We start from the raw sequence: 288,358 nt of genomic DNA, 5'->3' as shown, positions 1-288,358 counted from the left end.
GTGGTTCCAATCCTATTTATCAGATAGACACTAGTTTGTTCTTGTTAACAATAGCTCCTCCTCATGCACTGTAGCCAATTATGGCATTCAACAGAGCTCGGTATTTGGACCAATCCTCTTCACCCTATATCTGCTTCCTTTAGGCAACATTATCAGGAAGCACAGCATTGCTATGCAGATGATAAATCAAAATCAAAAATCAAATCAATTTTATTTGTATAGCGCCAAGAAGAGAAGGTCTAGACCAAACTCTTTATAAAATTATTCAAAGAGACCCAGCAGATCCCCCGATGAGCAAGCACTTGGCGACAGTGGCAAGGAAAAACTTATTTTAAGAGGCACAAACCTTGGGCAGAACCAGGCTCAGGGTGAGATCACATTTCACCTGTTTTGGCTTCTCTTCATTGGCTGCCGGTAAAATTCTGAATAGAATTTAAAATCCTTCTCCTAATATATAAAGCTCTTAATGACTAAGCTCCATCATATCTCAGAGAGCTCATAGTTCCTTGCTGTCCTAGTAGGCCACTTTCAGAGATGGACGTTTACTTGTGGTTCCTAGAGTCTCCAAGAGTGAATTGGGAGTTAGATCTTTCAGTTATCAGGCTCCTCTTCTATTGAACCAAATTCCAGTATCAGTCCAGGAAGCGGACTCTTTAGTAAGTATGAAGACCAGACTTAAAACTTTTTTATATGACAGAGCTAGTGATAGTTAAAGTTCATTTACTCCTTAGCTATGCTGCTATAAACCTAGACTGCTGGGGGAAGCACTGAGCACCCCTCTCCACCGCTCTCAGCATGGAGTTGTAAGCAAAAGGACAGACTAAAAATGACAAAGGAAAATCACTTTGAGGGCAAAAGGCACAACAGCGCAAAGTAGCAAATAAAAACACAACCAAAAATCACTGCAAAGGCAGGTGTCAGTGTTTGGAGTTAATTCTGTCCTGTCTTTGAACTCCCTGTTTTATTTTGTAGTCCTGGTTCCTTCGTATTCACCATTACTTTACTTCCTGGTTGTGTCCCATGTTGATTGCCTTCCCTGCCCTGATGTGGATCACCTGTGTCTTGTCTAGCACTGTATTTAAGCCCTGTTTTCAGTCTAGTCCTTGTCAGATCCTTGTCGCTTATTCCTTGTTGCTTGTCCATGCCCTGCCTTGTTGTTTTTCCCATGCCCTGTCGTTTTGTCCATGTTTTCTCGTTCAGTTTATGTTGTAGATTTAGTTCAGATTAAAGTCTTTTTCGTCACCTACCTGGTTTCTGGCTCCTGCAATTGGGTCCTCACCCTGCAACGCACTCGCACCACGTTTTCCGTCGTGACAGCAGGCACAAAAAGCAAGTAACTAAGACAGTCCAAAGAGTCTGGAGTGGCACAAGCTCAGCTTTAAGAACAGTTGTTCTGCCCCGTCCTCCAAAGAGGAGTGGGAGAACATATCTTACAATGGGATCAAGGGGAGTCCCTATTTCAGAGAGTTGTTCTATCCCTTTAAGATGTGAATTAGATGATCAAATGACAAAACATTCCATCTTAGTTTCACAGAATTTCCCAGTAAATTTGATGGGAAGAGATTTTATGTGTCACTTGTTATTTCCCTGACAAGTGAAATATATCATGTGCACCAATAGACTAGTTCGATTTAACTCTTCTATATATGGAGTGTATGTATGCCATTAAATATGAGTGGGCCATGATGGGAGAAGGATATAAGATACTTAAAATAATTTTTGGTATTTCCTTTTTGATTCTCCAACATTCGTTTAAGAAATTCAGAAGATTATGCGTTGTTTGGGCAACACCAATTCCTTCCTGAAGTTTTATATAATGTTAGTTGGAAGTGAAAGCTTATTTTGATGTCAACCTCCAGCCTTGCTACCAACCGACCAGGACTGGCTAACCAGACCCCGCATGTGCCTATAGAAGGAAGTCTGCTGGCAGACTGTGACGATGTGGATCCACCGAGACCCTCGACTGAGCCTGTTACCCCTGGCAACGGTTGTCACATCCAAGAGAAACCACTTGGAGTGTGACACCCGGTTGTCTGGCGGCCTCAACTCCGTTGGCTTCAGCCAAAGATCTCGACAGCACTCCAGTGTTTATTATCATTCATTTAGTTTTCCTTGTTTCAGTTAATAAATAAACTTGTCAACTGGACCCAGCCGTTGTTCTGTTTTTCAGTGAGTGGAGATCGGAGATCACTGCCTTTGTAGAGACTGATCAAACAAATTAATAAATTCAAAAGAATTGTCCTCTTTAAGGACTGGTGACCATTTTCAATGAGAGCAAAATCGTTGTGTTCAGACTACAATACAAAGATGCAGTTCATGCTGCTCAACGCTCACCTCATCCACTCAGGTTCCAACAACACCAAGGCTCTTTTCTCCACCATAAACTTACACCTCAAGCCACATGTCCCTGCCCCACCACCATTGGGGACAACCATCATGACCGGAATAAAAATCTCTACCTGCATTCTGAAACCCCCTTACCATTCAAACTCATTAAGGACTGCTTTCCTGTCATCTCTCCTCAGACTCTGGACACCTAAAATATTATCATCCTCCTCAACCTCATAACAGCCTTTGACACCATCAATCACTCCATCTTGCTCTCCCAACTGGAATCATCTCTTCACATCACTGACACAGGACTCTCCTGCAGACACTCTTACCTCGCAAACTATCGTCAATTCATTAGTATATACAACTGCACCAACTCCGCTGCTCCTCTGTCCCAAGGTGTCCCCCAGGAGTTGGTGCTTGGTCCCCTCATCTTTATCCTCTACATGCTCCTTTTTGGCAATATCATCCAGTGTCCACTACCCACACCACACTCAGCAACTGCGTCACTTTTAAAAACTGCACTTTGTCTTTCTCCCCGTACATCCACAACCTTGGAATAATTTTTGACAGACAGCTAAAGTTTGACCGCCACATCAACCACATCACCAAGACTTCCTTCTTTCACCTCAAAAATATTGCCCATCTCCGCCCCTCACTCACCTTCTCTGCTGCAGAAACACTTTTCCATGCCTTTATAACATCCAGACTATATTACTGCAATAGCAGTAAACTCCAATACATCCAGAACTCTGCCACCCACCTACTTACTCACACCTGCACCCAAGACCATATCACCCCTGTTCTCCAAAATCTGCACTGGCTCCCCATCACACACTGCATACAATTAATGTGACCAGTCATTACACTGTACAGCATATTTAAGTATAAGGGCAGATAGAGAGTATATGAAAGTGCAGTATGATGGGCATATGTAAAGTGAAGCATTGGTTCTTCAGTACGTGCATTGGAAAGAGGACGCTCCTGCTGTCTGTATTGCTCTCTCCCACTCAGAAAAAGTTGTTCCATGGTTTTACACCACATGTTCCATTCACAAAACCATCACACTGGCAGTGGCAGGATCTGAGCCAATGGTTGTGGCATTGTCTCAGCCTAAGTGAATTCAGACCAGTTGCAGGAGATCCCAGGATTGAGTGCAGTGATGAACGACAGGTGTACCGAGAAGTGGTGAACAGTACAGTGCATGTGCACAGAACACTAAATTTCATAGTAGAAAATAGGTTACCGGACTCAGTCCTTTCTGTGCGGAGTTTGCATGTTCTCCCTGTGTCTGCGTGGGTTTCCTCCGGGTACCTGAGTGAGTGCGTGATCAACCTGTTTACAATTACAAAAGCAAATACATTTCCTGAGTTTTCACTGGTGCCGTCTTCTTTATAGGCAATCCGTAAATATGATGAAAGATGCTGCCCTTTTGGTAGTGTATTATAAATCTGATTACAGGCCATTCCTTGAACAATACCAACTAAAACAGTGGTTCCCAAACTTTCTCTGCTGGGCCTCCCTTTGGTACATAATAAAATTTTTGCCCCCCCCAAAAGAAAGGGCAAACATATACATATTTTGTTTTCAGAGTCCAGTGGAGTTTATTTCACACAATGTAATTAATACAAACCTCAACCTTTTTTGAAAATAAAAAATAAATAAATAAAAGTAAACTGCCATGAACTGCAGGTTGTAATAAAAGACATAACTAAATAAGAAACCACCTTTACTTGTTGCTGGTTGCGGTAAGCATGTTACGTCATTTCCGGTCACTGGTGGTTGTGCTCTATGTCACCTTGTGTGTTGTCTCTACTATTCTTCTGCTATCCTTCCCTATTCACTTGATGATTAATCCGACAGCAAATTGTTGTCACACTAACACTGGTATAAAACTCAATATCTATCCCCTTTGCAAAGCTTACAGCCAATTCTGCTGCTTCGCTAATCAAACCACACGATTAGCAATGTCTTCTAGCTCTCTGTCTCCACTCTTTCGTCCTCCTTCTCCCTCTCCTCTCCTCTCCTGTTCTGTGTGCCTCGTGTAGCTTTTCTTCTCCCTCCTTTTATGATAGCACGTCTTGTCATAGACACAGGATGATCTATGACAAGAGGCCACCTCCTTGTAGCCTAGACCAGCTCCTACGGCAGCCGAGAGAGTTTCCTCCCCCCCAGTGGCTCCCAAGCAGCCGGGATCTAGTCAGGACGGCTGGGTGAATGTCCGAGACAAGAGGGATAGTCGTTGGCAGCAGCCCCAGTTCACCACCGACCAGTTCACATTTCCAACAGGTTCTCCCCACTCAGCAACACACCTGCTGAAAAGCCGACTCTAGTGATTGGTGATTCTGAGGAACGTGAAGTTAGCGACACCGGCAGCCATAGTTAAGTGTATCCTGGGGGCCAGAGCAGTCGACATCCAGTTTTATCTGAAACTGCTGGCCAAGGGTTCCGTACTTGGACCAATCCTCTTTACGCTTTATTTGTTTCCTCTTGGCAACATTATCAAGAAACACAGCATCAACTTCCACTGTTATGCAGACAACACTCAGCTGTACTCATCAGTGAAACCAAATGAAGTCAGTGAGATAGTGCAGACATGTCTTGAACACATAAAAGTCTGGGTGACCGAATATTTTTTACTTCTCAACTCTGAAAAAACTGAAGCTATTGTACTTGGCCCTAAGCACCTCAGAGAAATGCTACGTAATAATCTTATCAGTCTGGATGGCATTACTTTGGCTTCCAGCTCCACTGTAAGAAACCTTGGAGTAATTTTTGACCAGGATATGTCCTTTGTCCCTCACACAAAACAAGTCAGTAGGGCAGCTTTCTTCCACCTGAGAAACATTAGGGAAATCAAAAACATCCTCTCTCAGGATGATGCAGAAAAACTAGTCCATGCATTTGTAACTTATAGGCTGGACTACTACGATCTGTTGGGTCTCTTTCAATAATTTTATTTTGTTTGGTCTAGACCTTCTCCTCATTTAAAGTACCTTGATGTAACTTTGTTATGATTTGGTGCTATACAAATAAATCTGATTTTATTTGATTTGATTTGAGTTTGCAATGTAATGCTTTTAAGTGTAACTGTTTTCAAGCACTTTAACTGCTATGCTCAGGTTTCTTTTTTTTAATATTCAACATTGTTATTACATTTTTGAAGAACTGCCTCTTTGCAAAAAATGGGTTTTAAAACATGACCAGCTCCCTGAGCGGGGAAAAAAACACACCAAAAAAAGAGACCTAAAGGTTTGTTGTGCAAAAATGACACCTTTAATCCTCACATCTTTTCAATGACTGATGTGGGCCTGCTTCATGCTGCGGATCTTCTCAAATCTGGGTTGCAGTTTTGAGATTGCCACTCTGAGTTCATTTTCAATGTCCAGCTTTGATCTGTATTTTGTTTTGATTGAGGCCACAGCAGAAAAACCTTTTACGTAGTTCACTGTGGCAATGACGTCGGTTGTTACATCATTCGGCTCGGGACTCAGCTGTTTGGACGCCACTGCTTTGCAGTGTAACATACAGTGCGTTCCCTGCACATTGGGGGAGACGCGCTTGATGAGCACTTGCAGCCCTCCCTGTTACCTAGCCATAGCCTGCACCCCGTCTATGCAGATCCCCACACAGTCCTCCCATTTCAAACCAGCCTCCTTCAAGTAACTGTTAATGATTTTGAACAGTTCTTCTGCTGTGGCTCTGCCAGGAATTTGTTTGCAGAAAAGCAATTCCTTCCTCATGTCATCTCCATCTATGAATCTGACATAAGTTATTAGTAAACAGTCTTTGTTACTGCCAGTGGCTTCATCCATCTGCAGAGAAAAGTGGATGTCACACACCTTATCATTAAGCTGCTCCTCTGTCCTTCGACATGTCTTAAAATGTGCCTGCTGATGGTGTTGTTGGACAGAGAAATAGCCTTTAGTTTGCTGGCTATAGAGTCATCAAACATAATTGACACCATGTCCATAGCGCAAGGAAGTATTAATTCCTCTGCTATTGTGTACGGCTTTTTACACTGTGCCACTTGGTAGGCAACTTCATATGAGGCGAGTTGAGCGTTTGCCGGTACAGATGCAGCTTTAGGAAACAGACTGTTGAGCAAAGCAGTTTACAAGTTTTTGTCTGAAAAATTCAACTGGCTTGTCTTTGTGCTCTGGATGTTTTGTTTCCAAGTGGCGTCTAAACTGTCACAAGCTAGCACACCCATTACCCTACCTGAAAATGCTAATCCATATACCATTTTGTCACTCATCCCGCCTGGCACTACTCACTTTGCTTGTGTATATCTGGCTAATGCTATTTTTCTATAAAGACAGTCAGTACTGGTTCAGATTCTCCTTTACTGGAAGTGGATACACAAGGACCAGATGCCCAGTGGGGTGCCACAAAAGCCCAGGTGTGTTTCATAGAGCATTGAGTGAAAATTTACAGTCTTAAATTTCCTGCAGGGTCAGCACTATAAAATTATCTATATAATGATCTGTAGTCCATCAGAAGAAGCTTGTAAACGAGACATTGTAGTGCTACTTAAACATTTGGCAGCGAATGGACATAAAGTTAGTTTGCAAAATTTCAATTTGCACAAGAAAAGGTGCTTTACTGGGAACGTGTTCACAGCGGAGGGCAAATCCCTCTCTCCCAAATGTATAGTAGCAATTCAATCAGTATCAAAGCCAATCACAAAGCGAATGATGCAAATTAAGAGTTTCCTGGGGATAAATTCATACTGCAGACAGTAAATCCCAAGTTATTCAGAAAGAGAGGCACCCCTCTTTTCCATTGTCCATGGTAAAACCTGCAGCATGCATGACAGACTTGGACTCCAGAAGCTGAAAAAGCTTTTGATGACTTGAAGACTTCTCTGACCCAGGCCCAGACCTGACTTACCATTCCCACAGTTTGTGGACCAGAAAGACTGCTACATGACATCAGTGTTGTGTCAGCATCATGGAGGGAAACTTAGACGTTCTGCCTACTTTTCTTCAAAACTACACCTTCCTGTTCCCCTCCTCCCACCCTGGCTCCCTGGACGTGTTTTTGGGATGTCCGGAGCCGTCCCTTGAGGGGGCGGTTCTGTCATATTCACCATATATATATTATGTATTAACCAGCTCCTCACTCACTCCTTGCCAGATTGTTCTTTGCCATGCGGGACTTTCCAGCATTTTACTGCCATTCCTCCCGTTGCCAGCCCTGTCTGTTCCCGACCAACTCTCCACGCCTGCTTCCCTGTCGGTACCTCCACCTCCTCTGACTGCTCTCCCGGCTTCGACCAACACGCCTGTCTCCAACCACTCCTCTGCTCTCTCCTTGTCAGCACTTCAGCACTGGTGATCGGCTCTACAGAGCCTGGTCTTTACCTGTCCCTTGCAATAAAAGTCATTACCGAGTGTCTACCTCTCTTTTGTGTTCTAATTTTGGGTCCTAACCACCCCGTTGTCAACTGGTATCACATGACATTGTTGGGTATTCTGATGTAACACTTACGGCCCTGCATGCAGTAGCCAGTAGCCCACATATTACATGCTCAGAAGACCTCACACCTCTCTGCTCAGAGGTGGCTCAGGTATCACAAAACCTTGTTTGAAATGCCTAATGGCACTGTGAAACGTTGCAATGTCCTTAACATATTCACTCAGTCCCCCTAGTGGTTGGGACGGCGGCGTCCCAAAGTAATTAACATATGAAAGACATCCTTTATACAACGAAAGTAGCCATGCTTAATGAAAATTTCAACGCAGACGTTTTTTAGGTAACTTTCAGCAACACGCACAAAATTTTTGAAGTTTCTAGGTGTTACGGTTTTATCATAGTTACTGAAAATGTCTCAAACTATAGAAGACGACCGGAAGCCCACAAGCACCAAAGGGAGTGTAAACATATATGTACCATCTTTAAACCCTTTTCTTTCACCAACAAAAATCATATACTGTCATAGAAACAAAAACCAATAACAAAAATTGAGTTTATATCCTGTCATGCGTCAATATGAGAGTCAGGACATCAGAATCAGAATGAGAAACAGAATCGTCTTTTATTGGCCTTGTAATTTACATTACAATGACATTGCAGTGCAGTTCCAAAAGGTTATTTTACAAGGTAGAAAAAAAGGTATAAGATAATTAAATATATGTACAACTAAGTAGTAGAAAAATATAAAAATACAAAAATTTAAATGAGAATTATATACAGAACTTTGGAATGAATGTGTCATCAGCTGGTATTGCACAAGCAAAACAACCTTGTTAAAAGTGCATAGTGTTAACATCTATTACTGTTCAGTGCAGTGATGGCTCTCTGGAAAAAGGTGTCCCTGGGCCTGTTTGTCTGATTTCTGTGAGAACTATACCATCGGCCCGAGGGTAGTGGGTCAAACAGGTGGTTGCTTGGGTGGGAAGTATCCTTAATGATGCTGGCAGCTCTGCTGAGGTAGCAAAGCTGGCGATATCCTCCAGGCTGGGCAGAGAGCAACCAGCGATCTTCTGGGCCATGTTGATCACCCTCTGTAGCGCTCTCCTGTCTGTTGCTGGGCACCCCGCATACCATGCTGTGATGCAATATGCTAGGATGCTCTCGGTGGTGGCTTTGTAGAACATCACCAGCAGCTTCTCCTCTAGATTGATTCTCCTGAGCACCCTCAGGAAATGGAGTCACTGCTGGGCTTTACTCACCGTTGCTGTGGTGTTGGCAGTCCAGGAGATGTTGTCGGACAGCTGCACTCCCAGGAATCTGATGGAGCTGACCCCTTCCACCAGGACCCATTCCATCGGGACCTGCTGTAGTGCTTAACAAGTCAAAACAATAAGTAGAAGACATCTGGGGTGCCAGGAAAAAGAACTACACCACACAAACACACACATAGTGCTGCACAACCACCACGGTTGAAGTTCAAGATTAGGGTGAAGGCTACACACAGCACACACACGTAACCTGTCTTAGGTATAAGAAGCATGTCACATGTTTTTCTGGTGGTTCTGTCTCTGACTACATTGTAGTAGGGCTGATGTGAATAGATTCCCCATCTGACACCTGTGTCTGAACAACCTGATTTCCTCTTTTCCACCTCTTTCCCCCACAACAATCCCAATAAAGTTTTCAACAAGCCTGTTCACAAAAAAGAAAAAAAAGTTTTTCATCAAATAGTAGAGATGCTAAGGTAGCGTCCAATGTATACCAATCTCTGATTGTGCAAATTTTTCACCTCAAATAAGCCCTGCGTAACCTAGTTTATTCAGCATCAAGGGGATTTGAGGCGCACGAGACACACACGTACGCACAGTGACGCACACAGTCAATGCTGTTGGCCTGGATTTCTCTTTTACTCAGTTTTTAATCGACAGGCAAAAATAGGTCAAATTCGTGTTTGGATATGCTTTGGACACCATATTGTCATTCCCCCTGAATTAAATTTTCAAATGAGATTTTACTTATGTAACTGGTTCTCATAAAAGCAATCACATTTGTTATAGGCCCCAAAAGGTTATCTGTTGGGGAAAAAAAATCTTGCAGTGTGCATTTTAGCCAGATTGGACCATTTTGGATAGGTTTGGCACACTGGAGATCGCCAAGGGACACTCTTTGATATGTAAAACTACAGAGGCAGTATCACATTTTTACCAACCTAAAATTTGGTACAGATGTGGACAGGGAGTGTGTGAACCATGTATGTAAAACCTGTTTCATAACTAAGATTTTGAAATATCACTGTTTTCAAACAAAATTTTTAACCTAATGAATAGGACATATTTTTTTTGTGATTTATCTGGTGTTCTTGAAAATATAAATGGCCAAGAAGTGATCCGAATGGGAGAGTTCAACCTGAATTGACTGCATGCACGCAGAAAGAAATTAAAGGATACATCCACTGAATTTCAGCTGACTCAGATGATAAAGAAAGCCCCACAAGAATAACAAGATCCTCAAAAACATTGCTGGATTTTTTTTTTTTTTTACAATGTTTATCGTATATGAAAAACATGTAATCTAATAACAGGTATGTCAGACCTTAATATTACTTTTATTGCAAAGCAGCACGTTCAACACCACTGCCATCCTCAAGAAGGGACAGAGTCAGCTGCACTTCCTCTGCAGGCTGCGCTCTTTTAACGTGTGCAGCGACATGCTGTACATGTTGTATAAATCGGTGGTGGAAAGCGCCCTGCTCTGTGCTGCAGTCTGCTGGGGCGGTAATCAGGGACAAGAGGCGATTGGACAAGCTGATCAAAAAAGCCAGTTCCGTGGTTGGGAAAGGTCTGGACAATGTGGGGATGGTCGTGGAGAAACACATGGAGAGCAAGGTGCAGGGCATCCTGGCGCATCCTGCAGCGACTGCCTTCGATCAATGCGCTGCTGGACTGAGCGCTTCAAGCGATCCTTCGTCTCCTCAGCCATCAGACTGTACAACTCCTCCGCATAGCACTTCAACACTTGTTTTTTTTGTGTTTTTATGTGTTTTATATGAGCCGCTGGATACAACAATTTTCCCACGGGGATAAATAAAGTATGTATCTATCTATCTACTGCTTTTAGGTTCATACTACATCCGTCACAGAGCCACACATTGAAATATAACTGATCAATTTTAGACACATTAGGAGTTCATTAACAGTTAAAGCCACTAAAACATATTTCAAAGCCATGATTTTGTCTTATCATTATTGTATGTCATGTTGGTCTCAAGCATGTACATCTGTCTTGAAACCCATCAGGTCACTCCACTAACAACCCCTGAAAATCTTAGATAGGAAATCATGACAGTATCATCATTGTGGAATAATCAACAAATATAAAAATGCTTAGCTTTGATATTTCAATGTTGTATTCAGCTGTCAATTTAATGTACAAAATAATTCATACCCCACTTAAAAATTTTGTTGAACTCCATTCTGTATGTGAGTGGGTGTGTATTGAGGATTATTTTCTTTAGTTTTCACCTTTCTTATTGTCCTTCCTCACCTGCCCAGGGACTATGGATGGAAAGTAGCTAAAAAGATAAATCCAGTACAAAGCACCTTTTCTCATTCTGAGACTAATGTGATTTTGTACATTGCCCCTGATATAAATAAGGTTATTATTATTAAATCTTTATTTAATAACATTTTTATTTTATTTTTATATTTTATATATTTTATATTATATATTATATATTTTTTTATTTAATATGTTATTCAATTTTATTTAATAACATTCATTCACTCACCTTGGAAATAGAAAATTGCCACCACAACAGGAACACTGGGATTTAGGACATATGTGTGCATTTGCCAATTCTCATCAATGATAGAGCATGAGACAATTAAATATGCCTCATGGCTCTAAATGTCCACGTCGTTTGTGAGTACAGCACTGTTTGCCACATCTACAACTTTTTCACTTTGAAGCGGCAGCACTACACTGCTGATATTTTCTCTCCCATAAACATTTTCCTACTTGGAATCTTGTAGTGATGATCAAGTGTCTTTACAAAATTCCGAAAACCCTCATCTTCAACCACAGAGAGAGCTTTTGCATCCTTTACGATCCTTCACAATTTCAAGAAGGCTCCTTGTGATATCCACAACTCTTCAGGAATCACCTGGGTGAAATAATAAAATAATTAAGTTTCAGCTCCCTCTTTGTCACAACAGTGCAGTAGAGCGAACGCAACACCGCCCCTGCAGCTCCGATTCTCCAGCCAATCTCATGCTCCATTTCACCTTCACTCGTGAACAAGACCACAATATACTTGAACTCCCTTCACTTGGGATAAGGACTCATTTCCTACCTGGAGTATGCAGTCCACCAGTTTCCTGCTAAGAGGTGCTGATCCTCATCCCAGCCGCTTCACACTCAGCTGCAAACTGATCCAGTGAGCACTGGAGGCCACAGACTGATGGAGCCAATAGGACCACATCATCCGCAAAAAGCAGGGATGTAACCCTCAGCTCCCCGAACTGTAGCCCTCCTCCCCCCCCCGACTATGCCTTGATATCCTGTCCATGAAAATCACAAGCAGGATGGGTGACAAAGCTAAGCCCTGGTGGAGGCCAACCCCCACCGGAAACAAATCTGACTTATTGCAGAGGACTTGGACACAGCTCTTACTTTGGGAATAAAGGTCCAATCCCTTTATTCCCAAAGTGAGAGGAGAGACCCCCTCACCACATCCTCCCGCAATACCTCCCACAACATATCATATCGTACGCCTTCTCCAGGTCTACAAAACACATGTAGACTGGATGGGCATACTCCCAGGGCCCCTCCAGGATATGTCCAAGAGTAAATATCTGGTCCGTTGTTCGACGACCAGGAAGGAATCCGCATTGTTCCTCTTCAATCTGAGGTTCGACAATCAGTCAGACCCTCCTTTCCAGCACCTTGGAGTAGACTTTCCCAGCGAGGCTGAGGAGTGCGATGCCCCGGTAATTCGCACACATACTCTGGTCCCCCTTTTTAAACAAGGGAACCACCACCCCGGCCTCTCACTCTTTTGGCACTGTTCCAGACTTCCATGCAATGTTAAAGAGGCGTGTCAACCACGACAGCCCCTCAACACCCAGAGCTTTCAGCATTTCTGGACAGAACTCATCAATTCCCTGGGATTTGACACTGTGGAGCTGTTCAACTACCTTAGTGACCTCCTCCTGGGGGATCAACACTGAACCTCCATCATCCTCCAGCTCTGCCTCTACCCCAGAGGACGTGCAAGTTGGATTCAGGAGTTCCTCAATGTGTTTTTTCCACCATCCAACTACCTCCTCAATCAAGTTCAACAGTGGTGAACACTGATGACCTGCTGAATGATATTAAAAATAAAAGGATAATAAGAAAAAAAATGTTCATAGTTTCAAAAGGCTAGCCTATCACACCGCCATCCTTCTCATTACTGGGGGCAGATAAGTGATGAAATTGTTTGAAATCCAGATGGTTTTAGACATCCTAGGATCAAATAATAGAATAATTACAGAACAGCATTTAGGTTACAGTTATTAGTATTTTTAGCCTAATTGAAATTACGAACATTTGCGTAGTTTCACTACACTCCACACCACTCCAAAGTATATTATGTTTTATGGTGTTACGTATCTCAGTGGTAGTGGGTGAGCAATGGAGGAATGTACGTTGGTGGTGAGCTGTCAGGTGCACGTGCTGGGGGCCGTGTACAGGGAGTGGGGTGGAAAGCATACACTGTTTATAGGCTGTGGTTGGCCTGTCCATGACCCTGGTAACTGGCCCATTATATTTGGTTGTGTGAAAGTCCAACTTCTGTATGAGGTAGGCCCAGCCAAAGAAGAAAAATGTGAAACTTCACTTCCAGCCTGGTGCTGCCTTACTTTACATGTGACCATAATAAATGTTTCAATTATGAACTGAAGATTTCTCTGGCTCATTCTTGGGCTTCCAATAAACAAATTGGGTCAACACTTTGGTGGTCTATGCGCAGCCGGAGCTATTCTATGTCCCCATATATATATATATATATATGTAATATGTGGGCAGCAGAGTATCAGGATCTGGTCCTTCTTCCGTTTCTGTTGTTTGTTATGAATTCATATGCTCTCCCTCACTTTCACAAACCTTTTCTGCATCAGCCTAATTAGCTTCCTTTTTTTGGACTTCACTTTTGGGTTTGAGACTTGTGCATTTGCCCTGGACTTAGCTGTTTGTTACTCCCCAGCCCTGCTTCACCCAGGCCAGTCATTTCATGTGACCTGCATCCCTCAACTTTTCTCCCCAGTGTTGCCAACTCCTCAGTGAGGAAAGTAGTCATTGGCTGTCCTAAAAATTATTAAATGACGCCATCACTTAATTTGCATAGTCTATTGACCATAGCCTTATAATTGTAATAGATACTGTAGGAGAGAGTCTAATGGTGTGGGAAAGACAAGAAGTTAGTAAAAAAAACACCTTAAAATTGTTTAGAGCTATGAAATGAACTTTCCTCTGCTATTTCTTTCTTCTTTTTGCCATTGAAATGAATGACTTATTTTTTTATGCTTTGTCAAGAGCCACATTACATAGTCTAAATCAATTTTGTCCTGCATTATTTAATGGTAGAATATAGGGTAACCAAACATCCTTTCAAGGAGAACCTTTGCATTTATATCCAGGGCGGGATCAGCAGGGGTGGGTGGACTGGGAACATCTAGAGGAGGCCTCTGTCCAACAGACCTTCAACTCCCACATCTGGTGAAGCTTTTGTGGCATCCCTGTGGAAGTTGGGGACATTGAACCTGAGTGGTCAATGTTCAATGCTTCTATTGCTGAAGCTGCTGCAGGGAGCTGTGGCCTCAAGGTTTTAGGTGCCTCAAAGGGCGATAATCCTCAGACACCGTGGTGGACACCAGTGGTCAGGGAAGCCATCCAACTGAAGGAGGCCTTCCGGGTTATGTTAGCCTGGGAGACTCCTGAGGCATTTGCAAGATACCAACAAGCCTGAAGGACTGCAGCCTCAGCAGTGAGGGAGGCAAAGCAACAGGTGTGGGAAAGTTTCGGAGAACGCATGGAGGCACCAAGGTGTTTCTGGAAAACCATTCAGCATCTAAGGAGGGGAAAGCGAGGGACCATCAAAGCCCTTTATGGTAAGGATGGGTCACCGTTGACCTCAACTGAGGAGGTAGTCGAACGGTGGAAAGAGGAACTCCTGAATCCAACTTGCATGTTCTCTGGGGTGGAGGCAGAGCTGGAAGATGGAGGATCAGCGTCGATCTCCCGGGAGGAGGTCACTGAGGTAGTTGAACAACTTCACAGTGGCGAAGTCCCCGGGATTGATGAGATCTGTCCAGAAATGCTGAAGGCTCTAAGTATTGATCTTGGAGTCTTGTTCACAAGTGAGGGTAAAATGGAGCATGAGATTGGCCGGAGAATCTGAGCTGCAGGGGCGGTGTTGTGTTCGCTCTACCTCACTGTTGTGACGAAGAGGAGATGAGCCAGAAGGCAAAGCTCTCCATCTACCGGTCAGTCTTTGTTCCTACCCTCATCTATGGTCATAAGCAATGAGTCTTGACTGAAAAAACGAGATCGTGGGTACAAGCGGGCAAATTCGGTTTCCTCAGGAGGGTGGCTGGTTTCTCCCTTAGAGATAAGGTGAGAAGTTCAGTCATCTGGGAGGGACTCGGAGTAGAGCCACTGCTCCTTTGTGTGGGAAGGCGCCAGTTAAGGTGGTTCTGGCATCTGATAAGGATGTCACCGGAACGCGTGCCAAGGGAGGTGTTGCTGGCATGCGTAGCAGGGAGGAGAACACGGTGCAGGCTGAGGACCAAGTGGGGAGATTATATCTCCACACTGGCCTGGGAGTGCCTTGGGATCCCCCAGTCAGACCTGGCCAATGTGGCCGGGGAAACGGGTGCCTCCGCGTCCCGGATAAATGGATGAAGATGAATGAATGAATGATGTTTTTGCATTCTTATATCAATCAATTACAAAAACATACAATTGAAGTTAACGGATAGGTAAAACCCCACACTATTTTTTTTAAATGCACTATTCACAGTGCTGCTTTTTCATTTCACAGTCTCAACATTGTTGTTTTCCTCTTTTCCATATTTGCTGTCATGAAAACCTAATTCAGCAAAATAAACACTAACCAGATAAAACTTTAGGTGGGTGATTGTTCATCTCCATGTGTTGGCCTTGAGATGGATTGGCAACCTGTCCAGGGTGTACCCTTGCTTGGTACTTTGGCTGGGAAAGACTCCAGCACTCCCTGTGACCTTTAAAGATAAGCGGTGGAAAATAAGAGGAAGGAAGGAGGGAAAAAGAGAAATTTGATGATCCCTCTTTTTGACTCTGAGTAGATTAAAAGTAACATCACAATTCACAGCATTAGAGCCCTTCTGTAATGCCAAGTTTTTGGTCAGTTTCACCAAATTGGCCAAATAACTGCTTAGTTTAAAAGGGTAAGTGATTACAGTAAATGTTTGAAATAACTTCAATATATGGAACTTTCTCTAAAGACAATGTAATCAAAGTAAATCAGCAATCATACTGTATATATGTGGGTGAGAGAGAATGTATTTGAGAGAAGAGCACTAGTGAGAAAGAAATCTTTAGTGCATCTCTATCCATAGTAGGAAGAAATAGTGAGTATTTGAGGGTAAGAAAAAGGTTTATGATTCTGAAGTAGGACACCTGAATTCACAACTTGGCTCCTAAAATCTAAATAAATGCAGTGGCAAGAAAAGGTGTAGGATCCCTTTGGAATACTTAGTTTTCTGCATTAATTGGTCAGTACAGACAGATACAATGTACATTACCCAATGCCACAAAAACAATTATAATATCTAGTGTCTTTATTGTCTTTATTTATAGCACATCTATAAAATATGCAATGTATGGGTAGAAAAAAAAAGCAAACCTTCAGGCCAATCAAATCAAACTAAATTTATTTATATTGCGCCAAATCAAAGCACTTCACACATCGAGCAGGTCTAGACCAAACTCTTGACAGAGTTGTTAAAGAGACCCAACATATTCCTCCAAGAGGAAGTATTTGCCTTCCTTTAAGAGGGAGAAGCCTTGGGCAGAACCAGGCTAAGGGAGGACAGCCATCTGTTTTGATTCGTTGTGTTGAGAGAGCAGGGGGCAGAGAGAGAAGCAGAGGTAGTGAGAGAGACACAGTGAAAAGAGGCGGGGTGACTCAATAGAGGGATGGAGAAAGAATAAGAGCAGGAGGAGATACAGAAAACAGTGATTTCTACCTGGGTGCACTAGTAAATATTAGTAATAGGGAAATATTGGGTTTTCTCCCAACGTTTAGTTGTTGACACAAAATTTCCAGTAGGTGTGACTGTGAGTGTCAGTAATTGTCTGTCTCTGTATGTTTGCCCTGTGATGGAAAGGCAACCTCTTTACAGTGTACCCTGCCCTTGCCCAATATGAGCTGGGATTGGCTTCAGCAGCCCCCACGACCCAAAAACAGATAAGCAGTATTTGATGGATGAATGAATGAATCAAAGTTGCAATCAAAAATGAATGGTATTGTGCAATGATAATTAATGGGAGCTATTGCAGCAGGTATTGAGCTGGAACATGGAGCAGAATTGATTCAGCACCTGTAGGATAGACACACAAAGAGAGACAACAAAAGAGACACTCAAAAGACCACACAGAAGAGGGGAAGAAACAAAGTTAGTGACATGTGATGTTGTAAAGTACATGCATCAGGGAGAGAAAGCGAGAGAGTGGGAGAGAAAGAGAGATGCTCAGTGCAAGCCCCAGCAATCTAGGCATACAGAGCCATAACTAAAAGCAAAACAGTAATTAAACATTAAATTTGTAACTGTAGGCTTTGCCATAAATTAAGGTTTTTCATCCTGATTTTGAAAGTCTGCTCCCCGAACCAGCACTGGGAGTTGGTTTCATAGAAGAGGAGCCGGATAGCTGAAAGACCACAAGAGAAAATGTGATCTCTTTTTCTAGTTCTTGTTAATATTCGCACAGCAGTGTTTTTAATCCATCAAAGGCTTTTCAGAGGATCGTTGGGACATCCTGATAGGAATGAATTACAGTAGTCTACTTTAGAAGTAACAAATCCATGCACAAGTTTTAATGCATCTTCTTGAGACAGGACTTTTGTGATCCTTCAATATTGCATAGATGAAAAAAGGCAGTGCTGTTACTGAAAAAAACATTTTGGAGTAAGGAGATTTCAATCCTGTTGTTCAATCAATGAAATGAGACTGTGGAAAGGTAGTGAGCTCTTTTGTCCTCTAAAATGCATGCAAACATTTTGAATTTGCTAGTCATGAAAATCATGCTAATATGAACTATGCCTCAAAGTAGACACCAAGCCGAGATGACACCTAAGACAAAATGCAAAATGCTGTGTAACAGGGTAGACCTGTATCAGTTTTATTTTTTGGTTTGCAGTGATTTATTATTTTATTTTATTATTTTATATTTATTATTTGAGCAATTGGGCATGGTGAATATTTTGGTTTCTATGTGTGAGGTGCATTTCACTGATGATTGGGTTGATTCGATGCAGGTGTACTTGGGTGTTGCCTCCTACATCCCGGCTGCACTTACACAACTGCAACTAGCCACACACAAACTGGAGAATCAGTCATTTGGTGATGATCCTCTGTGCAGTGCTTGTGTGTTATTAGAATTACTAGAAGTGGTTTAAATCTCTGTCTACCATTTACAGGTATGGTGTCCACAGGAGGACACCAACGTGAAAGCCACTGCTTTCCAAATTATATATCAGTGCATACCTGAAGTCTGCCAATGAGCACATTAACCCTCAACATTGCTACGACAAAAATCTTTTATGGACTGATGAAACAATAGTTGAATTGTTTGGTAAGAGCACACAGTGCCACACACAATCTAAAAATAGTAATTCATGAAAACATTATCCTCATGGTGAAGTACGGTTGAGGTAACATCATTATTTTGGACTGCCTTGTCACTTTGGGGCCTGGTTTCTCATGGCATCCTACTGGATAATGTCAGGATGACAGTAACCATCGAATTAAATCTACAACAGAGTGTCTCCAACAGAAAATCCAATCGAGATGCTGTGCAATGACCCCAAGAGAGCCGTTCATGCCAGACATCTGAAGAATATTGCTGAGTTGAAGCAGTTCTCTAAGGAAGAATGGTCCTAAAGTCCTCCTGAGTGTTGTGCAGGTCTGAGGAGCAGCTACCAGAATCTTGTTGTGGTTATTGTTACCAAACAAGTTTCAACCAGTTATTAAATTCGAGGATTCATTTACTTTTTCCACCAGCACTTGAATGTTTTATGGATGTGTTCAATAGAGATGTGAAATATAATTGTTTTGGTATTAGGTAAAGCACATAGTGTTTGTTTGTTCCTGTGAATTAGAGGTAGATCAGATCACATTTTACAACCAATTAATGCAGGAAACTAGGTATTTGCAAAGGGTTCACATATTTTCTCTTGCCATTGTAGATAGACATGGTGAGCACTGGGAGTGTTCCAATTTGCATACAATGTGTAAAAAAGACAGACAATGATATGAAACAGATTTAAAATAGAATATCTACATACGTTACAAACATCAAAGCATCTTTGTGTCGCGATGCAATCATTAATCATCTACAAAAAATTAAATCAATGATTTGACCCATCCGATTGACCTACCATGCTTCCAAATCAAATTTCAAATCTTAAAAGGTCTAGACCAAACTCTTTATAAATTTATTTTAAGAGACCCAAAAGATCCCCCGATGAGCAAGCACTTGGCAAGAGTGGCAAGAAAAAACTTCCTTTAAGAGGCAGAAACCTCGAGCGGAACCAGGCTCGGGGGGGCGGCCATCTGCCTCGACCAATTGGGTTGAGAGTGGGAGAGAGAGAGAGAGAGAGAGAGAGTGTGAGATAGGCATGGGGGGGGGGGGGGGGGGGGGTGTAGGCAGGAACTCATGAACAGCAGCATCTGTACAGTACAGTACAGGCACAAAGTTTGGACAAACCTTCTCATTCAAATGAATAGGAAAGTGTGTCCAAACCTTTGGCCTGTACTTTAGATCAATAGAAGCCTGAGCCAGAGTAGGCTGACCGTTTGGAAACGGCACCACCACCCCCACGATTTCACACCGAGATATGAACCTGAGTTTGAACAAAATCTCAATATGGACATTTGGTGAAAGTAGGCACACTCAGCAGGGGTCCCTGGCAACGTCATTCAGGTAATAAAGACCCTCCTCTGTGCTTTTTCCCAGTGCACTGGTTACAGTAGAGAGCTACTCCAAGCTTTCTCCATGATGTGGCTGCTGACGGGAGCAACACCATCTCAAATGTTTGTCTTCCATCACCTTAAATCTTAGGTCACAGCCTTCAGCTCGCAGGACAAGCAGGACTGTTGTTGTTTTCATTTCTCTTTTTTGGAGGACCCGACGTACAGTACAGGCACAAAGTTTGGACAAACCTTCTCATTCAAATGAATAGGAAATTGTGTACAAACCTTTGGCCTGTACTTTAGATCGCTGTGCCATCAGCTGATCTTACATCCTGTAAGGACAAACGCCCCACTTTGTTAAAGATGCAACAAAGTGATATGCTGCTGCCGAGGAACTCATCATATTGCCCCAGGAGCAAGGCACGGACCAATCAACCCCCAGCCATGAAACATACTGCGGACACTTGACGCAGATCTCTTTCTCATTCTCCCTCAAACTCCCAAGCATCGGAGCAACAAGAAGTAAGAGGCTTATGTCTGGGCAGAGACAACTGCAGTTGAGTGCAGTTGTATCTGTATTTGAAAGTCGCCTTGTAAATGCTGCGATTTCTTTTGTCTTTGTTGTCGGTGATTCACCGCGATCAGCTGATAAGTCAATCATCACTAGTTAAAGGACTGGGCTCTGCTATTGCGTAGTGATATTTTAATCAGCTGTGGTGACAGTCTTTTTTGGGCTCGCTCTCTCTTTTCCCAGTCACACACACATCTCCCCTACCCAAATCTCACAGTCATTAATGTTGCCGTCGGGCGTGGTCTCATGATCTTGAGTCCGTTACACAGAGGCTGCCTTGGTAACGCATAAAGCTCAGGGGCCGCTCCCCTTTCCCTTTGTTCATGCTGGCCACATCTCGCGATGAGTCGCCATTTTGACTACAGCAAGGGCGTAGCCTACATTACTGTGCCACCATCTTGGCACCTAAATAACCTAAATAATATTAGACATTTGTGTCTAATATCACAAATGTTGTACTGTAATTCAACGGGAATATGGGGAAAACAAAATAGAAAAGAGAAGAGAAAAGACATATTTTGTTTTGTAAAACAGGAGAAATAATCAACAGACGGCCATTGGCTTGTGCTTAGTCCAGCATGGTGCTGAAGACCATACAGCAATTGAACATGACAGGTTCCACTCAGAAGAGGCCTTGCTATGGTCAAAGAAGTTGAGTGCACTTTCTCAGCGTTATATCCAGAGGTTATCTTTGGAAAATAGACCTATGAGTGCTGCCAGCATTGCTGCAGAGGTTGAAGAGGTGGGGGCGTCAGCCTGTCAGTGCTCAGACCATAGGCTGTACACTGCATTAAATTGGTCTGCACGGCTGTCGTCATTCTCTATCATATATTAAATATACACTGAAAAAAATGTCTGTTGTCATCTCTGTGGTCAAGCTATATGTCAATGGCCATCTGCCGGGATCCAGAGATCACCCCTTGGCTCTTTTAAAGGACGTCTCTTTTCTCCACCCTAGGCTCATCAGATTCACCCAGGTATGGTAAGACTATGGTTAAGGTAAAGGATGAAGGTAACATCAATTTCTCTCATTCATTCTTTCTTTCATGCCTGTGTCAATCATGTAAAAATATATGACCGCACATAGCACGCTGTATCGAATGCGGTTCTCACTCAAATGCGTATTTATGTCACTCTGTTGTTTTTCCTGTTGTTGTTTTGTGTTATAATTTATATATCAATGTGATGTCTAGATGGTTCGCAGTGCAATTATAAAATATGCAGTTACATTGGCCACACATATGCACTTTCTTCCTCTCTGGCACTGCCACATACACACACGCACACATACACACATGTACACATTCAGTACAGGCCAAAAGTTTCGACACACTTTCCTATTCATTCGATTGAGAATGTGTGTCCAAACATTTGGCCTGTACTGTACACGCAGACACACAAGTACATCTAACTCATTCACCTATTAATGAAAATTAACATTCAGTAGATTAGTTCAGATAAGAAAAATTGCAAAAATTTTAACACACTCACACAACTTACAAGCAGACATTGTCTTACTACAGGAAATCCATCTGCCCAAAGCATATATATTAAGCTCATCACAGTTTCTGTGCACATATACAGTTAGTTATGACACCAAGCAAAGAGGCGTAGCCATTCTAATTAACAAAAGTGTGTCCAAACTTTTGGCCCACTCAGACACAGCACTTATAGTAGGAGGGGACTTCAACCTGATATTCAACCCACAAGTGGACAGAACCAGTAGGGTAGTTAGTCATCACAACTACCAATTGTCTGAGATAATAAAGCATGCATATATGATTGTAGTGGACCCTGGATGGCAGAGATGAGATAAACAAGTCACGATAAGGGCATGGGGGGGCTCTGGCACTAAGGAGAGCCTCCTGAGCCCACGTCCACCTCATAAAACCATCACTTGGACAGAAAACAGAAAATAAAGGAATATCCAACACCGACAAAGTCCTTAGTATTGAAGCTGTAAAGGTGCCAAATTAATTTACAGTTGGCTCAGGAAATCTGCATCAAACCCTCTCTCCCACAGGAAACAAACAATATGAATTAAACCCCTACAAAGTGACACTGGATGAATGTGGCAACACCAACTATCACCTAAGATTGATAGTTGATTGTCTCCTCTCAACAAACAATGTAATAAGGTATCTTGAGCTCCATCAAGGTACTATCCTGGGGTGTTAACACCAGGAAAGCACTCTACTCGGATCAAGAAGGAGAACATTGTCTTCGACTGTAACATTCTCCTATCTTCTCAAACCAAAAGGGGGGGCCTCGAAATAAAACACAGGCTCTTGCCATAAATCACCTCACACACCAACCTGAACGGAGAACTATTCAACTACACTCATTAAAGCATGTTTAAAATATCACAGAACGAAATATATAATCACTATGTAACTAGTTTGTCAATACTCTGTGTAAGTTTACAAAAATCCTAATCTAAAGTACGGTTCTCTAGCCCACAGTACAGCTGAGATGTATTTCTCAAATTCTGAGGTGAGTAACCACCATGTGACACTACTACTCTTTAAGGACCTTCCCAGACCTGAATCCTCTAAGGATTAAAACTGCCTCATAACCTCTGATATACCATGCTATCAATGTATCTCATATTATCAAATGTTTATGTGTGTTTAGAATAATAGTTTTTTCCTATCAACTGAAATGTATTATGGAAACCAATAGATTAGTTCGATAACAAAGTATTAACTACTTCTAGCGATAACTATATAGTTTGTGTATGTTATTAAATGTTGTTGGAGAACAATCTGCTCAATCTACTAAACAACGTACTCTATGTGTGAGCCGTCTCCAGCGCGTTCTTTTATGAAGAGAATAGGAGAAGATATTCGGTCTCAATTCAAGTATTTATTTAATCCAGCAGAAGAATAAAGCTTACAGAGCTCTGGGTCGAAACTTCTTTCCCTAACACCAACAATGTGTGTCAGTTCACGAAGTCTCACACTCTGTATTTCCCTGACCCAGTATATAAGACGTAACAGTTCAGATAAATGTACACGCAAGCCGTTGTCCTCTTCTGATTGGTCCGTTGTCGATGTCCACGCGTCGTCTTCCACTTCTGATTGGTCTGCTATGAATATGCATGCAGTGCGCCTGTTCTCTCTCTGATTGACCTAACCTCGCTGCTATCTGGCTCCTCTTTGTCTGTCTGTGAGAGATATTTCCTTTCTGTCACAAGTACGCACACTCTCTGTCATTTTCTGACGCACACACTTTACAAGGACATCTACTTCAAACCATGTGTCTTCTGTATGTTCATTTCTAACGGACACTCTGTACTTTTCCACTATCCAAGCAACTACATATTCTTCATAACACATCAGGCTTGGAAGCACACATCTTAATACAAAAAGGCATACTGGTGATTAACTGTTATCTGAATACATACTTTTAATATGTACAATATCCCAACAGTCCCCCTTTTGGTCTCATTAAACATGAGACCACTTACACCTCGACCTCCGACTCAGAGTCTGGGCTCGGGTTCCCAAGTAGAGCAGTTGTCTCGATCTGAGCCATTTGATAAGGAGGGGGAGGATAAGGACTCTTCTTCTCCACTGCTGCTACTATCATGCGTTCACAAAGAGATCTAATGCATGGGATACAACAACATCCACACAAGCCTAATACAGCAATCATTCCAATCAGGGAGAGCAATACCGAGACCACCAAATTTTTCCATTTACCGAACCACTGCTCAAACACACCACCAAATGGGTTATTGATACCTGAGTTGTCGTGCATTTCTTGTGAGAGGGTGCGTAGCCCTTCCAGTGCTCTTGTCACCGAACCGTCCGGAGCGGTGTTGTTGGGAATAAAAGTACAGCACGATCCCTGAAACATAGAACATACGCCCCCTTTTTCTGCCAATAACATGTCTAAGGCAATGCGGTTCTGCACTGTCATTAATGAGGTAGCTGCCAGCTGTTCTGACAGTCCACTCACTGCATCTCTAGTGGCGTTAGCAAGTCTAAGGACATTGTAATGAACATAATTGATTCTGTCAACATTTTTATTAGGAGTAATAGGGAATAGGGCGGATAATATGGGCATGTTTTCAAATCCTGCGGCTACCTGATCAGCCAGTTTATACTCATCTGGCACTCCCCTAGGGATGCCTATGGAGTCCATGTATGTGGTTGACCCAGTACCAATTTCGAATGTATTTCTCTTTCTTCTATTGTGTGCAGACCCTGTGTCCCTACTGCCAAGGAGGACCAGGGGAACTGCCAGTCTCACCATGGCACACGTGCCACTCCAGGATGCTGGGAGAGACAAATGGAGAGTCTTATCACCACAATACCAAAACAGATCTCCTCTGGCTATTATCATTGTACTTGCGTTTGCCCAGGTGGTCATGTTGATGAGGTGGTTGCACCAATCCATCTGCATATGTCCCATGTCCGTCACTTGGCCTGAGGACAGGTTTCCCCTCCAGTTCGCCTCCTTGTTTCCACAGTTTATTACAGAGCACAGGTCGAACTGGAACCCCGTGTTCTGTCCCATTGTGTACTTTAATTCTATGCCTCCATATCTGTCGATGCAGTCTGTGCTCTGAGTGCTGCGTTTGGAGCGGTTCAGTGGTGGGGTCTGGTCTGCGTCCCTGAAGGAAGATTCATAAAACATTAAAGATACAACAATCACACCTGTTAATGTAATAACTCCCAGCCAACACCACTTATCATGGTGAGGCTCTATTCCCAATCTAGTAAACATCTTAATATCCCGCTAAATCTACTTAAAATGGAATGTATATGTAAATGCAAGCTATCTTTCTAGATCCTGGACTATTGTCTTCTCACTTATACTCTAGGCAAGAATAATCACCTATAGGAGCTTTAAACCTTCTCACCTTTCACAGGACCACCGTCCGCACTTTGCTAATAGTAAAAAAAAAAACTAAAAAGTGTCAGCTGTATGCTACAGCTAAGAGAACTTGTTCCCCCTTTTCAAGTCTTTCAGTTTCTACTCTTTGCAACTTGCTATCTCTTCCAGTGTTCGAGCAGGGGGTTCTGCTGCGGCACTTTCCTCCTCTACGGTCTGCACTCCAGCTCCCGGTCCCGGGAACTGCTGACCCGTTTTCAACTCATATGGGGTAAACCCTGTTAATGAGCTGACTGAGCTCCTGATTGACATCAGAGCTAAGGGTAAAGCATCTACCCAATTCATCTTAGTCTGAGCACAAATTTTGCCTATCTTCCCTTTGATAGACTGATTCATCCTTTCTACTTTTCCTTGTGATTGAGGATTGTAAACAGAACCGAAGTTATGTTTTAACCCGAGCATTTCTTCAACCTTTTGTAGATCGTGATTTTTGAAGTGAGTGCCATTGTCCGACCGGACCTTTTCTGGAAAACCATGTCTTGGAATGTAATGGTTCACCAGAAACTTTACCACAGACTTACTGTCTTCCCGCTTTGTGGGGATGGCTTCTGGCCATCCTGAATACGCATCCACACATACCAACATATACCTGTATCCTTGGGCCGGATTCACCATATCTGTGTAGTCTATGATGATCTCTTTCCCTGCTTTTGTCTCAAGAGGGAAACGTCCAGGATGTGGTTCGACTGCTGGTCGAGCATTATACATTGTACACTCATGACAAGTATTTACATGATATTTACACATTTCTTTCAAAAATGGATGCCACCAATTTTCCAGATTCCTCTGCATCTGTGTAGCCCCAACATGCCCCACTCCATGCGCCTCCGTCAGTACTAGTGGTTTTATTCCCGGTGGCAGTCGTGTGTGAAAGTGAGATTAGGTGCCTCCAGTATTTTAGATAGTCGCCTTTGTCTCAATGCAGTGAGTGTGAATGTAGTTGAATTGACATAGGCAACAACACTGTGAGTGGTTAGAATGTGTAGTGGGTGGTCCATGACGATGTGTGCTGTTTTTTGTATGATTTTTGCTATCCCTGCTGCATGTTGTGTACAAAGTGGATGACGTTTTTCCATGTTATCTAGCATTGTGCTGATGTACATCAATACTTTCCTATCTCCCCCTTTTTTCTGGAACAGCACTCCATTCACGCAATGTGCTGTGCCAGAAACATCAAGATAAAACGTGGAAGAGTAGTCAGGGACAGCTAGACTGGCAGCACAGTAGAGTTGTTGTTTCAATGAGATGAAGGCTTTTTTAGCTTGATTTCTAGTAGTTTAGCCTGTTCCTGCTCCTGTTGTAATCTCTCCCTTAGCTGCCTGTCCCTAAATTCTGTTTGAGGAGGCCCAGAAGCAGTTGTAGCAACTGTCTGAGCTTGGATCACCTCAAGTCGAGGATATAGGCCAGATTGAGATGGTTGAGGGCCTAAATGCACTGCGGCTACAGGGGTGGATTGAGCCAACGCGTGTGTATTATCTGTCGCACTAGGTGACTGTCCTGTCGATTGTGTAAGGCACATAGAAAGAGGGCTATACGTAGTTGGTTGCAGCACAGTGGACGCAGAACGAGTGTCTTCGTCTGTCTCAGTGTTTTGTGTGTTGGGTGTTTCAAGGCTCATTATGCCTTTATCTATGTAAAATGTTGACACAGGATACATTCCTAGCGCTGGAGGTGCATATGGCGGGGGACATGTGTAGGTGTCAGACGCAGTTACCAGTCCGGAGAGTTGCTCCTTTTGATGCAGGTGTTTGGTGCCTTGCCAGTGAACCAGCAGCTCAGACCACTCCTGTCGCTCCTTCTCCCCCTTCTGCTCCTTCTTCTTCCAGCTCTGTCTCTGCAACATACCTGCGCTCTGACCCTGCTCTGCCGCTTCCTGCTTTTTGTTTATGGCTGCTCTGTCTTTATCTACGATGCCAGATAATAGTTGTGTTCTAATGTTTTTATATTGGTTGCGTACTAATCCGTCGCACCCTCCATACTCCCCACACTCCCTCTCGAACTCTCCCTCCATGGTAATGTAACAATGTAGTCACACTTTTACAAGAATTATCAAACTATGTTCCTTTGTAACTACACGCCACGTGACTGCGACTGCATGCAGATCACCGCGGACTTACTCTTCCCTTTTACTGCTGTGATTCTGCTTCTCAAGTTCCACTAGCTGCAGGCCGACACATCCAAGCTTCTACACCTCTCTCCTAAGAGGGTGCGGGATGCCTATTGCTCGGCGACAGTTAGCTTCTATCTTGAGGCAAAATTACACAACTTCCTCCCTTATGCCCCACCGAACACGACACCGCTCGAGATCCGACAAAGCGCTGGAATTTGGGCCACCTCTACTAGGCCCTACACAGCACTTCCGCCTCGTAAAAATAGCTGGTTGTCGGTAAACCACCCACACAATTTATACCACAATTATTTTATACAAACCAACAATACTTCATATCTTACACTCTCCAGAAATGGAGTGGTTTTGCAAGCCGCTGAATATACGTGTCTCAATTTGAGCGATAGTATTCAGGTTGAGGATCACATGGCACACGCTCCCCCGCTTACAAAACTCCGTAACCTCTTTTCTGTGTTTCCACAATCAACACAGGGGTCTTTCAACCTCTTTTTCACTCTTTAGTACTTCTCTCAGGACGCTCACGACTATACCACCAGCTGTCCAAGGAGCCACCTTATGGATGTCTCCCCGAGCTATCTATATCATTACCTGTCCAAGGGACCACCTTATGGATGTTCCCCCGAGGCGAGGTCACCTCTGTAGAGACTGGATGGCACACCCTAAGTCTCAGGGCCTCTTAGACTATGTTTAATATTTAGGAGATGATTTTATGAATCATTCCAGGGCCATTCCCCCGACTATGTTTCGTGTTTGGAGAGAGTGCGGACTTAAGGTCCGTCTCCGGGCATCTCACCCCCGTCCTGTTGTCGACAACTTACCGTTTTAAGCTTTATTCTTTCTGCTTTAGGTTTACTAGGAGGCTTTAGTTAAATGACAACACACTTTTGGTATGTCCAATTGCAGAACTTTTGATTAAACAGGCGTCTGCTTACCTTTCGTTTGTGGCCGGCCAAGTGTTGTCACCGAACTGCGATCCTCCGCTGTGTACTCTTTTTTTTTTTTTTTTCTTTTTCTCCGTCACTTCTCCTTCTTCATCACGTCGGGGTCACCAATTTGTTGGAGAACAATCTGCTCAATCTACTAAACAACGTACTCTATGTGTGAGCCGTCTCCAGCGCGTTCTTTTATGAAGAGAATAGGAGAAGATATTCGGTCTCAATTCAAGTATTTATTTAATCCAGCAGAAGAATAAAGCTTACAGAGCTCTGGGTCGAAACTTCTTTCCCTAACACCAACAATGTGTGTCAGTTCACGAAGTCTCACACTCTGTATTTCCCTGACCCAGTATATAAGACGTAACAGTTCAGATAAATGTACACGCAAGCCGTTGTCCTCTTCTGATTGGTCCGTTGTCGATGTCCACGCGTCGTCTTCCACTTCTGATTGGTCTGCTATGAATATGCATGCAGTGCGCCTGTTCTCTCTCTGATTGACCTAACCTCGCTGCTATCTGGCTCCTCTTTGTCTGTCTGTGAGAGATATTTCCTTTCTGTCACAAGTACGCACACTCTCTGTCATTTTCTGACGCACACACTTTACAAGGACATCTACTTCAAACCATGTGTCTTCTGTATGTTCATTTCTAACGGACACTCTGTACTTTTCCACTATCCAAGCAACTACATATTCTTCATAACACATCAAGCTTGGAAGCACACATCTTAATACAAAAAGGCATACTGGTGATTAACTGTTATCTGAATACATACTTTTAATATGTACAATATCCCAACAATGTGAATGGGCTATGGTGGGAGAATATGCGTGAAAATCAATTATCCACTTTCAAAAATTCTGGAATCAGCTCCTTTCTGTTATGCAACAAACCCCTTTGAGAGTGAAAGTGAATTCCACCGACCCCCCCCAGCAGCTGCATCCTCTGGCGCAAAAACTTTTTTTTTTTTTTTCCCTTCTCTTTTTCTTGAGTTTTTGTCTTCAAGAAGTTTTTTGCCTTTCATTGTGTTTTAGTTTTTGGGTTCTTTAAATCTTTTCTTTACTTTAAATTTTTCTTTGTGCAGTTTTTCTTTTTGGTTTTAACTTTGTTACGGTAACAAGCCAGATCAACTCAAATTAAATCTCACACAAGTGGATCTTTAAGAATTTTGTTCCCTTTTTCCTTTTTTTTTGAAATTCAGAAGGTTTTCCGTCGTTTGGCCAGTGCCAATCCCTTCCCAAGTTTTGATAATATTATTTGGACGTGAAAGCTGATCCTGGCAACCTCAACTCCTTGGGCTCCAGCCAAGAGATCTTCAAAGTAGGCTACTGCACCCTCTGCTCTAACTGGGTTGATGTCGAAATAACCATTAGGTTATGAATGAATCATCTAAATTTCTCCATTCAAAATCACTGCACTACAAATAGCCGTACTTATCCTCTCTCTCAATCGCCCAACAATAACCTAACCATTTGTACTTTTTTAGCCTACTTTTCTGTGTTTATCATTAATTTATTTAATACTAATACTAAATACTAATTTTCATTAGTATTTAGCCAATAAACTTATCAATTTAACACAGTCATTGTTTTGTGTTTCATTGAAGTGGAGATCGGAGATCAGTGTTATTGAGAAATCACTGCTTTGGTAAGACTGATCAAACTAATTAATAAATTCAATAAAATTGTCCTCTTTGAGGACTGGTGCCCCTTTTTAACAAGAGCAAATTCTAAATAAATTGTGGTGTACACGCTACATGATAAATAACAATAAAGCATATGTGTGATTTTTGCCTTTGCAATACTTGGCTCTCACGTCACCCTACGCTGAAGGAATACATCTACTATTTGCCAGTCCACTACTCCTATTCCTGTTTAGACCACTTCCGTAATTCAATTCGAGATTCACGCCATGGCCATCAGCAACCATGCACCAGTCACTCTGACACTCAGAAAAAAAAAAACAACCAAAAACACCACCTTCTAAACAATGGAATTATAATACATTATTGCTCAAGGACCCCAACTTTATTAAAGTCTTTAAGGAAGAACGGACAATATTCTGTGAAACGAGAAAATTCCAAGGAAATTTTGAAGTGCCACAGGGCCTGTTGCCTGGATGAGTACAAAAGTCACCCCCAATCACATTTCGGTTTGGAAAACTGATTGCGATTCAGTTGTTTGCCTAATATAGTTATGACCTGGATGAAGGAGAATATGCACAGGATGAGAGTGAACAAATGAGTCTGCTGAATGTACTAATATGTTCAGTAGGGCCCTCCCAGCCCATATATTTTGGACAGACGTGTTGCCAGCTCCTCAGCAAGGAAAATCAATCAATCAATGAATTTGCATTACGTTATTCTTTTGTTATTTTTTCATGCTTCTCTCACTCAAGTGAATAAGCAGCTCCACACTGGCTTTGACGAAAAAGTGATTCGACTACTCCTTTTAGCGCTCGTAGTTTGAAAAGTTGTTTGTCTGTGTGTGTGTGTCTGTTTGTCTGTAACTGTGTGTTTCTGTGTGTACTTGTGTGTCTATGTCGATGTGATTGTGTGTGTATATTTGTCTGTCTGTGTGTGTGTGTTCTGTGTGTGTGTGGGTGTGCGTGTGTGTCTCGATAGCGGTCCCTATGTGTGTTCTGCAGTCTAACAGAAATGTCAGTAGTAACAGTTGATCAGTAGCTCTCATATCAGAAGACTCAGGGATGAGTACATTGACTTTTCAGAGTCGGAGAAGAAATCATTCAAACTGATGGCCATAGTCGGTGTTCATGAGCTGTGTTTGTGTGTCTGTATGTGGGTTATGTGTGTGTGTGTGTGTATCAGGGTTGCGTTAACCGAGAATTCTGTCATTGACTGTCATTGATTTTTTAAGATTTTACGGACAAATATGAAGGCCATCTGTCATTTTGACGGGTTGCAATTACTTCAGAACAATATCAAAACAGCCATGAGAAGCTGTCTGTCCGAGGCAAAGGTACAAAATTTAATGACAATCACATCTGCAGCAACCTCACCTGACGCATTTGATTACGCAATAGCGGGCACCCTGTTTCACTCCATGTACAACAGGAGGGAGGTGTGAATGAGACTGAGTTCAGGCCACTGAGTTAAATTCAGCTGATTTCTAGCAAAGTTTCTTAACATTTTAACTGCAAGTATTTAATTTTGTAAAACTGCATTGTTCATTTACACATATGGCCACAACTGGTGTTTTTAGTGACCACCAATGTCATTGCAGGGAAATGTGGTGTTGACATGATGAATGTTTTCTCTCATGCCTTTATAAGTGCATCATTTAGTCTTCTCTGATTGAATTTGCATTAAAAACAAATAAATTAAAGTTACATGCGATTGACTGTCTTTATAATCATTAAAAAATTAAAATGAAAATGACAGATAAAAATAGATCACGACGGATTTTTTTTTTAACCTGACAGTCAGAATGTCGGACAATGAAAAAGTCTAGTGCAACCTCTGGGGTGTGTGTATTTGTATGTCTGTATGTATGTATGTGCTTATGTATAGGGCTGTCTGTCTGTACATATGTTTGTCTTTGTATGAGTCTGGCTGTGTTTTTATGTGCCCGTCTGTCTATATGTGTCCCTGTGTATGTCTGCATATGCGTGTCTGTATATATGTGTATGCATCTGTATATCAGTCTCTGTGTGTGTTGTGCAGACAAACACAAATGTCAGTAGTATGAGTTGATCAGCTGCTCTCATATCAGGGGAGTATGATGACATCACTGACTGCAGCTGTGTGTCTGAGCTTGGATTGCGTCATCCTTCTCAGAAAGCCCATTAGACAACAGGTTAATTTCTGTTGGCGAGCCTCTCACTCTGGGGCAATTTGTGACAAAACAGTAACTCCTATCGGAAAACTGAGCAGACGCTGAGTGCGACAACAACTGTCTGAAGCTATGTGTGTGTTTCTAGGATGTAAACTGTGTACACAGTAGCAATTCAAAAACATATGAAAATTTGGACAGCTCTCCTTTCTGTCTGAGAAAAATACATGGGGAGAAATAGGAGAGACGAGGGGTGAGCATGTCCTTTAGAGGGGCACCGTTCAAATTTGGTTTGTCTGACTGTTAAAGTAAACACATTTTTCAAGAGAGGACAAGAATCTCTACTTCTTTGGAGAAAATGATGTGTGTACCTCAAACTATGTGCCTGTGAGGGTGATTTACAAATATTTTTTCCGATAATCATCAGCTCAACAACGCATTCTAACTGAAGAGTCCTCCACTGTAAGCCACCAACATTCCATGCAATACACAAACATGGGAAACTGAAATTTTCAATAGAAATGAGGTGAGATGTGTGTGTGTGTGAGATTTGAGAATTTACTCTGTTCAGCAGTCAAACTCTCCCCAGAAAGTGGCTTCTGACCAGCCACATTGCTCCTGTCTGAAAAGCAAGCCAGTGAATGCGGGGTTGGGATACAGACCGGTTCGGGTAGGGGGGAGAAATAGAAAAGGTGGAGATAAAAGTAGGGATGGGATACAGACCCTGGTTCGGGTAGGGAGCATGAAAGTATGAAAGAGGGTGCAGGAGGTGGAGGCAATACAAGCTACACTAGCAGATTCAGCAACTAAACTCACCTGAACAGCCCTATACTCAAACAAACCCAACACACCAACACAGGCCAACTCACCTGGGCTAACCGCATGGTGTCAAAGAGGCTCAAACAGGCCACACCCTCCTCTTAAATACACTTCCCCTTCTTGGATTTCTTCCTCTGCTTCTCCCTAGAGTCTTTCTATCTGAAGAGCTCCCCCTGCTGGGCCCGGAGCTACTATTACTTCTTCTAACCCAAATCCACTGACTGGATCTTACTGCCTCATCTGACATTTCCTTCACTATTTTCCTCACCCTCTGTCCCCTTCCTCCTAACTCCTTCAACAAAGCAACGGCAGATCTTGCTACAAACTCTCTACATCCTACTTCCACTGGACAAATCCTAACGTTCCATCCTCGCTGCTCAGCATCCTTACCTAGATCTGCATACCTGAGCTTTTTCCTTTAATATGCTTCTTCAACTGAATCCTCCCACGGCACAGTCACTCTATGAAATATATTTTCTTTTTACTCCTAGACCACAAAATTATATCAGGCCTTAGCTTTGTGCAGGCTATTTACTGGGGAACAGGCTTTCCTCCTAAATCTACCTGCATCTCCCAGTCACTAGCATCCTCTAGCAGGCCTCTATCAGGCTTATCAGGCTTATCAGGCTCCTCTTCTATGGAACCAACTCCCAGCATCGGTCCGGGGGGCGGGCTCTTTAGTAACTTTCAAGACCAGGCTTAAAACTTTCCTGTATGACAGAGCGTACAGTTAAAAAGTCCTCTACTCTTTAGGTATGCTGCTATAGGCCTAGGCTGCTGGGGGAAGGACTGAGCTTCTCTCTCTCTCTCTCTCTCTCTCTCTCTCTCTCTGTCTCTCTCTCTCCCTGTCTCTCCCTGTCACCCTCTCTCCCCCTCTCCCTCTTTCTCTCTAACTCCCTCCTTGCATGCGCTGATAAAAACCATCCTTCTTAAAAAAAAAAAAAAAAACAGTTTCACCCAGTTCTAGGCATTTATACTGCATTTACTAACCATGTTCTGCCAAAGTCTGTCTCTCCCAGTTCCTCTCCTCTCTCTCCCTGTCCTCATCCTGCAGGTGGTGACTCATCTCCATCCCGCGTTCCTGCAACACCTGCTGGTCCCATATAGCATGAATTCTGTATTACAGCTCAACTCCATGCAACTTCATGCAACAACATGTTCCTGCCTACACCCCCACCCCTCCAATGCCTGTCTCTCTCTCTCTCTCTCTCTCTCCCACTCTCAACCCAACCGGTCGAGGCAGATGGCCGCCCCCCCTGAGCCTGGTTCTGTTCGAAGTTTCTGCCTCTTAAAGGAAGTTTTTCCTTGCCACTGTTGCCAAGCGCTTGCTCATCGGGGGATCTGTTGGGTCTGTTTAAATAAATTTATAAAGAGTTTGGTCTAGACTTCTCTTCTTGTAAAGTACCTTGATGCAACTTTGTTATGATTTGGCGCTATACAAATAAATCTGATTTGATTTGCTCTAAGCTGCCTTGTTTCCTTATTATCTTATTAACTTTCCCTCCTTCCTGAACAAACTGTATTGCAACTCTCTTTGTCTTAGACCCTCCTAGAATTGCCTGCCTCCGTATATCTTCAATGCCTGCAGCTAAGCTTTTTAAAACCTGGTTATGTCGCCACGTATATTGGCCTTGTGAGAGACTAACCTTACAACTGGACAAGATGCGCTTTAGAGTTGCAGCACCTGAACACAACGAACATAACGGGTCTCCATTTACCCAGAGTTTTAGGTTCTGGGGAGTTGGCAATACATCATATGTTGCCCCTATCAAAAATCTAATACTACTGTCCTCCGTACTCCACAGCTCTTTCCAACTAAACTTTTTCTTCTCTACACCTTCCCAGTTCAACCACTGTCCCTGCTTAGCCTGAGCCACTGCCCTCACACCCCTTAATATTTCCTCCTGTCTACGAACCTGCTCTACAACTAGCTTCTTCAATTCATGTCTCTGTTGTGCCCCGAATTGGAAAGCATAAGGCCACTAGGAGACCACTCCCCGAGGTTCTTAAAGCCTGAAATGGTTCATAAGGCTCTAGCATGTCAGAGATATACTTTGGTGCTAGACCATGAAGAGACTTGTACATAAGCAGAGCTGTTTTAAAGTCTATTCTCTGAGCGACAGGAAGCCAGTGCAGAGACCTGAGCACTGGAATAATATGGTCATATTTCCTGGTTCTAGTCAGGACTCGAGCAGCAGCATTCTGGATGTGCTGCAGCTGTCTTACAGCTCGTTTAGAGCGTCCAGTGATTAGGCCGTTACAGTAGTCTCACCTGTTGGAGACAAACGCATGGATTAGTCTCTCCAAGTCTGGTTTCAACATGATTCCGTTGACTCTGGCAATGTTTTTATATGATAAAAAGCTGCTGATGTTATTGATGTAATGTGGCTTTTAATGTTCAGGTCTGAGTCTAAAATTGCCCCTAGATTTCTAACCTAATTATTAGATTTTAGAGAGAGGGTCTTTTTTCTTTGTTTCTGTGTGTTTAACGGGAGAAAATTGTTTTGCATCCACACACTTGTCTGTTCGATTCAGTGACAAGAGTGCTTCTATAGGCCCATGTTCACCTGCTGTTCGGGTTAGGCTAACCCTGACACATAGATCTGAGTGTCATCTGCATAGTTGTGGTAGGACACATTGTAGCTGTGTATTAGCTGGCCTAATGGAAGCATGTTCAAATCAAATTAGATTGTTATGATTTGGCACTATATAAATCAAAGTTACATCAAGGCACTTTACATATAGAGCAGGTCTAGACCAAACTCTTTATAAATTTATTTAAAGAGACCCAACAGATCCCCCGATGAGCAAGCACTTGGCAACAGTGGCAAGGAAAAACTTCCTTTAAGAGGCAGAAACCTCGAGCAGAACCAGGCTTATCGACTCTTATCTGACTCTGGCATCGAGACCCTGCGTTATCATACAATAAATTGCAATTAATGCCACAAATCAGCAAAACCTACCACCCCCCCCCCCCCCCCCCCACAGAGAGGTACCATTCTGTGACATTATCCCTGGGGTTGACCTGATAACACAATTAGATGGCAGCTGTAAATGGAATGCATCCAGGCCAACAAGAACACAAGGATTGATATAAAAAAAAATACTATTCTGATCAAATAAGAGACTGCAAACATGCTGAACTGGTTCCCCTGCAAGAAGAGGACTTCACAGCTGTTCAAGCCATTCTTCTCCGAGCTAATTTGGCAGGGATAAAATTTACACTGGACAATTAACTATTCAAATTGTGTAATCACAGCGCCACCTGATGGCAAACAATTGAAACCAATGCCGTATTGCCTGAGCACCGTAATCTATATGCTTGGCTTCTACTTATAAATGTTCTGTAAAAGGAAAAGAAACTTATACACAGTTCATATTCATATTCATGCACTTTGGATTCCACAGCCAGTCAAGACATGCATGAAAATGTTCTTTTCTTGGATCGTTTGTTGTGTGTTCTGTGATAAAGTGAGTAAAGAATAACCATTTGAATGTCTTTCTACAGTGAATAAGATAAACCTAGGTCCACCAAATTAACTGTAACAAGCTGAGAAAACCATACTTATAACCATACATTTGTCTTTGTTTTATGTATAATTTTAAACTAGGGTGAATGGAAGGCGAAGCCTCAAATCCAAACACCGCCCTCGTTAGGCCCTGGGAAAATTTCTAGAAAGGAGAGCCTGTTAGGATCACCTCACATGTGCTCTGAATAGAAAAATAGAGAGGCCTACATGTCCCTCCAGAAGCCTGGGCCAGAGTTGTCTGCCTGTTTGAAAATGGCACCACAACCCCCAGGGTTAAGTGTGGATTCGAGTTTGAACAGGAACTGAACGCAGATGTTGGCTGGACTCAGATGCACTCAGCAGGGGCCCCCGGTGACATCACCCAGGTGATAAGGACCCACGGCAACCCTCCACCTTCGCTTTTTCCCAAACTCTAGTTGCAGTAGAGTGCAGTCCCAGCTTTCCTCTCAACCGGATTGCTGAAGGGAGCAACACCAAATATTTGGATCCTACCAGCACAAAGACCTGTGTCACAGTCTTCAACTCACGGGACGAGCACAGACTCCTGTCCTTTTTTTGTTTTGTTTTCTCCTTTTTTTTTCTCCTCACACCCAGCATGGACCGTTGCGGAATCAGCTGATTCCACGTGCTGCGAAGACCAGCACACCAACTTTGTTACCTGAAGCTAACAAAGAACATCGTCTTCCGTGAGCTTCCCTGCTGCGGCTGTGGAAATCGCCATTGTCTGTGGAGCAACATGGACTGTTTGACCAAGCCGAAGAACGTGTTGCGGACACAAAGTGGATCTCTCTCTCTCTCCCTCTTACTCCCTCACTCCGGAGGAGTGGAGCAACAAAAGTAAGAGGCTTATGTCTGGGCAGAGACAATTAGAATAGCGTGCATTGCATTTTGTTTTACCGTGTCTTTTGTTTATTTGGGATTCAGTTTGTCTGTTTGTTTGCCTTGCTTTGTTTCATTTCCCTTGAATCCCATAAGTTGTGAAATTGTTTGGTACTACAGATCTCTTGTCGGTTGTCACCGTGATCAGTGATGAACGTGATCTCCGTTAGGGTTAGCCATTGTTGGCCATTGAAGATGTCACTCACGTGACTCTCCAGCCAGCTTCACTGCTCACACACACACACACACACACTCACTCAAGTACCATAGATAGACTGGTGTTATTGTGGTAGCTGTTGTTGTGCTATTGTGATTGTCATTGCTGTCACAATTTATTAGTGTTGCTGCATATGATATTACTACTGTTACCGCTATAGCTATCACCATCGCTAAGGCTATTGATATTGCTAATCCATTTTTATAACATGTGTGTTACCTGTTGTAGATTAGTAGCTTATGTTTGTCATTGGATAATCAAACTATAACAGCCATTTATCCAGAGTGATGTTATTTTGAATAATTATTACTGTAAATAAATTCTGTTATAATTTAAACGGTCGTCGTTTGTGATTATTGTGGCTGTGATTATTAGAATTGCTGGATTCATAACAGTCAGTATTTGATTTCACTCCTTCTATTAACCTTCTGAGACTGTATATTGAGTTTGCTAATTTGGACATTGATCCCTGGTTACAGGGTGGTGCCCCGAAATTAACTACTGATAGTAAACAGTCTCAGATATCAATGATCATTTTCCATGCCGCGGGGAACTGTGGCCTCAAGGTTTTAGGTGCCTCAAGGGACGGAAACCCTCGGACACAGTGGTGGACACCGGTGGTCAGGGAAGCTGTTTGACCAAGGAGGCCTCCCAGGATATGTTAGCCCAGGAGACTCCTGAGGTGGGTGCAAGGCACGGACAACCCCAAGGACTGCAGCCTCAGCTATGAGGGAGGCAAAGCAGCGGGTGTCATAGGAGTTCTAAGAATACATGGAGAAGGACTTCCGGGAGGCACCAAGGTGTTTCTGGAAAACCGTTCAACATTTCAGGAGGGGAAAGCAGGGGACCATCCAAGCCATTTATCATAAGGACACTGTTGACCTCGATGGGGGAGGTAGTCGGACGGTAAAAAGAGCACTTTGAGGAACTCCTTGATCCAATTTACACGTGCTCTGGTGTGGAGGCAGAGTTGGAGAATGATGGAGGATCAATGTCAATCTCCTGGGAGGAGGTCACTGAGGTAGTTGAACAAATCCACAGTGGCAAAGCCCCGGAGATTGATGAGATCTGTCCAGAAATGGTCCTCAATGGTCATGAGTGATGGATCATGACTGAAAGAATGAGATCGCAGGTACAAGTGGCCGAAATGGGTTTACTCAGGAGGGTGGCCGGAGTCTCCCATTCAGCCATTCGGGAGGGACTCGGAGTAGAGCTGCTGCTCCTTTGCATGGAAGGGAGCCAGTTGAGGTGGTTCGGGCATCTGATAAGGATGTCACCAGGACGCCTCCCAAAGGAGGTGTTCCTGGCAAGTCCAGCTGGGAGGAGGCCACGGGGCAGGCCGAGGACCAGGTGGAGATATTATATCTCCACACTGGCCTGGGAGTGCCTTGGGATCCCCCAGTCAGAGCTGGCCAATGTGGCCGGGGATAAGGGAAGCGTGGGGTCGTCTGCTGGAGTTGCTACCTCCGCGACCCGACCCCGGATAAGCGGATGAAGATGAATGATGAGTTCTGTGCAGAAATGCTGAAGGCTCTGGGTGTTGAGGGGATGTTGTGGTGACACGCCTCTTCAACATTGCATGGAAATCTGGAACAGTGCCAAAGGAGTGGCAGACTGGGGTGGTGGTTCCCTTGTTAAAAAGGGGGACCAGAGGATGTGTGCCAATTACCGGGGCATCACACTCCTCAGCCTCCCTGGGAAAGTCTATTGCATGGTGCTGGAAAGGAGGGTCTGGCTGATTGTCGAACCTCAGTTTGAAGAGGAACAATGCGGATTCTGTCGTGGTCATGGAACAACTAACAAGATTTTTACTCTTGCGCGTATCCTGGAGGGGCCCTGGGAGTATGGCCATCAAATCTACATGTGTTTTGTAGACCTGGAGAAGGCGTACGACTGGGATCCCCGGGATATGTTGTGGGAGATGCTGCAGGAGTATGGGGAGAGGGGGTCTCTTCTGAGGGGCCATCCAATCCCTGTATTCCCAAAGCGAGAGCTGTGTCCTGAGTCCTTGGCAATAAGTTGGACTTGGTGGGGGTTGGCCTCCGCCAGGGCTGCGGTTTGTCACCAATCCTGCTTGTGATTTTCATGGACATGATATCAAGGTGTAGTTGTGGGGGAGGAGGGCTGTAGTTTAGGGAGCTGAGGGTTACATCCCTGCTTTTTGCGGACGATGTGGTCCTATTGGCTCCATCAGTCTGTGACCTCCAGTGCTCACTGGATCAGTTTGCAGCCGAGTGTGAAGCAGCTGGGATGAGGATCAGCACCTCTAAATCAGAGGCCATGTTCTTCGCAAGAAACTGGTGGACTGCATACTCTGGGTAGGAAATGAGTCCTTACCCCAAGTGAAGGAGTTCAAGTATATCAGGGTCTTGTTCACGAGTGAGGGTAAAATGGAGCATGAGAATTACCAGAGAATTGGAGCAGCAGGGGCGGTGTTGCATTCGCTCTACCAGAGCCAGAAGGCAAAGCTCTCTATCTATAGATCTACCGGTCAGCCTTTGTTCCTCACTTATGGTCATGACTGAAAGAACGAGATCTCGGGTACAAGTGGCTGAAATGGTTGGCTGGATTCTCCCTTAGAGACAGGGTGAGAAGTTTGGCCATCCGTGAGGGACTCGGAGTAGAGCCACTGCTCCTTCGCGTGGAAAGGAGCCAGTTGAGGTGGTTCTGGTATCTGATAAGGATGCCACAGGGACGCCTCGCAAGGTAGGTGTTGCTCGCGTGCCCAGTGGCCACGGGACAGGCCGAGGACCAGATGGGGAGATTATATCTCCACTCCTAACTCCAATTAACTTTCTTCTGAGTCGTAAGACTGCCCTTTTTCACCTACGCAATATTGCAAAGGTCAGAAACATCCTATCTCAAGAAGATGCAGAAAAGCTAAAGCATGCATTTGTTACTTCTAGGCGAGACTACTGTAACTCAAAACTATCAGGATGTCCTAACGAATCTCTGAAACACTTTCAGCTAATCCATCATGCTGCTGCACGAATATTTATAGGATCTACAAAAACAGTTCACATTTCTCCTGTGTTACCTTCTCTGTATTGGCTTCCAGTAAGATTCAGAGCGGAGTTTTAAATTCTTCCGCTAACATACAGAACTCTTACTGACCAAGCTCCATCATATCTCAGAGATATTGTTCCTTATTGTCCAAATAGGCCACTTTGCTCTGTAGATGTATGTTTACTTGTGGTTCCAAGAGTCTCCAAGAATGATTAAGGAGTAAGATCCTTCAGTTATCACACTCCTTTTCTGTGGAATCAAGTCAGGCTGGGGGTTGGACTCTCCCTCAGCTCTCAGGATCAGGCTTAAAACCCTCATCTATGGTAAAGGCGATAGGTAAAAGTTCACGTTTAATTACACTTTAGTTTTGCTGCTATAAACCTCTCTCGTGCCACTTTGTTTCTTCCGATACTCTGCGATTTTACCTCCTTTCCTCTGTCTTTCTGTCATCGTCCTACAAGTGCTGAATCAGCTCTGTTCCATGTTCCTGCTCAATACCTGCTCCAATAGTTATTATTAGTTATTATCACAAATTATTGATAATTTATATAATCACTTCTGCTGTTATTTTGTTTACTCTGTGACGGCCTGAGAGCCTGTTGTCCTTGGTGCTTGGCACTGTTGGCCTCTCTCTCTTCTGCAGGTCCTTAGTCGGGAGGAGCCAGGTCCAGAGTGGTGATTGGGGACACCTGGCCTGCCTGCTCTGATTCCAGTGTTGACCGGTCTCTTCACTCAATGCCAACCTTAGTATGTGTTTGTTATGTCGTTGTAGTCTTATTTTGTTGATTTTTGCTTATTTACTTGAATAAATATTGTTTGTTTAAACTTTGAATTCACCACGCGTATCCCAATTTTGTTGTGGTCCGTGAGCTGGCCAATTTACTAATTTACTTTTGGTGGTATCAGTCATTAATCCTTTCTACATCTGAATGTTTCAATCTGATTTTTATGGTGTCCCCTTGCTTCTCTCTGCCAAACTGATCAAGGCAGACGACAACTACCACCTGGGGCATGTTAATAGAGCCATTTGGGTGTTGTTTCCACCAAATAAGACCCACTTAGCTTACTGGGGGTCAAGAGTTTGTAATAATCCACCAGCCTGTCAACAACAGGTGACGCAAAGTAGTTGGGGCATTTATTTTGAGCAACAAAATATAAACAAATATATGTTTTGATGTTGCGAGATCACTTAAATCTCTAGAATCATAACTATTACATTGGAAAAAAAACAAAGTAGAATAAAATTTATTTAAATTAAAAAGCTATTATTTATTCACATTCTCTTGTCAAAACCACAGGGAGTCAAGTGTTGCCGACCTCTGACATAGGGTTAGGGTTTTGTTTTTTTTTTCTTCTCTCCTCTTTCTTTCCCCCTTTTTTTCTCTCTGCCCCAAAAAAGGAAAAAAAAGAAAAAAACATTACTACAAAAGTTCAACAAGCCACCTGTGCCAGAGCGGCTCAAAAAAACCAAAAAAAAAAAAAAATGAGCCTATTGTCCCCCAACCAAACCCCCAAGGTTTCTCCTTCTTTGAAGGAGAGTTTTCTTTTTAAATAATTCAATAAAGACTTACGTCTAGACCTGCTGTGGCAAACATATTTGGAAGCCTACCCACATACTCTGAATAAATGAATGGATGGAAGTGAGCAGGCAATTCAATTAATCTGCAAGGTCTCCACTCTATTAAATGGCACAAATATCTGTGAAATGTTGAAACGGGATCCTTCCAGTGGTTACAAAAGGAAGGTCATTGAATGCTTCCAAAAACTACAACAAGATGAAGCCCTTGACCGGCCGCAGTATCTCCATCTCTATCCCCAAGACACCATTCCATGCTTATATGGACTCCACAAGATCCATAGAAAAGGGGTACCACTCAGACCCATTGTAAGCAGCATAAACTTGGTAACTTACAATATTGCTAGCCAACATCTTAGCTCCTCTTGTTGGGAACACACCACATCACATCCAAAACTCGCTAGACTTTATGAACAAAATCAAAGGCTTAAAAATAGAACAAGATGAAATCATTGTGTCATTGTGTCCTTATTCACCTGCATTCCAACTTTGGAAGCAGTGGAAACTGTGAGGCATCACTTAGAACAAGATAACACTCTACAAAACAAAACCAATCTCAAACCAGACCAGATCTGGTATCTATGCCTCAACACCATATATTTCCAGTTTAATAGCAGATTCTACAGACAAAAGCACGGCTATGCTATGGGCTCACCAGTGTCCCCCATTGTGGCCAATTTATACGTGAAAATGGTAGAGCACAAGGCCCTAAATTCATATAAAGGAACACCTCCAAGCCATTGGTTTAGGTATGTGGATGACACTTGGGTGAAGATCAAAACCCAAGATTTACAACCCTTTACTGAACACATCAACTCAGTGAACAAAAACATCAAGTTCACTCGAGAAGATGACCAAGACAACAACTTACCATTTCTGGATTGTGATGTTCACTTTGATGAGGACAGAAGCCTCCACATTGGGGTGTACAGGAAACCCACACATGCAGACCAATGCCTACTTTTTGACTCATACCATCCACTGGAGCACAAGCTGGGAGTTATCAGCACTTTGCAACACAGGGCTGATAATGTACCAACCTCTACTTGGGCCCAAGCAGAGGAACATGGGAGCCGTGAAAACTTGTGGCTATCCGCGTTGCCCATTTGGCAAGACAGCAGCACACTCCAGAAAGAATACCAACATAGATGATGCTGAGAAAATGAAAGACAAACGCAAAAACATTACCATTCCATATGTGTCTGGGGTCTCAGAGAATCTCAGGAGGATTTTTAACAGACATCAAATCTCTCTAAGTTTCACTCTCAGGTAAAAACTGGTACATCCTAAGGACAAGGTACCACACAACCAAAAAGGCAACCTGGTATATGCTGCCCAATGCAGTGAAGAATGCAACAACGTATATATTGGGGAGACTAAATAACCTTTAAACAAATGCATGGCCCAACACAGAAGGGCCCATCTAAAGGAAAAGGCACACTCCGTTGAAGACAGCAATGTCAAGGTCCTGGACAGAGAGGACAGATAGTTTGAAAGAGGAGTAATAGAAGCCATCTATGTAAAAGTGGAAAAACCATCCCTTAACAGTGGAGGGGGTCTGCAACACCACCTATCTCCCATTTACAATGTCGCCCTTTTATCTGTACCCAGGAGAATTAACCTTAACCTCAGACAACTCTCAACGATCGTCATTCACCAGGGGTACACCCAACTGTCTTCACGTGACTATAACAATGGTCAAGTGAAACCAATACTTTCACAGGTACTTTTGGTGAACACACCCACAGATGTTAAATACCTGGGCCTTTCTCCACTGTCTTGGTCAGACTAGTGCGGACTAGTAGACCAACAAGTATGAACTGATGAAGCCCCTTGGATAAGAGGCGAAATGTCTTCTTAGACAAATACAAGTCCAATTGCCTATGAATCAATTTTGAGAGAGAGAACAATGACCTGGATGAATGAGAATATTCATAGACTTGTCAAAATATGAAAGCTCATCCACTAGGAATACTTCAGAGGCAGAGTTGCATATCCACCATGAATGTGAAATGATAAACTGACAAGGAGTAGAGGAAATGCTGGGGTTTAAGTACTGCAGTTGATGAATGATGAGGATTACTTGTGTGGACTAACAGGCAAGCGGCACTACAGTATAAGTGGTATGCAGGGAGCACAGGAAGGGGGCCATGCCTGCTCATACACAAAACACAAAACAAGCAACCAGGGGAGGGGGGGCAGACACGAGAGGAGAGGGAAAACACAAGTTCAAACTAATACTTACAATATCTTTTGTATTTGAAAAGTACCTTGAAGAAACACCCTAAAAAAAAAGTTTTCTAGACTAGTATCACTCATTTCCACATCAAGTTAGTGGGCACTGGGGCACCCCTATCACGGCAACTTGCTGCTGAGCAGGGGATCGATTTGTTACTGCAGAGGTTGTGGCAGGTTGTAAGTCTCACTCTCACCTCTGGATGATTATAATCCCAGGCCACACAACACAAACTGCAGCTTCCAAATAAATTGTATTTCATCCATAAAATTAATATATACTCATAGTTACATGTAATTTATTGGGTTATGTGAAAATGTAAAAAAACAAAAAACAACAACACACAAATCTGTGCATCCATCTATGTGAATTCTTGTACATCACACCAGTCTTGACTCTTGGTGTTTGACAGATGGAACATGTGGTAATATTGAGTATTCTTGTTAAATTTTTGTCTTTAATAATGTATGTAATACAATAACATAAATAATATAATAAAATAAATAATATATCTTCTTGTGTTTGCACCAAGTCACTGTGGTGAGTGTTGACCAGGGTACATGGCAAAGGTCAGGCTTTTGATATACAGTAACCTTGTAAATCCATGACATTTTTTATCTGGATGAATTTCCAACAATACAACTACCACACTGCTGAAAATATGAAATACATCTTTTCCTCATGCACTTGTTTTTTTTCCATCCCTCTATCAAATAGATTTTGGACCTGGGTGACATTTAATTCTCTTAATATTTTTTTTAATTATTAAATACTTTTTGCTTTTGTATTTCTGCTAAGCACATTCAATGACTAAGTATGGTGATGTGTTATATAATAATCAAATAAACTTGACTTGCCAATGTGTTGAGTACACTTGAGTACATGTGTTGAGAACTTGCATTGCATAGATGTTCCTCGGGTACAATACACTAACAATTTTGAGCTGTTATTGTGAGCATTCCCAGCATGCACCACCACGGAAATAGGTTGCATCCATCAAAAACTTTAATCCCAATAGCCATATGCAAAACTGCCCCACACATTTCTTGTGTCTGAGTGAGGATTACAGCTTATATCAGCTAGTTTCAAGAGCAACACATTGGCTCTAGACACTAAATATCTATCATTCTCATTGCCAAGGGCATGTATAAATTAAATGAATGTCAGAGGTATGAATATACAGTATATTTTAATGGGCCTGCACACCTCAACAAGTGTTTTCAAATATTCAAGCTGTCAGCCAAATTAATTTAATTATCTGTCAATTTACTATCTGTGTGTATGTGTATAGCAATGTCCTTGTCAAATTAGACATGCTACTAACTATTGAGTAGTCCAACTGGGAGCCTAAATGGGCCATTATTAAATTGCAGTAATCAGTAGTTCATGTTCAGTCAAGGGTTGAAGATGAATGAATGAATGAATAAATGAATATCTCCTCTATCTATTAGTCTTTATCCATTATGGGTGTGTGTGTGTTCAGAGGGGTTGTGCAATGTCAATTTAATATCACGATTACATACTCCTCTGCTCGATTCCATTCAATAAAGACGCATACGGTAGGAAAATTGTGTGAATATTTTTTTTTTATTTTGTTTAAACGTGTGCATCAACTTCAAGGGGTAAATTGTGTGCACTATTTAGTTTTCAATTCAAAATTAGTTGTGTTCCTTTTTTAAAATAATTTACACACAATGATCAGCACTGGATTCTAGCATTCTATCGTAATCAGGGGTGTAGCATGATAAGAATCATTAACAGTCTTCCTCCCATCCTGTGCGTGTACACTATGCTCTAACAAGTATTAACTCTTCCTTAATGTGAAGTAAAAATATCTTTCTTTAAATATTACTCTTTTACATGATAAAAATAGTGTATTTTTTTTTATTTTCTCAAAAACACCATTGTGTTACTGAGGCTTTAATAGAATGTTGTCTCTCTCTGTTGAAGAACAAAGTAATAATTGGTGTGAATCTGCCTCATGGAGAGTGAGTGCAGCCTGCACTCCTGAGTGTGTGTGTGTGTGTGTTATCTGGTTTCTGGTGTCCAGGAAAGCCTTCTGAATTTTTGCTGCAGAGCACCACTTCTGCCATGGATGACACTCCTCATGGTGCATTTTGAGTTGATAAAAATCATTACAAAATTTGATTCTTTTCATACAAAAAGATTTTTCATAGAAATTGCATTTGCACAAGTAAATATGGGGCTTTGCTCCCAAAAGAAAGGAAATAAAGCCACAGAAGTACAAAATAAAATTGGAGACTTGGTACTGAGCAAATGGAAATAAATGGTATACCCATACAGAGTTGAGGTGTATCCAGTGTGCTCCATAGTGATGTAAATAAAGAATGTCTTAAATAAAACAATAAATACTTCGAATAAATAGACTTTATGTTGGGTAATTGCTGGGTATTTAGATTTGTGGGGAGCTGTGCCCCCTCCATTCCAAAGTTCCTCCTTTTTGATATAAACAGTGCGAATCCTCTATAAGCAAATAAAGGCTACAATACATGGACATCAGCGGCTCACTGCTTAAATCTGAACCCCATCCCATACAATAAAGACAAATTGTTAGAACAAATAAACAACACAAATAAATGATACCCCTCATTTCCTGATAGGTGACATAGAGTTTATCCATTTCTGATCACATTCAATATAATATGTGCCTCCCTGTACATTTTGACTCTGGGTTAATTTTAGTTATTCTCTTAAAACAACTTTTGAAAATGAACATTCTATACAAAGTATTTTCTCCATCTATTCATTTGCCCCTTGAATTGTGTTGTGCAGTACTGCTGAAAATCTTAAATAAATAGGTCCAAATCTTTGTTGTTGTTGCTGTTGGTTTTGTTTCTCTCCTAATTAATTTTTCTTTCCAGACTACTTCACTGACTCCTGGGTTTTGAAATCCTGGCAACTTTAGCTTGCCACTGTGCCAAAATGGTGAGAGTTAAGATTTAAGTTCGTGAAATTCCAAATAGGTTCTATTTATTTCCACAGGAAACATTGTTGAATCTCTTATCCTTAGCTAATTTGAAAGAAACAAGAATGACATTTTGTCAATATACAACCAGGCACCTCTGCTCTATCTTTAGAATAACCTCACTGTCAATCATTACAGTCCCCCCAAAAAATTTACCCCCACCAATTTTTCCAGTTACTCTGCACAACTGGTCATTGCAGGAGAGAGGCTGAGAAAGTGAGTGAGATTCTCTTTTCAGGTCATGGTTTCTTTCCCTGGCAGTCTGCGATCATTGAAAGTGTGCATGTTGATGACTTCCTCTGTTTTCACCGTAACAGTTGGTTGTGGCTTGTGTTTGAGTCGGCGCTGGCACTTGAGGGAAACCCAAAGCTCATCCACCATAGCGCTACAGAAGGACCTCTGCAGAGGGACAAAAAAAATAAAAAAAAAAAGGAGAAGAGAATGGGTTTCAGACTGCTTTCACTGTTCACATCTTACAGGCAGGAGAACAAGCTTGTTGGCTCTGTGGGTAGCCTTGCATTGTAGTATGCACCTCAGAGCAAAGCTTCTGCAGAGGACAAGAGGGAGATATGCCATGTAGCAGGCTGGTAATAGTGATTCTGAGAGAGAACAGATGAATAATGGCAAAGAGAGGTGCAGGTGTAAAGTTATGGAATTACTCTTCACAGTGGTTCAACACAGTGGTGAAATTGTGGTGTAGTAGTTGTGATGTTTTTTTTCTTAAACTTTTTTTTAAATGTGTTAGTAATTGCCAAAGTTTCCCAAATTGCATGACAACAATTTAAAAGATGGGTATTTCTTTCTCAGCCCTCACTCAACCATCTCAAGACAAAACCTACTAGCCATAATAGTATCATGGCTCAGTACTGCTTTATTAGATTTTTGAGCCAATGCACAACTCCTTATTTACTCATTTATGTCCTTATCCCATCGCCATTGAAAAGACAAAAGTAGACGGGTAATTACAGCAGAAGACTGATGATGTGCACCCCGAAAGCTACATAGTAAGGAAAGGTTAATGGCATTTCATTCATGATGCATGACAAATGATTGCACTTTTTATTTACATGTGTTTCCTGTTTTGAAAGGCAAGCCACACATTTAATGTTTGAAAAACATTCAAGTATTCTGTACACAGAAAACATATGTCTCTACCACTTACCAGCCTAAGTTGTCATTCAAACTTGAGAATTTAATTTAGAGTCTGCCAAAGGTCTTAAAGTCCTTCACTCATTCCGAGGCTCACCCCAAGCAAAGATCATCAGAATGTAAACTGAGGTAAACGGGCAATTACTCCTGATTACCCTACAGGGTGCCCACTACAATGCCAATACCTGCATAGACAACAAAGTAGTGTCCTGCAAACCATGTAGCAGCTAGCCAATAAAAAAAAAAAAAAAAGAAAAAGTAGAAACAATTACAAGCTTCAGTAGAATAGTTTAATCACTGTTCTGTAAAATGCCAGGAAGCAGGAAAATCTCAGTGACATTGAATTCTGTGTGATTGTTTGCAACAGACGGGGTAGTTTGAATAATCCTGTAATTTCTGATGCGAGGATTTTCATGCCAACTGTCTCTAAAATATACTGGTGCTGACAAAAAGGCTACAGTCAACCATTCCTTACAACTGTGGTGAGCAGGAGGGCAACTTCGAATACAGAGCACTTTAGGCTTTGAGGCGGATCGTTTTCAACAGGGCCAAATCACCTCCACTCCTGTCAAAAGATTTGAGACGCCACTGGACATATTAGGACTGGAAAAACATTGGATTGTCAAAATAATTTTGATTGCAGCTGAGGAAAACAGATGGTGGACAGATGGCAGCTCATTGTGGGGAATGTTTTTTGGCACACTACAGACTCAGAATATCATTGTTGTTACTACACAGCCAATGCAAATATTGTTGCTGAGCATGTTCATCTCTTTATCATCACAATTTAGCCATCTTCTAGTCGATACTTCCGGTGTGATTTTTACCAGATCATGAAGGCAATCAGCAATTGAATATGGAACATGGCAGGGAGTTCTGAGGTAACTAAGTTGGGAATAAACTCTCAAGAACACCTAAAAGTTGCACTACACTGCCAATATCATAAACTAAAACATGCCTTGTCAGCTACAACTTCAGCCTCTGTTCAGCCGGAGCCAGTTTAGTCAGTTAGCCAGTTAGCAATAACAATTTAATGGTGGTGACAGCAGGTCAGCTAATGTGATATTACTGTAGCCCTCACAAAGCAAAACAGACATGTAACATCATGAAGCATCAAATTATTGAGACTTGGGGGCGAAAAAAAAAAAAACTGTTCTGAATCCAGCTGGACTGTTTAGCACTGCACCTCATAGAGGTTCTCTGTCACAAATAACAAAAAGTAAAAAACTAACAAACAAACAAAAAAACTTCCTAGGTGAAGATCCACCAGCGACCGAATTTAGGGCATTACTCTTCTGGCCAATCCAACTGTTCTTTGGTCTCATCTTTCTTTTTAGCTTAATTTATACACTGCACTGTGTCAGTTGGCATATGGGCAGTGCCTATTGGGAGGGCCAGTGGACAACCAAGCAGAATATGGTTTCAAGATACAGTCAGAGCTTCCAGAAAGTGAACCTTAACATCATTATTAATTTTATTATATAATTAACCACCTTAATGTGACAAGCAGGAGATATCGGGTTGATTTTAACAGTCTATAGTGCATCATCTAAATTGGGTGGTACAAATGGCATGTCAATATTACTGTTTTTACAGTAGAAAAAAAAGCTCACTGTGTCAGTCAAAAGGGTTTTACTAAGCTTTTTACTATTACTTCATTCATGGAAATGTTTTAAGGGGCACCATGGCGGCATTGTTGCCCCACAACAAGAAGGCTGTGGGTCTTATTCCTGATCCCGAGGCCTTTCTGTGCAGCGTTTGCATGTCCTCCATGTGGTTTTGTGGGTTTGCTCTTGATATTCCAGCTTCCTTCCACCGCCCCAAGAATTAAGCTGAAGCTCCTGCAATACGCTCATGCATATTTGGTTTAACTGGTGTCTCTAAAATGTTCATAGGTCTGAGTGTGAGAGTGAGTGTTTGTTTGTCTCTGTCTGTCTCTGTGTGTTGGCCGTGCGATAGACTGGGACCTGCCCAGGGTATACCCCAGCTCACCCAGTGTGAGCTGGGATTGGCTCTGGCACCCCCTGCAACCCAGAAATGGATAAGCGGCAGTAGCTGAATAAATGAATGAAGGGAATGTTTTGGGCCTAACATAAAATAGAGGGAGAGAAACAGAATGCATTTCAAGTTGTTTAAAACCAGGATGCATGACAGCTGATTGCTGTCATAATGGTGTAGTGTTTGTGGTCATTTCACACATCTTGTGACTGACCAGTCCTGACATACACAGTAGTTCTGTCCACACAGAGGGAAAAGAAAAAACTGAGAGAATTGCTGCACAAATAATAAAACTGCCATATTCGATGTTATATTATATTATCAGAATTGAGAATGCATCCTTTTTCATGATTGTTTTCATGAAAAAAAGCTGATGACGTTGTTAAACGATTTCATAATGAACCATTGTCACATTATGCCAAAGACTGTGGAACATCTTCAGTGATAATAGGGAAAGACTTACAGTTTCAGCAGGTAAAGGACAGATACAGCTGGCCATTTTTTGGATTGAATGGATATGGATTGAATTGTAGAATTTGAGTCAACATTTATAGTATAGTATATAAATTTTTATTATTCATATTTATTTATGGTATTGAGTTCTAGTCAAAAGTGTACTCAGGAAAAATAAAAATGTTACAAAAATAAACAGATTCTCAAGCAGATATTTGCATTCCAACCAACTAAATTGAGACAATTTCTAAATTTTTTAATTAAAATGTCACCCAATGCATTTCATCCACAAACTATCATCATCATGAACCTGAATAGTTCAATTGTATGAACCTGGCCAGGAAATGAGTAGAATATGTTAGTATGTATGCAGGGGTGCTGGAGCCAATTCCAGCTCACACTGGGCGAGGTTGGGTATACCCTGGGCTAGTCCCAGTCTATTGCATGGCCAACACACAGACAGACAGACAGAGACAAACAACCAGTCACACTCACACTCAGACCTATGGACAGTTTAGAGACACCAGTTAAATCAAATATGCATGAGCATATTGCATGAGCTTCAGCTGCATTCTTGGGGCAGTGGAAGGAAACTGGAGTATCAAGAGCAAACCCTCAGAAGCACGTGGAGGACATGCAAACTCTCAGAGACCACTCACACTCAGACCTACGGACAATTTAGAGTCACCAATCAACCCAAACATGCATGTCTTTGGATTGTGGGAGGAAACCCACATAGGCGCAAGGAGACCATGCAAACTCAACACAGAAAGGCCCCAGACAACAGCACTAACAACTATGCTGCTGCACTGCCCTACCAGAATATGTAATTATTGTAACTCCATCCATAATTACATCATTAAATGCATCCCAATGCTGTTTATTATTATGGGGAAACATGCTATAGAAGATAGCATATATAAAAGAATGCTATATCTGTGATTAGACGTGTTTTTGTAATCTCATCAATGAATATTGTGGATATTTAATTTTGCACAACAATGAATGTGGCCATCTTCTACCTCGTAATATCCTAATCCATTGATAGGTTCATTTTGTTTAATTTTGTTAATTCTCCATCATTAAATATCAAAGTGCAAAAGTGTTTTATTATTGTCATTATTATGGTGCCCCAAGGAACTAGGACAATTAATAAAACATTAAATAGCGTAATTCTGGACGATACGCCGCACCTGAATATAAACCGCACTCACTAAATTGAAGATTGACATCTATACAATGCTGCATTTAAAAGCCACTATATATAACTTTTCTTTTTACAGAACAGATATTTTGTGGGTACAGTAAAAGTCAAATGTCTAAAATATTTCAAAGAGATATTAAGGTTACTGTGTAAACTTTTTAAATTGTTCATATCACTGATTTGTAGGCTGCTGATTTTTATACTGCCACACAATAAAGCTGTAAGTGGAAGTGGATCACTCAGTCATATATACACTGGACTGACTGACTCACCTCTACAGTACTGGAACTGAGGATGGCTGAACTCTAATTTTTTTTTTTTTAAGTTGTCTGCTGTCACAGGCCCATGGTGAATCACATAGGTGCTGGAGTTCTCTGAAGGGAATGAAAGTGTGTCCTCTGTGTGACTGTTAGTTGCTAAGGGGGAGGCACTGCCATAAGTGCTCTTAACTGAACAAAACCTTTCTGGGTCTTTGGGTAATGCCTGGAAAGAGTTTCACTTGGGTACTTAATTTTGTTTCAAGAGGAGTGAAGCAAGATGACCAGCCACCCTAATCTGAACCTGAGTGGGGCTTTATTATTGGACTGCAGTGCTTGTCAAAGACAGTTTTAATTATGACAAAAAGCATGTTTAAGCATACAGTAGCTTCTCAGTGTACTTGATACCAAAGTATGCCAGGCCAGGGATCGATGACTTGACCTTGCATTACATATGCATGTTTTATGCATATAGAGGCAAGGCTTTTCAGAGGTACTGCCTATTGGATTTTAAATGGTATGGCGGTGCTTTAACCTCTAAAAGATAGCTTGTGGTCTTTAAGGAACAATGGTCCCACTGTGATTGCACACAGGAGACACATACCCATCATGAGTTAGAGCTAAGGGTTTGGATTAGGGACATCTCCAAGAGAATGTTATTGGTTCAATCTCATTGTAAAAGAATATTCTCAAGGTAAACAGAAAAAAAAAAAGTACAAATAAATGTTTAGGAAGTATATCGCTGTGGAAACAGCTCTGTTTATGAGGAACATTGTGAACATATGAAGGTCCCACCTGAGTAAATGAAACAATAGGCTTCATTTAGCTTGAAGAGGAGATGAACAGATGAAAAACTGGATGCGGGGGTTCTGGATCCCTGGCCCCATTGGGCAGAATATGATCAGCTACTTCATCTAATCTGTGGCCGCTTCTGAGCAGCCATCCACATTTGAGGTTGCGCAGGCAGCATTTTGCTTGGTGTATGAACTGTGATTGATTGTTGTCCTGATGTGATATTGTAAAGTTAAATACCAAACTCCCCTAAAACAAATGAATAAACGAATATACGTACGTAAATAAATGAATACACATATATGTATTCCATTACTCAGGCACATCATTTGCCATTATTTATAGTAAACACAAGAAACTTGTGCAACAAAAAATGGACCAGATTCAGTGATTAACTCCCTAAAACTACCAACAAACTTCAAACTATCAGATATTTCTAAACAGGTGAAAACTTGCTGTTTTATTACTTTGATTATTGTTAGTATTGTTTTTATTTTGGAATTAATGGCACCGACTGGTCTTCCATTAATCAGTTTTATTCTTACAACAAGCTCATCCATGAGAATTGATGTGAGGATAGCAAGGAATTCACAGTTGTAGTTCAGGAGCGTTTCTTTGCTCTTCCTTTGTAAAAGTTGGTGTGAGCAAATTCATTGCAATTTCAGAGAACTCTAAGTGGTGAGATAAAACCCTTAAAGAATACATACCCAGGTCTTTATACTCCTGTGAACTCCCTTGCTACAAACACAAGGGGCTTTATCTTATACCCAGTGCAAAGCAGTCCAAAGTGAATCACAAGTATCTTTCAGGCTGGCACAATTTTAATTTTTCTGTTCAGCACCCATGTTGTTTATTTAGCAAATACATCCCCATCTGAGCACCCATGGGTGTGTTTTCTTAAAATGAAGTGTTGTTAGACTTGTTGCAGTAGTCAGAGCAAGTGTGTTTAAAACACTCAAATGGAGCTTGAACAATTCACTTAAAATACAGCCATCACAAGGTTTGGTTGGGATAACATTTTGCTGTGTCACAGATGTAACCTGAACAAAAATTACGCTCTGAAAAAAAAATAGAATAGATTTTGCACCACCACAGTTTAAAAATCTAATGAAAATGCATTTATTCTCCACATAGTACATAATAAATGGTGTCAAAAGTGTGACTTGTGTTTCAATGCAGTGAAAAAAAGAGCAGATCTTACACACATGGGACGCAGCTATTAAATGTGTGCTGGAACTGAGTACACTGGTCAGTCACACTATGTGAGCATAGTCTCACTCTGTGTGAAAAACTATGCTACATAAAATAACAATAAACTGATGTGCAAGCAAGCCTGGCTTTTAAAGTAAATTTGGTGGGGGATACTCGTTTATTATACATTGTAACTAAAACAATCCACTGTTTAATTAAGAGGCAAAGCATAACCCTAGCACAGTAAGGGTGATATGAACACACCTTAAAAACGTTTCAACCATATGTATCTATATACTATATATTTTAGATGGCTAAAATTCAAGAAATCAACGAGGCAGGAAATATGCAAACAGTGGCCTCTTACTGTTTCATGGGATGATGGCTGGGTGTCTCTGTCCATTTCAGTGAGACGGTAGAAAGATGTAAATTATGGCATGGATACAGGATGCAGTCCAGAGAGCTACTGATTCAGGGAGGTTGTGATGGACTGTATGAATGGAGCTTTTAAAGAAGGCATTTCCTTGGCATGGATGTCCAAAGACAGTGGGCCACAGATCTCATTAGATATCTCTCATACAAACTGACACACAAAAGCAGCTTTGCATTAATCTTGAGGCTAAAATATTGCCTGGCTAAATATACTGAGTCTAAATAAAAACGATATTAGACACATTAGAATGCTCATTGGCATAACCTCCCTAACTCAAGTATATTTATACAATATTTATTATATGGTGTATCCTAATTGTCTAAATATGTCAGCTTTTTGTAGGATAAAAGGGTGTCTGTAGTAACTGGGGAAACACCATAGTGTCTCATCTATTTCATAATCAGTATGAACAATACTTTCATTATGTTTGATCAATTAAAATTTTGAATGTAATTAATGCCTAATTTTTAACCCATGTATCTATATGAGCACAGAGGATGTCTGGTGGATTAGCAGCAAGAATTTTACCCTTTCTCAAGATGAAATGTCTTGTGTCATGGAGTGTATTTATTTATTTTTTTATATTGGTCAGAATGTAGCCTTAATTACCAGAAAACCAGATAGGTTCACTGTATGAATAACTTGCTGCTAGTTTTGCTGATTTGTAATGTGAAAGAAAAGTAGTAGAAACTGCATCTATGCCAAATTCAGTGACAATGTGGTTTTTCCTGAGACTTAAGCCTCATCGAAAGCAAAACAAAATAAAGCCTTTATCAAAACAAACAAACAAAATAAAAAAAGGAATCACACAGGCAATTATTATTCCAAGTGCTGTGCCCACACTGGATGATTCTGTCCCTTTTTGCATATAATTCCAATGTCAATTGCTAATGCACTTTCGTGTCTTTCATGTACTTAGGTGGAAAGCAGGGTATGGAGGCCATGGATGGACATATAATAGCTTCAGATGGAGAAAAACTGCTTTTACATCTCACAAATCTTGCTCTGCCTATGTAATGTCACTGAGACATTAGACCTCTCTCAGCATAGACGTATCTATGAATGCATGATTGTGTTCATCCATATGCATGCACGCGTGTCCGTGTGTGTATGTGCAGTGCTGTGTTGATTATATAGGTTCCTCACACAAAGCTGGTGGTCCCTGCACCCTGAGAGTCAGGTTACTCTGTAACAGCCTTAGTGGAAGGCAGGAAGAGAGGAAAAAGCAGCAGGAGCAGGAGGAGTGTGAGGAGGAGGAGCAGGAAAAGGAAGCAGAAGAGGAGCTGAGGGGGGACGGAAAAGAAAGCATGAGGCAGAGGAAGAGAGGAAGGAAGGCGAAAACCATGATAATCATTGAAAACTAACAGACTAGCGTCAAAATGAAAAAGAAATTAGTCACTCTTTTAAAACAGCCCTAAAACTTCCCTTGTGATGTGATTATGTAATGTATTTTTCAACACTTTTTAGGAGAGAGATGTAACACACTGTCCTCTTTGCCTTGACTATGCTCTTCTAAGATAAAGCCTCACAAGTATAAAAATGTTTCGTTTGTTTTTTTTTTGTAATCATAAAAATCTGTGTCCACAGCATATATTGAAAAAATAACAATAACAATTATAATTTTGTGACAAAATTTTGCTTATTCTAACATTTTGTTTTTTGTTTTTTTTTGCCAGTATTTTATTGCTCACACATTTTTCTTTAAATGAAAAGCTTTTTGTGTAAATCTTTTCTCTTTGGGTAGATGTAAAAAACAAAACAAAACATCTATTTATTATCTATACAGTCTCTCAAGGGTTGAAAGGTCCAGCCTGACACAGGGCTGGTATATGGCAACAAACAACCATTCATGCTCACATTCACCCTCACAGGCATTTTAAACTCCCCAATTAACCTAGACGTGCATGTTTTTGGACTGTGGGAGAAAGCTGGAGTACATGAGGAGTAATCACACAGGCACAGGGAGAACACACAAAGCAAGGGTCAGAAACCAGTACCTTCTTGCTGGGAGGTGATAGGTTACTGCATCAATAAGTCAAAAACCTTTGCTAGTAAACTGAATGAGTTTTAATGGGCAGGGTTTCACTGATTGTTGAGAGAAGCTAGATTTGGCTTGGATTGAGAGAATACAGCACACAGTTGTCTTCTTTCCCTAAAGGCTGACTGGAGATGACAAAAATTGTGTGTTAGGCTACATGAAGGTAAGCTGATTTTAATACTGAGGTTTGAAGCTTCTGACAGAGTGAGGTTACATTTGGTTCTCTTTCCCTTAAAATTCAACAGGAGGGAGCAAAAGTTGAGAGAAAAATTATACACATTAGTATTTTATCTATAAATCCAAACAGCGAAAACGAAACAAAAATTTGTCTTTCTTTCTATGCAGGCCTCGTTTTTCCATCATAAAAACATTTTCATTGCTAAATTAATCAATTCGGTACAATTGCTCACACTTCAATAAAAGACCAAATTCTGCCACAAAAACAACAAAATTACAACAGATAATTTGTCTGAAGTCCTGCTATTTTTTATTGTCTGTTAATGTGTAATAAACAAACTAGACTTTTTAATTAAAAGAGGAAGAATTTTTTTCTCAAAACAGTTTTTATGACTGCTTTAAAAAGACAAACATTATTTAAATAATGTAGACAGGGATTCACATCTCCATTTAGAGAGACAACTGCTGATATCTTCAGAAATAGACATCTTAGCTATATATATATATATATATATATTTATATATGGAAATCCAGGACATATTTACAGTCAACTGGTACACAACATAAAATCTAACAGAGGAAACAGCTTAGTAAAATTGACAGCAACTCCAGTGATATACCCCCTAACTTGTATCTTGTTTAGTTCAAACCTGCACAAAAAAAACATTTGGATTCTTGTTTAAAGTTGTTTGCATTTTACAATGCAATGACGTTTTCTGAGATGTCATATTCTGCCAACTGGTAAAGAGTTAGCCTCAGGAGGTTTTTGGTCAATGTCCACTCTTAGACCCAGTAAGAATATTTCATGAACCTACGACACTCAAGTCTGTTAGTTTTAATTATTTGTGAAGTTTGAAGAAAAAATATGACTGAATTTGAAAAATAGGTTTTGGTGTCAAAATCAAGTTAAAATCATTGCTTGGCCAGTTTGGCAAGTTTGGCCAATAGTTTGGGTAAATACTAATACATCTAATTCTACTGCAAATATGCATTTACATGATCAAAATAGGGGTTTCTGCTGCACTGAATTGCATTTATTTTTGGCTTTAATCAACTATGCATCATGATTGATTTCTGTAAAAGCCGACATTTTGTTGTTTGACCATTAACTAAGAACCACAGTAAATACCCTTTTACCTACATACATCTGGACCTCTGTCTAAAGAATACAAAAGAAAACTTTAAAGTAGTTTGATAACTGATTTTTCTTTCACTTTTTAGGTGGTAAGGTACTAAGTTTGGCCAAACACCTTTCGCAGATACCGCTGCACTTGTGCGAGAAATTTCTCTTTTCTCTCTGGATCTGAGACAGCCATGTATATTTTCCAAATGAATAAATCACCATGCAGCAGTGATGATTGGATGAGGTGAAATAATGGAGCGGGAATGCGGGAATGAAGACAATAAAAATGAAAAGAAGAAGACAACTTAGTAGATCATTTAAAATGTTAATTTACAGTGATCAAACGTTTATTAATACTCTTAATAAGGGGATATTTTTTGGACTTCATCTGGTGTTATTGCAGCCACTTTACTAAATGCAATAATTTCAAAAACACATACTTCTGATGTCATATATTCTGTTATCTTTAACCCTAGGAACACTATTTACAGTGCCTTTAATGGGTCACTATAGAAACGACTAGTTGCTCATTTTGCTCATTTCTAATGATATGCAAACGTGATTAGGAAATGCAAATTGCAGGGTGTGCATGGTCAAGCATGTGAAACACAACAACGGGATATTTATCACATTTAGTAAACTTGACAGTTGACAATCATGGTGAGACAACAAGCCCATTCTGCAAATGGCAGGACGAATTCATTTATATGACAGGCCAAATATATAACAAAATAAATGGTTCATTTTCACAATTAAACAAATGACATGGTTCATTAGTCAACACTGGACTATGAGCTTCACACTGTAGTGAATCTTATTTCTATTTCTTTAAACCTGCTGTAGGCCTAGGCTACTGGTGGAAGGACTGATCTTCTCTCTCTCTCTCTCTCTCTCTCTCTCTCTCTCTCTCGCTCTGTCTCCCCCTGTCACCCTCTCTCCCCCTCTCCCTCTTTCTCTCTCCCTCCCTCTCGCTCGCCCCCCCCCCCCTTGCATGCGCTAATAAGAACCATCCTTCTTAAAAAACACAGTTTAACCCAGTTCTACGCATTTATACGGCATTTACTAACGATGTTCTGCCAAAGTCTCTGTCTCTCCCAGTTCCTCTCCTCTCTCTCCCTGTCCTCATCCTGCAGGTGGTGACTCATCACCATCCCATGTTCCTGCAGCACCTGCTGTTCCCATACCTTCATGAATTCTATACTACAGCTCAACTCCATGAACTTCATGGAGCAACATGTTCCTGCCTATACCCCCCACCCCATGCCTATCTCACTCTCTCTTTCTCTCTCTCTCTCCCACTCTCAACCCAACCGGTCGAGGCAGATGGCTGCCCTCGTGAGCTTGGTTCTGCCCGAGGTTTCTGCCTCTTAAAGGGAGTTTTTCCTTGCCACTGTCGCCAAGTGCTTGCTCATTGGGGGATCTGTTGGGTCTCTTTAAATAATTTTATAAAGAATAAATCTAATTTGATTTATTTACTTTTATGACCCCATAATAGGAGTTGCAAATCTTTAATACTAAAATTTTGGGCAATACTTGCAAAGCTAGCTGTCTTTATGCTAATGTTAATGCTGATGTCTATATCATTGCATTATTGAGTTGGTAGCAACGGGTACTTCTGATATTCATCACCACAGTGACTGGCAACACAAATTGGGACTGTTTAGAACTTAAAGTTTGTTTATGTGGAGTTCTGTATTTTATATGACTCTAACTTGTTAATTGCTATGCTGTTGCTAAAAAATAGCTTAATGATAATAACTTTATGATGGATGCTTATATTTAAAGTGCAGCAAGAGGCCTTTCAGTGCCAATACAGTGCATGGTGCACTCCTTATACATGATAGCAGGTGATAATGTGAAGGTTGGCATTGTAAAGCAATATTAATGTTGCAGCTGCAGGGCTGCAAAATTAGAAGTTGTCTCCTGGGTGACAGTTTTCCTTTGACGAAAAGACTCAAATCGTGATATGATTTAAAGTTGGTCATACAGGCCACTGGGACCAATCCAGGACTTAAATGATGACTTGACCAGATTTCACTCAGCACAAAACAACATATTTAGTTATGTACTACCTCAAAGTGAAGGTTGTTGTGGACTATACCGAGAATTCCTTCAAATTGCCAATCCACTTCAACTAAACTAGGCTTAATGTCAGTATACATACTTTTGGTCCCCAATAATACCCTAGATATTAGTTGTTTTGTTGTTGTAGTTGTTTTCAACCAAACAGTTATTCAACATTAGCACATACTATCTGTAAGCAACTTCAAAATGGAATTTTGTAATTGCAGTTACCTACTTTGCCTTAATGCTTACTACTACTTACTGCAATTCTAAGCAAACAAGTAACAATGTGTCAATTATTGTACCCTCATATCCGATCAAAGACATGTTCACACATGGAAGTAATGGTGTTTATGCATGTAATAAGTGTGCAAGCATTTTTGATGTGTTGCAGTGTACAATAAACTGTCAAAGTATCTGCTGTGTGTGTGTCTATTGGATCTATTCATCCTCATCTCTGACTTTAGTGGTGATCTCATGCTGTATGTGTCTAATCTGGCTATATACAGTTTCTTCCAATACAACCTGATTCCATAAGCATACCTTATGTTAAACCTGCTCACATAGCATAAACTATGATTACTGTACCAACCTGTAGAAAAAGCAATAAAAGTACACCTGTGAAAGTTGTTATCAGTAGACACCCCAACTTTCCCTCTTGTACATACAGCCTCTATATAGCCTTAATGTGTCTCTAGACAATAAGAGTGTCATTTATGTTGACTATCTAATAATGGAACTGTGGTATCTTCTATGCTCAGTGCAAGATACTACATTCCCATAATGTTCCCCATGCAATACGGTGAGCACTGGTCCATGATCAACCCTTTGCACTCAGTATAGATAGTGCCATTGTCAATAGGGCAAATCAGTGCCTGACTACATTATTGCCAGTGTTCTATTATGGATCCTGCATATACATTATGTACCAAATACAATGAGACTATAAAGAACAAACTATGGACCCAGCCCTAATGTCAGGAGTTTACCTTTAGAGACTATAGCACTGGCTGATTTGACTGGCAGCCTTATTGCTCCTATTGCATCATGCAGGAACTTCTATTCATGTAATGTACCAAGAACAACAATGTTACTGGGGTTCAGTCATGTACATTGGGGCTGGTAGACAGCTTCAAAGCATGTAATGGATGGAATATTACAACAATGATTACAGTATACAGCATAGTGCCTACATAGTACAACCCATTTTAAACTAATGTTGATGTATTGTGGACAGATTTGTTAAAACTGTTTATTTATCCAATATAATTTAGATTGTGGTTTTCAGACGCCCTGATGGCTTGCCTGGCAGAGGTTAAACTATTTCTGTGGTGGCCCAGGTTCAAGTCTGTCTTAAGGCCCTTTGTTGCATGTCATCCCTGCCCTCCCATCACCCTCACGACACTCTTACTATCATTGTAATATTACAAAATTTTTCAAAATTAACTTTTTAACTAAATTAAAAAGAATGTAATTTAATTTTGCTCGCTTACATTATCTTGAATTTAGACCTTGCTTTAAGGAATTAAGCTCTATTAACAAACCATTTATGTTATATATTCCCCACATCTCACACACAATGGCCTCCAGTGAATGCAGAGATCTTGAAATAATCCCTTCTATGCAAACATGTCACTTAATGTTACTTCAGCTTGGATCAACTTACTCCAGTTTCATCATAAGGGAATATCTATTGCAGCTGTACTTTATTTTATTTTATTTTAAAGCTCTTTTTCAATAGAAAGGATTTTTCAAGGGAAACGTTAATGATAATGAGACACAGTGTGAAAGTTTATCTCTAAGCATGAACTTTGAGCTTTTGGCATCTGTCAATCTCTGCTGAATAACATTAAGAGAATGTAGGTTTGTAGGTCAACACATGCTGCAGAAATTTGTGCTGTCATAACATATAATCGACAATGCAATCTGCAGTGTAATTTAGTCTGTAGGTTATTTCAAAGCAAAGTGCTTCATATAGAATAATTCATAAATGTAAATATATCTGCTTATGCTATACATGAGGTTATAAATATTGTCTAACTAAATCTATTATATCTTAACTGTATAGTTGTGACTATAATTAAGACTCCTAATGCCATATAATGCAATAATGCTTTCTAACTGTATTGTTAAATAATTAAGTACTCACTGGGCATATGTATTGTAATTCATATTTACACAGATGTAGAATGTAATAATAATGCTGAGATTTCATGATTCAATTCAAGTATTTCTCCGATGGTTCAGGTCAATATATCAGTATTTAATGTCAGAATGTATGCTCGGAAGCTCCAGTCAAACCATGCAGTCTTGCGTCAAAATTACCACACTGACCAGTCCTGTGTGTGAGCTAAATGCCATTCACATAAACAGTGAGAATAGTTAAAGTGTGGACAGGAAGGCGGTCTGCAGAGTAGAAATGGATAGTGGGAGTGGATATGCTGTTGAAAAGGTGTTTCTTACAGCAGGCCAAATTTTTGCAATTCAAATCTATGGGCTCACTGTACTACCAGAACTCAAAATCTTTCCCATTCCATTGGGAGTGTCGCCAAGAAAAACACAATGCAGTACATTTAGAAAACTTCAGATCATATTAGATTGCAATAGAAAACAGTTTCTGGAGTTTCACTTGAGGTCATTTCAGATGGTGGTTAAAGTCTATGTTGGATCCATGGTGACAGCAGAATTCCTCACGTTTCTTATCTCGTTGTCGCCATTGGGCCTATGTGAATAAATGCAGAGAAACCAACCCTTACCTTACCGCATAGTCATTATAGTGTGAGTTGTCACAAATTGGAAAACAGACAATTTCTTTAAATTATTATTAAAAATGATTAAAATTAATATATTGGGGCTATATTTTGTTTCATTTTGTTAACATTTATAAATTTATTTATATTTGCCATAAGACTGGCTGTCGTGGCATATCTGGTTATATGGTAAGAAATTCTGCTTTCATTGTTTGAAAAACACATCAGAAAATAATATCAGAGATGTTTCTTACCTTTTCAAGTTGTGCATTCTGTTTGGACTTGTAGAGGAACTCTCCCAAAGCAACAAACACAGAAAGAACCAGTCCAGCAGCCAGGATGATAAAGATGCCTCCTATGTTCTGCACTCCGAGGGCGTTAGCCTCCTTATTCTCCTCCTCTGGACAGCCATTCCCTCTCCACCACCTCTCCTTCATCATATGCAGCTTCCCTTCTTCCTGCAGCTGCAGAATGGCAATAGTGATCCTATCTCTGTATGGAGAGCCTGAAGGATCAAAAGACATGAGCTCAGCTTCATCAACTGACATGACAGAATCAGAGCCTCCATTTTATCTAGAAGTGGAAGATTTATACCTTTGTCGAATACTGACTTTGATGATCAAGTATAAGTGACATCTAACACACTTCTGCTCAGATATGCAATTTCCACTATCAATTAAATTAATTAAATAAAAATTGTGGCATAATAAATCACAAATCACAAATTTAGTCACTTTTGTGCAAAACTATAACTGTTAAACAAAGTTAACTAAACTATTGTTTCAATTATGTTTTAGTTAGTACAGTGGGTAAAATAAGTATTGAACACGTCACCAATTTTTTTCAGTAAATGTATTTCTGAAGGCGCTACTGACATAAGATTTTCACCAGATGTTGGTAACAACCCATGCAACCCACTCATGCAAAGAAATCAAACCTTAGATGTCCATAAATTAAGTTATGTGTAATAAAATGGAATGACAGAGGGGAAAAAGAGGGGAACACACCCACTTCAATTTATTTAATACTTCGTACAAAAGCTTTTGTTGGCAATAACAGCTGATGTGTGATTTTGGCCCATTCTTCCACACAAATCTTCAAATCTTGAAGGTTCTGTGGGCCTCTTGTATGAACTCTAATCTTTAGTTCTTTCCATAGATTTTCTATTGGATTCAAGTCAGGTGACTGGACCATTCTAGCAGCTTTATTTTATTTCTCTGAAAACAAGTGAGAGTTTCCTTGGCTGTGTGTTTCAAATTATTGTCTTTCTGAAATGTCCACCCTTATCTCATCTTCGTCATCCTGGTAGATGGCAGCAGATTTTTGTCAAGAATGTCAATTTTTCCATTCCTCTTTCCTTCAATTCCATGAAGTTTGACAGTGCCTTTTGCTGAAAAACAGCCCCACACCATGATGTTCCCACCTCCAACTTCACTGTTGATATGGCGTTTTTGGGGTGATGTGCTGTGCAGTCTGACTTCCAAACATGGTACGTATTATGGCATCCAAAGAGTTACATTTTGGTCTCATCTCACCAGACTATTGTTATGACTCTTAATCATATATATTATGGTTTGTGTATTTTTGATGGATGTTTGTTGCTGTGTGTCCTCTTGGGCACAGGGGGTCCAGTCCACCGATGTGTGTTTGTGTGAGTGTTTTGTTTCCCTGTCTGCCCTTGTTACAGGTTGGGAGATGTGATTGGCTGGTGCTGCTATGTAGAGGGGAGGACATTGGACCGCCGCTCTCATTTTATGACACATAACTTAACTTATGGACATCTAAGGTTTGATTTCCTTGCATGGGTTGTTACCAGCATCTGGTGAAAATTTCATGTCAGTAGCACCTTTAGAAAAATATTTACTGAGAAAAATGATGACGCGTTCAATACTTATTTTACCTGCTGTATATATTGGCGAGGTCACATCCCAGTAAACTATCTTGACTACAAACAGTCTCACTGTAGCCTCACAACATTGATTTACTTGATATCTGTCTCTATTGAAATAAGATTTGTAGAGCACTCACTTATATACATTATCAGCCTTATGTTAGTCTATTAAATTCATTGTGATATAGGTCTCGGCTAATCCGTAAGGTACATCTTTCAGCTCAGGTTTCTGGGAGGTTGTGCATGTTAAAATAATGCTGCTCCTCAGACTGCAGTTTTGTTTTTTTTTTTTGTTCCCCCCCCCCCCCCTCTTTTGAGGTCAGCCCCCAGATTGATTTGGCACAGTTTTAACACTGGACGCCCTTCCTGCTGCAACTTTCCCCATTTATCCAGGCTTGGAACCGGCACAAGTTGCGGCTTGCATTGTTGTTTTGAACCCTGGATCTCTGATTGCAAATCATGCAGTACAGTAAGTGTACATTCCCATCATAACGGCGAATTCAGCAGAGACCTGTCTGCCATTACACTTTCACCTAGTTAAATCCAAGCTATGTAAGCTGGCACTATAATATCACTTAGTAACACCAAGCTAACCCTAACCCTAGGAGCCAAGAGCTACTTGCTTTAGCATCTGACAAACGTCAGAAGGGAGACAGAAACGAGGTTGTCTGGCTTACAAAGACCAGGCTATGGAAAACTCTACACTAAGAGCTGTGATGTGCTGCTGGACTCACACGGTGAAGACATAGAGGGGATGACAAACTGTCTTATGGATTATCTCAACTTCTGTGCAGATGTGGTCTCCCCACTAGGACTGCATGGTGTTACCCTAATAATAAGCCCTCATAAGTCCTGCCCTCAACAGGAAGAAGGCAGCCTTCAGGAGCAAACAGGGAGGTGTGAAGAATAGCACAGAGGGAGGTGAAGCACAGACTGGCTAAGGAAGCTTCACCCTAGAAGAGCGCCAGGCCCAGACAAAGTGTGTCTCCGACTGCTAAAGCCTTGTGCTGTTGAACTGGGTGAACCAATCCAATGGCTCTTCCACCTCAGCATGCAGCTTGGGAGAGTACCCACCCTATGGAACACATCCTGCATCGTCCCAGTTCCCAAAAAGAACCAGTCTTGCAAGCTGAATGAATTCAGATCGGTGGTGCTCACATCACATCTGATGGAAGACGTTCGAGTGGCTCTTCCACAGCCTCCTCAGGGCCCAAGTGCAACAGAATGGGCTGCAGTTCGCATATCAGGCAGCTTTTGGTGTGGAGGATGCCATCCTCTACCTGCTACATCAAGCTCACTCGCACCTAGACAAGGGAAGTGGCAGTTAAGATTATCTTCCTGGACTTCTCAAGTGTCTTCAGTCCCGTCCAACTCCTTATACTCCAAGACAAACTGAACCAGATGCAAGTGAACCCCTGCCTGGTTACCTTGAATACCAACCAACTCAAACACAGGCCACACCATGTCAGACTAGTGGACATCAGGCCTGACACTATGTACAGCAGCGCCAGAGCCCCACACGGGATGGCGATGGCCTGCCTTCTTTTCACCTTGTACGCCTCAGACTTCTGTTACAACTTGGAGCTGTGTCTTATCCAGAAGTTTGCCAATGACACTGCCATCTTTAGTTGCATCAGGGATGGCAAAGAGGAGGAGTAAAGGATCCTTGTGAGTGACTTAGCTGTCTGGTGCTACGGGAATCGGCTGCAGCTCAACAACACAAAGACCAAGGAACTGGTCATCAACTTTGGAAAATCTAGACCAACAGCTCAACCAGTTCTGATCGAGGGAGTTGAGGTGGAAGTTGAGGTGGAGGCGGAGCCCCCACATTGTGTAATGATAACAAAATCAGCTTGGTAGATGTATGCGGGATACTTGTAGACTGCTATATTTTCACTGCAGTTGTTAACAGCTCTTGGCTTATTTATTCTTGCTTGTTTATTTTAATTGAATTGGACTTTTGGATTTTTTTATGTGATTTTCTTCACTTGTGATGCTCAGTCCCTGCTGGTATTTTAAGCTTGCTGGAGGGAACCTCGCAAAAGGATTAAAAAAATGTGTCTCTCTGAAAAAGAAAATTACATGCACATACTACACTAGAGATGCAGGATTCTGCATTGTCCCTGGAGCATGTTGTTAGTGAATGTTAAATATGTTGAAGATTACCATATAGGTGATTGTTAGATATTTTCTCATATATTACTATTTCATACATTTGATATGTTCAGTGTCAGTTCAGAAAATTTATCCACATTATTCGTAATCCATGCCATTTTATTCATCACTGGGAGGGTGTTTCACTCTTAAATAAATGTATCTTTCGGGATGAATTCTTACAGCAGATAGCAGCAGCAAGACAGCAGCAAGATATCAAAAAGATGAAGAGTGCTGTACTTGATTCTCAAGGAACACCGGCAAAAAAGGAAGAGGACTGTACTAACTGTGGGTAAAATTTACATTGACAGTCAGCTGTTCTGGGATGCCAACATCACCCCTTGGCTCATTCGAAGGGATAAATACTATGATATTATTAACTTTGCTTAAATAAGTACAATATATATTAATAAAAAACAACATAAAAAAAATCACAAAAATGTTAATGTATGTCACCTCTCCTATCTTTTCACTCACCTTGTCAGTTTCCCCTTGCTTTTCTTTCCTCTTCCTCCTTCTATCTATACCTCAGGCAAATCAGGCCAATTTCTCGCTAATCAGCTCCAACACAACAAAGAACAATCTCTGATAGTTGTTTTTCAGGTCTCAAATGGCAAATATACACAATTACCCCAGGAAATTCATATCTTTTTACAGCTTTTATCAAAGCCTATATTCAACAACAAAAAACCCAAACCAACAAAGATCCAAAAATGTCATCAAACGAGTTTTACACCCTGGCTTAATGGTGAGTCATCAGCTCTCAGCTGCAGGAAAGCTGAGCACCAGTGGTACAGTTCTAGGCTAGAGGTGCATTTTCAGTAGTGGCACGAAAATCTGACTATATATCAGGCTAGGATGGCTGTGGCGAAGGCAGCCTACTATTTGACTTTAATAGCTGAGGATAAGCACAATCCTAGACTTCTGTTTGCACTGTTGCCACTGACAAAAGGCCAGCAGCTGAAATAGGCTCAGGGGGGGCAGCCATCTACCTCGACCAGCTGGCCAAAAATTTGGACACATTTTCCAATTCATTTGAATGAGAATGTGTGTCCAAACTTTTGGACTGTACTGTACTTTCTGACATTTTTGACAATAGGGTAGCGGCTATTTGAGCCAAAATACCACAATCACCATTAGGGGGATTTGTGGCAATCTCTCCATCTCACTCAGGACAGAGCTTCTCTGAGTTTGAGTGCATCTTATTAGATGATCTGACAAAAGTTGTTATGTCCTAGATCTACAACATGCTCATTGGATCCTCAGCGGCCTGAGTCATCAAGGAACTATGGTCAATTCAGGGTGATTATGTTTTATCCACCCTGAACGTATGACTCTCAAATGGAGTTTTGCTTTGTTTTAATTAATTGGCAGTTAAATCCTTGCTCAAGAAAACCGGGTCTTGATCCAAAGTCATTAGCAAATTACAAGCCTGTCTCTTACTTGGCCTTTTTTTTTGAAAGTTTTGAAAAAGTTGTCTCAAAACAACTTGTGAATTCTTGTCATTTAATAATCTTTTGGAGCCGCTACAGTCTGTGTTTTGGGCTAATCGCTCTACAGAGACAGCACCCACGAAGTTATTGATTGACTTGTTACTGACTTTGACTCAGGCCACAATATCTGTCCTTTATTATTGGACCTGAGTGCTGCCTTTGAGAATGTGAACCACTGTATACTCTTGGATTGGCTTAAAAACATTTATAGCATCTCAGTCCAAGTGTTCCAGTAGTAAAAATCATATTTGTCTGAGAGATCTCAACATGTTCAACACAACAACCTGTTCTCTGCAAATCAGGCAGTTGGGTAATGGCTCCCACAGGGATGTGGCTCTCTTTTTTTTTTTTTTATTATACCTGGTACCACTTGGCTACCCGTGCTTTTTAGATTGCCATCCATTTGATGATGATGAACTGCAATGGTATGTGCTGATTATATTAGATAGTGTCTCAGATAGAGCAAGGCTTCAAGCCTGTCTAGCTGTTTTGAAGAGCTGGCTGTCAGCAAATTTTCTACTGTTAAACTCACACAAGACTAAGAATATTGCAATTGGCCCGGCAAGAGTAAACCACCAAATGGTAAACCTGTCTCGACCTTAGATGATTGTGTCATTCAGTGCGAGAAAGGGGAAAAAACCTTGGTGTCATCAGTGATCAGACTCTTACATTCAATTCCCACATAAGGGTTACCACTCCAATATCAATAACAACACCAAAATCAAAGGTTTCCACTCAGTTGTTTCCAAACACAAACTCTCATTCTCTCTTCACTCTATCCAACTTTGCTCCCCCCGTGTCTCTCTCTCTCCCTCCCTCCCTCAACCCAGCTGGTCGAGGTAGATGGCTGCCCCCCCTGAGCTTTGTTCTGCCTGAGGTTTCTGCCTCTTAAAGGAAGTTTTTCCTTGTCACTGTCGCCAAGTGCTTGCTCATGAGGGGGTCTGTTGGGTCTCTTTAAATCATTTTATAAAGAGTTTGGTCTAGACCTGCTCTATATGTGAAGTGCCTCGATGTAACTTTATTGTTACGGCCGCGGCCGTATTCGGGGGACCTTTGCCTTTCCATGTGTGTATTTGTGTGTGGGTGTTGTGTCCTGTCTCGTTTGCCTATTGCTGCAGTCTGACCCTGAGAGAAGGGATGCCCGTGACGTCACCGGGATCTCCTAGGAGTGTTCCGCCCTTTTCCCTGCGCCTTCGATGCTCCCGCTGCAAGCCATCTCCCTTGATCAGCTGGCCCCGCCCTCCGTCTCCACCCCGAGTATAAAAGAACTGTCAGTTGGTTGTTCGGGGCGATCTGTGTTGCCCGTATGCAGACTCGCCTCCGCGCTGTGTACCTGCGCTTGTGTGACGGTGATCATTGATGTGAGCCGAGTAAACTATGGAAACGCTAAGGGTGTGTTTTTGGTTGGCGTAGAGTCAAGTGCAGCTTGTTGAGATCTGGTGTTTTGTTGTTTTGTTTTCTTTTGGTAGCTGCTCGTGTTTTTTTGTGTTAAACTGCATTTTTGGGTGGCTTTGTTTTCTTGTGCCGCCACTCTTTTTGGTTACCCTGTTTACTTTGGTCAATAAATAACTTTATTTTACCCTTGAAATCGTGGGGTTTATGTTACTTCCCTTTCCCCTAATGAGCTGGTTGTAACATTTATTATAATTTGATGCTATACAAATAAATCAGATTTGATTTGATATGAGGTCTTACTCTACATGCAACAACCTCAAAGATCATTACAGGAAGTATATAACCAGCGTTGGGCAGTAGCGTCACTACAGTAGCGTCTGTCGTTTAACTACATTCCCCAGTAGTTAAGCTCTTTTATTGACCACTTAGCACTGTAGCGTCCACACAAGCTACGGAGAATTCTGTTACGGACTGAAATAAAATTGTCACTGCTACCACACAGAGGCACTTCCGCATGACACTCTGCTGCCTGCAGACGGCACATGCTTCTTGATGAAAGATGGCAGAGGGTGTTGTGGAGTCAGTGGGCAGGGAAGATTTAACTAATATGGACTCGCCGTGGCCATATCTTGACAACTACAGTATATGAGGGTAACTGAAACAACTGACAGAAATTACCTGTTCAGGTGCTTACTGTGCAACCCAAAGTAGAAGCTGCTCTCAACTTTCAAGACGTCGAACACAAACGCATACTCAGGTCAATCACGCAAACACAACGATTACCAACAAATCTAACCATCGCATTTGCAGTCTGCTAACATGAACCTACTGGCAACTTCCCAACAGGTAACATCAAGCAAGTTACAATTTTACTGTCTGTTGGAAGAAAATTTATAAAATTAAGCATGGGAAGGTAGGGGATCCTTCAATAACTTATATATACAAATACAGTAAAGTTACGTGTGGGAAGGAGGAGGTGGGGAAGCTCTCCGACACCATACCTGATTTCAGGCATACAGTATGTCTTATTTCTAGTCAAAACAAATCCTTTTACACTTAAAAAAATACTTCAAGCTCATTTTCACTTGAAATAAGTATAAAAATCTGTCCATGGAGAAAGGTTTTTTTGCTTATGATAAGGAAAAAAACTTGCTTCATGGACATATTTTTTTCTACTTATTTCAAATGTATTGAGTTTTTTTTTTTTGACTAGAAATAAATATTCTTGGTAAGATTTTGAGTTTTTTCAGTGTACATACATATACATACACATAGGTTTTTGACCATGTTGTGACTGTTTGAAGCAGGTCTTCAGTCTTGCTGTTGTGGTTTGGTTATGTTGTGATTTTGCACAGCTCACTGTTCAATAAATAACCGAACTTAACTTTTCTGCCTGTGTATCTGTTTGACTGAGTTATATTGATCAGTAAGATAATACTGATTTGGTACGAAATTGATTCAAATTGGTAAAAAGCTTAGATGTAGTTGCACTAATTACTTTCATTTTGCTGCAGCTTAGATTGCTACATTTCTGAGGGTAATAGCTTTGATGTAGTGAAGCTTCATTTAATGTTAGAGTAACTAGTAGCTTATCTCACTACACTTTCCAAGTAGCTTGCCCAACACTGCATATAACTGTATGTCAAATTTCTCAGCCCTGTCTGACCACTCGATTAACTGGTCAAAATCAACAATATTACTGATAACGGACAATATTTAAGATCCTGCAGACCAAAATCTCCAACTGAATTGTTTATACGTATAATACAATTTATTTATTTATTATATAAAAAATTTAAATAATAAAATATAAATTATTTATTTATTTATTTATTTATTATTTATTCTGGCAAATAAATAATAAATAAATGGGCTGGCCTGGCAAAATGCATTCCATAGCATTGATTGTGTACTGTACTTTTAATGTATATGACAATGAAGCATGACAAATAAATGGTTAACTTAACTGACCTTCATTATATACAACTGAAGTCGTCTGCACTACACTTTTTATCATTGTTCCCATATAATATTGTAAATTATTAATGCTAATGTTTACCAATGCCATTTCATTGTAACCATAGGCCCAGCAAAACTAAACTAATATAAATTGCATCAATGGGGACAGTCGTTCCACTCTTTATACCTGTATAGATGTCTTGTGAAAACCAGTTGCCATGGTTAATCTGGCTTAATGCCTTCTCTGGCAGTTTTTTTCCTGCCTTAATAAACTAACATCCACAAAGTGAGCATTGGGCTGTTCCCTTCTGCCAGATGTCTGCAGAGCAGCCAGTGAATTCATTTTTTTTTTCTAGTTTTCACAGTAATGCCAATTCTTTCTCCACTCAGATAAATCCCAGGACCTTACCCTGCTCTGCTGATCAAAAACAGTCATACGTTGTGATTAAACCTGATGGATAAAGCAACAACAACAACAACAAAAAAAAAACAACACCTATTATCGTAAACACTGAGAATAAATTCTCATTTGAGCACAGGGAGAAAAGCAAGTTTAGATTTGAGAACATTAACATCAGGTAATGGTGGTGTTGGAGCAATAACAGCAATGACTGCTGGCATGCTGGAGGTCTGGGAAATAAGGTCAGACCTTTTGATGACGAAGACGAGTGCTGTGCATGTATTACATTCAGATGAGCATGTTGGATCTGCAAGGAGGCTCCAGGTAAGAAAACACGTTTCTGGGAAAACCACGTACTTGTAATAAATGTTTCAGAATCACCTCTCCCGTCCCTTTAGTGGGATGGATAACTTGGGCAAAAGTCCAGCAACAAAGTCCAAACAGATATCTGACCAGGGGTGCTGTAGCACAGAGGAGAAGTGGTTGGAGGAGGCCAGCAAGGGGGTTGTTGGAGACATTGTTCTCCTCTACATCTTTGCGCAGGGTTGGTAACCAGAACCTCACCTTTTAACTCCTGGATGGCAAGAAATTCGGAAGATATGAGCCCAGTGAATCGCCGGGCCTTGGAGTTCCTGAGGCAAGTACAACTGGCTATGGGGGCCACCTGGTGGTACCTCTGAGATTTTGCTGGTCTCCTTAATTCGAGCCTTCACTTCCGACGACACCGCACCTACAACACATCTTGCAGGAAGAATTGGGCTGAGATTTTCAGATTCTATCTCTGGACCATGGAGGGGGGGCAGGATGTCAGGCTTAACGTTCTTAGACCCAGGATAGTGACAAGACAATGTGAAATTTAACCTGGAAAAGAACAATGCCCTGCAGGCTTGACGAGGGTCTAGTTTTCTAGCAGTTTTCAAAGTATTCTAAATTCTTGTGGTCAGTCCATACCATGAATGAATGGTCTGTTTCCTTCAGCTAGTGTCTCTTTTCCACTAGAGCTGTCTTCGCCACTGGTAGCTCCTGATCGCCCACCATGAAGTTTTGCTCCACCGGGGACAATTCTGTTGTCCTTACTGGAGTATTGCGAGAGGACTGCACCCATCCTGTTGTCTATAGGCATCCAACTCAACCAGAAACTTCCAGGAGTGGTCTACGGGGGTAAGGCAAGGTGGGAACAGGGGCTGAGATTAAATGCCGTGTAGGTGCTGGAAAGCAGAATCTGCTGAAGGGTTCTACACAAAGGTTACCTAAACTTCCTGTTAAACTTTCTGTAGAAATTGACAGAGCCCAGGAACCACTGTACCTCCCTCTGTAAGGATGGAGTGGGCCAGTCAACCACAGGGTGGACTTTGCCCTGATCCAGCTGCACATCTAAATTTACATAACCTACAAAGGACACAGAGGGACAATGAAATTCACACTTTTCTGCTTTTACAAGCATCTTGTGTTCCAGAAGTTTTGTAACAGCTTGCACATATGGATCCATGGGGTCAATGGGTTGGCTATATTCCTGTGGACTGCTGTGTTCCGCCTGATAAACTCCTCAACAGTCTTGTTCCAATACTCGGCTGTTGAGGTCTACCTCACAACCTTCCAATATGAGAGCGGAACATGGAATGCTAGCGAGGCCTGAACCTGCATGCAACCAGAGAGAATGGCACTTTGGACTTTTAAACACTTTTTGCATCTGACTGAAATATGGCAACAACTTAACAACTTTTCCAGTTGAATGAAGCAACTTCCCCTAGGTTGGTTTCCTTCTGTCAACGCTATGTCACTGTCCGTGGGGAAGGTCTTGCAAAAATCACAAGTTGGAAAGCCTTGCCTGTTGCTGTGCCAGCCTACTAATCATTTGAAGCACTTGCTGTTAATCGAATGGCCCATCTGTGACCATAGTCATCACTGTCTACCACCCAACCATGCCCAATGCTGATATTATCAGTGACTTTTCTCCTTTCCTTTCTCACCTTTCTTCCCTTTCCCCTAATGTAATTCTCCTGGGTGATTTTGATGTGCACATTGACAAGAACAATGATTCCCTCACAAAAGACCTCACCTCCTGCTTTGACAGCGTCGGTTTGCAGCACTTTATTGATTTTCCCACCTGCTCAAAAGTTCATATTCAAGACTCCCTCCAATTATTCTGCAACTAATCTCCGCAATGTTAACACTTCTAAACCAAGTCTGTCACTAGCGGCCACCGCAAGTCAAATAACTTACAAATGAAAATGGTTGCTCCATCAGTGATTCCTGCAGTTTCTGAAAACTGAGAAGTTGCGCTTCATAGCTAATATAGGATCATTACGATAATTCCACTCATGCTGGCACCAGAAATTGCTGAATCCACTCCTTTGTTGTTAAACATTAATAAATTCTTTTGGCATATGGGAAATCAAAAGTTCTAATTGTTCTGGAAAAATGGGCAAAAGCACTTTCTGACTGGACATTTTCTGGTCCAATTATGGTTAAAATAAGCAAAAAGTCCAGGGCGACAGTAGGAGTCTTCAGTGTACAAGGGTTAATGTTCCATTATCCAAAGTTAACCTGTCTCATGCTATCTCCTTTAGGAATATTAAGAACATTAATTTAACTAAACTTGACACCAGTATTACACCTGAAGTCCACCTGATTTTCTTCATCTTCAATTCTACTCATCTGATTTTTCCATTCACTCCCTGACCCCTCTAATGACTGCAATTATTTGTTCCTTTCTCTTGCCTGGTATCCTTCATTCTTCCCTTAATTCTTAAGAAACCCAAACGCAGACTCCATTTATTTCAATAACCTTTGTCCTATCTTTAACCTTCCTTTCCTTTGAAAAATCCTAGAGATTACAGTTGTATGTCAGGTTCAGAAACACCTTTCTACCAATAGTCTTTACGAGCAGTTCCAGTTCAGGTTTCGTCCACTCCATAGCACTGAAACGGCTCTCATCAAAACCATCAATGGTCTCCTTGTGGGTGCAGATTCTGGACTTCTAATTATCCTCACCATTGAGCCATTGACTCTATATCCCACGCCATCCTAATTGACAAAGTAGCATCACATGGAATGTCAAACATATCTCATGCCATACTCAGTTTGTTCAACGAAAAACATTCACTTACAAACCAGTCCCTCCTCTCCTCTGGTGTAACCCAAGGTTCTGTACTTGGGCCCCTCCTTTTCTTCATGTACATGGCCGTCTAGGCCATATATTCTGTAAATATAACATTTTTATTGCCACATGGACGACATCAAGCTCTATCTGTCCATCAAACCCACCAGCAACTTTCTTAAACTTAGTGATAAAACAGAGCTCCCACTCACTGGCACAAAGTCCACCCTCTCCAAGATTAATAACTTATCCTTTCTCATCAATAACTCCTGTTTCCCCACCCAGGTTAAGAGTCTGGTTGTCCTCTTCAATAGCACTTACAGTAATCCCACATTAGTGATATCACTCGATCAACATACTTCCATCTGCAACACATCCCTTGTCTGTGTCCATCACTCTCCCTGAAAAGTACTGCTATTCTGGTTCACTCCCTAGCAACTACCCGTCTGGACTTCATTTCTTTTTGGTTAAAGTGCTAAGTGCTAAGTGCTAGTTAAAGCTCTCCATGAACTGCAACTGATTCAAAATTCTGCAATATATCCCATATTATCACCAGAACCCGCTCCACCATACATGTTACACCTGTCCTGAAACAACTCCATTGGCTTTCTATCAAATACTACATTTACTATAAGATCATCCTTCTTACCTTCAAGGCCATAAACAACCTTGCACCTCAGTATCTCACTGAATGGCAAGAACATTCAGGTCTACCATGGGGTTGAGACAAATAAAACTCACCACTTTCAAATATTACTTGAAAACCTACCTTTTCAGACAAGCCTACTCTCTTTAAAAACTCTTTGGAATGGCTTCACTACCTTTTTTTTTTGTGCTTTCCTTGATTTTGTTCCCCCAGTGTTTTATGGCTGTGTTATGTGTTCCTGCTTGCATCTGTATTGAGTATCCCCTCCTCCTCCTCTCATTCTCTCCCTACTCTACTCAACCTGTCTGCATCTCTGTCTCTCTCTTTTTACCCAACCAGTCAAGGCAAAGTCCCAAGCCTGGTTCTGCCCAAGGTTTCTGCCTTTTAAAGGAAGTTTTGCCACTGTCACCAAGCCCTTGCAGATTATGGATTTATTCTTTATTCTTTATATAATTCTGTAAAAAGAGTTCTATATATGTATATATGTAAAGTGCCTTGATGCAACTTTGCTATGATTTGGCATATAACTACATCTGATTTGATTCCTCCTTTGATTTTATTGTCTTGTAAGGTGGCCTTGAATATTTATTATTATGGGGCTCCAGATCAGGCAAAAATAAATAAGTAAATAAAAAAAAAAAATCAATATGTAATCTAAATACAAAAATAAAAACACAGCAAAGGGCCGGAACACAGGGGAAACTTACAGAAAAGGTGGAACATTGCTGGAACACTCACTGACAATACACAAGATAATCTGGTTCAGAAGGGAAAAAAATCACAACTTACAGTACAGGCCAAAAGTTTGGACATACTTTTCTATTCATTTGAATGAGAAGGTGTGTCCAAACTTTTGTCCTGTACTGTATATACACAAAAGGGCAGGGAGCAACGAAGGCACAGGTGAAAGACATGAGGGTAATCACTATGGCGAGAAACTTGAAGTGGGGAATGGTGAAGTTAGACTGCCAAAATAAAACAGGAAGTGTATAAATAACGAAACAGACAATAAGCCACTCAACAAAGCCTGGCAGAAACATCTTGTCTCAAGTGATGCTTTTAATGTGCAGAAAACTCAAAAGGTTTGTGGGAAATTTCTAGGACAATAAAGCTCTAAACCATGTCCGGTCTCATTTCATTGATTGAACTGCAGGTTTGCGAACTTCTGAAATAGTTTTTTTCTGAGTCATAGGACCGCCTTCTGCCACCTTGCTTCTTGCAAAGATAAGAAACATCCTATCTCAAGAAGATGCAAAAAAGACTAGGGCATGCCTTTGTTTCTTCTCGACTACTGTAATTCACTGCTATCAGGATGTCCCAAACAATTCTCTGAAAAGCTTTCAGCTGATTCAGCATGCTGCTGCACAAATATTAACAGGCACTGCAAAAAGAATTCACATTTCTCCCTTGATAGCTTCTCTGTATTGTCTCCAAGTAAAATTCAGAGTAGAACATACAAAGCTCTCAATGGTCAAGCTCCATCATATCTCAGAGATCATAGTTCCTTTTTGTCCCAGTAGATCATTTCATTGGAGGTTTACCTGTGGTTTCTAGAGTCATCAAGAGTAACTCAGGCTGATCCTCCAGCTACCAGGCTCCTCTTCTATGGAAACAACTCACAGTATTGGTCAGGGGGGCGGACTGTTGCAGCTTTCAAGATTAGGCTTAAAGCCTTCCTTTTTGGCAAAGCCTATATTTAAAATTTAATAACTGTTTTTCTTTTAGTTTTGCTGCTGTAGGTTTAGACAGCTGGGGGTTGCACTGAGCACCTCTCTTTGCTCCCCCCACATGTATGTACATTAAAACATTACATCACTAACTTTGTTTCTTCCCATAGTATGCAGTGCTTTGTTTTGTTTTTTTGTCTCTTCCTTTCCCAGTCCTATAGATGCTGAATCATGTCTGCTCCATTTTCCTCCTCAATACCTGATACTGCGATAGCTACCATTAGTTATAACTACACACTACTACTCATTTCCCATTGCTACTTCTTCTGCTAAAAAACATTATTCCCCCACTGCTAATATTTAATAATGCACATTTAGTGTTACCAGGTTGTAATCACTATCAGGGCGGTGACTTGGGAAGCAAAGAAAAGGGTTGAGTCTGTTGAAAATGCACCCATTCCCAAGAGATGACCTCCAAACCAGCTGTTTGTGACATTTCTTGGTTGTAGGTTTCTGATTCAGTCTTATTCACTGTTAGTTTGGTGTCCTGGTTATTTTCACATGTGTTAAATAAACTGGCAACACTGATGCTTCAGGGGCTTTTTGGTCTTCATCTCAGGGGATGAGTGATTTGTGTTTCTTAGGGCCAACCGTGGGTGAGGTGTAACAACGTTGTGATTCCTTTTTTGTGCTGCTTTGCTGCATGCCAATTATCAATAACTATAAAATTTCTGACTTCTTCTGTTAGGGGAATACCAAGGGGTGATATGTGGCCCATACTGGTCTGGAACGGTATTCACGTAGAACATACAACAGTTTCCCTGTTTTTGTTTTTGTTTTGTTTTTTAAGAAAAACATCATCTGCATACTAACAAAGCTGGACAACAGTAAAATGTTTTACATAGCGTTTCATTTGTTTTTGCAAACCATGGTTACTTATTAATAACCATATTTTTCCATCAGTCAGAATTTTCCCATTTTCTGTCACTTTAAGAAACTCAATTATTTTCTTTAACTTACATGAGCTTGATAGGGCTCTTGACTCACACCAAGCTTCCTGGATTTAGATTTGGTGTTTTGACATGTCACTTGTTGTCAGTTTTAGTCTTTGACTGTTTTCTTGCCACACTGTCCCTCAGTTCATGGCCCTAAAGATCTATGAGCTTTGGATATATGGAGAGATCAGTCACCATTTTCCTTCCAAGCATAACTTGGAGTGGTGCTACAGCTAGTGATGGCAGATTGCACCACAGTCTTCATCTTGGGCCACCAAATCAAGTCTCTGAGTCTTTGTTTGATACAAATGGCGCCTTTATGGCTAAAATGTCCCCGGTGCACCATATGGGAATAAAGATTTACAGGGGATATCAGCCTGTTGCTCCATCACAGAATAAAGGGACCATGCTGAGAAAGTCTGTTCCTCACCTGGTAGTAAGGCTTGATGTCTGCGGGTTCTTGGAGGATTCAGGCCAACCTCTGGCCATATAGCCTTCTAGCTAGTGAAGGTCTGTGCAGCACAAGCCAGGATCTCTGAAGTCTGATATAGGAACAGCAGTCAGCAGAAGAGAGACAGCAGAAACAGTCTTTGGTTCACCCCTCAGGGGATTAATCATGTATGTGCAGTAGTGGCAAACGGAAAAGGCAGTGTTGGGATTGCCTCACATGTGCTCTGAAAAGAACAAAAGAGAGGCCTACATGTCCCTCCAGAAACCTGGGCCAGAGTTGTCTGCCTGTTTGAAAACGGCGCCACGACCCCGATGATCCACACTTGAAGTGTGGATTTGAGTTTGAACAGGAACTGAACGCAGACATTGGCTGGACTCAGGTGCCCTCAGCAGGGGTCCCCGGTGACATCACCCAGGTGTAAAAGACCCAGGCTTTTCCCCAGGCTCTAGTTGGAGTACAGAGCTGTCCCAGCTTTCGTCTCGTCTGGGTCGCCAAAGGGAGCAACACCAAACATTTTAATCCTACCACCACAAAGACCTGGGTCACAGTCTTCAACTCACGGGACGAGCACAGACTGCTGTGTTTTGTTTTGTTTGTTTCCCTTTTTTCTCCTCAAACCCAGTGCAGACCTCCCCGTGCAATCAGCTGATTCCACGTGCTGCGAAGACCAGCACGCCAACTTTGTTACCCAGAGCTAATAAAGATCATTGTCTTCCATGATCTTCCCCGCTGCTGCCAAGGAACTCAGAGATAGATAGATAGATAGATAAATATAATTTTATTGATCCCCAAGGGGAAATCCACCTAGTCAGGAGCTCATCAAAATAATATAATAATATTATATATAATGATATATAAGAATAATAATATTAATACAAGAACCTCAGAATGTTTAGTCTGTATCCTGGCAACAGTTTCATGGAGAACTTCACATGGGACTTCAGCAGTTTGCTTGGTTGGAATGTGCACAAGTATTTTTATGATATTACTGAATTGTAATATGGTCTCATACCAATTGCCAATTATTCACATCATGCATATGTACATCTTCTCCTTGGCAGTCATAAAACCAGTCCTCCGCCTTCTTCTTTCCACTAGCTTTAGTGTCTCTGTCCATCCATATGAGAGTAAAGCCAGGTAGTTCCTCACAGGTTTCAGTAAAACACATGAGGCTGCACTCATGGTATACTTTCTGAAGTCTTCACCAATATCACCATCTCATTACATCTGTTGGGCAGAGAGTTGACATTTCCCATGACGAATGATAGCAGAAAGGGCGTATATCTCAATTTCCTGGCCTTCACCTATGCACCAGCATGGCAACCACAAAAACACCCCTTTGTCTCAGCTGGAATCTGGTGGTATCCTCCAGATTTGCCCAATTTCAATGTAGGAAGCTCTTCTCTTGAGTAAACTCTTATCCCCATAGAAATATCCATCAGCAATTGACGAAAAATAATCAAAATATAACAAAAAAGTAAAATTTTGTAAAAATTAAGAGCTACCAGACTTTGCTGCTTCTTGTTGAAGTGCATGTTCTAGAATTCCATCATGTCGCCTTTGTTGGAGGAGCAACACATACCGCTCGACGAAGAACGCGCTGCGGACACTCAGAGAGGATCTCCCCATCTCTCCCTTTTTCTCCCTCACTCCGGAGGAGCGGAGCAACCAAAGTAAGAGGCTTGTCTGGGCAGAGACAATTAGAATAGCATGCATTGCATTTTGTGTTACCGTGTCTTTTGTCTATTTGGGATTCAGTTTTATGATCAGTGATTGAGCAATATCACTAGTTACAGGACCAATACCCGACCCGTGACCACTGTTCGCCGGCTCTGCTATTGTGTAATGATATTGTAATAATAAACTGTGGTGACGTCATCTGCGATCTCTTTCTCCTTCTCTTTTCTTCCCCTCACACACATTCACAATTGCTGTATTCGTAACCTTCTGAGACTGTACATTGAATTTGCTTATTTGGACATTGGTCCCTGGTAACAGGGTGGTGCCCTGAAATTCACTACTTATAGTAAACAGTCTTAGATGATCATTGAATCATTAAATCATCAAATGATCATTTTACATAATTATTGATTGCTCCTACTAGTGCACAACAGCAGAATGTGGCATTGTTCTTTGTTCCAGGCCTGTAGACAACAGCATAATTGAAGAAGAGCAGCCTAGCAGATCAGCCAGCTCTACCCATTCCTGTTGAAGTCAGCAGCGTGGTTAAAGCATGATTATCAGTCAGCTCAGCATTAGAAAAATCACACAAAAAAATCACCTCATATAGCGCAGAGATGTACACAATACTTTTACTGCTCACTGCTCACTCTGCTCACTGGCAAGAAATTTATTTATTTCTTGGCTATGGCATTTACTGTCTACACAAAATGTCCTTGTGGAGTAGCCACATCATGGTCATAAGTGATACCTGTGTCAGTCAAGGTACAGAAAACCTTCAAACTATGTGAACGCATTTCTCTTTGATTCACCTAGCTCCTTCAATGTCAATTAGAAGCAGATAATTCTTAAACATAATTTTAAACCATGTCTCAAACAGTATTGCAGGTTTTGCCAGACACTGTTGAAAGGTGGAAAGCAGAGGAGACAGAGGCCACAGCGATCTCATCACCATTCTGTTAAGGTCAGAAGCTGGGAAATACAAGTGGACCGAAGATCCATTTTTATGCTGCTTTGCTGCTTGGTAACTCCAAACAACCATACAATAGAGCTGGTCGATTCCTGAATCACCTGGGTTAATGATTTGAATCTTCATACTGAATCACAAATCACAAATCCGAGGTCTCCATGAACCCATATCCAGTAGAAGTGGGATAGACTAATAATGCAGTAAATATTATTGTAAGCAAAACAACAACTACATGACACATCTAATTCTCGGGGGGACTCAGCCCATAAAATTAGTTTACCACCACTACAATACAAGCTTCCTGACTTCTTCTGTGCAGGGAAGAACAAAAAGTGATATGCTGCCCCTACTGATCTGGAATAGTACTTACTGAGAGGAGACAACAAACGTAAAGAAAGAAAATATTTGATCTGATCTTTGACCCTTTTGTTGTTCATGCTCATTTCTGTAATTTTAATGTCTGATTAGACACATTCATATGTCACCACATACAGAAAAGGGCATTAAATATGACAGTTTAGCTAATGTGTGGATATTGATATGCTACACACACTGCTGTGTTAATAAACAAGGTGACTAAATCTAAAACCTCTCAATGTATTTGGGTGCTGTAGGAAGGTGAAAAACTGACCCCTTTATATATGCCCTTAAAACATGTTTTAAAATCTTAATGTTTAGAGCGGAGTAATAGCACACGGATCCCCAACGTATTTTGTATCCATGAAATAAAAAAAAAAAAATATACAGAAAATATGAATATCCACAGTCAGTGATTGCAATGTATTTAAATTGAGCAACAATTCTTAAAATGGATTCTGGGCTGCTAAAAAAGTTCATCTGATGACAATGTAGCTCTATTTAAATTCATAATGGATGCTTGTGAAATAATAATGAAAAAAAAAACATCACTCGGTCTATTAACTAAGGAAAATCCATTAAAAAAAAGCAATAGTTACATCTTCAGCTGCTTGCAAATGTATTTTTGTTCAAGATAAGTCCTCGTTATGTGCAAGAGTTGTCCTGGGAAATTAAGAGGATTTACAATTAGCTATTTAATCGAAAAAAACACACCATTAGTCATTGCTAAATCTAACACACAGAACACAAAGTGGTTCTGTCCGTTAAAGAGCTTTGGAGCTGTGCCAAGGGGCTGAGCAGTGAGTGCTGTAGCTCTATCAGACCCCAGGTATTAATGCAGGCCAAGACCTCCTCCCTATTCAAGCCAATTAAATATGTGCTAAATGTTCTGGTTATACAGGAATAAAAGCTCCATATGGTAAAGTGTAATAAAAAGATAAGATTAACAATTTAAATACCCTTTCTTGACAGCATGTGAATGCCCCACCAGAGAGTAATAAAGCTGACAACCCTCCCTTTAGCCACCATGTACAACAACTGTCTGATCTGCTCACTTTGCCTTTAATGCTTTCACCTTTTTATTCTTCTCCTCAGTTTTCAAGTGACACACAAATATGTAGCTATGTATATTATATAAAAGACTGTACAGTAAATTATCTAAAAATATATGAAATTGATACTTGCAAGTTTTATTCTTAAAATACACAGTTACTAAGAAATCTGCATGTCTACAACCACACACATACTTGCTCAATCTGGAGAACATCAGTCAAGAAATTCCCAAAATAAATACAGGCTACCTCAACTGTTTCCACACACAACTACAGTCACTCAAATTCCTGTCTGTGGCTGACCAGCAGAGCATAAACAAACAGCTGCAAAAAACCTTGTCAGCATTCAGTATCCCAGAGGACATTTCACCTATTTGTCATGACAATACAGCTAGTGGAAACTGAAGGGAAATTTTTAAGGCACACACTTCTGATTTTTCAGACTACTGTTGCTAATAGATATTTTTTGAATGTTTGCATATCATGGACATAGACCTTGTTTTCTCATCAAGCGGTAACTATGCCAGACAGTTTGAAGTTTATTCTTTTGCTTTTATGGCAGTACATTCTTGTTTTCTTTAACTCTGTCTGTGCCATACTTGTGATTACAATACTGCTCACTACATTATCAAAATAAATTAAAATGACTTTTAAGTTGAGCATCCTTTTCTGGTGAAACTTGAGCTGCATATGTACAAAATTGTTTATTTATGAGAATTATCATGACCAGAGAATATCATGCAGACAACTTGTGAAAAAGAACCTTTGATTTAATTTCAGGTATTGCTTTAACAGAACTAAGACTCTTAATGCCTGCATTTAGACTTCTGAGACTCTATGAATTCACATTCACATTCACATTCAAGTGCAAGATAGAGGTAGCATTGAGCTAATGTTGATGTCAGAATAGCATGTTTAAAATGCTAAATTATTCAATTTGTGGTATTCTGAAAAGTCAATGGGCACTGATGGAATATTTCAAAGCATGCAGAAGACATTAAAATTTGACTGGTAAAATGGTGACACGGTAATGGAACAATTCTGGGACATATACAGAAACTCACTCTAAATGAGCTAGTGTATTGGCCAAACTAATGGTGTGTACTCGGCCAGACATTTCATTTTCATTTTTTTTACCTTGCAGAAGCCAACGGGCTCAGACCTTAATGTCACATTCACAAGTGAAATCTTGAGATAAACGCATTCAAGATTTCTCAAGACACACTGACATTTTGAAACACAGTCAATTTTTGGTAATTTCACAGGTTTGTGTAGTAAGAAAAATATAAAATGAAGTGAAAATGGTAATATATAGAGCAACTTGAGCCTGATTGTTTGGATGCCAAAAACACTAACCACTATGGTGCCATGCTGCCCCATTTTTTGGTTATCTAATTGAAATAATTGTCATGTCATCTTACCATGAGACAGAAGGCCAAAATAATGTTTTATTCCTCATTAGATGTTCAGGTAAAAAGACATTAAGGGTTGTGGTTTATTAAGAGCATACTTGAAAAACTGAAAAAAACTGTGTACTCCCCTAGTTTTTCAATGTGTATGGATACAGACCTTAAGTTTAGTTTCTGCAACATAGTGCACTATATTTATTACATACTTACCCATTGGGGTTCCAACCCCGTAGGCTTTAGAGTCGATAAGTCCTCCGATCTGGGTGAGGTTGCAGTTGCGCTGTGTGACAAATTCAATAGTGGTGGACTCCATGAGCAATGCGTAGTCCGAGGTGAGCACACGGTGAATGCCTTCCTCAACATTTTTCACCATCACAGAGTGTCTACGACTGCTCATAAACTCCCACATCTTATCATATGTGGAAATCTTGGTTTTCTGTGAGGAGACACAATGGCATCATGAAATAGCAACTCCAAAAATTTGTAAAAAATTAAGAAAAAAAAAATGCTAAGGTAGGTGTGAATTGTTTTTGTCTCAGCAGTTATAACCTGCAGAAAAAACATTGCATTCAATTGGCTTCTAAATATCATCCGGAAAACAAAAAGGAATATGCTTTTCATTTCCAAAAATAATTATCACAAGTGAGGAAAGTACAGAATGAAGCAGACAAGAATGCTAAATAGCAGTATTGATGTGGATTTGTGTGAATGGACATGTCTGATGTCTGTGCCACCACTATCACCAATAGTTAGAAGCAGCAGCAGCATTGTCGTAGGCAGTGTTCCACACTTTCTACAGCTGTAATCAGAAAAAAAAAAAAAAAAAAAAAAAAAAAATCCAAGAGAGCACAGTTCTCCAGGGGAATGTATTTGAAGGCATTTTTGAGGCCAATTAAAATTTAATTAAGTTGCATTTTCAAGGTCCTGCCTGTCATTATTGTGTGTAATGACTTTTTGTGGCTGGTCAATATTTTAGATCAACTGGGTGATTTGCAGAGTGCCGATCAGAATCTTTTGGAGTCACCCTTCACAAACCAGGTGATTCAGCATCCAAGCTTCAGACTGCTGATAAGGCAATAGCAGTGGCTGTGCATACACGGAGAGTCAGATAACCTGTGTACCCACCTGTGATGAATTGCATTGGGTTCTTCAAGCCACAATGGGACAACAAAGGGATCCAGAGTTGAATACACTAAAATATTTGAAAACTGAATGTTTACACTTTATCTGTATTGGTTACACATTGGGAGTAGCCTTTTCTTGTGTCCCAGAACTAAGCTAATTTGAGAGCATATAGGAGACAAATTCAAATTTTGACAGGAAAATGGTAAAAACATTTGAGAACAAGTCTCTCTTCAGTGCTGACTCAAGTGAGAGTTTTAAGTAGGTGCTCAACTTCCAACTTCCAATTTCCCATTTAGCATTATTTAAAACAACAGTTCTAAGTACTGGGTGGATGTAAGTAGTTTTTATTACTGATCAGTTGATTGATTTTGCGGGTTGATTTAGTGGCCTGAGCCAAAGTGGCAGCTGTTGATTCAGCAGGTTAGATATTAATTAGTGGGATTGCTTACAACACACACAACACATACACAACATAGGTCTGGATTTTTTCCCCCTTAATAATAAAAACCTTCAATTAAAAATTGCGTTTGGTGTCTACTTTGTCTTTATCTTTGTCAGTATTTAAATTTGCTGCAATTTGCTTTGTACTCCGGTTTCCTCCCACCATCCAAAGATGCATGTCTAGGTGAATTGGTGACTCTAAATTGTCTGTAGGTCTGAGTGTGAGTGGTTGTTTGTCTCTGTCTGTCTCTGTGTGTTGGCCCTGTGATGGACTGGTGACCTGTCCAGGATTTATCATAAATAAAAAACTAATGTTGAACATATGTTTATCCACCTCAAGCAGTATACATACATACAATAATAGAAAATGTGAAATCTTTTAGCTAAATTTTGGAGTAGGGATTAATCATGATTGATCTACAGCTAATCAGAGTGATGAATTAGATTGAAATTTATTAACCTGACAGCTCAGCTTTTTTTCATTTAATATGAAGAGCAGACTATTATGTGATTTTGTTGAAAATGTGAAAAGTTTGTAGCAAATATTTGCTGCCTTTCTTTCAAGAGACGGAAATGAACAAATGATTTTGAAGAGGAGGCTAACCTATCAATATAAATAGTGACAACAGTGGGAACCCATCATGTTTGCTTACAGATGGATCAAGACATGTAATGAAAATAAAAGCTACATATGATGTTAGAAGCCATTGATGGTTTGCATTAGGGAGGAAAAAAGTTTTCTAAGATGGCAGGATTAATGCAGCATCTTTGAAATTCAGCAGGTATTCTCGTTGGTCCTACACAATGGCAATTACCAAGCAGATCCTGGCAAGGGCAGAGCCATTACCGCTGTATGATTCTATGCTATTTCACTGGCAAAAAAGTTCAGCAGTATTTGATCATAGCGGCACAGTGGATCAGTGATAGGAGCTGTCACCTCAGTTTTAACATGACAAGGCACTTTCAAATGCCTTTGGACATGAACTTTGTGCTCGAACTTGCAATTGTAAAGGATAACAGAATGCATGATGGCACTATTAGTTTACATGTAGTGTAATTGTAGATTTATTTGTTTGTTATGTGGATAATTTTGTAACATATGCATTGGACATTCCCCACAGGACAGATTCAGAAATGCGATGCAATAAATAATCATTACTTAATAGAAATTTGTAGAAAAGTGTTACTTTAACTATACTCCCATCATGACTAATCGCATACTTTCTTAAGTTACCTCATGAAAATGAACCTTGCTACAGAGTTCTGAGCTCAATGTGAGTACCTCTTGCTGCAAGATATGCTATAATCAAGGACCAAGATGCCAAAGTCTCCTATCTCCTGGTTATCCTCACCAGAAGAGTTTTGTGCTTTTTCCTCCATCACAATTTTTGGTGCCAGAAATGGGATAGGACCGGTGAACTTCATTGGATTGGGCAACAGCCACATGGATGAGTAGAAGCCTTCAACCTCCAAACCTTTGGCAACTATTCTGAATGACAGGGGGCTTTTTTTTTTACATCCAGAACCATAACACCATTCCTATCCAACACACTCAAAAGTGATTGCCAGAAAGAGAGTAGTTTGAATTCTAATTTCTAAAGGTTGTAAAATATTTCATTTTTGAGGGGACATAAGGGGTTAATTGCGGCTTAATGGTAAAAATGGTTGTTTTCAGTTAAATGTTTCCTGCCATCCATCTATCTTCTACCGCTTTTTATTATTTCTGGGACATGGGGCTGCTGGAGCCAATCCCAGTTCACATCAGGAGAGGGCGGAGTACATTCTGGACAGGTCACCAGTCCATCACAGGGCCAACACGCAAAGACAGACAGAGACCAACAGCCACGCACACTCACATTCAGAACCTACGGACAATTTAGAGTCACCAGTTAACCTAGACATGCATGTCTTTAGATGGTGGAAGGAAACCGGAATACCCGGAGGAAACCCAAGCAGACACAGGGAGAACATGCAAACTTCGCACAGAAAGGACCCAGGCCAGGAACCGAACCTGTGACCTTCTGTGTGGAGTGACAGTGCTAACTTGTGCATTGACTGAGATTAGCTCTGGCTTCTGCTCCTGCTTTGGGAATTCCTAAGCCAAATAAACCTTTTGTTCAGACCATTGATGCTAAGGTTGGAACTCTGTTTTGTTACAGAAATATGGCCCTGATTTTCATCCTGTGGCATATTTCTCATGCAAAATTGACCGTGTGGCTGTAGTACTCCTATACTGTCTACAGTCACTTCACTCCAGCCTGGTTCCTGAAATACAACACCATTCTTCTTGACCTGTTAAATATTACTGTCAAACGTTGTACAACTCTTAAACTCTCAACTCTTCATCCACTATTCTTTTTTCAGTGTTTCTTTTTATTCATATTCTGCAAAATCTGAGTTTGTGGCTCTTACTGAAGAATGCAAAGCAGTTGCTGGTACATTTTGCGAAGTGACCCATGACCATGTGTCAAAAGACACAATCATGGTTAACAAAAGGTTTCATTACAATTCTTGAACATTGCAAGATATGGCTTGTACGTGCACAACATAACCCGGGTTGACTTTTCAAGACGCAACAGGGAGCACACACGGAAGTATCAACTTCATTTGAACATCTGATGATTGATTTCATTGAACTCACACCATTCATGGTAAGAAACATTGTTGGTTATGGTAACATGTTTTTCAAATGGATAGAGGTTGTCCCAGCAGTGTTTACTCTGGGATTTTTTTCAGCAGTGGCAGCAGGCTCTCCGGGGGGGGCGTGGTGGAGTGAACAACTGACTGCAGATTTAACTTTCACAACCTATTTATTGGCTGGCCAGTTGAAAATGTCTTCTTCCCTTACAACCACTACAACCTATATACAATGTTAGATAAAGGCTGAATGTAAAAAAAAAAAAAAAGTTAATAAAAGGCTGATGACACATGACAGCCATCATCTTTTGCAGTTGTCTTCCTCTTCTTAGAGAAATATTTTAACAAGTTCATCTGAAAATGCAGTCAGCAGTTAATACATAATGACGTGCAGATATTAGCTTAATGTTATCAATTAGTTTATCCAAGTTAGAGTCACTGAGTTGGCTAATAAGTCTACCTTTTTCTCCGGTAATTTGCTGCCTTATTCCTCACGACTGCACTTCTCTGACTCTGATCTGGTGCCTGACGTGATGCCACTTTTAAGGCCGCACTCTTGCGAGTCATTAACTCCAATAAGATCCACCCCACTTCCTACCTCCCCCTGCTGGTGCAGTCATCATCACACAGTCTGTCCTGTGAAGGTGGAGAGATGTGACGGTGGTGCATTTGCGACCAAAAAAAAAAAAAAAAATAGAAATAGAAGAAATTTGAAGCTGTGGTGGCTATAATTTAGCAGACCATATGAGTTACAGTCAAACCTCCAGCCATCAAATGTAGGCGAATTTCATCTTATCTTTGCTAGGTCTGTGTTGTTGTAAAAATATATTCAAGTTTTTTAGCTAATAGATTTCAATTCATTTAAACTGTTAGATGTTCTTACACTCACCCTGACCCATTCTTTTTCTCTTATACTCCAAATTCACTTAGTGGATGAACGTTTGATGTTTAATAATTCCCCTTTTCAGCCTGTGTTAATTTGGTACAATAAATTGTGATGTGATATTTACAATCAAGTCATCAATGTGTGTTCTATTGAAGTTCCTGAAAGCAATATGTGTATGGGTCAAATAATGTCTGTACCAAATCTGAAGTTACCTCATGGCATTCCTGAGCTATCCCTTTCACAAGTCTTAAGCCATCTACTTTGAGGCCCCTTTGGGCCCTTTGGACAATATTTTCTAGGCTTATTTTTTATGTTGCTAAAATGACAACCATCTCAAATTTAAGCATTAGTAAAAAACAAATTGTATGAGCAGTAAAACCCTTTGGTACGTACTTTGAAGAAGGTCATGGTTGAGCCATCCTCTACCACCCCATATTCAATCTTTGTCTGCTTGGCCAGGTCATCTGCAGAGTCAATAGGTGACTCCATCCTCTCCACGGTGAGGAAGGCTGCCAAGTTTGCCGTGTAGGAGGAGATAATGATGAGTGTGAAAAACCACCAGATTCCTCCTACAATTCTGGTGGACAGGGCTTTCGGCATGAGCTCAGATCCTGAATGAGAGGAGCAGAGTATGTGCAGTGAGGTCTGAAACAGCTTTAGGCTGGATGGGGAGCAGCATTCAGGCTAGGCCTGGCTGAGCCACTTCCAGGCTTCTGCTGCCTGGATTACACACTTAGAGACACACAGACTGGACTGAGTGGTGGTGATTATAGTCATGATATCAACTCTTCCTGTGTACCCTGGTCTGTATTTCATCATGTTGTTGCCTTTTTTATAAGTAACATTTCCAACATATAAATGTCCAAATTTCTTGAAATTCTGCCATTTACTGTAGCAGCAACATTTATCTGCCACTTATCCACAAAAACTGTCAGATGAAATTTAATTTCTACATTTTTCTACATTCTTGTAACATAGGTGCTTGCAGAAGCGCCCATGTTAGGGTAATAGGCTAGTGGAGTGTAGCACAGTATTGCTAGCTAACTAACTCCCATGTAATAAATAGAAACTAGTCAAACAACTTTTACCGAATATAGCCAACCAAAATTATTTGCTAACCAGGTTACATTTACTGAGGAGACTATGCAGCATTTAAGTGCTAGCCTATAGGTGTGGACTACAGAAAAATACAAAAATCAACTTTAAGACCACTTTAAGATGAGAATTTAAGGAAATCTCATCCATCATGTGTTGAGGTGTCATTTCAGTCTTCATGTAGTTGTTCACATAAATTCCTCATATGTGCATAGTTAGCACTAGATGAGGGCCAGCACAGACTGGAGCAAACAAGGGCAAATAAATTAAAGAATATGTGAAGCAAATGCACAAAAGTAGTGAAGCTCAAAAGAAAAACAAGTAAGGCCTGCATTCTTTTCTTGTTGATCAGGTAGTCTCTGGCTTTTAGCGTATGTGATCTTCAAAGTTGTAACAGCCATAAGGCTTCATGGTAAATAATACTTTCAACCAAACAACCAATCACTTTAATAGGAAACTGCTCCTTCCCATATTTTGAGTACTTTAGAAAGACCGGCCTTGGTTAGCTGACAAATAACTACTCTTCAGCGTGTAGAAGTCCAGATGTAAATTCCGCTTCTTAAGTTCTGCATAGTTTACTTTGTCCCTGTGAGGGATTTGACTGATTGCAGCACTTCTGGTAGCTAAATTGTTCAGAAATGTTTCCACTACAAATGCTGGTCTGACCAGCTCCTTACAAATTTAGCTGAGTTTTTATGTATTTATTTATTTATTTTTTTTAATCTTAATTAGCAAAGTTACTGTTACTATTCAATCTAAGAAAGCGCACAAACCCCTTTGTTAAGCTCATTGTTTTATGCAGAGCATGAAGGGATGTATGTAAATGCTACAGTGAAAGTGAGGTTTGGGGCCCCAGTTAAGGAAGGTGGGCTTGGACTATAGCAGAAATATCTACTCAAAAGGCTTAAGCAATTGATAGCTGGGATATTGCACATTGACTCAGAGGGAAAACTGACAAAGTGTCAGAGGACACTCACTTTCCACTCACTTTGTGAAAGACTCAATCTTAACTGTTCGTTTTAATGAAACTTATTTTCTTGATTGGATTTTCCAAGAGCACAAAATGAAAAGATGTTAAACTGTCAGCATTGTATTAGTATGGCCAGAGAAAAGACATCACATCATCTCACCAGTTCTCATACTTTTGTGCTACCTTTTGTGTCTCTAAATACTGATTTTACACACATCCAGTATCTGGCTCAGCAGTGGTAGCTCAGTCACATAGGATGTCACATACCTTGCTCATTCATCAAACCACAATCAAGAATAAAAGTCAAGGAAGAGACATGACCAGCGTAGTCATCAGTACTGTTAGAAGTCCATTCTAGATATCAAATACAGTTTTGTTTTGTTTTTTTTTGTTCTTTTTTTAAGAATGGAATATGTTACCATTTTACTCCAGGGTTCTTACCCTGCTCCACCTCAGATGTTGGAACAGAAAAGAAGGACCACTCACTCAGAGCAGCAGATTGGAACCCAAACAGAATCTAGTTAGAGCTGACTGTCATGTACCCAAGGTAACGTCATGACCAAACAGCACATCCCACAGTTTTCTGGGGTGGGGGCATTGCAAGCCACCAGGCAGGGGAGCCTCTCTACAGTGTAAACCAGCATGCTGACACTGCGATCCCTCTATCTAATCCCATATCTTTCTAGCATTATTTGTATCTCAAATTTCAAATGATAAAATAATAGAGAAAAAGGTTAGTAGATAATTTAGCGATATTAGTAAGCATGCAGTTAAAATAAGATATAGCATGGAGGCAGCCAACAAGAGATAGGTTATCAATTAATAAATTCTAGAGAAGATTGGGATGTCTGTGGATTTTAGGGTCACTTTAGCCGAAAACATTTTTTCTCAATCACTTCTAGAGATATCAAGTTCTGTTGTCCAGGCTTGAAGATTCATGTTAAAACATAAAATTTGCAAAGAGTTCTGCTGATTATGCTGAGGGCATGAATTATATTACTGAAAGGAGATTTTACATTTTTTTTTTATTCATTATGTACTAACAGTTGTGAGATTTAATTACAATTTAATGATAATGTTTCATGTTTAGGCAATTTCACAATTACAGATCAAACTCGATCAAATGTAACTATACTATATTGGGGTTGGCATGCTGGTTTATAATTTTTACTGCAATGTTTTTAGCTTTTAATTGACAGATATTTTTTATTGCAACTTAAAATCATATCCTGTTATTTTCAGTATTTCATTTAATGCAATAATGCAAGCTAGTACTGAATATTTATGGCTGTTTTGAAGAAAACCCAATCAATACATTTGGGGGTGGGTGCGGGGTGCAAGGTTTTTGAAACTGAATCATAAACATGTCAGTGTCATTTCAACTTTTTTTAATCTATTTATTGAACAATAGATTCAGATGATTAGAAGATTTTCATTTTGAAACACAATCAGATTGCCTTTATCTTCATTTTGTTATGGTAATGCAGTGAAATTGGAGAGGTCAGTTACATATTTTACATTATACACTTACGTTATACACTTTTTTTGTCCCACATTGTAATGTTCAAAAGTTATATAAGAGAAAAAACCCTATGCATTAATAAATACTAAAAGAGTTCATGAAGAGGTGAACTAGCCCATTGAAGTAGCTCTGAGTGGAGCAGTAAGAGTTCAGAGAAGTATTCAGATGAAAAACAGTGTGTATCATGCTTTCCAGGCCCTAAAATTATCACTACCTGCTGTAGTGTCATCTTGTTAGAATGAATCCTATTTTAGAAATGCTTAATGTTTACCATTCTGACCAACAATATAAATTAAAGAAGCCATTCCATGATTTATTTTTAACCTCTGTTCTTTTTTCAAAATCTAAAGATGCCAACTAGTTGCGAAGATATGGTATTAGCTTAGCAGGATATAAAACCAAATAAGCAAAGTAGGCATTTCTAGCCCATTTTGGGGGGTGCTGCAGCTGTATTTTCATGTTTCATAAGCTGAATAAATGTCAAAACCATATACAGTATATGGTTTAAATGTAATATTATAACAACAAAAATACAGCAGCACCCCCCCATGCTTTGAAAATGGTTTGAGCGACACCATCCCTCCCACCTATCCCTATACCCGGCTCTGAGCATTTCATCTGCTGACGTTTTTTCTTGCTAGGAAACGTTACTGGTGGTCAGTCAACATTGTACCTTAGGCAGGGATGCCTTATTTTATTATTTATTATTAGTAGCATTATTAGAAGTTGATTTTTATTTATGTATTTGTATTATATAATACAGGCAAGGAAAAAGTCAGAGACAAACATTTAAACATTCAATTTCTGTTAATGTGTTTTACATGCTGTGCATTGCATTTCAAAGAAAAGTCCAAAAATAAGACTAAAGTCCATTTTTGGTATTTTTGATACTCACTATAGGGGGCTGTTTTACTCCAGAATCATATATATATATATATATATATATATATATATGTTGAGGCGCTGCTCTATCAAAAAGAGTTGTCTTCTTCCAGAACTTAGTAAATTTGTCCATACATAGGTTCAGGGATAAAGTCCGCTTTTCTATGTTCTATATTTCTTTTATGATTCCAATCCATTCCTCTTTTGCTGTAGTTCAACATTTAAATAACTTTTCCTAGATTTGTTGGTTTAGTCACAGTGTTTCACAAAATTGTGTTAAAATGTACAAAACAGTGACATTTATCTTGCCTGGCTGGCCAGCACTCTGAGTGCTCAGCACCCCTAAAACTCTGATCCTAGACTTGCCCCTACTGCTGAATACACCCTCTCATTCACCAATCTGATTCATCTCAGGTATTTTGTGTTGCCACACCTACCAGTTTGGCTGTGTATAGGAGGGGACATGGGCTAAGGAATGGTAGGAGTTAGGGTGCAGGGATTACTGTATATCCCCCTAAACCCACTGGTCCATTCTGTTGGACAATCCCAGAGAAGCATCTAGCTACATGCACATAGGCCCCCATGCATGGTCATAGTCAAAGAGCAAGGTTGACCCCAGCAAAAAAGTGGGACTTGTACGCGAAAAAATGTGGCAGGCAGAGGCGTATACCTTGCTGCATGAGAGCTCCAACTCCGAACCAGAAACTATTTAGCAGGGTGAAATTGTTTTCCACTACATCCGAGTCAGGGTTGCAGGGGTGGGGATTATACCACTCGTAGGGACTAAACCTGTGACAATTAAAGAAAACACACACACATAATACACACATAATTTTACTGAAACCACAAGTGTGAATAATATGACCAAGAGTGCTCATCCTACCTGTGGAGACAGAGAAAAGAAAATACAGTTTAATTAGTCATGTTTATAGATGAGACACTAAAGCACAAAGGTCAAAAGGCATTGCCTTCATCATTGTAGCTCAGAATGCTGTACTGTGAGAGACTGTTTAGTGAGATGTTGATTAATACTAATAGACTCAATCCGACTGCTTATCAGAATTTGTCTTTTATGATTTTTGATTTTAATAACATGCTGTACAAGAATTATACCACTCATACCCCAAAAGTCACTTCTAATGTGAGTGTGCTCATATCAAAGGCAATACCCTCGGTAATTTAATCAGTGGGGTCTGAAAATAATGCCATTGTCAGATAAAAAAAGAACTAATAATCCTTTTAATCTTGGCAAAGCATTACTATTCAACGGTTCATTCCAATCATGTCAATGCCAGCCTTGGCACCCTTCCACACTCAGCACACTCCTCAAGCAGAGAGATTTTAATTTACTTGTGTTAAGAGTGACATTACATTAGTAAAGGTTGATTGGTCTACAATTAAGCATCCTGACCTGATTTGATTTGTTGGAATAGAGGGGGAACCGGGGCTCTGTCTTGACTCAAGCTGTTAAACAGACAGCACACTTTGGCTAATCAAATTGCAATGCATAATGTGGTCTTGTCGCAGTGGGGGCTCTTTCACTGCACCAGCAGTCAAAAATGATAACCTAAAGTGGATGTGGCATCTGCATGGAGGACAACAATGATGACATCGCTGCACTGATTTTAATTCATTACTACATTGTAACTATGTTATATACAGTAAATACATTGTTCTATATGAAGATATATGGCTGTCTTGATAAAATGACAACACCATAACAGCATCTTGTCATTAGCCTGACAGGGTTTATTCTGGTGAGCAGTGACATTCCTTTTCACCCCTATAATACACCGAAGGATATTTAGTGGTTGAGTTCAAGGAACTCTCAATGTCCTTCAATTTCTTCTTTGAGAGAATCCTTGACTTTAAATAAGTCCACGTGCTCTCTTGGTTTGGATCACATTTGCTTCCTTGTCAATTTGTAATCCCAAATTCATCTTATCTGAACTGCAACCTTGCTGTGGCAAATGACCGAACCCCTTGCACAGAGGTCACCCAATATGTTTTCTCCAATCATGTCACTAATAGACAATGAGTGCACACCATGAACATTGAAGAGAGTTGTTTTGCATAATGGGAGTGGCTGGTTAGCCTACTGCTTGTGGCCATAATGTGGGGCTAGCTGAGTTTACAGATGACAACTCAGCTTTAGCGCCGCTTGGCCTTTCTGCTGTCATTCTGATCCAATTACTTTGCCCTTACCTTATCTCAGGTCATCTACACTCCAGAGAGAAAAACTTTGAGCAAGGTCAATGTAGATAAGTATGGACAAAAAAATACAGGATTTCACCAGCAGTGAAGAAACAATGTGAGGTATTTATCTTTCCATAAGGACAGTGTCAACCTGCTGAAAACTCCAGCGATTGTACATCTGATGTACAATCAGATGATTGTACATCAACTGTATGGGGAACACTCCCCAAAGCAGATGAATCATCACAGTATCACAGTATCAGTACATCACAGAATGACTGACTTAATATGTCCACAGGATGTGACATTCTGGAGTGACCAATAAATGAATGCATCTGTACACCTCTGCTTCCATTTTCCAAAGGATTTATGTTTCCTCTGTAGCTTTTCTTTTCATTTATATATTAGTCTTATTGTAATGTTGTCCTGAAACACGTCACAGCAACAGAGTGCCCTCGGAATATCTTGCATAAAAGCCAATCAATGATGTTTCTACACTGGCTTTCAAAGGATTAGTATTACTGATGCTGGTTCATTTAAATATGCATCTCTCTGAAATAGACAGAAGTTCATTCATGCAAATTAAGCACAGAGAAGCAACATAATGTTCACAAGACTTACGACTTTTTGGTTTGTTGTACATTATATTTCTCAGCTCCCTGTCCCTAAACGTCTTTAATGTGTGACAATAAACTTGTAAACAGTGTGCAGCTGTGCAGCTGACAACAAAGGAAAGACCAGTTGACAGCTTCGATAGGCAGCTGACAGGAGGCAAAGACCACAAAGGTGCTGCCATGGGCTAGCAATCCATGGCAGCAGTGGCAAGGTTTAGCATCCTTGTTACAACCAGCATAAGCTACAAGTCAGATAAGAAAAATATCCCAAGGGCCAGCGAGAGCAGGGGTGGAAGATAACTCATAGCCAGACTACATGGTAATAGACACTGGAACAGACAAGACTTTGAGTTGGATATTTGACTCAGTGAAGCATAGGGGCACGGACCTATTCTCTAGGACTAGAAGTGGGCAGAATAGTTAGCAAAGAAAAGTGAGTGTGGCTGGAGAGAATAAAAATGGTAGATGAGAGGGAAAGAAGCTCCAGGTTTGTCCTTGTGGTTGGCAGAAAGTAACATCAGTTAGAGGCCTTAGAGTGCATCAGGGAAGAAAGAGATGTGTGGGAAAGGAAGGGCAGTGTGGCCACATCGATCATCACTTTTTAAGAAGCCAATTGAGAAAGTCAGATGAAATCCAGCGGCAGGTAGAAAACCACAGTTTGAAGAATATCAACAACACAGCCACAGAGGTGGAGGAGGAGGTTATAAGAAGGGATGCAGCTGATACTGAGGTGAATAGGCCAGTCAAAGAGAGCAATATGGAGCAGAAAGAGTTAAATGGCCTAGGGCAAATACTAGCAAAGAATCCGAGACAGTCAACAGGGACTTGTCAGTAATTCTGTACAGACTAGGAGGAAATGCAAGCGATAGATTAGAGAAGATGGGAGACATAATTTACTCCTATGGTGTAGAAAGATTTGGGGTGCAAGATAGAAAGAGGGTTGCAAGAGTACAGGTAGCTGCAGCAGTGGAAAAGAGCTACAGAGGAAGAGAGGGAGGGAATTAATGTGTTGCAAGAGGAATTGAGGAGCAGGCTATCGGTACTCAGAAGAGCTGAATATCTTAGGAAAAAGATGAAAAAGAAAGAATATATGAGGACAGCATTTTACAGGGACCCGTTTAAGTTTGTTAGAGGATTGTTTAACCAGGAAAAGGGAGGGCGACTTAAAGCAACAAAGATGGAAGAAGAAGAGTACCTGAGAGATACATATTCAGATTCTGAGCAGGATAGAGTAGTAGGGCTTCCACCTGACATGTCATCATTAGGGGAAATAGATCAGGAAAGGGATGTTAGACTACCTAGGTGGAAGGAGGTTGAGGAGGTAGTCAGGCATGCGAAGGCTTCTTCGCATATGAGGTTAGGTTCATGTAGAAGAGCTGTTGTTTCTTTGTTTAGGGAGTTAGGGGCGAGGGGACAGCAGGTGAGGAAAATACTGAAGGAAATGTCAGATGAGGAAGTAAAATCCAGTCAGTGGGGTTGGATTAGAAGAAGTAATAGTAGCTGGGGGCCCAGCAGGGAGAGCTCCTAAGACAGACAGACTCTTAGGAGAAGCAGAGGAAGAAATCCAGGAGAGAAAGTGTATTTAAGTAGATGATGTGGCCTGTTTGAGCCTCTTTGAGACCATGCGGTTAGTCAAGGTGAGTTGGTCTGTATTGGTTTGATTTGACTTGTACTCTTTCTCTGATTATAGGACTGTTCAGGTGAGTTTGTTTGCTGAATCTGCTAGTGTAGCTTGTACTCCACCTCCTGCACCCTCTATACTTTCATGCCCCCTTCCCAAACCAGAGTCACTGTCTAGCCTCCTGGAGGTGTCATGGGACTAACTAAAATGTAAAATGTAGAGGCTAATTAATATTCTGTGCCTTGGCCTGATAGTGGCTTTGAGTCCATCCACTTCTTTCTAGTATAATGCAACTTCCTACATGCTAGAATTTGACACAATTTGACATTTGACACATACTAATTTGCACCTTGTATACTTGTTTTTTAGGGGCCTAAATTAAACTATTTACTTCAAGCCTGTGTCTTAGCAGTGTTTCAGAAAAATTTATGCAAGGGCTGCATTGGATTCAGCGGAGAATTTCAACAATGTGACTGGCACCATGCTTTTGATATGAGCACAAAAAAGGACTGGACTATTCTGGAAAAATGTTGTGATTGAACAATCACATAGGTTTGCCTCAGCTTCTAAAATATCTTATATTGTCTTCATGTACATGATATAGGGAATGGGATTCTACAAAGGCTTTAGGTGTGATATGGTATGGGGGGTGTTTTTCAGCTGTTTCCTCACATGTACCAGAAGCTCTGGAAGTTCTGTTTACGTCAGGGGGGGCATAAAAACAGTAACATCCAGCAACATCAGTAACTGAAAGAATAGAGGCAAGTGCAGCACAGCATGTGGTTTCAACTTGACCTAGAACTGGGCATGGCAAATAACAACTGCTCTGGCACTCTGCATGTCTGTCAGCCTATCACTCATGCTGTCATGCAGTAGAGAAGAAACACAAGCATACATGGATAAAGTGTGCAATGTATACACACGGACACATACATATATTTATGTAAGTAAATATATGTATATGCATATGCATACTCAATATATATTTTTTAGAAATGTATAGGGAGACAATCTTGCAGTATTAGTATTGTCTGTAAAATGCATGTGCTATTTGTAAATTGTGTGTGTTTCTTAACACAAATGATATGAACAGAATGTTAGAGGAACTCCCCTTTGGAAGGATTAAGCAGAGAAAATTGGACAAGTAGATTTTCATGAATCTGAAAGACATCTGAATGTGTAAGTTGGGAAAACTATTATTTGCATGTTGTACATGCTATTTATGTTCAAAGCTATGATAAGCAACATTTGTACATTCATATCATATCATTCATTCACTATTTCAATCAAGGTTACAGCCTGTTTTAGGGTATCTTACAAAACTGGTCAAAACCGATTTGTAACCAGTTGGAAGACAGAGACACTTGGTGACTTCTAACAATATATCTTAAGCAGAAGGATACCATCAGATACCATCACAAGATGGTATCTGCTCATCACCAGTCAATAGATCTGTTTTGTTTTGGAAAGTGACATGATTTAACATTCGCTCAGTTTTTACAGATGTTGGTCCATTCTATTCTACTTGGTTATTCTCTGTTGACAAATTGTATCATGACTCATCAGGAGATAGACTCATCATGGCTTTTATGAAGTTTATATGAATTTTTGTTTGGCAAGTGTGGACATGGCCTACATCAGACTTGCCAAGGCTGCATGGGTGGCTGCACACTGACACACTGAAGGGGGCCTTATGGGAAATAGTTTGGGTTGCTCCCAAAAGTCAGTCGCTTTGTGATTTGAAAGACATTGAAGAACCCCTAAATCTAATGTCGGAATTGTTAAATTGTCAACACTGAAAGGTCCTGTATACCAATTAAATGACCAATAGCAGAACCATCCAATCAATTACATATTAAATATGTCTATATGTATCCTGTAGATATGGCAGTAGATAAATATAGATATATAAATAAAATATTTGTATTTTAAACAATTTTGAATTACCAAAATGCTTTCACTTAGCCTTTATTAATGTATTTTAATCATTAGTTAATGTACTTATTTCATCTTACTTACCACTCATACTTTCATAGTGGGAAAATGTTAAATATATAATTTACCTTTAAGACTAATTTAATGAAATTTTTTGGGACTGGTCTGTGCTACACTGTAGAGGGCAGCATGCATTTGTGGATACAGGAAAAAAGAACAAATAAAGTGTGTTTGTGGGGGCTTACACTTACCAAACACTTAGGTATTGTGCATATTCTGAGCCAACTTAGATGACAGCTGCTGCTTTTATTCTCTCTTGTGATCATATTGCCAGTAACATTAAAAAAGTGTGTTAACGGTAAAACTGTCGGGACATGAATGCAAGGGACCCAATGTCTCCCAAAAGTTTTAGAGTGAACACAAACCTTCCTTTCTCTTTCTTCACAGTGCTTCAAACAGCCATTAGAAGCTACAAGTAAGCAAGCTTTTGAAACAATATCAGCATAGTTTCAACAACTGGAAATGATAATATGAGTATGACACTACAGGGAAAAAAAACTATACTATAAAACTATAGTGTAGTAAAACACAAAAGAAAGCAGCATATTACTGAGCTGCAGATATGGATTTTATATGCACGACACCTACCAGTCTCTGCTGGATTTTTTTACATTAGTTTTTGATTTGGTCAAAGAAGCAGGAGATAGAAGCAGATATAATAGGAGTTCTGCATTTCCACCATGGGGTCCCATTTAAATGGAAACAAACACTACGATGCTCTTTATATACTTTCCTAACCCTTCACATAATGGCTATAGCCTTCAAATTAAAATAGCCCTTATACTAATAAGAGGTCTCTGAACAAATTTTCAGCTCTGCATAAGAACTCCATACAGCCTTAGAAATATTCACAAGCATGTTTGTAGTGATGTATTTCAACTGTAGCACTCCATCATTTGTTCTGGTGGGTTTCTCTGAACAAGTGTAATGTCATTTCAACTTGGGTGGCACAGACTAACTGCAATGAGAGACCTGAAATTGCAGGTTATAGCCCCACTTATAGGAGAACTTTGATGCAGTCCTTTCTAGAGTGAGAAAGTGAGTGATGCTACAACAGAAAAAAAAAGGTTTCAGGGAGAGATTGTCAGTGCAAAGCAGTCTGGACAGATATTATTACTCTATCATTAGGGTATCTCAGTTGTTATGGGCACCACAAAATGTTAGTCCTGACAAAGTATAGATTTTAGTCCAAAGCAAAGATTCCACTGATCATGATCAGATTTGGCTTTTTAGTCTCAGGAAGTGTTGAGCTAACTGTTTTTGTTACTAATTAAAAAAGAATAAAAGTCATACATTATCTGTGCATCAAAGTTTTGTTTGATACATGGTGAAAAGAACAAAAGAAAAGAAAAGACTGCATTATCTCTGAGACACTGGGAAAAGTGAGGGAAAAGTGGGAGAGGGGTCACAGCCATTCACATTGAGCTCCACATCACATCCCAAAAGCACATTTTCTCATATATGTGAATAGAAGTTTCTGCTTCATTCTCAGACATAGACACACTGGGACACACAATTCTGAAACAGCCGATGGATGTACAACTTAATTGTCCATAACCTGAATTCCTATGTCTATATATTTTTTTCCTTATCAACTACAATCTGACTAGAGTATAATTACTTTGTCATTACCTGATGGTGGAAACAAAAAAATAAGAGCGTTATTAGACTTGTTTGTCAGATCAGGGAGGCCCGAGCAAAGGCCACTGAGTGTGTGTCTGACTGTGTGTGAAACTGAGAACACTGGAAGTGGTATGTTACCTGGCTATAACAAACAGCACACAACTGACACCCAAGTAAGCCAGCAGAATATACATCCAGATATCGGGCGAGAGGGGGTTGAGGAAGGAGAAGACCCCAGGGTTGGTTCCATTTGGCTTGCGGTAGAGTATACTTATACCCAGTGTCATGAAGGGCTTGGAGAAGTCAATAACTTTCTCACGCACGTATGTGATGGCAAGGGGAGCCACTGCCAGATCAGCTCTCTGTCAACATTAAACATAAAGAGAAAGAGGGTTAGGCTATGAATCAGGAGAACAGAGAGAATTTATAGGCAGTTGAATTAAGAAAACAGGGTTGGTACACACTAAATTGTCCCAAGGCATTTAAGAAAAAAAAAGCAACCTCTTCATTATGCACCCATCAAGTATACTCTTATACCATGCTGACCACTTTTCTCTTTTTTGGAAGTATATCAAAACCATCCATGTTTTGTCCATTTATAACAATGACTGTTAGCTGTAAGCTCACTTGGAAGCATAAAGCCATGTAGAACAGGAGAACCAAAAAATAAAGTCTTTCTCAAGCATCCACATTTTTTGGACTGGAATGAGAAATAAGCCAAAATGAGTCCAATTAATTTTATTTCTTTATATTATTTTGCTTAATCTTTTAAGTAGTCTGATTTACCCTGCACCACAATTTGAATAATTTTAATTGTTGTTGTTGCTCTGTGTGAACATCTCAGCTTTGTTCATTGTAAAACAAGATGCTTGGGCAAACAATTCCAAGTGGTCAGCCAGCAATTTTTTTAAAATCTCCCATTAAAAGTTATGTTTTTCAGACTGTCATGGAGTGACCAGAGAGCTGAGTGAGTATTGTAGTTTTACATAGTTTTGACTATAAAATAAACTGAATTCAAAAACACCATTCAGATTTTTCATCTTGAACTTCACACAATACTCACAACACAACACAGGTGTTAGTTTTACTATAGTATTTTCAGCATGACTCAGAATGTTGCATTTAATTACATCTGACCAGTACAAATTTATATTTGATTAGTGAGATGTCATATAACACTCCTCCTGTTGTGTTGCAGTTACTGAGACACAAGGCTTACACATTGCAGCTGTGACAAAAAATTTTCCAGGATGGCTTTCCATACCAGCTCACCACGTCATTACTGAAATAGTCAACTAATTGGCTTTGGAATATTTTATTTATTTATTTATTTTTTTTTCAACTTGGTTTTACTGGGTTTTAAGTATAATCGGAAATAAGTGCACTTTAACTTCTACATTATCTATCTGTCTTAGCAGGAAGTACAATCAAAAAAGGGGTATAAAACAAACATAACAGACAACCGTAAAAAGCAAATAAAGAAATATTACTAATGAAGACAACAGCTCAATAAAATAGGCAGAAAAAAAGTACAAAAAACAAAACAAAAAGTACACTCAGATATTCAGACAAAGTTACACACAAGTCAAACAGATCAGACTGTGTAATTTACATTCCACACCTTTAAACCAATTTCACTGCAAGCTGACCATCAGAAATAAAAAATTACAAATAACAGTGACAGTGAAAAGTACATGGTTAATTTGGAATTGCAGGAAATCTAGACATTTAACATAGAAGAATAAGGTGGTCTACATTGCCAAAGTTAATTTGAAAAGATTTGAAGATTGTTTTGGACATATGTAGTATAGCTGTATAAACCCATTACAGTGCTATTATTGGTTCCAGTTTAATCGGTGTATCGCTTATTTCAGAAAGTGTATTAAAATTGTCAACCCAAAAGTCAGTTAGAGATGGACAACGCCAAAACATGCTTGCATTATTTGGAGATGACTGGTTACTTTTTCAGTTCACATCATAATTGATCAGGGATAATTTTTATTTGGTCCAATGGGCCATATGGATAATCTTACATATACACCCTCTAAAGACTTGCTTAGGTCTTTCTAATTGCTCCTCCAATGCCAATTGAATGTTCAGTGAGGTGTTTTTTAAAGAGCAAATTTCCCTATAAATGGTCGTGGGTTCAGTTCCCAGCCTGGGCCCTTTCTTTGCAGAGTTTGCATGTTCTCCCCATGTCTGCGTGGGTTTCCTCCGGGTACTCCAGTTTCCTCCCACCATCTAAAGACATGCTTGTCTAGGTGAACTGGTTACTCTGTCTGAGTATGAGTGGTTGTTTGTCTTTGCGTGTTGGCCCTATGGTGGACTGGAAACCTGTCCAGGGTGTTACCCTGCCCTCGCCCAATGTGAGCTGGGATTGGCTCCAGTATTCTCCGCAACCCAGAAACAGATAAGCGGTATAAGATGCGTGTGTGCATGTGCACTAACAAGAACAAGTGGTGCAAGAAAAGTTTCAAATTGTGGGTTTCAGTAGGAAGGGTGGGAATTCTGCAGTATATTCTGTGGACATACAGACGTGGACAAAATTGTTGGTACCCTTCCGTTTAAGAAAGGAAATAACTTGAAACTTACAAAAGCAATAAATAAAAAATTACTGAAAATTAACTAATGAAAATCAAACCACTTTTGAATTGTGGTCCAGCAGAATCATTTTGAAAAACAAACTAATGAAACTGGTCTGGACAAAAATGTGTCCTCAAGTCTCCTGTCAGTCTTCTTATTTAAAGGGTGAAAAGTGGTCACTGTATTGCTTGGTATCATGGTGTGCGGCACACTGAACATGGACCAGAGAAAGTTAAGGAGAGAGTTATCTGAGGATATGAGAAAGAAAATTATAGACAAGCATGTTACAGGTAAAGACTACAAGACCATCTCCAAGCAGCTTGATATTCCTGTGACTACGGTTGCACATATTATTCAAAATTTTAAGGTCCAGTAGCTAACCTCCCTGGACATGGTTGCATGAGGAAAATTGATGACAAATTGGGGCGACAGATAATCCAAATAGTAACCAAAGAGCCCAGAATAACTTCCAGAGATTAGAGGTCTCCAAGGTCAAGGTACATCAATGCCAGATCACACCATCCATTGCTGTTTGAGCCAAAGTGGACTCAATGGAAGACAAAGAGGAGGAGGAGGACTCCACCAATGAAAAGAAATCATAAAATGAGACTGGAATTTGACATGCCACAAAGCTTCTGGAAGAATGTCCTTTCGACAAATGAGACAAAACTGGAGCTTTTTGGCAAGTTACATCAGCTCTATGTTGGGATTGCCTCCAATGTGCTCTAAAAAGAACAAGAGGTTTACATGTCCCTCCTGAAGCCTGGGCCAGAGTTGTCTACATGTTTGAAAACGGTGCCACGACCCTTATAATAAAACCCTAAGGCGTGGATCTGAGTTTCATAAGAAACGGACCGCGGGCATTGGTTAGAAACCAGCACCCTCAGCAGGGGTCCACGGTGATGTCACACAGGTGATAAAGATGCTCCGTGGCCCGCCACCTTCGCGTTTTCCCGTGGCCCAGTTGCAGTAGAGCGCTGTCCCAGCTATCCTCTCAACTGGATCGCCGAAGGGAGCAACACCAAACATTCAGATCCTGCCACCACAAAACCCCAGGTCAGAGTCTTCAACTCGCGGGACGAGCATGGACTGCCGTGTTTCCCTTTTTGTTAATTTTTTTTTTCCCCTCAAACTCAGCGTGGACCCCCGTGCGATCAGCTGATCCACATACTGAGAGGACCAGCACACTGGCTTTGTTATCCGAAGCTAACAAAGAACATTGTCTTCCGTAATCTTCCCCGTCGCCACCAAGGGATTCATCACGTCGCCGTTGTCTGAGGAACGCTTGACCAAACTGAAGAACGCATTGCGGACACTCAGAGCGGCTCCCTCTCATTCTTTAAATCTCTTACTCTGGATAAGTGGAGCAACCAAAGTAAGAGGGCTAATGACTGGGTAGAGACAATTTGAATAGTGTGCATTGCATTTTATTTTACTATGTCTTTTGTTTATTTGGGATTCAGTTCTATGTGTTTGTTTTATTATATTATATATTTATAATATATTATATATAATATAATCATGGTCTTTTTATTTCACAATGAAGGAGATACACTGGGGTTATGGACTTTGTGGTTTGTTTCTTTTCCTTTGTGTAACCATAACATAAGCTGGACCAAGGAAATATAGAGCATCAGACTTTGTGAACTGATGCTGGAGTTGTCTGCTAGTCAGGGAAACATAGTCTGGTCCAGAATTCTGGAAAAAATATTTTATAATATAATTTAGAATTTTTATAGTATATTTTACTGTTCGTGTTCAAATCAAATATATGAAATTGATTTGGACGTCTCCTGTATCCTTCAAATGAATCAGTGAGTTCACTTTGGGAACTCAACAATTTGGTGACCATGACATGATGAAGGAAGGACTTTTATAAAAGGGTAGAATTGATTTTAACGTTGAAATTAAGGTGCTTAAACAGACAACTCACATAAGGACAATGAATGAGGCCTTAACTAAGGGGTAAGCAGATCCTTGTTTGACCAAATATCCGCTATATTGGGACTTTCAAAACTAACGTTGAGCCATGTGTCCACATTGTCTGTTAACAGTGAACTGACTGAGAAAAGAGATTGTTGTGAAAACTACGGTTGGGGTTACGAGCCGATTCGGACTGCTAGAGTCTTACAAATAGCTGGCCCCGGGAGGTAGTCGTCAACGGGACTAGGTAGTCTGTCTGAAGGGAACCTCCCTAGGTGAATTCAACATATAAATTATTTAAGGTGAATTGGCTGCTAAATTTCCTTGTGGTAGTCCGGAATCTCAGACCTGATGTGAGCATGTGACGAGGCACCGTAACTGGTGTTCAACAGAACCGTATGTGAGGGCAGCCCAGAGGTCTGGGGCTTGATGAGGACAAGGGAGGGCTTAAGACTCAAGAGTTGTAAAAGATTTGAAGATTATAAGGCTATAAAGAATTGAAGATTTAATGGTTTTGTAGGGTTGGAGTCCCAGGGTTAAGCCCTAAAAGCCCCGTAACTTGCTATTGCCAAAGATTAATGAAGTTTGTAGGTCGTTTAAAGGATCAGAAGTGCAAACGTGTCAGTAAATCCAGGGTAGTTTTACTGCAGAGTGTATTAATTTGTTTTTTACTCCGAGAGAGGTATCAGTTTGTAGCCTTCGAAATTCCATATTGGAGGTATCCAAGAGTGATCTGAGAGACTGAGGGTTGGCTGGGGCCTAGAAGTCCCGAGGTTTAAAAAATCTTGGTATTGTATGGCAGTATGGTGGCAGTTACAACAATTTCTCAGGAGTGCTGCATTGAGTGTCTGAGTTGTAAACACGTGTAGTGGAAACCTAAGACAAGCTGCACGTCTCACTGGAAAGTGAGTGCAGCTCATTGGGTCAGTGGCTGGGGTGAACTACATACACACTGACTGGCTCAAGGCTATACACAGAAGTTAAATAAAAAAAGAGAAGGGGGGGTCAAATTGGATAAAATTTGTTTTTCAGGGTGAAGAGCAGGAGAATCTATAACCACGGAGAGTAAGTGAATGAACCCGAACAGGAGGTAAGTATAGTATAGTGTGAAGAGTTTGGTGATAATTATTCTAGACCCATGATGTCATCGACAATAGGTGAGCAATGGAAACCAGTGGAAAAAAAAAAAACAACAAGTGATGAGCGGACAGGCAGGACAGGCGAGACAGAAACTAAATGATAAAATTGATGCTTTGTGGGAAGAATGGAAATAGGAGGAGAGAGGTCCAATGAAGGACAGTAGCAGTACAGTAGTAGTTTATTGCAGTTTTTAATACAGCTTGAGGCAACTGCGAAACAGGAACTAGAGCATAAGAAAAAGCAACCAAAGGTGTTTCACAAGAAATCTTGGATGAAAGAACTTCTTAAGAGAGCACTGATTCATCAATTAACTCTAGCCTGCATTGCGCTTTATGCAAAAAAAAGGGGCCCAACACATAAAAATGAAAAACAGGAGGCCCAGTGACCAAGCCCCTCCCCCCTCCCACTGCGTCTCCTTACCCACAGCCGCCCTGCTCTGCTCCACCACCTTATCAAATTCCATTAGTACAAGTGAAAGGATAGCTTTTAGATGGAGAAAATGAATAGGGGTTTCAAAGAAAAATATCTCCAAGAATTAACCGAAGCCCAGCTTAATGAGCTATTGTTTATGAAAGAAAAAAAGAGCAAAAAACATTGAATCACAACAATGTACACAAGAGCTGATTGAAAGGTCCAGTGCTACTCGAAGACAGCATGATCAATACATGTGCGAAGGTGAAAATCAACAGAAAAAAAGGAAGGGGACTAGCACTGCACACACAGGATATGTAGCAAACACACCTACGGTGAGAGAGACCATATCTATAACACCTGTAGGCACACAAAAACCTTTCTCAACTAGAATAGGAAGAGAGCGATCTCCTGTGACTCAGACATTGGAGGAAAGTGTAGGCAATGTGCGGAGAGAGATTCGAAACCTGGAAGCCCAAATACAAGCACTGCATTTTACAAACCATCATGGATAAAAAAGGACCATCTAATAGTAACAAGGGGTCCAATATAGATGTAATCCCAATTCAGAGTGACTCAGACTCACAGGAGTACGATAGTGATTCTCCACTCTGAAGAAATTAAAAGAAAAAGCGAGACAATTCAGACCAAGAAGAGCCATTTGTTAGACATGCCACACAAATAGGGAATGCCATGCATCAGAACTATCCAGTCCCACAGGTTGCAGTAAACTCTCTGGTGTTTCACATAGATTAGAAAGAAGATGTCCCCTCCTTTTTGATTAGATGCAAATCCCGGTGGTCTGATGCTACAGGCTCTTATCCTGGTTCAGAGCAGGAGTCCATGTTTAGAAAAGCTGTTATGGATGGTATCCCCAGATCAGTCAAGACGGCCATGGAAGATAATCCTGAGATACCTGGTTGTGACTGTGAGAAGTGGGAGAAGTATCTGGCTCACCACTTAAGACTTCATCTTAAAGTTTCAGCAGAAAATACAGAAATTCAAGCACAACAGGCTCAGTTGTTGATATTGCCATTAGATTCAACACGTAAACAACAAAAAAGCAGACCAAACAGATGGTGCAGCAGCAAGACACGTCTAATGACTCAGATCTCTATCCTATTCCTAATTGGTCAGCTCAACATCAATATTCAAGAGGTTTTGCAGGGGAAACCAGGTCAGGCTGGTTCTGGCTTTGGACATTCTGGACACTGGGCTAATAGGTATCCCAATGCACCTAGAGTTCAGCTGACAGAACCGCTATTTCATCAGCCACCTAATGTGAACTTAGCCCTAGTCAGTTTCCCGCCATGCAAACTTTGGATCAATACTGAAGGGACCGAAGAATACCTGCTCATGTAGGCTTGGCAGATCCTTACATGAATATGACAGTGAATGATGAAGACATGCCTTTTCTTGTTGATACAGGGGCGAGATACTCCACCATCAGCGCTGAGATGCCATCTGCAGTTTTGTCAATAGACTCTGTGCATGTTGTTGGATTCTCGGGACAAAATGAAGCTCTGCCTCACAAAACCTTTGCTTGTGCGTGTGGTCAGTCAGACTTTCTATCACCAGTTTATGAATTCTGATAACTGTCCTCTTAATTTAATGGGCAGGAACGCATGGGTGTAAATTGATGCTTCTGTGCTCAGTTGTCTGGACGGACTGATGGTGACATTTCCTAATTCCTAAGTGAAGTGGAGGGCACGAGTTGGCATATTCAAGCTGACTTGATCCTGGTTAGGCCTGAGGATGTGGCTTCTGCTGTACAATGTCTCATTCTAGCTGGGATACTCCCATTTTGCTTGTCGAAAAGACAGACCCAGGGAGGTACTGCATGGCACATGACCTCAGGGCCATAAATGCTGCCACCACTACTCCCACAGTTCCTGTTCCTAATCCATACACAGCCATGTCCTCCCCTACTCCAAATCATCAGTGGTTCTCATGCATTGACCTTGCTAATGCTTTCTTTTGTCTCTCAGGTTTTGAAGCAAAAGCTGCAAAGCTTATTTTTGGCGCCTGGTGTTGTGTTGATTTAGTATGTTGATGATTTATTGACCCCTCCCCACAATCCTGTTTGCAGGCCACACAGTCTTTGCTCCAACTTCTTTATGATCTTGGCTTTGAGATCTCCTGTAAAAAGTTGCAATGCTGTCGCCAGTCTGTTACTTTTTTACGCAGTATAGTCTCCGCCTCTGGTACGTCTATCTCTGGCTCCCACCATTCATCTATTCTGTACCACCCTAAACCTATCACAGTCAAATGTTTTTATTTCTTGGTTTAGCAGGTTTTAGCAGACATTTTGTGCCTCAGTTTTGCAAATTCACCTCCCCCCTGCATGCATTGGTAAATGAACAAGTGTGTGTGACTATGTGTCACTAATTTGGACTACTGAAGCAGAAGCTGCATTCATACATCTCAAACAAACACTTGCACATGCTTCAGATTTGGCTGTTCCAGATTACAAAGAATCATTTTACTTGGATGTTTCTGTAAAAGCACAGACGGCTGATGGTGTGCCTTTTTAGAAAAAAGGGGGAGGTAGACAGGTCTTGACATATGTTAGTGCTACTCTCGACCCCACAGAAGCAAGACATCCATCATGCACACGACATGCAGCAGGAATAGCAAAACTGCTCCAAAGACCGCTCACATTGTAATGGGACATGCACTGACAGTTTTAACAACGTACAGCATAGTGGCTTATGTGAACTCAGCACCATTCACCATGACATCTCTTAGACAGAACAGACTAGAGACTAGACTAGAAAAAATCCTAGGAACAGCTCACATCACCTACACACACAAAGGTATCAATGTGGCAGACAACATGAAAGAGGGACCACCACATTGCTGCAAGGAAAAGGTAGAGAAGGATAACAGAATAAGAGTAGATTTGTCATGTACACCATGGCCAGACGCTCAAGTTGAACTGTACACAGATGATTGTTGTTTCAGGCACCCAGACAAAGTTTTACAGGCAGCTTATGTGGTGATCAGACAGTCAGAAGATGGCAGCAGAGAAATAGTAAAAACAGAAAAACTAGAGAGAAAAGTGTCATCTCAAAGCTCAGAGCTCAAAGCAGTGATTGCAGCATTAGAAATAGGAGCAGGAAAAATAGTAAAAATACTATTAAAAAAACAGCTACTGGAGCACCGATTAAACATAAAACAGAAACAAAAATGCAACAGTTGGCAGAGGCCCTGATGAAACCAGACATGGTAGCAGTAATAAAGGGGCAGTAACAAAGGGCACGACACACATATAGCAAACGGTAATAATGAAGCAGACAGGGTAGCTAAACAGACAGAAGGATATTCACCTCGATACATGATGATACAGGCAGAGAAAATAGTGCAAGACATTCTTCCAAGATGTGATGTACATCTGTTAATAGCAGAACACAGCAAAGCCTCACCATACAATATATCAGTATGGGCAGAGCGAGGGGCTACAAAACAAGACCAAATCTGGAGAGCTCCAGACGGTAGACCTGTCCTACCCTCCGGCATGAGCCAGACTGTACTAGAGGAAGCACATGGTCTCACAAACTGTGCAAAGAAGCAAATGAAAAATAATCTTTCACTTCGGTGGCATCCTTATGTAGCAGCAATGATGGAGAATTATGTGAGAGAGTGTTCAGTGTGTAATGTATATAACGTAAAAAGTAGTGTGAAACACCATGAAGGGAAATGACCTTTACCCAAGTTGCCAGGTCAGGAAATAGTGATTGATTACACTGACATAGTAGACAGTGTGAGAAGTTACAGATACTTGTTGGTTGCAGTGGATGCATACACAGGCTGGCCTGAAGCTGTACCCACTGAGAATGAAGATGCAAAGTCTGTGACAAAGTCTTTGATTAATCACTACTATATACTAGTGAGGATTAGATCAGATAATGGCACACACTTAAAAAATAAAGCCTTTTTGGTTGATCTCAGAAATGTCTGATCTAGGGGCTGATCGCAGGAATGGAGTCACATAACACGAGGAGGAAATGTGCAACCCGGAGAAGACTACACCCTCATACCTCATTGTCATGTTTTGAGTTCTATGGCCAGGTTTGTGTTTCATTGTCAGGGTTTGAGTTCTGTCATGTTTCGAGTTCCGTCTAGTGTGTTCGGTTTGTGTTGTCACATGTTTTATTTTGAAGTCCTGGTTCTGTCGTGTTCCCCGTTGATTTATTTCCTGGTTGTTCCCTCCTGTGATTGCCTTCCCTGTCCTGATGTGGTTCACCTGTGTCTTGTCTAGTCTCTATATTTAAGTCCTGTTTTCTGGCTAGTCCTGTTCAGGTCCTTCTTCCTTGTTCACTTGGTGGTGCTTGTCTCGTTTGGTCTGCCTGCCTTCTTTCCTGACTCCTGCCTGTCTCTTTGCTAGTGGTTGCTTGCCCATGTCTCTGCCTTTGTCTCTCTCTCTGTCTTTCTGCCTGTCTCTCTGCCCATTGTCCTTCCGCCTGTTGTCTCTGCTTGTTTACTTGAGTATTTTGTAGTTCTTGTTTATTTATGTTCATTAAAAGTATTAAGTTTTAGCGTAGTCCTCACGACGCGGCGCTCCCATTGCCGCCTCCGGACTTCGAGGTGCCCCCCCCCCCCGGACTACGCGGCACTCTCTGCCGCCACCGCCTCCAGATTTGGAGGCGCTCCCCCTGGACTACGCAGCACCCCCGCTGCCGCCACTGCCTCTGGAGTTCATGGCGCTGCCTCTGCCCATTGTCCTTCCGCCTGTTGTCTCTGCTTGTTTACTTGAGTATTTTGTAGTTCTTGTTTATTTATGTTCATTAAAAGTATTAAGTTTTAGCGTAGTCCTCACGACGCGGCGCTCCCATTGCCGCCTCCGGACTTCGAGGTGCCCCCCCCCCCGGACTACGCGGCACTCTCTGCCGCCACCGCCTCCAGATTTGGAGGCGCTCCCCCTGGACTACGCAGCACCCCCGCTGCCGCCACTGCCTCTGGAGTTCATGGCGCTGCCTCTGCCCGTTGTCCTTCTGCCTGTTGTCTCTGCTTGTTAACTTGAGTATTTTGTAGTTCTTGTTTATTTCTGTTAATTAAAAGTATTAAGTTCTCACCTACCTGGTTCTCCTGGCTCCTGCGTTTGGGTCCTCATTCCCACACCACCACCCTCAACAACAACACCACCCCTGACACTAATTTCCTTTGTGTAACTATAACATAGGCTGGACCAAGGAAAGATAGAGCAGCAGACTTCGTGAACTGATGCTGGAGTTGTCTGCTGGTCAGGGAAACATAATCCGGTCCAGAGCTCTGTAAACAATCTCTTTTTGATAGTATATTTTACTGTTTGTGTTCAAATAAAAAAATATATGAAATTGATTTTTTTTGTCTTTTGTCATCGCTATCACTATTTATTCGTGTTACTGCATATGATGTTACTACTGTTACTATCGATATCACCATCGCTACGGCTATCCATATTGCTAACCCATTCTTATTACATGTGTGTTACCCGTTGTAGATTAGTAGCTGATGTGTGTCATTGGATAATCAATAAACAGCCATTTATTCAGAGTGACGTTATTCTGAATAATTATAACTGTGAATAAATTCTGTTATTTAAACCGTCGTCGTTTGTGATTATTGTGGCTATGATTGTGACGATTGCTGGATTCATAACAGTCAGCACACCTTTTATTAACCCTTTTGAGACTTGATATTGATTTTGCTAATTTGGACATCGGTACCTGGTAACAGGGTGGTGCCCTGAAATTCACTACTTATAGTAAATATTCTTCATATCAATAATCAGTTTCATAATCATTGATATTAATTGCCATTCTCCAAATTACTCCTACTAGTGCACAACATCTATGTTCAGACGCCAAAATGAAGCTTACAAAGATTGCACCTATTGTGAAACATGGAGGAGCTCAGTTATGTTCCGGGGCTGTTTTGCTGCGATCTGTGCAGTGGACAATTAAATCTAAAGACAATCAAGGCATTCTGGAGCAAAATGTGCTGCCCAGTGTCAGAAAGCTTGGTTTCAGCTGCAGGTTATGGGTCCTCCAACAGGATAATGACCCAAAAAACACAGCTAAAACACCCAAGAATGGCTCAGAACAAATCACTGGATTATTCTGAAGTGGCCTTCTATGAGCCCTGATCTAAATCCTATTGAACAACTGTGGAAAGAGCTGAAACAAGTCTGGAGAAGGCACCCTTCGGAACCTGAGACAGCTGGAGCAGTTTGCTCATGGAAAGTGGGCCAAAATACCACTCAACATTTGCAGAAGTCTCATTGAGAGTGACAAAAATCACTTGAGTAGTGATTGCCTTAAAAGGTTGTGCAACAAAATATTAAGCTCAGGGTAGAGGAGTTCAAGTGTGCCAAAGTCAGACTGCAGATGATTCTACTGGTTTCAAGTGATCCAGTTGTAGCCCAAGTTGCCCCCATCTTGGCCACTGGGAGGAAGTGAACCCCATTGGCTGCAACTGAGCAGGCAAAGGCAGAACTCATACACATGGACATCATGGGCCCAGTAGAGGAGGGAAGACACAAGCTGGTAGTCCAGGAAACAAGGTCAGTGGATTGCATGGGAAGGAGTAGAGAAGATCTCCTGGCAAGAGCTGTGGGAGATGTAGACATTCAGGGTGAGCTTTACCATTAGGACTGCCAACGATTTCCTACCCTCTCCAACAAACCTAAGCCAGTGGTGTGGTAATGGACCCACATGCCTTCTCTCTCCAAGTCCATTGACACTGAAGCACATTTTAATGGGCTGCAAGACCAGCCTCACCCAAGGCCATTACACCTAACACCACAACCAGGTCTTAAAGTGTCTTGTAGCAGTGCTATAAAGTCATCTGACAAATGTAAATGCCCTTCCTCCTCCACCATCCCGCTGGCAGGCAACATCATTTGTCTGGGAGAGTGAGGATCAAGCCAGCCTCATCACCGTAAGACCAGATGCTGGTCAGCTAGGCACCAACCTACCAACCTGAGATAAGACTTTGTTCTGTGGGCAGCCTAGCTCAAACTCATCCACATCATCAAGGTCACGGTATCCTGGCAGAGTGCAGTGGAGGAGGCCTATGAATGGAAGAAGCTGAGGTATGCTGAGGTATGCTGATGCTAACTCTTCCTCCAGCTGTTTGTTTCAGCTGTTATAGTGGCAATATAAATGAGTAAAACATTATATAGCATTGTTTCTATGTAATTATGTTAATACAACAATCGAGATTTGATCGCGGACTCTGCTTTGCCGGAGATCTATAAATATTAGATCCACCATCTCCGTCATTAAATGACAACATTTTTTGTATTGGTTGTTAATTGATGTTTTGTGTACTTTTTGTTTCATTTTTACAATTTTTTGCATTAAACCTGTCCAACCAGAACTTTGTATGTTCCTTGGAGGACGTGATGTCATAAAGAGTTAACTGACTGTGATTCCAAGTGTAGGACAGGAGTCACACTGGGTGCAGAGTGTACAGATATCAACATATAGTCCAACACAACAGATAATTTTGTGATTGCACTGGTGCACTCTGGTTACATCTACTTTGAGCTGGAACTTACAGCTGGTATATATCCATTTAATTAATCAACTTAAATGCTACAATGAATCAGTCTACTTTTAGTAATATATATAAAATCCTGCTTCAGCTTAAAACTTTGCAAGAGGAATATTAAATTCTAAGTTTTGGTGGTGAAGTCTTCCTTCACTATATTTGGATAAATGCCACAAAAAAGGAAAAGTCAGACCACTCACATAATTTTCATGTACTATGATGGTTAGGTTTCAGCCAGCAATGTAAGACATGGTGTGAATACTATTGATTGTCTTTCACATGTGAATCCACAGTCTCTAGTTTCCTGGGGCCTTGTCTACTGCAATAACCATCTGTCTACATCAGTCCTATCTAAGCAATAAGTGGGACAAACCCATGGTGAACATCATCTCACAGGAGAGTAGGTCCTTCAGCCCTGAAAAGACTGAACCTACAGCCAATCATTGCACTAGTAAAAAGCAGAAGCAGAAGACATGTCTTAGAGGAGTTCACAGAAAATTGACCCTTTGTGGGTGTTCTTTCTAATGGGGTCAGATATTGATTATTGGGCATGCAGAGGCTGCTATTTCTCTGCCAATCTACTTTATCCTAACTGGGACTTCGTTGGGTGCAATGATCTACAGTGTGAGCAGAGCGCGTGTGTCTGTGTGTTTTAATAAGCTCTGTTGGGGAATCAACTCACGGCAGAATCCTTGCTCTGCTCGTCTCACTGTGCTCTCCGACGGTACGTGTTGTTCCTTCCCTTCCCTCTTTATTTTATACCTCCTTATTCCACTCCTCCATTTCCAACCAAAGCTCATTTATAACAAAACTGTTAGTAGATGCTGATATGTTAATTTACATAATTTTATGAACTCATGAACCCGACATTAGTGCAGCAGATTTCATGAACTTAAATTTAGAAGTGGATTGCTTGCATCACATTATTTTTGCACTATTCTCAAACAAAAAATGATCGTAAAATTGTACCAATTTCTAGTAATTAAATTAGTTCAACTTTGAGAATTTTCCTTTTTTTGTTTTTTTGTGCTGTGTTTTGTGCAATCTTTTGATACCACCATTTCAATTGACTGAAATATTACGACATATATTACCATGTGTCCACATTTTTAGCACTGTACCTGCTGTCAATCAAGTGTCAACTCCCCCACAGTGATGTTTGTGAACTGTTGCAGACCATTAATTCATTTGGAAAATGTTTCAATTAAGTATGGGTATTTTACAGACTTCAATACAATTTTAATTATCAGCCCCTGAAGGTCATTTGATAGAATGCAGTTTTAAGGCTCTTTAGATTCTTCCTCTACAATCTGCTGTCAATTTACTTTGATCAAAACTAAGACTTGTTTGCCAAAACTATAAAAATCAGACCCAAGTACTAAAACCAGGGTTGGTATAAGATCACTGCTTCTGTGTACATTCATGAGACTCACATGGTCCATTAGCTCCTTGACCATCCCATTCCACTGGCCGCTGTTCTCATCCTGGGCACCATACTTCCCATCTTCCACAAGTCGAATCTCATAAGTGAAGCCCAGAATGTTGGCCAGCTCTCTTAGCAGGTCTATGCAGTAGCCCTCAAAGCGGTCGTTCCCATACAGCGGCTTGTCAGACTTCTTGAACATCACATATGGCTCCTCCTGTCAGGTGAAATAGTGGCGGAGGGATCAGACTCTGCAATGCCTAGCATCTTTTACCTTAAGATAAGCCCTGTCTGAAAGGGTGCCTGATGTGTGTGATAGGCGTTTGAGCTGTGCAATGTGTAACACACAAGGGCTTTGCTAGTAAAGCGTGTTTGACGCTGCTGTGTTTGTGTGTGAATGGTGGCCCACAGTCTCAGTTCTGTGATGTGAGGTCGGGTTAGTGCCAAGTGAAGCGTGACCATAATGAGAGATAATCCCCCATATCTCTTATATTTGTTATGTTTATTGTGACAATTATTATATCTCAGGGGGCTCATAGTTCCTGACTGTTCTAGTAGTCCTAGTAGGCCACTCCACTCTCTAGATGGAGGTTTACTTTATTTATTTTTAAAAAGTCAAAGTTCACTTACTCCTTAGCAATGCTGCTGTAGTCTTAGACTGCTGGTGGATGGACTAAATGCCAACATACCAGTAACCATGTTTTCCCCGAAGTTTCTGTCTCCAACCAATTCCTCTCCTCTCTCTCCTTGTCCTCATCCTGCAGGTGGTGAATCATCACCACCCCATGTTTCTACAACACCTGCTGCTCCCATATTTCTGTGAACCTAACACAGTATCATATGTTCCTGCCTACACCTGTGTTGACTATCCCCTCCTCTGCCGCCCCCCCAAGCCTGGTTCTGCACAAGGTTTTTATATCTTAAAGGAAGTTTTTCCTTGCCACTGTTGCCAAGTGCTTGCTCATCAGGGGGACCTGCTGGGTCTCTTTAAATAATTTCATAAAGAGTTGGTCTAGACCTGCTCTATACGTAAAGTGCCTTGGTGCAACTTTGTTATGATTTGGGGCGATATGAATAAATCTGATTTGATTCGATTTATTACATTCAAAATAGTAAAAACCCACAAATGCAGTAATTTTGGGTTCATTTTGAATGCAACAATTAGGATTGAAATGGCCTACAGGACCTGCAATCAAATCACAATTTATTTATTTACTTTTGTCTTTATATGGCTTATAACAGTACTGTATTAAAATAGCAAGTAGAAGACTAATACACTGACCTATTAGAAGATATATATATAGAAGATATATATATATATATATATATATATATATATATATATATATATATATATATATTATGGCAGAGCTCAGGGGCTATAGCAGTGATACTAAAAAAAAAAAAAAAAAACTAGACCTCTTATGTTCTCATTGGAAATTACCCTCATGACTATCTGTGATTCATATAAATGCAAAACTTAACTGTTGTGGCTTCCATTAAAATCAGAAACTGAATCAGATTTACAGTGGCTATGGCCTCACTGGAATCATCACTTTTATCATTGCTGACACATATTATATCTAATCTACCTTGTTTGCTGTGACATCATAGCTAAACAGCTGCAGGACTGCCAGGATTCTGATGTAATCTTGATGAAAGAGCAGCAAGTGCTGTTCACAAATAGATCAATACAAAAGCATCTACAATGTCAAGTTATACAAAATAAACAGAAAAATGCTCTGGTACAGATGGAAAATATTAAGTCAGTGAACCTTAATTCCTGTAAAATACTCGTCATTGATTCATCTATTCGGACAGGTTTTCTTTGCAAATTCTTAGCTTAACATTTTCTGACACTCAACAAACATGAACTCTTCTAGTATTAACTTATTAAGAATAGGAAATTAAGGTGCTTGAAAATTCTAATAACTAGGAAGTTATCAAGATATTATTGAGGTTCCCACTTGAAAGTCGTAAGACCTGCGTAAGAACTGAAACTATAATTAACACTTCCCAACCAATGACACCCTTCCTGAGTTACGGTGATGAATAACGACCAGAACTGTTTTTGCAGAACATTATGATGTCACAATGAAATTAACCTTTAAACCATTTGGATATAAAATGCCATCACATTATTTGTGTTAACTGTCTCATAATCAGCATGTGAATTCTTGAGAAGTAAGCAAAACATTTCAACATTTTCTCAGGCAACAATGATGCTGACTTTTCAGAAACAAGTTCCAGTCAGTTTGTGTTGCTATAGTGTATCTATCTATACTTATATAATCTATACTATTAACTATTAACTATAAAATGTTCATCTTAAAATTTATCTGATATTGAGAAGAATCAAATTGACATAATTGTAACTATTCTTATGTAAATGTCCCTTTTGTTCCAACAAATCAAACAGACTGAAACATATTTTTTTCTGGAGGATTCATGCCGCACTCTGTTATCTGGCATTAAAATTTGCCAGCTTGTCCCTCTCACACCCTTCCTCTAAATGCAAATAAACGCAGATGTGCTGTTGTGTTTAGCTGAGTGTGACAGACAGCTCAGTTGTCTACGTTTGTGAGGGATAGGGAGAGACAGAGAAAGAGATAGGACAAGAGAGGGTTCATTGTCGATAATCCTGTGCTATCTGCTTTTACTATGGTGAATTTCACTACATGTCAAAAAGTCAGGTCAGATCGGGTCAGGTCAGGTCAGTCAGGTTGCTGCATTTTTTTTTTTTTAATTGTTGTTTATTGTGTACTGCATACCCTTGCCTTTTTTATATTTCTACTTTTGTTATTGTGACAATTTCTTATATTTCCACTTGGGCCACAGATGGCCCATTCTGATTCAATCTCAATTGCATCCTCATTATATATCTGATGCTCCACTATCCCTATTTATAGAGCTGTCCATTTGTGATCACTACAACTCAGTGGATTTTAATCTCAGCTCTAAACATTCATTCATCTGAGTCCTTTAACATCTGAAGCAAGAAATTATTAGATTAAAATATAATATATAGGGTTACACTGGGCCTCCCTTTCTTTTAAATAAAATAACAAAAAAACATCTCACACTCCAGTCGACATTTTTTCAACATGTTTGAAGCATCACACAGTTGGAATGTGCTGCGCTTGTTAGCATTAATTGTCCACAACCAGAATTGTTTTTCTAAACCAAATTTACCAATACCTGAAATCAAAACCAAAGAATAATAATAATCACTTCAAACTATATATATTTTGCTCTGTAATAGATTTCATGATAGCCCTCCATCTATACATTTTAAGTAACTTTTTTTTTTTTAGAATTGAGGTTTTTTTTAAATCAATTGGCTCCTATAGCATTTGATTTAATTTTGAGATGGAATTCAGATATTTTAAAATAATACATATGTGTAATTATGATATTACTAACCATTTTTATTGATGTTGTAACAAAGCATTAGAAGATTATTATTAGTTGTCCAATAATTTTGGATCAAAGAGCTATGGACAACACTATGACAATGATGATCCTGATACAATTAGGTTTAGGTCATCCTGTTACCTTGAATACCCAAATTCATACAGACACCTATGAACACACAGCTTCCTGTCTCCTGCAGTGAGGCCAACTGCAAACAGGGCTGATCCAGCTTGAAATAAAAAGACAGTGAGAAAGGAGCAAAGCATCTGTCAGAGATGTAAGTAAAGAAGCATTTGTACCTCATCACTGTACTAGCAGAATTTTTCATGTATCCGTACTTTACTTCAGTATTTATTTTTCTAACAACTTTTTCCTTTTACTACCGGCATTTGAACACAAATATCTATACTTTATATTTGTCAACCATGGAAGCCTTTTAGCCCCCACTGATTAAAACAAGGCAGAAAAGACATTACTAGAATTTTTTGGAGTCAGAACCGTCTCATAATGAATGAACTCTCCTGGGGCTTTTCACAAATGCACGTTTTGTTTTTTTAGTTGCATTTTGCTGTTTCAAAGTTGTATTTCGGACTCACAAATGCACATGCTTTGTTTCGTAGTTGTACTTCGAACTTCACAAATGTAATTTTGAGGCACGCTTATGTAATTCACAGAGCTTATAAATTACTGAATGTGCATTTATGAACTCTGTACACACCTAATTGGCTGACAAATCTGTCAATCAGAAACATACATTTGATTGACAGCTTTATCAGCCAATGGTCTTATCAGATCAGTCTCAAAATTCCACATACAGATTTCATAAATGCACACTCAACAATTTGTATGCTATGTGAATTTACATTGCAAGTGTGCCTCAAAATTACATTTGTGAAGTCAGAAATACAACTTAGTGATGGGCAATACCAAACTTTGATATGATACTGATTGCCACTACAGATTATTGGTAATTTCTTATCAGTGATTTTTTTCGCATTCATAATATTACTACCTTTACCATTTTTGTTTGAAAACAATGAAATAATCCTGACAGAAATGTAAATCAATACAGTAAAAAAATAAATTACAATTGTAAAAAACAAAAAAGTGCACATTTGAACCTTAACTTTTTCAAACTAACCATACCTTTGGTGACCAGCATAATTTGATCCTGACAGAGATGCAAGTGTACATCTCTGTACAGAAAGAACATTTCTCACAATAGAGTTAGCTTCTCTTTCTGTCTGCAATTACTCCATTTTCTCTGTTCCATCAGAAAATGCACATGCTCCTCGCCCTGTTGTTGCTAGCAGGATGTAAACACACTCTACTGGTCACGTGACTTAGATGGAGTTCAATATACTGCAGGCTAGGGGTTTTGGCACAAGGCACTGGAGTAAGTTACCTAAAAAATATTTTAAATAGACAGACGCGCTTTTTTTTTCACATAGTAGTCGTACTTTACCAAAACGGGCAACATGCAGATACACAATGAGATCGGTCCGCCCATCACTGATTACTAGAGATGCAAACTACCCAGATATCTCCCACATCACACCTACACACCGCGCCACATGTACAATAAGCTAAGCACCTAACAATAACCAGCAATTAATAAATAATAAAAAATGCATAACTAAACAAGCATACAGCTAAACCAGCATCTTTGGCTGTCAATGCAAATCAATCTATCTATGTACAATAAAACTTTATATTATTTTATACATTTTTGCCCTTATCCCTGGTGAGTTGAGGTTGGGTACTCAAGAAGGGGTTCCCTTTGAAAGATTGTCCACTGCACAGCAAGAAATGGATTTAAAGCTTAGCTATGAACCAGCATGCCACAAATGTGCCATCACACAGTGGATTTACAGTCCACCATCATATTGCAATACACAGCCTCCCCCTTGGTAATGAACACAGGGGGAGGCTGTTTATCCATGTCTCTATTCAATCTCAGGTTCTCCAGTGGGCTCAGGTATGCATGCTCTGTCCCCTTTGGAGTCATGCACTGTGTTTTGTCCCTAAATCAAAACACCCTGGTCTGGCATTCATAACTGGTCTCCAAGGTTCTGGGCTATCATAATGGACTTGGACTGTTGTTGAGGTCTGTGTATTACATTCACTCGTTACCCACAGCTAACTGTTGAACTTCTTGTGCAATGTTTTTTAGGATATATGGCTTGCCTTTTCTCATAATTACAAGATTCTGAAGGAAGAGAGCGACATCCATCACTTCAGACTGGGCTTTCCTTCTGAACAGTCCTGACAACTTCAGATGCCTGCGAAGTGTTCACATACTAATATTAATATCATCCTTGTTTTTAAGAAACTCAAGTACTTCCCAGTGTCTCAAACCAAGAAGATAGTAATAGCAGATAAACTGTGTTGTGAGGTCTGGAAAGGAGGGGTGGAGAGTCCGATCTCCCACACCCCACAGACTTTAAAGAGACTGTTGCCTCCACAGAGATTTCCCAGATCTCCGCTAAATGCCATCCTGGACCTTCATGTGAATCTGGCATCGGAAGACTCTGCTTTCCCAAAACAATAAATTGCAGTCCATGCCACAAATCAGCATAAACCTGCCTAAGCCCGCATAGAGGTACCCCTTCTCTGAGCCTCCACTTGGGTCGGCCTGATAACATTATCAGGCGATGGATGCAAATTGCCGCTCTGGAATGCATCCAGGCCAACAAGGACACAAGGAATGATATAATAAGAAATTGGATATTCCGATCAAATAAGAGACTGCAAACATGCCGAACTGATTCCCCCGCGAGAAGAGGACTTCACAGCTTCACAATAACCATGTAATTGTGTTTTGCAGTGAATCAGATAAAACCATGTCCTCTGAAGGAACCACAACAAGCAGAGAAAATTTAACTTATCAAAGCAATACATTAATCTTTGTTTTATACATAACTTCAAAATTGGGTGAATGAAAGGCGTAGTTAAAATCCAAACAGCGTCCTTGATATGCCCTGAAGTTCAAGGGAGAAATTTGATTGGACCAAATTTGCGCCTCAAATAAAAGTAGTCAAAATGAAATTTTATGCAGTCTTGAATTGGTGGGGTTCTGGGGAAGTACTGAAGAGGAGAGCTTCCCCAGGAGACCTGACAATGCAATAACAACCACCACAGAAAAAGAAACTCAGAAGTCAGAACTTAGCCGCTAAGCTACAAGGGCTAAGTTCCAACTTGAAGCCAGACTGCTGGAGACCGGAACAAGTTTGGCTGCACAGCACTCAGCCGCCAGCGTCTGAAGTTGCCGTGGTAACCAGGGCCGGTTGTGCTGCCCGCGGCTCCAGTCTGTTTTCACCAGGAAAGAGAATAATAATTCGGATATTAACTTAATAACCAAGCCAATCGAACGAAAGACAACACTGCCACTGAAGAGAGATGAGCCAAACCGACAGCTACTTCAGCCGAGGACCAGTCTAGCATGGGAGGCCACGATGAAGGACCTCGATGCGGTCGCTCTCGTCGGACATCTCCTGCTCTTTGTGTGGCCATTTGAGTCATCAACTAAAGTAAGGAGGCATTTATCTGCTTCCCCAGTGGGTTGTTCTGAGTGGTGCGAGGCATGGCTAACAGACAACAGTGAATCAGATTTTATTTTTAGAGCTCTCCTTCCTCAGACAGACCCCCCCCCCCCCCCTTGTATTTTGATAAAAGATCTGCCATTCATTCGCCCAAATCCTCAAGAATCACCAGCCGCTTAATTATCATTGTTATATCATGCCATTCCATTTACGTATGCAAGCTCACCTGTTTCACCTAGTTTATGCTTTGATTTGCACATGTATGTAATGAGCATGCTTTTATTTACCCCTTTTTAATTAATAAAAACCCCCATAAATTAAGCCATAGTAACACTCCTTCCTTCAGTAATTGTTCTTAAGTCCATCCACAGTAAAGAACATCCCTTCCAGATTGAGTCTTGATAAGAGGAAATAATATACAAAATCCTAGGCCCAACAACTGCGACAGCGCCATTATTGCCACTGAGAGAGGATTTACAGATGTAATATCTCGTAATTACGAGATATCTATTATTTTATGTTATTTATTTATTTATTTATTTATTTTTTAACCAGTGAATGCAATGTGATTCCGTATTTCTAGCTCACACACAGCTCACAATTTCTGTGTGTTTCTGTCTATGGCCATAGATGCCAAGTAAAGATCCAGATATCCAGTCCTGACTCCTGCGTCTCCTTTCCAACTCGTGACACAACAAAAACAAAACAAAAAACCGACAAAAAGTGGGCATGGGTTACATATTTATATTTGATATATAAAAGAGGATGACTTGACACAATGACTTGTGTCATAGTTTTTATTTTATTTATTTTTTCCTTGGGGAAACCACAATAATGCAGCAAATCAGTGTAGACTGACAAGAAATTACTACTAAATACATTTAATTAACAGAGATTGTCCTTATTATAGTTATTTTTGATGGATTTGTAATGCAGTTAACTTGTTTTTCTGTCCAATGGCTGTTTTTTTCCATCGAATAATTCTCTTAAATGACAGGAAAATACTGTAAATTTTCAAACATTTATCTTTAATTTTATGAATTCATTTTTATACGTAATAACGTTGTTATTGTAAATGGAAAAAAAAAAAGTATTTTAACATGAAATTACTGTCAATAGGCTGTTTCCTGAAATAAATAATGTATACCACGAAATTACAGAGTTTAATCTGAAAGGTATGTGACTTGTGATGTTTTTTGACATAATATGGCTGCCATTTTACAGTATAATGGAAATTTATCAACTGTAATATATAGTATTTTAAATGTACGCTGTATTTTTAGTTTTTATATGTAGTTCTGTGATACAGTAATTTTACGGTATCTGTTTGGAAACTTTGCTGCCAGTGCTTTTACCTTTTTTTTTTTTTTTTTTTTTCAGTGCATGCTGGCATCATTGAAAAAATAATTTAGTTTAGTTACTATTCCTCTGCAATAAGTGTCTATACTGCTCAGAGATTTGCAGCTGTATAGTAATTAATTACATAATACATAATGAAACAGCAGAGCCAGGAAGACAATTGAAACTGTTATTACTGCAATAGGTGTGGCTCTGTCCAAGTAATTGAGTAGATTCTCAGTCTTTCTAGTATCCTGTCATTCATTAGCCATTTTGAATAGTATTGAAAGGACCTTTGGTCTAGGGTCCTGGGCAAAGGAAAACAATGGCACCCAGTCCCATGTCCTCACTAGCCCTAATGTTTTTGTAGTTAGACCTATCCATAAGCACTAAGAAGAGGTTAATGTGTGTGAACATACTTATATGTGTTTTAAAGTATGATGACTGTGTCCAGTCCAGTTTGAATGTTTATATGTTTATATAAAGTGATGAATCCTGCACAGTATTCCTAAAAAGTCTAAATGACAGCCATAAAGCGATTTTAATGCCTAGAGGTTGCAGGGCCTGAGCTACTGCCAATATTCATTTTGGTTCAACAACAGTATTTGAATCTTCAACCACTGCTCAACCACAGGCACAACTGAAGGACACACATTCTGATTTAGAAAGTACTTAGCAACTGAATTATCTGAAAGCCACAGCTCTTAACTTGATATTCTACTAGGTGGACAGGAGATAGCAGCTGACTGTGGTGATTATGTAAAAATAAAAATAAACATAAATATACTACCACAGTGATGCAATCTATTGTTGCCTCATTGAAATAGAGGACTCAGATGATGGCCACCACCATGGCAGTTGCTTTCCCTTGTTGGGATCGACATCTGATGTTCTCATAGCTGATCATCATATTGATTTATTTTGCATAGAAGAAACCTGGCTGCAGCAGGATGAGTATGTTAGTCTTAATGAAGCTACACCTCCCATTCATATTAATTTTCATATCCTTCATACCATATCCCTGTGATATTTCAATCAAGCCTATCAATCAACCCTAGACCAAAATCTGGCTTCAGGTCTTTTGAAAGCCTCGCTCTTAGTCTCTCCCACTCAAATGGAAAAGGTGAAAAACCAGTTCTGTTGGTTACAGTATACCGTCCACCTGGTCCGTACTCAGAATTCCTATCAGTTTTCTGAGTTTATATATAAGTTAGTACTTAGTACTAATACTAGTACTAGTACAGATAAAATCATTGTACTGGGACATTTCAATATACATGTAGATGTAGAAGGCGACAGCCTTAGTTCTGGGTTTCTTTCTCGACTAGACTCAATTGGCTTTTCCCAGCATGTGAATGAACCCACTCACTGCTACAATCATATCCTTGACCTTGTTCTAACATATGGTGTAGAAATTGGCAAGTTCACAATCTTTCCTCAAAACTCTCTTTTGACCGACCATTACCTTATTACATTTGAGTTTACTTTAATTGGATGCACAGCATTGAGGAATAAATTCAGCTATAGAAGATGTTTATCTCAAGCTGCTGTGGCTAAATTTAAAGCTAAATTCGGTCATAATTTCCAATGCCGTATCTAAATTCAAATGAGCATTTCTCCCATTCACAGGTTCATGACTTTGTGATTAGCACTATGGCCACACTGTGTTCGAATCTTAATGATGCCCCCTGTCAAAAAGAAACTAATCAAACAGGGGAGGCTGGCTCCCTGGTATAGTTCCCAAATTCGTGCCTTAAAGCAGACATCAAGGAAATTAGAAAGAAATTGGCGTTCCAGTAAGTCGGAAGAGTCTCACAGAGCCTAGAAAGATAGCCTAAAAACATACAACACAGCTCTCAACAGTGGATGAAGATCATATTACTTAACACTAATGGAGGAAAACAAGAATGACCCCAGGTTTCTCTTCAGCAATGTAGCCAAGCTGATGGAGAGTCATAACTCAATTGAACCAGTGATCCCCTCAGCTCTCAGCAGTGATGATTTCATGGACTTTTTACAGATAAAATTCTCACAATCAGAGAAAGAATTCATCAGCTCTTACCTAAATTAGACAATAATCATCTAATGAATGCAATACTCCTGAAACAACTGCAATGCCTATTGTACATCTGGAATCATTCTCACATCTGAATCTCTCAGAGCTAGCTTCTATAGTCTCATCATCCAGATCATCAACCTGTCTATTAGACCCTGTACCAACTAGCCTCTTCAAAGAGATTTTTTACTTAATTGAGCTGTTCATTCTAGATCTGATTCATTTGACTTTATCTTTGGGTTATGTACCTCAAACTCTTAAGACCGCAGTCATCAAACCCCAGCTTAAAAAGCTGAATCTTGATCCAGATGTTTTGGCAAACTGTAGACCCATATCAAACCTTTTCTAAAATCCTTGAGAAAGCAGTAGCAAACCAATTACACGACCATAGGGATGGGAAGGGTTTGCTTGAAGAGTTTCAGTCAGGATTTAGAGCTCATCACAGCACAGATACGCTGGTTAAAGTCTCCAATTATATTCTAATGGTTTCAGACAATGGATCAGCCTCCATCTTCTCCTCTTATTATGAAGAAACATTATGAGGAAACACAGTATCAACTTTCACTGTTATGCAGACAACACTCAGCTGTACTTATCAATGAAGCGAAATGAAGTCAGTCAGTCAAACTGCAGACATGTCTTGAAAACATAAAAGTCTGGATGACTCAGCATTTTTTACTCCTTAACTCTGACACAACTGAAGTTATTGGACTTGGCCCTAAGCACCTATGAGAAATGCTATCTAATCATCTAATCACTCTGGATGGCATTACTTTGGCTTCTAGCTCCACTGTAAGAAACCTTGGAGTAACTTTTGACCAGGACATGTCCTTTGTCCCTCACATAGAACAAGTCAGTAGGGTAGCTTTCTTCCACCTGAGAAACATTAGGAAAATCAGAAACATCCTCTCTCAAGATGATGCAGAAAAACTAGTCCATGCATTTGTGACTTCTAGGCTGGACTACTATAACTCATTACTATCTGGATGTCCAAACAAATCTCTGAAAGTCCTTCAGTTGATTCAGAACAGTATTAACAGGAACTAGGAAAAGAGATCACATCTTTCCTGTGTTAGCTGCTCTTCATTGGCTGTCGGTAAAATAGACAGTAGAATTTAACATTCTTCTGTTAACATATGAAGCTCTTAATGGCCAAACTCCATTATATCTCAGAGCTCATAGTTCCTTATTGTCCTAGTAGACCACTCCACTCTCTAGATGGAGGTTTACTTGTGGTTCCTAGAGTCTCCAAGAGTAAATCTGGAAGCAGATCTTTCAGTTATCAGGCTCCTCTTCTATGGAACCAACTTCCAGTATCGGTCCAGGGGGCGGACTCTTTAGCACTTTTCAAGATCAGGCTTAAAACTTTTCTGTATGACAGAGCTTATATTTAAAAAGTCAACGTTCACTCACTCCTTAGCAATACTGCTATAGGCTTAGACTGCTAGGGAAAGGACTGAACATCTTCCCCCCTCACCCCCCCCTGCATGCACTGACAATAACTATGCTTCTTAGAATTCCTGTTTCTCCCAGTTCTAAGCATGTGTACTGCATTTACTAACCATGTTTTCCCGAAGTCTCTGTCTCTCCCTGTCCTCATCCTGCAGGTGGTGACTCAGTGCCATCCCATGTTTCTGCAACGCCTGCTGCTCCCTTATCCCCATGAATTCCATACTACAGCATCATCTCCATGAACTTCATGCAGCATCATGTTCCTGCCTACACCTGTTTTGAATATGTCCTCTCTTTGCTCTCATTCTCACCCTATGCTACCCTGCCCCCCGTGTGCCTCTCTTTGCTCTCACTCTCTCTCCCACTGTCAACTCAACTGGTCGAAGTAGATGGATGCCCCCCCGATTCTGGTTCTGCCCGAGGTTTCTGCCTCTGAAAGTAAGTTTTTCCTTGCCACTGTTGCCAAGTGCTTGATCATTGGGGGATCTGTTGGGTTAAATCATTTATATAAAGAGTTTGGTCTAGGCCTGCTCTAAAGTGCCTTGATGAACTTTGTTATGATTTGACGCTATACAAATACATTTGATTTGATTTGACTTCCCTCAGGGAAACTGCCAATGACCCCCCCTTCATTCTCCAGCTCTGTCTGTGCTTCAGAAGGTGGGTACTTCGGGTTCAGGAGTTCCTCAAAGTGTTCCTTCCACCACCTGACAATCTCCCCTTTTGAGGTCAGCAACATGACACCCTTGCACCCTTCTACATGTCCTCTCCAAGCCTCTCCCATGTGCTCTGCTTTGTCTCAGCAACCGCTGAGGCCCGCCGGTACACTGCAACTGCCTCCAGAGTCCCCAAGATGATAGACCCCGGAAGGCCTCCTTCTTCAGTCAGATGGCTTCCCTGACCACCAGTGTCCACCACGGTGTCCAAGGGTTACTGCCCGTTGAGGGACCCAGGACTTGAGGCCACAGCTCTCCACTGCATCTTTGGCAATGGAGCATTTGAACATCGAGCACTCGAGTTTGATGCCACCAGCCTCCACAGGGATGTCGGAAAAGCTCTGCCGGAGGTGGAATTTGAAGGCCTCCCGGACAGGGGGCTCCTCCAAACATTCTCAGTTCACCCACCCTACATATTTGAGCTTACCAGGTCTGTCCGGTAGGCTTCTCCCACCACTTGACCCAGCTCACCACCAGATGGTGATCACTTGACAGTTCAGCCCCTCTCTTCACCCAAGTGTCCAAAACATGCGGCCTAAGATCCGATGATATGATAATAAAATCGATCATCGACCTTAGGCCTAGGGTGCTCTGGTACCAAGTACACTTGGTACTTCGCTTGCCTCCTTATACTTGAACATGGTGTTTATTATGGCCAGTCCATGACTAGCACAGAAGTCCAACAACAACACGACACCACGTGGTTTCAGATCGGGGAGGCCGCTCCCAATCACGCCTCTCCAGATTTCTCCATAATTGCCCACATGTGCATTGAAATTTCCCAGTAGGACTATGGAGTCCCCTACTGGGGCCCCATGCAGGACCCAGTTCAGGTTCTCCAAGAAGGCTAAATACTCCGAGATGCTGTTCGTGCATGTGCACAAACAACAGTCAAAGTTTCCCTCCCTGCCACCCTAAGGTGCAGGGAGGCGACCCTCCCGTCCACTGGGGTAAACTCCAAAATAGTGGCACTCAGTCGGGGACTTGTGAGTATCCCCTCACCCGCCTGGCGTCTCACGTCTTGGGCAACTCGGGAGAAGAAAAGAGTCCAAACCCTATGTCATGGAGCACAGTTCCATAGCCTTGGCTGTGCGTGGAGGCAAGCCCCACCAGATCCAAATGGTAGCGCACCGGCTCTGGCTACTTCCCCTACAGCAAGGTGACATTCCACATCCCCAGGGCCAGTCTATGCAACCTGGGTCCATTCTGCCGGGACCCCCTGCTTCCACCGCTACCCACAGTGGCGCAGTTCTGCACACTGCCATCTGCAGAAGTTCTTTGACGACTCTGCCATCGTTGGCCTCATCACTGACGACGATGACAGGGAATACAGTGAACTGATCAAGGACTTTGTGGACTGGTGTCAGTGGAACCGCCTCCACATAAAGACAGGGAAAACCAAGGAGCTGGTGGTGGATTTCTGCAGACACAGTCACGCCCCACCAGTGAACATCCAGGGAATGGACATAGAACAATAAACTGGACTGGACTCATAACACCCATGCACTTTATAAGAAAGGTCAGAGCAGACTCTACCTATTGCGGAAACTCAGGTCCTTTGGAATGCAGGGAGCACTCCTGAGAACCTTCTTTGACTCTGTCGTGGCATCAGCTATTTTCTCTGGAGTGTGCTGCTGGAGCAGCAGCATCTCAACATCTGACAGGATGAGACTCGGTAAACTGAAGAAGGCCAGCTCTGTCTTGGGTTGCCCCCTTGAGTCAGTGCAGGTAGTGGGAGAGAGGAGGATGATAGCAAAGCTATCATCAATGATGGACATTGCCTCCCACCTCATGCAGGACACCATCATTGCACTGTGCAGCTCCTATGTGTGTGTGAAGGAGAGATAGTGTAGGTCCTTCCTTCCTGCTGCTGTCAGACTGTTTAATGACCAGGACTGACCCCCCTGTAGACCACACACACACACTTAGAATAGTACTGTAAAAATAAATAGTATTGTGCAATACATAATGTGCAATTTATTTATTTAATTTATTTTATTTATTTATATAAAAGGGAAGGTAACCAGCCAGTTACAACTGCTGCTATGGGTAGTACGACCTGCTATTGTATGTCTCTTTTGTTGGCTTGTTTGTTTGTTTTTCTCTTTTTTTTCGGGCTCTCTATATCTCTTAAGTGTTTCTCTCTATCTCTTAAGTTATCTTGCTGCTGTAACAATGTGCTTCTCCACATTGTGGGACAATAAAGGAAATCTAATCTAATCTAATTTGGCGGCGCACCCAACCTCATCGGTCTTCCCTGTGGATGGTGGGTCCACAGGGGCGGGAGCTTCTTCGGGCTTGGCCCAGTCGCGCTCCATGGCAGACCATCTGGGCCTGGCTCTAGACAGGGCCCGCAGATTTCCTCTGGGCACGCAAACCCCTCCACCATGATAAGGTGATGGTTCCCGGAGAGTGTAGTGTTATGTAGAAATATCGTCAGGACGCAGTGTCTATCTTAGTTGACTTTATTCACTCATAACATAACACTGGACTGAGACTCACTGAACTGTACCTGAGCTACTTCTGTTGCGTAGGAATAATACTCCCAGCCTCTTACTGCGTATCACTACCTGTGAACATCACTTACGTATGCTTGCGCTTAACTGCATAAAATAGTACCATTACAATACATCACCCTTACTTTGAGTCTTTTAAGACATGTACAAAATGAACTTTACTGTACTTTCATCTGGATGAATTACTGTGACTCAGTCTAACTCAAGATGCTTGATTGATAACAAAACTAACTCTTGACAAATATGAATTTACATCATCACATCTGTATGCATTAACATTTTTTTTTTTTTTTTTTTTTTCTATCTTCTGTGTGGCAGTAAGTTCACCTGAACAGTCTCTGATGAATTTGTCTCTAAACAAAACTCTGCCACTAAGCACAGTATATTATTTAACTACTTCACATACTCTCCATATCTGTCTGGTGGCTTCACAAGTCTACCACTGGAGGTCATGTGTACTGCAGTCACTGGCACAGTGACTGGAGGTGGGTCAGGTGGTGGGTCGGATGCTGGAGCAGGTGAGTGCGGCTCTCCATCACACTGTGATGGAGATCTTCTCCGCTCTTCTCAGAAGTGTTTGGAGCACTGAGGAGGGGTCTCAGATGACGACGGTTCCTTCGAAGTACTCGTCCGTCTGTTTGGACTAAGTATGACCGTGGTGAGTCACACTGTTTAAGTACAGTGGCTGTCTTTGTCCATCCTTTCTCGCTGTCCAGCTTCACAGCAACACTGAGTCCCGACTGGAGTTCTGGTAGAGGTCTGACATCATGTCTGTTATTGTAGGCATGTCTGTAACCTTGTTTTACTCTCTCATCAACCTGTCTCACGTGCTGGAGATCTGGCCACACGGGCTGTAGCTTGGTTTCCAATGTTGGAACTGTAGTACGGATCTGCCTTCCAAGCATGAGCTGTGCTGGGCTCACGCCTGTAGCCTGTAACGGGGTCGCTCTGTAGATCATGAGGGCTAAAAAGGGATCAGCCTGTCTCAGAATCTTTTTGGCTGTCTGTACGGCCCTTTCTGCCTCTCCATTGGCTTGAGCGTAGTGGGGGCTGGTGGTTATATGTCTGAAATCATACTCCTGAGAGAACTGCATGAAAGCCCTCCCAGAGAATTGGGGACCATTATCAGTGATCAGTTCATTTGGGCAGCCCCATCTAGAGAAGATGTTCTTCAGTTTAGCTCTTGTGGTCTCACTTGACATGTCTTTGAGGTAGGCTATTTCTATGTAAGGTGAAAAATAGTCCACAACTACCAAGTAGTGTTGTGTGTTCAGTTCACATATGTCAGCCGCTACTCTTTCCCATGGGCGATTAGGTAGTGGCGTGGTAATCAGGGGTTCTCTTTTCTGAGTGGGTTTGGACTCTTGGCAGTGTTTACAGGTGCTGACTATTTCCTGAATGTCTCTGCTTATTCTGGGCCACCACACACTACACTTAGCTCTTTCTCTGCACTTCACGATGCCTTGGTGTCCATCATGAATCCTTTGCAAAATCTCAGGCCTCATCTTTTCCGGCACTACTATTCTATCGTGGTACAATACTAGGTTGTCTAACACTGTGAGAGAATGTCTGGAGGTGTAGTAGGCTTTACCTTGTCTGGCACCTTGACTGCGTATTTTGGCCATCCTGACAGCACATAGTGTTGGACCATCTGCAGTTCGGCATCCTCCAGGGTCTGCTGCTTGACCAGGTCCAGTTTAGTGGGTGAGATAGGCCATGATTAGAGAACTGCTTCCTCGTAGGCTTGTATTTCGCTTGTCAGTTCTGCAATTTCTTGTGTAACAGCTGCTTGTGGATGTCTAGAGAGTGTATCTGCTACTACAAGCTCTTTCCCGGGGACATATACAGCTGTGGGGTTGTAACGCATCATACGTAACAATAGTCTCTGACACCTCACAGGAACTGAATGGAGATCTTTGTAATTTATTAGAGGAATCAGGGGTTTGTGATCACTCTGCAGGGTAAAGGAGTCTAAGCCATACAGATATCTGGTGAATTTCTCACAAGCCCAGACTGCTGCAAGACACTCCTTCTCAATTTGAGCATAATGTTGTTCCGCAGTTGTGAGTGTTCTGGAACAAAAACTTACAGGTTTCAGCTGTCCGTCATGCTCTTGTAGCAGGACTCCTCCTAAACCATAACTACTAGCATCTGCGCTTACAATAGTTGGTTTATTAACATCATAGAATGCTAATACAGGGGACTTTGTGACAAGCTGTTTCACCTTCTTGAATGCTTCCTCTTGAGCTGCGGTCCACGACCATGCTGCATCATTTTTTATTAGGTCATTGAGGGGTTTGGTAACCTCAGACAGGTTTGGGAGATACCTGCCTAAGTTCTGCCTAAATTCCAAGGATCCTCCTCAGGTCAGTGACGTTACTTGGTGTTTCAAGCTCAGTGATGGCTTTGACTTTTGCCATGTCTGGTTGGATACCATGTTCATCAATGCGATGTCCAAGATAGATAAGTTGTTGCTGGCGTAGGAGACATTTCTCATGGTTTAATCTTAAACCTGCTTTCTTGAGAGTGTCTAGGGTTTTCTGAAGTCTCACTTCATGCTCGTCTGTTGTGTCAGAGTAAATGAGGATATCGTCCATGTAAATGGCCACGCCTTCATGGTCCTGCAAGAGCTCTGTCATTTCACGCTGAAAGATTTCAGGTGCACTTGTGATTCCAAATGGCAGTCTATTGAAGTAGAACCTACCAAAAGGAGTAATGAATGTCGTTAGTTTGGCACTCTCGCTATCTAACGGTATCTGCCAGAAGCCACTGGCTGCATCTAAAAGGGAGAACACCTTGGCACCGGCGAGTTTTGGCAGGATATCATCGATGGTGGGTAGGACATATCTTTCCCTTTTCACAGCTTTGTTCAACATTTTTAAATCAACACACAATCTTGGCTGGTCTTTGTTTTTCTTGGGTACAGGAACCATTGGGGCACACCACTCCATCGGCTCTTTGATAGGTTGAATTACACCCGTCTTTACCATGTGGTCTAGCTCCTGTCGTACTTTCGGCAGCATGGGCACCGACACACGTCTGGCAGTTGACACGCTGTAGGGGACTGCATCCTCTTTTAGTGTGATTTTGATGGGCTTTATTTTCAGTTTTCCCACTTCATCTGGGCAAGAGTCTTTCAGCTGTACAGTAGAGTTAATCTCCTCTATGCGCTTAATTAAGCCCATTGCACTAGCAACATTGCGACTCAGTAGGTGGCTATGTGAACCTCTTGTCACATTCACTTTGAACCTGAATCTTTTCTCTTTTCTTATTGTAGTCGCTACAAAGTGACCTAAACAGTTTAGTTTACCACCTGGGCTGTCAAGTTTGTTCACTGTTTTCTTAAGTTTTGGCTTATTCTGTAGCTGATTAAATGTCTCTTCTGGTATGACACTTGTATCTGCTCCTGAATCAATCTTAAAGTCTATTTCAATACCTTGTATTGGCAGTTTCACTGTCCATGCATTGCTTGAATCCTCCACGTCTGTGATTTCTCCAAGGAAGTGTACTTGGCTCCGTGCACTTTTCTCTTCGGGTGTAGTTACCTCGTTAACCACACGGGAGCGACAAACGACTGCAAAATGTCCCAGTTTCTTGCAGTTGCGGCATTCAGCGTTACGTGCTGCACACTTATCCTCTCTAGCATGCACACGACCACATCTAGAGCATTTGTGTCCTTTGTTTACGTGTTGTGCTTGTTTCGCCTTGGCCTCTTTATTGAATCCATGACCGTTATTGTGCCTCTGTTTATCTCTGGGTGGCGGACGCTTGTATGCTACTTCACTGACTTGTGCACAGTTAGCATTAGCCCCTTGCTCACTGATGTGCTGTTTGACTTGCTCTGACTGTCTCACTAGCTCTACCGCTTTATTGAGCGTCAGGTCAGGTATCAGCTGTAGTTTTTCTGATAGCCTTTTGTCTAATATCCCAATGACCAACCTGTCACGGATATTTTCATCCTTGGCTTCAGCAAATGCGCAGGTGTGAAAGTCGTGAAAGTCTTATAAACGTGCTCTGCCTCCTTCCCAAGTGAGTAGAGCAGTGTACAGACCTGTACTTCTGCGTCTTCCTTGTTGAGTTTCGTTGCTATTCTGTAGCGGTGAAAACGTTGGCGCCACTCCGGCCATTGTTCTGGCCGCGAGAAGTCAAAACTCTCCGGAGGTGGGAATTTCGCCATTTCCGACAACTTCTGACACCATGTAGTGTTATGTAGAAATATCGTCAGGACGCAGTGTCTATCTTAGTTGACTTTATTCACTCATAACATAACACTGGACTGAGACTCACTGAACTGTACCTGAGCTACTTCTGTTGCGTAGGAATAATACTCCCAGCCTCTTACTGCGTATCACTACCTGTGAACATCACTTACGTATGCTTGCGCTTAACTGCATAAAATAGTACCATTACAATACAGAGAGGGCCCTCCTCTCCCCGTTTTAAAAATAATGCAGAAACATTAATCAGAGGACAGTAACTAATGCACTACCTACTCTATTTCCTCGTGCTGTAACAATACCAAAAGAGTTACGATTCAATAATACCATATGGTAGTCCGTGATTTGATATTTGGCTATGGAAATTACTGGAAAAAAACAAAAAAAAACAAAACTCTACTTTATTATTAAGTAAAAACAATGTGGCTCATGTATATTGTTGTCATGTTGTGTACAACATTTACATTCAATATTTTACCCTTTCAAATGTAATGTTCTTCTGTTTCCCTTGATTAATGAAATAAAATAAGTAGCCAGCCATAAATTGTTTGGTATTGAATTATTTATAAATGCAGAACTGAAAAACAAAAACAATGTAGCCATCAATATAAAATCTTTTTTAAAATGAAATATTTGGGAATTGTGGTGCAACAATATCAAAATCATTGTACCATGAGTTTGCTGTGAACAAAAGACAAAATAAGAATTAGGGGGGAAAGTGCAATAGAAGAACAATATGATTGATTGAGTTTTAGGATAAAGCAAAAGTAAACTATTGTTTTTTTTTTTTTCTCTTTCAGCTTTTTCCCTATTTGGGGTCATGACAACAAATCCACTCTGTGACTTGCATGATTGATTTGGTGGTAGGAAACTGGAGCAGACACAAAGTGACTCCACACAGAAAGGCCCCAGGTTTGGGAAGCAAACTCACAACCTTCTTATTGTTGGGCAATAGCGTTAACCATTATGCCATCTTGCTGCCCCCAACAAATTTAAAACAATTCAATCGAATATAAATTATCAAATTAATTGATAAATAGAATTATTGCACCAGCTCTAAACAACCAACAGCTGTGAAAACAACCTTTTCCTCTTTCTTATTCCCTGACACAGAAAAAACAAAATGTTTCCAAACTTCAGACTTCCTGGAGCATACAAAATGTTGCCACTCTGTTTTCCCTTGGAAAAAGTACACTAAATGTCCAAAATACAGTGATACATCTGTGACGGCATCGAGACAATTTTGATACCGCAAATTGACAATACTGTTAGACTCTTACTATTTACATTGTTAGTTTCACAATTTATTTTCTATAACTAGTAGTGTTTCCATCCCAACCACTGATATTTTAATATTTCTGATAAGGCATATGCTGCAAGCAAAATGCATCCACAGCTCCTCTCTTTTTTTCTTTTTTTTTTTTTACTTTGCTTTTCAATAGAATGAATTTTCATCTAAACCTATTATTTCACAGCATTTAAAAGGGCCTGTGCATTCCTCTCCCCAATACATATTACACAGTATACAGTTTGAAACTCCATCCATTAGCCTAAAGGTACTTCATTTTTCATTGCAAAACTACAGGAGTGATTTCTAAATGAGATAAACTGTTGCTAGGTCGTGCTATCAACAGTAATTACACCATGTTTTATAGTACGTAATCCCTGGGAAAATGATGAGATGCTGGATGAAAATGTGCATCAATCAACTATAACAAACCTAATTATTGTCAGCCCTCCCCCCTTTTCCTTGGTGCTCAGAGCCATCACGCATCCCCCCATGACTCAGTCCTGATATGGCAATTACAACCATGGAGAGTCTTTCCTAATAACTTCAATCACAGCATGCACGGAAGGAAAGAAAGCCTAAGATAAATTGCGACAACCTGCAATTTATTTGATGTTGTTATTTTTATGCCTGTCTCCTCAATAACAAGATCATAAATGGTTTTAATGTGCCCAGCATCTTTCAGCAACAGAATATTTTCCAATGAATAATTGGAATGTAATTCTTTGATCATAATATTTGCACCACAAAACAATATTATGAATTTAGTAAATTATATAAATCCTAAATATCCAAATGCATTATGAATTAAAGAATAATGGCCACTGAGCTAATGTCAGTTGAAACTTCTCCATGACAACTGAACAAACTTGTGGTGTGGAAGGCTGAAGTAGAGCAAATACACACTCAACTCGAAATCAAATGTTTGTGGATTGTGAATGCTGTGGATTTTTTAAGCGAGATAGTAAAACTTCACAATCAAATACAATTTGACTTTCTTGGGTATCCTTCAAGCAGTTAAACAGCTCCAAAAACTTGAGGATACACGTGATTCATTGTCACAGAATTTAGTGGGAATCTTGTGAAACTGTAAAAACAATACAACAAAATATTTGCATTATTAAAGAGCATTTTTGAACAAATAACATACTACAGCAGTATCCAAGCAATCAGCATGTCCTAGTCATGAAGGTTTGTTGATAAAGTACACCTAACTAACTTTAGTTATGTAATGTAATGTAGATGTAGACATAGTTATTCCAGAGTCCAGATAGAGAGGTGTTAGGTCGTTTGATAGCTGCTGGAATTTATGACTTGCTTCAGTCTGTTGCTGAAGGAGCTACTGGAGATGACTCTGGCTCTTTTTGCACAGTGTGTCAGTTTTTAATGAACATCCAGTTTATTGTTTAGGTGACAGAGATGTTCACAAATCTTTTTTTGCAAGTCCAAGTCAAGTCTCAAGTCTCTCAAACACTCACAATTTTCATATATTCAGTTACAAAGCTAGTAGCAAACTGAGTTAATGTTAAATACCTGATGCTAAGCTAAACACGTTTGCTAACCGTCCATATGCGCAATTGTGACTTAACGTAAGTTACCAACCTGGGCAAGTTTTTAGGTGCCTGATAAAATTTGAAGAAGTTTATCCAGCAGCCTTAATTTTGGTACCACAGACTTTGCAGTCAGCGCTTCCTTTGTTGATGCCATCTTTTTTAAAGTAACCAAACATAATTACAAAGGGTAATGTTACAGAAGCAGCTAACCCTACCGTGGCAAAAAGGAGGCAGGGCCATTAAACTTGTCAGGCATTTCAAAGTTTCCCCAAATATAATACACTAGAAAAAGAAAGTGATCACGAGTCCGACTTGAGTCTGAAGTCTCTGAAGTGTGTTATTAAGTGCAACTTGACTACCCATCTCTGTTTGGTGAACACCCAGGTATTTGTACTCCTCCATGACTTCTATCCTGGATGTTCACTAGCACAGTTTGTTGTGGCTTCCTGCTGAAGTCAACCATCACCTTTGTCTTCCTGGCATTAATGTGCAGGTGGTTCCATTCATAGCATCTCACTGTGCACCAGGAGTCTGAGGTGGTTCAGAACAATCCTCTCCATGGTATTTATCATGGGAGTTTAGGAGAGGTTAGGACTACTGGCCTTAAGTGTCAGCAGAGCTAGCATAGTTAAGCAAAATGGTGTCCAATCATTAGCATTGATATGAAAGCAAACTAACCTCATGAATGGCATCTATAGCATCTATAGGCATTGCCTTAGTAAGAGGGAAATGAAGATTAGTCTCAACTGAGGAGCTGGTGACTTTGAATAAATTTGTACTGTACAGCACTATAACTGATTAGTTCATGGTCAATTCATGTCTTCTTTCACAGGATACATTACTTCATTGCAGCTATAGTCATAACAGACAATCATATTAACTGTGTTTCATTTTAAATCTCTCCCAGATGGTGGAGTTTATAATACCAAAGTTCTTCGTAACCACTGCAAGACTGGCTACAAAGAGGTGGTTGCGCTGTTGCCCCACAATAAGAAGGTCACAGGTTCAATTCCTGGGACCTTTCTGTGCGGAGTTTGCATGTTCTGTCCATGTCTGCATGGCTTTCCGGTTTCCTCCTGCCATCTAAAGACGTGTATGTTTGAAATTAATTTTCTGCTTGGGCCTCTTCATAGCGCCCATTTCTCTCCTGTCAACTTTGGGGTCAATTTGTCTCCATTCAATGTTTATGATTCAAAGAATAAAAGTTTACTTTTTATTTTGGGCTTCATTTTTCATGACTTTCCCTAATTTGTCGGGGAATAATGGATAAGGCATAAAATTATCATGATGATAATATTTTTTACATTTGCCATACACATTTTGCACGTATCAGTGTTCCTGTCAGGTACATTTGACCCCAAGCTGTTTTAGACATATAACACATATCTGTCTGTGCATGTGACCTCATATCCCTGCACCAACAGGCACAGAATTGATATGTGATGAGGGAGCAGGAAAAGCATAATTCCCATGTGAACATTGATACCTGTTAGGGTGACTTTCGATGAATGCTTGGTTGCATGTCCATTGCAACAATATATGCTGAGCAAACTTGTCAAATGCATTATTGAAATTTTGGCATCATGTGATGCACAGTACAGCTATGCCTGGAATATGCAGGTTTACACAGGGAATCCCCTACAGAAGCACCAAGCATGAAAAATGAAAAATCCAAGCATTAGGGTTGTACTTGACATGCATGAAGGACCACGTGGGCAGAAGATTACATGTGATAACGTTTTCATCTTCCACCCTAGTGAAGAAACCCAAATTCTCTAATGGTACAAATGAAAGGCAGCAAACGCATCAGGTGCCAGGTTTGTCTCACCCAAAATGAAAGACAGCATGAGCTGCACTCAATGCGAGAAATATATCTGCAAGGAGGCATGTCAGCATAGCAGTTACCACTGTTGTCTCACAGCAAGAACTTCCTGCGTTCGATTTCCAGGCTTGAAGCCTTTCCGTATGGGATTTCCATGTTCTGGTTTCCTCCCACAGTCCACTGTCCAACCTAGACATGCATGTCTAGGTTGATTGGTGACTTTAAATTACCTGTAGGCATGAATGTGAGTGGTTGTCTCTGTCTATCTATGTGTTGGCCTTGCAATGGACTGGCGACCTGTCCAAGGTGTACCCCGTTCTCTTTATGTTTGGACTAATATTCTCATTCTCTTTACAAAATCCTGAAATCCTGCTAAAAGTTTGAAAATGTGTTTGTTTCACGTAGGCAAATTTGACTCCAAACATGTTTCAGTTACCCACAGTCCTCAAAAAAAAAAAAAAAAAAAAAAAAAAATTAAAGCTACAAGCAGCGATGAATGGGCCCTCGCACAGTGGTGCATACGTAAGCCCCCTGGACTTGCTCCTTGCTCTAGCACACGTGAAAAAAAAAAAAAAAAGGACACTAAGTGTCTAAGTCTGCCAAAGCAGTACATGTTGTAGAAACTAGTACAGGTTATAGTACACCTTTGTTCATATGCTCAGTAGATGCGGGTACAGACTCCTGGTACCTGGTACACAGTTGACTATCAGAAGCCACAAAATGAAGTTTAAGATAGACACAGGTGCTGATGTCTTAGCCATTTGCAGTGCAGACATACTACACATTTACTGATAAACACTCCCATTTAATTGGAAACATACAGACCACTATTTGGCCAAGGTTGTACTCCACTCTCTGTCAAATAGTCACTATATAAGGGTCAGCAGGTGATTCAAGAGGATGTGTACGTAATAAAAGACTTTCATGGCCTGACTAAGCAGGCCAGCTAGTGTAAATCCTAACTTTGTTTCTAGGCTGGATAGTATGTATAAGAGAGTGATGGCAGAATCCTATCAAAACTTAGGGCCATTCCCAATACACCCCCTACCCCAAAACTTTGCATAATCCTGTGAGGGTAGTGGTGTCTCAATTCCTTTTTTTATGTAGGGATAGTAGGCATAACAAGGTTTAGGGGCTATGAATCCAGCCCTTCAAATCGAGGGTTTTCAGATACTGACGTCCCGAGGAAGGGGCGGTGAAAATTTCCCAGAATGCTTTACGTTATCATTTGCATACTGAATCAAACAACATTGGCGACCCCCAGAGAGCGAAATGATGTGGAAGAGTCAGAGAAGTAAAACCACAAAAAATTCACAAGAGACAACAGACATCGATGGTGTATTCTTCTCCGTTTACCTCTTGGTTTATTTATCAACCGAAGCATGATGAATGCTAAAAACACGATCACAAGCAGAGACTCCATGTTGCTGCTGCGACAGCCATACACAATCAAACTCAAGCCAGATGCCATTCCCTTTTCCCTAAATTTCATTAAGTCAAGGAATAGGGACGCCACGACGTGTCTCTATTCCCTGACTTAGTAAGTTGAAAGAGGAGCTGGAGAGGATGGACAGTACCAGGGCCATCACAATAGGGACACCAAAATGTGAAGCTAGAGTTTCCTCAAAACCAGATTAAATACTAGAAATTCTACTTGGGCCAGTATCCGCTGGAACTAGAGATTGGAACCCTTTAAATGGATAGCTGGTCCAGTGGAGTCCTGTAACAGGTGCTTACAACTGGAAGAATGGACTGGAGAATGAAAAGGGGAATTGGCGACCCAGACAGTGTGGTGGTGAACTGAAGCCAGAGGAATGAGTAGAACGATTTTGTTTTTATTATTGCCCTTCACACATTTCATTTAATTTCAACCCATATCATGTGTTAGAGCCATGTCATCAGAATGATGATGTTAAAATTGTATTATTTTGCATTGGACTGAGTAATTGTTTCAGAAACATTTCCTTAGAAACAGAAATTTCTAAATAAAAATCCCTTCTCTATATTTAGTCACCACCTTCTCCCTGTCATATTGTCCACTCCTGGAGCGCAGGAGGAGGAGAGGTATCTGCCTAGCATGTGTAAATAATATCATATTTTCCTGTGATACTGTGAACACAATCAAATGCCAATGAAATCCTGAGTGGGAAAGACAAAGCCATTATCAATATACTTTATACTTTCACATTCTCAATTCGTCAGCTCTACTTGATGCTTTTCATAACAAACCAGGCATAGCTAAAGAAAAGGATAATGTTCACAGTCTAAAGAATATTTTTCATGGTGGGGTTTAGCATGAACTGATTATCAGTCTGATTATTGTAAACCTATAAATACAGCGGTGGCACACTTTGGATTCGAGGGAGGGCAGGCTTTTTTACCGTCCTGCCAAAGCATTATAAGAGTGTGGTGCGTGTTACACAATGTGATACAGAGGAATGGCATCCCCCCAACCAGCATTATGACCCGGAGGCAGAGGATCCCCCTTCAAGACAAGCGGGATATGAACAGGGAGCAAGACTCCGTCAGGATGTCATGCAGCATTTATAAAGACAACTTAAGGTTCAATTTTGCACATTGGTTTTTAACATTTCTGCAATTCCAACCATTACATTTCTCATTTGTCTCAACTCCTCCGTCAGGTTGTTGATTGCTTGTACTGTCTCCCTTTGTAGCTGCAGGACTGTCACTGCAACTGTAACTGCCACACACTTTGCTTCCATTTGTTTGTGATTCTGGTGCTGTGACCTCCAAACAGGATGGTTTTTTGGGCCTCCATCTATTTTCTTTTTTATCTTTTCTTCTTGCTTTAGCCATCGGTTCCAACAAGTCATTAACACTTGTACCTGAATCTTATTTTATATGCAGGCCACATTCATGAGGTGCTTTGCATTGACCAGTTATGGTTAAAAATGGGTGTGTACAGGGAGTGACATGAAGCTGACACACTTGTAGTCAAGTCTGTGATTTATAAAGGTAAGTTTGCTTTAAGTGTGCATACGCAGGGTTTTATAAATCTGTATATTTTCTGGCGTATACAAACTTGGGCTTTGGGGCGTACACACACTTTTAGTCATGATCCTAGGCACAGTTTTATAAGGTACACAGGAGGTGGAGGAGCAGCCTGCACATCAAAGGAGCAACAACAGTCCGAACATCCAAGACCTTCAACGATGTAGACATCAAAACTTCAAGACCGTCATGGGATGGAGGAACCCAGTGGAGCATCAATTGCAGGCATCAAAGGAGTCCCAGACGACACTACAGAGTCGTAGTCTACTCACATCCCTGCTCAAAGTGCAATGAGATGCTTTGAAAGGCAGACGGCTCAAGATGAGAAAGAAAAAATCAAGGGTACTGCAACAGATGGTGACAGGATGGAGAACCATCGGACACCACTGGACCCCTTTCCTAAGAAGGGGATCTTCTTGTCACGGTCTCAGTAGGATTCCCGTCCCAGTAGAGGTGTTTGATGAAGACCTACAGGGAAACTGTGCACACAGTGCTCAGTCAGCAGTGCAGAAACAAATTCAGGGACAGCGAGAGGTGTTTTCTTGTTTTCAATTTATTGATAAGCTGATTGCAAACGGCAAACTGTTTTGAGAGCTTCAGCCTTGGACAGCAACTCATCATGTTCATTCAGAACCCATTTCTGATCATAGATACCATGGGGTCAAATCAAATCAGATTTATTTGTATAGTGCCAAATCATAACAAAGTTACATCAAGGCACTTTACATAGAGCAGGTCGAGACCAAATTCTTTATAAAATTATTTAAAGAGACCCAACAGATCCCCCCACGATCAAGCACTTGGCCACAGTGGCAAGGAAAAACTTCATTAAAGAGGCAGAAACCAGGCTCGGGGGGGCAGCCATCTGCCTCGACTGGTTGGGTTTAGAGAGAGAGAGAGAGAGAAGCACAGTGGAGGTTTGAGGTGTAGTATAGGGTGAGAATGAGAGCAGGAGAGGGGCATATTCAAACAGGACTTTAAATACTGGGCATCTCCAGATTCAACTGGTTCTCCAAGCAGATGTGGCTCTGATTGAGCAGTTTTGTAAAACTGAAAACTATTATGTTGTAGTGGAAAATATGGAGAGCAAATCCTGGAAATATCATGTAAATCACTTGATATTAGTGTAGTTACGCTTACTTCCTTTGCCAAATAGAATTGGCACATGTAAGTGATTGAGTCAGGAGTCTAAACATGCAGCTTAAATTTGGGACACATTGGACAATGTAAGCTGGAGTTACAAGGGCTTTTCCTTTTATGGTGACACATTGAAATTGGCGCCATCACTATGCCAAACAGGTGTAATGGGCAAAAACTATTTTATAACCATTCCTTTTCAGAAGATGTGAAATTGTTTGGATTAACCTTCAGGAGTTATTTTATTTATGAAGCTTGCCAACTTCTTGTGTCGATTAGGTAGCACTCTGTGTTTAACTCAGTATTGATAAACAGACGTGTTCAGTGTTTGACTCTGATCATGTGTTGTGAATTTGGGGCCCATTGCACAATATATGTTGCAGTTAAAAGCACTTCCTCTTTTATGGTGTAACTTCGCAAGGTCTTAAGATGACAGTGATTGTCATATAATCTGGATCGGAATTGTTGGAGTTTGTTCATCTTTGAGGTGTGGTCCTTCAGTGACTTCCTATGTCCAGTAGGTGATGCTATAACTCTGAACATATTAATATGTTCTCTATTAATATAAACTCTGATCATGTGTGGTGAATTTAGACTCTAATGGACAACGTATGCGTTATGAGGATTTCCTTTCTTATGGCAAAACCTGGCGAGGCCTCAAAAACCTGTGCCACCACAACGATTTTGATAGTTTTTCATGTTCAAGATGTTGAGATGACACTCAGTGAATGTGAAATAATTTGGATCAAAAATTCTTGGAGGATTTTGTTCATCTATGAGGCATGGTCCTTGAGAGTGACTTCCTGTGTCCAGTAGATGGCACTCTAAGTCTGACTCAATATTAAAACATAGACGTGTTCAGAGTGGGACTCTGTGTGGAGAATTTATACCTGATTGGACAATGTATGGTGGAGTTATGAGGATATCCTTTTTTTTGGCAGAACTTCAAAATCTAGGCCCAATATCACACCAAGCGCGAATAACCCACAAAAAGATTTTGATAGTTTTACATCTTCATGAACTTGAGATGTTACTGAGTAAATATTATGTCATTTTGATTAAAACTGTAGGGGGGACTTTGTTAAAGTACTAGGTGTGGATATGGTCAAAATCCAAAATTTCAAAATAGAAATTTCTGTTAATGTATGCCAATTTTCTTGGTTTCAAAGGTGATGCTTTTGAGCCATTTTTTGACGTTTATTTCTGCAACCTGTGAAATATCGAAAGTTCAGGCAGCCATGACTCATTTCATGAGTTTTGGAGTATGTTAAAGTTGAAGGTGTAATTGGGTGTAGAGAGAGGACCAAGTATTGTGTTTAACAGACAAAGGGTGCAACAGGTGATGCAGATCAACGTGTGATTGTCCAAGAAGCATTTTGTAAATGAAGATAAACCAGTGCATGTTTCAATTCGTAAGAACTGAAGGCCAGTTGACCATAGTATAGAGTGCAGTTATGTGTATTGAAGGTAGAATTAGTGGCAAACCAGATAGCAGAATGGTAAAGGGTGTCACATGATGTCAAACTTGGAGAGGATGGTCATTTTGATTAGTGTGAGTTTGGCAGAAGAGGTGAAAGTGAGTCAGTTTCTTTAGAGGTGCACCTTACGACAGAACCACATGACCTTGGTTTTCGAGGTGTTCAGAGACAGATTAAGGTGAGAAAAATCCTGTTGAATTTGGAGAGAACTATCTTGGAGTGCTTTGAGAACAGTCTCAGAGGAAGTACCAGTAGCATAAAGAATTGTGTCATCAGCGTATAGGTGAATAAGTGAGTTGCCAAATGCCAAAGGCATGTTATTAATGCATATAAAACCATAGAAACCAGTCCGTCCTTGTTGATAATGGGTTATTATTGAGTAAGTTGGTGGCAGTTGTTGTTGTTGACTGCTGACAGCATGTGTTCAAGTTGACAATGGGTTTTAAGGTTGACCATGACTATTTGTGGTGAGGTCTGCATCCTGTCCCTGCCATTAGTGAACCTTTTGTTGTATGTGATTGCTGGTTGTATTGGTCCATTTCCCAAATCAAAGGCTGGAAATCAGTTCCTGCTCACTAAATGTGCATGTCCATCCGTTTCCCAAAGCCATTCCCTTGCGGAAAATTACTGTCCCTGCCATTCAAAAATTTAATGGCACTGATTGACACAATTTTTTCACTACCTTTGATTTGCCAAAGACCGCACAGAGGCACCAAGGCACTTATTTCCATTTGAAAGCATTTAAGGTCCAATTGCAGTCCGTAAAAATTTTTTGCTCAGTGTCAAGTACCTACTTTGAGTCACAAGGCACTAGAAGTCTGGCATCAAACTTTGAAGTCCTTGCTTATAAAGTACTGTCATCAGACAGGGAAAGATTGGGACGAAGGTTGGCTGTTTGTACTCTATGCTATTTGTGAGGTTAAGCACGAGTCCCTGGGGTTCAGCCTTGCTCAATGTGTTTTGGTTGCAACTAGCACAGTCTTTGGAACATGTTAAAGGGGCAATTTATGTCCTATCCACCATCCCCTACTAGTTTTATTGACTTTTGTTGCTTTTGTTGGCCAAGAAGGTTCTCATTTCCTCCCAGGGCCATATGGGAAAAAAAAAAAAAAATTCTTCTTTCTTCAGTTCAAACCCGGTGACAAGGTGTTGGTTTTATTACCCATGCCTGGTTTTACCCTCACTGCCTGTTTTTCTCATCCCTACATGATGGACAGAAAAGTGTCAGAGACAAAGTGTATCAGTTACACCTCAGAAGAGGAAAAAGAGGTTGAGCATATTTACATGCTGAAATCCTTTCATTCCAGGAAGCGTCTGTGTCTCTGGATGTTCCATCTGCTTCCATGTTTTGTATGATGATGATTTTCCTCTTTTCTGTTAGTGTGGTAGGTTGTTCAACTCCACACACATCTTGATGATGTGAAAAGCCCGATCAGTTCACATCCCACTCTGTTCAGTGATGTGCCCTCTTAAATTATTGTCCTTTTCCATGATATTGATGTTTGAAATTGAACAACATGCCTATCATTGTACTAGTGAAAAGTGAAGGAAAATTAAAAAAGAAGTACACTGCTTATTATAGATGTAGTGGTGTACTCTGACTCACGGAATAACTATTGTCCCAGTTTGTCCACTGTGTTCCAATGGTTTCCTGTAGTGTCAGTGACTGAAAATCTATCAAATTGTGACTTTGGTAAAGTTACTGTCACCTACCTTGGGAAACAGGTGAGCAAGGGACAAGTCTGTCCAGTAGGTGACAAATTTGAGGCTGAGCTCTCCTAGCAACTACCAACCACCGAGCCTGAGCTCAGGGATTCCCTAGGCATGGCTAGCTAACATCCTTGTTTCTGTAAAAACATTTCAGTTACCGGAACCCCCTTGACTACATTTCCAGCCCTGCTGCTCCTTTTGTGTGGGACAAGGAGTGTGAATGTTCATTTAATTTTTTTAAGGTTTCCCCTTTGCAGTGCCCATTGCCGTTGTAGCCAAGCCTAATATATCACTCTTCCATACAGCCTTGACGTGGATGCCAGTCCCATGGGAGCTAGAGTGGTGATATTACAAGTTGGTCAAAGTGGTTTAACCCATCGAGTTTATTTTATAAAAGGAAAAAAAAAAAGAAAAAGCTTGTTTATTTTCTATCAAGTTTAAGCACCACAGGCTGAACTACTCCCCCACTGAGAGGTAATAAGCTGCTGTTGATTCCCTCTTACATGTTCAACCATAACCAATGGCTGATGTGGTGGGCCTTGCTGGTTCAAGGCTTTAAAATCTGTAATGAGCATAAGAAGGGAGCAGACAATGTGATGGCTGACGCCCTAGGCCATGGCTGGAGTGAATGAGTGAAATAGATTCTTGTGGTTATTTGTTTTTTGTTTTTTTGTAACTGATGTTGTGGGTATTGATTAGTGCATTAATTGTATGCATAAACCATTGCCAATACTTAATTTATTCTGTCAAAAATCAACTCCAAATCAAACTGGGTATAAAAGTTAAAGTGGAAGGGAAGCTTTCTTTTGAGTAAGTAAGTGGGTAGAGTTTTTACTCTTCCAACATAGAGGGTGAGCTGGTTACCAGATTTAAGTTTTGCTGTTATTGTTAATTGTCAGTAGCGATGGGCAGATTGATCCCACGGTATCTATATATCAATACCCACATGTCGCTGGTTTTGGTATCAACTGCTAATTAATAAATGTGAAATACAAGTGCATGTGTCAATTCCAAATATTTATTAGGTAACTAACTAATGACCCTAACCCTAACCCATGAATTCTGACTTCTGAGAGTTTATGACAGAGTGAAGAAAATGGAGAAATGGCCAACAGAAAGAGAAGCGTTGTGTGAACTTATTTTTGACCATTTTTCACCTTCTGCAAAGTGTGATTTGTGTGAAAAGTTCAACACAGCAGTACGAGAAATCTCTTCAAACACCTGAAGTGCATGCATCTCAAGGGGCATAGTGAATTTGAGAAAAGGCAAGAACAGAGAAGTCTACAGTGCCTGCACCCACCAGGCAAAGAACTTTGCAAGAGATTTAAAAAAGACAAAGTCTATCCAGGTAGGGTAACGTGTCAGTGTCTGTCCCTAAATACAGATCAGAATCATGTAGCATTGAAGAGGCTGTTTGAATTTAAAAAGAGTATCTTGTTTTTCATTCTATGGAAAGAAATGATTGAGGGTTCTGCCTCACAGTAAAATAATTCATATTGCAATTTATTTATTAAAAAGAATAAAAAAAAAATAAAATTACTAGAATTGTGATATTACTCACAATGATGAATAGTCACCTTTAATTTTTGTCACTTTAAAAATATTTAAAATATTGGTTTCAATGTGTTGCTTGTTTTCTTAGATCGAGAATATCATTTAAATTTTTCACTACCTCATTATAATGGTGTTTTTACACTTTGCTACAGTACTGTTCAAAAGTCATGTTCCACCTTTGGTGAATATTATAATGTCAACACATGCATTGCTCTGTATCAAAACACAATTGGAATACAATACACCGGATACAAGCTGTCCAATTTCTTATTTGTCCTTGTGATTAATCCTTTTTCAGATGACTTCCACAGAGCCCAGGAGATCACCAGGAGCCTTGCCCAGATGATTGCAAAAGACTTGCAACCAATTTAAATCGTTGAGCTTTCTGTCATTTTATGAAGGTGGTGGACCCCAGTACCAGATTCCAAATAGGAAATACCTGATGACAGTTGTCCTTCCAAAACTATATGAGCAAGTACAACAAACATTGAAAGACTCTATGCATTCAGCGAAACTTATTTGACTGTGATAGGACACTTTATTGACAAGGACTGGTAGATGCAGTCTTGTAATCTTGCAACAATCCATGTAGCTGTGCAGCACACAGCAGACAACTTCTCTCTGAGCTCCTGGGACATTACTAGTAAAATTCATACTGTTGTTACAGACAGTGGGGCTAATATGGTGTCTGCTGCGCGGAAAACTTGCTGGAAACATATTCCATGTTTTGCACACAGCGATGGGAATTGCAGCGTTACTAATGGTGATATTTTTTTCAGTAATGAGTAATCTAATTGATTGCTCTTCCCATCTTACCATTACTGTCAAAAAATGTGGCGTTACTATAATTGAAGCAGTTTTTTGTTTTTTTTTTCATCAGACCAACTAGATTTCAAAGCCGAGAGGCAAAGACATTTTTTACTATTCTTCCTTGGCTAGTGGGCACAAGACAATCGCATAAATTATGACGACTGGCTGAGGTAGAGTAAAATTTCATGGTGACCCAAACAGAGGCAGGGTTGAGTGGCAGTTGTTTACAGAAATTGCATAGTTGAACACACAGTGAATGACACAAGTGAGTCAGTCAACAAGAAACAGGAATGGTGAGCCCAAATAAGCCAAACTACTTTTCCCTCCAAGAAATCTATAATTTATCACTGAGTAACTAATTTAGTTACTTTTTGGGAGAAGTAACTGGCTGCGCCCAACACTGTTACAAATCCTGAGTCCATCTTTATAAATGTGGTGCTATTGTTCAGTTCTTTCAGTACAGCACCAAAGCAACTGACAAACTGAAAGAGGTACAAGGTCAGCTGCAGTTGGCACAGCACCAAACTACTGCATTTTGTCTTCTTGGAAGAAACAGCTTGTGTCTGAATGGGGAAGAGTGGTTCCACATTACCCAGACCATTGAAGCACTAAGGCCTTTTGAAGAGTTTGCTAAGAATGTTTGAACAGAGCAGTATCTGACTATTTCCAAAGTCATCCCACTGGTCTCTCTTCTTGAACACTTTGCAGGGCTGAAGGACTGAAGGATAACACACTGGCTTCAAAACTTGCACAACCACACTCTTGCAGCGAGCACCTTTTTGGACATGAGGTTTAAATACATTGTCTTCTGTGACATCAGAAATGTGGTAACAATCAAAATCACAGACCATCAGTGATATGCAAGCCGTGGCTGCAGTGAGAAAAAGATGACCAGCATTGAAGCTTCAACATCTGTATCTTTTACCACATAATCATCAGCAGAGTGTGCAGCTTCCCAGGGAAGCTTGTGGCAGGAGTTTGACACTGGTGTATGGCTTCTCAGAGCAATCGCACAGCAAACAGAGATGCATACATTGAAATGTGCAGATATATGGAACATAAAGTGATCCCAAGGAGTGATTACCCTTTGCTTTGGTGAAAAAAAAAAATGAGAGGGCATTTCCACTGTTGAGCGAAGTGGCAAAGAGATACATTGGAACTGTTGCAAGATCTGTTCCATCAGTGAGGCTGTTTTCCAAGGCAGGAGAGACAATTAGTCAGAAGCGTAATCGCCTTAAAGTTGAGAATGTTAACATGTTACTGTTCATGAGCAACAATCTTAAGTTTTGAAGATGGTGCTCCGGAACTATAGCATCTCTGTAAAGTTTGCTAATTCTAATTCTTTTTTGAGAAATGTTCTTTTTGTACAAAAATGTTGACTTACATCTCTGTCAGGACCAAATAATGCTGGTCACCAAAGGTTAGTTATGGTTAGTTTGACAAAGTGAAATTTCAAATGTGTACTTTTTTATTTTTTACAAATTTTCATGGTCGTTATTGTAATGAAGTGAAATGATGATATTACTTAAGACACAGAGATACACACAAATGCACAAACAATTTTTGTTGATATTAGGCAGAGCCATGAAATCAAATTGTGCAATTATTAATTTAATGCTCTCTCTGTGGCTCATCCCACCAAGACTCCACAGTTCTGGCAGTTTGGGAATGCAGTGCTTTGAGGTACTCTACTTTAACTGAACAGGGTCCACAGAAAGTGCTATGAAAATGAAAGGGCAAAGCACTGAAGAATTCTTCAAGAGGAGAAGCTTAAAAATAATGACATCTATGGATGACGTCTGTTATGGCTGAGAGCTGCTCAAGCTTTCTATAATTGGTCTCTGCATAGATCACCATCACCACAAGAAACTACAAGAAAAATTTGCAGAGAGCAATCAATTTCAAAATGTAACACACTTCATTGGTTGATTGTTACTTATGTTAGAAAACATAACACTCAGGACTGTGATTAGCAACAAGGTGTGAATCCTGAACTCGCTGCCTCGCTCTCACTTTCTCTCTCTCTCTCTATCTCTCATACACACCCCTAACACACATATACATACATTACACACTAATTTTGTCCCTCTTACAAAACTACAGACAAGCCACATTGAAATCTTCTCTAGTGACCAGCATTGCACTCTTCTAACAGTAAACGAACATCTGTCATATATATAAAAATATATATATATGCGTGTGTGTGTGTGTGTGTGTGTGTGTGTTTTGTTTTGTTTAGTTGGTTCTTTTGGACAGTCCTCAGATTTCTATTCTAAAGATCTGACATCTTAAATAGTTTCCAATCATAACTGTACTGCCATCCTTTAGCCAAAGTAACAAAGTAACAGGCATCTACAATGTCTTACAATTAATTATTATTATTATTATTATTATTATTACATCAAATGACTTTACTGTAATCCACAGTTATTTACTATTTGCTTTAGGAGTCGTCAGTTATGTTGTATGATGACCGCATTTAAGTAATTCATAGATTTATTTATATATTTCATACTGTCCCTTTTGGTCCTCCATACATTACAGCACAAGAAGTGCAAAAAAATAAGTGTATGAAAATGTGACTGGTGCTGCTTGTGAAATGTAATAAAAAAAAATACAGTACCAGAATGCTGGAGACAATCAAAGATCGATTGGATAAGGAATCAGAGACATTAGTGGTCTTCCTCCTTTGGTTGTCTGTCATGTTCAGGCCACTTGGAGGATCCCAGGTTCCTATCTGTAAAGCGAAATACCATCCATTAGCCATAATCGTTAAATGCCATTTGCATTTAACTTTATTGGTCATGGTATTGGTTTGGTATTTGGGTGGGTACAAACACAACAACAACAAAAACAGCAACAGCAGCAACATTACTAACATCGGGAAGACAGGCACACAGAAATAACAACAACAACGATATCAACATAAACCATGGGAGCAGGGTTTTCCATGAGATGTGAGTTGTGCACTTTGTATGTTTGCGAGTGTATATGTGTGTATATGTGTATGCTTCAGTTTGTTTGGATGCTGTGGGTAGCTGACTGTAGCTGACTGTAGCTGTTGTGGGGGACGTGAACACGGCGCCTCTGGCCCGGGATAGTAGGCAGGTCAGGACCAAGCCACCAGGGCATCCAGCAACACCCCAGAGTGCAGGCTGCACAGGCTAAGGGGAGACATTCATTTATGTATCTGTATGCATGTGTGATTCTTATACATGTAACAATAATACCAAAGTAATGCACCAATGATAAGTCCTTTTGGGTTTATAATGTCTACATGCCCTTATTATGTGACTAATTGTTCCTTTATGGAGAAAATGTATGATCTATAAAACAGCTCACTGAATTTATGTAACATTAAGTTCATTCAACTTCATTGGCTCCTGCAGTCACCAGATATTTGAGATGTGATTTCAACCTTGTTCGACTTGTATGTGCAGCTGACAAATCTGCAGAATTTATGTGATGCAATGTGGCCCCACAGCAAATTACTTGGAAACACACAAAAAATACTCCAACCCACATCAGAAACACATTTCTCAGAGCTCTTGTGATTCCCTGTATCAGGGCCCAAGATAGGCTCTGTAATTGCAAATCAACGTTTTAATTCAGGTTTCATGAGGCTGGAGGGCTTTTATTAATAGAGCAAATTATTCATAGAGGTGCAGGCAAACACAGTCCCAGAACAGAGGTCAGGGGCTGCTGAAAGACAAGCACTGGTAAGGATGCTGAAGTGTGAATTGTTATCAGTTGCACGTGAGAATATTATTTCTCTGTGATGGTAACAGGTTTCATGCACTGATAAGCTCATGAATCTTAAATTGACTGCTGAAGACGGGACACATGCAATGCCTCGGAAAAATGCGGATGCGCCAATTTATGTGAATATACAGGCACATGCTGAGCTAAATGCCATGATGCAATGATGCATTTTTGTCACCTGGAGGTGAAAGGAAAGGCTTGTCCATTTTTCAAAAATTTTCCATTCAAAAATGCAGCAGAAAATTGTAAGTAAAATGGGGTTGCTATGATTCTTGTATCAGTGTATTTATGTCATATGGAGCAACAAAACATTTTTGTCCTTGTTGTATCTTGCAAAGAAAATCATTGGAATGTATTGAAACCAACATTAGCATCACCTTATTAATTTCAACGAAGCCTCATAAATGGTGAAGCTACAGCACCATTACAGATTTAAAAGGCTTCTACAAGATTAAAAAAGAACCATCATCTAGCAAAGAATAGCACTGAGATGAGATGTCCAATCAAATGAGAGGTTTAGATTATAGTGCTCTATTTTACCTTACCATTGAGTCACTAAAAATCTATTACTATGTCATTCCTGAATCTGAACTCAACTGCAGACTGGTAACTGAAGCAACTGCTTATTTTTTTCTGTTTTCTATTACTGTTTTCAGTCTAAATTTCCCATTACAGTCACTGTCCTCTTTCAGTGTTTGCTTTTAGTGTTAACAGAGAGGAGAGAGAACATGAGCGAGTGAAATAAGAAAAACAGCTTTAGTTCCTGTGTTTCACTGTTGGGGGTTTGAGTTCTGTCATGTTTCGAGTTTTGTCTAGCGTGTTTGGTTTGTGTTGTCACTTCCTGTTTTATTTTAAAGTCCTGGTTCTGTCGTGTTCCCCGTTTTTTTACTTCCTGGTTGTTCTCTCCTGTGATTGCCTTCCCTGCCCTAATGTGGTTCACCTGTGTCTTGTTTAGGTCACTTGGTATTTAAGTCCTGTTTTGTGTTTAGTCCATGTCAGATCCTTGTCGCTGGAGATGTTGTCGTGCTGTCTGCCTGTCTGCCTGTCTGCCTGTCTGCCTGTCTGCCTGTCTGCCTGTCTGCCTGTCTGCCTGTCTGCCTGTCCGCCTGTCCGCCTGTCCGCCTGTCCCTTGGCCAGTGTCTCTCTGCTTGTCTCCCTGTCGTCCCTGTACCTCTGCTATTTTGTAGTTTTTCGTTTTTACAATTAAAATCCACTTTCACCTCAACCTGGTTCCTGGCTCCTGTGTTTGGGTCCTCATTCCCATACCACCACCCTCAACACCATGACACTTGATAGCAGTCTGATTTGTGAAATAGCTAGATTTAATATCTGCACTGTTAGCTTCCATCTGTCAGTTTTGTATACACACACAATAAAATGAAAATGCTCAGATTAATAATCATAATCAGAACATTAGTCTGTCATCAGAGTGCTGTTGTCAGAGCACTGTGTCAGTGCTTCATAATCAAATTGGCTCCAATTGTTAATGGAGGGAACACCAAAATCAATGAAACTCCAGTTCATATTTTCACAGCACACACACACACATTAACACCTGTCGTGCTGCTGATGCTTGTCCATTAAGGACAGTTACTAAATTATTAGCTAAATTAAGGTGTCTCAAACACTGTCAAAACAAAATGTTTGGGACATTTTGTAACCCACTGACTGCTCTCAGCAGTTCCAAAAAACCCTCTTCCAGTTGTAAATAGTCTTATTGTCCTCAGGGGTACTGGTTTGTGTTATTCCAATATGGTTTCCAGAGTTCACTTAAAGCCCTTGAATTCAGAGCTTTATATTCATGAGATATTTTCTGAAGATTGCTGATGTCATTATTTGACTCTCTGTTTCGCTTACATTTTAATTTTATATAATTGCCAACAGAAATTAATGATACAACCTTCTCGAGCCCCTCCTCTTTCAAACTGATGACATCAAGGTCAAAGTCTGTCCTCAAGCCATTGGTGCGGTTGAAAGTGATTCTCCCAGTCAGGCCATCCCAGTGAGCCTACACACACAAACACAGGGAGGAAGCGAGACACAAAGAATATCAGAGTAGACATTTAACCATAAGTAATACCTCCACATGTTAATGTGTATTTGATGTCACTATTTGAGGCAAGCATTCAAAGAATGGTAACACATATGTAGATCCTTTCTTCATGATGGACTTTCTGTTTGTCTTCCCTGGCATCCGGGTGCTTACACATACTCTGAGACTGTATTTGTGATCGTGAAAATGATATTATCCAATCCTGTCACAGTCCAGTTGAAACTCCCAAGGTCAATGCAAGTCCACCACACATTTCATGTCAGCCATGTCAAGCCTGTTAAAACCAGTCCGTTAAGCATTCTTCATAGTCAGTCATAGTGTTTTGGATTTTGAACCTTGCCTTTTTTTTGTCCTTGCCTTTTGCCTCACGTTTTTGGATACCTTTGCCTGGAATAAACCTTTTTGTTATTCTGGCTTTGTAAAAATTTGTATCAAGTAGCTTTTCTGTAATTTGCCATTGAGCTAAATAGTTGTGATCTTATAAATGTAAACATTATCTTGTTGGCTTTGAGATCCTCAAGTCAAACTACAAGGAACGCCTAAAAGCACCAGATGGAGGGTAGATGGACAGAACAAAAGATTCCATTTGCATTGGGAAAAGCTATTCAATTATATCAAAATCTCTATCCATATGGTTTATTTCTTCTTTTCATGTCTTTTCATCTTCTCTCCACATTTAAGGAGAACAGAAGTTTGGAGAACCCTAAATATAGTTTGCGTAATCTCGCAATGCCTCAAAATAGAAAGCTCTGGATTAACCACCCCAGCTTCATAAACGCAGCAAACTGTGGGGTAATTACCCAAAATTTAGAAAATGTTGTTTATATTTCTCCATGGATGATTAATGTGGAAATTGACATAGCAGGATCAACATGGTGGAGTCTTTAGGAGAATGCATGTAGACAAACTGGAAAATTACTTCCATGTAAATAAATGACACAGATTTCTATTTATTCATATTTCCCTTCTTGACTGCCTTAGTCTAATTTATACTCTGGCACTGTGTACATGTTTTCTGTGAGAAGTGCTGTGTATGTTGAGGAGGAAGACAGAATGTGGATCAGATAGAGAAGCATCTACCTCTTTGATGAGGGCCATGAAACGGTTCCCAAAGCGCCAGGGCTTGTGTCTGTTGCACTGTAATGAGCTGACAGTGATCTGCTGAGACTGCTGCACAGCTACAGCCACCACGTGCACAGCATCATACATAAGAGCAGCGTCCGTCTGTGAGCAAAAACAGAGGATAGGAACAGGACATTATTAACATGGAATACAGCGAACAACAAATTAATCTGGCAGAACAGCTCAGCTCAGGATAAGAGAAACATCAATATCATCATGGCTTAGTCATCGACGACCTCATATTTATTGATTTGCATCTTTTCATTCCATATGGACACAAATCATGGATATTTAGTGATTTCAGTGTTAATATACCATGCATTGATGGGAAAACAATTTGCAGTATAAATTGTGATTGTATTCATTAAAGTAAATTAATATTACAGAGTAGTAATGTAGATACACTTGTCATGTTTTCACTATTAAGGGCTCCATGAGTGGCATTTGTGGAAAAGAATATGGCTTACTGTGTAAGAAATCCAGTCAATAAATAGACTATAAAAAATCTTTATATACAGAAATTATTTGAATAACAAATACATTTTCCAAAATCTTAAAACGTTGATATTGTTAAGTGCTGTATTGTATAAGTTTAAAAGAAGAGAAAGTAGAGTTGAGAAGGGGCGGTGGCTGTATCTGACCTGGATCAGAAGAGTATTCATTTTACATGCTAAAATTCTTCCAACCATGTGTAATTTTTCAAATCTTTTTTGATGAAATCAAGTTTGAGGAAAAAATATACAGCAAACTGAATGATGAGTTGGTCAGTTAGTCATGTCAGTGAAAAGGGGATGTGCACTACCAGTCAAAAGTTTGGACACACTTTATCATTGAAATGAAAAGGAAAGTGTGGCAAGGCAAGGCAAGATTATTTGTATAGCACAATTTGACAACAAGGTGATTCAAAGTGCTTTACAGAGACATTAAAAATAGCATGATTAAAGTTTGAACAAAGAACTAGAAGAAGAAAGAAATAAGAACAATAGATAAAATCAGTAGCTAAAGTATGATTAGGAGCGCAGATAACACAACTAAGAAAGCAGACCCTATTCATTAATAAAAATTATCGAATGATAATCCTCCCTGGAACTGTCTCGGTGCAAAACCAAAAAGTAAACAATGTCTCCTGGAAGTGGGAGGACGTATCACAGGCAGAGCACAGCGAGCTGAAGTCTATGAAACCGACTGGCCTTCATTTCCTACGAGACAGAGGAGCTCTTCTACCCCTGTACATGGGAGGAAAAAGGACAACTGTGAATGGGAAGGTTTACAACATACCTCCAAAACAGCGGTGTGAAACTGCAGAACAGATTTGCTCTGGATCTCTATTGGATGACTATCCATATGGGATATGGTCAACGATCTGAAGGAGAGAATTCTTGAAATTGCAGATGAATATCCAGCTGTGACAAACATTGTTCTGCATACAGGGTCAAATGATCTGTCCAAGCAACAACCTGAGGTTCTGAAACTGGACTTTACTGGATTATTAAACACAGTGAGGTAACCTGTACCATCCATCAGAAGAGGAGAGGAAAGATTCAGCAGGTTGTTGGTACTGAATAAATGGCTTTTATCGTCATGTGCTGACCGCTCAGTGTATTTTATTAATAATTTTAAAATTTTTTGGGAACAAAGGCATCTTTTTAAGGAAAATGATTTAATTTGAACAAGTCATAGGTGAAACTGTTCACCTCCAACATATTTTATTTTCTGCATCATCCAGCTGTGCTTGGCACCAGGGCTGAGATAAATGAGGAGTTACCTCATCACAAAGCCCAGCAGAAACCTTGAGAAACTCCATCTGCCCCCACCCGGGAAGAGCTTTGGGGAAGAGAGACGTCAGAGGCAGGAAGGGGGGTCCTTATTTGACCCCAACCGTCTCAACAGCAACAATGACCAGGGCTGGGGACCAGGAGCTTCCCCAACTCCCCAAAAACACCTGACATGTCATCGCACTCCTCACTCTCCTTTCTCCCTCCTCCCCTCACCTGAAATTCACTAAGCAGATGATGGAGCGACTCAATGCTGGACTCAGATCTACCCCCAGCCCAATTTCTTTTTGTTCCCCATAAACTCCCCACCAGAGCAGCCAAAGGGTCACCACCGAGCCCCGTCCCCACCAGAGCAGCCGAAGCTACTCAGCACTCAGCCCCATCCACTCTTGTCCCTCCACACCTCCACCGTGCTCTATCTCGGCAGTCTGATGTGTGATGTGTGGAGGGTCTGGGCCACAAGGATTATGGCAGTCGTGACTTTTTCCACAAGCTGGGACCCTGTTTATTAGAAAGTTTTAAAATTTCTGTACTTTTAGGTGACAGAAGGAGAAATGTGGCCCAGTCAAAACACAGAAAGTTGTGGCCTAAAAGATCTTTAAATAAGGTAAACATACCTTGTGTGCCACAGACTGCTCCCAAACATGAGGGGGCAAATAATACCTCTAAAAGACTTCAGTTGGCTTATTAAATGTTAGGTCTTTAGCAGGTAAAACATTTTTAATTAATGATTTTATCACTGAGAACATCCTGGATTTTATTTTCTTAACAGAAACTTGGTTAGACCAAAATAACAGTGCTGCTGTTCTCATTGAGTTGACCCGTCCTGGTTATAGTTTTATCAATCAGGCCAAAGTGAGCAGGAGAGGAGGAGGGGTCACAGTCTTATTTAATGAATAATTTCAATGTAAGCAGTTAACTGCTGGAAGTTTATATAGCCTTCAGCCTTCAGCTGGCTATACAGCTGAAGTCCTCATCCAGAATCCTGTTTCTGAATATTTACAGACTTCATTGCTAAAATGTTAAATGTAATGGACACTATTGCTCCCACTAAGGTGAAGGTTATCTCTGGAAGGAAGAAGTCTCCATGGCAAAATTCCACACTGGTGAAAAATGGGAAAAGAGAGTGGAAGAGAAGAGTCCACGCATTCATCTTTAGTAGGCTTGACTATTGTAACAGCATCTTTACAGGTTTACCTAAAAAGTCAGTCAGACAACTGCAGCTCACTCAGAACTCTGCTGCTCGAGTCCTCACTAACACCAAAAAGCTCTGAGGTCTTTACAGTGGCTGCCTGATTTTAAAGTTCTGATGCTGATCTATAAAGCTCTGAATGGTCTAGGACCAAAATACATCAGTGGCCTCCTGACCCAGTATGAACCTTCCAGACCCCTCAGGTCCTCTGGATCTTTTTTTTTTTTTTAATAGTCCCTCGAGTCAGAACCAGACATGGAGAAGCTGCATTCAGCTTCTACACTCCACATGTCTGGAACAAACTCCCAGAAAGCCTCAGATCAACTGAAACACTCAGTGTATTTAAATCCAGGTTGAAGACACGCCTATTTTCTGCTGTATTTGAATAAAGTTCCGAATCTACTGCTACTTTTAAGCCTGTTTTTAGCTGTCTGTTAGCTTGCTCATCGCCACTGTTTTGAATCAATGTCAAGGTTGTTTCATTTCCATACTCCAAGCGATTACTTTTCATTTCAAGTACTGCAATCTTCTGCAGGAGGCTGTAGTAGTCATTTCGGGGCTGATCAACTGGTACCCCGACTACACTGGCATCTATCTGTGTGTCCAAACTTTTGACTGGTTGTGTACATATTAAGCTGCAGCACTAATTTCATGCATAGTTAGCCAACTCTTGAGCACTGCTCTTATCAATTAATTCATGTCAAAATATGCATGGCTCATACATTTAAATGGTTTCAGTCGTGGTCACACTGTGCTATCTATGTAATGCTGAATTCACAAACGATAGGAATGTTTTCAAATACAGAATCAGGTAAAGCTCTGCTGTGAGGATCAGTGTGGACAGTTACAATGAAATGGCAACACCATGGAGACAACTAAGTAACAGCAGCAAGCATTTTTCACCATGTCACTTCAATACAGCATCAGCATCATCAACACCATACAAGCAAGTGAAATAATAGCAATGAAAAGGCTTGCAGGCTTGATATACACAGTCGCGCTATCCATTTGGGTGCTAGAATTACTTATTGTCCCTGTCTGTATATGTATACGATAAATTTTGACAGCAAGAATCAGTGCAGATGAAGATAAATGTGGCAGTAATGCAAGCTTCATGGGAAAAGTATATAACTCTGCAGTGTGTCTTGATTGATTGAAAACCAATCACAGCAGCTCCCCAAAGTTGCTGCATCAATGCATGTCCTGGGGTGACTGTGGTCGTGGAAAAAGGAAAAGCACTTTTTTATCTGTATTTGAGTCATGAGTATCAGGGAACAACTTACAAACCTGTTTGGCTACAATAACTTAGCAAAAAAGAAAGACACCCAAGTTGTTAGGTGACATTTGTCTGTGGGCATGTATGTGTGTATCTATTTCTGCGTGCACAGGTGTCCAGTGATCAAAATCAATTACAGTCAATAAGTTTTTGTCAGGTTTTGAGTTAATTCTGGTGTTTAGTGTTCTGTCCATGTAACTTCCTGTTTTATTTTGTAGTCCTGGTTCCCCCGTTATGTTACTTCCTGGTTGTGTCCCATGTTAATTGCCTTCCCTGCCCTAATGTGGATCACCTGTGTCTTGTTTAGCACTGTGTAATTAAGTCCTGTTTTCAGCCTAGTCCTTGTCGAATCATTGTCATTTTGTCGTTTGCCCTGTCATTTTGTCCTAGCCTTGTCGTTTTGCCCATGCCCTGCCTTGTTGTTTTGCCCATGCCCTGTCATTTTGTTCCTGCCTTGTCCGTTCGTTATTAAAGTGTTTTCATCATCACCTACCTGGTTTTCTGGCTCCTGCATTTGGGTCCTCCCTGCAACGCGCTCGCACCGCGTTTCCCGTTGTGACAGTTTTCCCTTTTGGACACTCAGACTGGCTTTAATGCTTGCCCGCGGTAGTGTGAGGCATTAATAAGCAGTGTTAGAGGAAGGTGTCAAAACAAAGGGAGAGTGATCTTTTTTGCAGAGAGGGTGTCAGGTGGAGGCTGTAGTCTTTGTGTTCCCCGATTGACTATGGTGCTGTTTTTGCAGATACAGGTGTCAACCAGTGTCAAGTGATGAGGAGATGAGGTTAAGGTGAGGTCATATTCTCAAGAGCAGACTTTAATTAGAATCAGGATTGTTTGGACCACTATTTAGATCAAGAATATTTCACCAACATTAGTTTCGCTCAACAGCTGCCTCTAAAATGTTTCAGTTTTTAAAGCAATGTATTTATTGCAGGACTGTTGTATTGAATTGATATATTTTCGGTTTCCTAATTAACTGAAAACCACATGTATTTAAGCATTATATGTACAGTATTGAATGTGAAAATGTGCTGCTCTGGCTTATTGGTGTCTAACAAAATTAATGCAAATTTTCAATCATGTCTGTCTTTCAGTAATGTCATCCTCTGATATTTTTCCCTCCTCCAGTGATTCTGGAGCTAGCTGGAGAGTGTGATGGAAAATTCTGACATTTAACTGTTCTGCTAGTTAATGGTTATTATAACCTTCATGTTCATGTAAACATAAAATAATGCGTAATCCTGTGGTAGCATTATCAGACACAGACAAGTTACGAACTAAGTGTACCATAAACAAAGCGACCCCAAGATAGTGATGTCCCAGTAAGACAGAATGTTCGACCAAGTCTAACAATGATGACGCAAACACATTATATTTTATCTACTAACACTGTATGTTTTGAAGGCTCAGCTCTATTTCACTGACTGATTGTTCATGCAGTTGTATGAGTCCATTCACTGAATGCTATTAAACTCAAGAATGGCAGCTAACTTGTGCTGACTCTTTTTCCAAGATCTTTGCCACCTTTTTGTCACCACAAGAGGAAACATTTTCTGACTCCAAATAGAGAGATTAATATTGGGGGAGCTGTATCACTTTTGTTTATACAAGAGTATAGTAGGGAGGGTCATTGAACATCATTGTGTGACACCAAACATTAATTTGTACAAGAAATATGATGGAAGTCAATGTCTACTTAAAATGTTCATCCATCTATCTTCTACCTGTCAGGTTTTGAGCAAATTCTGTCCTGTCCTTTAACTTCCTGTTTTATATTGTAGTCCTGGTTCCTTCGTGTTCCCCGTTACTTTACTTCCCGGTTGTGTCCCATGTTGATTGCCTTCCCTGCCCTAATGTGGATCACCTGCGTCTTGTCTAGCACTGTATATTTAAGTCCTGTTTTCAGTCTAGTCCTGGTCGGATCCTTGTTGCTTGTTCATGCTCTGCCTTGTTTTTAGCCCATGCCCTGTTAGATTTGTCCATGCCTTGTCATTTTGTCTGTGCTGTCCATGTTTTCTTGTTCAGTTTGTCGTAAATTTAGTTTAGATTAAAGCACTTTTTTCGTCACCTATCTGGTTTCTGGCTCCTGCAATTGGGTCCTCACCCTGCAATGCACTTCACCGCGTTTGCGGCCTGACACTACCACTTTTTCTGTTTCCAGGTCGCGGGGCTGCTAGAGCCAATCCCAGCGCACGTTGGGCGAGGGATGCCCTCACCCATTACACAGTCACAAGGCAGAGGTATTTTAGCGTGGTAACATTTGAAAGCTTTTTAGTTTAGGACCTACAATGATTGTCATATAATATATAGCATAATATTTTATTCTATGATGTATATTTTTACTTAAATTTTGTTGCAAGCTTGTATTTTGATATCTTCCTCCTTCAGAATTGCTTTTAAATCAACTATACTTGGGAGTGGGCAGCACAGCGCTTTTGCCCCACAATAAGAAGGTTGCAGGTTAGGTTCCCGGCCTGGGACCTTTCTGTGTGGAGTTGCATGTTCTCCCTATGTCTGTGTTGGTTTCCTCTGGGTACTCCAGTTTCCTCCCACCGTCCAAAGACATGCATGCTTTGGTTAACTGGTAACTGTAAATTGTCCATTGGTGTGAGTGATTGTTTGTCTCTGCGACCTGTCCAGGGTGTACCTCGCCCAGAGTAAGCTGGGATTGACTCCAGCTAACCCTGTAACCTGGAAATGGATGAGCGGTTGAAGAAGGATGGATGGATGGATAGTGCTCCCCCACCCTGCAGCTCCAAAGCAGCCGGGATCTACTCAGGGCAGCTGGGTGACTGTCCGAGACAAGAGGCATAGTCAGCCAGTTCACCACCAACCAGTTCATGATTCCAACAGGTTCTCCCCACTCAGCAACACACCCACTGAAAAGCCGACTCCAGTGATTGCCAATGAAATTCTGAGGAACGTGAAGTTAGTGACACCGGCGGTCATAGTTAAGTGTATCTGTGGGGATAAATCAGGCATTGAAGATACCCAAAATTGCTGGCTAAGGATAAGTGTAAATATAGTAAAATTGTTATTCATGTTGGCAGTAACGACACCCAACTTCGCCAGTCGGAGGTCACAAAGATTAATGTGGAGTCGGTGTGTAATTTTGCCAAAACAATGTCAAGTTCTCTGGCCCCCTCCCCAATCTGACCAGTGATGACATGTACAACCACATGTCGTCATTGAACTGCTGGCTGTTGAGGTGCTGTCCCAAAAACAATTCGGGCTACATAAATAACTGGTACACTTTTTATAGGGGAGACCTGGTCTGATTGGGAGAGATGGTGTCCATCCCACCGTGGGTGGTGTTACTCTTATATCTCACACGACATCAACCATGTCAACATTGACAAAGTACTACCCAATGCCATTCGGTATGTGAACTGTCCAACGAGAGAGGAGAGGACACTGGACTTGTTCCATAGTGAAGGTTGCATACAGCTCCTCTTCTCTGCCACCTCTGGGAAGGTCACAACCTGGTGCACCTCAGCCCCTGTTACGTGCCTCTTGTGAAAAACCAACCTGTGACCGCTAGGACAGTGAGGAGATTGTCAGAGGAGTCTTAGACACTGTAGGGATGTTTTGAGACCACAGACTGGCAGGCATTCTGTGAGCCGAATGGCTCGGTAAAAGCCTGAGGCTAACAGAGTGTATCACAGACTACATAAACTTCTGTGTGGACTCCATTGTCCCAACTGAGACTGTACATTGTTACCCAAACAACACGCCGTGGGTAACAAAGGGCATCAAAGCCATCCTGAACAAGAAGAAGAGGACTTTCAGAGATAACAAAAGGGAAGAAGTGAGAACAACACAGGAGCTTGAGAGTCAGGATCAGAGAGGCTAAGGAGGAGTACAGGAGGAAGTTGGAGTCGAGGCTTCAGCTGAACAATACCAGAGAGATCTGGAGAGGGATGAGGGCAATCACGGGTTTCAGGTCAGCTGGCAACAGGGGAGTTGAAGACAACGTGGACAGGGCCAGCGAACTCAACCTGTTTTTCAACAGATTTGACTCTGTGGCCCCTGCCCCCACTGTTGAAACCCCCATCAACATCACTGCAGGCTGCCCACTCTCCTCCCCTCCCCCTCCTGAGAGCCATCTTCACACCTCCTCCCCTGGTTCCCAAACACACTCCATCCTACAGCAGACAAACTCAGACATCCTGCCTAGTTCCTGTGCTGAAGACACTGTATCCCTGTGGTACTAAGGACTACAGACCAGTGGTGCTGACCTCCCACATCATGAAGACCCTGGAGAGACTCATCTTGGAGCAGCTCCGGCCCGTGGTCAAACCACACTTGGATCGTCTACAGTTCGCCGACCAGCCCTAACTTGGAGTTGAGGATGCCATCATATTTCTGCTCAACAGTGTCTATACCCACCTGGACCAGACAGCGAGCACTGTGAGAGTCATGTTTTTGACTTCTCCAGTGCATTCAAGACCATCTGTCCGGCACTACTGGGTGAGAAACTGACATCGATGCAGGTAGATTCCCCCCTCATGTCCTGGATTGGGGACTATCTGACGGGCAGACCACAGTTTTTGCGCCTGCAACACTGTGTGTCAGACAGAGTAGTCATCAGCACTGGGGCTCCACAGGGGACTGTCCTCTCTCTCTTCCTCTTCACTCTCTACACCACAGACTTCAGCTACTGCACTGAGACCTGTTATCTCCATAAGTACTCGGATGACTCTGCAGTGGTTGGTGTGAGTTGAATTGCCTGCAGCTCAATGTGACAAAGACAAAGGAAGTGGTTGTGGACCTGAGAAGGATTAAGGAGCCGATGGACCCTGTTTCCATCCAGGGGGTCAGTGTGGACATTATTGAGGAGACAATAAACTGGACTGTGCTAAAAACACTAACACCCTCTACAGGAAGGGCCAGAGTCGCCTCTATTTTCTGTGGGCATCACAGGAAATCATTACTGCCTGTGGCCATCAGACTGTACAACTCCCCACGCTGATTGTCAGACACTCTGAGCCAGTTGGTTTACTCTGGACTATTAATGTGCAATAACTAAATCCTTGTGCAATATTCTATATTCAAATATTGGTAAACTGTTGTTTTATTTATCACTTTTGTAGATACAGGAACAAATGTGCTTTCATGTTTTTATTTTACATTAGTACTTATAGTTAAACTTTACTGATATAATTAATACTTTCATACTTCTTCAAGACTTTTGAATGGGAGAATCTGTAACTGAATGAAGTATTTCTGATTCTTATTCTGAAAATGGCCAAGTTTATTAGAAAGCTAAAACCCTGACAATCCCGAGTTGAGACAAGGAGGCAGAGCCGCAGTTTAACGCACTCCTCTGCGCCTCAATCAGAGCGGTTATTTGCTGAGAATAGAATAGTCACTCTCTGTGTTTAGGTCTATAGAAACTGTGTCCGTCCTCCAACCACCAAAGTTTAGAAAAGTTACTAAACTGAAATTAAACAGAAGAGGAGCTAAAAATTAAAACTTCACTGAAATTAAAACAGCCACAAATTCGGTCTCAAATAACATTGTAATTAAACTTGGACTGTTGAATATTTGATCACTGTCATCAAAATCCCTACTAGTTAATGAACTCATAGCTGATCATCATATTGATTTATTTTGTATAGCAGAAAACTGGCTGCAGCAGGATGAGTACGTTATTCTTAATTAAGCTACACCCTCCACTCATGTTAATTTTCATGTCCCTTGTACCACAGGTCGAGGAGGGGGGGTGTCTGCTCTTTTTCAATCAAGCCTATTAATCAACCCTAGACCAAAAAAGGTGGCTGGCTCCATGCTATAACTCTCAAATTTGTGCCTGTAACAGAAATTAGAAAGAAGATGGCGTTCCAGCAACTCGGAAACGTCTCACTGAGCCTGGGAAAAAAGCTCTAGATGGAGGTTTACTTGTGGTTCCTAGAGTCTCCAAGAGAAAATCTGGAGGCAGATCTTTCAGTTATCAGGCTCTTCTACTAACTTCCAGTATTGGACTGGGGATCAGACTCTTTAGCAATTTTCAGGAACGGGCTTAAAACTTTGTTACATGACAGAGCTTATAGTAAGAAGTCAAAGCTCACTTTCTAGCTATGCTGCTATAGGCTTAGACTGCTGGTGGAAGCACTGAGCACCCCTCCCTCTCCCCCACCCACTGCATGTGCTGACATACAAATAACCATGTTTCTCTGAAGTCCCTGCTTCTCCCAATGCTAACCATATGTAACCATTTACTACCCATGTTTTCCTGAAGTCTCTGTCTCTCTCAGTTCCTCTCCTCTCTCTCTCTCTCAGTCCTCATCCTGCAGGTGGTGAATCATCACCATCCCATGTGCCTGCAACGCCTGCTGCTCCCATATCTCCATGAACTTTATACAGCATCATTTCTATGAACTTCATGCAGCATCATATGTTCCTACCTGTACATGTATTGAATATCCCCTCCCCAAGGTGACTTGGGAGTCATCTGGTGATTGAAGACAGTGGGGCACATCAATTAGGATGAAAAGGATGGCCTTTCCAGGTAATCAGTGGCCAGAACCAACAGTCTACAGAAATTGACCACAGAAGAAAAAGGGGCTGGAACAACACCAGAGGTTCGGGACCGAAATACACCAGCACCAGGACCAAGGGACATTGCCAAAGAGGCACAGCACCAGAGGCACAGCACCAGAGGCACAGCACCAGAGATCCAGCTGCGCAGTGTAAGGAGAACGTCAACGTGAAACAGACACATTGACACAGACACTCTGAACAGAAACTGTTGCCTATCATCATGACTGCTTGTGGTGACACAACTTGGCGAATCATCCTCTCGAAAAGCATACTTCATGCAGTGTCACACACAACTTTCATCTGAATTAAAATTTTTAAGTGACAATGGGAACACTCACCCACCCCATTAATTGGCATTTTGTAGATTTTTGTGAGATTGGGTTAACCTGCTGCCCCCTGTAAACAGAAATTTACAAAAATTTCTCTTGACAATCATTGTACACTTTACATAACTAGGGGTCAGGTCACGCTGATATGTATTATGGCATTGAAGAAAAGGCTAAGCCAACAAAAAGACTTTTCAGTTGGAGCGATTCAGACACTAAAGTCTGGAAGTTTGGAAAGTATTTAAAGAAGCAAATATGCACTTAATTGAAATGAGATCATAGGCATGCAGGAGTAAATGAATATGAGCCGATAATTGCTGAAGGAGTTCTGGCAGCAGAGGTTTGTGTGTCTCTTTCCTTCTTCCCCGTGCAAGCCTCAGGAGTAAGCCTCATCAAGCAGCCTTGCAAATGATTTAGCACCACTGACACTTCACTCTATAAATATCTCATTAAAATCAATTATATCACTCCTGAATTAAATTAAAGCTAAATGCTTTAAAAGTTTCTTTTCCTTGTGTCAGCCAATATGAACATTATCCCTTGCGCTGTGTATTTTTCCAACTCAATATTGTGTGTTCTCTCTCTCTCTCTGCCTTGTTCATCCCTCTCTTTCTATCCTGCACACTTTACTTGACCCAACCAGTTCCTCAACACTGCCATGTAAAAAAAGCAGCATGAAAAAGCTTTCAACCAGACTGGGGTGGAGGTTATCCTTTCCCAATGCTGGTTTGCAGCGTGGGCTTTATCAAGATCCTGTTCTGAGAACAGACATTGGCACTGAACAACATTAGTAAATGCTAACATTCAAGTTCACAGGCAGGTTCTTAATCCTACTACACCACTGCTGTCACTCTCAATTTGCCACTGTCATTTTTCACCAGAGTCATGCTGCTGTTACCTTTCCAATGATCATGCCAAAACATTAAGATATGAACTAAACAAGTATTTAAAGTAGCATCATGGGATGCTTCAGCTCTCTGTGGTGAATAAAAAGCTTTGATCATTACAGTGCAATGCTAGAGTCAGATTTCAGACGACAGAAATGCAACAAAAATTGAAAGATAGCAGCCCCTTTCTAGTGTGACTGACAGTTTATTTCATGTTCTTCATTGGTGCCTGAACAGTTTGGACTGGGAGGTTCGAATATATACACCATACTTGCAAACTTAAAAGACTTTTTTTGTTTCTAAATTCCTAATAAATCTCACGACTCTCGTTGTGGTCTTCAGGTATTACATTCTGTCTCAAGTCCACTCCTGGTTTTCCCCTAAACCACCCTGCTCTACCTGCCTGCCTAACTCTCCTAATCAAGATCATCACTCACATCACTCCCAGCAGGCTCATTCAGCCTCTTCTTAACCAGCGCCTCCACACTCACTCTGCCATATTGTCGTCCCTCGTTTCCAGAGGGATCTCCTGGTACCTGACCTGCCTTCTGCCCCTGACCATATCTCCACATCTCTGCCCCAGTAACCTGACATGCCTTTTGTCTTTGGACTTCGCATCTGCCTGCAGCCTGCCTGGTCTTGCCAATTAGGCATCCTGATTATCATCTGTTGGGCACGTGAACATAGTTAATAAAGTTCTGAACTGTTCCGGTATGGGTTTGTGCTGTTCTTGGGTCCAATCTCACATCTGTTACAGTACAATCTGGCCAGAAATTGACCCAGCACAGATTAAAGACCAGCTCTCAAGAATGGAGGATATGTTCAGTCATCTTGTTACAAACTCCGTCAGTGTCACTGCTGAGAACCAACATGTCATGTCAAGGGTCCAGCATGACTTGACGAACATTCAAGCCTTGGAGATGGGGTTTTCCTTATTAAGGGGTTTATCGGCTGGCACAGGAGCTTCACCAGGGGGGCTGTCTCCTCCTCTGTTGGCGCGGCAGCTTTGCCTCTTCCATCCCTAGTCCGTGAGCTTAACAGGGGGTCACTGGAGCGTTATGACGGCAACCCGACAACCTGAAATGTCTTCCTCTGTAATTGTACCATCATCTTCTCCCTGCAGCCGCACACCTTTGCTTCAGAGGCGGCTAAAGACGCATACACTGTCACCTCACTGGGCAATTGCGCTTATGGGGAACAGCTGAGTGGATGAGAGGGACACTTGCCTGCTGCTCTTTCCTTGTATTTGCTGATGAACTCAGGAAAGTGTTTGATACAGGGCCTCTAGGAGTTGACGCTGGACATGGTCTGTTGGATTAGGTTCAGTGGAGCCGGTCAGTCTCAGATTACACCATTGACTTTTGAACCAGAGCTCCACTATGTGACTGGAACATGACCGCCCTCCGTGACATCTTCAAATAGGGGGTTGGCCCTATACATCATGTGCTTGTGGCTTATGAACTGCCACCCCTTGATGGGGGAGCTCTTTGCCCTTGCCACATGCATTGACCCAGGCCTCCAGGCAGGCATCCAGGCATGTCGACGTGAGTGCCGCTCTGGATCACTCCACCTTCCTCGTCCTTGCTACTGTCCTTCCGTGATGTCAGCACTGGTACCCTCAGCTGCAGCTGCTCCTGATGCAGCTTGGTGGTACCTGCCTCACCGGTGAGGAAGAGAAGACAGCAGTTAAATCTCTGCAGATACTACGGTCAGCCCAGTCATTTTGTCAGCCGTTACCCAGTAAAATCCAAATCTCATCAGTAACTGGAGGCATATTGGTGAGCTCAACCACTAACTCTGCCTCCACAGACAGACCTACCATCCCCATTGAATTTCTGTTGCCTTCTAGTTCTAATCCTCCTTGATGCGGGGAAAGATGGGAGCATCATGAATGAGAACCTCGTCGTCCAGCTGGGACTGCAGCTGCAGCCGTTGCTGTCATCAGCCAGAGCCTTGCATAGGTACGTCATGGTGCAGGTGAAAAATGAGACCAGCTCTGCATTCATGATGGGGGGCCATGGTGAAACCATCCAGTTTTTGCTCCTGCCCACACCTAACCAGCTAGTAATTCTGGCATTCATCCGGCGTCGCATGCACAATCCAGATATTGACCAGATATTGACTGGACCACCTCCTCAATCAGAGGGTGGAGCCAAACCTGCCAGCAGACCTGCCTCAGCTCACCGTCTTTATCGGCACCTCCAGCTGCTGTTCTGAACTGTTAAGCAATGCTACCCCCTCCCACCCCTTTCCCCTGCCCATGAACTGCTCCAGGAGGCCACCATATTGTCCAAGCTCAACCTTAGGAATGCATACCATCTAGTCTGCATCCAGGAGGGGGATGAATGGAAGATTGCTTTCAACACACCTACGGGGCATTATGAGTACTTGGTAATGCTCTTTGGTTTGATCAATGCCATCACTGTCTTCCAGGCCCTTGTTAACAACGTGCTCAGAGAAATGCTCAGTCAGTTTGGCTTTGTCTATCTAGATGATATCCTCATTTTTTCCAGGAGGCAGGATGACTTTGTCACCCATGTGAGATCTGTTCTCCGCCCAGACACAAGTAAACATCTGGGACGGTTCCTTGGACTTGCCAATATTTACTGGTGCTTCATCAGGGGATCACTCTCATAGGACTGATGCAGCCCAGAGAGGCTCTGACACCCTCAACTTGTGTTTCTTCACCGCTCTTATCCTCGAGGTCCCTGATCCAGAGCACCTGCTCATTGTGGAAGTGGATGCATCCATTGTGGGAGTAGGGGCTATCCTGCCCCAACGTGTAGCCATTGGCAAGAAGGTCCATCCCTGTGCCTTCTTCTCTTGCCGCCTCACCCCAACAGAGAGAAATTGCGAAATTAGGCAAAACGAGATTCTGGTGGTGAAATTGGCCCTTGAAGAATGACACCACTGTCTGCAGGTTGCCAAGGTGTCTCTCCTGGTATGGACTGATCATCGTAATCTGGAGTGCATTCGCTCAGCCCTGAAACTGAACTCCAGACAAGCCCGCAGGTGGTTGTTCTTCGACAGGTTCAATTTTACCCTGTCCTAGTGGCCCGGTTCCCTCAATGCCATTGCCAGATGCTGTTTTCCATCATTTTCTCGAGAGTCCTGATGAAAGATCTCAACACTCCACCATTCTCCCAGCCTTCTGCTTCATTGCCTCCATCACTTGGGAGATCGAGGAGAGGGTACAGGCGGCCATTGAGGACCAGCCTGGTCCTAGTTCCTGCCTGACTGTCTGTTTGTCCCTGCACCCCTTCGATCTAACATACTCCAATGGGGGCATGCTTCTTGGCTCTCCTGTCATCCTGGCATTCAGCAGACCTGTTATATCTTGCAGCAACGCTTCTGGTGGCCATCTATGGAGGAGGATGGCTGTGGGTACGTCAATGCTTTGTCATCTTCCAGCTGGCCTTTTGCACCCTTACCTATTCCTCATTGACCGTGGCCCCACATTTCCCTGGACTTTATTACCAGTCTTCACCCCCAAGGGTAACACTGCCATCCTCACACTTCATCCCCCCTTTTCAAGGTTTCATCAACCAAAGAAACGACCAAACTGATCAACATGTGTTTCGGCTCCACGGTTTGCCCACTGACATGGTGTCTGATTGGGGTCCTCAGTTCACGTCTATATTTAGGGAAGGAGTTCCGTAGTCTGCAAGGAACCTCAGTCAGCCTCTCCTCTGGTTTTCATCTTTCTTGGGCAAAATGTGCTCATAACACCCTAACCTCCTCCTCTACTTGACTTCCCCCCTTCCAGTGCACTTATGGGAATCCGCCCCCACTCTTTATCCACCAGGAGAAGGAGGCAACCTGCATTTCATTCTCTGGGCAATCCAACCCAGAGTCTTCTTGCTGTGAGGCAACAGCATGAACCACAATGGTCCATTATACCTTCAGAAAAGCGTCCTTATTAATCACAACTAACCACTACTAACCACCCACAAGGTGCCCACTTCATTGAAAATCCTCTCCAGTCATTAAGACCAGAACAGGACCTGGTCCTCGTATTATTGAAGTTATTTCAACCATAAATGAGATAACATTTTGCTTTTGCTGTTGTATGGTATTTTATTAGGTCTACAAATAGGCTTTTATTAGAAATTACCTATGAATGCCATCCCTCCTGTTCCCTTGTTGATACTATGTTGTATTCATAGACATCAATAGTGATATGCTTTACCTTCATCCAGAATGCTTAATATTCAGTTAAGCCAAATCAGGAAAAGTTACTCTGGATATCATGAACTTGCTTTGAATATTAACATGTGATCCAACAACACTATTTTGCCTACAAAGGATGGGAATAAGGAATGTAAGCTCAAGAGTCTCACAGCCACAACACAATACACAGCAGACAAGCCTTGTGTTTTTGTGCTGGCACGGCCTCCCCATCTTCTGGGCCCACTCACGTCCAGGTTTCCAGTCCTAAGAGGTTCTCCAAGGAGTTGGGGGATTGTCGGCCATTCCTCACTCAGTGTGAGCTCCACTTCGAGTTCCAGGCTGCTGCTTTTCCCTTTGATCACAGCAAGATAGCGTTTATGATCTCATTCATGTTGGGGCAAGACAAGGATTGGGTCACCATGGAACAGAACGGCCATTCTGCCATCTGCCACTCTCTGACCTTCCACAACACACACTCTTCTTGAGGCACCCCAGCACCCACTAGTCCTTGTCTACCCCTGGCTTACCCTGCACAACCCACAGATAGACTGGTCCTCCGGCAAGATTCTCTCTTGTGGGAGCAACGGTGCCTCCCGGTTCCCCCAGCATCCTGCTCCAGGGTTTTACCACCTCGCCTGAGGAGGCAGATGAAGGAGAGTTCCCGGATCTCTCTGCTGTGCCACCTTGCAATACTGATCTTAAACAGGTCACATTTAAATACCAGTTTAAGGCTTAAGACTTGGTTGTAGGATTTGAGTTCAAATTAGCCTTAGGTTTGGTTCAGGGTTAAGTATATAGAAGTGACAGAGTAAGAGTAAAGGACTCGGGATTGCATTATGTGTCCTGTGCTCAAAGAGGTAAAAGCAAGTTTGTGTGCGTGTGTGTTTTCTGACTATAATTGGCCAAAGCAGCTCACAACACTCTATCTATCACTTATCCATGGCTACTCAGGCCCCTCCCCACTGCCGCTTGAAGATATTAAAAATTTAGCATCTTTTGTAATCTTTTGGATTTCTCAGAGGCCTTAGTCATGACTAGGTCACTCATTGCCATCAGCTATTCTTGCTATTCTCAGCACTGCACAAACAAGCTGTACTTATATGTCATATATTGTTTTATCCACTAGAAATGCTATGATGTCAGGGAGAAGAAAGGCTAAGACGAGTCAGATATTTGCTCATATCTCCTCCTGAATCCTAATTTACTGAGACTGAACTTTCATCACCACCTGCAGACTGAGACCAGTCTGCATTCAGAAACACACTGTTGACGTTATGAGTTATTTTGGTTTTCTCTTTTTTCATCAGCTTAACTTGGATTGGCTGAGATGGATTGTTATTTTTATCATCATTATAACCATTACAATTAATGTTATTGTTAGTAGTATTTTAAGTATTCAATATAATTATTGCAAAACACTTTTTGACAAGCATTGGCTCTCTGTGATAAAAAAAAAAAAAAAAAAAAAAAAATCACAGCCGTGCAGGGTGCATATCTTTAAAGGTGCAATGTACTGGTTGGTTGGTTTGCAGCAAGGTGACTTTCTTATTATTGGGGTGGTTTCCTGCTCTCCAGACAGTCTGTAAAGACCTTGTTTTGAGTAACTTTCCTGATGTGAATTTCAGATTACAATGCCACTACAATTGTGTTTCTGTTATTCTTTCTGAGCAGTTATTTATGATGTATTTCTTTCAATTTTTAAAAATGCACAATCCAGCAATGAAATTAACTTTTTTGATAAATCAAATGGTAATAATAAAAATTCTATTTTGAAAGTCATACAGGATTCTGACACTGGCACAGATAACTGATTGAGTAACTGCTGAATACTGTCAGTTCCATTGTCTGTACATATGTACTTGTGTTAAGCCACTGGTCCTTACCAGTGTGTTTTGTGTGTACAGAAACACAAGATACAAAATCAAACTAATGCTGCAAAACTGATGATTTAGATACATTGTGATGACCTCAATTTCGAATGAAATACATGACTAAATGACAGAGCACCTAACAAACTGTTATATATAGATTATTTTAATTTAAAAAGGTGTTTCATATGAAGCTGAGATATACTCTGGAATATACGAGTGTGGGTGACTCGTGAAATTTCAGAGGTTAAGTGTAAAGATTCATGTTTCGCAATGACTGTGTGTTAGAAAAACGTGTGTTTTCATTAAACAATATTGTATTAAAAGTACTGTAAAGTACTGTAAAGCTTGTAAAGTACTGTCTACAGGTCAGTGCTTCATGTTACTGGCGGAGTGAGGGAAGACAAGCAAATCTGACATAGAACTCAGTGATTTGTTCTTGTGAATGAACTTTATTAGGAAGGTCCGCTTGGAATTTCATTACACTTCCCCTCACAGACTCAATGATGAACTGATTAGAATTAAGTTGTCAAAGGGCACTGTGACTTCAAAAATCATGTTTTGGCAAGATAACACTTTGACACAATTTCACACAAATGTCAAAATGGATAGTATTTTGATTATCATTACAGATTATTAGTGTTTTTATTTAAATGTATATCAGACTAGTACAGCTAATATATTAAAGTTAACAGTTATAACCATATTTCTCTTGGTAAACACAACTATACGCAGTCTTGACCCAGATATCTCCTTATATCAGCTTCATATATTTATATTATTTTCCATGTTCCTACCCCAAAATATATAAAAGGAAGGAAAAAACTGTCTGATCTTTCTCCACAACATTTCAGCAGTAATGCCATTAAAGAGGTGACAGTGACAGTGAGAAAGGGAGAAGGAGTGAGAGAGAAGAAAGCGCGTGTCACTTATTCCCTCCATTAGTTTCATTAGTGCAGTAGGATGAGGCAGATTAAGACCGTAGCAGGTTCGATGATGATGCAATTTGGCAGGGTTATCTGTTTTTTCAGGCCCGGCCATTTTGGCACCTCTGGTTGGACTGGGTTATAATGTGAAATGACTCCTGGCCCCTCTGGGCTTCACTGCTGTTGCTACCATCCTCTCTGATTGAAATTTGTTCTCACCAGCCAGCCGCAGTCTTGATACCCTTATGCTTTGCTCTCATTTTCACCCGTTGCTTTCAACTCCCATCCCGTCTTGGAGTCTAGGAGGCAAAGTTAGACTCGACAGCTTGCATGATAACCAACTATACAGTGTACAAATGATACTGCGTTTTAAATTAAGGTGAAATCAAAAGAGAAAGAGAAAAACATTGCTCCTATAAAAGGAGGTCACATCAAAAGTACAGAAATTTTTGTGATTTTTATATAATCAGACTTTTGATTGAGATCCTGTACCGAACAGGACCTCAATCAAAATTCTGGATGAGTTCACAGCTGTATGTTGAGTAAAATGCTCAACCCCAAATGGTCCTCCTTTTCACTTCTTATTTTTTTATGTGTTTCATATTAAGTTTCCTTCAGTGCAACTTAGTGTTAATTTTTAAAAAAATGGTGCCATTTAGAGGAAAACTGATAAAAACGCAGAGTACAGCGTGGCTACAGTGAATTTGAGAGGCATTACTGTACCACACAAGTCAACCTTCCTGACAGTCAGGACAATGGACAGAGGTCAGATGCATCTTGACTCCTCCTCTGCTTCATCAAATATGTTTGTTTCTTTGACTCTGCCAGTGGCTCACATCCAGCTGGGGTTTATATTCTTAAACTACACAGAAATCTAGTGTTTTCTCCAAAATTTTTCCAATGGGTTATAGTTTTTGTTCCTTTATTTAGTTCAGTTTTTTTGTCTTCAACATTTGGTCACAGTGATCAGCCCCTTCATGTATAAAAACCTCAGTCAGTTAAAAATGACTTTGCATCTGGGAAATAACACATGGAGTCAAAAACTTATTAGAGGAAAAACAGGATGGAGAATGACAGTATCTCACCATTTATGTCACAGAATTGTGTCCCAGTAATGTGTCTCAATATAAGAGGAAATTGACTGTGTAAAAACCTCATCATTACAATGGTTGGCTTTCCTTTGTAATGACAATATCTCTCTCCACATTCCATCAGCGTGCATGTCCCTAAAATTATGGCACGAAATGAGTCCTGAAATGACTGCTGGCAGCCAGTAAGAGTGATAGAGATGACTGCGATGGACTACCCTCAGAGCGTTTCATGTCTTATAGCATATTTTCACACAGCTGCAGGCAAACACGTTTATTCTTACAAGAATGCTTAACTGTCCACATGCATTCACATTTCCCTACAGTAAATGCAAACAAAGCCTCAGCCCCCTCTCCAGTCTGACCTTAACTCTAACCCTTTTCCATATCAGTTGTAACATAAATATATAGCTGCCTGGAGAAGTGAGGTTGGTGGGGAGATCTTGTAATTAGTGATGGTCATTTCTTTAACATTCATTGAATTTTAAAATGATCTGATACAAATGAAGTTCACTGTGGCAAGAGTTTAAAGCAACAATTGGATTTGCAGAAAATTAATTCAGTTGCTCCCATAAAAATGCCTAATTTAATTAAATGAGCATCTCAAATGTGTGTTCTCTCGATTTTTCCCTATTTGTGGTCACCATGGCCAGTAAGCTTGACTTGCTGGATTAGATTTGGCCACAGTTTTACAAGCACAAGAATACCACTTGTTTCTGGGTGCCTTATCAATGAGCATCTCAAACAGTAACAAATATTGTGTGTGTGTGTGTGTGTATTGTGTAAAAGTGGAGAAATAAAACCCGAAAAGAAGGACCATTTTGAATCCTCCACTTGTCAGAATTTTTGAGACCAAAGGAAACTATATTTTGACAAGAAGATGTTTGTGACCTGCTTGGTGTTATATTGGCAGATTGTCATTCACTGTACAGTCTGTCCATTACTCAATAGCATTACCTTAATGCATACTTGGCTTTATGATCTATTTTCTGTTTATTACTTATTATTATCTATTATTTATATAGAGGCAGCACAGTGGCATAGTGGTTAGTACTGTTGCCCCACAACAAGAAGGCCGAAGGTCAACAAGAAGGGTTTTTTCTGGGTACTCCGGTTTCCTCACACCATCCAAACACGTGCATGTATAGGTTAACTGGTGACTCTAAATTGACCATAGGTGTGAATGCAAGCGTGGTTGTTTGTCTCTGTTTTTCCTTGTGTGTTGGCCCTGCGATGGACTGGCGACCTGTCCAGGGTTTACCCCGCCCCTCGTCCATTATGAGGGACCGAGTAATGATATAGATGATAAATTAAGTTTGAAGTAGGCCATTTTCATATAGACATCAATGCAGTCACAACCAGTGGATTGTTAAATAGAATGCAAATTCAAGGCTTTTCAGCACTGGCTTCACATTTCATGCTGGCAGCTAATGCCCACTTTAATACATAATCCATGAATACAAGCCACATATAAAAACTAAAATAAGCCCAATGCATAAAATATTATATGGAAAAGCAGTGTAAAATGTACAGTCAGCCAGAAAACAGGAGAAAATTCAGCTGTACAGAAACACACAAGGGGCACTAACTAAAGTTTATTAGGGCTGCAGCACCAGGAGTCCCATGATCTACTTATGATGCACTGTTGCACTTTAGCAGCTATATCCACATCATCACCTCTGAGAAGTAGATCTCTCACTTCTCAAATTAATTAATCTCTTAACTATTTGTCCCCACAGCATTGTCACTCATCCTCTTTTGCCAGATTACTAGAGATTGTGATATAGTATTATTTATTTTTTTATCTCTTTTTCTGTAATGCACACAGTGAACCAGTCTTACTCATCCTCTTCTGGCCTTTTTTTTGTCAGTTTGAAAAAAGCATTTGATTAAAATGAAACAATGATGCGACTGTCAATTCACAAATTGGAAAAACTAATCCTGTTTAAGATTTCCTAAGGGTAGGAAGATTAAAGCCTGCCAAGGGAGAAACTCTGCTGTGTGAATTTTCTGCAGGCATATGCATGTATTCTAGTAATCTAGGTCAGATCATTTGTTTACGTGTGTGTCCCAGCAAGCTTTATGACATGCATGAGCAATATATGAGGTATATTTGTGTCAAAAATGCTTGCCTAAACATCTCATCTTTAAATATAAACACTTTCCAAAATAAGTTAAAATTCATGTCTCACAAATACAAATACACAAACAAATTCCACAAATAAATAAATAAATATCTGAGCTTTTGAATATATTTATAAAGTAAATAAAAAGAAAATATCTTACTAAAAACTAGACTTTGGGCGGCACGACGGCGTTGTGGTTAGTCCTGTTGCTTAACAACTAGAAGGTTGTGGATTCAGTTTCCGAGTTCAAGGCCTTCTGTGCAGAGTTCTTCTTCTTTTTCTATGCATGTTCTCCCCGTGCCTGCGTGGGTTTCCTTCCACCAAAGCATGCATGTCTATTTTTCACATGGCAGGTGCAGGACTTGCAGATAAAGTAGAAGTGTAGACCTGTTGTCATTTAAATTGGATGGACCACACATCTGGTGTGTTCCAAGTTTAACAACGTTGCAGTTGCCACCAGCAGGAACTCTCCTGAGCAGACTGATATTTCTCAGAAGTGCCCGTTTCTGTAGACGGTATATCTATGTTAGGGGACCAGTCCAACTTGGTGTCCAGCAGTACACCCAGATATCTGGAGGTCAGTGCCACAAATGGTATCAATCCTGGGCTTTCCAATCTCAGAATAAAGACAGAGACACATGGACAATTTCAAAACCAGGGGCTTCACAGTGGTATAGTTAGGACCATTGCCTGATAGGTAGAAGGCTCTGCATTTGATTTCCAAGCCTAGAGCCTTTCTGTGCTAAGTTTGCATGTTCGACTGTGCCAACATGGTTTCCTCTGGGTATTCCAGTTTCCTCGCACCCTTAGGCTGATTGATAACTCTACATTGCCCTTAGAACTGAATGTGAGGGGTGGAGTCACGTGACGTAATGCGAGAAAGAGCCACGGAGTAGGGAGCTCTGCGTCGTATTGCTACCTTTTTCCTTTAAACATTTACCCCAGAGATGTTAGCATCCAGTATATTTGTTAACAAGCAAGGGAACAAAAAGATGTCAAAAAATTCCAGGTATCACAACCGTGGGTGAAAGCTGGACCCACAAAGCAGAGTTACACAGGAAGGTGCAATCAAAATTGGTTTATTCCAGTCCAAATCAATACCAGGTAGTCAATCTGAAACAGGCAAAGGTACAAAGGCTCAAAATCCAAGAAATCTAAAAACTGGTCAATACACGGAAACACAGAGAAATACAAAGGGGAAAAAACACTGGATAGCTTTCTAGAAGAACAGAAAAGACGAGAGGAGGGAAAGGAGAGCACAGCTTGTAAGTTGTAGGGGAGACACACAGGTGAAACACATGAAAGTAACAGTCAGGAGGTGGGAACAGGAACAAAGAGAGGAAGTAAACATTGACAAAACTATCAAAATAAAACAGGAAGTGGAGACAAAACTAAACTGACCCAAATAAAAGAATACTAAGATCGATGTCTTTTGATATCTCCACAGGCCTATACCTGACTAAGTGAGGGTGAGAGGGCCTTTGACGGCTCTGCAGGGCCATAACTTTCATAGCGGTATGCAGTGAGTAATGGAAACTTTTTACTGGATAACACTACAACTGTAAGTCCAAGCTAACCTGATGTGTTCCTATCCAAGAGTGTCTTGGCTGGGCCACCGCCGCCATCCTGTGTTCCTGTTCCTGCTGGGCTGGTGCCACAGCCATCTCCTGTTCCTGTTCCAGCTGGGCCACCGCTGCGGCCATCCCTTCCTCCTGTCTTGGCTAGGCCGCCGCTGCAGCCATCCCTTGCTCCTGTCTTGGCTGGGCTGCTGCTGCTGCAGCTACCTCCTGTACCTGTTCCGACTGGGCCGCTGCCGACCCTTCCAGAGTTCAAGGCGCTCCCCCCAGAGTTTGTGGCACTCCCGCTGCCGCCACCTCCTGAGTTCGCCGCATCCCTTCCTAAGTCCCTGGCACCTCTACTGCCGCACCTCAAGAGTTTGCCGCACCCCTTTCTGAGTTCGTGGCACCCCTCCGGTGCCACCCCCTCCTGAACCCGGGACTCCTCCTACTTCAACCCCTCCAGCGTCGTCACCTCTGGGACCCTGGCCTCCTCCTCCCACAACCACTCTGGTGTTGCCGCCTCCGGATCCCTAATGAACATCTAAGATGATAATGAACATCTAAGATGTTCATTTAAAACAATAGACGCCCCGGCCTACACCACAGCAAGTTCCAAAGACTGGTTGATAGATGAGGTTTGGGGCTACCAAAAATTTTGTTTTACTGCTATGCTTTTAATTTAAGACACCTGGCCCATTGGTCTCTCCTTCCTGAAAAGGCCCCCTGTGGTATTCTATAGAAAAAGCACCCCTGCAAATTCTGTCTACTCAATTAAGTAAGGAAGCAAAAATACATCAAATCACATCTCATCTCAAATTAATCTAGAGCAAACCTGCCCTAATATTTAAATGTAATCAGTTTCTAAATATGCTCAAAATCATTTGAGGAGCTAGTACAAGTTTAATATCCCCAGGTCTCACTTTTTTAGGTACCTGCGACTCTGCCATATGCTAGTTATGTTAGTAGGGATCTTTTGATCTAGTACATCAGCTCCCCAAAATGCAGATATCTTAGATAAGATTTTATAGATTTATGGAAAATGACACGTGGCATCTGTGTATTATTCTGTGATGATTCAGACTCTTGTCTTGACTCCTGTCTAAACTCTGAAGAAGAGATGGGAAAGGGATTCAAACCTGATATTCAGTGTTTCAGAATGTTTAGATTAGGATAACCACCTTCAAATTGTTGGCGATGCAAATATGAGGAAGGTCAATTAGTTCATGTTTTATGGTCCTGTGACAGAGTTCAACAATTCTGGGCCAGTATATACTGTGTGGTAATCTCTGTGAGATTTTAGAGACACAGATCCCATTCAGCCCTAGATTGTTTATTTTGGATGATCATTCAGTTTTGAGAGAACATCATAAACATATTAAAAGCTTGGTCCTAACTAGTATTATGATTGGAAGACAGACACCTGTCAGGGGTTGGAGGACAGAGAGGGTGCCTTCAGTGCAAGAATGGGCTGCAGAAATAGCACAAGTTGAAGCATATGAAAAAATGTCATATAAACAACTGGGTAGACTTGACCTATATGAAGAAAAGTGGGGTAAATGGGGTAAATACTAACCCTCTAATTCTTAAAGGAGTCCTGAAAAGGGGTATGAAGTGGGGAGGCCCTGAGTTTTTGTGTGGAGGTTTATTTATCTGTGCTTTTATTGTTGTATTATTTATGTTTTCAGAGGTGATCTCTTTTGAAGATGCCCCTACACTCACTATTTACACATGTACACATTTGTATAAACAAGCATATACTGTACAGTATGTAGGTGAACAAGAAGGATCAGCAGTGGTGATGATGGTTTCAGTTGGTTTGCTTGTTGGGGGGGTTTAAATATGTTGTGAATCTATCATCCTGTTATACAATGTACTGTTACATAGTTAAACAACAAAACAATAAAATCAATTAATCACGATATAAAAAAAGAAATGAATGTGAGTAAATTTTTCTTTGTCTTTATATGTTGGCCCAGTGATAGACTGGTAACCTGTCCAGGGCGGACCCCACCCTCGCCCAATGCCTTGCCCACACTGGGATTAGCTCCAGCAAACCCCTAGGACCCTGATGGATTATAGATAATGAGATTAGATAAAAATGAAATAATCTGCTCTAGAAATACGAAAACACGTGCAACTTTCTGTGTTGTTTTAATTCTTTATTACAGTGTTTTTGTCAATAAAATAGGGAAAATAATTTGTATTTATCCTTATTTTATTAGCTAATGTAATCTACTACACATATAGTTAGCTGGGATTGTGCTGATTCTGAAGATTTGGAGCAATTAAAAAAAAGGACGATGTTTGTGTTATCATAAAAAATGGTTCACATATTCAAAATTCACAAGTAAGTATGAAAAAATTAAAAGGTTTCAATGTGGGTCCACAAAGGTTTAACTGCTTATCAATTTTAATAGGGTATATTAGACAGACAGCTGATATTATGTGTAAGGAAGAGGAAGAATTAAGAGAGAAGTTAGTGCAAAGGAATAGTTCATGGATGTGTGATTAAACCAAGCAGTTTTTTTATTTGCAATCCTTTCACTGTTGGGCTAAGAAAATTGTAGCTGTTGGACAGATTTAGGACAAACCTGTCTTTTAATGTCAAAACTGTGTTTCATCACACTAACAAATCTGCTTCCTCTGCATGTAATTAGAGACAATTTTAATTAGAGCTGAGCTGAATGATTGCTGGTAATCTGTCATGTTTGCAGTCCAGTGCGTCCTTGCAGCCATTTCTGAATAGTACAGAACCCACTGGACTGGAGTGAAGCAAAAAATAAAAGGAAGGAACGTCTTGCGACATGAGAACAATTTCATCTTCATGATCACAGCTAATTACATTGTTTGATTGTCAAATGTTACCATACTTGCAAATTAAAAATTATATGAAGCAGCAAGGTCATATTTAGAAAGATTTTTCTGTAAATTACTATATATTGAAATTTGACCATAAAACTGAATTCTATTTAAGGGAAAACAAATTTGCATACGCCTCGCGCTATCTTAGACCTGTCTTTCAAGGTCATTACACCCAAATTTAAAGAGAGACTGCAAGGTCCGTTCTAACCTGCCGGCACTGGAAAGTTTGTTTTGCTTTATGTTTCACCCCATGTGTTGAATGGTCCCCTTCTGATCTAAATGATAGAATCAAAAAATCACCAGATTGGGAACACCAAAAGAAACAAACTCCTGCAAAGCGTTTGAGGAATAGACCAATGATTGGTTTGTGGTGAAATCATAAACTTATAGGCTGTTGGTGAAGTGACCTGGTAACACCATAAACATGCATTAGCTCTGTTATGATGGCATTGGATCAAGCCCACTGTAGCCTGTGATAAAGCAATGCACAAAGAGCCAGTGAAAAGGGCTCCTAACCCATAGCTTCATTATGGACACTAGAATAGCTGAGTCCAGGTTTCTATAGTAGCAATGTTGAAATTCCCTCTGTGGATGGTTTTTAACATGATTGATCACAACATAGTACCCATGTGAGACATACTGTTATATGAATTAAACAGAAAATCATTTGGAAATAATTTTTATGTCCTCAATAGGCAATGCGTTTCCCTTAACTTTTACTAATTTTACAAAGTGGCATGCTATTGCTTTGATGACTGTTGCAATGGTCTCAAAGGCACATGGAGCCTACAACTTCTGTCTGATGAAGCTGTTAACCAGAGCTGATGCCTGAGCATGCCTGTGTCACTGCAACATAAGCGGAAAGCATAAGGAGGGAAGGAAGGGCAGCAAGAGAAACAATTTCCCCCATGATCTTTGGGATTATAAGCAATAATTTGGGTGAAATTAAGTGGCAGGTTTAACAAGCATGGAAAATTTCACTTTTCTATTCTTCCTGGGGGAAATCTGGCCTTTAATTGAGTTAACACTTTTTGTTTTGCAAACACTTCTAAAGCAGGCCAAGACTACCACTGTGTTTCATTAACAGCAGCCTGAATTTGTGTCAATGCCCAACCATCTCCTACCACCTCTCCGTCTGGCCTGCCTTCTCTTTCTCATCCCACACGCCCACTCCCTCAGGTTTTTAGCTTGTAGTAGTTGCTAGCATCACTGTGTGTGTGTGCTTCTGCTTCTTCTCTGCTTGTTGTAAAAAAAAAAAGACATGTTGAAAGATTGACATTTAAACTTGTGAATTTTTTTATTTATTTTATTTATTTTGCGACAATCAAGACTGGTTGATATTGAGCAGTATTGGAATAAGTCTGGTATACCCAACACACCTTTCTCTGGCATCAGATACCAACTGTTCATGAAGTTCATTGAGAGGTCATGCAGAGGTATAGACACAAAACTGACATTTTCTCATTCTATTGCCATCAAACTAACAGCTTCACAGGACACAGACAAAGTAAGCATCTTGCACACAGAGCAACTTTCAGCAGGGCACAGAGACAACCTGACTGAGAGCTTTATCTTCAAAGCACCAAAGAAGGGAGTCAGGGGAAAATTTAAAGTGGCAGATGGGTGAACATAATACAGAAACCACCACGCAAATGCCAGTGTCTGTAGTGTGTTCTTTATTTTGATTGATGCTCTAAGTAACTCTTTCTTTGTTAAATGGCCTTTTTATTTTGGGGAGGTTTTTATGCCTTTAGTAAGTAAGTAGTAGTAATTAGCAAGTGGCAGAGAGACGACAGGAAACAGGGAGAGAGGGAAACAGGAAATTGGCCTGCAACATAAGTACAGTACCAGGCTGGAATCAAACCTAGAATGCTACTGTATGATAATGTGGCATCAGAGTTAACCACTGGTGACCTTTTATTTTATATTACTAGCAAGTTCAAACGCAAATGTATAAGAACTACAGTAATGTTTCAAAATGTTTTTATATATCTTCATTTATTCATCTTCTACCGCTTACCCGTTTCCGGGTTTCAGGATATGCTGAAGCCAATCCCAGCTGATAGTGGTTGAGGGCAGGGTACATCCTGGACAGGTCGCCAGTCCATTGTAGGGCCAACATACAGAGAGAAGACGAACAACCACTTGCACTCACACTCAGACTTAAAAGCACCAATTAACCCAAGCATGCATTTTCTTTGGACAGTGGGAGGAAATGAGAGCACCCTGGAGGAAACCTACACAAGCATGGTGAGAACATGCAAACTCTCTAAATCTAGCTCAAATTGAGTTACATAGCTTTATTTTGCTACAGCTTGCAAGCGACAGAGGAAGACAACACAATCTAACCAAAAAGCCTACCCAGAAATTTTGTAAGTCCTCAAGAGACAGTCAGTTGACCGACTTCACCAGAGCAGATTTGTCAAAGAGTAAAACTCACCTCGTCGTGGAGCAACACCTGCAGGAAGAACCATCTGGCACTTTGAGTTAAAGTTGGCAGTTGGCTGTTGAACATTATTATTATTATTGTTATCATTATTATTATTATTATTATTGCAACATCAGCTTTGGGTTTCAGCAACAACACACCACACTCATGGTAGGGCAGATCTAGAAGTTTAAAATATAGTAAAGTACAGCTTTTGCAATTGTATATTCACTCAAGCTGAAAAGTAATATAACACAAAAGTAAGTTGTGCACTGTAGCCCATGTTTATGTTGGTGGTTAAATTGTGTGTAATCAGACTGCATTTAGTTTGTTTGAGATTTCAGAAAAGGAGTCAGCAATATATGATCCACCTATCCATCTACAGTGCATCTGCTTATCTAGGGCCAAGTTGCAGTGGCAGCAGCTATGCGCAACTTTCCAGACATCTCCCTCTATCTACAACTCCTCCGAGGACCTTAACTTTGTTGGAGCGCTTTGTGTGACCTTGGGAGCTGTATAGTTGGGCAAAAACATCCCCTGGTAGGTTCTCCAGGGCAAATTTACAAGGGACCGGACTAAGAGCAATCCTAAAATCCCAGTGAATGAGGTGACCTAGACTGGTGAAGGTGGCCTGTCTGGAAAAAGCTGCATGGAGCTACTGCCTTGTGGACTCCTGGTATCACAGGCAAAAAGCAAACAAACAAAAATAAAAACTTAAAGAACACCTCTATAGATTCAAATTCTTGAATTACACTTTCTTTGCTTTACTGAGAAATGCAAAAACAAGAACAAAATCAGGAAACTTGATTTCAGATCGGTATATTTTCTATGTTTTTTGGGTGCCAGTCCAATCTATTAATTTCAGCATGTTTGAGGCTGAAGTGCTTTCCCTCTGATAGCTGCCCACTACTTTGCACCCCTCCAAGAACAGAATAAAACTATGACAATGCCTCGCCTTAAGTCCTTTGATCATCCAGTACAAGAGCTCCAGAGAAAGTGTTGTGGTAATTCAGACACCATCCTACCCTACCTCATTCCCTGTTTCCCTGCACTCAGGTTCTAGCAGACTAGCAAACTTTTGGAGTTTGGTGATTATATTGAGCAGTATAGTAGGCCAGTATAGTAGGTGACCAACGAGAGGAGTATGTAGAAGATAATTTATATGTGTGTGTGTGTGTGTGTGTGTGTATGGAGGGTGGATAGTTTGAAGGGTTGTTATTTTGAAACAGAAGGAAAGCAGTGGCAGCATCACAGTGCCAGCCAGGGCTCAGGATAACGGGGAACTCAATGGAGTGTTAAATGGGAAATCATCTGTTTTCAGCCACAGATTTAATGTCATCCCTGCTCTCAGTCTGCTGCGCTCTGCTATTCTCCACTGTCTCCCGCCTCCTATGGCTTTTTACTGTGTTCTGTGTTTTGTTTTTGTCCAGCCCCGCCTTTTTCTTCTTAACCATTCCTCACTTCTGTCCTCTATCTCATCATGGCATCAGCAGGCCCTCAGGTTATCTCACACTATGGGCAGTTTTCCTCCTCATGTTCACAAAGAGCCATTTGGGTTTGCAGTGTCAGTCCATGCGCACTCACACCATCTTTTCTGCAAAACACTTTGAGTGTTTTTCAGCAGGACGTTTCCATTAACGATTTGACTTGACAACTGGAGAGAACTTATAAAAAACCACACAACCTCTGCCTCTACTTACACCCAGACCTAGTCCTTCATTGCCCTGCCCAGATTAACTCATCCATTTACAGCACGTTAATGATTTAACTCATCAAGCATAATGGCTTTAAAAGAGGGTGGGCTGACTGAAAAACATTCACAATTGCTCATTGTTTTTGTCTCTTGTCTTAACATGCTGTTGCAGACAGCCATTAAGTTGTACCGTTTTTCCTATTTGAAGCGGTCAAATTCATTTTGTGATTCAGTCAGAGCTGTTAACATAACAAGTACTAATTGATCACCCATACATTCACATAGTTTTGTAGGAAAGCAGAATGGACAAATAAAAAACTTTTGGCTTGTAATAATTAAATTGTTGACAATTTAATAGGTTTTCTGAATCTGTGAGTGACTGAATTGGATTTTTTTGACATGAAAAAAATAATTTAGCAGTGACCTTTCAGATATAACTTTTTTCTGCCTTTTCTACCTGTTGATTTCCCAACTATGAAAAAGTAACAAAAGCAAAGTCATGGCTGAGCATGGTGATTGAAGAGTGGCCCTTGTATTCTGATCCAACCAATGATGGACAGTAATAAAATAGATTTACCAAAGTACTGTACTTAAGTACAGTTTTTGAGGATCTTTGAGGAGTGATTTATTTTTTGAAACTTTGTACTTTCACTCCACCACATTTGAAAGGCCAATATTAGACTTTTCCTTCCACTACATTTCTATGAAGTATTAATTAGTTTTCAAATTCCATTCCAAATTCCACCTCGGTTCATGCACTTCTTTTGTGTTTAAGTGGTGTTGTAGTAGCTGTCGCTTGTGCATGCGCCACTCAGTTTGGGCGTGAGCTTGCAGGTAATATTAAAGCAGAAGAGGAAGGATGATCCACTGCAGCTGTGCCTCACAAGTCATGGCTTTGGTTGGCAATGAATAAGTTCAGTTTAAAAGAGGTTTTGTCACTGAGGCAATGCATTAATTATAACAAGATAATTACAGTGTTAGTTCTTTTGTCAGTTGAAATTTGTTTCCATGGGATTTGGTCCTTATTCAATAATTTTCTGAAATTTAAATCACTTCACTCACTGCATTATTTCAGAGTCAGATTTTTTGAATGTACTGCCCTGTTAGTATAGTGGTGAGTATGCCTGTTCAGGAGGCAGGTGATAGGGTTCGATGCTCCGACGAGGACCCCTGCAACAAGGTGCCAACAAACAGTAGTACTTCAGAGGTTCAACTCCAGATATTGACGTCAGTGCTGTTTAGACAGATGTTTATAATGTTATCACTGATAGATAGTCAATCATTTAATTTCTGATTATTCACAATGTCCATGGAGAACAGTCTTGTAATGTAAATTATTGGAAAAAGTTGATTGTTGATGTGTTTTTAATAGTTTTTAAACAGTAAGAAGGCGAAGATACATCAAGCTTTGGCTGCACAAAAGCCAATATACTGTAGCTATTCATTCATTCACTTTTTTCTGTACATATAGTCTGTGCTGCAAATTGTGAATATCTATATCTGAAAATCTAAAACATGTCACTGTTTAAAAATATTAAATTCATTATTTGTCTGTGCCATTTGATAATTCACCATTTTATACTTCACTTAAAGTCTAACCTTCAAAATCTTAAATCTATTTACCATTTTACCATCACCACTTTTTTCATACCTTTGTGAGGTTTTTAGTTTTTAAATTCAAGAAAATCACAAAGTCTGCACGTATTTAGAAACACCTAACTTCAGCACATTATATATAACACTACCGCTGCAAACTTTGATTACCAAAAAGATGAAAACAAGTAAAATGTCCCTTTCAGGCCACCATAAAGCCAGGTAGGCCCAATGCACCTCCCTGTTTTCTGTCTTTTTTTGCCCTTGTTTTTTCCTCTTGTGGGAGACTGATGTTTCTTCCCTTGCTGCTGTGATATGCCATGTCCTGGAAAGTGATAATCTGAGCATTAAATTGAGTTGTATCTTCTTCTTGTTTCACCCTCTGATCTACTTGTAAATACTGCTCCATAGTGACCCTGTTTCACCATATGTGAGCCTTACGTGTGTGTACGAGTGTGCGGGAGAGGCACTGATTGCCATTGTTGTTTTGTTTGGGGATGTTTGTTTTATCTTTTTGGCCAACGGTATATTGTCATAACAATGTTTGTTAAATAAATACACTGCCTTCAAGAAGTGATTCAAGAGTGATTCTTACTGTTGCCCCAGAGCACCGGTGCTTTTCATGCAAATGGTTTTCCTGAGTCTATGCAAGTGCCACAGGACTGATGGTGAGTGTGGCTGTCTGGATGATGAAGGGTTGGTGGTTCACACAACTGTATGCTTAGTACATGTAGTATTCCTGTTTCGCCCCTTTCTTCAATCTGAATTTCTTTGTTGTTGTTGTTGTTTTTTTGTTTTTTTTTGATTTGCAGTGTGAGTGTGTATGCAAGGCATTGCAGCATGATTATTCTCTCTCCTAGGATAATTTTTTACCCCTCACTGTTGACTCACAACCATTTACCCACTCTTTTCATTGAACAGATGCAATGTAGTTTTATGTTTTTTTATTTCTACATCAGGTCCTAACCCTTAATAAATTCCAGGTTTTAATACTCTTAACAATTGTCGCTCTTTTTGCAATGTGTTATAAAGTATTGTGCTCTTCGAAATTCCCTGTGTTTGCCTATCATTTACTGTCACATATGTCATCCAAATGACCCCCTGGACTTCAGACTAAAGTGTGAAACAGGCACTGCAACTTAAACTGCAAATCAAGTTCAAACCTTGACCTGGGTACGTCACTTCTGCTCATTCTTTTAAGCAATAATCATTAAAAATGTACTTCAAAGCTTCTAACGCTTCAAATGTATTGCTGTCCATGTATCTCTGTCTTTACACACTCACAACAATAAACTCAGACCAAGTTTTCCTTGCTCTGAGATCATTAAAATCCAGGACTGACCCCAGCTACTTATACAAGAGGCTGACAGCTAGGCATGATAGGCACATTCCAACCAAAAAATAATTATCTTGCAAGAATAAGAAAAAAAACCCTAACCCTAACCCTTTGCATTCTGACCTGAAGCCCTGGGGAGATTATGCAAATCAGGGCAATGATGTATGCAAAAGCAATCAAAGCAAACAAAAATTAAACCCCAAATCTGATAGATGGTGATAAGAAAACAAAGGCTATATGCCAACAGGTCTGAACACAGTGTTCCTCTCAAGGAACACTGTGTTTCCCCACAGGCACTTATAGTATTGCGCAATGTGAAAAATGGCTCTAGACGCTATTAGCAAAGCTGGAGGAATAAAATTGACAGATGAATATATAAAAGAAAACCAGACTGATCAAAATGTTACCTAGCCTCATTTACCATTGCAGAACAGTAACATTCAAGACAACATAATTTTTGGAACCATATCTAATTTTATGGGCTTATGGTTAACACTATTATTAACTATACTGATTTAAATGAATCAAAATGGTTATAGTACTATTAGCAATATATGGTAATATCTTGCACTACATGAACAGTATTTCATTTCATGATGCCTTCAATTTAATTCTGTTTCATTTTGTGCACTTGACTCACTGCAGGAACAAATAGACCCACAAAATAAAACCTAAAATCACTGTTCCTTGTCATGGTTTGAGTTCGGTCTGGTTTTAGTTTCACTGCCAGGGCTCTGAGTTCTGTCATGTCTTGAGTTCTGTTGTTAGGTCTTGAGTATTGTCTGTTTTTTGAGTTCTATCTGGTGTCTAGTGTGCTTGGTTTGTGTTGTCATGTCCTGTTTGATTTTGAAGTCTTGGTTCTGTCGCGTTACCTGTTGCTTTACTTCCTGGTTGTTCCCTCCTGTTGATTGCGTTCCCTGCCCTAATGTGGTTCACCTCTGTCTTGTTTAGATCATTGTGTATTTAATTCCTGTTTTCTGTTTAGTCGGTGTCAGGTCCTCGATATTGTCTCCTCGGTTATGGCTTGTCTCTCTCTGCTTGTCTCCCCACTTGTCTCCGGTGTTTTCTGTTTCATGTTCTCAGCCTCAGTGGTTTTTTTTTAGTATGGTTTAATCGTTAAAAGTTCACTCTTCACCTCAACACTCAGTCTGTGGCTCCTGCATTTGGGTCCTTACATTCCTGCATCACCCCTATCTCTGTGACATTCTTAAATCTGATACATCTTAAGTCATAGATTGAAAGTTGGTCATCTCAAAATTAGAAGCAAATTAATTCTGAAAATAAATATCAGCTAGGGGCTAAGTCAATTCACTGCATTCCACATTTTGAACATTAACAAATTTCTTTAAGCAGCGTCAGTGAAGCTGACATCTGTTTCAGACCAATACAGCAATTGTTGCATTGGTGAAAAGCAATGAGACGTGAATCAGCCTGTGTATTATTCAACAGGCAATGAAGCAAAGTACTGGATAAAGACTGAATTAGTGGTGATAGCAGACCATAATAACAAATAACAAATAATAACAACTCTATCCCTGTGTTAAAACTTAACTGGGACCTTGCTTATTGTGCATGCAGCAGACAGAACATCCACAAGGTCCAACCATGGCCCCTGAGGCCACACACTGAGAAAGCAGCTATTTATCGGCTTAAATAGCCTCAGTAAACCTGTGAGTGAGCCCTTTGATAAGAGTCTCTCACAGTGAATGCTATATAAAGGGGGCATGCCAGCAGAATACCTTGCTTGATTGAAGTCTTTTTGATTTTAAGGTAAGAAAGCAAGAACCCTGGGCTTTGATTTTAAGCTTCCTTCATGTTAAAGAATGTCTGAACATCTTCAGGTCTGAGTCCAACTCATCCATTAGTTTGATCTGCTCCTGATAATGCACCACAAGGTGAGTAATAATGAGTCTGCCCTTTTTGAGTACTAATATGTCAGTGTCTGCTGTGCTACTAATTGCATCAGTGCATGGGCAAGATTATTTTTTTTCTTCTCTTTAGTGACCTCTTCATTTACATGACCTGTCCTTTCCAATACCCATCCTTGGCTGGGAAATAGAACAGGACTATCAAATTGGAAACCAACAATTAGTGATGTCACTGCTGTGCACATTGCTTCAGGTTCAGTGTGAAGTGAAGTTATGTGTATAGGGCCTCTTGTCACACAGATCATGTCTCAGGTGTTCTAAAGCTGTTTTGCTGTTTCATTTTCATAAGTCATCTCATCTCACATTTATTACTTTCAACCATGAACATTAAGACTGCTGTTTTTGCACAGCGTAAAGGAGAGCAGAATTGTATTTTGACTTCTAAAGCTGCTGTGCAAATTGATAATAAATCTGTTGCATCTCAACCCAGGTAATTGGTCCTGTAACTGTCTGTGCCCTTGTGAGATACGTTTCAATTGGCATTTGTATGGTTTTAAAACTCATTTCAGTTCTGGTTTGCTCACTTTCACCCTTGAGCACTGTGTAGCTCTGGTGTCCGTGGCATGACTACACTGTGGACAGGGGAAAATGTTTACATCAATGCTAATTGGAGCCGGTAAACAACAAGTTATTTGACCCAGATCTGCATGCTGATTGTAGCTTTTTCCATTAACACAAATGCCATGCAGGTCTGCAATTTAGCTTTATAATATGCTAACAGTCATAGTGAACAAGGCCATGCAAACTTTCTGTAGGGCGGATCATCAAACAAAATTAAGAGGGCACCTCCCTCATAATTATAGGACAATATAGTTGCACTCATAAATGAAATTACTCATACATTCATTAATTTCAATACCCATACACTTATGGAGACACTAAACACTCAAAAAAATATTAATATTATTTTAGTTAAATATTTAATTCACATTCTGTTTTTATCAGGCATGTGCAACAGTTTCTAAAACAATTTGTATGTTGATAGCTTGTATTTTATTCCCTAATTTGTCTGTTTCTCTGCTTAATGTCATGAAAATAAACTAAACAAAAAAACAACAGTGTAACACCATTGTCACTAAAGTTGGAGTTGCATCAATAAATAAAAAATAAATGTGTCGTTAGTGGCCAGATTTACTACTTAATATAAATAAATAAAAAGAGAAATTAGTGTCATTCCAACAAAAAACTATTTGACTGAAATAACAGCTTCTGTAGGAAATAAATCAATTATAATGTTTTGTGTTTTGTACTGTAGTCATCTGGTTTGATTGATTACACTGTATTCCTGAAACCACATCTTTCATTTTTTGTTGCATCTTCTAATACTCATTCCTAATTCTTGAAAACCTGGTACTGTTGTGAGGGATTATATTACACAGTAATTATTCATGAGTTAAGTTCCATTATTATGAAAATTATAGTGTTTTTAATGTCAAAATTATACAGACACCATGGTTAGCCTTGGGTTAGTGTTCATTTTATAGTGAGTTTCTCATAGAAGAATAGATTTTGATAATTTCATTCCTTCAATTTGCCTCACACTGATTATTGTTAATCTTCTAATTATTTCCTTTAAACTTAATAATGGAAGATCATTTCTCCTGCATGCAACACTGATTTGGAAGAACCAATTTGATTATAGCTTGGGCAAAGCTCTAACTATCAATGTGTCTTTTTCTGCTGTGGAAGTACACCGTCAGTTACGGTGACAGACAAAGCAAATCCACATTGATGTATTTGATCTCAATCAACCCAACACAAATGAGGTGTAAGCCTTTAAGGGAGCTTTGCTAATTAAAAAAGACTCCCACTCTGTCTGGCATACTAATGCTACAACTTTGAATGGACCATGGACTTGACTATAAGCACAACTCTGCCATATTGCTTTAAGAGCAGGATCCACCATCCCATGACTAAGACATGCTGTCAGGGGGACTAATAGTCTTAACACTCAAATGATTCTGATTAGTTTTTCCCAGCAAGCAGATAATGAACAGAGAAAGGAATCTGCTGTAAGGACCCTTGGTGAACTACTTGACACATCTGCAAACTTTCTCAGCCTAGGAGTGATCAACATGTTGTTAAAACAATTTTTTTTTTTTTTTAAATCTGTTTTGCATCCCATGAGACAATAGCACCACTAGTCCTCCGACCTTGCCACTGCTCAGTGTCAGTAACCTTAGATCTACTGCAGTTTCAAACATTGCACCTTGGACAACAGATCTAATGATATCTTATGGCAACAACCAAGCTGAAACCAGCTCATTCCAGATGGTCTTATGTGAGTGCAAATGTACTGCATTCAGTATATGTTAAACAAACATATCTCACACTGCAATATGCATCATAATACCTTTGGTGAAATGATAATAGTAATAATAGCAGTGGCTACTTAGTCCAAAACCTACAAATTAAATAAAAAATATATATGTTCAATCCCCAGAACCTGCAGCCAGTCCAAGATCTCACTCTTGTTGATGTTACTGCTTCATTGTGAAGTGCAAATTATCTGGAAGTTGACAATTTGGTGGTCCTGCAATAGACTTGTGAACTCTTCAGGGTCTATTGTGACCTTGCCCAATATCAGCTGGTCTTGACTGCAGACCCTGAGACCCTGATGACCCTGAGCGATAATTGGTATAGATAATGGATGTATGATAATTTGGTATGGACAGAAAGCTGATAAAATACAATGCGCTCCACAAAGATTGCTCTGTACTTTGCCATAGCCAGGCTCTAAGACAAAAGCAAACAAAGAGAAGAGGCATCCTTCTTCTGACACTGGGTGAGGGTGGGGAGGGTGTCAATATATGGAGACATATGGAAACTGTTGGGCAAAGCCAGAGTAGTCAGAGATAACCCACCTGAACACAGGAAGAACCATCTATCCATCTTCTACCACTTTTCCGTTTCCGGGTGGCAGTGGGTGCTGGAGCCAATCCCAGCTAATGTTCCGGGAGAGGGGCGGGTTACACCCTGAACAGGTTGCCAGTCCATCACAGGGCCAACACACAAAGACAAACAGAGACAAACAACCACTCACACTCAGACTACGGACAATTTAGAGTCACCAGTTAACCTAGACATGCATGTCTTTGGACGGTGGGAGGAAACAAGAGTACCTGCAGATAATCCACACAAGCATGAGGAGAACATCCAAACTCCACACAGAAAGGCCCCAGGCCTGGGAACAGAACCCGCAACCTTCTTACTGTGGGGCAACAGCGCTAACTACTATGCTGCTGTGCCAGAGGAAAGAACCCAAATTCTCTTCGTGTTAATAACTGTAGTATCGGCAAAATAGAATTATTTTATTCAAATTTCAAAAAGGGCTGAAAAACCTGGGAATAGTAATAATTATTATTCATAATTATTGTGATAGAATCAGGAACATGAGACACAACTTGGAGCAGACACACACACTGGCCCCAACATTGCTCTACCATAATTTTTCCATCACCTTATAATAGAAGATAAAAGTTCAACCAAGAAGTTGAATGAATGAATAAGTGAGCCACATATGACACCAGCATCATCAATTTAAACTGCACTTGCACATTTCTTAGATAGATGGAATAAATAGTTATTGTGCCAAATTTACATCCATTATTTCCAGAATTGTAAACACCAAATACTATCTACAGCAGACAGCACAGCGACATAGTGGTTAGTACTATTGCCCCACAATAAGAAGTCTGTGGGCTCGCTTCCCGGCCTGGGGCATTTCTGTGCGGAGTTTGCATGTTCTCCCTGTGCCCGTGTGGCTTTCATCTGGGTACTCCAGTTTTCTCCCACTGTCCGAAGACATGCACGTCTAGGTTAAATGGTGACTCTAAATTGTCCATAGGTCTGATTGTCTCTGTTTGTTGGCCCTGCGATGGACTGGCACCTGCCCAGGGTGTACCTCACTCTCACTCAGAGTGAGCTTGGACTGGCTCCAGTACCCAGGAAACGGAAAAAGCGGTAGAAGATGGATGGATGGACTATCTTCAGCATTCTTCCAGGTGTTCCAGTACTATTTCATTCACCATCATTGTTTTCCATCCAAAATTATAGGGTGACACAGGAGTCAGGCCAGACATACAGCATAGATGCTTTTTCATCCATTCCGCACCCTCACATTTAACCATATGAAGATGGAAAAAAAATTAAGGCCTCCTTATGACTTAATTGTATTGAGAGAAAATAGTCTGGGCTAGGAGGTTGTATTCCACAGGAGAATGGGCAGCAAATGTTACCCAGCCACATGCATATATAGACCATGAGTGGTGCAGAATAATCTTCCACTGTGTCCTAAGACAGGATAAGTGCCCTTTTTGCAGCAATTTGTCTGTCATGTTTTATTCATTTATTGCTGGAGCCAATTCCAGCTCACATTGGGTGTGGGCAGCATACACCCTGGACAGGTTGCCAGACCATCACAATGCCAACAGAGACAAAGACAAACAACCAGCTGCAGTGGGTCAATAGAGGGTGCTAGCGCGCTGCCCATTCGTGAAATATTGACTCTTATATATGTACCAAGTTTGTTAAACCATGAATTAATCAATCGTAATAAATACGAAATAAATCAACAAATCTACATTGCGTTTTTCCACATGTGATTGTGTGATAGGCCATACCTGACACTGCCAGCAACCATTTTGCGTCCAAACTTTAGGCTTGGCTTGCTATTTGTCATTCAATATAATGCCCTCCTCCAGTTCAAGGGCGTCGGTAACACTGGAGTCTATGAGAGCTAGCAAACTTTTTTGTCTTTCAAGCAGAGGCAGCTTTTTATTGGCACATTTTGATTCTAGTTCACACCTCTTTGTGCCCAGACCAATGGTATTGTTTTCCATCTTCTTAATCTTAACGTAATTGGACAATTCATCAACTCAAATACGTCCATCAGGACTTTGGACCTGACTGTCCAGATTTAAACATCTTGCAGCAGACAACTGATTGTGGTAGAACATACACAATCAGCATACACTATTATTAGTTTAACTGGTGTTATGGTGTAACATGTGGTCTACTTTCATTAAAGTGGCCTACTTTTTGAATGTATTCTGCCCCAAAACGTCATTTTAGATCAATACCCAAGGTCTCTCTCTAGTTGTATTGATACTTTGACAATGGTCTAGTTTAACTGGTTTTTACATTTTGTGTGTTGTGTTCTGATGGTGTGGTGCTATTTGACCCGTCACCTACAACTGTGCCCCCCCAACAAATTTAATCACCAGCCACCACTGCAAACAACCAGTCACACTAAATTTAGAGTCACCAATTAACCAAAACATAGATCTGTCTTTGGACAGCGTGATGATGCTTGAGTACCTGTCACGATGTGGTGAGGTTGTCTTGTCCTGATTTTGTTTTGTCCCATCATTTCCTGTTTTATTTTGAAAGTCCTAGCTCTCCTCTCGTTTCAGAGCACTTGCCCCTCCTCATGTGTCACCTGTGCATCTACCCTGATTACCGATTGTCTCCATCTGTTCCCCATTTCCCTCAATGTGGTTAAATAGTCTGTGTTCCCTTTGTCTTGTGCCAGAGTGTCTTTGTCCATCGACCAGCACCCGAGCCCCTAATCCACGCCCTCAGCCTCAGAGAAATTTCACATAAGCTGTTGTACCTTGGGAAGAATGATTTTTGTTTGTAATTTATGTACCTCAGTTTAGATCCTTTTTCAGCTGAAGTTTATAGCCAATAGTTCTCCTCTTTATGAATGATTTTGATTTTGAGCAGTTTCATAGATTGCCTTAAATCCTCAGCTTTTTGGCGTGAGTTGTTTATTTTTATTCGGTCAGGATTTCGTCCTCACAGAGCACTTTGTGTTAGCCCTTTTGCTTTTGATTATTAGCCTTTTTCCTCCACCTGGAGTGATGTTTCCTCTTGTGACCTCAGAATCTAGAGCCTTCCTCCGTGACTCAGACTAGGATTAGTAATTTTCATAGCCTTTGTTTTGTCACTCTGTTTTGAGGTCAGCGGTGTTTCCCAATAAAGTCTGTTAATTACAAGATCTCTGAGTCCTGCCTTGAGTCCCTGTCTGAAAGTACCCTGAGGACACCAATGCAAGCACGGGGAGAACGTGCAAAGGCCTCAGGAAGGAAACTGAACCCGCTATCATCTTATTGTGAGGCAACAGCACTCACGACTATGCCACTGTGCTACCTTTCTTGTTTTAACTTTTATGTTTTGATTTTTAAATTTGGCTTCAAATTAGGCTAAAGACCAAGTGTTTTGTGAATCCCTTGCAGCTGAAGGGGTAGATTTGTTTTAACAACAGTTTTTTTAACAACATGTGTGCATGTATTGTGTCATCTGTCAGTATACTGGATGGTGCAAAAAATACCTAAAACCTTTTTTTTAGTCTTCAATATGGATAAATCCCATGTCATGTGCAAGATGTAGCCTTTGTATTTCGGCATATATGTTATTTAAACTGTGAAATGTCCGTAGTTTGTAATCATCACATATCCTCTGTATAAGCCAGTGGTATAGAGACCTCAGTTCTCAACGGATAGAGTGTGGCTGTACTTTTGCAGTAACTAATTTCAGAGGATAGCCGCACAGCCAGAAAACTGATGGCTATGCTACAGTGCTGGAGTCATCAATCTATCTGTGGGTACTGCTGCTGTAGAAAGTGGGTGACAGCAGCACTTAGCTTTGCTCACACAGCCACTGCATATCAATAATATGAGAACACACACAGGCACACAGCAATGAGACAAAAATACATTCCATACCTGGAAAACCCAAGAAGAAAGAAAACAAACACACTCAGAAACACTGTCTTATGTCCTTTCGTTCTTGTTTTCATGTTCAGCATTGGTGTGTTAAATATTTTGTCTTCCGTTCATTTTCCGAATCATGTTTGATTCAGATTTTTTATTTTTTCTTGTTTCGTCGCCCAAATCAGAAATAAAATTAAGACTGCCTTCCTCATATTGTGTAGGTTCCACCTTTGCATCAAAACAGCCCTGACCAGTCAAGACCAGGGGCTTCATTTATAACCTTTTTGTACACACACCAGAGCCTGCAAGTATGCCACCTACCATGCAAACACTGGTGGGTGAATAATATGTGTACTTGTATGTTAACTCAGATCCTTCTGTAAGAAGAACCAGCAATGCATGTGGTGAAGTGGAAAATTGAAGTCAGATTCATCGCTCACATTTACTTTCAATTCATATCAGACTTATAGAGCTACATGATCAGAAACAGAGCTATACTCAAGCAGGGTGAGTTTTGGACCTAAGGAGGTGGAGCTGAGCTCCAATGCACGGAGCTGAGTGCCAGTGCCCAATTTAATCTGTGCATCTTCCTATATATACTAGATGGGCAAATAGCACTGATTGATGTTTTAATTGTGGCAAAGTGTGTAGCAATCAGTCTGATTGCTGAGTAAGTATATACACAGTGCAGTGACATTCATGTTTAATGCTGCATGATGGATATGCTGTCACTACTTGAAGATTTTGCAGGCAGGAGCAGGATGGAGAGAGTTTGAGGGATCATGAAGATTTCTTGGCATGATGATGACTTGCTAATACAGTTCAGAGTAAACATAAAAAAAAAAAAATGGACCAGACTCAGTGTCTAACTCCTAACAACAAACTTTCACCCTGCCTGATGTGCCCTAGAGATAATATCTAGTAGTGCTCTTGGAACAATGTAACCTGGCTTCAGTGTTCAGACAGACCAACCTGCCAGAACTGTGCCGTCCAGGTGCACATACAGGTGTTACCAACTCTTGGTTTCTGGCACCAGCTCCTTCAAGCAGGAGTGGGCCAACTGGCATATATTTGACATGATTGGCAATATATAGTGTTTAACTATCTGCCTAAAGCACCTTTGGTCTATGCTGAAACTATTTCAATTTAAATTTACCTAGTACCTAAATTATCACTTCTATTTTTCACTGTACAGCTGTGGCAGGTGCAAATGAACGAGTGCAAATACAAGGTAAAGCAAAAAAAAAAAAAAAAAGGCAAGCAAGCAAACTTAACATTAATTTGAGAATTAATTTGAGAAAGCTGACGCAACTGCGCACACAGGAAAGTTTGCTTTAAGTGTGCCTACCAGGGTTTTATGAATCTGAATATTTTCTGGCATTCGCAAACTTTGGCCTTTGGGCGTACACACACTTTTAGTAACGATCCTACACACAGTTTTATAAAAGAGGCCCCTGGGCAGTATAGTTCCCATTCCAGACAGTGATGAAGCTGATGAGGACACTTTCCACTGTGCTCCTGTGGATGTTTTGGAGAATCTGGGATGGCATCCCAAATTTCCAGTCTCCTCAGGAAGTACAGGCATTGCTGGGACCTCTTGATCAGGTGCCTTGTGTTGTGAGACCAGGTGAGATCCCTGCTGATGTGGATACCAAGAAATTTTAAGTTTTCCACCTCATCCCTCTGATGTGTAGGGGTGCATGCATCTTGCTCCTTCTCCTCAGTCTAACCCTAATAATTTCCTTGGTTTTACTGGCATTCAAAGAAACATTGTTGTCCTGGCGCTAGACCTCCAGGTCTGCCACCTCTCTTCTGTGTGCTGTTTCACCTCCACCAGTGATCAGTCCAATGACTGTGGTGTCAGCGTCAAATTTGGCGATCCTGTGCTGACTGCATTGTCAGTGGACCTGTTCTGACCATATGTAAACTGAAGGGGATACAAAGCGTTGGGGATGGACTTTTGTCCTTTTAATGTGCACTTTATCTCAATCACTGTGAGTGGGATGGGATGATAGTCACACATGCGTCCTAGGTCTGCAATGAAGTAGTAACCTCCAGCTTCTGTCTGTATTGTCTCTTGGCCTCCCTGATGGACCTGTGTAGGTCATATCTAGCCTTTTTGTAGTCCAAACTCTGCACAGAAAGGCCCCAGGCCAGGGAACAGAACCCACGACTTTCTTAGTGTGGGGCAACAGCGCTAACTACTATGCTGCTGTGCTGCCTCACATTCATTCAAATTCACCAAAATTGATTCGACATCTATTAAGGCAACCATAACTTCTCACTTTTTTGACTGGCAGTTCCATCCTCCAGATTATCAAATTCATCCAACAAAAATTACACTGGAGAGAGTGCTGTTTAATGCTTGGATAATATCAGTCCAGGAATATGTCTGATGTCTGAGTGACATTTTTTTATATAACTCTGTTTGGATCTGACTTTTTAATTAAATGGGTTTCTATCACTGCCTCATTTAAATGTACCTACCGACATAGCATATTTATGGTATTATGAAAATAGAAATAATTCCGATGGGATGCTATGGCTTTGAATACCAACTGTGTTTTGCTGCTGCAACAAACAAAGAGACGACCTTGATGACTGAGAGGTCAGTCAGTTTTCTGGGAACAGGATAAAATTTAAAGTCTCCACCTTCAATTTATGACAGGGAGATAAATCCGGAAATTACAATCATGCCTGGGTGTCTTTTCAATTCTTTAGTCCATATAATGACTCAGACGGCAGATAAAGCAATTAACAAGGAGAGGTATTATGGTAATGAGCATGTGGAGCTTATAAGGTCACTCTTACTGTGCACGTTCAGCCACAACTCAGGGCAAGGATGCTCCAGCACAAAGTGAAGATAGCAAAGGAATGAGGTGCAGGATACGCTAATCTGATCTGTCATCCACTTTCTCAGGACTAAACCTCATGTGCTCGTTCAAATACCTTTATCACTGGGTGCAGTGACACATCCTTGGCATGTGGCCCGACACATTTTTACCTTTACACATATTAAGCAGGGAATCAAAAACCTAAATATTGAATTGAAATATTAAATTTGTCCATCCATCTTCTAGCACTTATTGCTTTTCTGGGTTGTGCGGGTGCTGGAGCTTGCGAGTCCACCACAGGGCCAACACACAGAGAGAGACAGAGACATACAAACACTCACACTCGCATTCAGACCTACGGACAATTTAGAATTACCAGTTAACCTACACATGCATGTCTTCAGATGGAGGAAACTGGAGTACCCGGAGGAAACCCACACAGACACGGGGGAGAACATGCAGGCCGGGAAGCAAACCCATGACCTTCTTATTGTGTGGCAAGAGCGCGTTACCGTGCTGCCCCTTGAAATATTACTTATTACTTATATATATTAAAATGAGTGACACTATACATATTTATATTTCAAAATCAGAACATGACCAATATCCAAGTAACAGGAGCTGATAAAGGTAAAGGTATTTACACCATAAATGTTGTAGTGCTCGAGAGACAGAGAACCTTGCACTACAAAGTTTATTTTCCAAATCTAAAGAAACATGATAAGCATGATAAGCTCTTTCTTTCTGGCCTGATCTCTTTTCAATCACACGCACATACACAAAAGCGTGACATGCATTAGGCCAAAAGTTTGGACTCACTTTCCTATTGATTTGAATGAGAAGGTGTGTCCAAACTTTTGGCCTGTACTGTACATCTTCCGGTTGCATTTGAAACATGGTTGTCTGTATTGATTGTTGCTTGTTACGTACAGATGTAGTTAGATAATAGAGCTTTCACATATTTAAGGCAATGTTGATTGATTGTTATTGTTTGTTCAACAAATAATATTTAACCCTTCATTGTTCACTTAGTTAATATTGATATAACCCTCACACTGACAATTATAAGCCAACACCCATTGATGCCACATCTACAGTTTGATGTCTGATATCACAGTAAATTACCATTAATACTTTCATTTACATTAATTATTTTTCTGGATCACATGGATCATTTAATTACAGATAAACTTTATATTTGAATTCATCATCCACTAGACTACTGCCAAAAGAAAAAAAAGAAAAAAGGAGACGGATGGTCCAGGACAAGTGAACCTTAACCCTAACCCACTTTCTTTGGAAGAAAGAATTCTTTGAAGATGTGAATATATAAACCAGTCATTTGAGCTTCCTCTGAAAAACAAACCAGTGCATGCAATCTGTTTTGTGAACGATATCAAGAAATGCCATGGTAGACCAGAGAGCTGATAGGGATTCCAGTGAACCTACAGTAAATGAAGATGTGCTGAGAAACAACACCCCTCCTCAGAAAGATAACTAGCAATGAGAATGAAGAAAAGTGCAAAGGCTAAACCCATCTCCAGAGGACCCAAAATTACCCTGGAAAAATAAAAATTCATAATAATTGCTGTTTAAATAAACTGATGTGTCAGCTACATTGATGTTTAGAGAAGAAAATTTATGAAGTATCAATATTATAGTGAATTATATTTTGAATCATATAGCATGTACTCATTTTGAATACTACACTTAAAGCTGAACAGGGATGCGGATGGAGTAATATCAATAATAAAAGTTGCAAGTGCACTGGATTTTTTTAAAAAACAAGCAATTAAGAGCATGAACCTATCCCAGTTTTACTTAACTAGGAAGAGATCATGCTAATTTCTCCCTTATCTAAAAAAACAAATAAATAAAAAAAATCAATAAAATATTTTTTTTCTTAAATATAAAAAAAATACTGTATTGAATATACAATATTACATTCTCAATACTTTCTTATATTAACATACCTTACATTTTAAATTTGGGGGTGAAAACAATGACTGCAGTAAAAATTATATTTTACAATTAATTAGTCATCTTTTTTATACATAAATAATATTTCCAAAGCATTGAACAATAAAGGAGCTACTCAATCAGAGCTCCTTGTGTGTATGTTAGGAGTCACTGGAAGCTTATCTATAAAATTTCATTGTCTTTCTCTGTTTGTGCCCACCTTGTCATCTTTTGCTCTGCTGCCAACTCACCTACCTAGTAACTAGCCTCCCACATGACAAATTTGCAGTCTTTGCCAGTTTTTTAATCTTGCCACTGTGTTAGCGTTGTTGTTATCCGGCCTAGTTTTGATTCTTGTCTTCTTCACTTCAGCTCCACAAGTACACATATACTCTGTTCCAGGCTCCTCCTCCTGCTTCACTTGTCTGCTGCCTCACTTAACCTCCGTTCCTGAATCTTATTGTTCAATTTACTACAACCACACCACATGGTAGAACTTAGGGAACTCCATTGACTCGAACTGACCTCAACAATCCCTCGTCCATATTGCTCACTGCATATCAGGTAAGAGGTTCTGCTTTGAAAATTGAAAAACTCCCCTGCAAATTGCCCCAGCACAGCTGGCTTCCCTCATTTTTTTAATTTCACCTTTTTAGTAATAAACAGTGTGAACTTCAGCTGTAAATTCAGACTTCACCCTCTCAGAGTTCAGAAGTTTTTTGACACTGTTATTGATGTGTGCAGCAAAATTAATTAATTCATTCATTTCATGTTCATTTAATTAGACAAATGACAATGGCAATGCAGATTTAACTATTTCATGTAAAACAATTGTGCTAAATGTGACAACATTAAACCTGTGGACAGCTCATTCAGTCATGATCTGCAGGTCCTTAAATTATGGCAGCACTTAAATACACACATCTGTAAATACAGCACACAGATGAAGCTGTTAATCAAGAAATTATGGAACCTTTCACCATGTCAATATATATTAGCATCTGACTGATTGCCATTTTTCTCATTAATCAGTACCCTCCTTCAAACTCACGTCATTAATTCACTGATGAGCAGGGTCACAGCATACTCCTCACACATGAATATTCCCCTATCATTGATCCAAAAATAAGGGATTTGTCTGATGACTCTCTGCAGGACAGCATCAAGTAAAGGAGACAAATATAAAGAGAAAGATTTAATTCAAACTTGTTTTTTGTCTTCTGTGCAGTTATGAGACATAAAGTCTAGGACTCATTGCAGCAGTTTTTGTTGGAAGCTAGTTGCTATAAAGGCCACTGTCTGAACTTTGTTTTGAAAAGGTCCTGTTATTACAAACACTCCATTTCAGGTCTCAAGTGGGAATCAGTATTGATTCAGCCACAAATCCAACAAAAGGGGCTTAAAATAAGTAACGCCCACTCTCCAATATCAATCCAAAAACATTACTCAGCAATCCTGCTGTTAAAAAAAAAAGAAAGAAAGAAATCTGTTACAGTATTCCCCAAATGTAAGCCACTGTTTTCAATCAGAAGCCAACATCTTTCTCCTGCTGTTGCTAGTGTTTCAATCAGTCTGGAATCAGACCAAGCAACTACATGTGCCCGACATTTAACACCTAAACAGATCTGGGAATAAAGCACAAGGGCTCTGATTTCACTTATGTCTTCCTTTCACCCACTCTCTCTTTCTTCTATTTTTCATTCATTTTTCATTCATCCCTCTCATCTAATTTTTCTTCCCTCCTCCATTGCTCTCTATTTTGTCTAACTTTGTGTTTCTAGTGGGTTGAAATTTTTTGGCAGAGTTCCCAGATAAGAGATTGGTATGAAAGCTGTGTGGAGGAACAGTTATTACAGGCGGTGTGCAATGATCAGTGAGGTTTCAGATCACAGTGAAAGAGACGCTCAGAGGCTCACAGCTCAGGGCACAAAAGTTTCTACTTTTGACTCCCTTAGATGACTCGGAAGTTACAGTAAGAGATGCCACAGCACATTCCCTGAACAAATCCATCATGTCAGGAACAATGCTTTATAGTTTAAGATGTGTTTAAGATGTCCACTTTCAGTTCCGTCCTTTACGAGTACAAATACGAATATAGATCATGTTGATGGTTGAACAGAAACGGATATGAATAGTGGTGTACCCACTCATCCCTATTAACTACTAAACAGATGCAATAGTAACCAGAGTGATATGGAACAGTAATCAAATAGATGGTGCTGTGCACATATGTTTATGTCATTCATGTCCCTCATGGAGTCCAAGAGTCAGAGACAACTAGCTATATACAGAAGGATAGGCACACCCTTGCTTTACAACCCAATAATTGATTCATTCATTCCATTTATGAGACTCACAGTCATGAAGCCATCCAGTAGACCAGAGTCAGGTTTGGGTGGAGCCTGAAGACGCTCCATGGACCATTTCTCAATGATTGAAGCCACTTGGCTGTTGTCAGTGTTGAGGATCCTGAAGCCTGTCATGTTCACACCACTGTATCGGTAAGGTTCTACATCCAATGCAAACAGATCCTGAAGAGAAGAACCATGGATTAGAGTGGGAGAGACAGACTTTACTAAACCTAATGACATCCCTTACCTTACAGGAAACACAATGGTAGGACTGCTTTGGACAGAGCAAAGATAGCAGCTCTCCTGTAAGTCTAGTCTTTTTGCTGATGGCTAATGATCTTGGACTAAAGCCTTTGTATACAGTTCAGACACCCAACTAAGTTCAAGAAGTTAAGATCCCTTTTAGATGTTAAAATGACAGCTGTTGTCATATATATATATATATATATATATTTTTTTTTTTTTTTTTTTTTTTTTTTTAATCAAAAAAATAAAGTCAAGGGTTCCAGCCTATGACCATGCAAATGTAAGGAGAGCAGCAGCTATGGATCCAAATGGATATTTTTAGAGAAACAGCCAATCACAAAGCTTCAAATTTAGTTGTGTCCCTAGCTACAGTTCAACAGAAGCTAAAAATTACACTGCCTAGCCACCTAATAGAATATTGAGTAGTTTAAATAATTTATATATAATTTATATAGTTATAATTTAACAGGAATTTAACATCAACAACACTGGAACTTGTGCAAACTAGGGAGTCATAAATGAAAGTGGTTGCCTTTCTTTACCAAAATTCCATCCTTCAATACAGACTGCACTTTAAAAAGGTTATTGCAGCATGGACTGCAGTATGAGTCCATGTGTAAAGAGACAGATAAATAAAGCTGATAATAGTTATTATCTTTTCTTGGTATTCTAATGTATGTAACTTGCCACAGTTGTAGCGTGGGACATCCTTAACAACATTAAGGATAATCCTACATAAATGTGACGCCTAATGCCAATTGAAAGGAGAAACAATTGCGTAAAGTCACGATAAGTAAAAGGTAATATCTAAACTGTGATATAGGCAGAAAAAAACTAATAATATTTTGATGATCATGGTGTATACCAAGCACATCAAACAGCACGTAATGTATCATGAGCATGCTCAACCTTACAAAATTTTTAATGTAAGGCCACTGTAAGACAGGATACAAAAAAAACTGAGATACAGAGCAAACTGTCCAGTTAGGGTATTAAAAAAAAAAAAAAAAAAACAGAACAGAAGGTAGGCTAAGTGAGAAGAAAAGAGAAAACCTGGCAGGAAATGGCTACCATATGCGACCTCAGTATGGCTAGATTGTTTGCTCTACTGAGAGAATTACTCTGGCAGCACTTCACTATGTCTACTAAACACAACAGTGAGAAACTGTAAGATTCTGTCTGCTCATCTCTTCTTCGCCTAACAGTTTTTGTATTATAAATTTCATTATCCTGAAAATACCCCAGCTGCTTGGTTTAAATTTAAATCAAATATTTCACCTGGAAGCTGGACTGACAGCAAGTTCAAGACATCTTGTACATGAAGAGATCAAAGTTACTGAATTAACATAATATTTGGAGAGAGCGTTTCTGACTCAAGCCTTTCAAATGGAATGTGAAAAATTACATATTCCAGATCTTTATCTGGACTGTTTTGCATTGACATAACTGGAGTAAAGCTGAAATCTTATTTTGTTTAATACCCTTATTTTATTTTTTTTTAAACCAGGTCATAATTTAATATAGTTGATGCAAAAACCAGGTTGTGCCTGATATATAAGAAAAAGTTGAAAAAGTTTCATACATGTCCTATACATGTTCATTGAGAACAAAGCCTTTTCATAGATCTCTGTAATCATTCATTCATTCATTCATTCGTCTTATAACGCTTGTACATTTTTTGGTCACATGGGGGAGAGGGCTGGAGCCAATCCCAGCTCACATTGGGTGAAAGCAGGGTGCACCATGGACATGTCACCAGTCTATCCATGGCCAACACACAGAGACAGACAGAGACGGAAAACCACTCACACTCATTCATATGGGCAATTTATTGTCACCAATCAACCTAGACATGCATGTCTTTGGACTGTGGTAGGAAACCGGAGTACCTGCAGGTAATCCACACAAGCATGAGGAGAACATGCAAACTCCACATAGAAAGGCCTGGGAATTGAACCCAGCCCCTTGCTGTGACACAACAAGTCTAACTTCTATTCTGCTCTGCTGCTGATTTCTGTAATCACTGAAAATAAAGTGCCATCATCCACATAAAAGTCAGATTTATTGATCTCTCTGAAGAGCTTGTGTTCTGTTTGTTAAGCAGTTTAGATTGAATTAAAGATTAAATAAATGCATTCTTTCTTGGCCATATACTACAGTATGCATTGACTAACTATTAGTTACCTAGTATTCATAATACCCATCAACCGATTATCGCTGTCTTTTGTCTGTTCAGGAATGCAGGCTGACACTGGGTAAGGGCAGGATACACCCTGGACACATCACCAGTGTAATATAGTACACATGTAGACAGAAACAATCATTCACACGCAAAAGAAAAGCAAAGTCCACACAAAAAGGTTTAAATTCAGAACCTTTTGCAGTGGCAATAGTGCTAACTACTGCGCTGCCATGATTACTCATTTCTAATAGTATTAATGTTAACATGTCACACGGAGAACGGCTGGTTTGTCAAGACTGTACAAAGGAGAAAGAAAGCACAGTCCACACTAGCCCCAGATGAGAGAATAATTTCACATAGTGTATAATGCATTCATTTAGTCAAAATCATAATTATAAATGGGCAGTTAACACTCATAGTATGTAAGTTTTGGTTTTGAACCACTGAGGGCAAAGGATGGATGGATGGATGGATGGAAGAAGATGGACACTAGGATAAACTGGCCAAACGGTTGACTCAATATGAAATATTCAGGAAGAAGAAAGAAGAAAATGACAAGGAAGAAAAAAAAAAATGAAAGAATAAGTTAACAAAGGAATAAGAAGAGAAAGGGAAGAGGAAGAAGAAGATGAAGAGCATTGACATGAGGAGAAGCAGGTAGACTAGAAAGGGTTAGGGTTAAGGTTAGGGTTAGCTAAAAAAGGATATAAGAATAGCTGCTGAAAACTATAACGCAATTATTTTCTTTGCCACTGAAAAACACGTTAAAGGGGAAAATGAATGATCCAGAAAAAAAATTTAAAGTGAACAGTTGAAAATGAAGATTGAGAGCAGTTTCATCTCATTTTGAGCATACAGCAATTCTTGAGAGATATGAGGATATGGAACTATGAGGTAGACCTTATGACAAAGCATCTGTGCCACACAGCCTCCTTTTCTGCTTACCAGTGTGGTGAAGATATAGTGATAATACTCTGTCATCATCCCCATGGCGAGAGCCTAGGAAAGAAATTGACAGAATGAGGTAGAGAGAAAGATAGGAATAAGGGGAGGTTTATATATAGCTAGAGCAGCAGATACAATATGTTGTCATATTTTGGTAATGTGACACGTATTTATCTTTTTGTGTCGCTTTTACCATGTAATGTGAAGAGGCATTTTCTGCTACACTTCTGCATCCACAGGTTAAAACTTAAAAACACCACCCAGCAAAATAAAGCAAGCGATAGTCCATCACAAATTTGCCATATCTAGGTAAACATACAAGGTAATGGATGATTTGTAGAGATTAGAGATCAGGATCAATGTTAGAAACAATATAGGAAGACACCCTGTAGTCAAACAAAGACCTTGACAGAATTGTAGTTAAAAATTGTTTTGCAGCTGCTGTTAATTTCAAAAACCCTGTAAGTGAGGTGTGACAAACATCACATAAACAAGGGGATGCAGTGTGATACTTTCAGCATGAACTCTGCTGGACACAGGGTCTACTAGTACTGCCAACGAAGATACAGAACAAGCAGCTGTCACTTGAAATAAAACACTGTCACTGAACATAAACCATGGACAGCTTCCTTCCTTGCCGCTCTGCCTTCCACTCACCTGTCCTGATCAGCAATCAAAGCTCATGCTCACCTGCTGCAATATAATCCAGGTTCAGACTTCCGCTCTTTCATTCTGTCCTTTCAACCCCATTCGGACCCATTTCATCTTGTGAGAAAGAATTTTTTTTGCCTTTTTTGTGTGACTAATCCTGCCTTGCCTCTGTCTCAGGTTACCTGCCGGACTGTGTCCTCAACCCTCAATCAAGCCATTATTGGATTAACTTTAACATTCACTTCCCCACACATTGAATCATCCCAGAACTGCAGCTACCCACTCCAACATCTAGAGACCAGAGTCCTAGATCACTAAAAGAAAACTGTTCAGATTTACCGTCTTTTAAAAAAAGTCACTTTTTTGCTCACCTGTTGCTTCCTCTGCTCATTGGTTCATATCCCAAATAAATCCATGGACGAAACAGAACAAGAACTGTACAACATAGTTTTTACAAGTAGGCTCATAATTTTTTGTCTGTAATTTCAAAGAGTCATTTTGTATTGGGTCATTTTCATGGGAGAGCATTTAGCTTTGCGTGGAGGCCATCACTGCTATAACTTGAAAAGCTGATAGCTGTCCCATATGAGCATTTTGCCAAGAGGTTGAAGTTCGTTTTTAGTCAACTTGATCACAGTGTTTCTGCTTCTCACCATCTTTTGGCTTCTTGTCAGGGCACCTGTGATGGATTATTTAGTGGATTTTTGGACTCTGGTTGTAGACTCCCGAGGAAGCCCTGTGAGGCGTATTTGTGAAAGGATTAAATGAACAAATTAAAGATACATTTTCCTGTTGAGATGGACCAGCTAATCTAGACTCTTTGTTTTCTCTAGCCATCAGGTTGACAATCATCGCTATGAGCCGTGCCAGGAGAGAACCAGTGGGGGGTCACCACCTCGTAGTGCAAGTACAAAAGTACGAGGTGGATGCTTATTTTGAGCCAAACGCCTCTCTAGCCTGATCTTCCTTGAATCTGTTAGTCCCAGCTAACCCTTGTAAAGGACAAGTTACTTTCCCACTCCAAATTCTCATTGATTCTGGTGTGGAGGGAAATTTTCTGGATAGGTAGTTGGTTAATCAATGCGGTATTTGTCTGAAGCCATGTCTGAACCACTGATTCATCATACACTAGATAGCAGAGGTTGCTGTATACAGTAAACCACTCATATTCATCATTTCTTGCAATCATTGGGAGAGCTCTCCTGGTATTAGGAGACCTTTGGCTAAAGCTCCACAACCATCTAAATGACTGGTAACGTAGTATGATCCTGGGATGGAGCCCTCATTGTTATTCTGTCTGCTTCAGTTGCCCCTGTCTCCCACTGGTAATTTTGCTTGTTCCTCCTCTTCTCAAGTCCCTGATTTTGGTTATGTACCTCCAGATACCATGACCTCACTGAAGCCTTCGCTAAGGAAAAAAGTCCTCATCTGCCACATTACCGTCCAAATGACTGTGTCATCGACTGAATTCCTGATGCTTTTTTTCCTACCAGTTAGCTATACAGTCTGTTCCCTTATAATTTACATGACGCCTTGGTTTCAGACGTAATCCCGCCCTCCACCTATCTCTCAGCACAGGCTTCTTTTTTTCTTTTTTCAATTATGATGTAGGTAACCAAGAGTTGTTCATTCGTTTCACTCAAAGTGACTTTTTTCTTGTCTAGAAAGATCACAGGAACATACCATAAAGGAAATGTCATTGTTACTGGAATGTTTAATGGTGTTATTCTTTTGTGTAACTCTCATTGATTGTTGAAGCCTTTTCGAACAGAAATGTGATGTCTTATAGCTATAATCTGCATTCAAATGTGTTTTATGAATGGCAAATTCCAAGACAGTTATATGGATAAGAATATTTTTCAGGGGTATTTGTCACAGTTGTGCATTTCTATTTCTGTTCATGTTTTGTAATTAAAATCAAATCAGATTCATTTATTTTGGGCCAAATCATAACAAAGTTGCATCAAGGCACTTTACATGTTGAGCAGTTCTAGACCAAACTCTTCATAAAATTATTTAAAGAGCACATGGCGACAGTGGCAAGAAAAAACTTCCTTGCTTGCTTCTTTCCTTAAGAGGCAGAAACCTCGGTCAGGCTTAGGGGGGTGGCCATCTGCCTCAACCGATTGGGTTAAGAGGGGGAGAGAGACAGTGCTATTTTTGTGTTGACACATAATGTCTACTTGATTGGTAGAACTATTTTGGACTAAAATTTGGAATTTTGTTGAATGTCTTTCTTCAGAAGTATTGATACATGTATGAAATACACAAAATGTATTGTTATTTAGTTGAAGCAAGTGATCTCTGAGAGTCTTATATTTTGCAGTTGCAGTTTTGCTTTAAGTTATCTTACCTGTTGTGTTTTCATACACACATTCAAGTATCTGGAAGCCATATAAATTGGTTCAAGTAATTGCAAATAACCTAAATGTTTTGATTTATTCACAATGTTCTAAAAAAAAAAAAAAAAAAAAAAGCCATCCCCCATGAGGTCTCCTATGAATAGATCTTGCCCCCTACTATACAACTTTTACACCCCTGGTCTAAGGGACTTTAAAATAACTTATCTTATTTTATCAGCCTTATTTGTTCTCCCATTTCTCCTTCTGTTTATTGGGCCATATGCTTAAGAAATCACAATATTTTTTTTTCATAAGACTGTCTTTCTATCTTATTTAATAAAATCCATAATAATAAGAGACCAAACAAGAGATTTAGAAAAGTATAAAAATGAACCAACTCTAATTTAAGTCTCAAGGTGTCTGAATGCCAGGAAATGTGAATCTCACCAGTCTAACCAACATCAGCATCAGCAGTCAGTGTTTAGGTTCAATGTCCCAGAGTGAGGGTGAGTTACATATAGAATGATTAATAAGTGTGCCACATTATATTCTTCTTATTACTAAACCACACTTTCATTGTGAAGCAGAGCTGCTTAGCCTCTCAGAGAGTTTGGACAACATACTTAGGAAAAAATTTATCTGTGCTACTTTGTTCTGAGAGGCAAACTATGACTGGATGATCAATCAAACTTTTGGTTTGCAAGTTGGACAGAGTTGTGATTTCAGTAAATAAAAGGACTATAGATGTTTGAAACATTTCACCCAAGACAGCAGTCATATGACTACCCAAACTCAAAATGGATGCATTGGGGGAATCTTGATCAATAAAGAAACAGCATTTTGCTCTTGCAGTCCAATTTATGATTTTGGGGATTTTATAAATACATCTTTACCTGAAAATCTGAGCTCTGCCTTTGTCATGTTCATTATGCATCAGACCTTTTGTCATCTGTCTGCAATTGCCAATCATCATCTGAAGTGGCTCTGGGATGTTCGCAAACAAGAATATATATTTGTTTGGACCATTACGAAGGCAATCTGTCTCTTAAAATCTTTCTCAGGGGATCAGATTATCACCTTGCTCTCTATTGTCAGCCAAACTGTGTGTGTGTGTGTGTGTGTGTGTGTGTGCGCATGTGTGTTGGTACCTCATTCCACTGTTTGTAGCTATATTGTGGGGTCAGAGTTGTGCCTGCCATGCTGAGACACACTAAACTGATATGAATCACAGATTGGAACTGTGTGCAGAGGATGATTAAACAGGCAAGAAAGGAGAATGGCTACTGGAAACCTTCAGGACGTCAACAGCCTCTGTCTGAGACCAAGCCTACTCAGTGGTGCTTCACACTTCACACTATTTCCTGGATTTTGGCATGACAGATGGGTGGTACAAATCTGTATTCTATATTGACTTCTCAGAAAATAAGAAGACATTCTGTTCAGCTATTAAATTTGAAAGCAATCATCAAAGCGGTAGGACAAAAAAAAAAAAAAAAAAGTCTTTGGTTGTCTCTAGTTTTGCTGTGCTTGCAGATAAAATCATAAACAAATGCTCCTTTCTTCACAAAAATGTGTGACAGGTTAGACTCTGACTTCAGTTCTGTTATTTTTACTTTCAACATCTGCCCCTTGTCATCTTAATTCTGGACATTTCTTAAGCAATGTTCAATTCCTCAGCTATGTTCAGACATAACTGACCTCCCTGAATCTAGCCCTCTAACAGTGAATGACAAGCAAAATCTTTTAATTGAGCACAACTAGCACCACTAACCTTGAATAAACACAGCAGGTTTTGTCTGCTTTTGTCTTTATCTAACAACATTTTGATGTTGGCAGTGATTATGATAGATTATGATGATTATGCAGTGACAGGCTGCACTACCTATGCTATTGTATTAGTGCTTAGATTTATAGGTTAGGGTAACTAACCCTTACTCTTTACTTGGCTTAGAAAGTTAAACTGAGTGTCCAAATCCCATTATTTATTTCTTATTGTTAAATTCTCGTTATAAAAAGTTTGAAGATATTAACACTAGGCAAAAATCAAACTCATGTGCTGTATCTGTATTGTGTACCAACGGAACATAAATTTGACATTTTGTTCAGTTTGTGATTCCTAAAAAAAAAACCAAACCCCCCAAAACAAAACCATGAATAACAATATTTATCAACATAGTTTTCCCCTGCAAGTCTTGGACTGTTTTTTAAACATGGATATTAATGATCTTTGGATCTTGAGTTTTTTTTCCTCCCAGGTTACACAGAATGTGGGGATCAAGGGTGCGCTCAGAGCTGATGAAATACTTATAATCTCAAACTTATTATCAAGATAGTTATGTCTCTCATTACATCATATTAGCAGGGTTTCATCAGGATATTATTAACGAAAGGAGTCCCTGACTTTCCATACCAATCCACCACTCAGGCATTGATTGAAATCCCTGGGAAATAGACAGCGTTTTGGAGGTGAATCATGTTGTCTTAAATATTTGATAAACTCTACAAACTGGATAAAATGTGAAAGGTTGTTAACTGAATTACATACTGCAAAAGTCCTTGATATTCTTCATCTGCATGATAAATAACAGCTATAACATTATGACCTTGTGCCTAATACAGAGCCTGCCAAAGCAGCACTGACCCGTCAAGGGCTGGACCTAACTTGACCTGTGAAGGTGACCTGTGGTTCCTGGCGCCAGGGCAGTAGTAGAAGATCCTTAAAGTCCTGGAAGTTGAAAGGTGGGGGGCTCCATAGATAGGACAAGCATAAGACTTGCTTGTTCAGCGCATTCCACGCATTGAGACCTGGAGCTTCTGAAACCTGGTCAACACCTTGAACTCCTGAATTCCTGTACCATTTTTGGACACTCATAACCCAATCTGTGCTTCAGTGGTTTTTCTTTCTTGGACCACTTCTGGTAAGTCTTGACCACTGTAGACCAGGAACATCCCACAGAGCTGCAGTGTTGGAGATGCTCTTTACACATCACAGTTTGGTCCTTTTCAAAGTCGCTTGCATTCTTAGATTTTTCATTCTTCCAGTGTCAGCTTCAGGACAAAATCTTTCCTTGTCCCAAGGTAAGCAGATAATCAATGTTTATCACTTTAGCTGTCAGTGGTCATTATGTTGATGAAATGTTTCATTTTTTTGTGATGTTTAATTAGCACTCAAAACAATGTCAAGTATAACTGATGTTAATTTTTTAAATAAGACCTTGAAGCATTTTTAGATTGAAAATATCTTCCAAAATAACATTTATTATTTTTCCTCTCAGTTTTCTGCTAAATAGTTTTTTGGAAACTAAACTCTTGGTTGTGCAATGATGGACAGATTCATCCCTCAGTCTTGCACAGTGTTTTGAAATTATTAAAAACATATCCCTAGTTGTCATGTAATCTAAAGGACCCAAAAAAACTAAATTAGTGTTGCAAATATCTGTAGCATAGGCACAAAGTTTACAGGTAGCCAATTAAGTTAAGACAATTTTAATGTTACGCATACCTATACATAATATTATAACTTTTTCATAGTGCTGTACGAGCAATGTTCATTCATATACAACATAACATGATGGTCAGTGTGGCTCAATAAGGATCATATTTATACATCATAAACGGCACACTATATTAATATTAGAAGCTTTAACTCAAGCATGTACACAGTGGCACAACTGCCTTAAACAACTGGATATACAGTACAGGCCAAAGGTTTCGACACACTTTTCTATTCATTTGAATGAGAAGGTGTGTCCAAACTTTTGGCCTGTACTGTATATTCTGATACACAGCAAGTTGGAAAAATTTGACTTAAGGCTGAGAATTTGAAATTTTTTTGTTTTTGTGAAAACTGACAAAACCTCCATCCTTTGTCACGATAATAAGCGGTCAAGAGAGTTACACAGAGCCAAAGTAATTTTTATGGCACATAAAATAGATCTTTAGAATCACATTAACTAATGATGTACACTGTTGAGCTTAATGGAATTTAATGATAATTTTATAATATAGGACACATGTATCATCTGCATATGATTTTGTGTAAATTGTTTATGCTGATAGAGAAAACTGTATTAATTCTCTCTAAGTTACCTTTTCATGTTGAAGCACTGATGTTTGCCACAAAAACATTACTGAAAATGATCACAACCATTGTAAATTTGGTCATGTGACTGGATTTTATTACCCCGTAGGTATGAGCGTGATTTTTGTACCTCCTGCGTGCACTGACATCTCACTGACAACATCATTCAAAAACAATAAATGTGTCTATAGCTACACCTTCAAACATCCATTACAGATTTATTATTTCTCCCCATTAATTAATCATGCTCTCCCTATTCCGTGACCAAATCAGTCTTAAAGCCCTTTTTAGGTACACATTGAGGCTTTTCCTTTTTGCCATGCCTGCTGTTTTGTTTTTTTTTTTTTTATAAAATTATCAAATTGTTCAAAATTTTCACTAAATGCCCCACATATACAGAATAACCCATGGCACAAAATAAATGATTTTATTCAATGTACCAGGGGATAGTAACTCATAAAACAAGAAAAAACTAAAGATGGACATTTTTTAAGTTATTGTCAATGAAAATAATTAAACAAAGTAACACTAATGTGTATGGGTTATTGTAAAGCTTATTGGAAGCTTTATATGATCTTAAGTTAGACTCATTACTCTCAACAGTAATCATGGAAAATCTTATCTAAAGCCTCTAATCGTGAGATTATTTATGTATCGCATGTCCATGACTTTATACAGTCAGTGGAATAAACCAAGACAAATATTTTCTCACTCTTAAATTAGAAAAAGTACTCTGGGTATAGCATGGACAAACCAACGTGACCCGTCACCCATCAGTTTGTGAGCTGGCATTTTGAAGCCTCCAGTTTATAATTTGTCCATTTGCCATCTTATTATTTATTATCTTATTTATTTTTAGAAAAAGCACATCTGGAGAAAGGGAGGAAGTTGAGAAGATGTGAGAGCTGGATCTGACCAGCTCTGTATTCTACAGGTCAGGTCAAGTCACAATATGGGACAGTTTGTCAGTCAAGCACTGGCCACCTCGTAATGCATACCCTACCCTGCCCTAATGCATATCCCATTCAAAGGCTATTTTCCTCCATATAGAACCATCATTTAATCAATGGATATTATGCTGTATAAAAAAAAAAAAAAGATTTAAAACTAGAAACTGAGACCATAAACTCATGAGGAAAATGTTTCCTGTGGTACTACATCAAGAGAAGTAGGAACATTTTCACATAGATTTCAATACAATGCAACTTCATTTTACCACCATGAACGAACCAAGTCTAGGCCTCTGAATGAAACACTGCTTGGCTGTGATATTTACTAGAGCCACCAGGAGTGTTCAAAGTGACAGATAGATTAAATTTTAACAACAACAAAAATTGCATCAAAGTAGACTGATCCAAATGCAACCTAACTTCACTGACTGGCTACAAGAAAAAACACAGGTTGGACCATTTCAATGCTTAAACACTCTAAACATGACATGATACTGTGAAATGTATACAGTACAGGCCAAAAGTTTGGACACACCTTTTCATTCAAATTAATGAATGTGTCCAAACTTTTGGCCTGTACTGTATGCTGCAGTGGACTTAAGTGGGTTCATCATGATTTGACCTAAAACAAGGTCTTAACTCTCAAATAAATGAGATGAGAAAGAAGTTCAATTTGTGGGCTCAAACATTTTGGTCCCTGCAAAGCTCTAATATGCCACATTCATAGATTAATATCAAACGGAAGGTTTATTTTGTCTGACATTGTTTTACAGAATCTGCATTGTTATTATTTCTGGCACAAAAGGCAGTAGGATCACAAAAAAAGTAAAGGAAAATGAACACAGGCAATGAGATCACTGAATCTGTATGTCTGCACAGACATCAAGGAGCTCAGTGACTTCAAGCAGGAATGTGTTTGTTTGTTTATTTTACATATGCACCGACAGATGCACTTACTCACTCACCAAATACTGCATGCACAGCAATCAAATTTAATTATGAAAAGTTGTAATACTTTTATTTAAATAAATATGAATACAAAGTATTGCACTGTGAATGTTATCCCTTGTTGTTGATTTGTTTATATTATCCTCATTACTGTTTCTAGCTGTAGTAGAACTATACACATTGTTTATTTATCATTAGTATGCAGTTACACACACACACACACACACACACACACACAACATCAGACATACACTCACCTGCCTCAGGATCCCAGCAGCCATTTCATGGCCACAGTCAAAGATGATATGGAACTCCTTTCCCCTCTTCATCTCCTTCAACAGCGGCTTAGCATCCTTGGTCTCAGCAGGCAGCTGCCGGATCTTAAGTCGGATGTTGTACCGGGAGGGTGCCTTTATGAGTTCTTGCAAACGAATCAGACCTGAAAAAAAAAAAAATAATAATAATAATACAGTTATTCTATACATGAGTCATTCAAAACGCACTGTGAATTGTTAAAAGAAAAAAGAACCTAAAGAAGGGCAATGTCAAAAAAATATATGCATTGAGGACAGCCATTGAGGAATGAACTGAATGGTGCCACAGGGCAGGGGGTAGGTTAATCTGATAAAGTTGCTGGTCCCCACTGCACACACGTGTCAGTGATATACTGTACATGATATGCTTCTATTGCCAACTATGCATTTTTGCAGCCAGCAGGATTCTCTTGACCGTACATCACTAACAGTTAGGCCCAGCCCCCTGGTTGGAGAGCTGTGGCTCAGCATACGACTGCTCACCAACCAATCTCGCCATACACGGGAGTTAGGAAAGATGCCTACCGTTGAGTAAGTAAGGCATTTCTTCAGTAAAAACAAGAGGGGGAAGTATTTATTCAGTAAACTCTGGTATAATCTGCTTTTTTATTACCTAGCTAATGTTACTGTAGCAGGTACTGTAGGCTATGCCTTTTGACTGGGTTTTTTACATGTTGAACTGAGTTATGTAGCTTAACACTAGTGGGTGCTAAAATATATATTATGCCAACTTGCAGACAATTAAGAGAAAGTCTACAGATATTGCTTCTTATTTAAAGAGTAAAAAAAATAGCAAATGAGAGAGAGAGAGTGGACAGGGGAGCAGCAGGAAAGGCTTTGTGTGTAGGAGAATGTTTCTATCTGCCAGTCCCTGCCTATTGCCAGTCATTTTTTAACAGTAAATGTATACCTTCAAATTCATTCACTCCTTCTCTACCACTTATCCGTTTCCAGGTTGCACGGGGTGCTGGAGCCAATCCCAGCTGACATTGACTGAGGGCAGGGTACACACTGGACAGGTCGACAATCCATCCCAGGGCCAACAAACAGAGACAGACAGAGACCAACAAGCACTCACACGCAGACCTACGGGCAATTTAGAGTCGCCAATTAACCTAAACCTCTTTGGACAGTGGGAGGAAACCAATGCAGGCATTCAGTCCTTCTCTACCACCTTCCACACAAGGTAACCAATCAATCATGTTTATGTTAAAGCTGAAGAATATGTATGCATCAGAGATAGCAAGCGGTACAGCCAGGTGTTTGTTTTGTGGTGTGTTTTTTTTTTTTTCTTTTTTGTCCTTATGGAAACACTTCATTAAGATAATAGTTATTTTTCAGCATAGTTGTATAAATTGTTGTAGTTGAAATGCAATGTCTGTGCATTAGTTGGTGGATGTTTTGCATTTTTTTCTCTTTTCTAAATATAACACAATAACAACAGCACCAGTCTAGTGTAAAATATCTACGCACAATCGAGGTATGTTCACTGGAGGAGAATTTGTGAGTTATGTTTGGTGTTTGTCAGAAGCAATTGTCGTAGTAATATGGAGAAAACTTCACAGAGCGGAGGTGAGACTTCCATCTTGTTTATATGGAACAGTCAAGACTGTTTTCATTTTAGCTGTTGTGCTCAAACCTAACAAATCTTGAGGAAGTTTGTCAATTTCATAATCATCATATGCATTTTGGAAAGTGCTGCACTTTTTTCACACACCTGGAGAAGCTCAAACCTGAATTTAGCATGCATATGAATATTAAGTCAAATGTTACAATGCCATTCTAAGACAGGGAGGACAAGCAAACTTTAAATTAAATGGGGTAGATTAAGTTTCAGGCAATTTAAAGGGATGTACGAATCAAATGTTAATGTGAGAAAACACTCCTATAACAGGACGTTTCATGTATACCAGGGCTGAGAGATCCAGATCAGACATACATTAATTCATTAATTCATTCAATCATCTTTTACCGCTTATCTGTTTCCGGGTTGCTGGGGGTGTTGGAGCCAATCCCAGCTCACATTGGGCGAGGGTGGCGTACACCCTGGACAGGCTGCCAGTCAATCACAGGGCCAACACACAGAGACAGACTCACACTCACACTCATACTCAGACCTATGGACAATTTAGAGTCACCAGTTAACCCAAACATGATGTCTTTGGACGATGTGAGGAATCGAGGGTACCCAGAGGAAACCCACACCAGCACGGGGAGAACATACAATCTCAGAGACACAGAAAGGCTCCAGGGCCAGAAACCGAACCCGCAACCTTCTTATTATGGGGCAACAGTGCTAACCACTATGCCACCGTGCTGCCCCCAGATCAGACATATATAAGGCAAAAAATTTGGAAAATACAATTCATTCAGCTGTTAGCGAATAATTATTCAGTCTTAATACTCAGTAATAATATTCAGTATGTTAAGTTTGGTTCATAGGTCAGATTCAGATCAGAACGTGTTGAGGAGAGCATTTCTCTGAGCTCAATTTACAATATCAGATCTCTGGTCTTTTGCTCTGACAGTCAATAACACTCAAATGTCGCATTCCCTTTCAGGTATGCAAGGTGTGGGAACCAGTCCTGGTTCAGCTCTTCCAGATCCCTGCCCTAAAGTAAGGTATAAGGTTCTCTTAGTGGGGAAATGGCTGGCATAGGGTCCACTGTCAACACATCTCAAGACATTTTCACTGTTTATTTTACAAGATGAAAAGGGTTGGTAAATAGCCCCCTCTTGATTTCTTCAGGTTTACCTTCCTTGAAAAAAATCTGATTGCTAACAAGTGTCTGACATGAACCAGGGCATTGGGCAACAAACTATTATTAGATAGATTTCCAGTCTTAGTAATCAGTCGTTTTCTACCATATATTCTTTGAATGGAAGATTGTGTTCTTGTTGCTATTGTTACTATTTCAAACTCATCCACTGTTCTAAGTCTGACCTCTACTACAATATAAATCCAAATGTTTTAGTATTTGAATATTAAATTCATAAAGATGATAGTGAAGATACAGAAGTAACCAGTTTTATATACAGTTAAAAGTTACTGTGATTACACAGATTGACAACTAAAAGTGATGACAAGAACTGACAGCTGAATTCACACTGACTGTATCAGATGGTATTTCAAAACCTAGCCAAGTATGAGTCCATAAATCTCCATACAGAAACATAATTCTAAAGCACAGCAGTCTCCTGTGTCTCTCCCTGCAGCCCAGCATCCACAGATTTTGGCCTTCGGCATTTTTGTTTACTCCCTACTTCCATGTGAGTGTACTGCACTGTGGGAAACCAGTTTGCAGTGTGCTGCAGTAAATTCCTGATGTCCATAAAATTAAACGCTGTTGCGCACTGTTATCCCCAGAGTGTTGACCAGACACTTACAGTGTTACTAGAGCCAATTTTGTGACGGCAGCTGTGATTCACAACATCTAAGCTGATCACAGAAATTGTTTCTGGTCTTCCACTAACAAACTGTAAATTGGAAGCTCGTGGCTACTGAACATCAACAAAAAAACAACATCAATACATGTGTACATGTGCATTTTAAAAACTGTGAAACACAGAGTGTCAGTAAATAAACTTAATGGACCTTTATACAGTCCACTGGTCCACCAGTGCGGGGGCCCACAGGGATTTGTCCAGTCTACGTTGCTTGGCTGTTCATGTCACGGATTGCTATTGGGACAATAAGAGGATAAACTAACTGGAACTGTGATTTCGAGCAGTGACTGAAAAGGAGATATTGAACAGAGCTTTGGGGTGGAAATTCTGTTGGGTTGTGCTTTTTGAGGTGAGTTTGTGATCAGGGTTGAGAGGACAGCTTGGAAAATGAGCCAGAGGCGGCGTGACGGCCTGAACGGACGGACTGCGTGAAGAGACGGGCCTGGAGAGTGTTGTGTGTTATGTTGGCCATCGGGCTTCCCACCGCAACTGAGACACCGCTCGCTATCCCAGCAGAAAGGGACGGTCCTTCTGAGACCCACATTGTGCGTGAGTGACATAATGTTATACCTGTGACGGATCGCATTCCCTCTCTGCTTCCCAGCTGTCACCGGCTCCGGTTTTGGCGGATTCCCTCTGCTACGCGAACGAAGCCTGTTTTATAACTTTTGTCGGCTACCCCGCTCTAGTCGCTGCAGTTTCAGCCGCTCCCCCCACCTTCGCTCTACACTGACATCGGGGGCGACGCCCTGACAGGCTCTGGGCGGAGCTTACCAAGGACTGTAGTGAGAATCTTATTCTTCCTTCCTTTATTCGTGTTCACCTGTTGTGATATTTTTAAAATATTTAGTGTTCTGGGCAACTAGCTTAGCTATTTTAACCTTGATTAACGGCTGATCGTCTTCTTAGGAAGTGGGGTTTGGGGGGATGTGGGAGGAGCCAAGTTGATAAACCTCATACTTGCTTTTGCATGTTTTTTGTTTTGTTTTTTTTTTTGTGCATATGTTTCGCATGCCTGTTTGTAGTAGCATGTTGAGGCCTATCTCTGGCAAGTCTAATTGGTATTTCCCTGCCACTCCCCTTCCATTCAGTTGCATGTTATCTGCTGAGAACCAAGTGTAATTAGTGAGCCCTGAGAATTTTGTTTCGTTTGTTTCTTTCGTAATAGTTATTGTTATTTGCCTCTGTGGTCTATTGGTGATTTGTAAAGAACTCTCATTTCATTTGACAAACACCTGTCGGAGCACTTCTCTAGCTTTTCCTCTCTCTTAAGACATCGTTCATTCCACTCTGCATGGGTGCCGGCACTGATCAGTATTGACAGTGCTTAATGTGCAGTGACTTTTATAGCATCCATATTTAACTCTCCATGAATATTTCATCCACTCTAAGCGTTTATTACGTGGCGGTCTTGGAGTCTCCTGGGTGTAAAACAATTTGGCTTGCCTGTGATAAATATCCTTGTGAGGGAATGGCCCCTCAAGCTTCCCCTTCCCAACTCCCTCTCCAGTGTATCGCTTGGCAACAAAGTAGAAAAGTTCTTTTTACTAGGCTGCTCAATCATTATCAGCCAGAGACATTAAATGCATTCCCCCAGACGGCCAATGCACAGCATTGTACGATGGGAGTAATGGCTGATGTGTCACTGAGCTGCAGACTCCCTGGGTCAAGGTTATTAATGAGAGCTTTGCCACATCACCTTTCTTATTTATGTTCAATTAAACACATGGAGCATTTTGGAGAAAATTTAAAGCTTGCCTGCAGGCTCTAATCACTGTCCAAGCAGAGTTCTTCCAGCTCTATCATTTGTGCTGAAAACAGCTCATTCCCTGAAACACCTCTTAGATTTATCTGGTATGCACAAATATACCCTCTTACACCATGGCACAGTGGGTACAAAAGCTATTCTTTCACCACAAAATTTGTTCAGTCATTAATTTGGAAATGGTAGCAGGTCTGTTTCTCTAGTAAGTAATAAAAGGTTGTCCTTGAGTGAAACGATTATGCATGTATACAAAAAACAAGGCCCAGATCTCACCATACATCCATCGCACCTTCATTCTTTACACTAGTGTCAATAAATGCACTTGGAAACTTGACCTTGAAATGTTCATATGACATTGAAGCAAATATCACACCACTAATTTTTATGCCTTTTGAGGTTTAAAACATCAGCCATCTGTGTCAATATCCTTCTGAATAATGATGTACTAAAATAGAATGCATTGCAATGAAGTGCTGATCACCATTGTGATGTCGTCACTCTTCTCACTCCCAGTGATTGCTAGCAATCTGAGGTTTTATGGTGTCTGTGTATGGTAGCGTTTTTGCCTGTTCCCTCTTTATTCTCCGGCTTTTTCCAACATTACAGTACAAATACTTTGTAACCCTTTAGGTTAAATGGTAAATCTAATGTGAAGGCTGCCGTCTCTGTATGTTTATATGGCTGCCCTGTGATAAACTTTTTCAGATGGTAACTTGCTATGTCCCAATGACAGCCACGCACAAGTGATATAGATAATGGATGGATGGACCTTTATAGTCCAGAAGAACCAAAATAATCAGTATCAAATAAAATAAATTGAGAAGTTCTCAAATATAACATAAATTGGAGTGGTGGTGACATTTTAGAATTTTTTTTTTATTTTTTAGAATATTCATTCATCAATCCATCTTTAAAATTTCTGGGTCACGAAGGGTGCTGGAGCCATTCTCAGCTCACGCTGGGCGAGGGCAGGGTACACCCTGGACAGGTCGCAAGTCCATCGCAAGGCCAATACACAGAGACAAACAACCACTCACACTCAGACCTCCAGACAATTTATTTACCAGTCAACATTGAAATGCATGTCTTTGGACTGTGGAAGGAAACCAGAGTACCCGGAAGAAATCCATGCAGACATAGGGAAAACATGCAGACTTTGCACAGAAAGGCCCCAGGCCCGGGAACTGAACCCACGTGTTACCTCCCTAGTTTGTCCAGGGGTATGGAGGGAAGGATAACAAGATATAAGAAACCAGGATTGAAAAGTAATACCAACAACCACAAAAGAAAAGCGCTGGAGCCACAGTTGCTCAGGTTAGAAAATGGCTTTTATTATGGTAACAGAAACTAAAGAAACAACTGGGACTGGCACACTGGCCCCAGCTGTTGCCTCTTTTCCCTTTTTATCCTCCCACGGCCACTCAGGGGAATGTGAAGCACCTGTATCCGGGGCAGAGCCAACCGCCTTGGGCTGGAGAGAGACGGCGAAGTAGCACCGCAGCCACACACACACACACACACACACACACACACATCAGTGGGATTGTTCACTGACGGTCTGAGTTTCAACTTTCGACATAGTGGTTAGCTCTGTTGGCCCACAACAAGAAGGTTGCAGGTTCAACACCCAGGCCTGGGGCCTTTCTGTGTGGAATTTGCATGTTCTTCCCCATGTCTGCATGGATTTCCTCTGGCTGCTCTGGTTTCCTCTTATTAACGTTCTGCTCCTTCAATTAACATTATTCTAATCATATTTAAGTCTAGAATCAAAATCAGAAATGGCTTTATTGCTAGGAATGTGTAAACACACTAGGAATTTGATGGTGTTACTTTGGTGTTCGAGCCATCTGAATGTAGAAGGTATCGTCACTCATCCTGAGTGGTGAGTGATTTTCTGCACTGTTCAAATTTGAACAGAAATGTCCTGTTTCCCAGCATTCCCATGCAGTGATAGTAGTGGTGCTCATGTGTATTGAGCAAATTAGACCCCTTACAATTTCCTTATCTTGCTGGTAAGAGTTTCAATGACACAAAACTTTTTATTCTAGATAAATTGTATAAGCACCTGGAGAAACCAAAATTCCACACAAGGATTTTATTTGCTGCCTTTTCTTCTACTGTTAATACGTTGGAGTTGTATGTTGTATACGTTGCAGTTGTATGTATTCACTCAGTGACTGATAAACATGATGTTTTTTTGTTTTTTTTTTTATAATGGTCCCACTTTGAGGAATTTAGACAATAAAGCTGGGAATACATTAGAGTGGTGCAACCATGTGCTTTTCAGACTCCACCAAACACAATGACATGCCTGACAGTCAGAGTGTAATACAGAATAGGTCAGATCCACCCCTGAAAATGACAGCTCACAAACCAATGTGTGACATCACACTTGGGTATCACTTGGTTGAAGCCCAAGCTAGCTGCCATGGGATGGGATCGCTGAGAAGCTTCAGACATCATCCACTAATGGTTGTTTACAAAATCAATATTCTTGTGTTTCATCAGAGGACAATATAAAACATGTCCAACAATTAGATAGGCGCTAAGTCTGACACATCATCCTTTTTTTTTTTTTTTCTTGTCTCTAAAAATTAAAAACTGTTACAAAAGGACTTGCAACCACAGAAAAGGCTGGAAGGATTCGTCACAACCTGCCCTGTAGGATCAAATGCAGCTTCTACATCTATCAATTTCTGGGACATGTGTCATGTCAGATAAGTCTTCAATGAGGTTTAAACTTCTAGAATATCAAAGATTTGCTGGACTTCTGACAAGTTTAGCAGACAAATACATTTAAATGTTCAAATAAATTGGCTTGGTCTTCATCTGCAATGTTTGTCTTAGACTGATTCACCAAACATGGTAATCGCCATGTAACTTACGTCATCTTTGGGGCAGTACTTCAGTGGCTTAAAGCATCAGATTAGCTTCTACTCTGATAAAAGCTGATTCTGAATACATTTGCACAGCACATATTCCTTCAGTAGAACAACAGTGTTTTCTCATGGTTAGTATTTGGTGAATTTCCAATCGTTGCACTTAGATCTTCTTTTGGTTAGTGTTAAAGTCTTTGGTACAATAAAACAGGTAGTTCAAAGCACGTGAACCGATATGATCATAGGTGTTGTGGAGTGAGCACTTACAACAGCTGTGATGTTGAATTGCTTCTCACAGACCTCGACCACATACAACTGTGGAAGCTAGAAATAGAAATAAAAACAAACAGGCTAGCTAGCATCATTTAACAAAATTGAGACCCAACAATAAATAAAATAATAATAAAAAACCAACAAACAAAAAATAAACTGTGGAAACAACATGCAGAGCTAATTAAATATCAGGTGGACAAACTGAAAAATTGTATGGTAGTTAGTGTGTTGGTCTATTTGTTTAACTTTTTTTGCCTTACTATTGAACCATTTTTTAAAGCAATAACACACTTTAGTCAATGATTTACACTTATCATATCACATAAAACCTCCCTGGGGAGTTGGGTGGCAGTGACGACCCAGACCTGGGTGACAGAAGCTGGCTCTGGGGACATGGAATGTCACCTCGCTGGGGGGGAAGGAGCCAGAGCTTGTGTGGGAGGTGGAGCACTACCAGTTGGATCTGGTGGTTCTTACTTCTACACACAGCCTTGGCTCTGGATCCCTTCTCCTGGAGAGGGGTTGGACTCTATTCTTCTCTGAAGTTGCTCATGGGGTGAGGCCCCGGGCTGTGTGGGGATACTCACACAGCCCCAAGCTTGTGACTATGTTGGAGTTTTCCCTGGTGGACGAGAGGGGCGCCTCCCTACGCGTCACGGTAGTGGGGGGGGGGAAACTCTGACTGTTGTTTGTGCATAACACAGCAGCACGAACACAGCAGTTCGGAGTATTCAACCTTCTTGGAGATCCTGAATCGGGGTCTTGTATGGGGCTCCGGTGGTCAGGGAAGCCGTCCGACTGAAGAAGGAGGCCTTCCGGGATATGTTAGCCCGGGGGATCTCCTGAGGCAGTTGCAGAGTACTGACAGGCTTGAAGGGCTGCAGCCTCAGGGGTGAGGGAGGCAAAGTAGCGGGTGTGGGAGGAGTTTGGAGAACACATGGAGAAGGACTTTCGGGAGGCACCAAGGTGTTTCTGGAAAAGCATTCAGCATCTCAGGAGGGGAAAGTGGGGGAAGATCCAAGCCATCTATGGCAAGGATGGTTCACTGTTGACCTCGACTGAGGAAGTAGTCGGAAGGTGGAAAAAACACTTTGAGGAACTCCTGAATCCAACTTGCACGTCCTTTAGGGTAGAGGCAGAGCTGGAGGATGATGGAGGATCAGCGTTGATCTCCCAGGAGGAGGTCACAGAGGTAGTTGAACAACTCCACAGTGGCAAAGCCCCAGGGAATTGATGAGATCCATCCGGAAATGTTGAAGGCTCTGGGTGTTGAGGGGCTGTCGTGGTTGACAATGCCTTTTCAATATTGCGTGGAAGTCTGGAACAGTACCAAAGGAGTGGTAGCCCGGGGTGGTGGTTCCTGTGTTTAAAAAAGGGGACCAGAGGATATGTGCCAATTAATGGGGCATCACACTCCTCAGCCTCCCTGGGAAAGTCTACTCCAAGGTGCTGGAAAGGAGGGTGGACTCATTTGAGCTATCATTAAAGCATATGGCATAAAACTGCTTCACAATAGGTTTAGAAGAAATTAGGATTGAAGTAAAATGGTCCAGAATAATTAAACCTGACTGTGAGCTGTTTATATCTAGGGAATGGATAGGTGATTTATTAGGGGTGCCTACATTATCTTTTTCTTTCCTGGAACTGGACTGGACTCAGGATGCTCTTAACCAGGTTATTAAAAGAAAGGGCTTGAAAGGGCTCATAATGAGCCTGATCTAGTACTTTTCATAGTGGAGCCAACACTGTTCAAACCATCAACCTAACACTCCCATCTACTGTAAAACTTCACAGCAGCCTTTAAGCAATATTATGAACTTTGTATAAGGTGTTATGGTTCCCAGAGGATAATTCTTCAAGATCTCATTAACCCAGCGATCCCTCTAAAAGCAAAACCACCAAGTCATTACAATGGTGTGCAGTATCTTTTACAAATATCTATTTCTCCTTCTCTCATAAAACTACACATACAGTATAAATTATCTGAAGTGGTCTTTGTTGCTACCTGCACAGATGGGATAGATGTGAGTTATTGTTTTTTTTGTGTCACAGCTGCAGCTTTGGCACATTTTCTGGTGTTTTTATTCTTTGAGTTTCTGATCTGTTACCATGTGTAGTTTTTAATATGAAATGGCAATTGAGCTCTTACATATCAATAAACAACAACAATTAGCCATCAATAACACAAGAAGTCCTCTTTGTTTTGCAGGGATGGTGTGTCTACTGATGTTCAGACAAATTCAATACTCCTGAAGTTGAAATTGAATGGAGAAGGAACCGCTCCTCTAAAACCAGCCCCCATCTATCAACTTGCAGCTTTCATGATCCCCCTTCTCTCCCTGACTTTCCTAACTAATATAAGGAAGGTGGAACATCCTCAGTGAATATAATAATAAATAACACACATGGAGACTCAAGTTTAATCCAACAAACTGAAATCTATTTCACAAACAAAAAACTATCATGTCTACATATTCCGTTTCTATCATCCCCTGACTGATCTCTGGGATAAGAAGTTTGGCATGTTTGCATGATAAATTGCAGATGTGTTCCTGCGGTGACATAACACTGATATTTCTTCCGAATGAAACATATCTGAGTCAATGTGAATTCACTGACAAACTCTTGAGTGAACCAGTTAATAATAGCTCAACAAACATCTTTACATAAAATTTGGTTAAATTCCCATGTCCGTCTAATAGGAAAGGGCCAAATTGTAAAATGAATGAAATGTCATGTCACGTGCCTACATTGCTGAATAGACAATGGTCAGTTAGTCTCTGTAGTTACAATGTCTGTGTACGATTGTATTTAATTTTGATAAAATTAATAGTTAATCTCTGCTTAATCTATGCTTAATTAATAGTAATCTCTGCTCACCCATTAGCAGCAAATTATTTTTTATTATGTTTTTATTGTGTAAATTATGTTTTGACATACATATATATCATGTAATACACTATTATAAATGACTTATGATTGACCATGGAGATAAACTGATGTATCCCAGCAATTTTGCATGTAAAATTCAATTAATTTACTCCCCTTAAGTAATAGAGGTTACACATGAAATCATTGGGATAAATATTTATTTGAGGCAAATTGAAATTGTAAAAGGGTGTTCCTCTGTCTGTAATGCACAACTAGAGTGCACAGTTTGTAAAAAGATCTGACTGGCTTTGTTCTGCACTTCACTTCTATTTTGCACCTCCACAGACTCTTCTGTGAAGCTTCTGAAGTTTGCAGATGACACCACTGTCATTGGTCTCATACTGGACAGCGACAAGTCTGCATACTGACAGCAAGTAGACCAGCTCTGGTGCAGTCAGAACAACCTGGAACAACCCCATGGTGAAGACCGTGGACTTGAGGAGACACACCTCCCCCCACTCACAGTCCTCAGCAGGAACAAGTCTCAGTTTGTTCTTCAAATACCACACTGACAACTTGAGTAACCACTCTATCATAGGAAGTATCGTCTTCTCCCAAGTCCAGCCAGCATTGAAACAACCAGTTCAGTCTAAGAGTATGTATAGAGTGTATAAGAACTGCTGTCAGATAGTGCAGATAGTTTAATTCAAGATCATGACGTTTTTTTGTTACGCTTTGTTTGTTTGTTTGTTTGTTGTTTTTTTGTTTGTTTGTTTTATGAGCTACCATCCCCTATAGCAGACAAGTGAGTCTTCACTCAGTGAAATATATAATAATTTGTGGAGATTCTGAATAAATAAAATACTTGATGAAATGTAAAAAAATTTACAACTTTATATGGAAAAGCACAAAGGTGTAAATAAATATATTTATTTTTGTTATCTAGTCCTCAAAGACACAATAGATCTCTGTGTCTGTCACTCAGGGTTACACTTCATGTTCATTTGTTCAGTTTGCTCTTGTCTGAATTTTTTACTTTTTTTCCTTAAAACAAGCACTTCTTATTTTAAATGCATAAATACTCAGCAAATTTGTTTATTGTATCAAGACTTTTTGACTTTATCAGGAATGTCTTGTTAAGCAAAATTGGAAAAAAAAATAAAATTGTATTTAATTTTAATGTAATTTTACTACTAATTATTAACCTTTATGGTGTTAGGGTCAGTTTTGACCCAGTTATAATATAAGATTATATAATAATAATAAGTGCCAAAACTGAATCTTCAACACACTATCAGCCAACAGCCCACAGCCAGCTGCTCTTCCAATCTCTTCTCTCTTTGCCTTTTTGCATGTAAGGCCACTTCAGTTTAGAATTTGTGACTTGCAGAGAACACATCTCCAGGTTGCAGCATACAGCAATGAGGTTCATATCATTGGATCATATCTTTGCTGAAAAAGAGGCAGAGGACACAGCACCATAGCAATATGGATCAACAGGTTTCTGAGGAGGAAGACAATGTGGAATATCAACCGGAAGAAACAGACACATGCATTTGTGTTGTGGACCCACATTCACTAAGGATGGAATGCAACCAAAAAAAAAAAAAGCACTCCATCCACTCCCACAGCAACATGAAGAGCATCAGCGCCAGCATCCTCCTCAGCCAGCCCTGCCTCAACATCCACAGCCACAACCCGAGGGAGACCACCTGATTCACAACAAAGAGGTGTCAGCTCTGGACAGAAAGACATTGTGTTTCACCGACACCCATGCATGTTCTTGCATAGAGAGACTTTTTATGGCACTAGTACATGATTTCTGTTTGTTTGATTTGCTTGACCTTGCATATCTACATTTTGTTTTATTACTGGTTCTGCTTTTCATGTTGTATTTGTATGAAAGTTCTATTTAAAAAAAAAGACAAAAAAAACCTTTTTTTTTGTTTTGTTTTTCTTAAAGTAAATATCTATGGTTCAAAATTGACCAGTAACTGTCACAACGGGAAAACGCGGTGCGAGTGCGTTGCAGGGAGGACCCAAATGCAGGAGCCGGAAAACCAGGTAAGTGATGATGAAAACACTTTAATAACGAACGGACAAGGCAGGAACAAAACGACAGGGCATGGGCAAAACAAGGCAGGGCATGGGCAAAACAACAAGGCAGGGCATGGGCAAAACAAGGCAGGGCATGGGCAAAACAACAAGGCAGGGCATGGACAAGGCTAGGACGAAATGACAGGGCAAACGACAAAATGACAAAGATCCGACAAATCTACCAAGATAGCCAAGAGGTGATACACAAATTGGATGATAAATAGTTGTTTTTAGGGTATTTTATAGCTGATTTAAAACACAGGTCAAAACCGACACATTAACAAAAGAGATAGTAACAGACACGCAAGTGTTTCATTGGTTTGGTGGAGTGTATCAGTCACTGTTTCTTAACCTTACTCTCGTGTTATCTTTCTCAGAACCTAGTCTTTTCTGTCTTTGAATTACATCAGATCACAGAGCTCTTTATATCAATAATATAATAGTAATAATTATTAGGAGATTATAAACCTGTATGAAAAGTAGCAGTTGGTTTGTCTAGTGTCCAATGTTTCAGATACACAGTATCTTGTGTCAGCCACAAACTTAACAATATGACAGCTGGGCTGATTTGCCATGCAGTCATATGTCAGCAGGGGCTACAGGAGCCCCGGGGGGAGCCGGTGCTGAGGGAGACGTTGGAGGATGAAGTATTATAACAGATTGTGGTCTGTCTCTTAGAAAGTCCAGGACCCAGTTGCAGATGGAGGAGCTCAGTCCAAATGTGCTTAGTTTTGTCACCAGAGTCTTTGGTATTGTGTTAAATGCAGATGTGAAGTCCACGAAGAGCAGTTGGACAAACGAGTCCTGCAGCATGCATCACATCTGAAATGGCATCATCAGTGGATCTGTTTCTCCGGTAGGCATAATGGTGCGGGTTCACAGTGATATCAACACGTTTTTTATATGTGGGCCATAACCAGCAGCCTGTGATAGTGAGATGTAGTTGATGTCCATTAGCACCTCAGAGAGCTGATGTGCACAGCCCTTCAGTACCTGCCCCAGGATGTTATCTTCACCAGCAGCTTTGTGAGGATTCATCCTTTAAAGGGTTCTTCTCACTTCTGCTGAGGGGCACACTGATGTTGGGGTGAGTCTGGTGCTGGAAGGGGCGGTGGTGTTGGAGTCCTCAAAGCAGGTGTAGAAGTTGTTGAGCGCATCAGGCAGAGTGAGGTCCCTGGGACTTTGTGCACCTTTGGTGTTATGATCAGTGGTGCACTTCCACATGCCCCAGGGTTGTTGCTGGAAAAGTGGCCCTGTATTTTCTGGGCATATGCCGCTTTAGCCCTCTTTACGCCCACAGTCAAGTCCCTCCTGGCTGCTCTGACAGCGTCTGTGTCACCAAACCTGTATGCTGTAATTCTAGTTGTGATCAGAATCCTGTTAGCCTTTAGATTGTCTACTAGGCCGCCACTCTTACCCCTCTTCTGTCTCAGAGCACACCGCTTTCGCTTTCTGTCGAGGTGCTGCACTCTGTTGCACCAGTCCGCTGTCCTCAGTAGTCGCAGTCTGCCAAGCATAGACCTGAGCGCAGGCAAAAAATCTGCTGCGAGGCCATCCTTGATATCCAAAAGTGTTTTGGAGTTGTAAATTAAGCACTTGTTCACACAAGCGCCAGCACAAAAACTAAAAACAGGTTTATCACTGGGAGTTTGAGAAGTCACTGCACCATTGCGCACTGCCATCTTGATGTCTTTTTCACCTGCTCTTATCAATGTGATAGCAACAATTTTCTAGTGGTAACTAATGCACCTGTACTGTGGTGGTATTGAGATCCTATATCAAATTAAAATACCACAAGCACGAACTAAAAAATATTGGTAAAAGGCTGATAAATGTACCTAAAGGCTGAGTATGGAAGTTTTCTAGTGGTGTGGAGCACAGCTATGTGGGGGGGGGGGGGGGGGGGGGTATGAAGCCTTTTGTGTCTTCAGATGGAGCTGAGTAAGGTCTAAAAATGTTATATGAATGATAGTGTCACATTGGGCAAAAGATTTCCAGTTTAACAATGAAAGGAATTCTGTTAAAGTTCAACTAATTATGATACAAGATTCCCTTTTCATACTGTTCAGTGCATGATATCTGAAGATATCATCTGTTTTTTTCTGGCTCTAGGTACCACTGAGAACACAGAGATTAGGACAGGTGGGACCATTACAGTATAACAGTAAGTGTTTGCATTGTTTTAATAAGGAACGATCAGTATCTTCTGATATATTTTACTGAGCTCATTAAACTACCCAAATGAAAGGTCTTCTGTTCTCTGAATCGTGGCTCAATATCCCTATTTCATCACAATGTGAAGAATCAACTGCAGCTGTACAAATGAAACTATCATTGTCAGTGGGTGTAGGAAGCAAAATCTTTTTTATTTTTTATAATCTAAATAAAAATAAAAATGTAACTAAACTTTCCACTGTCAGCATATCTTTGCGGTTGACTCCATTCAGACCGGACATATGGAAGACTCTGAAAACAACCCAAAATTTAAATATTTAGTTTAATTGTCTATATATTCTTGCAATGGCTTGTTAATTAAGCATGTGCTCCTAACACACGGCTTAAAAAAGTCTGTATCTGGTCTGAATGCTAAATACAGTAAACACATACTGCAGCACTGTGATCATGGGTACCTTGGTCCCACTGTCTGTTGGATGGAGCTCCGGGAGGCCTGGCAGCCTGTCTTCAGGCTGGCACATACCCTGACCCATGGCATATGGTACATATGCCCAGCCTGCTTACTTATTTGTTGCAAAGCGACCTGAATCATAATAATAACAAAATTTGAACAAGGTTGACAATACTGGGTAACACAGGCATGATTTCTGTAGCCTTGTTTCATTTAACCCTCCTGTTGTGTTCAGGTCAAATCTGACTGATTTACAACTTAAAACACCCATAAATATTGTGTTTTACATCTGATTGCCTCAAACCCTAACCCTAACCCTCCACACTATGCACTTGAACATATAAAAGTGATGCTCACCTCTTTCATTGAATTTTGAATGTTTTTATCAACCTTGTTACACCTGTGTTGTTCCCGGTCAAAAGTGAATGCCATAGGAAATCAATGGATATCCACGCTATATTCATCCATCAGACAGAAAACATCCCCATACACACCACCCCAACTCACCATTGAACCAGAGATAAAGGAAGATGTCTCGGAAGTGGAAGACAACCTAGATTTTGATCCAGACTTTGAAGAGACTGAGGAGTCAACAGATGGACAGGGAGAGGCACCTGAAGAACAGGCACCTGAGGAGACATTCCAGTCCAAGAGTGGACACTTGCTCTGGTCTTCATCCCCCCAGGACAGAGGAAGTAGAGCAAGAGTGGAAAACATCATAAAGATGACGCCAGGGCCCACATGTATGTGTTCATCTCTGTGTGTTGGCCCTTTGATTGACTGGCAACCTGTCCAAGGGGCACCCCACCCTCGGCCAGTGTGAGCTGGGATTGGGACTGGGATTATCGATTGGCGATATCGCTAACCACTATGCTGCTGTGCTGCCTGCGGTTGAAGATGAATGAATTAATTCATGTATTGTGCATTTTTATTCTACAAGTAGTATAATACCATTGAGTTTGATAACACTTTCAACAGTAACAAAATGAAAATTCACAGACCAATCAATTGCCATTCTGTGTGTAGTAGATGTGTTAATTAAGAAATTTGTTAACACCATAATAACATGGTATCCTTCCCAGCCCTAATGGTAATATGTGTGTATATACATAAACATACATTATACATAATATTAGGGCCGTCAAAATTAATGTTTTAATCCAGATTAATTCATATGCATAATTAATGTGATAAAAACATTTATGTGTCTCAAAATTCCCCCAAAAAACGTTGATGCATATCAGGCAATTCTCTAATGTAGTTTGTCCAAGCAGAGTTTCCATGAGTCACAGCCAGCTGTACAGAGCAAAGCTGAGCATTAGTATGCAGGACTGTCAAAAAAGGGTTGGACTACAAATATTTTGTAACTACCTTTGAGTGTAATTTCCATAGAACTCAAATTTGAGCTCATTTCTCTTTATGCTCTTGTTATACTCCATATTAAGTTTACCCATTATATATCTAACCTAGTCCACTCTACAATCATTGTGAACAAATCACAATTTAATTACAATTTAAATATCCACCAGGTGTCAGTAAAATGGACATAACCAAACAGGCTCAAGGACAGCTTCTTCCCCAAAGCCATCACTGCACTGAACAATAATAAACACTCTGCACTTTAACTTTAACACGGCTCATGCAATATCCAGTGCAATATTTTCTCATGAAATATTCTTGTGCAATATCAGTCGATGACACAGTTCTGAATATAATTCTGGCTTGCATCTTGTACTTTTTCATATTTTTCACATTTTACATTTCCCATTTAGTTGTATATATTTTGATTATTTATCCTATACGTGTATCTCTAATTTCTCATTCTCACTTCTAAAGCATTGAAAGCACCTTGGAGCTGTACTCAAATCTCTTTGTAATGTAAATTAAAATGACAATACAGGTGATTCTGATGCTGATACTGATTCTAACTCACATATTCATCCATATAATTTTTCATCCATATAACCCTTTACCAACACTTTTTTGTTTGTTTTTAAAGTCACAGTGCTATGCTGCAACAGCAGGGCAGCATAATGGTTAGCACTGTAGCGCCAAAACAAAAGCTTGTGGGTTTGGTGCCTGGGTCTGTGGCCTTACTGTGTGGAATTTGCACATTCTCCCTATGCTTGTGTGGTTTTCCTGCAGGTACTTCTGTTTGTTCCCACCGTCCAAAGACACATATTTTGCCCATAGGTGCAAGTGCGACTGTGAGTGGTTGTTTGTTTCTGTCTGTCTCTGTCTGTCTCTTTATGTCTCTGTATGGTGGTCCTGTGATGAACTGGCAGTGTGTCCAGGGTGTACCCCACACTCAACCAATGTGAGCTGGGATTGGTTCCAGCACCCCTGCAACCCGGAAAAGCAATGAATGAATTGATGCTCGGAAGTAGATTGTCTTTGCCTTGTACATTATTTGTATCCTGAATGTTATCAGATCAGTGTATCAATCAGTGTATGATTTTAGAACAATAGGTTAGTGTGTTCTTGGTGACATACACTGTGAATTATCCTTGTAGCTCTTTTTTGTAAAAGGAATAATAGCTGCTGGATGCTTTTTTAGGTGCTACCCCATACCTGCGGAGTATTTTAGATATATTGCATTATAATAGAACAATACAGGACATGCATGATACTTATGAGCCAGAATACATTGTGTTTTTTCAAATACTGCAATTAATTTTGGAAGGTTTGCGTTCCCATGGCTTATTTGGGAGTTTCCAGCAGATTTAGTTTGAAGATCAGACCAAGAAGTTGAACTTTATATACTCTTCCTATATATTAATTATCAGTCATCACTTGTATGATCATTTTATTAATTCCAAAGGTTGTGTAACCTTCTCCTACTGTATAATGTTTACATCTTATTAGTCAATTGTATAGCACACGATCAAATGCCTAATGAATTGTTTCATTTTTATGTTGAGTTGGTCTCTCCATGATGATCTGATGATAGAACATGTTTGTGGCAGCTATACTTTATGTTCAACAGTGACATAATTATCATATATAGCTCTGTGGCCTTGACTTGATTTTTACAAAACTAGTCCATCTGCCTTTAGATACAATGTAAGTTCAATGTAGAGCACCACATAGCTTGCATATATAATGCACAGTTGAATAGTTGGAATAGCTATTAGAATAGCTAAAGCTATTTTCTCTAATAAATTGTAATAATAATAATAACAATAAAATCCTTTTAATTTGCAGTTTATGTCCAAGAATATTCAATAATTTAATTCAATGTTTGCTTGGAAAATTCATTATATTATTTGTGTTGTCATAAATTTTATTCCAAATTTTGATATGATGATTTTAATTGGTCCACCATACATACATTTGCAATGATCCTCATACCTGATGTAATTTGGTTGCCATAGTCCATATAACTTTATTCCTGTATTTCTGTATTGCGCTCTCTGAATTTTATGCATGACATGCAGTCCATGTATCTCGTAACTGAATTTTCAGCATAAAAAGTTCTTCCCTATATTTTTCTGTCCCTGCACTCCAGTGTCTGGGTCTACATATTATTTAAAAACAGGCATGTACACAGAGAGACCAGAGGGGCTCCCCTTTTGACCTTTGACATGTGGTTTTCTGAAAGTTTTTTTTTTTTTTTTTTTTCCAAATTTTGTATGCAGGTAATTCAATTGGATTTCAACTATGGCTTCAGAAAAAGTAGCTATAGTGGCCCCACAATAAGAAAGTCCTGGGGCCTTTTTGTGCTGACTTGCATGTCTGCATGTGTTTCCTCCAGGTTTCTTCCCACTGTCCAAAGACATGCATATTTAGGTTAACTGGTGACTCTCAATGGTCTGTAGTTTTGAATGTGAGCATTAATGGTGGTTGTTTATCTGTTTGTCTTTGTGTGTTGGCCCTTTGAGGGACCGGCGACCTGTCCAGGGTGTACCTCACCCTTGTCAGGGATTGGCTGCAGGAAATGGAAAAGCAGTAGAAGATAATGTACGTAACTTAATTTTCTAATAAATAATTGAGATGGGTGCCCTTTTATTTTCTCTGTATGGCCCTATTTATGAGTATAAAAGTAAATAAATAAAATGTGAAAATGTGGGGATACCAATTAAACTGTGTAAACTTGACGATGAAAACAAAAAAAATTATGTCAATATTTTTCAATAAATTAATCCTAATGAAGAATAAAAGCGTTACAGAGGTTTCTGACTTACCAGTGCTGTCATCATAAACCACAGTGACTGTCTTCCACTTAAAGAAGTGGACCAGGTCTAGGATGGCCCGGCTGAGAGAAGAGAAGTCTGGGTAGAGGCTGACGTAAAAGACATCTCTGTTGTCTGATACCTGGTGCTTCCACTTGGTCTGGATGTGTGGCACTCCCAGGGCATTGCAAATTGATTGGACTGCATTAGCAGAGGAACTGTGAGAAGGTCCAAAGATGGCTGCCACCCCCAGTGAAAGCTGGTCACAGGCTAGAAATAAGAAATTTTCTAATTAGTTACATTAGGTGCATGTAAACAGCATTAATTGTTTTTTGTAAATAATAGATTTTGTGATATTTTATATTGTTTTATTTATTTTGATTTTATTCTTTTGGTTTTCTGTTTTAATTGTTGGGTCTTCTCTCATATGAACCAGAGATATGGCAAGTGGAAAAAGAAAAGAAGGCCAGGGTTCATGGTGGTTTAAAAAATTGAAAGCCACTGAGGTCCATGTCAGTAAGGCTGCTCTGCTATAACCATTATGAGGAGATGAAAAAATACATGCCTATGAACAATTCTCTCCATAAACACTGATCCTATTGACATCAAACACTGTTTTTTAGGATGAAAAATTCTACGGAAAGCTTCAAACTTTGCTATTCTTAATCAGCTTTTCCTTTCTCAACATGGCTGTGGCAAAGTCTGTGATAAAAGTCTGCTCATAGCTTCACCAGTCACAATTTATGTTTAAATTATATCAGCTGAGATTAATCTGGATATGCATATATAAATAAATTCATGTCAAACTACTCTTAGGTTGAGCTAAATGTCACCACTTATCAGCAGCCTGTTATCTATCAAACACTGACAACTGACAAAATCCCTGTCAAGTGAAAGAGATCTCACTGGCAACTGGACAGTGTTAAATGTGTAAATGGTGTTTGGGAGTTAGGTGATCTGTGAGTTTTATCTTAAAGGCTAAGTGCTCCTTGGTCTTAAAAAGTTTGGTTTGTACTTTTCTGCATGTTTCTTTGTGACGCGGTGCTAATATCTCATACTATTGATTACACAACCTCCAGTGCATTACATTTTCACAATACAAAGTTAAAGCTATTACAGTTTCAGCCTGAGCACTGTGCTGCTTTCATAAGGTATTAATCTTTGCAGAAGCTCAAATTTATACTAAACTAATTTAATATTAGAGAGTTGGTTAAATCACAAAGACAGAAGACAATGGCATAAAATTTATAGGAACTTGAAAGACCAGTCTGATGCAAATACAAAACTTGCAGATTTTAAGCCTTTATGGGCTGTTTCTGGGGGCCAAACAGGTCTTTAAATTACCACCACTTAGTCATTACCTGGAACCTATCAATTCTCTCTGTTTACATTTGAAGTGCTCTGCCAATTTCTCCCTTGCCTGACTGTCACTGTCACAATCTAAGTCACTGCAACTCATGAACCCTCAAATGCGGAAGGCATCTCCATTGCAAATAGGGTATGGCATAAGTGAATGTGCACAAACACATCTGCCATAATGACCTGAGTAGAAGCAATACACTGTTATGGAATTTTTTGGGGGGCTATTTTCACCACTTCCTGATTTATATTGGAAACGTTTGTTTAACCCTTGTTATCAAGTTTCCCACCAGTCAGTCAGCACACCTGTTGCCAATCCTGTACCCCATCAGATCTCATACTCCCTGGTTTCCCCAGTACCAAATTGTTTTTGTTCCTTGTGACCTAGTGCTCTCACTATACTCTCTCCTTGCGATAGTTTTTCTGTTTTTGACATCTCAGGATTTTTTGACTCTACTCTTGTCTTGCCATCTTTTGTCAATGATTTTTGATATCTTGGACTGATTTTAAACTCTGTGAGAAAGAGCCATCTGCAGTCCTGAAGATCTGTCCCTTGATTGGGTTCATACAGCATGTCAGGAAGCCCACACAAGCACTTCAGAGGCAAAAATAATACACAGGATAGCTATTATAAATGCAACATGACCACATTGCCTTCAGTTTATCAAACTCACAAGAGGTTAAATGCCTGGAATTCCTTGCCCCACCATAAAATAATGGGTCACATAGACTGTAATGTTATCCCAGACACAATATATGGTATGTGGCATTTGTGACATGTGTCAGGGCATTCAGGCCATCAGTGATTACAAGCCCTCCTCCAAACTCCTCCCCAATATCCTTAGATGTCTCCTTCCTGAATGAAATAAATCACTGCTTGCTTCGATTGAGACGATAGGGTGACAGTTACCACAACCAGAACCCCTATGGAAGACCAGCCCCTCTCACTCACCACTACAGACGTCCAGATCAATGCACGAAAGGCTGCTGGCCCTGGCTGCTGCTAAGAATATGTGTGGAACAGCTCGCAAGTGTTTTCATGGACATTTTCAACCTGTCCCTCGCCCAAGCAGCTGTGCCAGCATGTTTCAAATCTACCTCCATCACTCTGGTGTTAAAATACTCCAGCCCGACGTGCCTGAATGACTACCGCTATGAAGTGCTTCAAGCAACTGACCCTGGCACACCTGAAGACCTGCCTTCCACCCACATTGGACCCATACCAGTTTGTCTACCGCCACAATAGGAACACAGAATGCAGTCTCCATTGTGCTGCTCACACATCTGGACGCTAATAACACTTATGTAAGAATGCTGTTTGTTGATTTCAGCTCAGCATTTAACACTGTCAACCCACCACGTTAATCATTAAACTTGGAGATCTTGGTATTAACACCTCACTCTGTTACCGGATTATGGAGTTTCTGACTAACAGACCCCAGCATTTTAGGTCAGGACACACCTGCTCCACCAACATTACACTCAACACGGGCGTACCACAGGACTGTGTGCTGACCCCATTCCTCTAGTCCGTCTTTACCCAAGACTTCAGGCCTGTACATGGATCCAACTTCATCATAAAGTTCACAGACAACACAACAGCCATCAGTCTCATCAGCAAGAATGATGAGACAGCTTCCAGGGAAGAGGTACAGCATCTGGCCATCTTGGTGCGCAGATAATAACTTGCTCCTAAAACCGGCAAAACAAAGGAGCTCATCGTGGACTTCAGCAGAGGAATAGGAAGCACGTGCAATCCCATCCTTATTAATGGGATGGCTGTCGAATGTCTCTCCAGCCTCAAGTTCCGCGGAACCACCACCTATCTTTGGCCATACTGTTGAACTTTTATCGCTGTGTGATTGAGAGCATCCTGACCAGCTGTGTCACAGTCTGGCACATCAAGCTCACAGCTCCCTCAAAGACTCCTCTCACCCTCCCATAGACTGTTGGCCCTTCTGCCCTCCAGCAGGCACTTCAGGAGCCTCAGGACCAGGACCAGGACCCTATTGAACTCTGGCCCCCACTGACCTGTCCCTACACATCACCACACACTCAGCATAATCTGTATATTATATATATTTTGCACATAGTGTAGTATGTTAATTACACATCAATATGTACATTTTATATCCGTTGAATATCTCCTGGATATCTGTATAGTAGGTGTATTTATATTCATAATATTTTACACAAATAATATTCATAATTTATATTCTGTATTCTCATTTGCTGATTTTACACTTCTGGTTAGATCCCATACTGCATTTCGTTGCCTTGTACAATAAAGACAACAAATGACAATAAAGTTGAATGTAATGTAATCCAATATTTACAGAACTTGTTAGGAAGGTTTCATTTCTGTTGTACCTTCTGTTACCATGCAACCAACGATTTCAGCTGGTCATTGTGATCTTAGAGGGGCTAATATGACAGGCCACTCACAACAATGTTATTGCACTATAAACCTGTCAGGAACCAAATATGACATTTCCAAATTTAGAGCTATTTTCTATTAATTCCAAAATAAGATGCAGCATTGTCGATGAGAATATCTTCAAAATAATTGCAGTTTTTATTAGTTTTAAAGTTTTGTGTTTGAATACCCTTGAAATTAAGGTTTTCTGTGAATTGATAAACAGAAATAAGAGCAGAGACCTCTGTTCACTGCTTTTGCTGATCTTGAATCAAGGTGTGGTTTCATTTGGTGATATAACATTTAACTTAAATATAATAATTTAATAATGTAATTTAATTTTGTTATTTTACACACACACACACACACACTATATATATATATATATAACAGTATATATATATATATATATATATATATATATATATATATATAAGGAAGCTGGAAAGCTTGAAATCAAATCAATATTTCATTTCAATATATCATTCTACTTTTGAAGACTACTGTATAACTAACTTCATTGACAGACTCACCAGCACAGTTACACTGGCATTGGCTAGGACAGGAATTACAACTAAAAGAAAGCTTAAGCAATATTCACTGGAGAGCAGTATGAAGCGAGATTCCTTGGTGGCAAAATCTTTAAAAAGATCAGAAGGCTCAAGATACACCAGAGCAAATCCCAGTGTGGAACATTTGACTCAAGTGCAGCATATTGGCCCAATGACTGGGGAGACAAAGGAAAATTTCAGTCAGACAAGAAGCTCACATTTCGGCAAGGTTTTTGGAGGCAGTTAGAAAATACATATGCTGGAAAATCATCAGTCAAGATTAATGGGGGAATTCAAGACATAGTGTAAAAAGCAAAAGCCTCCGGCTGAAGTGGTATACTATTAAATCTTTAACCCATCTTTAACCCAAGGCTGATTGATATCAGTGGTGCCATGTCAAGATGCCCCTTGTTTAGCCGACAAGCTAGAGGAAGATAGGTGCAAAAAGAGGCCAGATGGCAGAGATGTAAAGAAGACCTTTGAGGCATTGTTCTGTCACCTGCCAAAGATCTTAAAATCCTTCTAATCAAGCCGATTGTGCCATTGAGGTTTGTGAAGTTTGTGTGGAGGCCTGTGAGAGGAATGCATTGAAAAGTATCACCCTGTAATTCAGAAGTGCAGAGACAAAGGTTGGAAGGCACGTCTGTTCCCTGTGGTTGTTGGATTTAGAAGCATTCCTGGTAAATCACCTAGAGAAGAAGAGCAAGAAACTTGCTGCTCGTGGGATTGGGGATGAGGCTGACGGGGCCTCCTGCTGGATATGAAGCAAGCAGAGAGGAGAAAAGCTGGAGACCAGGTACAGATGTGCAGTGATTTGGCCACCACTGCCAACTCACCAACTGGAGAGTGTTGCGTTGGGGGTTGAAACACTCAGTGGATGTTGGATACCACCTGATGACATTTTCTTCGGGCTGAAAGCTATGGCAAACTGATAGGGAAATCACCCAATAGGTGTATTTTGCAACAGTTGCTATACTTTACATTACTTGAGAAAATACTAAATTTGCTACATGCAAGTGTATAATTTGGAAGAAAAGCACTACAAATTTCAACTGCAATAAAAAAAATATCAATGTATCAACATTCTTAAGTCATTGGAGCACTGTATACTGTTATCGAGCTATTTAAAGGTAACATTATTTTGGGTGAGCATAGTGTTTAGAAGGTTTTGGGTTTGATTAGTGTGGAGTTAGCATTTTCATCCAATGCTTGCCTGTAGGTCTGAGTGTGAGTGTGAGTGGTTGTTCGTTTCTGTCTGTCTGTATGTCTTGTACCTATGGTCTCACCCAATGTGAGCTGGGATTGGCTCCAGCACCCTATCACAATCCAGAAAAACATAAGCGGTAGACAAGTAGAACTAATTATGTTTGTATCATATTTCAGTTAGATTATAGATTCCAGAGCTTCATGCATACGATTACTATGCATTTTGTTAAAAAAAAGAAAAGAAAAATGTTCTTCTCCTTCCAATAGGCACCAATGGACCTTACAAATGCTCCTCTTGCCTCTTTTTTCTCCTTCCTTCAGCCTTTTCAGTATTTGGAGTCGTCTCAGCAAGTCAGCTTCCTGCGACTTGCATGATTGATTTAGCAACAGTTTTACATTGGATGCCCTTCCCGCAACCCTTGCATTTATCCGGATATATTTTGACACAGACTTTATTTTAATATTTTCCTCTTTCAATCAATTAGCTTTTTCAAATGTTTAATATTAATAAATCTATTAAATCTTACTGCTTCTAGTGTGTATTATAATATACCATATTGTTATTATATCTATTATAACTATTTTTGATTTTTTTTTTTTTTTTTTTTTACAATAAGAAGACAGTTCGAATTCACCTTTGCGTATTGTTATTTTTGGGTATCTGAATGACAAATGAAAAGACGTTTGATTACAGGTTCTAATTTATAATGATTTCTTGATGTCAAATCTTTCAATACAAACATATACCTCCTGTTGGGAAGAATCTCTGCATGAAAGTTCATTCAGACTCGTCAGATAATAACACCACAATCATGTATCACCATCATGTTCAGTTCAAGTTTATTCTAGTTGACATTCATTCACAGTTGTAATTTCTATGGATAAGTGAAGTAATGTCATTAAATTTCTGTACTGACTTACATGATTTCCATTTGACAGCAGCATTATATACTATTTATCAAGGTGGGGTACAACTCTTTAGTCAGTGTATTCCCTGTTGCTGGTACCTGTAGATATTGCTCAGACTGTCCCAGTTTAGAGAAGCACTGGTACAAAATCTGAGAATTATATTAGTGTAAATGCTGCTGTAGGCCCTGGAAATCAGTTTAAGAATGCACTTAATTCTTTATATTTCCACGGCTTTAATGTTCTATTAAGCAACTCATTGCTTTGAAACTTCTGTTTTCAACCATTAGTGTATTCTATGTTTAGTTTTAGCTGACTGATGCTGATCTGTAGTAATAATTAGAATTATCTGTTTTATCCGAAAGGGCTAGTTAATGACAACACAGAGCAGTGAAAATGCTCAAAAGTAAAAATTTTTTATGTGTATGTTTTTATTTGTTTGTTTGTTTTTATTCATTTTAAACTGTCATGGGAGGTGGTGGAGCCAATAACAGTTAACCTTCCGGGGAATTTTAGATTTGCCAATTAATCTTAATCTTAACCAAATCTTAATCAAGACTGTGGGAGGAAGCTGGCGTACCTGAGCAGAATGCGCACAGGCAAAGGAAGAACATGCAAATTCCACACAAAAAAGGCTCAAGGCCCAGGGATCAAACCCAAAGTCTTCTTGCTTTGAGGTAACGGTGTGAACCAGTATTCCACTGTGCTGCCCTGGGTAAGTGGGTAAAACAGGTTTTTAATAGATGGCTCCATCCACATCTAGATGACACAGAGCTTATATGTTTGTGCAGTTCACTAAACAGCACCTCACACAACCCCACGTAAAATAATAATAATAATAAAGTTTTGAAAGAAAATATAGATGGACAGCATTACTTGGAATTCATACATAGGCTAGAAGGTCCTGTTATGTGGCCTTGGTAGTTTAAACAATCTTCAGCAGTGCAAAAGTGGTCAGATACTCCTACTCCTACACCCCATTATAGAGACAAACTACAGCCAAAAATATTCCAACATAAGATGAGAACTACCCGTCACAATAACATAAATACCTTTCCTGGAGGCCTCAAAGCTGTCATAGATGTTTATCCTTTGGATGTCGTAGGTAAGCGTGGTGTTTGGCAGTAGGGTTCTGTTCCTGTTGATTGTGTTTAAAGCAAATTTAAAGGCTAATTCTTCAGCACCCGATGGGCCGCTTTCAATGGACTCAAATATGCCCCCTGTCAAAGAAAGAGGGACAACTGATTACTCATTGAGCAGGATGGAAAAATGGAAAAGACTTTCATAAGTAACCAGTGGTCCAAGTAATTTAGTTATAACTCAGTTACACAGACCTTTGTCGCACTAGTAATTTGAGTCAGAACACTTATGTCAATCACAGCCAAGTGGCTTATTCAAAAGGAAACCTGATAACACTTTTAAATCATTCATAAATACGTTTAATAGAAAGTTTAACAATACAAAAAAAAAAAACAAAAACAAATAAAAATAATGAAAACCAAAGAAACAGTAACTTGTCTCTGTTCACAAAAACAAGAATACATTATTATCCCAAAAAAATCAAGGCATATTGATTATTTTTTCTGAAGGGCGCTACATGATTCAAAGAGAAAAATGTATTTATTGCACATGAGGATCAAACAGTCACACACTGACAAGTGCATTTTATTGACCAGGTTACTGAAAATATATTACCATAAACTCAAGAGGTGATTGCCTTATTAACTTAGTAATTAATGGCATTGCTCTTTGCATTATGTTACTCAGCCCAGCTCTTGCAATAAATCCCATCCAATGCCTTCCCAGCCTCCCCATCAACACATCCTGAAAGCCTCAGGAACAGGTACATTACATTAACAGCCAGCACATATGTTGACCACATGTGTAATAGCTATTTGGCTGATGGCACAGATTCAGACATCAGTCAGAATCACCAAGCAATGACTGGGACTACTCATATATATGCAAAAACAAACGCTGCATACAGAGCTGATAGTTGTTTACTGTTAGTCTGCTGTAGTCTATTGATGCTGGAGTCTGTCTCTTTGATGTTCCAGTTTTTATAAGGTTTTTATTTATTGATTCAAGATAACGCTACACACTAATTACAGTTGCATTCATGATCACTAATGGAGCAGTTTGGGGAGCTGAGGGTTACATTCCTGCTTTTTGCAGATGATGTGGTCCTATTGGCTCCATCAGTCTGTGACCTCCAGTGCTCACTGGACAACTCACTCAACTCAACTCTGTGAACTCACAGTCGAGTGTGAAGCGGCTGGGATGAGGATCAGCACCTCTAAATCGGAGGTTGTGGTTCTTAGCAGGAAACCGGTGGCATATGTACTCTGTGTAGGAAATGAGTCCTTACCCCAAGTGAAGGAGTTTAAGTATCTTGGGGTCATGGCTGAAAGAACAAGATCGCAGGTACAAGCGGCAGAAATGGGTTTCCTCAGGAGGGTGGCTGGTTTCTCCCTTAGAGATAGGGTGAGAAGTTCGGCCATCCGGCAGGAACTTGGAGTAGAGCCACTGCTCCCCTGCGTGGAAAGGAGCCAGTTGAGGTGGTTCGGGCATCTGATAAGGATGCCATTGGGATGCCTCCCAAGGGAGGTGTTCCTGGCATGTCCAGCTGGGAGGAGGCCACGGGGCAGGCCTCCTCCCAGATTACATCTCCACACTGGCCTGGGAGCACCTTGGGATCCCCCAGTAAGAGTTGGCCGATGTGGCCAGGGAAAAGGAAGTTTGGGGTTGTCTGCTGGAGCTGCTACCTCCGCGACCCCACCACAGATAAGCGGATGAAGATGATGATGATGATAATGGAGCTAATGAATTTACTGGAATTGAACTACATGCTGCCATTTCATTTGTCTCTCTAATAACACCCCCCCCCCCACACACCCACACACACCCACACACACGTCCAGTAGCATGGGACAAAAAAAGAAAAGAAAGCGAAATATCTATTTAAATGACATTTACAAATAAAATTGTAACACATTATTGTAACACTATAATACTATAATTATCAGTGCTTTACTACTAAGGTTTTGCCCAGGAATCTTTCATTGTACACATTTCTATAATGATATCTGATATCTAAACAGCTACCTTTCAGTTGTTGTCACACAAGCAATGAACACTAGACGCATTCAGTTGAGTACAGCAATTTACTAGTTTCTATTAGCAGTAAAGCTCCTCACTGGTGACTGACAGCTGAGATATATTATAAAATTTACTTTGTCATTGAAAGCTATTACACAGTTATTAGCTGTGCTTTTATATGCTAAGAAGTTAAGACTCAAAATCCGTACCAAACAAACATATGGGTGCCATTTGTACTTGACCAAATGCACTGAAGCTTTAGTGTTGTCCCTCACTGGAAGGACTGAATCAAAACATTTGCCAAATAGATAAATATAGTTCAATTACATAAAAATTTTGATGAAGAAAAGATAATCTCATTACTTTCTGTTCTTTGAATATCTGTACCTCACTCTTTCTGCTCTTTCCCTCTGTAGTTAAAAATGTTTCCCTAGAGATATCCTCCACTCTCTTACTGATCCATTGAATGACCAATTTATGTGCTCCTTACTACTCTTCTGACTTCCTAAGCTTTCAAAAAATAATAAAAAAAATAAAATAAACATGTTGGCATTAGTGATGTTTACTGGATTCAGGTTGATATACAGAGCTCATCATCCACTATCTCTAGTATTACTAAAGTGTCAGAAATACACAACATATTATTTTGTCCTTTAATGTAAATACTTTGGGCTGTACATTGACATACTGTCGTCTCACAACATAAAGGTCGCGGGTTCGGTTCCCGGGCTTGAGGGCCTTTCTCTATGGAGTTTGCACATTCTTCACATACCCTCCAGGTACTCCACTTTCCTCCCAATGTCCAAAAACATGCATGTTTAGATTGACTGGTGACTCCAAATTCCCCATAGGTCTGAATGTTGTAAGTCTCTGTCTGACTCTGCAGTGGGCGACTTGTCCAGGTTGGACCGAGCCCTCGCCCATTGTGAGCTGGGATTGGCTCCATCAACCCCTTGTGACCCGGAAACAAATAAGCAAATGACGACGTATGAACGTAGATACTTTTCGGAGAGGTTTTTATGAAGTAAGTGTTATGGCAAGCACTGTATTTTTCCATGTAATGTGTTTTCCTTTTATGAATAACTTCATGCTCCTTTGGCCAAATCTACGTATTTTTTGATTTTAATTAATTTACATTTTGCAGTCGCTCTTTTGTACTGGACCCTTTTCACATTTCCACATTCCATTAACCAGAAGTCATCATAGTAGGGATAAACAATTAGAAAACGTGACGGCAGGCATAAATTCATCTGTAAGAAACTCAACTTCTCAGAGTCACAGCAGCTGTAGTGTCTTTTTGTAGAAACAAAGAAAAAATGAGCAGAACTAGCTTTTCATCAGTTTCTTAATGATTTCTCAGGAATTGATGGGTGTGGCCTATAAAATTGATAAAAATTGTATAGTTATATTCTGTCTGATTATTTTTTTCACTGATAATTAGCTGTGTAATAAGTGTGATAATTTATCAAGAGCCAGTGATTACTGGAAATATAACTCCAGGGATCACCTGTCGGGAGTTATTTCTTTCGTAATCACTGCTCATGATATATTATCTCTTACATAAAACATTGAAATTAAAAACAAATGTGTAACGGAAAATCTTTGGATTAATCTTTGGAAGCCCGCCATCATGTTTTCGAATTTTTTATCCCTTCTATGATGACTTCCTGTTAATGGAATGCGGAAGTGGGAAAACGGCCCATTGTTCAATTAGGAGAATTTTATGACGATGACTAGCTTCCAGTACTGTAAGAACTGTATATGCTCAGGACTGAAACTAAGGTAGCTTTTTATATCTGGATACTTTATGTCATTGGCCATTGAAAAGCAAAAGCAAAAGCAATTACTTCCCAGCAGAATTCAATTACAATAACGTATTCACTACGAAGTAGCATCATGCATTTTTTTCAGAAAGCCAGAAAAGCTATTGCCCTCCAGTGAATACAGCCTGAGAGGAGATCTGGAGAGGTGGTGCTGGTGGATGTGGGTGTCTGCACTCCTCCTGGAGGGCTTGATTGATCTATTTTCCAAGTAATCAGAGAACATTGATCGCAGAGTAGTGCAGCAGCAACAGATTGAAGTGTTTTGTTTGGGTTAGCCCCATGGCCTGGCACTACTGGCACAATGTCAGTCAGAGGGAGTTTGGGGTCCATTCTTTATTTACTCTAACTGCAAGCACGCTACTGTAGGACCCTCTTCTCATCTAAGCATAATCTATACCCACTACTGCACAAGTCCTGCAGGCTCCTTCTGTCGCAAACGATTACCACAGGAAACAGCTGATGTTAATCAATGGTCCCTATCAATGGAATCTTTAAATATGTTATTCTTGAAGGGTAATGTATTTTGTGTGTGCTGGAGCCTAAAGTAGACATCAACATAAAGACCTCTGACAGCAGCAACACTATTGAGAACTTTCTACTTTCTACTTTCATTAGTATTCTTCTCCTGGGAGTACCCTATTTTGCATGTCATAATGAGTTTGAAGGAATTAATAAGCATCAGTTAGTGGGATGTACTATAATTGCATAGCTGAGTGTTCGGAATAGGACTTCTCACCCACAAGAAGCACTGTTTTCCTGCAAAGAATCTGGATGGTTCCACTACAAGGAATTTGGCTAGTAAATATGGAGATAAATCACGAACGAATGGTGAATTTGTGGATTAGAAAGGTCATTGTCTAAGTACGTATTTTGAATATGAAAACACACTAAGTTTAATTATAAAATTGTTTGTTTTGTCTGCATGTACACAGAGATATGGAAATAAGGCAGAATAAGTAAGATGATAATTGAAGGAAAGAGAAAGAGTCTACTCAAGTTCACTTTGTTACATTGTAATCAGGGCAAAAGCGCTTTTAGATGGAGTGCTGTGTTGTAATGTTACACTGCGGGATGAATCTCAAAACCCTGCTGTGCAATCTGTGTCAGACTATAATATAAATTTGAAGAAGTCACATTCTGAATGCTAGGTGAATGTTACATTATGATATGAATTGAAAATACTATAAAGGTACACATCAGTTAGTAAAATCTATATGGGTGGCTTTTATAATTCAAAAAATGATGCAAAAGCAGGTAGACCTGCCATCATGTGTTTATGGGTGTTGGGAGTTGTACTGAAATGCACAGTTTTAAATCAAGCTACTCTCTGGACAATATAGCCCAGACAATGTTGACATATGTGCAAGACATTGTTGAAGACATGTGCAAGACATTTAGTATTTTCATCTTCATTTTATGCAATGGCAGCTACAATTCTGTTTTAATGGTCATGGCACTTTACTAATGAGTGACTTAAATTATAATATTGGTTTAGGATTAGAATGATCAACATTGAACAGAGGGCATGACTTCCGGAAAATATTTATATATTCATTTAAATCAACGGGCAACACAGTGGCATAGTGGTTAGTGCTGTTGCCCCACAATAAGAAGGTTGTGGGTTCGGTTCCCTGGCCTGTGCCTGAGTGGGTTTCCTCTGGGTACCACGGTTTCCTCCCACTGTCCAAAGACATGCATATTTGGGTTAATTGGTGACTCTAAATTCAAATCAAATCAGATTTATTTGTATAGCGCCAAATCATAACAAAGCTACATCAAGGCACTTTACATATAGAGCAGGTCTAGACCAAACTCTTGAAAATTAATTTAAAGAGACCCAACAGATCCCCCGATGAGCAAGCACTTGGCAACAGTGGCAAGGAAAAACTTTAAGAGGCAGAAACCTCGAGCAGAACCAGGCTCAGGGGGGGCGGCCATCTCCCTCGACCGGTTGGGTTGAGAGTGGGAGAGAGAGAGGAGAGGAACTGGGAGAGACAGAGACTTTGGCAGAACATGGGTAGTAAATGCAGTATAAATGCTTAGAACTGGGTGAGACTGTGTTTTTTAAGAAGGATGGTTCTTATCAGCGCATGCTAGGGGGGAGGAAAGGAGAGCGAGCGAGAGGGAGGGAGAGAGAAAGAGGGAGAGGGTGACAGGGAGAGACAGACAGCTCCAACGGCCCTGCAACCTGGAAATGGATAAGCAGTTGAAGATGAATGAATTTAAATCAACCCAAGCCTTAAAAAAGTGTTTTAGTGGACATCTTTAACTGTGGGGTTACCACCCACTTTTTTGTTACCTACTGATATATTGTGTTCATTCATTGTGTTCATATAATGTAACAAATACAATGTATTGCAAATAAATAAAATTAAATGGTGTGTTGCCACAAACTGCCGATATAGCAGAGCAGATGAAGAAAAGGGCTCATTTCATTTTCATAGCCTACGAGCATACAATCGTAAAGAGGCTGAACAGCTTCACTTCCTGGTGTGTGTGTCGGTGTGCATGAAGCTTCTGAGGTAGCATTTCTGCACAGGCCCACTGCTTGACCGAGTGCCAGCCATCAGACAAAAGAGAGATCCATCAAAACTTCATCAATTTCATTAAATAACAGAGGACACACAGTGATCACAGCATTCAGCTGTCACAGACAATTTCTGACAATGAAGTCAATACAGTCAATGTGTCAAATGTAGCTTTCATGATTGATCGCAGAGAGTACTTAAGCTATTAGCCACTTATGGCTCAGCGTCTTTCAAAATGCCAAAGTGTGATGTTAGGTATGATGTGGAGGTAAACATTATTAAAACCTTAAAAATCACTGTAAATGACATTCCCCCGTGTAATTTACCGTCATTCTAAAACAGATTGTAGAGCAACTAAATAAGAAATAATCAAAGAACTTCCTGCTTTCATTGATGACACATGTGACAACTTCTTCGTTTTGTTGTATTTATTTATTTACTTTTTTATACGTTTTTCTCACAACTATTGATAACTACAATCATTATTTTAATACCCAATTCTTAAAGTTGTGGTGTTTTTTTTTTTAAACTGTGCAGTCATAATCTTTATTGAAGTTAAGACTTTGAGATTGAAAAGTTGCTAAAGAGGATCTTTCATCTTCATGTCAAATAATTTTGCCATTATATGGCCAAGAATTTTATATAGCAAAAAGTTATGATCATAAATACCAATGAACAAGTTGAACGTTAAGTCATTTCATTATTTACTCCAGTTATAGTTTTTAATTGACATATTAAATTGTAATTATTTCTATTTTTTTCTATTACCACATTTCATATATAATGCAATGAATAGTATATCTTGATGGCTATTTAATTTTTTTTACACTTTTAAAGATTAAAGACAATAATTTGTAAACAGGCAATTATTTGTCAGCATGTGGGAAGAACAAACTCCCATACAAATGTTTCCAATGCTGTACTCCTTTCACATCAGTGATCCACATGTCATGTCATGACCAGTACCACAACAACAACAACAGAAATGATTAGTTATGACAGTGGTGGCAGCTATGAAGTCCTTTTAATAATTACAACCTTGCAGAAGAGTTTTGTATTGGCAAAAGCAGGAAAATGTATGTCTGTTTCACAGGCATTCCCAGGTCTGAAAAGTCAAGCCAATGATGAAGTCACTTAAACCTGCATCCTCTCAAATGGGCGTCAGGGGGCGAGACAACTAGTTGAAATAAAAAAAAAAAAAAATATTGCACTGAAATCAATGTGAAAATGGCTCTACCTCTCACTTGATTTATATGCTCAGTAAACATTTTCCTAATGAGTTTTTTGTCTCAAATCAATACATCAATACAACTTAGTGTTCATTTTTTAAATGATTATCCAATTTAGAAGAAAGGGACTATAAAGGGTATGCATTGAGTGTGGCTACTCTTTACCTCATGCTGAGATCTGCCTGAGAACAGAGCATGTCAGATCTCTTATGAATATGGTTTCTTCTGATTTCAAAAAACCAAGATACAAACAATAGATGAAATGGTAGCCCCAACTGTATTGGCTCTTCAAAACCCTGAGTACTTTTCTCCCTCTCACTTTCTGCTCTCTCCAAACAGAGGCAAAATATTGTCCATATAAAGTCTCAGTTCCTCTGAAGCTAGGGTTACTTACTGCTCATAGCTACCAAAAACAATTTACTATTAGATCTAAGTATTTAATCAGTATATATTTGGAATCCTTTGCAGTATATATTTAACACTTCGTAGAGGCATGTGTGCAATAAAAGATTTGAGAAAGTACATGAACAAACTAAATGCGTTTCAGGCTTTCATCTTTTGTTTAAAAGGAAAGTTTTACATGTAGACATCCACCTCTCATCTCCACTGAGACTGTGAGTTTAGCCACTAACAATTTTTCATTTACTTTGTGTGAGAGTCCGGCCAAGACATGGCATTATAGCTCTTTATAACCCAAAGGTTTCAAATATGCCCCGATTTATGGGGTTATGGGATAAAAATTTGATTTGAAACAGAAGTGGTGCTTGTATGACAGACAGAGCTGCATGCAGCCCGCATAGTGTTTCTCATTCTCGCTGTTGTCACTTGGCCAGGTTTTTTTTTCTGGTTGGCCCGCTCTTCTTACCTTGATGTCATGCAAATGAAGCTGTAAATAAAAATATATTGAGGCTTACAATAAATATAGCACTTTCTGACCAACTCATATCAATATCAGACATTAAAATACTTCTTTTGAATAAACCACGCCCACTTCTGGTTATTCCCTGCCCCTTCCAAGTACGAATACGCATACAGATACTGTAGATGGTTGAACACATATACAGATAGTGTAGTACTCGCTCATCAACCTAATAAACACAAATGATTCAGTTAGTCCAGTTCATGAGCCACAAGCTGATTCCCTTTTTTTTTTCTTTTTTTTTTTTAGGATTAATGAATTCACCAAAACATTTTTTGTCTTTGTTGCCATGAGATATTAGCAGGGTGTTCTGTGTTCAGGAGAGTTTTATTTGTCATTCTCAAATAACACTGACTGTATGATATCATGAATGGTCATGGTTGCTACTTTTGCTATTATAATTATTATAATTGAAGCCATCCTCTTCTAACAGTGCACTCTGATTGCTTTGTGACATTGGTACAAATCTGGAAATTACATAATTGCAAATCAAAAATAACGCAACACATACATTTCACAGAATCAGCAATGTCAAAGTGAATGCAGACCCTACCTGAAATCATCTCACTTGGCTTTGACTTAAATCTGTCCCCTGAGGCTTGTCTTTCCCACCATCTCTCTAGCAGGTGCCAGCAAACAGCAGTTATCATATGTCTTAACTTTGTAATTTTTAAAGACAGAAATTGAGAGCAAATCCTGCTTCAGCCCATCATGTCTATGGAGGTGATCAGTGTCAAAATATCAGCACTGCAGAACAGGAAGTGTAGTATGACGAGCTCCAAGAGCATGTTCCATCTTTATCACAGCTGTGGCGCCACTGCTTTACACAATTTGTGGGTGGGATGGGGTGTGAATGGAGTCTGTGTCTCTCTCTCTCCTGACCTTCCAAGCACATGGAAACAACAGAGAGAGAGAAAAAAAAAAAAAACACACACACACACACACACACACACACACACGCACACACTATGGAGAAAGGGATGTGTGAATGTGAATAGAATAATCATGGAAACTGGGGAGAAAAGGGCAGTGGGTTTTAAAACCTAAACTAAGACTTGTGGCTACAGGTTCTGAATCTATGGACACAGATGGAAAATATGAATGAATACCAGATGTGTTCTCAACTATTCAGCAACTGAAGGGCCACTTTAGACTGAAGAGGGACAGAGCACATAGGATGTCCAATATGTGCTAATTTTATATTAAATTAGCAAAGTTAGCATTCATAAGCAGGCCTTAAAGCCTTGAAAAAAAAGAGCCACACTGAAAGGACACAAATACACTTGGAGGGTACAATGGCATGACATTTATCCTGCAGAACACAGAGACCAGATCTCTCCTGTTTTAGCTTCTCTTCATTGGCTGCTGGTAAAATTCAGAATAGAATTTAAAATCATTCTTTTAACATATAAAGCTTTTAATGGTCAAGCTCCATCATACATCAGCGAGCTCATAGTTCCTTACTGTCCTAGTAGGCCACTCCACTCTCTAGATAGAGGTTTCCTTGTGGTTCCTTGAGTGTCCAAGTGTAAATCTGGAGGCACATCTTTCAGTTATCAGGCACCTCTTCTATGGAACCAACTTCCAGTATCAGTCTGGAGGGTGGACTCTTTAGCAATTTTCATACCATACTTAAACCTTTTATGTATGACAGAGCTTATAGTTAAAAAGTTGAAGTTAATTTACTCTTTAGCTATGCTGCTATCAACCTAGGCTGCTGGGGGAAGCACTGAGCACCTCTCTCCCTCTCTCTCCTCCTTGCATAGACCGACATACCAAAAACCATGCTTCTCCAAAATCCCTGTTTTTCCCAGTTCTAAGCATGTGTACTGCATTTACTAACCATGTTTTCCTGAAGTCTCTGTCTCTCTCAGTCCCTCTCCTCTCTCTCCCTGTCCTCATCCTGCAGGTGATGAATCATCTCCATCCCATGTACCTGCAACGCCTGCTGCTCCCATGTCTTCATGAACTCCATACAGCATAATTTCTATGAACTTCATGCAGAATCAGGTTCCTGCTTACACCTGTATTGAATACCCCCTCCACCTGCTCTCATTCTCTCCTTACTCTACCCAACTTTGGACCTCTCTCTCCCTCTCTCCCTCTCTCTCTCTCTCTACGCCTCTGTCTCTACCAAGCCAGTCGAGGCAGATGAACCCCCCCCGAGCCTGGTTCTGCCCGAGGTTTCTGCCTCTTAAAGAAAGTTTTTCCTTGCCACTGTCGCTAAGTGCTTGCTCATCAGGGGATCTGGTGGTTCTCTTTAAATAATTTTATCAAGAATTTGGTCTAGACCTGCTCTATGTGTAAAGTGCCTTGATGTAACTTTGTTGTGATTTGGCACTGTATAAATAAATCTGATTTGATTTGAAAAATTTATCTCAGGTTAATGTTAGCAAAGCTTAGCAAAGTTTGATTTGCATTGAAGGAGATCATGCAGGAAGAGGCCAAGACAGAAATATTTACAACTATAGCATCCCAAAGCACCTAAAACAACAACAAAGCCAAATAAATAATTAAGACTCAGTCTGTCATCATGATTAAGCATGCTAAGTGGGGAAAGTCTGTTGGACAAGAACATGATGAGCTTGTATTGTTTCAAGTAAGTGAGTATTCCCAATAAGACATTCATTGCTGAATACAAATACAACACAGGTAATTATGGGAAACTAATGGCTTGCTCTTTAACTGGTGTAACTTGACAACTTGATGGAGATTGGACTCTCACTTCATTCAGCAGTTTACTGAATATTTGAGAATTTTAACTGTGGAATTTAAAGGTGCGGTGGTATGATTTATAAATTAGTCACGGTTGCTTACTTTCTCTTCCTCCTCTCTGAGTCTGGGTGAATCTTCCACAGACACTTTGTTTCATAGCACAATGTCATTATTATTCAGTGGCCTGTTTGTGCAAAGCAGTTTGTACATTTTTCATATAGTTCAACAGCAGAAGGCTATATATACTTCAGGGAGCTGTTTGCAGCAGTTGAAGGAGGTTTGGAAGGAAAAGATTGAAAATGCTTGCACACAGTGAACCACTGCAGAATTTCAACTAGGCTATATTATTCTATCACTTGTCCTTACTTCTGCTTTCTCCTATTTATGTTTACACTCCTAGTGTACCTTGTTTTGTTTTGTTTTTTGTTTGGTTTCTTACCATTCATCTTTTTCTGTCATTCCTATCTCACATCCAATGAGAGCAGATTACTCGAACAGATAGATAACAGAATGTAATGTGCAATTTCCCTCTCTTTCTCATAATAGAAAATCTCAAGAGCGCTCCACACTGCACTTTCACAAATGTCAATGCTTCTCAGCCTCTGTCAAACACTTGCAGAGACACAAAATGTCAGCCTCTTTCCTCAGTCACAGCCTTTGTGAACCACTCACATCTGGAAATGTCAATGAGCAAACCACAATGGGCAGGCGTAGATTCTTGGAGGGCAGGAAGCAGAGCAGACTCCAATGCACTATAAAGATCGACTTTAGAGCCTTGGTCATTCAATAGAAAGAAACCATCCACCCCGTTGCTACATACCTGCTGCCAATATCTGTACAGATACAAGGTGAAAAAAAACAAAACTTGCATATAACTCTGGCTGTGATCAGTACTGATTAACTAACTGATTGAACTGAGATTTATGAATGACAAAAATGAACAAGATGGATTGAGTAAAGGTGCAGCTTTCATTCTGATTTCGATCATTTATCATTGATTTAATCGGACAACCCAACCTCAATGTCATTCTTTAGTTTGTTAGCTGCCATTTCACAGCCTCCAGTTTGTAATTTTTTCAACCACCTTGGTTCAAAAGAAACCATGTTGGAGGACAAGGTAGAGCTGAAAACGAATGACAGCTGGATTTGACTGGACTTGTATCTTGATTGTGTGCTAGAGTCCGTCAATTACACGTTAGCCACATATCCATCCCTTGTGTAATGGTCTATTTTCCTTTAAACAGGACCATCATTTAAGAAATGAAAATCATGTTGTATTGAAGAAGACTTAAAATGAAAGGCTGAGACCATAAACTCATCAATAAAACAAGTAAAGTGTATTATTATTAATTTACATTTATGCTAAGGCTATCAGCATTAACAAGTTAATCGCAATCAATTATAAGGCCACACAGCACGGTGGTAGTGTGGTGATTAACGCTGTCACCCCACAATTAGAAGGTAGTGGGTTCGGTTCCTGGACTAGGTCTTTTCTGTGCAGAGTTTGCATGTCCTCCCAATGTCTGTCTCGGTTTCCTCCGGGTATTTCGGTTTCCTCCCACCGTCCAAAGACATGAATGTCTAGGTTAACTGGTGACTCTAAAGTGTCCGCAGGTCTGAGTGTGAGTGGTTGTTTGTCTCTGTATGTTGGCCCTACGATGGACTGGCGGCCGCTGCCGCTGCGCCCTTGCCCCGTGTGAGCTGGGATTGTCATCAGCAACCCCCACCGTAGCAGATGAATGGAAGGCCAAGATTTTTTTTAATCACATTTCTTGCCTGCTGATGCTTTATTCGTTCACCACTACCCTCACTTGCCATTTTTGTCGTCTAGGTTTCAGTAGCTTCCCTTCTCTGATGCTGCATACGTAATGGTGGTTATAATAATCAAAGATTTTCTCTTGATAGTTCATTTTACTGAAAAACAAAAGTAAAAAAAAAAAAAGCAGCTCCAATACAGCTCATTATAAAATTCAAAATTAAAACAGTTTATGTAAAGTGGAATTCAAATATTAAAATTTTCATATTTAAGGCAACTTTTCCCCCAGGCCAACAACACTTCTTTTGGTTTGGAATATTTTTAATTGTTACATTCATGAAGCCATTTTCTTTGTTTCGCACTCAGGAACAATTGGAGAGACCTGCTTTGCATTGTTAATACAGCCCAAAAACTGTTTCATAAATCCATCCATCCCATATTTAATAAAAAAGAGCAATGGCTTTCCATTTAGATTTGTCATAAATACAAAAATTCGGATAATTTAAACACATATATTCACCTCCTGTCATTTATCCCTTTTTCCAAAATTATACAGGCAAAATGTGAATTTTTCAGTCATATTTAGGAATGGTAATTACTCATGATTAATCCATAGTTACCATAGTTTCTGTGATCTCACTAAATTGAGTGCTGTCTGTCTGTGCAATGCCACCACTGCTAAGAGCTCTAAATTACTCTTTGGATTGCAGTCAATGCAGTGTTGAACCTACCCTTGTGGAACAAAAATACAGATAAACTCAACTGTAACTGAATATGTGCATCATTAATTCAAAGTATAATTATTTTACACTTCAAATGCATCATGTTACATTCCTCAGATACATCAGCCTCTGGAGTAAACACCGCATTTATGCTGAGAATTATGCATTGATTTTGTGTGCTTCAAATTTTCTCCTCATCAACAGTGAACTAATTCCCCATGTGCTTAGGTGGGCTCCCCCCTTCAGTTTGTAAGAAGTAACAGATTGATATTTCTCCCCTTTCTATCTCTCCCTCTGAGGATATATTTGTTTAACACTGATAACAGTCCATGCAGCTTTTGTCAGCTGGGTAGCTTCTCCTTTTAATGACTAGCTTTGGTTTTGAATTTAGCTGAGGCATATTGAGTTTCTGTGCTCAGAGTGGGATTGTATCTTGAGTTAAGGGGAAAAATGAGGGAGGTGAGGGCCGAGGGCATCTTCCTCCTGCAGCGATTTTCTCCCAGTGCACCAGCCTGATGCCTTATGACCCACTCATTGTGATGTAATCCCAAACCATTTAACGGATCAGCTATGGCTCAGATGAGATATGAAGACATCTTGACAGACTCACTGATTTAACATCTGCCAATGATTGGCCATGTAGACAAAAAAAACCTTTCTGCTTCATCCATGATTCAGATTAATCAAGGCATAAAGTTCCTGATGGCTCCAATGCACAGCTGTCTATAAAACACTCTGGCAATCTCTGCAACTCTGCAATCAATTGAAGATCTTTAATGCCCTGAATAGAAATTCCTTGGGTTGCAGGAGCCTTGGATCTCACAGGCCCTCTGCACACCTCCTATATCCAGCTTTCTTTCCCCTCTGTTGCTTTTACCTCCAATGTTCTCCTCTGAGCTGCAAAGAGTTTGACCAACAGATTTTTGAATATAAACTGCCAGTCTTTATGTACCAATATGCCATTTCCTCAGCCAACAAAGAATTTGTGTTTACATAATTCATCAATAAGCCTTTGAGCTCAATCCTCCTTGAAATACACAGCAGACATGAAACATCAGTGGCACAAAAACACTAGTGAAGCATCCATCCATCCATCCAATCCAAACATTCATTAGTGCCATTGCTCTACTGAGAGCCAGCTGTCCTGTCAACAGTGCAGCCAGAAGGACAACCGCCAGACAGAGTCTCTACCAATATTTGTGTGCTCAGTGGGTCGGACACAATGGCTTTATCAAAGTGTTTTCAGCAAAATCATCTGCATGCTTCAGACCTAGCGCCAGAGTGCTGAGACCACAGAACTCCAACACTAATTTCATCAAAGCGTGTGTAATAAATCTGTGTAGGGTTGAAAGTACAACTTATTCCTTTCACATTATACACTATAATTTGATTCATTGTTGATATTGAAGTATTGATCAGCGCACCATTAGGTTCAGAGGAAGTTTGTCCGTGGTGAAGAATTAAAAATTTGCCTTTGATATAGCTCGTAAATAAGACCCCAACGTGATCAGAATGTTATCATATCCATCACAGATTATTTCAATTGACAGAAATTGAATAGATGCTTTCTCTCCAATATATGTAACCCAATGACTGGACTGTAGGGGAATGCTGTTGGACTACTTGAAGAAAAAGCAGCTTCCTGTGCACCACTAGATAAGAAGCCTATCTTTTTATCCTGTAGGGAATCAATACATGCACATTGTTGTGCACTAGTATGGGTAATTTGGAGATTGGCAATTAATATCAATGATTATGAAAATGATTGATAACTAGAATTATTTGATATAAGTAATACATTTCGGGGCACCACCCTGTTACAAGGGACCAATGTCTAAATTAGCAAAATCAATATCAAAAGGGCTAACTGAAGGAGTAAATCCGAGCACTGTCTGTTATAAATCCAGCAATTGTCAAAATTGTAGCCATAAAAATCACAAACAACAATGGTTTAACATATAACAGAATTTATTCACAGCAATAATTATTCAAAATAACATCATTCTGGATAAATGACTGTTACAGTTGATTATTCAATGACACACATCAGCTACTAATCTACAACAGGTAACACACATGTAAGAAGAATGGGTTAGCAATATGGATAGCCTTAGCGATGGTGATAGCTATAGCGGTAACAATAGTAACATCACATGCAGCCAAGCGGCAAACGGAGTTCACAACTCGGGTATTGGTACTTCATCTAGTGATATTGCACAGTCACTGGTCATGTGACGACCGGCACGAGATCTGTAGCACCAATCACTTTTGCAATTTATGGGATTTAGGGGAAAGAAAACAAAATAAAGCAAACATATAAACTGAATCCAAAATAAACAGAAGACACGGTAAAACAAAACGCAATGCACACTATTCTAATTGTCTCTGCCTAGACAAGCCTCTTACTTGGGTTGCTCCGCTCCTCTGGAGTGAGGGAGATAAAGAGAGAGAGAGATCCGCTCTGAGTGTCCGCAACGCCTTCTTCAGCTCAGTCGAGTGGTTTGTGTTATACTTAGATAACGGCGACGTTATGAATCCCTTGGCGGCAGTGGAGAAGATCACGGAAGAAGATTCTTCTTTGTTAGCTTCAGGTAACAAAGTTGGCGACCAGCACGTGGATCAGCTGATTGCACAACGGTCCGCACTGAGTTTGAGGAAAAAGGAAAAACAAAAAGAGAAAGCAGCAGTCTGTGCTCATCCCGCGAGTTGAAAACTGTGACCCAGGATTTTGTGGTGGTAGGATCCAAATGTGCAGTCTTGCTCCCTACGGTGATCCGGTTGAGACTAAAGCTGGGACAGCGCTCTACTGCAACTGGGGCACGGGAAAAAGCGAAGATGGAGAGCCATGGAGCGTCTTTATTATATGTGTGACGTCACCGGGGACCCCTGCTGAAGGCGCTGGTGTCCAGCCAATGCCCTCCTGTTCAAACTCAGAACCACACCCTAGTGGATCCTGGGATCATGGCGCCATTTTCAAACAGGTAGACAACTCTTGCTCAGGCTTCAGGAGAGACATGTAGGCCTCTCTATTGTTCTTTTTAGAAGGCGTGGGAGGTGATCCGAACAACATTTATCTTCCTATTCTGGATTAATTTTCTAGTGAATTGCAGTCAAGACCAATATATTATTAGAAACATTTTGAAAAGTGGGAGGAAGGAAAATTGCGTCTTGATACTTTCATATGACGCAGTGTGACTTCATTTTCCGCTTCCACTGTGCAATTGTACAGGTTAGAAATAGGTTGGGAGGTACACAACATATTTTATAGATAATAAGAAAACAAAAAGGACAGCAAATCAAATGTACAGATATTCTGTTTTCTTCTGGGGAAAAAAGTGCTTTCAAGTGTGCTCTGAATTATCATGTCAAGAACAGATAATGTACCTGTGCTCTGATAATATTTGGAACAAGATGACCAGCTTGTTTTTAAACAAACCGCCCTATTTGTGAAAATAGTCACCAGAATATTATATTTTGTCTCGCAAATTATGAAATTAATGTAAAGATCTTTTATGAGAAATAATGTTTGGGTCATGATGGTTTCACTATAACATTAGTTTATCCATCACTGATGAAGAACATTCCTTTACCTTCTTCTGACATTCTGTCTAACTTACTGTTAATCTCCAGCATTGACATTGCTGCCTTATAACTCGGCATATGTTAGAAAACCAAAACGCCACTACTTTTACAGACAGATTAAGCAAGAAATCATTTCTATATCTAAAAGCATGTTTATTCAGAGCAAGCTAGAATGAGAAAGAATACATGGAGACAATGCATTTCTTAGGAGGGAATTAAAAATATTGTTTTATTTATTGAATTGCAAATTCTATCAGTTTTTGGATAGATTCTTTCAAACCTGATACTTCTGTGTGCCTGCCATGTTCACATATAGTTCTCCACTGTTGTACAAGAATTCAATAATTTCCAGCACTATACAATCATCATGTTTAAGTGTATTTCCCATTTAGCAAGCAGCTCTAATTGCTCCTCGGATGTTTTCCCTCTATTGTGTCAACTTTCCTGAAATGAATTCACACAGCAACACCTTCAAGGTCAAAGCTGGACTGCGTTCTTTGAATTTTCAATTGTCTAGTACACACAAGGGCAGGTCAAGCACTTCATCTCCCATATCCCAAGAAGTGGATGCAGTGGACAGATAAATTTACTCTTTACTCACAGACACCATGTTTTATCAACGTTTAGTTTACCCATAATTCCATGGATTGGTCTGCTATAGCTGACCTCAACAAAATAATTGCAAATATAGTTAAAATAAGTAAATCAATCAAATAAAAAAAAAAATTACTGTCTATTAAAGTGTTGCTAACCTGATTTCTCATAATTAATTCTCAATTACTGGGGCCCAGGAACGTAGCTCAGTGGTAAAGCAGGCCTCAAGTTTGAACCCCAGCCACAAGGAAAAAGAGTGGTAGGCTTGTACTGGGATAAATGGGGAAGATCTTACTGAAGTTTCTCTGCCTAATTACACAGCTGTACAGGCTTCTGGAGTTACAAGATGAGCTTTAATCTAATAGTAAAAGCCATAGCATTGGTCTGCTCAGGGGCAGCCACTGTGCTGTCATGAGCAGAACAATGCTATGGCATAGTGGCATAGTGGTTAGATCAGTTGCCTCACACCAAGAAGTTCATTCTATTCCCCTTTTTATTTGGAGTTAGCATTTGCATGTGCGTGGGTTTCATCCCTTTGATTGATACGTGACTATCATATTTAATTTAAAAGTTTTCTAGAATTATATTTCAAAAAACTAACTGAACATTAAAAGCTACTTCTAAAAGATGCAACGAAATAAAGTATAGAGGTACAATATAGTACATTTACGCCTTTTCACACAAAAACACAAGTTTTTACAAAATTATAGATTGAATCTGTATATTTTAATGCATTTTGCTCAAGTTTTCAGCTCAAGTTATCAGCGACAGAAGCCCCTTCACCAGGACCCCACATTTCTCAGTGGGGTCCAATCACAGAAGAAATCCTTTGCTGTGCAGATGTCTATCACATAATAATAAACATAATTAAATTCTCATTTCATTGATAATGTCCTGAGCGAACAGCTTCTTAGCAGATTGCAGGGCAGCAGAATGTATGAACAGCTCCTCTGTGACTGGACATAATAGAATTATCTACAGGTGAATTGTTTCAGTCCCCCAGCTGTGATATTAGTCACTCTTACTGCATAGATTACTGCACTCTCCCCATTGCTGTCACTCCTTTCTTCTTTCTCTCCTTCTTTTTTACCCATCTACGTCCTTTACAGATCAGAGGGTGAGTGTGGAGAGCATGGAAATAAAAGGGAGAAACGTGTGGAGGTATGAGCCATGGGATCCTTTTTGGCCAACTAATTCATTAAGAGATGTTTCAAAATGAATCACAGCAGGTGGAGAATAGCTGTCCCTCTGGGCAGGCTGAGGCATTTGTTATGACAAGCAAAGCAAAGCAAAGCAAACTTTCCCTGGATGAATCACCTCCATTCACCTACACACATGTACACACAGACACAGACATATATATGTGTATATCTGTGTGTGTGTGTGTGTGTGTGAGCTATGACACATCCTTCCCTGCTGGTTCTTACTCTCCTGAAACCCTTTACTCCTCCTCTCCATTCCCGCCATCTCTCTGCTGCTGTCACTTTCCATCTTTCATCTTTCTTTCTCTTCTCCAAAATACTACACTAAAGACAGGAAAAGAGAAAAGTTCTGTGGAGTAAAGAGAATGTGGATGAATGTGTGATGTCAAAAAACCGAAAGAGTAAAACAGTCAAAGTGAAAGTGGATCAGGCATAAATGTTGAGATAATGCTTTCATTTTGAGAGATCGTTTGAAGGGGAAACCCCCTCCAATGGCCAGATGAGTTACCTATTTTTTCATCTCTCTATGCCACCAGATGACACTGTTAAAGCCACAGGGACATTGGACCCTCTGTCTTTAACTAACCCTGACAATTGTAGCTAAAGGGTGGGAAAAGCCCTGCACAGCCTTGTGCCTGCAGGCTCCTTTAAAACCTAGAGACCCTCACATAAAGGCATAGTCACGCTCACATACAGAAGGACACAAAATGCATAAAACGCTGTGAAATAAGGCTATGAGAAAGGAAAATTCAATCAGCAATCAACAGTAATATTTTTTGTGTAAAGCCAAACCGTTAAAAGCATAAAAGTGTCTATAGCAACCCCCTGTTGGGACAGTGAGAGGGAACATGTTTTTTCTATTAGTTGCTAAGTTAATATCTGAAAGGGCATACAAATGAATGGTGACAGAAACACTTTACAAAGGCTTTTAAAAGCAGGCAACCATTTCTCTTTTTATGTATAATGCAGCTTATTTATTTCAAACATTACCAAGCATTATCTCGAGTCTGGGGGAACTCTGGTTGCTGTTGGCTAAGACACAGAGCCAGATGCCATTCAAGTAGGAAAAATGCACAACATATGTTTATTTGGTTGCTCATACTTTGCTGTTTACAATAGTTTATTTTCCTGGAGCTGTTGATGATTATGGTGGCAATTAAGAGAGTACTTACTAGTCATATTATAGTACTATTCACCGTGAGTCCCAATGACAACGAGCCATAAAAAGAGTGGTCTGTTGTTATAGCCCCAAAGTTTACTTGATGTTTATAACCACACAGAGCATTTTATCCATTAATGCCATCAACACTCCCTTAAAAGCCAAACCAATCAAATAATTTTAGCTATTGTAGCTGTTTAGAGGTGTATACACCACTGTACCACTGTCACGCTCATTAGTGCACACAAGTCCACACTTAACAATAATTAAACACGTCCATAGGTATATTGCATTAATTGTATTTGTGTTGCTCTTTATATCCATGTCCAGAACAATTCATGTTTCTCAGACTGCTTTAAAACACAAAATGCAGTGATGTTGGGCCAATGTGCTATATATTTATATTATGACCACTGAAAGATTAAGTAAATAATGTTGACTTTTGATTGACTTTGAGAAGAACCCAAATGAATGGACACTGAGTTAAAGCATCTCAGGGGCATCACGGTGATGTTCCTGCTCCTGCATTTGAACATTACTTTGACATGGCCCACCTACCTACATATTGTTAAGACCGTGAACAGACATAAATTCTTTTAGAAGTGACCTTGTTCAGTAGGATAATGTTCCCAGGGCACACTGCAACAAAGGTTCGGGAATGTTTGTTATGTGGGATGTGCTGTGTAAACAGGTCTGATCCACCTTTCAGGACCTCCCATTAACATCTTGGTGTCAGATATGCAAGTCCTGGCCTTGGCAATTCAGGACTGTATTGGCAGAAAAGGAGGGACTTATGTAAAATTAAGCAGGTGGCAATATGTTATGGCTAATTAGTGTGATTTACATGTAGGAAAAACAGAGGGTGCTGCGCACAGTACTGTGTTTTATGAACTAAACCATTTTCTTGATGCTATTATTCACAATAATTATTTTAAAAAATTATTCACAATAAACATAATTATATTTTGGCAGATTGAAGCACTGTTGGTTTCATATAAAGACAGTGACAGCGACTTGAAGCCCAGGATGCAGCTTTTTTACATCTGTAGAATTGAACTCAAATTGAATTATTAACATTTTTCCTGTACTTATGGACCTAACTGAAATGTTCTTGCTTCTGAAAAGAAGAAGAAGAAGAAAAAACCTATTATAGAAATTGATTGATATCAATTAAAATTTATGTTATACCTAGCTAAGAATACTGTGTCTGCAGCTCAAACAAGGCCATGTGCAATTTTCTTCATTTGCTTGTTTTTTAAATTAACCCTCCTGAAGATCTCTGTTGTGGGCACTATATCACAACAGAAGTGGCAAAAGTTCAAATTGTCTTAATATGAGCTGGATGCACTGTGTGTGTTTAGAGTCTGGAGTTTATTTTTTCAGCATACACTGCATAATAAAAATTCACTCACTGAAATAAGTATAATTTTATTTTGATTGTTTATTTATATATTGGTTTACTGTATTTGAGTTTTACATAATAGGTTTCTCTTCCTTTTAAAACTAATATTCAGGCAAACTTAATTCTGCATGCTTCTATTTTTATTAATCACAGGAAATCTTACATATTTATATGTAATATTCTATTCACCAAACATTCTCATATTAACAACAAATGTCAGTGGCAATAAATGTTTAGAACACCATGTCAACATTATGAGCACTGACCAGGCATATTTGGCTTGAATTGCCTCCAAAGGCGGAGAAATAACTATGGGGCAAATAAGTATGGGGCAAAGCTGCTTGGATGCATTTATATGGACACACTGACTTTATACTCTAAAGTATTCCTGACCTATCTAATGCAAAAACACTTTGATAGTGACGCTGAAGTTCAATGTAGGATTCACTTTCTCAAACTAAACATTAGTCAAGAATGATTTACAGAACACAAACACATGCCGATGAATAACCTCAACAGCTGGAACAAAAAAATTGTACAACATAAGAGGTGCTTGATACACAACCTATAATGGCACCAGTGTGTAGAATTGAGAAAATGCTTGAGTATTATTAACAGTCATGTAACACCATATTGTTGGATGCATTCATCAGTGTATGTTAATTTATCATATTTCACAAACTGATCTAGTGATCAACACATAACAGTATAATCCCAAAAGTAAGCCTTTTATTCCCTTTCTCATATAAATCAATAACAACCACATATGGCAGGATGTGTTTCCTCTGGCTCTGTCACAATCACCGATTTCGCAGCTTATGCAAGTGGACGTTGACTCTGGGTCTGAAAAATGAAAATGAACATGAAGTAGTGCTTTAGTTCCTTTCATTCTATGAAATGCCCAGCATTCAGTACAGGGGGTGGCTGTACAGCTTTTCACAAGTCAAGATTAAATTGAGCTCTATGAGAAAATGTTGTAATTGCTTTATTAGCTCAGCAAATGTTTTCCGAAGGAGCTTATGCTTTCGGCCTCTAGTTTCAGGATGGAGTACAAAGCAGGTCCCACAACACAGGAGTTTGCATGTTTTTCCCATTCTTGTATTGGTTTCTGCCAGGTAGGTCAGTTTTCTCCCACTGTCCAAAGACATGCATGTTTAGGTTAATTGATGACTCTAAATCGCCTCTAGGTCTGAGTGTGACATTGAGTGGTTGTTCATCTCTGTCTCTATGTGTGTTGAACCTGCAAAGGACTGGCGATCTTTCCAAGGTGTACCATGCACTCACCTAATGTGAGCTGGAATTGGATCCAGCCCAACTTCCCCACCACAAATGAATGAAGACTAGGCACAAACCAGTGGGTGACATCTACACAGTGGGTTTTACAATACAACCAAGATAAAAGCTAGGGCTGATGGTTTCTAAAATTTCTAAATTACATTTATTATTGAATACACAACCCAAATAGTAGTTGCACACATGGCTTCTGCGTAAGATTACAGGGTTATCCAAGTTTCTCCATTCAATGCATCAATAATTATATATTTTACATGTTACACTTGGCTAATAGGAGGTGAGCACAAAAATGTACAGTTATTCACCCCTCATAGAAGTGAAACAGTCCGGATGGCATGATTACTCTCCCACGTGACGCAGTGCAGCGGAATGCCTGTGGATGGCACAGATCCAGGACCAGCTCTGCCTCCCACATGAGCAACCAACAACACCTACTGAGGTCCAACACAGCATTCCCACACACACTCCATTCTAGTAGCATCACTTCTTTCCATTACACCCTGACACAAACCAACCACACTCCAACTTTCTATGTTTTCATTCACACCCATCCAGCAGTGAGTGCACAAAACACACAGTCTCCTTCTTAATAGACAAATTAACAGTTTGGTCACACACATACACCCTTCCAAAATAGAGCATGAGCAAAGCTGTAGCAACACACATAGCAGGGTGTAGACATTATGTTGCTACAGGTGGAAATATGGTGGAAATATTTCACACTGTGGTATGTAAACACCCCCAGTCGCTGAGTGTGAAGAGAATGGGGTATGATTATCTACAGGTAGTGTAATCAGAGCCAACCAAGCCTGCAGGCACACGGTGCAGGAGCAGGTACTTGAAATTACCAGGTTATTGAAGAAGTCAGTCCAAAAATGGAAAGGTACTGAACAAGGGGAAAGAGCCAGCTGAACAGTGACCACACAAAGAATTCAGCCAGTAGGATCCGCTATTACCTACAACACTGAAGGCCAGAGTTTCCAAAACATCTTTGTGGCTTAACCACAACACTGAATAGAGACTTAACAAGTTCTGCATAATTTGGGTATTTTTCAGGTACTTTCCTGGGTATCTTCCATATTTGTTAACACAGTTTATATTTTGTGTGAAAGTGGTTATCATCGCACTTTTGGATTTACAGAACATTTCAATGAAATCACTTACCTTAAACAATACAAAAAAACCCTATGTAATGCAGAAGAGCTCCTTCTTTGGGCTGTGGGGATAGTGAAGCCCAGGTGTTTCCAACAGCAGTGACTTCATAACTCTGCTGACCTAGCCTGGAATTACAGGCAATCAAATGTGGTCCTTTACATCTACTGAGGATGAAATCACTTCCAAACAAAAGCTAACACAACACTAAATTTTGGTGGATTTAAAAAAAAAAAAAACAAAAAAAAAAAAAAAACTGCCACATACTTAGCTCCATGTTTTGCCCTCAGCCTGTTTGGGCTTGTGCCTTTGATAGTAAATAATACAGTAGCTGCTTCAGGTGAGATGGCAAATAAAAAAATATAGATACAAGCATCCCTGTATGTTAGTTACTGAAAAAAAACTAATTCACATCACAACAACATTTTTACTTTGTATCATTCAACAAATGAAAGAATGAGAATTTTTGTTCATTGACCTAATCATACAGTGCAGACATAAAAAGAACAGGCAGGCTTTTAGTGACAAAGACCTCTCAAGAGAGCTGTCTAAGACATATGTAGGACGGAAAAAAGATTATAAATAGAGGTGATAAAAATAATCCACATAAGAGTTGTGTGATACAACACACACAAGACTGCTTTGTTCTTGTTGATTTAAATAGCTCCTTTAGCAGTAGAACAGGTCTGTGATTTTCCTTTTTGATGTTACAACAGAGGGGAGCAGGTTAAGGCTGACGTGCTACATGTCAATCACCACTATCTCTCCTCCACTGTTCAAGTTGTCCTATCTAAGCAGGACATAATAAAATATTACAAAAATTACTGAATAATAAAAAACAGTTGTAGAGTGAACGCAGGCCAAAACAAAAAAAAGGAACCTAGTGCAGACTAACCCTCTGTGAAAAAAAAATATAAATAAATAAATAAATAATAATAATAATAATAATAAACATTCACATAAGTCTGACATGTCAAGGTAAAACAATTCCAGGAAAAAACTGGTGAACAAAATGGCTACTCACCACATGGCTACCTTCAGTGAGAATCACAGTAGTGAAGTACATCAATCCATGGACATTGAAAAACGTAAATCTATTTACAGTAATGTAAAAGAATCATTCAATTAGTTTGAACGCTTCAAGCACAATCTCTAATGCTGTCAGGCCTGTCACCGAAGTACTGTTACAAGAAACACATGAAAATCAATAATATGCCAAAACAACATACACACTCACCCCCTCATCAAGACTACGGATGACCAGTCTGACTCCTTTTTACATGTCTCTGTGGACTGCTATATATGGTTTCGCACTGATGGACTCTAGTGATGAGAGAGTTACATATTGCACAGAAACCCTTCTATAATAACCCTCTGTCAATAACTGTTGAGAGACTGTCCTAGCTTACATGCCCTGTTCATATCCTGCATTTAGACTCTCAGTTACCTATTATCACATATCACGTCCCAGTCAACAAATATGTTGCTCACAGTGGTCATCCAACATCCAACAGAACACTGTTCCTACTAAATGACAAGCCAGCTGCTCTCCAACAATGATTGCCAACAATGATCTGCTATCTTCTTACAAAATCAGAGTCAGCTGGTTCTGCTCAGAATTTTTACACATGCCACAAATCATGGTTTGATGTTTATCAGTTAATGTTTGCTGCCACTGTTGCCAGTCACCTTTCTGGGCCATATTCTTGTGAGACTACAAGTGACTCACACACCATCTGCACACAATTTTCTCACTATTCACTATCTTGAAAACACTCAGTCTGTATCAGAGGTTGAAAATTAAAATTAAAATTTGCACCACCACCAGTTCCACAAGAAAGAATGCAATGATTAGGAGGAACATGGCAATAAGTTGTTTTTTTCTTTTTTTTTACAAAAACATTTTTCAATATAGAGCAGGAGTGTGTTTCTATAAAAGGTGAGTGTGTTTTTGCCGTCAAGCTAGCTAAATTCTGCCTCTGTGTACAATACATAAAAACTATTTGCATTGAAGTTTTATTTTGACTATTTAATATGAATATATTTGCGCCTGCAGATGTGTCATAAGGTGCTAAGTTTTGTCTCGTTAGTGTTTTCTTCCGTGACTACCCGTTTTATTTGGAAAAGTAATTTTCCTTTCTTTTCAGGTCACCTGCCCTTCCTCATGTGTTCCGGCTGATTGTCTCCTCTGATCACTAATTGCTTCCACCTGTTCCCCTTTCCCTGTGTGTATTTGTAGACCCCTCGAGTGCAACATCACAGAAAAATGTGCACGCAGCTTGGGGCTAGAAAACCACTGAACTCTCCCAAAGTCTATGGGAGAATGTCACTTTGCACAAGCTCTAGCAGGCCTAAGGGCCGTTCCATTGGTTGAATTTAACTAAAGACACAATAAATAGTAAAGATCTGTGTTGTTTTGGTTGCTATTCTGTCAAGTTTCTCTTAAAAAAAAACAACCAACAAATTTATGACATGGGGAGAGTGGGGTGCGTTGTGCCAGTTTTTACTTGAGGTGTCTTTAAAGTGAGGGCATGACAGTAATGCCTCCAACTTGAATATGTACATATACAGTACAAGCCAAAAGTTTGGACACACTTTCCTATTCATTTGAATGAGAAGGCGTGTTCAGATCTTTGGCCTGTACTGTATTTCAGGATGTTGTGCATCATTTGGAACAATACTTTGGCTCTTAAATAAACAGTTTGAAAAATATGGCTTTTAAAAAAAAAGTGGTCTTTGGGCACAACTTGCCCTCGGTGCAGGATAAGTTTTGCCTTTGGAGAAATTATATTGGGGCAAATTGTGCCATTGATTATTAAAGTGAAACAGAACATTTTAATTTCATATACTGTATCAAAGGAAGAAAAAATCAACACCAAATTATTCATAAAATGTTTATTTAAAGACAGCAGCACTTAAAACAAGCAAGGCCTTTTTTTTAAGAGTGAACACCAATTCAACTGCATTATACAAGTTGTAAATGAACAAAAATCAACTGTGGGCTAATTATAACAGAGCCAGGCTACTACTCAAGATCCCACTTGTTGCAATCTGAATGTGAAGATGGACTTTCCATCCAAAGAAGTCTTCTGACTTTGCCTGAGAAACTTATGTCAGCACCCTTATTCTTCTCCACCAATCCAATGTACTGTAAAGTGACAAAGTCACCCACACATGTAATCCTTGTCACCATTATCATCATTCTGTATATCTTCTGAACTATCATAGTCAGTGGTGTCGTTAAGCAGAATGGTTATGTCACTTTCTTCTGAGCTATTGTAGACGACCACTTTCTTCTTGGTTTTGGTTTGTTTCGATCCTTCAGAGCTTGTTTCTTCTCTTTTTCATTCTTTTCTTCTCCTTTTCAACCTTTCTCTTTCCTTTCTCATTGTGTGCCTTCTCCAGCTCCAGCTTTTCTGGTGTGTCGGTCAGGATTTTGGTTTTTTCTTTCTTTCTTTTCATTCTTAGTTTGCTTGCTGTCACTTTAGGGAAGGGAAGTATGTCTTTTGGAGATACATACTCTGAATGGGCAGGAGAACCAGTTTCATCAGTTAAGGATGAGTGTGTTTTGGCACAAATCACCCCATCCCCACCTTTTTAACAAACTTGTATTGTCCAGAGTTTTAGAGCTAACATCATGCAGTATAGCCTCATTGCAGCATACTATAGCACTAACACGTGTGAAATGTTTTCAAGCTTGTCTATAATTGTTCAGAAATTTGTATTTTATATGGTTTTTAAATAGTTTTACATTTGTGTGTTTAGAATTGTGTTTTACTTCTTTAAATAGCACTTTGGAAACCTTGGTATGTATAAAATATGCTATAGAAATAAAGTTGATTTGATTGGATTAATGCTCTTCCATAATTAATACTTGATTAGTGATGCTCCTACTATGAATCAGGATAGCCCTGAAAAAGAGTGCAGATGTGTAAAACAGGTAAAACTTGGAGCCTTTTCATCTGCAGCCACCTCCTTCTCTGCCTTTCACTGTATTGTGATGAGAACCTCCTCACCAAATTGCCCGCCAGATGCTCCCTCATGTCTGACTACTTCACGACAGAGATGACGGACATTAGTCTGCTCCAGAGCTCACACAACGTGCTCTGGGAAAACTGGGAAACTGTTGATTAGTTCATTAGTTCATTAGTCCAGCACTTAATATTTTATAGGATGTGCACTACAAACTATTAATGAATGAATTTGATGGAAGTAGGGTGACAGGCAGTGCTACTGCAGACATGTTTCATAAGTGTCTTTACTATCTTTGCCATCTGATATTATCTATTTATACTCTGCTGCTTCTGTGAAGCTGAGACTGATAAAAGCATTTCGACACCAAAACTATCCATCCACTTTTGTTTTTGAAGAGTATCCAGACATAGCACAGGAATGCTGCAAAAGCTCTGCATTGTCTCGGTGAACTTGAGATGTACAAATATGTAGTGGGACAAAATTAGACAAGATGATGTATGGAAAACACTGTGGTAACTGCACTGGTAGTGAAAGATTTCAGATGTACCTTATTGAAATCTATTTGAAAATGGCCCCACTTCTTATTTGATTAACTACCTGTATCCTGGCCTGATTAAAAAAAATTATAAAAAATGGGGGGGGTGTTCTTCCACCACTAGTTGGCAGTCTTGCCATTCTTTGTATGTTTGGTTCACGCTTGATTTATTGATTACCGACGTTAGCCATTTTGTTTCCATCAGAGAGCTAAAGAGCACACACATGTTGAGCAGGTGGAGCCACTCCCACTCCCACTCCCATTTCAAGTTGTGAGGCTTCAAGAAAAAAATGTCACTTTAACGCTTATGCGCATGTTTATATTTTGGGGAAATTGAGTTTCCTATTATATGTATATATGTGATGTTTATAAATTGTACTCTGTTTCTTTATTTTAGTTTTACTCTAGCCTTATGGTCACAACAAATGAAGAAAATAAAGCTGTTCCATGTTAAAACTGAAAGTTTTCTAGCTGCCTCATCTGGAAGGGGAACTTTTGTTGAGGGAGGAATAACCTAATTAAATGCTTCCCATTGACAATAAGTGGATATTGATAACCTTTCTTTTTCTTGTTGTTTTTTTTTTTTTTTTTTGTCTCTCTCTTTGTTTTAGTTGTTTTACTTTAGTTGCAATCAGGAACAGCACCCTCAGCTAAACTTAAAGTATCTTCCTGCAACCATGGTTACATGGTGCTGAAAGTCTTCTAAAATAACACGTCTGTCATAAAACTGTACTCAGAGGCCCCAGACTGGAGGTTGAAACAGTTTTGACAAGAATGTCATCAGCACTATCACACAACATCAGTAGGCACAATGAATTTAGTCAACTCTGGGTTTAAAATACCAGATTTGCATTTGATCTATAGTTCCAGCAGGTATCCATTGTCTGTATTTAACAGAAGCAGCAAACATGCTTTGTGACTGCCTTGCATCTATAGGTACTGCTTCAAGCCTGAGGGTGTTCACAGATGCAGTAGTATCAGTGATATTAGGTTCTCATATGAATTCAGCAAGTAATTACAGGGTCAAAATTTTATTGCTGATTCCACTTTATTCTCTGTTCAGCAGCTGGAGGAGGATGTCTGGAAACAAAACATTAGTAAGGCTGCAAAGAAGGCAAATTGGTACAAAGGAAAATTATGGGACAGTAAAAGTTTGTGTGTGTGTATGTGTGTGTGTTTAATCTTATTGGAACAATACCAATACACATGCTTAGTCAACTTAATGGAATTCAATATATTTATTAATTTCCTGCCTATGGTATCCAGCAATAACCTATACTACTTATTTTTACAGGTGGTTGGAAGCTTTGGAGTCTGTCCCAGCTGACAGTGGACAAGGGTGGGGTCTGTCACAGGGTTGACATACAGACTTTATACATATGGAATGAAAGTCTTACGATATGAAATATATTTGAATTTTCCATAACAATAAATGGACATAGGGCAGCACAGCAGCGCTGTTTCCCCACAATAAGAAGGATCACGGGTTTGGTTTCTGGCCTGGGGCCTTTCTGTCTGGAGTTTGCATGTTTTCCCCGTGTCTGTGTCGGTTTCTGCCAGGCTCGCTGTTTTCCTCCCACCATCCAAAGACATGCATGTCTATGTTAACTGGTGACTCTAAATTGTCTGTAGTTCTGAATGGAAGTGTGAGTGATTGTTCATCTCTGTTTGTATTTGTGTGTTGGCCATATGATGGACTTGGCCAACTTTCCAGGGTGTACCACGCCCTTGCCCAGAACATTGGCTGGGATTGGCACCAGAACTCCCTGCGACCCACAAAAAGCAGTCAAAGATGGATGGATGAATGGAATAAATGGGACATAACTGATGCCCATGAATACATTTAATGTGCAAATCAAGTGAATGATGGCAACATTTTCAGACAGTGCATTGCAGTGCATTGCATATATAAATATATATAGATATATAACTGTTTGAATATATATATATTCAAACAGTTGATTACATCTCGTCAGTCAGATGGTCAGAGCTTGTCCTTTCGCCAGTCACCAATCCTTTTACCTCACAAGCTGGAGGTTAATGTGGTATAGATGAAGGTATGAACGTGCTCTCCAATTTAATTCCTGTCTCCCTATCTCATTCTCATACAAGAGGCTGGGATAGCCGAAGGATCTATCACCTTAATAACTACTTATCATCCTTATTACATTGCCCTGCCACACACAAATAAGCTCTCCTCTGTGTCAGCTTAGTTGAATTTATTATTGACTTATCATATGATAAGCCGAACATTAGGAAAGATTGTCACAAGAAATGATAAATACATGCATTCTAATTGGTCTGGATAAGGGACCACTGCTTGAGGTGCCTGCCAACTCTAGGTTCTTTCATGAGCACAGAGTATATAACAGCAACAGCTGAAGTTAGAGATGCAATTAACTGCAGACATAGTCCGGTGTGTACAGCTCATCACATGACATAACAACATTAATGGCAGGATTGACTATGTTAATGCCAACACACAATCTACACCTTTAAATGCACAGTTTCTCAAATTACACATATTGTTTTATTCTTTTTGAAGGTACAGATTAAGTTTTTTCATAGCATCCATTTAGCCACATAAAAAATTGCTACCTTACTATTTTGAACATCGAGACTGGGAAGTCTGTTTCTTTACTCTATTAGAAGAATACTCGAGCTCTTAATAGCAGAACACCAAATCAGTCAAAAATGTTAATTTGTGTTACCAAACCAGCAATAGATGCGTCTTATGGATCCTTTCCACCGGTCAGCTGGCAATGTCAACTTTCCACGCTGACTAAGACAGTGAATGAAGGCAGGTGAGTTGTGAACCTTTCAGCATAATTTTTCACCATGTCACTAAGTCATAGTGATGCAGCAATACCACTCTAGTCAGGTTCCCTCTGTGTTTAAGTTGCTCAAAGGGCCCATAGATGGTTTTTCACATAAGGATTGAATCACATGGTGGAACAAAGTTTAGGAGGCTGAAACTGAGCAATATAAGAAAGGCAGACTATAAAGACTTCAGAGCAGCACATAAAAACAGTATTTTGGCCTTGAGTGTAGGAAACATCTTAGGTACACTGAGCGGAGAAAAGGAGAATTGTAGTGTATGTTGTGATTTAGAAATAAATACATGTATTTATATTCATTCATTTTCTTCAGGTTATCTTTTCTGGTTCAATGGGGCTGCTCGAGCCAATCCCAGCTCACATTGGGTGAGGGCGGGGTACACCCTCGACAGGTCTCAGTCCATCGCAAGGCCAACATACAGAGACAGACAGAGACAAACAACCACTTACACTCAGACCTATGGACAATTTAGAGTCACCAATTAACCTACACATGCATCTATTTGGATGGCGGGAGGAAATTGGAGTGCGTGGTGGAAACCCACGAAAGCACAGGGAGAACATGCTAACGCCGCAGAGAAAGGTCCCAGGCCCCATCCAAACTTCCAACCATGTTATTGTGGGACAACAGCACTAACCACTATGCCACCATGTTGCCTATTTATCTATCCATTCATCCATCTTTCACTGCTTTTCCGTTTCCAGGTTTCAGGTTTCTGCTGGAACCAATCCCAGCCAAAATACCAGGCGGTAGTGGTGGGGTACACCCTGGACAGGTCACCAGTCCATCACAGGGCCAACACAAATGGAGGAAACTGCACGCAGATTGGGGAGAACATGCAAACTCCACAAAGAAAGGCCCCAGGCCGGGAACCAAACTCGCAACCTTCTTATTGTGGGGCAACAGCACAAACCACGACACTGCCGTGCCAAAAGAACCCTTGAAAATCTCCTATATCCTTAATTGATAAACATAAAAACAGAACAATACTAACCTAATACACTAACACTGTAAATGTGCTAAGCAGGTATTTGGAGGTAATTGTGACTAAATCAAATCAAATCTGATTTATTTATATAGTGCCAAATCATAACAAAGTTATATCAAGGCACACATCAAGCAGGTCTTTATGGAGGTGTTAAAGAGACCCAACAGATCCTCCCAGAGCAGCTCTTGCAGGCAGTGGAAAGGAAAAACTTCCTTTAAGAGGCAGAAAACTCAGGCAGAGCCAGGCTCGGGGGGGCGACCATCTGCCGACTGGTTGAGTTTAGAGAAGGACACATGAGGGGGGGGCAGAGAGAGAAGCAGAGGAAGTGACAGAGACACAGTGAGAGCGAACTTGAAAGAGAGGAGGGGCAACTTGATAGAGGGATGGAGCAAAAACAAAAATAGGAGGAAAGACGATGCCATGGAAAATACAAACAAAACATACAGAAAACATACTGTGACTGCAACCTGGTAGTTCTAAATGTGCGCTAGAAAATATTAGCAGTAGGGGATAAGAGGCTACAATGGGAAGTGAGTAGTAGTGTGCAATGATAACTAAACGTAACTCTTGCCGCAGCAGGTACTGAGCGGGAACATGAAGCAGAGATGATTCAGCACATGCAGGATGGGGAAAGCAAGAGAAAGGACATTGGGGACAAAACACATACTACTGGAAGAAACAAAGTGACATGTAAGGAAGTGATGGGTGAAACCACACTTTTAAGATTCAATATGATGCCGATTACCTTTTGGCATAAAATATGCAATACTGATTACTGGTTATTTCTTATTGGTAAATTTTTTCTCAAACATAATATTAGTACCCTTAAAAGCAAATCACGCCAAATACTGTCCGTGTAACAACTTTAATGTGCAGAGTACAAAGTATAAAAGTTAAACAAATATTGAACATAAATATGAATTAAATAAAATCCCGAAAATCAAAAAAGTGCACATTTGAACTTTTACTTTGTCAACCGTACCTTTGGTGACCAGCATAATTTGGTCTTGACAGAGATGCAAGTGAACGCTTTTGTACAGAAAGAACATTTCTTAAAAAAAGGATTAGCTTCTCTTTCTCTCTGCCATCTCTCAGTTTTCTCCGATCCAACCAAAACGCTCAAAAACACACAAAAACAACGTGCTGTTGTTCCTAGCAGGATGTAAATACACAACTTGTGGCTTTTCTGGTCACGTGACTTGGATGGACCAGTTCAATATGCTGCAGGCTGGGGAGAGGGGCAGTTTCAACACAGAACACTGGAGTAAGTAACTTAAAAAATATTTGGAATTGGCCCATGTGCTTTTATTTCGCATTTATTAATTAGTAGTCGTTACCAAAATGGGTGATGTGTGGTTATCTATATATCAATACCTTGGGATCGATCAGCCCATCAGTAATGTAAGGTTGTAATGGACATGCATCGGGGCGAGAGAGAGAGCCACAGAGAGACAGAGTGAGGGAGAGGGAGGTGCTTAGTGCAACCCCCAGCAGTCTAGGCCTATAGCAGCACAACTAAAAGAAACAGCAATTAAACAGCAATTAAACCTTAAAATCTTAACTCTAGGCTTGGCCATAAAGGAAGGTTTTTGCCTGATCTTGGAAACTGCAACAGAGTCTGCCTCCTAGACCGATATTGAGAGTTGGTGCCATAGAAGAAAAGCCTGGTAGCTGAATGATCTGTCTCCCGATTTAATCTTGGAGACGCCAGGAGCCACAAGTAAACCAGAGAGTAATGTGACCTACTGGGACAATAAAGAACTATGATCTCTGAGATACGATGGAGTTTGATTAAGAGCCTTTACTGTAGGAAAAGGATTTTCAATTCAATTCAGAATTTTACAGGGAGCCAATACAGAATTTAAAATCCTTCTGCTAACATATATAGCTTTTAATGGCCAAGCTCCATCATATCTCAGAGAGCTCATAGTTTTTCTCTCTCTCTTCCCCCCCAACCGGACGAGGATGGCTTCCCCAACAAGCCTGCTGGTTCTGCCCGAGGTTTCTGTCTGTCAAAGGAGGTTTTTCCTTGCCACTGTCATCAAGTGCTTGCTCATTGGGGGATCTATTGGGTCTCTTTAAATCATTTTGAGTTTGGTCTAGACCTGCTCTACAAAGTGCCTTGATGTAACTTTGTTATGATTTGGCGCTATACAAATAAATCTGATTTGATTTGATTTTGATTTGAATTCACCATTAGCCAATCAGAGTCAAGTTGGGGTGACCATTGTAACCTACCAGATTCCAAGGAGGGTTGAGAGAGCAGGATTACGAGGGAGACAGGTGCTTAGCACTACAATGTTAAAACGTCTTTTTATATGGTAATTAAGTAATTGAGGTTCTACTAAGTTATCTGCCTGGGGTTTTATAATTTTTTCTACGCTGTAAAGGGAGGTTAGATATGGAGCTATAATTAACCAAAACATCTGGATCAAGATTAGGTTTTTTAACAGCAATTTAATAACAGCAGTCTTGAAAGGCTGAAAGATCAGAGCTAATTCAAATCAAAAGATGTTTAGCAACAGGCCTCACATTATTTGGCTCTGATACAATCCACTCAAGTTGTAAAAACAGGTGATTCTGTGAGCACTGCACTAATCTGAATAAGTGCCACTTAATGCTGAATGGTGGTGTTACATAAGGCTCCAAACTGCCAGAGGCTTCCAGCCCACAGGGCCATAAACAGCACTCCCTAATGGAGCTCTTCTCATATACTGAAATCCATAGTTGCATGTCCAAAAACCACTCTGATGTCTCACTCTACACAGAGTTTTTCACAAAATCACTGCTTTGGATAACTAGATTAAATGAGCAATACTTACATTTTAACTTACAGTTATGTCCTACACAGTTATCTCAGTACTTTTCCAAGAGCCAGTACACATTGAACTATTAAATTAAATAATTTAGATGCATCTAAAAATAGATAAAACTTCTAACTTAAACAAGCATTTTAGCTGTTATGCATAACCATTAATAGATTTGCAGTTTTCAATGTTAAAAATATGCTGATTTAAAGGCCAACAAAAAGGTATGTTTTTCATGAGCGCAACATCCTCCAGAAGGTACTGATCCACTGTCAGAAGATTACCTGTGGTTGCAACAATCACTATATGTATTTTTGGGTTGTGTAGATCTCGGTTCTGGTACAAATTACTTGATATGGCCTCAGTCTTGAATCGGATATATATGATGTGGACTGAGCCAGTTGTGATGCATTATATGCTGTAACATCAGTGTTATGTAGTGTCCTGTCATGATCGAACTATGAGGAGTAAAGAGCCAGACACAGCATATGTTTTGGGCTGTTTTGATGTGTCTTCTCCACACCTCTCATAATGTGCAGCCAAGCATGGACAGGACGCTCCATAAAATCTGCCAGACACACAGAGGGTTAGATAAAAGAAGACAAACCCTACAGGTCCTAAATCAATACTGCAAGCATCAATATTCACAACCTGACTGCCCTGATTCCTGCCTCCAGTTAACTAACAGTCTTTGAGTTCATTGCTGTGTGTATGTGTGTGAGTGTGTCTGTGTAGCTGTGAAGACCAAAACAGAACAAGGTAGAATTTACACTCGATATGGTATTGATTTCATTTTTGCTCATTTCTCATGTCTGCAGTAACTTTAATTGGATATACCATAACAATGTGCCAAGGAACAAAGTGCATATAGCCACACAATCTAACTACCCTACAAGTAACTATCCCTTCATAAAAATAACCAATGTCTTTGGAATGTGTCAATCACAAACCAAACTAGCACAGGGGAATCATTTATCTCTCCCTTTGTTGTCGTCAGAATTGATTCTTTCTGAGTCATTCGAAATTACAAGACAACACTTTTCATGTTGATTTTATACTCTGAATGTAATCTCCGAAAGATTAGATGGTCAATTAACAACAACAACAAACCACAAGCCAAAGCACAGTGGAAGCTCTAGAGGTTGAGTCACTCTAATAGTATTACCCACTTTCCTCACTAATTAATATGATAGCTCAAAAATTATACTCAACCAATACTGGCATTTTTCATCCATAACTATTTGAGATGAGATTTCTGTGAATAGTATCACTGAAGCAATGAATATAAGCCCAGAAACTGCTTGGGCAGAAAACCTGCTATCAGCAGCTATGAAAGGCAAAGATGGCCCTTTGTGCTTTCCACAGCATACATCCAAAATACAACAGAGGAAGTCACACTGGGATGATCAGGCTGGTTCTGTCTACCCAGACCACAGCTATGTGAGCAAGTCAAAACAGTTAGCTGGCTAACTTCACTTCTCTCTGTGGCACTATGAAAATCACCAGGAGAAATGATTTTGTCTGGTCTCCTGTTTCACCAAGAGACAAAGCATGACACTATACACATAACACATAAAATAGATTGTGAAAAAAAAAAAAAAAATGCTGAGAATATTCCCACTGAATACCTGATCACATATATGTCTGTATCTAACAATGAATATAGACTGAGTCTGGAAAGTGAAGCCAAGGCTGAAGTGCCTTAAAAGTGCTTTCTATCTAATGGCCAGTATGCAGACAAAAATTCCTAAAATGTGGGAGAGTTTACATGTTCTTTTTTTAAAGATGCTATTTCCATCTACTCATTACTTTTGCTATTGAAGGTATACCAATATGATGGTCTATTTCATTAACGCTCAGTAGAAGTTATTTGCTGGGAGAGAGTGATGAAGATCTTTATAGAGTCTATAAAGCTACTTTCATCAGCAGTGGCTGTGTAGTATGTGGTTCCAAGCAATGATGATTAGATGCTTTGGTGCTGCAAAGTTGCTGTGTGAAAATAGACTGCTTTTAAAGGAGCAGCACAGCAGCATAGTGGTTACTGCTGTTTCCCCACAATAAGAAGGTTGTGGGATCGTGGGAATTGTGGGAAAAACATGCATGTTGAGGTTGATTGTTTACTTTAAATTGCCCATAGGTGTGAATGGTTGTCTCTGTCTGTTTCACTTTCTGGGAAAAAAAAAAAAGAAACGTCAGATTGTATTTACACTACCAGTCAAAAGTTTGGACATACTTTCTCATTCAAATGAATAACAAAGTGTGTCCAAGCTTTCGACTGGTAGTGTAAGTCTATGTGAAAATTTCCCTAATTCTAGTTTGGTCTATAAGTACAGTAAACATTTTCTAATAAGTTGATGGCATCTGGCTAGTCTCAAGCCTTCATTACAACGTGACATAAATTCTGAAAAAAAATGACAATAGAATAGGGGATATTACTGTGCGGCAACCATGGAAATAACAGACCTCCATATATGGCAACCTGTCAGGCAATGAGATGGGCAAATAGAGTACAAATCAGGCCAGTTCCACCCCAGTTATGGCTTCTTCTGGTTTCAAAAAACAAAGATGGTTGACAGCCAAATTACAAACCAGGTTGCCGCTAGGTCTACCGCATGCACACTCATCTGTGAGGGTAGGTGTGGTCAAAACAGTTAAAACATTTCCCTTTTTGTCCGCCATGTTTGTGTTCACTTGATGAAATAGCCCTGAAGTGTGTGTACAATTTATTAACATCAAGGGTAGTTCTAAATAGGTGCATTGGGGAACATTTTATGCTGTCAGCTAAGCAACATAAGGAACTATCTGCTACTAGTTCACTGCCCTTTTAAAGTATGGCACCTGAAGTGGAAGCAGTAGCAAATTTATATACTAATTGCATTCTTACTGTTTAGGGGAATTTCATTAGTTTGTGGAAAGTTTTGTGTGTAGAAACTTAAAATCAGAGAGAAGGCAAGTGCATCATAAGAGGTCAGTTAAATAGAATATCAGCCACTTTAGAAACAGAAAATAGAATATTCACTGTTGTAAAAACACTGTAACAGCCACTCACTCTCATTTATATGGGCAATTTAGAGTCGCAAATCAACCTTGACGTGTATGCCTTTGGGAGGAAATCTGAGTACCCATAGGAAACCCACACAAGGAGAGATTTCAGTACTATCACCATCACATTAAAAGAGTATTGTACTTTTTTATTGCAGCAAATATAAGTAAGCGTTAACTAATTACATACCATAAAGTGAATAGACAATTTTTGTCACAGATTTAATTTATTGTGAGAGTCTAATGTGTTTTTGTACATAATACTCGAATAGCATTCAAATAATATCTTAGTGAAATTTATTCAATGTGATAAAAGAGTGAAACAAAAATATTGCATTCTTGAAAACTTTAAGTAAAAAAGTAAAATGTGAGCAGTGGAAACACTAAAAACTAAACTAAAACTGTAAAATTGTAAAAGTCTTCAAGCTGGAGCTACTTCTTGAACCAACTTGATTACAAAAACTAGAAAAGGTCTGGGATCAGAAGTTATGCCAAATGTACAATCAGCAAAAATATATTAGCCTATTGTCTGTTGCTGTAAAAGAAAGCCTGTTAAAAATTGCTATCTTGTAGTTCACAGGAAAACTATTTACCGTAGAATTTACCCACCATTTAATTTTGACCATGATGCATTGCAGATCTACATTGTTTTTACGCTAGAGATTTGCGCCATATACAGAAACTATGCCCAGAAAATTACAGAAACATATTAAAGTGATATAAAACAAGCAACCTTGCCTTGACACAGGCCATTCTGTGACTGTGTAGTGGTTCCAGGTTTTTCGCCGTTGTCAGGGTGAGGGGTGTTACCAGGTAGCAGATGGCAATCTGATTGTATTGTACATTCTCTCAGATGACTTGTCATTACCTTTATACAAGTGTGAGGCAAATTCCCTCTATTACTATGCTAACAAGACTTCCCGCTGAATCCAAAGCCTCTAGCCAGAACATATGGATACACAGACTCCTCACATCATTATGATTAGGGTTGCCAACTTCCCGGAGTTAAAATAAGGGACAAGATTTTTTTATTTTTTTTTTTTTGGAGAGGGGGGACATACAGCATACTCAACAAATATGTTTTACACCTGCATGGCTGCATTACACTTACTATATCTAAATTATATACTTGGATTCAAGAAGTCCCATTCTGTCCCAAAACTGAACTTGACCAGTTTCCGAGGTAGAGACAAATTCAATAGTTCAACATTGGCATATATTCAGAACTTTCTTTGAACATGCAGTGTATTCTTCTGTGGTGCAAACAACAATTTTACAGATTCTTTGGAATAATAATTTTAAAAAAAAGTGCAAAAATTTTACATTCAATTGTAAAGCCTTTGAACCATACAGATCAATACATCCCCTGAACATAGCAAGAATCACTCATTGAAAATGTATGTATTTAACAAATACATACATTTCACAGTGTTAATTTGAGTTACAATGCTTCCTTTAAACACAGTATTAGCTCGGAGTTTGGCAAAGTCGTGTCATGCACCATATAAGCAGCTAATCGCTTTCAATTGGTCAAAGAGAACAATAGCCATGGCGCTGGAAGTTGCATTACATGCACACCATACTGTAGCCACAGCAGATAGCTTTCTATTGGTCAAAGAAAACCAATAAGAATGAGAGAACTGCCATAGCTATAGTGACACAGCGTTCTTTCACTAGTCAATAAGAAGCTCAATCCAGACAGGCAGAGAGTTAGCAGCAGCGGTCAGACCTGCACAATTTCATTGTAATAAAATTCACCCAACATGGATCTTTAAAAATACGGAACAGTGCGTCCTTTATCAGTTCAATAAGGAACACATTTTTTCGTGTCCAATTACAGGACGATTCTGCATTTTAAGGGATGGTTGGCAACCCTAATTATGATGAGGAAGTGCTTTGTACTTTGAGGATTTTTAAGCTCCTTTACCAACCTACAGTGTAATTTATCATTGATTAACTTATTCAGAGCTCAACAGATTAGACACACTATGTGAATGACTGTGTGTCAGCCTGCCATAGAACACAGCATTTCTCAAAGTGTGGTCTTCTGACCACCAGTGTTTGAGAGTGACCCCAGGTGCGCCTCCAGTAAATAAACGAAAATCTCCTATATAATGTTGTGTCTATCACACATCTGTGCATGACCACAGAGTAAAGTAGAGTGGAGTAGTAAATGATGGCTGTTCACTTTAGCCTACCTGGTCACTGAAGACCCATAGTGTATAAATTCGTTCCAACGGAAAGGCAGTTGCGTCTACACTGAGAATGTGCAGTGGCTATGTGACACGTGAATGAGAAACTCAGACCTGAAGATGCCATTTTATGAGTTGTGAATGAATCAGCCATTCCTACACTGAGAATATGTGGCAGCGAGA

At 40.3% G+C, this 288,358-nt stretch overlaps 1 protein-coding gene across 1 annotated transcript; it reads right to left on the bottom strand.

Annotated features, from left to right (window-relative positions):
• Positions 1-47,770: 47,770 nt before the first annotated feature.
• grik2 (glutamate receptor, ionotropic, kainate 2) lies at positions 47,771-224,187 on the bottom strand. Its single transcript, XM_029503529.1, has 14 exons — positions 224,073-224,187; positions 219,999-220,180; positions 210,770-210,823; positions 207,403-207,576; positions 157,919-158,062; positions 156,686-156,793; positions 153,647-153,760; positions 117,419-117,625; positions 102,531-102,754; positions 95,014-95,132; positions 90,268-90,485; positions 84,996-85,221; positions 63,421-63,671; positions 47,771-47,935 (listed from the first exon to the last, which is right to left on the bottom strand). Exons 1-14 carry the CDS (start codon positions 224,086-224,088, stop codon positions 47,771-47,773), a joined length of 2,202 nt encoding a protein of 733 aa, XP_029359389.1. The 5' UTR covers positions 224,089-224,187.
• Positions 224,188-288,358: the final 64,171 nt, after the last annotated feature.

The sequence above is a fragment of the Echeneis naucrates genome, chromosome 6, assembly GCF_900963305.1.
Source record: "Echeneis naucrates chromosome 6, fEcheNa1.1, whole genome shotgun sequence".
NCBI classification, from domain to species: Eukaryota; Metazoa; Chordata; class Actinopteri; order Carangiformes; family Echeneidae; genus Echeneis; species Echeneis naucrates.
The sequence above is the reverse complement of the archived record's forward strand: the minus strand, read 5'-3'. Positions and strand labels throughout refer to the sequence as shown.

Excerpts from the sequence above, each read along its gene's own strand:
- grik2 (XM_029503529.1), bottom strand. Across the intron at positions 156,794-157,918 it reads TCATGGCCCTCATCAAAGAG|GCTCACTGGGATGGCCTGAC; the intron begins GTAGATGCTTCT and ends TTGTGTGTGTAG. Across the intron at positions 102,755-117,418 it reads TCAAGGAGCTAATGGACCAT|AGAGCTGATCTGGCAGTGGC; the intron begins GTGAGTCTCATG and ends TAATGTTGACAG.